General features: G+C 37.4%; 10 protein-coding genes and 5 long non-coding RNA genes across 23 annotated transcripts in view; 4 read left to right on the top strand and 11 right to left on the bottom strand.

Moving 5' to 3' along the window:
• LOC311296083 (T-lymphocyte surface antigen Ly-9-like) overlaps window positions 1-805 on the bottom strand; it is a 1,717-nt gene extending 912 nt beyond the window's left edge. Inside the window, exons 1-2 of the mRNA XM_084417729.1 lie at window positions 383-805; window positions 1-120 (exon numbers count right to left, since the gene is read on the bottom strand). The exon at window positions 1-120 is cut by the window's left edge and continues 177 nt beyond it. Of these exons, the coding sequence (XP_084273855.1) occupies window positions 1-120; window positions 383-677 (415 nt within the window). The 5' untranslated portion in view covers window positions 678-805. The remainder of the gene's footprint in view (window positions 121-382) is intronic.
• A 12,139-nt stretch (window positions 806-12,944) lies between these two features.
• Window positions 12,945-15,252, bottom strand: LOC311296015. The gene is made up of 3 exons (XR_014628459.1): window positions 15,191-15,252; window positions 14,046-14,186; window positions 12,945-13,267 (listed from the first exon to the last, which is right to left on the bottom strand). It is a non-coding gene; the product is annotated as an uncharacterized lncRNA (long non-coding RNA).
• Window positions 15,253-33,240: 17,988 nt separating this feature from the next.
• On the top strand, window positions 33,241-37,290 carry LOC311296248. The gene is made up of 3 exons (XR_014628541.1): window positions 33,241-35,450; window positions 36,127-36,222; window positions 36,885-37,290. It is a non-coding gene; the product is annotated as an uncharacterized lncRNA (long non-coding RNA).
• Window positions 37,291-72,270: 34,980 nt separating this feature from the next.
• On the bottom strand, window positions 72,271-74,670 carry LOC311296011 (uncharacterized protein). Of its 2 annotated transcripts, none has more exons than XM_084417641.1 (4): window positions 74,488-74,670; window positions 74,023-74,337; window positions 73,297-73,440; window positions 72,271-73,055 (listed from the first exon to the last, which is right to left on the bottom strand). In XM_084417641.1, exons 1-4 carry the CDS (start codon window positions 74,528-74,530, stop codon window positions 73,003-73,005), a joined length of 555 nt encoding a protein of 184 aa, XP_084273767.1. In that variant the 5' UTR covers window positions 74,531-74,670; the 3' UTR covers window positions 72,271-73,002. The 2 variants fall into 2 exon arrangements, with proteins under 2 accessions (XP_084273767.1, XP_084273768.1); XM_084417642.1 differs by having other exon boundaries at window positions 74,023-74,325; window positions 74,488-74,609.
• A 50,390-nt stretch (window positions 74,671-125,060) lies between these two features.
• Window positions 125,061-130,424, bottom strand: LOC311296001 (SLAM family member 9-like). Its single transcript, XM_084417630.1, has 6 exons — window positions 130,355-130,424; window positions 128,857-129,189; window positions 128,408-128,689; window positions 127,303-127,419; window positions 127,103-127,170; window positions 125,061-126,861 (listed from the first exon to the last, which is right to left on the bottom strand). Exons 1-6 carry the CDS (start codon window positions 130,398-130,400, stop codon window positions 126,808-126,810), a joined length of 900 nt encoding a protein of 299 aa, XP_084273756.1. The 5' UTR covers window positions 130,401-130,424; the 3' UTR covers window positions 125,061-126,807.
• Window positions 130,425-147,556: 17,132 nt separating this feature from the next.
• Window positions 147,557-161,402, bottom strand: LOC311296002 (SLAM family member 9-like). 2 transcript variants are annotated; one of them, XM_084417631.1, is made up of 6 exons: window positions 161,186-161,402; window positions 159,154-159,489; window positions 150,089-150,364; window positions 149,158-149,274; window positions 148,973-149,040; window positions 147,557-148,747 (listed from the first exon to the last, which is right to left on the bottom strand). In XM_084417631.1, the coding sequence occupies exons 1-6, from the start codon at window positions 161,226-161,228 to the stop codon at window positions 148,703-148,705; spliced, it is 885 nt and encodes a 294-aa protein (XP_084273757.1). In that variant the 5' UTR covers window positions 161,229-161,402; the 3' UTR covers window positions 147,557-148,702. The 2 variants fall into 2 exon arrangements, 1 of the variants encoding a protein (XP_084273757.1); XR_014628454.1 differs by having other exon boundaries at window positions 147,825-148,747; window positions 150,081-150,364.
• A 4,180-nt stretch (window positions 161,403-165,582) lies between these two features.
• Window positions 165,583-170,171, bottom strand: LOC311295957 (SLAM family member 9-like). The gene is made up of 6 exons (XM_084417534.1): window positions 170,047-170,171; window positions 168,777-169,115; window positions 168,318-168,602; window positions 167,203-167,319; window positions 166,922-166,989; window positions 165,583-166,685 (listed from the first exon to the last, which is right to left on the bottom strand). Exons 1-6 carry the CDS (start codon window positions 170,090-170,092, stop codon window positions 166,635-166,637), a joined length of 906 nt encoding a protein of 301 aa, XP_084273660.1. The 5' UTR covers window positions 170,093-170,171; the 3' UTR covers window positions 165,583-166,634.
• Window positions 170,172-178,673: 8,502 nt separating this feature from the next.
• LOC311295953 (SLAM family member 5-like) lies at window positions 178,674-200,487 on the top strand. 3 transcript variants are annotated; one of them, XM_084417523.1, is made up of 6 exons: window positions 178,674-178,942; window positions 197,976-198,302; window positions 198,991-199,284; window positions 199,762-199,869; window positions 199,969-200,033; window positions 200,114-200,487. In XM_084417523.1, the coding sequence occupies exons 1-6, from the start codon at window positions 178,894-178,896 to the stop codon at window positions 200,159-200,161; spliced, it is 891 nt and encodes a 296-aa protein (XP_084273649.1). In that variant the 5' UTR covers window positions 178,674-178,893; the 3' UTR covers window positions 200,162-200,487. The 3 variants fall into 3 exon arrangements, with proteins under 3 accessions (XP_084273649.1, XP_084273648.1, XP_084273647.1); XM_084417522.1 differs by lacking the exon at window positions 178,674-178,942 and adding an exon at window positions 197,265-197,484; XM_084417521.1 differs by lacking the exon at window positions 178,674-178,942 and adding an exon at window positions 197,266-197,484 and having other exon boundaries at window positions 199,762-200,033.
• Window positions 184,786-192,062, bottom strand: LOC311294779 (uncharacterized protein; the record flags this gene model as incomplete). Its single annotated transcript, XM_084415808.1, has 4 exons — window positions 184,786-185,934; window positions 190,684-191,013; window positions 191,486-191,612; window positions 192,006-192,062. The coding sequence occupies 4 exons, from the start codon at window positions 192,060-192,062 to the stop codon at window positions 185,684-185,686; spliced, it is 765 nt and encodes a 254-aa protein (XP_084271934.1). The 3' UTR covers window positions 184,786-185,683.
• A 1,177-nt stretch (window positions 200,488-201,664) lies between the features above and the next one.
• Window positions 201,665-204,276, bottom strand: LOC311295972. Its single transcript, XR_014628446.1, has 4 exons — window positions 204,088-204,276; window positions 203,466-203,755; window positions 202,549-202,689; window positions 201,665-201,820 (listed from the first exon to the last, which is right to left on the bottom strand). It is a non-coding gene; the product is annotated as an uncharacterized lncRNA (long non-coding RNA).
• A 1,164-nt stretch (window positions 204,277-205,440) lies between these two features.
• On the top strand, window positions 205,441-263,934 carry LOC311295956 (CD48 antigen-like). 4 transcript variants are annotated; one of them, XM_084417532.1, is made up of 5 exons: window positions 205,441-205,577; window positions 261,734-262,057; window positions 262,301-262,594; window positions 262,994-263,087; window positions 263,574-263,740. In XM_084417532.1, exons 2-5 carry the CDS (start codon window positions 261,754-261,756, stop codon window positions 263,680-263,682), a joined length of 801 nt encoding a protein of 266 aa, XP_084273658.1. In that variant the 5' UTR covers window positions 205,441-205,577; window positions 261,734-261,753; the 3' UTR covers window positions 263,683-263,740. The 4 variants fall into 4 exon arrangements, with proteins under 4 accessions (XP_084273658.1, XP_084273659.1, XP_084273656.1 ...); XM_084417533.1 differs by lacking the exon at window positions 205,441-205,577 and adding an exon at window positions 231,740-231,834 and having other exon boundaries at window positions 263,574-263,934; XM_084417530.1 differs by lacking the exon at window positions 205,441-205,577 and adding an exon at window positions 256,358-256,521.
• LOC311295951 (uncharacterized protein) lies at window positions 211,546-219,631 on the top strand. 2 transcript variants are annotated; one of them, XM_084417518.1, is made up of 5 exons: window positions 211,546-211,637; window positions 215,735-216,058; window positions 216,302-216,598; window positions 217,168-217,261; window positions 219,457-219,631. In XM_084417518.1, the coding sequence occupies exons 1-5, from the start codon at window positions 211,553-211,555 to the stop codon at window positions 219,608-219,610; spliced, it is 954 nt and encodes a 317-aa protein (XP_084273644.1). In that variant the 5' UTR covers window positions 211,546-211,552; the 3' UTR covers window positions 219,611-219,631. The 2 variants fall into 2 exon arrangements, with proteins under 2 accessions (XP_084273644.1, XP_084273643.1); XM_084417517.1 differs by lacking the exon at window positions 219,457-219,631 and having other exon boundaries at window positions 217,168-217,888.
• Window positions 217,395-220,453, bottom strand: LOC311295973. The gene is made up of 3 exons (XR_014628447.1): window positions 220,090-220,453; window positions 219,172-219,913; window positions 217,395-218,174 (listed from the first exon to the last, which is right to left on the bottom strand). It is a non-coding gene; the product is annotated as an uncharacterized lncRNA (long non-coding RNA).
• Window positions 223,318-271,953, bottom strand: LOC311295971. Its single transcript, XR_014628445.1, has 3 exons — window positions 271,744-271,953; window positions 271,255-271,578; window positions 223,318-223,382 (listed from the first exon to the last, which is right to left on the bottom strand). It is a non-coding gene; the product is annotated as an uncharacterized lncRNA (long non-coding RNA).
• LOC311295966 (SLAM family member 9-like) lies at window positions 264,280-267,125 on the bottom strand. Its single transcript, XM_084417549.1, has 4 exons — window positions 266,951-267,125; window positions 266,272-266,616; window positions 265,824-266,120; window positions 264,280-265,673 (listed from the first exon to the last, which is right to left on the bottom strand). Exons 1-4 carry the CDS (start codon window positions 266,985-266,987, stop codon window positions 265,528-265,530), a joined length of 825 nt encoding a protein of 274 aa, XP_084273675.1. The 5' UTR covers window positions 266,988-267,125; the 3' UTR covers window positions 264,280-265,527.
• Window positions 271,954-272,473: the final 520 nt, after the last annotated feature.

Genomic DNA, 272,473 nt, shown 5'->3' with positions numbered 1-272,473 from the left:
AGAGAGTCACATCACTCACATTCAACACTGAACACACCAGTGAACAATTCTGTTCTGATGATCTTTCTGACACTGAAGGCTTTTGTGGAGAATCACTGATGACAGGAACAGTTAGAAGTGCTAAAAAAATAAAAACATTTGTTTTAGGAAGAATCAGTCATTAAGATGTCTCTAAAGATTCTCAATATAAAAATACCAATGCATCTTAATATGCTCTAAAACTAATACTATAATAAGGCATGAACAATGGCAACTTGACAGAAGTTTTTAGATATACCAAATTATAGACATTTTTATAATTTTTCTTAAGAATAATGCAGACACTAACAGCCTTCAATCATCCACATACTAGACCAAAATAAAGAATTTATGATTTACTCACCATAGACAGTAATACTGTAGCTCTTGTGTTTGACCCCTTCATTGATGATCTGTACTTTATAAAGTCCAGAGTGTAATGTGTTGATGTTTGTGATGGTCAGAGATCCTGTCTTCTCATCTATCTTTAATCTGTCTCTGAATCTCTCATTATCACCACTATCATATATAGAGATGATCTGTTTATAGATTTCAGCGATACGAGTTTCTGAATTTTGAAGTTTAAATGTCCACAGAATATGTTCATCTCTCTGTATTTCAGTAACATTAGTGTGTAAAGTGACAGTATCTCCCTCCATCACTGATATCGTCTCAGTTTCATCTGTATAAACACCAGACACACCTGGAACAAAACAGTCAACAAAAATAAATAACAAATTCTTATCTCAGATATATTTCAGTTTAATAATAATAATAAAAAAAATAATAATAATAAAAAAAACAGTAGTAAAATGTAAATGATTACAAATTCCTATGAGATTGTGTTGGTATTTTACACTATCAATACACATTGTAACGGATCCTACCGAGGCATTGAATAGTCGATTTAAAAATATGTTTATAAACTTAAATTCATTACTTACCACATAAAAACCATAAGCAAAAATAGATAAATGTGTAAACCATCTTATTTAACAGCTAAAGTAGTTTGGAAGCGTAAAATGCAACAATATACAACAAAATTTGGGGTCTGCCTCGGGTCAGTATCAGCAGAGACTAACTTGACAAACAGCCAAATCCACAGTGATTTTTTAATAAAAAAGCTATAATGCAGAGTCCCAAACCATTCCTGTTTCCAGTCAAACTGTTTGGACATTCTGGAATAGTCTGACTGTATAAGTATATAGGCTACTACAAGAATTGAAGCCATAAAAATGTAACTTACCACCCAAAATCCACAGACAAAAACTGACAAATTTATGAACCATCATATTCATTAATAGCCCAAACAGACTGGAAGCATAAAACGCATAAAAAACTAAAACTAGGTCTGAAAACCACACAAATAAAACCTTGCCTATCAAAAGGCAGTGTCTCACTAACTCGAAGCACCAGCTTGATTGTGGGCTGGTTTCTTCAACTCTTGACTTTCTCTGTCTGTCTGAGATCAGTGTGTAGAGTGACAGAATCTCCATCACTGACACTGACTTCACTGCGTCAGTATCAACAAACACTCCTGAAGAGCATATAAACGTTTTCCAGACACAATTATGTTATTTACACAGAGACGATCTAGTAAATAAACTCTGTGCGTCCGTAAACACTCCACATATAGTAATAAAAAAGTGCACAAACTATAAAAGTGATTTCTATTTACTCACGGCACAGGCCGAACAGGAACAGAACACACAGATGAGAGGAAATCATTCTGACTTTACTCAACTTCAACAGAAAACTGCTATAAGAGCACATTTAAACTGTGATCTGATCTTTCACACACTGATGTTCTCATTATGAGGTTTATGTGGTTGAGAAAATAAAGCACACACTTTACACTCACACAGACAAACTCGTGTGCTTTAACTTCACATCTCAACACAATAAACCACAAACTAACGCGGGGATAGTTGTAACACACGTGGTTTAAAACTTTCCACACGTGCCAGCATGACAGAACTTAGTGCATTCACTAACTACCATATCAACACTATATAGAGCAAAATTTGAGCCAAAAAACTAAAAATCTTTGGAAGATATCACTGAACATTTCATGAGTTCATTTGCCCATAAGCTAATAAGGTTAAGCGTATTTAGCTTGCTGTCCGCAGTGGAGGGCTCGAGGAAGCAGCTTCAGATCCAGCTCAGATAAAGCTCTCAGTGGGACTACTAATGCTGGGATGAGGAGTATGGCAGCAAGATGCCTGAATTATGATGGTGGAGCTGGGGAGGAGGAGGGACGCTAACAGCTGATGCCAGAGCAAGGTGAGCGGCTGCTTATATGATCTACAGTTCATTGAGAGATTAGATGGGTTCACTCCTCCCGAAATTAAGTTTGTGAACATGACTCATTTAACCATAGCAAAAATAAATTTCTTACTGAAGGTAATTTTTTATCTCAGTTTTTAGTGTTTTTATACAATGAGACAAATCTGATATTATTTTTAATCTTATATCTGTTATTTAACAGTTTTAACAGTTATTTAATGCTGATCTAACTAACAGAAGACACTAGCAGGGTTTATATCCCAGTTGTGCTGTTGGGGCATGTTGTCACAACTCAAAAAAACTCAAAAAATATTGTATTTTTAATTATTAAAAAATGCCATTATTTTATATGAAAAGGTTATTGACAAAATATTTATATTAGATCTTAAGCTGTCATATGGTCATGTTAATGTGCTCCACCTATAGGGCATGTTGTCACATTTCACTTTCATTCTTTCGGGGTAAATCAAGAAAAAGTATACACTCTATTAATGAAACAAAAACAAAATTGTACTTGACATGTGGGAAATTAATGTGGGAAAAAATAAATACTATGAACCTAAGTGCATTTACTCAAACTGAGAAAGTCATAAAGTGTTAGGTTGTGCCCCACTCTCTCCTGTATTGAGCTCAGAGAGCAAGTCTGAACGTCCAAAGACATTTGAAGCCTGATGGTCATTACTGATGTGACACTGACCTCTGCTGGTGGAAATGAGTTATTGGATGTGACAAGTTCACAATAGATTTCAACATTGAATTCTGTAGTGGCTTCAGCGGGAGCTAATAATGTTCACTGATTCATTTGCATCTCATTATTACTCTTCCTGTTGTCTGTCTAATTCATTGTAGTACAATATCACGGTCTCATCCATGAGATTTAACAAGAGTTTCGTATTTACAACTATTATTCACTTTCCATGAGTAGGCTTACATGCATTAACTTCAACTTGAAGGTCAGGATAAATTAATTCATACCTGTTTGTGGAATTTTATAATCCACCACATTATGTCCTATTACATAACAATGTTCAACCTGTCAATAATCTCCATCTGGTTTTTAGTGTAGCATATATATATATATATATATTCGAGTACAGTGGTGAAACCTTGTTTTAAAAAGTGAGTTAATTTTTTTTTTTTTAATGATATATATATATATATATATATATATATATATATATATATATATATATATATATATATATATATATATATATATATAAAATAATTTTTTAGAAAACTTAACATCTGTGCCGCGAGATGTTTCAAAAAGTGGTGGGGACATGTCCAACCCACAGATTACTCCTATGTCAGAGAATCTTAGAATAGAATAAAAAATATAATCTAGAATAGAATAGAAATAGAATAGAAAAAAAATAAAAAAAATAATGGAAATAATAAAAATAGAAAATAGAATCTTGGAATAGAATAGAATAGAATAGAATAGAATAGAATAGAATAGAATAGAATAGAAAGCCTTTATTGTCATTATACTCACATACAATGAAATAAACTTAATGCTTCAGAAAAATAACAACTTAACATGAATAAATGTGTCACTTCCACATATCCTTCTTGGTATGAAGAATTCAGTAGTGAATATAAATTCATATCAATGTCAGGACTGATTTGACAATAACCAGCCAAACTCATGAACACATGGATTTCTCTCAGTCAGCAGGAGCGATTAAACATGTTCAATACTGAATGCACCGGGTCATTGACATATTAATAATGGCTTATGATTTCTGAATGAAATCTTACTTATATTTTTCTGATCTTGTTTTTGTCCTGTTGAGACTCTCCATAACCGTCCCCATTATATAAGTCATCATCACTTCATATTTCTCTGTTCAAAATTTTATATTTAAAACAATCTCAAAAAATTATTGATGCAATTGTTATGTGTAAATTCAAACATTACCTTAAATCCTCAATAAACAAACATCTAATTCCATTACAGATGCAGCTTCTAATTTATTCTAATTTAATTTACTTATTAAATTACATACATTTAAAAAGGCTAGAAAAATCAACCATTAAAACACTGCAGTATATATCTGGATTTTTCTAATGTTCTCCTCCATTTATCACTTACAAATACTATTTTTCCACATTTATTTGTATAGCGCCTTTCACAATAGCTATCAAATCAGTTTTACAGAAAATACATGTTTCGTGATCTGTTATAGAGTGAGTGATCTGTTATCAGAGGTGACTGTGTCCAAGTAATGTTCATATTTCAGAAATGAGCAGTTAGAACAACAATAGAGATCATGCGTTTAGCTAATTGAAGCAATTATTAAGTTGTGATCCATAAGGATTACAATATATAGAAAAATTTGGTAGGCGTCATCAAGTCCTTGACATATAGTCTACATACTGTATGTTGAAATGCAGATTCAACCACAATGTCAATTAATATTCAACAAAATCCAATATGGCTGAAAACAATCAAGTTTCCATGAATCAGTTTCCATGCATTTCATTACACCGCATTAACTGTTAAAATCTACATCTGAGGTTTACTTTGGCATAAAGGCACAAACATAATCAGTGCAGAGAGAATGTTTAATAATATTTCTTCAGAATATGGACAATTGCCACTCCTACAGCCTAAAATATCAAGTACACAAGAACAAATCTGCTAACAACACTTGAGAGTTATAACTCAAATCATCAGTCACATTGATCTGGTGTCCATAAATGACCACATTATACAAACATAAATAATACTGACAGCAGCTGCAAAAACTTTTAGTTAAACAGTGCACTATTTACTGTTTTACATTATGACACCTTTCTTCAGAAAAATAAAAACTTCATATGATTAAAAACGTCACATTCAGAATATTATCACATGTGGCTTTACCTGGACTGAGGAGTTCACTGCTTCACTAGTTCATACTTCTTGCTTGCCAATTTCATTACATTGTTTAATGTGTAAATTCCTACACAGTTTAGCTACACCCCATAGCTAAATGACATCAATAATGTAATAAATCTCAGATTATCATCTTGAACTGATATTTTGCAAATACTGGTAGGCAGAAATAAATTATAAATGCCCTGTTTTAAGGATCTTGTCTTTAGAACAGGAGTTTTGAAATTATTCAAAGGCCGTCATTTATAACTTTTGAAAGATGTTTTTTGTCCCACAGACTTATATAACATATAACATATGGTTATATAGTACTAGCAGAGGCTAACTTCACAAGCTGACCAGCCAAACCCATTATAACATATTGCTTCCTGTTAGTCTCTCAAACAGTCAGCAGAGGGAGTCATTAACACACGCAGGACTGAACACATTTCATCTCATTTTACATTGTTCGAGTCTCTGAAAATCCCTGAAAAAAGTGGCATAACCTTTTACAGGTTGTGTAATCTACAGACATGTGGTCTTTCTCAATAAAGATTAAATTCTTTTAGAAATTGCTTAAAAATGAAATGCTAAAATTTCAGAAATCTGTAGCAAACAGCAACAATCAGTGCATTTGTACTTTAACTTTGAGGTTTTGAGCTTTGCTACATACTTACATAAACCTCAACATGATATGTCCAGTAATAAACTGATCTGTATGATAATACAGTCTGAATGATCATCTTCTCAAAACAACTTCTGAATACACCGTCTGATGCCGTCCATCAGCCTCATGTAATGAAATGCACGAGTGGATTAAATGACTGGAAAAATGCACCATCCCTTTTAAAAATTAACAAAAACGCACCTGAACACATCAAACATCTGGCAGCATGGTTAGAGATGCGTCTCAAAAAGGGGGAAACAATAGACATGCAGGAAATGTCACTTCTAGTTTGAGAAGAGGCGCTGGAGGGAGGTTCTTACCCGCTTAGTGGCCATAATCCAGTCCCTTTCACGCAGAAACCTGGCATTGAGAGGATCAAGTGACACACTGTATCAGCCAAACAATGGTCACTTTTTAAAAGAGGTGGAACTCTAGCTAAGTGAAACACTTCGAGGCTTCGTTTGGCCATAGTCACGTGACATGGGTGTTTCGAATAACGCTTCGGATCAGTGTTTCGACACATCTGCGCTTCGGGATCTCGCAAAGCTTCGGAACGACTGTTTCGCCTCAGCCATCCTTAGCTTCAGCCATGACGGAAACAGACGCACGAAAACAAACGCGCTGGTTGGCCTGTCACGGCCGAATTTGAGGAAGTGGTGGGCAAAGTGACGTATGCCGTAAAGCAGTCGAATTTTGTAGTTCTTTTTGAGCTCTGGTTACTACCCGCACCCCGAAGTTACATACATAGTGCCAGTAAAAACGATACAGACCCCGTCAGGCTATGGCAGACGTGTCATTCAACCTATTGTAAGTCGATGTACCATCACAAGGGTCTTGGAAATATATTATGAAGGTTGAAAAACTACATGTTGTTACTTTAACACAAGTTAACACTTAAGTAGGGTGACCATATTTTAGTTTTCAAAAAAAAAAATATAGGAGGGGGACGTGGCTGATGGGTGGGGGTGTGGTTTGGGGAGGCTTGGTTAAAGGGTGGGGGCATGGTTGGGGGTGAATGCATCAAAAAATACTTGACAAATGCATTCACAATCTTGCAACTATGTTATTGTACTTTAATACATAAAGTAATACATCCTTTCCATTCAATGTTTGGCCCGCAACAATAGAATAGCCTAGGCCTACTATTAAAAAAAGTTTAGCTTTTAACACCTTTTACATGACACTATTTATTTTCATGGCCATAGCATAGGTTGAAAATCTACTACTAAAATAAAAAATCTACTACACTATTTCAGTAAAAAAAACAATTCCAATCCTCCTGATGTTCTCTTGTAGCCTATACTTTCTTTATGTGGGCTTCTAGGTCGCTATAGCACCTTTATTTGACACTGACACGTACGTTCCAGCTTTGCAGTTCATGCATTCAGCTTTACACGGATCCCGACCGAAACGAAACCACGGGAATTTTATCTGTAAATCATCTGTGAATTTACATGTGGGCTTTTTTTTTACGCTGTTAGCTACTTACATCTTCTCGCACTTGACCGTAAACTGAAGCGCCGTCGAGTCACGCTGCTAAAATTCTGTGAACGTAAAGTCCGCCTACTTTGATTTGATTGGTCAATGTCAGAATATTTGAAATGACAAGCAGTGACAGACCAATGAGGCTGGGGCTGAAAACAGGACGTTTTACAGTTTTTTTCAATTGTTTACACGCAACTTTGAAAACCGAGTTCTTTTTTTCAAAACAGAATAACAATTATCCAAACACCACACTCAATTTGCATAATTCCTAGATTGTTTGCAAAATGACACACTTCAGTCAAAACATATACACATATTTGTGAAAATGCTATTAGTTTTCATTTGACCAACAACACAGTCCTCAATGATCAGACACTATTGCAGCCAGTTACACACAGCTGTGATAAATATAAAACACATTTGTAAAAAAAACTAATTTTAGGAAATATATGTGCTAGATTTTTGGCCAGACATTGTTATGTAAGGGATAATTTAGATGACAAAAAATAAATAAAAAATAGTGACATACCCACAACATTCTTCATGATTAGTTTGAGATATAGGGAGAATGTACACAAATAGGCCTACTATAAATTTACAAAGCACTGCACAACACTGATGCTGTGACTGAATATTTCAAGTATTTATTTCAATACTTACACTGTATTTATACCATAATCAGTTACAGTAATCAACCAACAATGAAATCAATGAAACAAATAAAATCTGTAGACAAATAAAAATTACTGCATGAAGTACATACACTTTGACTCTGAAGAAAAACTACTGTAAAAGCAACAAGAATACTGTAACTATTCATCATCTCTCCGTCTGGCTGGATCAGGCCATAAGATTTCATCCACATCACAGGCTATGTCTTCAATGGCATAAGTCCTTCCCTACCTCTTCCTCTACCTCCTTCTCCTCTTCCTCTACCTCCTTCATCTCCTCTTTGAGCTCCCCCTCTCATTCTCACTCTTCTTCTTTTTCTTCTAGCTCCTTCCATCTTCGTTGAAGACAGGTGAATTCACCTGCTACCTTTTATAACACACCTGAGTGCTGCGTTTTCAAATTAGCACATGTGTGCTTCCACACCTGGTAGATGTGTTTATCCAATTCGTTCATTAGTGTTGTAATTGGCAATCCGGTGCTTTGTAATGACAAGGAAGTAACCTCACAATCCTTATCTGTGTCTAAGGTGTGAAAATGTGTGTAGAGTTTTACAAATCACTGTGTGTAATGTTTTGCAAAAAGGGTGAAGCAGACATTGTGTGTAATGTTGTGCAAATCTGTGGAGGTGTTTTGCTCCTTGGAGTAGAATTTTGCAAATTGTGTGGAAATTTTTATTTTAGTGTGTAAACAATCGTAAAAAACTGTAATTACTGTAACTGTATACAGTAAATTCTTCTGTTGTTTTGTATGTAGACCACTGTATGTCCTACTTTGTGATGGTTGGGATGTACACTGTGTACATTGTTTTTGTGGGAAATATAAAATATATTCGTTACCGTGTATTTGTGTGTTCTGAGTATAAAAACAATATTCTCAGATATTTTACAACACACTTATGTATGTACTGTCTGTAGTAAGTGTAACACTGAACAAAAAAAGGCCTAAATCATTATGATGAATGGAGAAGAAGTGTTTTCCATTCATCATAGTGTTTTACATTGAGCACATCAGTGTTCACCTGGTCCTTATAAATGTCTATTCATATGATGGTTTGTGTGTGTCATTTGAAAACAAAATACCATTTTGAGAAGAAATAACATTGTTTTGAATGTAAAGTTTTATTTTGCATGCAGGAGAATTGAGGGGTTTTGCCCATTGTGTGTGTGTTTTTGGATTTGTGTGTAGAGTTCTGAGAATATGAGGCATGCTTTCAGAAAATGTGTGTAAACAATCGAGAAAAACTGTAATACAGTGTATACTTTTTTATTGATATACCCCGAAAGAATGGAAATGAAATGTGACAACATGCCCCATAGGTGGGGTACATTGTAACATGTGAAGGGCACATTGTAAATTACCATATGACAGCTTAAAATGTTATCTGATCTAATATCCTCCTCCTCCTCCTCCTCCTCCTCCTCCTCCTCCATATCTTCCTTCATGTCTTTCTGGATCCATTGTTCCAAAACTCAATAAACTGATTTGGGTCCTTTTATCTATCTATTGAAGGATCTGATTGATGTGTGTTCAATTTTGACTCCTAGTGTTTCCACCTGTGTAATTGTGCGCTAACTGAGCTGAAGCTGTGCTGACTTGAGTGAACAATATTGAATAACAGTGCTTTATACATGACAACATGGTCTAAGCAATGAGAAATGAAGGGATTTGTGTGTAGAGTTTTGCAGTGACAGTTCAACAAATCTGATTCATGTGTCAAAACAGGGAATAGTGTTTATAGTTTAGTGAAATGGGTGTGCTTTTTGATAAATGGCATTATGGTTTTGAAATTTTAGTTCAAAAGCCTGGTAATAGTGTTTAAGCAATCGAGAAAAACTGTAATAATTCTGAGCATTGACTCTCAGTCTTTATTCACCTTTTTCTCATGTTTTTTCAATAGAATTCATAAAAGTATAGAATAGTTATAATAGGGGCTCATTACAACGCAGTGTGACAACATGCCCGACCTGCACAACTAAACCCGGCTAGTTAGCGAAGCATTAAAGAATCAGATCAACTGTGTTATATAACATATTGGAGATTAAAGTAATATCAGATTTGTCTAATTTTAAATTAACACAAAAAATAGAGATGAAAAATTTACATAAGTAAGAAATTTACTTTTGCTATGGTTAAATACATTTTCAGTGATATCTTCCAAAGATTTCTGAATTTCGGTGCAATTTTTTTCTCGATATAGTGTTGATATGGCAACTAGTAAATACACTAAGTTGTGTCATGCTAGCATGTGTGGAAGTATTTAAAACAAGTGTGTTACAACTAAACCCACGTTATGTTGTGCCCTGCTCTCCCCTAATCTCTTTGGTGGATGTGGATGTTCTTAAGAAAGTACTGTGGAATGTAAAGTGGAATGTGATTTGTCATTTCAAATGAGCAAATGAATGTGTAATATGGCTATAAAAGGATCATACATTTATTGAACCTCTCACAGCAATACAGGAAAGTGTTTCTCACCTGCACTTTAAAAGAAGCTTGATCAGTGAACTTGGAAGGAGCAGGAGAAACTTTTGCTAAGTATTCTGATTAATTATTTTGTCATTTTGCCTCCACGTCCCCCCGATTGCCCGCGAGCTTCTCCTCCTGTCCATACGGTTATTTCTCTACTGTGCGACAGAGAGTCGCGTGGTTATGATGCAATCGTTAGCCTATTTTTACAAAAACGGCTTCTACGGGCCATAATGTATACAAGGTAATGGAGCCTTTTATACATTTTCGTGTTTCTTTAGAAATAATTAATGGACAAATGGAGTCTTTAAATGCCTCAGATGTAAAGTTATTCGCTGTCAAAGTGACGCCAAAATGAATGGGAGTCAATGGAATGCTAACAGCAGGTGATGTTCTGTTAGCCAATGCCGGCGCCCGGGGAAGCTTCAGTATTTTATGAAACAGTGCCCCCCTGGGCATTTGTCAGTTGCGTCATGCTTTTCCGTGTTCACAAGTTTGGGTCCTTTCAATGTAAAAGTCTTCTCTACTGACACGCTCGCTCATAAAGACAGTCTTTGCCGCCATCTAATGGCGAAATAATGTATGTAACGTCTGTTGCTGTTAACGGTCAGGGACTATTTTTTTCCAGCGGAAGGAAGGCTTTTAGTGATTTTACTTCATGAAAGCTGCATAGATACATATTTTTCGGCTTTAATATTTGTATTGTGGTAAACGTTTTATAAAAGCAGTAAGGTACAGCACAGCGTACCTTATTGCTTACATAACAATGTGTGTGAATAATTGTAACTGGACAATAAGTAGCGGAGATAGCGTGGGTGTGCTTGGGTGTTGCCGCCCCAGGGCCCCGTGCCAATTAGGGGCCCCTCAATCGCCGCCGATCTTGCGTCACTGGACAGGAACAGGGCCCTTGTCAGGTGACACATTGCACGGGGCCCTGGCAAAGTAACATATGTGACACCGCCTGTGAAACCCAGGCTAAAGTCGCAGAATCGAATTATGAGTTAAGGAGCGTCAAAGTAGTCATAGCCATAAAAATTACAAAAATAGTAGCCTACATGTGTTTATTGCTGTAAATGATAGATTATACCAATGGTTTTGAGATGCAATACTTACATTTTCATTTATAACATGATAAACACTGAAATTAATGATTTTTTTGACACTACGTTATACTTTTGCAAAAAAAAAAAAAAACACTAACTAAAAAACTTCCTAAACATTGATTTCAATCGTCTCTGGGTTTATATCGCGCAACAACACTGCTGATTCGTAAATCATTCGGTTCAGGAACTTTTTTTCTGTGTCTTTTCTATTAGAAAGAGTAAAAAATAAATAAAAATAATATCAATCCACGAGCGGTAATCAGGTCAACACAATAAAAAAAGAGAGATTTAAGCCGGGTTTAGATGTCTGTGGTGATTTTTTTTCTTTTTTTTTCTTGTCATAGCCAATATTTTAAGAACTGCTTATTTGTTTTGTAGCTTAGTATTCTGCCAATAACATTAAACTTATTTTAAGGACATTTTTGGCCTGCTACGTGTTATTTGCTGCATGGTAACGTTAATGCGTTGTTTTGACATCTGACATGGCCATGGCTTCGCCCGTCGCCGGTGACACCGAAGTATGAGCAGGAACGGAAAATAGCTTGCTATTGATATTAATCTCGGTGGAATTGCCCCAAATTATGATTTAACCGGTTTTATTGCGGATTATTTTCTGGAGGATGCTTGTGATGATGAACAGGACACATTATTTGACGAAACTGACGAGGAATTTGACGGTAAGTTTTTCTTATTATTTTTTTATGCTAAATATGTAAATGTATACTGTCAGTGTCCAGCCATTGTAATGCTAACACATATCTGTGATGCAAAAATAGTGGATTTAAATGTTTATTACATTTGTTGTTTGGGATTGAGTCAGTTTAAATTTATGGCATGATGTTTATTTGGTTCATTACACTCTGAATTGAAGTCTGCTTACCACCTAGGCTGTTTCTTGTTCCTATGCCCTCCCCTCAATTAATCAGATCCAGTCTGACTAAACTGAAAAAAATATTTTCTGATATTTTCATATAAAATGCTTCATTATCCATTTTAAATGTGGAATTAAACCCACTTCCCATTCTTGCATGTTACGCAATCATGTTTTTAGGTATCTTGCTTTGAATTGAAAAAAAGTGACCGGCACACTGTAAAACATTTATTGTCAAATTAACAGTAACTTACTGGCAACAATTATCCAGTAGTTGCTGTATTTCATTCAACAGTAAAATTACTGTAACACTAAATACAGTACTGTTAAGCATACTGTAAAATTAAATACATTATTTTACTGTAATTTTTTACCACGTTAAAACACAGTATTACACCGTTGATTTTTAATAATACTGTATAGTATTATACAGTTATGAAATGTTATTTTATTACTTTTATAGTGCTACTGTGTTACCTGTAGAATATGTAGAAAATCTGTAGGAATATTATTTTAACTGTTAATGGGAAATAGAAAAAATAACAATTGAAGCTTTAACTGCACAACAAGGTTTATTGTGTATTTTTAAACAATACATTAGTAATAATAATGTAATATGATACAACAATAAAAATCTGTTTTAAAAGAAGACTAATGAACAATATATATTTAATAATTAAGATCAGTGAACAATTCATGTATTTCAATTCATGCAAAAATGATCCTGAACAGGTAAAAAAGAAACTTAGAAAGAAAGCAAGACAGGTTAGGATGAAGGCCAGGTGAGGAGGGTAGTGATGGTGTCAAGTGGTAGAAGAGCGACAACACTTCTGATAATCCTGCAAGGAATGATAAGCACAAATCAATCAGAGGCAAAACTAATAATAAAAAAAACCTAACTCACATTATCAACACCTTTTTAGGAGAATTTTTTTTTTCCTATGGTATCCACTATTTTTCACGGAAGAGTGGGCACGGCCATTTATAAATGAAATGTGTCTGCGCTTGAAATGCACTTGATTGGGGCTAACAGTAGCTGCTGATCATTTCTCTTCTGTTCGATTCTCGATTTTGAATCAAATTTCATTTAGATATATGCATAGATTTGATCATAGATTTTAAATCTATTCTATGCATATATCAAAATGAAATTTGATTCAAAAGAGAGTTCCCAATACCGCCTCTTTTGAATCAAATCGTGACCCAAAGAATCGATTTGAATCGAATCGTTGAATCAAAAAGATTCCCACCCCTATTACATTTCATTATATTTTAACTTTACCTGTTGTCTTCATTATTTAATGTATGTTTGAGAAAATTTTAAACTTAAAATAAATAAATATTTGACATTGATTGTGATAATTATCAATACTGACTGATATGAAACATTTTATCAAGATGATTTTTGACCATATCACTCAACCCTATTTTTTACCATTTCATGTTTTAATTAAAACTTATTTAAAGAGGTGTAAAAATTATAATATAAAAATACAAATTATTTGACTTATACAAGGCATATTTGTTAAATGGAAACTATTTTTCTAAATACAGATTCAGACACAAATCATTTCTACAGATATGGGCTCCGCTGCACATCCCTAATATTACTCTTACCTTAATGATTTTGCCAATCATATTCTGCAAAGTCCCTGATTCAAGGCCATGGTCTTCCTCCGAACAACCTTCGCACTCTTTCTGCTCACCTGGAACTGTGATGTTCATTTCGAATTTTCAGGATTTATCCTGACAAGAAACCTGTAAACACAAAAAAAATATAAAGCCTATATATTTTACAACTGAATCAAGAGTGATCACAATATGTAGCATCATCTGTAATAAGTCACATCACAATAAGCTCTAAGTCAAAGCTCTAAACCATCACTTGTGCAAAATAAAAAAGCCATTGGTGTTACTAATAGAGATCAATTTGTAACAAAAGTGTATGAATGAACATAGACTGAGGTAACTGCACAAGGTCCTGGCAGATCGCCAGGTCAGGTCCTCACAGACGTGTAAAAGAATATTCTGATTTAGACAAAAATAAGCGCGAATAAATCAATAAGAGGAATCGAAAATTTAATTTTATAACAAGAATCCGAATCCTAACCTTGGGTATCCGATTTCAGGATATCGATTTTCAATTCCCAACGGTATGATATATATATATATATAATGAACGCGCAGGCGCTTCCACCGACTTAAAATGGTAAATAACACAATTATTAGATCATTCTGACCTTATAAGAGGCTACATATGCAATCTATGTTTATAAAATTACATTTAATAATCAAGTAGGCTAGCTATGAAGGAAATCCGCGTTACAGGCGTTATAGAACATAAGCCGCGGGCAGTTCTTCTAAACTAACATAACCTGCTACTATTTAGTTTGCATAAAAAATATATAAAGATTCATCACTAACCAGATATTTATGGCGAAAACTTCGCCGACAGACACAGCGACGCGATGCAAAGGCCTGCGCGCCCTCAACGTTACTCAGGGAACTGAAGAGTTATTCATAAAACGGCAGCTTGTGGTTATTTTTCGCGGTCATTTCGTACTAATGTATTTAAATTTACAGTAACACCAATGTCCCAAACTACATTGAAACCTAGAGTAGCCTATCATATTGTACACAGCTGATAGTAAAATGTGAAGAATAAATTAAATTAAATATCTAAATCCTGGTCATACTCTCTAAATAATTTTAAAGTTATTTGCTCGAATCCATGCATACAAATATTAAGATTTATTACTTACCATATGGCGAAGTTCCTAACACCGGGCTGAAGTTCCAGGTCGGCAGAAAAGACTGACACAACAGAAAAACTCATTCAAATGCGCTCTCATGCACCCCCCACTGACAGAAATTAAGACTGTTAATGGTCACCCAGTCCTGAAAATGTTTTATGTAAGGATAACGTTTGTAGGCTAGCAATTTTACTCGTGGAATTGTGTGTGGTGTTTTTCGCGGTCAATTTGCACTGCTGTATTTAGATTTACAGTAACTAATATTTTCCCAGAATGCATTGAAAATATACAGTAACATACTGTCAACTGTGTGCACAGTACATAACTGTTGAAAATACAAAATAATACTGTGAAAGCAACAAAATCTACAGTAACATACCGTACATAGGTTATACAGCAAGAAACTGTTGAGAAAAACAGTATAATGCTGTGAAAACAACAGAAATCATTTACAGTGCAGTGACCAACATGATGAGGAGGACAAGCCAGTTTTGGTGATTGAACCCCAAGCTATTTGTCTGGCGAACATGAAGAGGGAACACCAGCAAGAAGAATTTGCTTTGAATGCTGGAAGTCCAGATGTGAAACTGAAAATCAGTTTCTCTTGCAACTGCAAGTATTTCAATGGGGAAAAGTGTTCTTTATTTTTCAAGGAGGGAGAGTTGCTGTCACTCAGGATGAGTCATTTGGAGATGTTAAAGGGATAGTTCACCCAAAAATGATTTACTCATACTCATACTCACCCTCATGTAAGATCAAAGATTAAAGATTAAGATTAAAGATATCAAGGTTATGTTTTCATAGAATGTTCTTTACATTGTGTAGGATGATTTTATGTAGAAAACATTGAATCTCAAAAAAAATGACTTTAGCTGGGTTTTCACAGGCAGGGTCACATATTGCAGATTATTAGCTGAAAAAAGCTAATTACTGCATTAGCTAACGTTGAGATAATCCAGCTCTTGTTATGAAACGTCCCATTAGCAGCAAGTTTCAGCCGTCTGGGGCTCATTAAGACATACTTGCGTTCATGCATGGATGAGGCCAGACTGTCAAATCTCACCTTGCTGTGTGTGGACAACAGCAGGCAACAAAATGGTAAGAAAAAAAATCGTCTATATAAAAATGTATATTTTAGTTGTGAATAAGTCACTCAGTCAGAATGTTATAAATCAGTTGTTTTTCTCAAAGTTTTCATCCCAGTTAAGTTTTCATGTAGCACCTGTAGCCTACCTATGGAGTTGTAAACAAACTTTGTGTTCAATATATATAATAGTGCCATGTCAGTTATATAATGTGGCACTGATTGAGCACACTTGGCCTGTTCAGCACCATCGCTGTCAATCAGATGCCGCTGTCCGTGGTGCTGAAACATTTGTACTTGACTGGCAAACTGTTTTCTTTGTTCGTCAATACAAACTTGTCAAAACAATGTGGCTTTTCTTTGTGTTTTATTTAACATATAACTTTACTTGGCTCAACAAGTGACACATTATTACATATGGATTCATCAGATATTTTTAGTGGTTTTAATTTTAAAATGACTTGGTAGCAGAGGGCCCCATGATGAAGCTCCGCCCCCACTGTACTGAGAGTCTAGCTCCGCCTCCTGGCCTTTGAAAAGTCAGATGAGTCAGAAGATGAACACTCATTTTATTTCCGCTTTGAGGGGAGTAGAATCAGCGGACAATAAAGTTGGACAATGATATTTGTGGATAAAGGAATAAAAAATTTATTAAATTATTAATTGATGAAGCAAATACAAAAAGCAAACGGATGAGTGAATGACAAGTGTAACGTCATTCTAAGTTTAGCATCTGCACGTGGTGTCATCATAAGCGTTATTGAGAGTAGCCTATACTGCAAGATAACAAACAAACAAGTTAAAGATAGATATGGACCTTGCTTGAAAGAAAGTCAAGTGTGTGAAGTTTGTTTGTGGTTACACAAGTTCCTTCACCCATGTTTCAGTCATCTAGAAATACTACTTTTACACCTCCACAAATCAAGAAAATAATTGATACATAAACATCTGATATGAAGCAGACACTATAGTTGAAGCATAATGCAATAATCAAAAGGCAATCAAACATGATATATATGATAATGGAAATAAAAAAATATAAGCACACTAAATTATATAAAAGAGGGCATTAAATGCATAAAAATATCAATACTTGTTTTGTATTTTCCAATTAATTTAATATCGTTTAATTTAGTAAATTTGTTACAAATCTTTAAAGTCCCTGTAAAGTCAAAATGAAGTATGTGTTCTGAGTTTGTCACACCACAGAAACATGTGTTATTAGCCACCCAGCCAAATTTGAATGATAAAAAAGCCGGCAAGTACATAAAATAAGCTATCAAAATCTTGCAAAAATGAGCAGTAGTCTCTGCTCTCAAACGCTGGGGGCGTGTCCGCTGGCTGCGCTGAAACCACGCCCACTCGCGGGAAAGCTGCCGTCGCCGACTCGCCACACTCAACTGTCACCGCTACAGCCGGAATGGATGCTCCTAGGTTTTACAAAGCCATGTTCGAGCCTGGACTAACGTTACCTACTATAATTATATAACATAAGCACACAAGGCAACTTACACTCATTGGTGGGCTCACACTGCCGACGATGGCACCAGTTGTCGGCGCGACGGGAGGATGATTTGAGGAAATGAGGAATGAGGAAAAATGAGAAAGTTTATAAAACTATCCCGTGTAAAATGATCACTATAGAGGCGGGTTTTGGCGGTGATCCTCAGCTGTCCATCAAGGTGGCCCTTCACAAAATTAATCCACCTCTTCTTGATGTGATCGTTTTTCGTAAATTTAAATAAGGACACCGATCTGTTTTGTACGTGATCGCATCCAGGTAGTACGCATTTCCGTGACGAAGGCATAGCTAGCAAACTGTAGGCTGTAGTAACTAATAGTACTGACAGTAACTCGCGATCGGCAAACTGATGTGAATGAAGAATGTGCTATATTGTTAGGGGAGGGGCAGCGTCAGGGGCTCCAGTGCGTCATCAAGTAGGGGCGTGTCCAGGAGCTCAGGGGCTTCAGTGCGTCATCGAGCCCCCGTTTTAGCCCCGCCCAAAAGATCCGGAACACAGCAATGGTGAAAAACTGTTTAACGGTCTAATTCGACAATTCAGTACTTCACAGTTCACAATCTTTGTAATATGTTTTAGTAATACATTTCTAACATTTATAATGTGTTTAGAATTTTTTTTTAGAATTGCCTTTACAGGGACTTTAAATCATATTTTTATCAACATAAACAGTAACATTGAATCTCTTGAATGAAGTTCCTCTGATGTTGCTGATGATCTGTAGTTTATAAAGTCCGGTGTGTTCAGATCTGATGTTTCTGATGGTCAGAGATCCAGTTTGACTGTCCATCTGGAGACTGTATTTGATTTTCACATTATGAATATTAATGATCTGAGTGATGATCAGTGACTGGTGTCAGATCTGAAGACGGTAGATGATCTCTGTGTATTCTGACATGCTTTCCTGATCTACAAACACACACACATGGAGATTTTCTGTGTTTTTTAACATTAATATATGATATTTCATCAGGTGACATTTCACACGGATATATTTTCTATTCTATAATAAGCATACTTTTCATTTTAGAACTATTAAAAATGTTCAACATTCAATTTAGGCTTTAAGTTGTAAAACTAATTTGCACAAAAAGAGTGTTTTTTTTGTCTTGTAAGTTAGTAATATAGTGATACTTGCCCTGTTGTTTTTCTCGGTTGCATCTCTTGCAGCAACAGTAAAACACACACGCAGAAATGAACAGCAGAAGCAGAAGCAGCATCAGCGCACAAACTACTGTTATAATGAATATCAAATGATATGAAGTCTGTGCCGATTCTGTAATAAAGAAAGAGAAAATGGTAAATCCTTTCAGTCAGACTTCATTTAGACACAATATGAACTGCACATTTATAAAGAAAATATGTTGAAAATGTTGCTGCTGCCGTACCTACACATGATGTGTGACAGAGTTGACTGATGTAATCCAGATGTGAGGTCTGGTTTCTGATGGGATTGTTGATCACACAGCTGTAAGTGTTTTTATCCTGATATTCCACCTCCAGAGGTAGAGAGAGACTGATGCTGAGATCACACACACTGATGCTGGACAATACACTGATTCCTTTGTACCAGGAGAGAGTCACATCACTCACATTCAACACTGAACACACCAGTGAACATCTGGACTCTGATGATCTTCCTGATGATGATGATGAAGAACAGTTTAAAGAGTTACTGGTGATGACGGGAATGGGAAGAGGAGCTGGAAAACACGAAAGAAGAGATTTATCACTATAAATCATATATATAGGCTATATATATAATTTTTTATTTATTATTGATGAAGTATCAGAAGATTTTTAATAATTGCAGATCAATAAAGGAAAAAAAAATGCACAGATGTGCCACAATAACTTCAACAAGATACTAAAAAAGATAATTGGATGATAATGTTATTTTCAAAGTTATATTGTTTTGTAAAGTTTGGTGAATGTTTCTAAAACCCAATAGTAACACAAGGAGGCAAGTTTCCTGATGCATTTCATATTCTCACTTTCTAAAACACTATCACGTTAAAATAATACAATTATTTTTTAATTAAAATATAAAAATATGACAAAATAACATAACATCATTTATTTTGTAGTTCCCTATAACCAAAAAATAAAAAGGTTCATCGATCATATTTTACTGTCTTTGCCGAATATTAAATACTTCAGAGAAGAAGTTCAATATTATTCACTTTACTCACTATAGACAGTAACATTGAATTTCTTGAATGAAGTTCCTCTGTTGCTGATGATCTGAAGTTTATAAAGTCCGGTGTGTTCAGATCTGATGTTTCTGATGATCAGAGATCCAGTTTGACTGTCCATCTGGAGTCTGTCTCCAAATGTCTTATTACTGTTAAACATATCAATGATCTTCATATAGAGTTCAGCTATACGTGTCTTTTGAGGTCCAAACATCCACAATATCTGATCATCTCTCTGTACTTGAACATCAGAGTTTAGAGAGACAGAATCTCCCTCAGTCACTGACACTGACTTCCCTGGATCTGTACCAGCACCAAACACACCTAGACAAGATATAAAAATATATCATCATCAGAGACTTTATATAATCTCATTTCCTGTTTAATCATGCACTTCTAAAATACAAAACATTTTTATATCTTGTAAAAATGTATTTGTGTTTAAATAAATGATCTATTGCTAATTAAAAGTGTTAAGAGTTTCTCACCACTCAGGAAAAAAAGGAGAACACACAGATGAGAAGACATCGTGACAGAAACAAACGTCCAGCCGAGAGTCTCTTCAGACACAGAAGAGCAACTTCCTGATTAAAAAGTTCAGCTATTTCCAAAGTCTACTAAATCAAAAGCAAGCTGGTTTTAGTAGTCTGTTCTCTAACTGTGCTTTGCTGACTAAGTTCAATGTATTCTTTATCTTCCTCTTAATATTTCAGTAACTCTTACTGTGTCTCATGAACAAATGTTTCATCATATAATCCAGTGTAATAATTTACAAGGTTTATTTATTTATTATTTTTTAATAAATACATATTATGTGCATGTTATAAATGTACATGGTTGTGGATAAGTTCTCTGTTTCCTAAACCAATCGTATTCACTTGTCCATGTTGGGTGTCCAATCAGTGCTCTAGATTAAGGTGAAGGGGGCGGGAAGAATTGAGGGCAAAGTTGAACGAGGAAGAATGAGGGGAGCACGAGAAAGAAGAGCGTGCGATCATCTTCTGGTGTGATATTGTTTCACAAAAAATATAGTGTAACTAATTCTATAATGTGTTACAATAGTTTATGTAGTTAGTGTGTTGTCAAAACGAGAACAGAAACTTATAGCCTACTACAGAGACGGGTAAGAATTATTTTTCCACAAAATATTCCTGGTTGTGTTTATTCCAGCTTCCATTTACTAATACAGCGAATGGACTATTTATAGAGACTAAACAGTGTCTATCTTGCTCGGATGGATTGTGTGTTTAGTTGGTGAGTCGTCAGCATGAGGATTCATGGCAGTTTCAGATGAGGATGATTCCAGATGATTTATGAGTTAACGTGAGTGCTCGGAATTCCCTTGGCGTTGAGGAAATCTCCGCGATCGAGAGTTTGACGGACATCTAACGTCGGGAGGTGAAACACGCTCTTCTGATTGGATACTTTAAGGTATTTTTTGTTTGTTTGCTCTGTGTCGAGTGAAGCGGTCTTTTATTTATTTTTTGACCACAACGTGAACGTACCCCAGCATCAAACAGGCCTGCAACGTGAAAATTAAAGACTTTCATATTGATTAAGGTGAAGTGTGTGAGCTCATATTGCTGGCTAAGTATTTGGTTGAGTCCTTTGATTTTGAGAGAGATAGTTTGGGGACTCAATTTTAAAGTATAGGCCTACCTAAAAAGAGGGGAACAAATAACTTTACCAAAGTGAATATGTGGAATTTGTAATTGATTTTTATTTTTATTTTATTAATCTGTGTGAATTGGTGAAATTCCTATTGATTATTTACATAAGTGTTATTTTATTTTACATTTAGAAAAAACCCTGAAACTTGATCATTTTACATTTATTTCAGTAAATTGTTAATTTACAGTATACTTGAGTGTTTTCAATTTATTATGTTGAGTTAAAAAGGGGATATAATACACTGGGACTTCTTTTTTGGTAAAAACAATTACTTTATTAAGATAAATCCTAAAATGATAATTCATTATTGTTTATGTGATTTCATTTTAAAGTTTAAGGTACCCAAAGAACTAAGTAACAAAAATAGTTAGGCTACACAAAATAAGTTAAAGTGAGTAAATAAGCACACTTAGCTCACAATAGATTTGATAAAACTACGTTTATTCATACGAACTCAGAGCGCTCCCTTATATCTACAAAGGAAAGGGTTAAAAGCGCTACAATTACGTCATTCTGTATTCCTCTTCATCAGAAAACTCAAATTTCAGGTTGTTTCTGGTTCTCAGAAGGTTTGTTTGTGGTTGTGAGAATAATGCACTTCTCACTCTCTCACGAACACAAATAGACATTATCAACTGAACATCCGGCCAGCTCATTAAACCACAAGCCTTCAGTTCAAACACATTTACTGAGCTAAATAACACAAGAGCTGACTCTAAAACATGTGCTGGATCACACACACAATATACAGTGGTGGTCAAAATTGATGGCACCCCTGATAAATATGATAAAAAATGGCTGTAAAAAATAAATCTGCATTGTTTATCCTTTTGATCTTTCCTTCAAAAAATTAGCAAAAATCTAACCTTTCATTGAAGTAAAAGAATTGAAATTGGGGGGTAAAACACATTATGAAATAAATGTTTTTCTCCAAAACACACTGGCCATAATTGTTGGCACCCCTAGAATTTTTTATGAGAAAAATATCTCTGAAGTATATTCCCATTAATATTTACCTTTTTTAGCACACCATGGGGACTAGGAACATGAAATTGTCCAGCAATGACTTCTTGTTTCACAGGAGTTTAAATATGAGGAAGCACAAAGGCCAAATCCCCTTAATCATCCATCACAATGTGTAAAACCAAAGAATATAGTTCTGATGTGCAGCAAAAGATTATTGAGCTTCACAAAATAGAAAGTGGCTGTAAGAAAATATCTAAAGAATTGAAAATACCCATTTTGACCATCAGGGCAATAATTAAGAAGTTATAATCAACTAAAGATGTTACGAATCTGCCAGGAAGAGGACGTGTGTCTATATTGTCTTAAGGCGAGACACTACAGGTGAATAGGGTAGAATTTTTAACTAGCAGATATCACCATGAAACTTTCCCAGTTGATTACCTACATTAAGATGAGGAAAAAAATGTATTATTAGTTTTCTGTAATTTAATGTTTAAATATGCAAATCAGGCGATATCTAATCAAATATGCACTAATTTGCATATATTTTAAAAAACGATATCTGAGTATTGGATAAAGCCAGGTTAAAAATTATTTTTTCATTGTGTTCACATCTTAGATGGGAAAAAAATTACAGAGGGATTTATGGATATCTACTTTTGTTATCCTGTAAATCAGAAAATACTGTCAATAGCCTTAAAAAAATGATTTTCACCATGTTTTTTGGAATAAAATGTTATATAAATCAGGCTAGGAATAATATATTTACAAATCCCTCTGTAAATGTCTTCATAATATAACTAGGTACAAGACTGGAAAGTTTGGTGTATATAGGTGCTACTGAAGTGGAGATTTCGGACTTGGAGTTTGAGAGAAAAGTCATTTTGAGAAAACAGGCTTTAAAGATTTTTCATCAGCCAATGAGATTGCGCATTCAGCCCTTTTACGATTGGTTGCTGATAAAAAGGAAATTACCATATCTGGATCCGACAGGATTGTACACAAGAGAGAGAGCTTCCTAACGGTGCTTCTGATGACAGGCTAACGGCAGAGATCGCGGAGCAGCACGTTGATTAAGAACGCGAACTTTTGTTGAATTTATGAGAAATCTACAGACGCAAACAGACAAAGTGTAATAAAATAAAGATTTATTTTTCTGCTGGAGGTCCTGGACATCTTGTTCAGATACATGGTATTATGGATTCTAGCAAATACAAACAGATACAAAATCAAAACCTGACGGCCTCTGCTAGAAATCTTATAATGGGCCGTGGTTGGATCTTCCATCAGGACAACGATCCAAAACAAACATCAAAATCAACACAAAAATGTGTAACTGAGCAGTGAGCACAAAATTAAGCTTCTGCCATGACCGTCCCAGTTCCCTGACCTGATAAGTGGAGTGAACTGAACAGAAGAAGCACCAACATGAACTTGTGAATCTGAAGGATCTGGAGAGATTCTGTATGGAGGAATGGTCTCTGATCTCTTGTCAGGTGTTCTCCAAACTCATCAGGCATAATAGAAGAAAACTCAGATATGTTATCTTGGCAAAAGGAGGTTGCAAAAAGTATTTAATAACAGGGTGCCAACAATTATGGCCAGCGTGTTTTGGAGAAAAACATTTATTTTATAATGTGATTTCCCCCCACTTTCAATTCTTTTACTTCAATGAAAGGTTAGATTTTTGTGAATTTTTTTAATGAAAGATCAAAAGGATAAACAATGCAGATTTATTTTTTACAGCCATTTTTTATCATATTTATCAGGGGTGCCATCAATTTTGACCACCACTGTAATGATGAATGTCTTCCCTTGTGAAAAAAAGTGTACTTTAGTGTACTTTTATAAAGTGTACTTATTATACAAATAATATACTTTAAAGGTATACACTTAAGTGTGACTTAAAGGGTTAGTTCACCCAAAAATGAAAATTCTGTCAGTAATTACTCACCCTCATGTTGTTCCAACCATGTAAGTCTTTCGTTCATCTTCGGAACACAAATTAAGATATTTTTGATGAAATCTGACAGAATTTTGACTCCATAGGCTTCCAGTGTGACCGAAACTCACCGGCCCAGAATAGTTATTAAAACATCGTTAAAATAGTCCAAGTAACTACAGTGGCACTACATTAAGTTTATCATGCGACGAGAATACTTTTTGTGCGCAAAAACAAACAAAAATAACGACTTTATTCCACTTTTCATTTCCTTCTCTCTGGGCCTCGTAGTGTGTTTGCGCTGCGCGTCTGTGTTGCACGTCATCACGCATCACACACATGACTGGCGTCGACCAATAGTGAGCCTACGTGGTGACGTGTAACACAGACGCGCTGCGCAAAAACACTACGCGAACCAACTAGAGGTCCAGAGAGAAGGAAATGAATAGTGGAATAAAGTCGTTATTTTTGTTTGTTTTTGCGCACAAAAAGTATTCTCGTCGCTTGATATACTTAAGATTGAGCCACTGGAGTCACTTGGACTATATTAACGATCTCTTTAATAACTTTTCTGGGCCAGCAAGTTTCGGTCACACTGGAAGCCTATGGAGGAGTGAAACATGGCTCAGATTTCATCAAAAATATCTTAATTTGTGTTCCGAAGATGAACGAAGGTCTTACGCGGTTGGAACAACATGAGGGTGAGTAATTACTGACAGAATTTTCATTTTTGGGTGAACTAACCCTTTAAATGCAATGTTTTCAGCGCACTGAATGCACATTAAGTATAATTGATTTCAAATATATCACATATTAAAGCCCCACTAGGTAAGATTTCCGTTTTGGTCAAACAACGACCCCTAGAGTCGCTGTGGACTACTTGTATTTAACGTTACTGTCGTAAATACCACTCACGCAGAGCAGTCTCTTCACTCACGGCCTGATCCCCTCCCCCCTGTATACCGGTCCCTGTTCAGTCGGATGGAAGCTGTAACGAGTGGAAATAAGGTGTGGCCCCTTTAAGAGCTGCGCGCGCCCTGTTTAACTGTCGGCAGTCTGTATTGTATGTGTGCCTCGAACACCCCGTAAGCTGGTTGTTTCTATTTGATGCTCATTCTTGTCCTATTTTTGTCTATCAAGTAATGCTGTGGACGGTAGAACGTGTGACAGACAGTTACACGAGTTCGATTGGGGAATAAACACAACGCGTTACAAATCGTCGGACATCGAACAAGCACAGCTAGCCTCCGAAGATGTCTAAGTTACTAATCCATCAACAAGAACGCCAGGTGCTTTTTAGCTCACACCAACGAGTGAAAGCTTGTCCGAGTGATATACAATATAAGCAATATACTTACAAGTCCAACAGCATGTGAGGACGTGTTGGGGGAAGTGAGGTAGCGTATGCCGTAAAGCAGTCGAATTTTGTAGTTCTTTGTGTGCGCGGGGGTTACTACCCGAACCCCGAAGTTTAAAAGTACGATTAAAAACGATACAGACCCCGTCAGGCTATGGCAGACATGTCATTCAACCTATTGTAAGTCGATGTACCATCACAAGAGTCTTGGAAATATATTATGAAGGTTGAAAAGTTACCTAGTGCTGCTTTAAGTTGAAATAAAATGCAATAAGTTGTCATTAAGAGTGATCTTTTTTTAGTCCACTTAAGTGGCACTTTAATACAACTTTATATTTACTTTGATAATTGCTTCTAGTGTCTTTAAAATGGATTTAAAGTGCACTGCTCAATGCACTGACAAGCAATTAATGTGAACTAAAATATACTTTAATGTCAGTTAACAATACACTTAAGTGTGAATTATATGTACTGTTTTTGACACACTTAATGCATATTAAATGTAATTGATTTCAAATGTATAATAGATTGTTCATATTAAATGCAATTAGTGGAAATTAAGAGTGATTTTTTTTTGTACAACTTAAGTGGGACTTTAATACAACTTTATATGTACTTTCATAATTGCTTCTAATATCTTCAAAATATAATTAAATTGCACTGCACAATGTACTGACAAGCAATTAATGTGAACTAACATTTACTTTAATGTAAATTAACAGTACACTTAATTCTTAATTAAACGTAATGTTTCAAACACAAATGCATATTTGCAAATAAATATATAAATTTAAATTGACATTAAATGCAATCAGTTGAACTTAAGAGTGATTTTAATACATCTTTCTACAGTACTTTAACTGCTTCTATTGTGTGTGAAACATGGTTATGATGTACTTTTAAAAATACTGAAAAGTAATTGTAGTTAATTGAATATGCATTAATTTCAGTTAAATGCATTGCAAACAAACAAAAACCACAATGCTTACACAGATAATAAAACAGTTTGGTAGTCAAAAAATTATTAATCTAATTTTTTGTTTTGCAAAAGTAAATTTAATGAATGAATAATGAATAAAGTTTTATATGTTCAAACAAACAAATAAATTAGAAAACAAACATGAGCAGAATCTTAGTTTAATATTGTAAAATTAGAATAAAAAAAGTATCAATATTGCATAATTAAAAAAAAAAAATCAAAAGAGTTAACTTACAGTATGAATTTTTCACATTTTAACAACAGACAGAACCAATAACACTACAGAGAACAAATAAAGAACTGCATGCACTTTCAATTAACAACCCCTTTGGTAGGTCACTTCAGTCTATTACATAATGCTCAATTAATTATTATCGCCTTTAAACACACCACATTCCTGATTTTTTTTTTTTTTTGCATAACCCTCATTGTTACACTTCTGTCGAAGTACAGCCCTGAATTGGGAAGGAGTGGTCCCTTCAAAACGAGCAATCACAGCATCTGTGAACACAAAAATAAAAACATTTAATTTTATGACAATCACTGTTATCCGATTTAGCTGCAATGGTTTATCTAGGATATACATTTGTAAAGTAAAGATACATGAAAACAATATATGCAATATATGCGGGGGGTTGTGCCCGTTAGACTTGATGTCGCCAGAGCCTCGCGTCCAAAAATGACAACTGCCAGCTCCTGGGTAAACACTGACATTTTGGTCTTAGACAATCGATCGAATGTCTTTTTTGGAATGGTGATTCCTTCACCCAGGGACATCTATTTGAATAACAGTAAAATACAAAACAATTAGTGCACATGTGTGCGCATCAATGACATTAACAGTGGCTACATACACTCGCTAAAAAAGAAACTTGCCTTTTCAGGATGCTGCAATTAATTAAGGATAATTTTCTAACATTATTTGAAGTACATTTACAGATCTCTTTTGGTAAAATGTTTAAACAATATTTGGCTTTTGAAACGACTTAGAAACAATTAATAAAAATTCAACTGTGGAACAGTTAAGGGATAGTTCACCCCAAAATGAAAGTTCTGTCATGATTTCCTCATCCTCGTGTTGTTCCAAACCACTCATATCTTCCTTTGTGTTCGGCAGAATAAAGAAATGTATACAGGTTTGGAACAATTTATGGCTGAGGCATGACTGAACTTCCATTTTGGGGTGAATCCCTTTAAGACACTACCAGTTATAACTTAAAGGGATAGTTCAGCCAAAAATGGAAGTTCGGTCATGATTTACTCACCCTCAAGGCATATAACATTCTTCTTTCAGATGAATGCAATCTGAGTTATATTAAAAAATGTCCTGGCTCTTCCAAGCTTTATAGCGAGAGTCAATGGGTATATTTTTTTTTGGAGGTCTATCAAATCGCATCCATCCATGATAAAAGTGTTCGAAACTGCTCTGGGGGTTAATAAAGGCCTTCTGAAGCAAAGTGAGGAGTTTGTATAAGAAAAATATTAATATTTAAAACTTTATAGACTAAAATAACTAGCTTCCGGCAGACGGTCGTACGCATCAATTTACACCTAAAGAGTAACCCTTGAACTTGACGCACAATGTAATGATGAATGCGGTTGTCCAGCCCTGTGTGTTTGAACCGCGTACGCAGTCTGTCGGAAGCAAGTTATTTTAGTCAATAAAGTTTTAAATATGAATATTTTTCTTACATGAACATATTGCTTAACTTCAGAAGGCCTTTATTACCCCCCAGAGCCATTTCGAGCACTTTTATCATGGACAGATGCGCTTTGATGGACTTCCAAAAAACCCCCCAAAAAAACCCATTCACTCCCATTATAAAGCTTGGAAGAGTCAGGACATTTTTTAAATATAACTCCAACTGTATTAGTCTGAAAGAAGAATGTCATACTAGGACTGTGATGGTATGGAATTTTTTCTTACCGCAGTGAAGAGGCAACAAATCTTGAGGTTTGGTGGTTGACCGACCCCCTCCTCCAAAAAAAAAAAATCACCCGTGGCCGTGTCACACACTACAGACGCAATCAAGAATGCATGTAGCTTGTAAATGACAATGGAAATGAATAATTATAAAGCAGTATTCTTTATTAACAAATAAACAAATGAACATTTATATTAAATTGTAAATATTAATAATTAACTTTTAATTAGGCTAAACTTAAACAACCTTTTTTAAAATTATAAAACAGTTTTCTTTATTATTAACAGCAAAATAACATTTATATTAAATTGTAAATATTATTAATTAACTATTAATTAGGCCAAACATAAACAATAAATAAATAAATAAATAAAAGAGCAATAGTCTGAATGATCAACGTCTTTTTAGTCCTGTATTATGCCGTCCTTCACTGACAGATACTTTTCATGGATCGCTGTTTGAGAAAAGTCGGTCAGGAAGTACATATTGCTTATCAAATGCCTGTAGCATGGCTTTAAAAACGCTGGCTTCTCAACGGTACGGAATGGCACCATTTCTTCAACCAAATAACGAGTCACGCTGTCAGTTAGTGCTTGCCACTGATCGCTGCCTCTTTGGTACTCTGCACCTCTCGCAAAGGCCTCGGAGACTCCCAACTGTCGCTGCTGGCCTGACCCCTCATTTACACTGCACACGCCTGCGGCGCATTACGGCTGCAACAAGGTTTTATTCCGTCCTCCACGCGGTGCCAACTCACACCGGGAGCATATCAGAAGTAGTGTTGTCACGATACCAAAATGATTGTTTCGATACCAAGTCAAGAATTGCGATTTCGATACTTTTCCTGAAAAGGGAGAAACACTCTGTGCTTTACTTTAAAACCGGGACAACATTCTAATCATATAACACACTAATAAATGAACATATGAACAGCAGATATATTAAACATTTGAACAAAATATGAAATATCAAAATATAAAAAATTAATTATAGCAATTACATTCAAGGTAAAAAAATAATACATTTAGCAGCATTATCTAATTTATCATAAGAAACATAAGAGTCACCGGTAATAACTTTATCTTGATTCTGAACTTTGAATAAAAATATGAATAGCGATTATATTAAACAATGTTTAATATTGGTAACACATGATAAGCCTCATTGGTGATATATTCGACATATGGGTAGAGTTGTGGAAGGCCTATACTTCATGTTAAACATAAATATAGCAGCAAAGACAACGGCAGAAGTATTGACACAAAATAGGCTACAGAATATTTCGTTCAGTATTGACAGGTGCAATATTTGAAAATATGTAATATTTTTAATTACATTTATATCTGCATTTATGTCAAAACCTAGAGACTTTCAAACATCCAAATGTCATTTATTAATATTTATTTGTGTCAAAATGACATGTAAATGTCTTTTCTTATTCTATTTGCCTGGAAATGCTTCCGAAACGCTTCCAACACGCTTGCGTGTCGCGTGAAAAAAGGCGTTGGTTCTATTTCTAGCATGCACGTGTTTTCTGCGCTGCTCGAGCAGCGCCTGAGACGTGCGTGTCACGCAGGCAGTGTGCAAGATCTAACCTGTTAACATGGGAGACGAAATAAAAATGGACACGCCACGCAGCCAGTGTGTCGCCAGCCTAAGGTAGGTGTGCTGCACCCAAGTCCGGCAAACGCCACAGGATGGTTAATTCTAAGATGTGATCTTAAATTAGTGGTATTTCCTCGCGAGACGGATACTTTTGTGCGACAAAAACGGCATACTGTCCAAATTCACTGGCTGCCCCTTGTCACCTGCCTCAAAGCTAAAATGTGCCCAAATAGGCGACACAGTATTTGGCTTAGACACTAGATTCGTGGCCATTTTTTGAATAGCCTAGTGTCATTCAGCTAGCGCCGTCAACTGTTATTGCCTATACCACATAAGAGAAGTATCGCTACTTGCAATTAAAATCTAACTCCAACTGTTTACGTTATGCTTTTGTCTTTTATGCCTGTGTTTGTGTGTATTTAATTGAACATCATCTGTAAACATCACAAGTAGCCTACTGAAACCTAGCAGTTAATTAATAATTATCAGACACGGACAAAAAATAAATCCCCCATATGTTTAATGGACTGTCCCTCCCTTGCGCAGGAAGCGTTTTTTCTCTCTCCAGAAGCCCTTGAACATAGGACTCGTGGAATACAGTAAATTATAAGCAAAGATTAATGTGTTTATAGTTCATATCACACACCATATGCACTCCTGTAACTTTCAGCAGCAGAAAAAAAGTGCGGTGATGACCTCACACCGCGGTAGGCATCTCATTAACGCGATATTGCGGTGATGCGGTTATCGTCACACCCCTATGTCATACACACTTAGGATGGCTTGAGGGTGAGTAAATCATGGGCTAATTTTTATTTTTGGGTCAACTATCCCTTTAAGACGGACATTTGTACTAACTCTGATAAACAGCTGAGTTTATATTTCTTGTTCACAGCATTGTCGATAATGAATTTAATTGTATTAGTTTGCTTATATTTAAGCATACTGCACGTGTGAATATTTAATATGTTAACATTAGAAACATATCTGTGCATCTATGTGCATGTAACCATACCATTTCTGCTGGTGGTGATACAACTTCTGTATGTTGCACTTCACTTGATGAGGCTGGAGCCACCATCATGGTCGCCACTATATCTTTTAGTGTTTTTACTACCTTTGGCAACTGATACAAACATGGTGAACATTATATTGGTTTTTAACTCATGTGCTTCGTCAACTATAAAACAAACTACACTTCATCTTAAAATACCTTTCAATGCACTGACAATTTCATCGTCAAGCTTTGGTTTCTTTTTTGGGCACTGTGATGAGCTTTCATCCTCACTTTCTGTTTCAAGCTGTAAGAGAAAATATTTCAGCATTTTGTTTAATATAAAAGTATTATTTAGATATTATTTCTTGCAACACTTACAATTCTTAGTGGTTCCTTCATGGGAGAGGATTCTGCATAAATGGCTGTTGCGTCTGAGTCAGTCATAAAGTGGTGGAGCCGTGTTAGGATCAGGTACTTTTTGTTTTCACAGTTCCTCCTTTAGGGCATCAACCATGTGTGTGGCTGCCTGTTTTGTCAGGGTCTTAGCACAGGACAGTGTCAAGGTCAAGATTTCAAGACAATGTACCACTACAAAGTAAAAATCTTGTTACTACAATCAAAATAATGGCGCTTTTCCACTACACAGTACCAGCTCGCCTCGGCTCGGCTCGGCTCGACTCGACTCGGCTCTGTTTGGTTTTCCACTGTGTAAAAGTTGTACCTGTACCTGCTTCCAGGTACTTTTTTTCGTACCACCTCCGGCGAGGTTCTAAGCGGGCTGAGGCGAGCTGAGGCGATACTAAAATGTGACGTGAAATCATGGCAGACTGCTGATTGGTCAGAGAGAATCGTCACTATTCACTGCGTCATCATTGCACGCGCCAGACGCAGTATCCTGAATAAAAAACAGCAAAAACAAAAACAAAAACATCCAAAAACAGCATACACTCGATTTCCTCCATTGTCCTGTGTGTGTAGGTAGCGGGTGTGTCTCGCGCGTCTCGCGTAAAAGATTAAGTCACGGCAGTTTCCTGCGGTGTCGCTATGACGACCAGGTACTATTGTGGAGGTACTATCTGCAATGGAAAACGGAGCGAAAAGCGAGCCGAGCCGAGCTGAGTCGAGGCGAGGCGAGTCGAGTCGAGCTGGTACTGGTAATGGAAAAGCGCCATAAGAAACATTTAATCTGTATCATTGTGACATAATCCTGTGATATAAGTCTCATACATTCAGCTGGTGAAATTAAGTTTAAAAATAATAATAATAATTATTATTATTATTAAAATTAAGTGATGTTGCATCTGACGCACCGAAGCCAATGGCACATGTTGCCATGCTTAATGACACATCCGGAATTCATTGGCATGTGACACTGACATTGTCGCGACACACTGACATGACACCTGACTGACACCTGACTGACACTTGAGTCGTGTAACATGACCCGTGTGTTGTGACACCCCCAGTAGTGACTGACAGATGAGTTGAGCATCTTTACTGACATAAGTAAAGAAACAAGATGGCGCCACGGATGGCTGCTTCGGTTCTGTACACAGTACACAACGCACAAATCTGTACATAAGTCTTCTATTTCAGATGTATACCACAATATCATTATTATTGTTTACTTTATTTATTTGTTTTTTCCTTAATCTCATTTAAATGCCTATTCTCATGTCATATATGTATGTATGTACCAAGAGCTCCTGTAAAAAACACAACAAATTACTTGTGTGTTTGCGCACACTTGGCGAATAAAGCTTATTCTGATTCTGATAATTGTGACACAATTTTGTAATTAATATTGTTTACTGTACATGGCAATTAATTCACTAAGCATAGCAACATGTGCCATTGGCTTCTGTGCGTCAGATGCCATGTCACTTTATGTATCTAATTAAACTGTTTTCCTACATTTGACTCATTTAGTAGGGTGAACATCTAAGGTTGTTGCTAGTAGTAATAGTTTCTGATGACCAATTAAGAAAATGTAGATTTGCAAATCTTTACAATTCGGCAATGCCAGATTGTTTTGGAATGATGTTTTTATTTCAAATGAACTTTATGCACATACCTTTGCACTTTTCTTTGAATTAGCTCGTAATCCAGGGGCTTCCATGCGTGAAGTTTTGAAGAGAACCTTTAGAATAAGAAGCAGTTAACAAGTAAACAGTGTACTGAAGTCACACAGTTGGAACACCGTTTTGGATTACTGAATTACAAGGGCACTTAACATTATTTATTCACTTATTTCACATCTGTATGTTCCTTGTAAGTAGGGATAAAACAAAGTCTGTCTGCAGAGTTAAAAAGTGTATACTGAAATTTTGTATTAATTCCTATAAAATCTTTTTTTTTTTTCTGCACTATTAAATAATGGGCCAGTTAATAGATTACTATAACATCAAAATATTACTATAACATCAAAACCCTGAAGGAATTTCTTTTCAGCATCAGTCAAATTAATTATATACTCCATGATGGAGATGGTACACATTTTAAAACAAACACAACATACATTTTAGCACATTTTAAAACTTTTTAAATTTAAAGTTTTCAACTGTACTTTAGTAGAATATGTTTTTTGGCCAAGTTCTGATGTCATTTCACATAAAATAGTTACACATACTTCATTACATGGATAAATGGGGAGAAGGGTTTAATATCATATTAAATATCATATTAAAGCAGTTTTCATCTCCAGTCAATCCTTTGAATGGGTTAACATACACAATAAATGTCACAAGTTGCTGGAAATCAAGTCGAAGTAGTTCTAGTAAAATAAAGTGCAAATTACAACTCAACAGAAAGCGAAGAATGTGTGGACGTCTTTTTATTTTACATTTATCGTTTTATCAAAACGTATGTGAATATTTTTTTAGTAATATTTACCTAAATGCGTCAGGATGCAAATGCACACAATCTTCGACTCACTAGTTAATGGTTTCGTTCATTGTTCTGTGACTCTCAGCTTGACCAATTACGTGATGTTCGCTCATGCGCCTTCACGTCATTGGCTGGTTTGTATTCAAATTTGGCCCGGGAAATTTGGGCCAATGTTGCAGAGATATAAGTTTCAATCGTTAAGCTTGCACGCAGTCCACTCCATTATGCATCGCAAAAGGAAGTACAAAACGTATATAAGCAAAGATGATCCTGAACCAAGGCAAACCAAGTATAGTAATTAATTATTATTATTATTATTATTGATGTTGTTGATGATAAATGATTATGAAGTTATTTTTTTTTTGTTCTATTATTGTTACCATTAGAAGGCTAAATGATTAGTTAATATTAAAGGAGGTAGGCTATAATGTAACTGACACATATCTCATTTAACATGACAGGTTTCAAATAGAACAACCTATAAACATTTCTTAGAAAAAGAGAACATATATCCAGACATTTTCTGCACATAGTCAAAGGTAAGAATTTGTCTCTCTTTTTTTTTATATGCCCACTTTTGCTGTTATTATTGTTTCATAAATATTTTTATGCAATTAGTAAAATGCAACTGTTACTTTAAATTATAAAATACAATACAATTAGTTTATAGACATAAACACACAACAGTTTTAAATTTAACTTATAAATGTAATAATTTATAAGTAATCAATGATGTTATAATGTAATAATGTTATTTAATTTTTGTCTGAGGTCATGAATCAGTCACTTAACAATGAGGCTACCCTTACCTCATGTAGAAAGCCATGGAATGGTTTGGAATGAGTTATTGCATTCATTGCCTTTATAAAATGGATCCATATCTTTGTGAAGTTAGATGTGTTAACGTCAGAAGCAATTTACTATTAGTTTTTGGCTGGATTTTTACCCTGTGCAGAAGACCACAGGAGAGAGAAACAAGCATATATTATCAGGGTGGACACCACCATTATTTACATTTTATATACTTTTCCATATATACAATCATATAGACAACTTTACTTGATGCACGCTATGAGGAAAATGTCTCCCAGACTGATCCTATCCGGGAGCAGCCCGAGCCTTTGGAAAGTAACAAATAACAGGTAATGTTACACACATGTGATGGACCGCATTGGTTTACAATGACACAAATTCACATCAACACATCACATCACTTTTTTTAAAGTTGCATCCAATCACTACTACAGTAGTAACAGCAGCACATTGCAGGTATTGTGACATGATTGTGATTTGTGTGTACGTGTGTAACTACACTTGAGGTCCAAATGTCATATATATATATATATGTGAAGTATTATGATAGTAATACTACTGCGCATATTACTGGTCCTAACAATTTAAAAAGGCTTATAAATCAACCAAAACATGATTTTAATTAAATATTGTTTTGCAAGTGTCCATCATGGTTACGTTTACTGGTGTGTGTGTGTGTGTGTGTGTGTGTGTGTGTTTGAGTGTGTGAGATTATATATATGTTTTCTTGAATCTGATTCAAATTCTGTAAATGTCTTTGAGACTTGTATTCAGTGGTAACTCCTGAGTAATTGTTTTGGTTTAAAGTACTTTTGTAATGTTCCTTACATTTATTGAAATACCAGTCTTATGGTTTACTACAAAACAGCAGTGACCACCAGACTGCTATTAATGTCATTGAAAGCTGCTGTGGTCTTGTAGATTATGCTTAGTGTTTCGTAGGTGTTTTAATTTTAATGCAGAATATATAACAGACATTTGTTTTATTTGTTATTTATCATACAGACAACCTTAACTGAGCTTCACTATGATGAGACCCTATCTGATGCCACCCAGAGACTACCAGATAGAGTTGTAGAGTCTCAAAACAGCAAATCACAGGTAAATGCATAGATTATGGATTCACTGTAAAAAAATAAATAATAATCTCATACCTAGAGATTGGCATGGAGTACTTTCCATAAGATCATCTCTCAATGCAAATCAAACCAGCTATTAGGCTAACTGAAATAAAACCATGCCAATCTCTAGGTATGGTGAAGGCTATGTGATGATTTGCGGCTATTTTACTTCCAAAGGCCAAGGGAACTTTATCAGGATGCATAGTATCCTGGATCCATGAAGTAACTGGCCTTTAAAAATTAAAATCTGCCTGCCTCTATGGGAATTTAACATAGGGGTGTCCAAACTTATGCACCCTGTATTTTAAGGAAGAACATTTATTTATTTACGATGCATTATTCATTCACAAAGAAAATTGGTGTCCTTAAAGGTTGGATTTTTCCAATTTTTTTTAATTAAGTCATTAAGTTCGATTTCCAAAAGATGATTTTTTTTATTCCTCTTTTTAGTCAAATTTAGCATGGGTGTCTAAACTTATGCATAGCACTGTACATACTTACATACATACATACACACACACACACACACACACACACACATATATATATACCTAAAAATAAGTATTGACTAATCTAATGCATGCTATTAATATAAACATGGAAAAATAACTACCTACAAATCTCTGTGCATGTCCTTTTTAGGAGCCGTATAATGGTGATGAGTTGCTGTATCCTGGATCATCTCTTACCAAAGGCCAGAGTTTGCTGCTATTGATGTCATATGTGTTACGACATAATCTAACAGGAGTTGCCTTAGAACACCATCTAAATAAAAATTAATGAACATTTTCCAGGATTGGTACCAGAAACCGTATACCTGTTTAACAAATCATATGGTAAGTTTGGTCAATATGAACCTCATTTTTACTGTGTGTCATGTTGTAACTACTTAGGAACAAGAGAGAAAAGCCTGCTGCATTGTGCTGTCTGTAAGGCAGCATTTGATGCAGATGCTAATCCAGGGCTCGCAAAATTTCACAATTGGGCTGGTAGCCCTTCGGGCAGGTACTCTTCAGATTTTGGTAGCCACATAAAAAGACAATTTTTAATATAGAAAATTGGTTAGGAGTCAAACCATGAATCAAAAACTTTTTCAAAACACAAATATCAACAATTGTATATAAAATAATCAAATTAATCATCAATACAAATATGCATCTGGTTCTAACTGAACTGAAATTTGTGTGACCAGTATGAACATGAATCAGTCTGTGGCTGTTGCTCAGCCCCCAATGACGGTATGATAAAAAAAGGTAACATTTTAGTTTAGGGTCTAATGCTGACTATTAACTGTTTTCATTAACATGCAGATGGCAGGGTTTTATCATCACTTTGGTCCCAAATGTGAGGTAGGCTAGTTAGGGGGGTTTGGTAGCCTGGCTAACGTCAGACCTCTTTCTCTTTAGGTGTGTTCGACATCGGCTGCGGCTGGATATAACCGATCGGCGAGAGTAGCCGCGTGCAGGCGGGGAGGAGCTGCAAACGGAGACGTGAAGTCGGACACATTCTGGTTCCCGTAGTGACTGCTCACGTGGTGTTTGCATACTTTATCACAGCTTACGTTGCAGTTACATAACAGTTACGTATTTGTGTTAGCTGGGACGTAGCTCATAGCCAATCGTTTCAATTATACCAGATGACGTATGTAGAGCGACAGATATTCAACGAAGAAGACGACGATGGGTCAGAGATTTATGTGTACACCAGAGTCCTGCACGGGTCCGATTTTGTAAATCCGCACCCACCCGTACCCGCAGTGCTTAAAACAGCACCCGACCCGTTTTCTGACAGCAGCACTAATTAAAATCTGCACCCGACCCGCATAAAATAGAACCGACACCCGACCCGCACCCGAAATAAAATCAGTTTAGACTATCACATTATAGACACACTTACAAAAATGTTTATTGCCAGGTCATACAGAAGTTATTACACGACAATTAACACAAGGACAACTTCAGCCGAAGCTGTCAAAAGGCCGGTACATGAAGAACATGGCTAACGTTACCACAAAACTGAGTAGCCTTATCACATTTTACCAATCGAACAGACGCGGCTACAACACTATATGCCACGCAATTTCGTCTAGCCTACAACTGAACATTTTGGGTTCAAACACGCCCTGCACACCACACATAGCTACTTAGTGTTAAATATGAAAAATACTGTTCGATAGAACTGCTTTGTTACCACAGTTTCTGCGTGCTTCCTCAGGGATGAAGTTCCACATTTGCGGCTATCCAACATGAAAATGTTTGCAGCAAAGCCTTTCACAATATTTTCTTCAGATAACTCCAAATTTCTCCCACACACTGGACTTGATTTTTGATGACGTATTGTCGACAACTTTACAATCTCCACTAGCTATTCTTTTCTTTAACTCCTCAGCATCCATCTCGACGACTGCAAGCAGATCACGCGTGCGCAGTTATGATGAATTTTTTAAAGTGAAAGTAGCCTAGGTAACGTTATAGATCCTGGGAGGGCGTGGCGCATCGGCACAAATAAACTGATGTGGATTTTAAATAATTTTATCAACTTGAAATACAGGCATTTTTTTGTAGATGTGTTCCTAAAAATATGCATATATTTTTACGTCTGTCATGTTGGATGACACACCCTGCACGCGGCTACTCTCGCCGATCGGTTACATCCAGCCGCAGCCGATGTCGAACACACCTATAAACAAACTGCTTCGGTGTGTCGCATAGATGTCGTCATCGTCTTGCTGCTCCCTCCCCGTTCTGTGATTGGTTCCCTAGCTGAGGTGAAAATCTGGTCCATGGAATCCATGCTGACTAGCGGCGTGAATAAAATCGTGCTGCGCTCAAGGCATTTTTTAGTTCTCTGATCTACATTTTAGGATTTTAACAATAGCTTTAAAACCATGTCACGCGGCTGAATATTTTTCTCTCCTCATCAGCAATCACACTCTTTTTCTCTTTGTTTTTCTCTTGCTCTGGAAAGCTAGGTAACTAACTTTATTAAATTCATACACAATATGTACACATTCATTATTGATCTTATTCCTAAAACATGGCCGTAGACAGGGCTTTATAATCAAAGAGGTCCTAAATTCAAGGTTATTAGGGGGTTAAATGGTTTTATTTCTCTGATATGTGCATTTCAAGACGTTTGAAGGTAAAAAAAAAAGGATAAGAAATAGCTTTAAAACCATGTCAGCAGGCAGTAGATTATTTGTCAATACCTGCTCTCACTTCTTATCCATCACTCTTTCTTTTTCTCTGTTTCCTCATCTTGCCCTGTCTCTTCCCCTCCTAAAGCTGAACTTTTTTAATTTACTGAAGGCTCCAAATTGTACTATATTAATTCTCAACATGTACACATTCATTATTAATCTTGTGCCTAACGTGATGAAAACGGCTTTGTTAATGTTTCTTGTCCCCTCACAATGACAGTAAACTAATTACATTACATGAGTCACGTTACATAGGCCTATTTTCAGTTAAAAATGGCGAAATTCGACAAAAGTATATTCGTTTGCCTGATTATTTTTGTCATTCGTTTCACATTTATGACCTAAAAAAACCTGTCAAATGTGAAATGTTTAGTTTAGCTACTTACATCTTATCTCGCACTAGACCGTAAGCTGAAGCGCCAGTCGCTCTGCTCAAATTCGCGCTCAGCAGCTTACGTGAACATAAAGCCCGCCTACTTTGATTTGATTGGTCATCTCAAATATTCTGACATTGACGAGCAGTGACAGACCAATGAGACTCAGATGAACACATACACACCCTGTCCTCTGTTTCTGACGTGCGCTCTGCTCGGTGCTGCTGCGGATTGAAGATGAAGAACGCGCTGAATCTGATTATAACAAGACTGAAGCGAACACTATTTCAGATAGCCCGTCGGGCAGGCCGGTTATGCATTTTGGTAGCCCCGGGACGTCGGGCTAGCGATTTTGCGAGCTCTGTAATCGGATTTTTTTTTTTCTTCTAGTATTGAGCTTGTCATCACAGCTCAAAGTCATCCTTGAAAATCCAAGTTTAACTTTGTCAAGGCACACTACAGCTGAGAAAGATGTACTAAATGACATACAGTGTGGAGCTGAATATAGAAAATTGAGAGAAAATGGCCAATTAGGTGATTGTGACTTAAGTTTACTGTGGAATTGTGATGGAATTCCCATTTTCAGAAGCTCAAATTACCAGGTGTGGCTCATTCAATGTCAGGTCATAGAACTATGGCCAGCAGACAGATAAAACAACATCTGTGTGCCATGTATTTGGTTTGGTGAAAAGAAACCTATCATGTCTGTTCTGCTAAGCCCTTTTGTGAATGAGCTGTGTTCTCTTGAGAGGGGAGGGTTAATCTGGAAAGACTTACAAAATGTAGAGCATATCTCCAAGGTGTATGCACTAATATGTAGCTCTGACTCAGTTACTCACCCACTCCTAAGAAACACAAAACAATTCAATGGACAATATGGGTGTGATTTATGCTATCACATAGGTGGAGGTCCTTATCCATTTAGAACACCAGAGCCTCTTCTCAGATCTGAAACAGAACATTATGACCATGCTATTGCAGCTACAGTACAACTGCCAGTCAAGGGTGTAAAAGGCCCAACGGAATTGATGACATTAGAAAAGTTTCAGATAATTATTGGTTTTGTCCCCGAATGTTTGTCTTGGAAATGTCACTGTGTTTGGTCCATGCATCACACGTCTTTGCCATCGAAGAATTGAATGGTGGTATAGTGTGTAACTACATCCTACACTCGTTTCCTAATCGGTGAGACACTGTATCATGCAGAAGCTAACAGCAGATTAAAGAAAAGAAATAATTCTATTGCAGAATTAAAAGATGGCACATTGTGTAAACTCTTGAGCTTATTTTCTTACGAAACTGTCACCAGTGCTTCAGACAGTGATGTGTAGTCGTGCAGAATCTTGTAAAGTCAAGACCATTGTGTAGGGACATTCAATTGAATGTCTCATCTAAGTTTGTGTATGAGGTGTCTGAAAACAGTTATGTGTATGCTGTGAACACTGACTCATTTAAAAGAAAATGTGTAATGGTAAAATTACAGGACAGCACATTTGTCATGCCTCTCCCAAATAATGTAGAAAGGGACTGAAGAGTTTGTACAGTATAGCTGAATTGGGTGAGAATACCATAGAAACTAATTTACACCATCAATAACTAATTTACACCATCAGAAACATGATTTTCGTGAAAATTAAGAGTTGACATTAAGCTTGAAGATAAATAGTTTCTTTGACTGAATAGAAATGTTATAACAATCCTTTGTAAAATTGTGCTGTGTATATACTCAATGTAACCAATAAATGAATAAGTTTGTATTATAGCACATGTAAGTACGGAGATCATTAAAATTATCTACATATCAACCAGCTATGCTGTGTGCTTTATGATTTAGAAATTATTTTGTTTACAGATATGCAACACATTACTATTACTACTTATACTGTAGCATACTCCACTCTCATAAATGAAACTCCATGTAAAAAATACTGTACTGACACTCTTGTAGATGATTTTGTATGGCAGGAGCTAGAGATGATAATCTCAACATACATTCAAATTAAGCACATTCAAAGTTTAATACCTTAACTTATTTATTATCTCAAAGTCTCTGTCTCAAAACAATAAAATTTTAACCAACCTGTACTAGAGTATTCTGTAAGCAAGTATATTTAAGTTTAAATGCAAAATACATTTAGTGCATTAATTACACTATGTAAAACAATTTTTGTTTCTGGGTAGTAAGTGTTGTTTCCTAATTGCTTATGCCTCAAAAGAATGGAAAATTGTTGTTATTCCCCACAAACGTTGCTTTTTACTTTCATTTTCTGTAGGCTATAGTGAATACTTATTCAAAGTAAAAACATTTAAAATGTATTAAATGTAATTTTAGTCCACAGACTTATGTTGTAATTATAATCACTTATTTTACATGTGTACTAAATTAGTATATTAATTAATGTCAATATATGTGTACTTAGTGAAGTACTACAAAAACATAATGATTTAAAATAGTTTAAAACCTAAGTACTGTAGACATTATGAAGTGCATTTTTGCACATAAGTCTGTTTAGAAATATTGTCATGAAAGTGTACTTTCTTTAAGTAGAACTTAAGTAGAAATTATTAGGAAGTGCATTTTTAATAAGTGCACTTTAGTCTGTTTAGAAATATTGTCTAGAAAATAGTGGAAGTGTATTTCTTTAAGTAAAATTTAAAGGATACATTATTATGAAGTTAATTTTCAAAATGTGAACTTAAGTATGTTTAAAAATATTGTCATGAAAGTGTACTTTCTTAATTCGACATTATTACAAAGTTATTTTTTTTAAATAACACAAGTATGTTATGAAATATTGTCATTAAAGTGTAATTAAGTGGCCTTTATTTTTAATTATTTTATATTATATGTACAGTAAGTGCACTTTTTAAAAATTATACTTTTAATATTTAAAGTACATAAAAAGTACACTTTCAATACAATTAAGCACACTTCTTTTTCACAAGGCAAACATTAGACAAGCACAACAAACACTAGCATCCGTCTGAGTCTGGACCGCTCCTCCCTACTATTTTGCATCTTTCCGCTTACCTAGGCCTGCAGGGCACATATTCATCTGGATGAAGTGAGAGCTCTCCCTTTTCGGATGTCCCTTGTGCACAGCGGGCCCTCATGTCTATACGTGATCCAAGCCCCCTCGCGTCAGAAGGACGGTAGTCCTGCTTTTTCCTTATATACCGTAGGCTCACTCCCGTTTGCCTTTAGGGACAAGGACCTCCTTCCCAGTCCGTGACATCTGGGGGCCCCTTGTTCCTTTGACTTTTTACAGCTTGGGGCTCCATGTCATGGACACTGTGGCAGGGCGTTCTGCAGCCTCGTACTCAAACCTCCAGTCCCAAGATACTCCCGCAGGAGTAATTTCTGAAAGTCACTGTCGCGTTCCAGCCCAGCTCCTACAGGAGCCCCTTTAAATATCACTGCCGCAGAAGTGTTCATCCATGCTCCATACCGCTTAAATTTCCACTCCTTTTGGGGGGTAGCATGCTTTAAGCTTTTAGGCATCCTGTATACTTAAGACCTCAATTACTTTGATCGTGCTTAATCGAACTTGTTGTCCCAAATTCATTCTGCACTTTTTGGAGGGTATATCAGAGCTCGAGCTGAAGCTGCTTCATCGAGCCCATCATCAGTGGACAGCAAGGCAAATAAGTTTAACCTAATATCTTAAAGATTTTATGGGCAAACGAACTTGTTAAATTAACATAAAGAGCAATGAACATAAAGAGCCTTTTTATTGTGTGTATGTATCCGGGACTGTATATAATGTGTTATATATATGTGACCCTGCATCACAAAACCAGTCACAAGTTGGACAGGTATATTTGTGGCAATAGCCAACAATACATTGTATGGGTCAAAATTATCGATTTTTCTTTTATGCCAAAAATCATTAGGATATTAAGTAAAGATTATGTTCCATGAAGATATTTTGTACATTTCCTACCGTAAATATATAAAACATTTATTTTTGTGAGTAAATGCAGCAAAACCTTCAAAAAAAAGTATTCATGTGACTGTTTTTGTGGTCCAGGGTCACATATAGATATATGAATTCTGTAATGTCATTTCTAAATCATTCAATGTTTATAGGTTTGTTGTTCACACATAATGAATCGCAGTGAGCTGAATGAATGCAGCTCACACAGAATGCTTTTTTGCTCTTTATAACATGAGATGCAGTGCAGTGGAATGGAATGAATAACCATGCAAGGTCTTGAGACACATTTTTTGAAGTTTAATTTATTTGACACGTCAAATACGACAAGTTGATATAAGATTACAGCAATGGACCACAAATACAAAATGCAAAAACAAGATAAACTGTAGCCTGCTATTGAAATATTAGGTTTGTTAACTCCCTTTGTCATGGACTTTGTGCTTTGTAACTTCGCAGATTGTTTAGATGCACAAACAGCTAGTACACACTAAGAAGAAAAAAAATCTTTGAAAGCATCACCCCCTTCCAGATTTGATGTCATAAACCAGCGCTGCAACAGTAGCCAGAGCAGAGATGACCAATCGGATCACAGCTTCAGAGAAACCACAACAGTGGACAGAGTCTGAGGGACGAAACAGAAGAACAATAGTGCACTTTAACTCTTTCAGATGTGTAAAGAGTACTAACATTAATGCTGACTTGCCTGACCATGTGTGACAGAGATCAGTGATGTTGAGATGTGTAGTTCGGTTGGTGAATGAATAAGACACGACACAGCTGTATGAATCATCCAGACACTGAATCTCCAGAGGTAGAGAGAGACTGATGTTGAGATCAGACACACTGATGCTGGACAATACACTGATTCCTTTGTACCAGGAGAGAGTCACATCACTCACATTCAACACTGAACACACCAGTGAACAATTCTGACTAGATGATCGTTCTGACACTGAATGGTTTTGGAGGTATTGGCGATTGGGGGTAACATAAAAAGGTATTACATTCAAACCAAAAGGAGTTCAGCAGTCCAGTGGAGTCGAGTCGAGTCGAGCGGTGTTGGGGCAGCCAGTCTTGTGTTCCAGACGCGGTAGGAGACCGGAAGCCGGGCAAAGGGTGAGTCTAACGGACTGAGGCATAACTGAAGGGTTGGAGAGGAGAATCGACACAGATGAGAGATAAGTGATGTCTTTAACTGGATTGTGACATAATTGATGTCTCTGGGAACTGGATGGAACTTCATGTCATTTGAAATTGTCTTTTGGGAGGAGTTTATAGTTTATTGGATACCCCACGCTTCACTGCTGTTACCAATGAGACTCTATCGGCGAGTGGTGGACGGGACCCCATGCCAACGCCCTTTTCTGTGAGTGGAGAGACTTTGCAGTGCTGTACATTGATATATTCACGTGTCATTATTTGTGTGGGTTGCAGTAAATCATGAGTGTGGGAGTGCATCGCTAAAGCATTGGTGGTTCCAGTTAGCCGACGTGCCATTCTCTCTGTTGTAATCAGAACTAGTTAAGCTGTGGAACACTTACCTTCTCTCTCTCCGTCTGAGCCCTGTGAAGAAACAGTTAAGCTGTGGAACACTTACCTTCTCTCTCTCTGTCCGAGCCTTGTGAAGAAACAGTTAAGCTGTGGAACACTTACCTTCTCTCTCTCTGTCTGAGCCCTGTGAAGAGAACCAGTTAAGCTGTGAAACACTTATCTTCTCTCTCTCCGTCTGAGCCCTGTGAAGAAACAGTTAAGCTGTGGAACACTTATCTTCTCTCTCTCCGTCTGAGTCCCGTGAGGAGTCTGCAAAAGCTGTGAGTTATAAGTACTTTCCTCTCCGTCTGAGTCCAGTGAAGAGTACACTAAAGCCGTGAAGTATACTCACCTCCACTCTCTCTGTCTGAGTCCAGTGCAGAGCCCGCTAAAGCTGCGAAGCATATCCGCCTCTTCCTACATTCGAATCCTGTTGAGGCGAATGTCGAAGCTACTACAGTAATTGTTTTAAAGAGATGTTTTAATTAAATAAAGAGACTTTTGTACTTACCTTTGGTTGTCCTGTCTGCTGTGTCCTGCGGTGTAGCTCCTCACGGTGGTGTGTAAGTCAGGGGTGACGGCCGGTCATTAAGAGCCCACCACGACCTGTGACATATACTTGAATAATTAAAAGGATAGTTGATAAATTCTGTCATCATTTATTCACTCTCATGTTGATCCAAACCTGTATGAGTTTATTTCTAATGTTGAACACAAAGGAAGATATTTTGAAGAATGTTGGTAATCAAACAGTTGAAGGTAGCCATTGATTTCCATAATATGAAAAAAAAAAAAAAAACTATGGAAGTCAATGGCTACCTTCAACTGTTTGATATATCTTCTTTTGTGTTCAACAAAAGAAATAAACTCATACAGGTCTGGAACAACATGAGTAAATTATGACAGAATTTTCATTTTTGAGTGAACTACCACTTTAATGTAGAAAATATAACGATTTAAACTCGGTAGGATAACAGATCATTACTGACTTTACATACAAGACTAAAAGAATTGAAGACATAAAAAATGTGGAACTTACCAGCTAAAAGCCATAAGCAGAAACAAATTAATTTTATGTCCTGCGAGATATCAGTCAACAGTCAGGTGACACTATGGTATGGTGCTCTGGTTCGTCACACACCGATGCATGTGATGTTCACTTGACCTAGAAAGCAGCTCTATGCAGATCCACATGCTTCAGTCAATGAGAAAAATAATTCAATGCAATAAAAAAAAAAGTTGTTTAACAAATTTACGTACAATCAAGGAAATTGCACTATGGAATATAGAACAGAATACTGAGATTATTTTGGCGCCTAAAAATAATGTAGCGTTATGCATATTGGATACATCAAATGGTAGATAGCTAAATTAGTCTTACCTTAAGTATTGTTTTAAATTGCACAGTATGTACTTACATAATATTTATGCGGTGAAAATGTTCATGAATAACAGGAGAGAAAAAAGAAAGACATGACAGAATTCTCTTGTGATGTGTTAATGTACTGTATATACACTGTTGGACATTGTTAGTACACACACATAAAAAACCCACAAAAAAAACCCTTTTTATCATGAAATTATGTCAGTATGTTACTAAAAATATAATATTTCATATTTAATTCGATTGCATTAGAAACTACATTCAGACCTGCAACAGGAAACCATACATACAATCAGCTCATATACTTATATTTTACAAACAACATGAGCATTCCTCACATTTGTTTCACACTTGTAGAGATGGCAGTTGACGGTAAACCCCAATACTTCCTAGTCTACAGAGAAGGGAGGAACGAGAAACTCTTCTTTACATTGGGACTTTCAAAGTGGATTTGGCTCAAGATGGCAAAGATTGCTGTATTGTTACTCAAAGCATTAATTTGCTGTAAGGCTGTTTACTCTGAAGTTAAGGGCCAAACTGTCAGTCAACTAAACCCACCAACTCACCCACACACACACTTTCCACATATACAATAAATAGCCTTTAACCAGTAGCCTGCATAGACCACAGCACATCTCGCTTTGGCTCAGAAACTCAGCTGGAAAGTGTGTGAAGGTGCATGAAGAACCTTAACTCAACAGAGCTGCTCACACTTACTTGTTCTGTTAAACTAAAAACAGAAAAAGACATGATTGTTAGGAAATGATTGTTACAATTTTCTAAGTTATAATTTAAAAACATTTTAAGAAAGAAATCATTTACCTGTTGATGTTGACAGTCTGTGTAGTAACTTTAGTTGTAGCCTACAGCTACGAATTACTGAATTACTATTACTGAAAATCAGTAATGAGGAGGCTTTGACAGTTACAGATTTGAAAAACAAAAAGGTGGGAATAAAGAACCCTAAACTCTAACACAAAGAACCATTTCAGCATAAAGGGTTTTTCAGGACGATACGGTAAATATAACTTTTATACGTGTAAAGAACCTTTAAAGAACCATATTTTTTTTAGAGTGTACAATCAGGTAATCTTTCCCAATACTTATGTTCAACGTTGGTATGTATCCTAAAAAAGTTGGTAGTGAAATGTGTTGTGCACACTTACATCAAACCAGCCACATGTTTGTTTTTATGTGTGTGTGGATTTGAGAACATCGCCCCCTGGTTGATGTCCTGTCTTACTGAACTCCTCCAGATCTGATGTCAAACCATCAGCCAACAGTAGCCACGCCCACCAGAGCAAAAACCACCAATCAGATCACAGCTTCAGTGAAACCACAACACTGCAGAGTCTGAGGAAAGAAACAGAAGAACTTTAACTCAATTTTAGTTGTGTAAAAAGCACTAACATTAATGCTCAAGTAACCATACCTGAACATGTCCAACGAGATGGCGTAAATGATGTTGGTTTTCAATGTTTTCAATGTAGCCCATGCACACAAATAACCCCCATCACCACCTAAACATCTCTTTACATAAGATGTTTTTTTTTTTTTTTTTCACAATTCACTTAAGACACACAGGAACAGACACAGATGAGAGAAGTTCATCCTGCTGGAAACTTAATCAGAAAATCACAAACTCGTCTGAGCTTCCCGCTGTTCGTTCACACACTACTGTTCACATTATAATGTTCATTTGTGGATGCAACAAAACCACGCATTTATCACATCCTCTCTCTTGTGCTTTCTTCATTTACTCAGCAGAATAAACACATGCAAGAGTGCAGAAAGAACCCTGATCTATTGACTTCAATAACAGCTCAACATTTTCCACCAAGGATTTCCAACAAGATCAGTTCGACCACTTCTAACAACTGAAATACAAACACATTTAAATTTGAACATTTATTTTTCTTAACATATTAAATCATATTAATTTTACTAATCATAAATATGCAAAAAAAACGCATACAGCTGTACACTGTTAAAACTGTTACTTGGATCTAACTTAAAATTAAGACATTTTCCAACTACTTTTTGCAAGTTTAGTGAACTAACTTATATTTTGAGTAAGGACAACTTAATATGCATTTCAATGTATGCAAAAATATTAAGTAGCATTTTCAGAAAAAGCCAATAAATTGAGTACAATCAATGTAAAACATATCAGCATATTATACACATTAGACTCAATTAAAATAGGTAACATTTAAATGAAAAAAAAAAATACTAGATAATGTCTTCTGATTTATTCATTTTGACCAATTTGCCCTTTCTTTGTTTTGGAAGTGTAAACGGCTTCAAATAATTAGTTGCTACTATGTCGATTTCCAACATTTATTAAATCATTGCAGCTTATAAACTGCTGGTAAGTAGAACACCTTTACAGTACAGTGTGTACATAATACTGAAACATTTTAACACTTACATTACAGGTCACAAGCATCTGACCTCAACTTAAAAAGTACAGCTTAGCATAATACATTTACAGCGTGTGTGAATATTTTGAAACATCTTTAGTTAAACATCTCAATGATCCCACTAACTTACCAGTTTTTAAAGTGCAGCTTCACAGCAGGGCTATTTTGTGTGTATAAAATATAAACTTTTTTTCACACCAGAAAGTATGACCTGCAGCATAGTATAAAACATGACAAGGACAAACCATTATAACATCGTGAAAAATTCAATGTTATGTCCAATGTATAATGATGTTGAACAGACAAAGAAAACAGCTGTTCACAAGTGCAGAGTGACAGTCATGTCTGAGTGCCTAGGCAAGAAGCTTGTTTTTTAGAGTCATGAACTTGGGGCTTGGTTTTGGGCGCAGTGTTTCCAAAGGCACGAAAGTCTTTGAAACACCTCAAATGTTTTGGAAACCTTGGATGGATACTCGAGATTAAGTGCATATGTCAACCCAAGCAGCATGCTTTGGCCAGATTTCCAAGATTGGTAAGGACTGGTATTCCCTCAATGATGATTCCTACTGCATCTGGCTCACGGCAGACATAGATGCTCATATCCTTCTTTTTCAGGTCCTCATGAACAGTGGTCTCTGCAGCCCCCTTTGAGATAAAAATAAAGTATTTAAGACAAACTATCTCATTTGTTGATGAAAAACAAATATGTGTTCAAAAAAATCCTCTTCATAATCCAAATCCAGGGTTTTGACACAAAATGCAGGTAAATGAAATACTTACTTGTGGTGAATTAAGGGATTTAGCTTCTGGGTGGTATCTTGAGAGGTGAGAGCGGAAGGAACTCCAGGATTTAAAAGAACATGGGCAATCTATATGAATACAAGGCAAGGCATGGCTGTGTCCAAAGGTCCCCTGATGCCCTATAATGCTTTAAAATGTCACTCTTTCCTGGTACCACAGTGCTGCACAATTTACAGGGCCGTCCCATCTTTCAATGGGGAGAGAAAAAAAAAAAAAGTTAGTTAGCCTTTTGAATACAAGTGTGATGAAAGCCCTTTAAAAATACACTTAAAATACAAGTGAAGATTATCCTGCTGAACAAAACAAGAATGATTAACTTTAGTTCATCGCAGAACTTATTTTAGAAAATAATCTGAAACCTCATGTAAAAACCCCACTGAATTTTTGTAATGATATCATCATACAGCACCTAACAGTTACAGGCAGTTAACTAATTACAATATTGGGAGGAGGGATGTTAATACAAATAAATTTGTCAAAAAAATCTTCTCACTTAACCAAATGGCTTTAAAATACATCAACAAAATATAAATATATCAAGAGACAGGGGTTAGACATCTGCACCCAATAATTAACACAGAGCAATAGAAATATGAAATTTGGGTTATGAGTTAGGCCTATGCATAGAGTACATTGTGAGCGTACACTTCTGTGAAAGATGAACTATGCCGGATATTTGCCTTAAAGGGATACTTCACCTCTGGGAAGATGAATGTGTATTTAAAATAGGTCATTTAAGTAGAAGAAATGTGAAGAAATTTTTGAATTTGGAGCTTTCTAGACTGAGAAAAGCCAGAAAATTTATTTTTGGCTTATGTGGATGAAAGACAACAACTCCCAGAATGCACTTGCTTCGCTGTCTTAGGAGGCCACGCCTACCGGTAAGAGTGCGCAGATGAAAACAACAAAGCTAGCCTACGTGATGAGTTTGCGAGGGATTTAGAGATAGCCCAAAATGTCCGGGATTCGGCTTTTGCGTTCTACAGTCGCCATTCATTCATCATGTTTACTGTGGCGAGCAGGACGAGGCTGACGGCCGCGGGAGAACAGCGCGAGGCCGGTGGCATGATTACTGAGACGCGCCGGGTCTCCCATCTCTCACGGAGGAGCGGGAATTTTTCTTAGCAATGGTAAAACGCACATCAACCGGTCACTTGTTTAGCGTTCATGTAAACACTACATTCAAATTCACCAATCGGAATGAATTCAGTTAGATTGAAACAAAAGGTGTGCATGTAAACAAGGAATAGTGACCGCAGAAAGCAAAAGCTGAATCCCGTACATTTTGAACGATCTCGTACATCCCGTACATTTTGAACGATTGCTGAAGTCCGGGAAAAGGAGGATGGTTACTTACTCAGCTTTCTCCTACTATTCAGCTTTCTCCACAGAACAAGAGCCTGCTAGCTTAGCTTCCAAAGAAAGACGGCTGACACTGTGTACATTCTGACTGAGTGAGATCCCACCCTGTATGGGCGGGCTGAAAACATGCGGAACAACGCCATCTACTGGCTGTAGTCTTTAGCCTCTGGCCAGAAAATCCTCCGATGACGCAAAATGACGATTTTTGCGTCATCGGAGGATTTTTTCCAGACAAAAAATACATAAATCTCTCCTCTCAGGGGGATATGAGGGTGGAAAGCATGGTAATTCTAAAATACTACAGGTTTTCTACTAATACAAAGCTTAATGCTAAATCCTGAAGTAACCCTTTAACTATGCTTTACCATAATTAAACCGCTTTGGACTAATTGATAATCACTCAGCTAACGTTAGTTGTGGCTTCGTGTGTGTCTGTGCGTCCACTCCTAAACTATGTCGAAGCCACGACAATGTTTTTGAAGTTACAAACACCTCTGAAACATTAAACTATCACACAAAGACAACATTACTTATACATCGCACACACACGTAGATATAGTATGTGGCTCAAGTTAACGAGCTGTTTGAGATAGAGAGCACATTCGAATTTGGCGGGTCGCAAAAGTTTGTAGGAAACAGAGCTAACGTAACGTTATGCTTTTGCAGATTGCACAACACAAACACGTTATTTAGGGTGAAATCAAACTTTTAACAATACAAAGAGTTACTTACGTATTTGTACGTGAAGTATAAATTATCCGGCTCCGTGGAAAACCCTGGTCCAATAAACTCCTGGAACAGACGAGAGTGAACGATTTGCCCGGGCTTGTTCTTCCGTTGCTGCAGGTGGGCGGGTCGTGTCTTTTTATGTCTGGTATAAATGAGTTTTGTAGACAAGCAATTCCCGCACGCGGCACACTATCGTAACTTGCAAATAAGTAATATTTATTCACACAACGTTTCGGTCACACGACCTTCATCAGGAGTATACAAATGTTCAAATTAATCTCTTGTTGAATTTGATTGTCTATTCATCTCTTGTTGAAATTGCTTGTCTGTTGAAACGATCCACCTGGTCTTATGCTGCGTTCCAGGCAGGTTTTTGAGCTCGTAAATCACGACTTCAAACCACGACTCACGACCTTGTAGCGTTCCAGGCAACCTGTAACCCGTGTTTTTCCAACCTTATACCCGTGAAAGTGCACTGGAACTGCAGTCAAACCCGTGACTTCCCACCCGTGAACTCGTACTAGATCGATGTACTCCCAGTAACGGGTTGGAAAAACACGGGTTAGGTTGCCTGGAACGCGGCATAATTATCCTACGCACCTATTACCTGCAGGTGTGCGATGGAGTTTGTTCACAAAATGAGTTTTGTAAAATCAATTTATGGTGAAGTCCAATGAAATTAATTTTATTATAGAAAATATTAAGTTACGAAAATATTCACACTTTTTACTTATTGATAACTCAAAAAAACAAACAAAGAAAAATAAATTAATTTATTGGAATAAATAAAGTTTTTAAAGTGAAGTCATATGGACTATAGCATTAGCACTGAACGACTTTTTACAGTGTATGAATCATCCAGACACTGAATCTCCAGAGTTAGAGAGAGACTGATCTTGAGATCAGATTCATTCACATTCAACACTGAACACACCAGTGAACATCTGGACTCTGATGATCTTGATGATGATGAACATTGTAAAGAGTCTCTGGTGATGACAGGAACCGGCAGAGGAGCTGGAAAACATGGGAGTAAAAAATGTTTCTTTTTGTTTAAACCTTTTTTTACTTCCAATTTTTTTTTTTAATTCAAATGCATTGGGCAAATCAACTGCATTACCAGAGTAAATTAAGTTTAGTTAACTAAAATAAAATACTTGAAGTTCATGAAATATCTGAAGACTTTTAATGATGGCATATCAACAAATGGAAAAATATGCACAGATAATTTCAACAAGTTAGTAAAGAAGATAATCTGAAGCAGTTAGTTTAAAAGTTATAAATGTTGTCTAAAGTTATAATAAATATATTTACGTTTGATGAATGTTTCTGACTACCAAAAATAAATAAATAAATCAAATAGTAACACAAGGAGTTTCTTTCTTTATAAAACAGTACCACATTAAATAATAATAATTGAAAAATTACAATATGACATGAAATAACATCATGCATTTTGCAGTTCCCTTTAACCAATAAATAAAAATGATCATTGGTTATATTTTACTGGGGAAAAAGTATAATCTTATTCACTTTACTCACCATAGACAGTAACACTGAATCTCTTGTATGGAATTCCTCTTATGTTGCTGATGATGGTCAGAGATGTCATTTGTATCAGTGTCATCTATACGTCCTGTCTGTGGATTTCAACTATACGAGTCTCTTGAGGTTCAAACATCCACAGTATCTGATCTTTACTCTGTATTTCAGTAACATCAGGTTTTAGAGTGACAGAATCTCCCTCCATCACTGACACTGACTAGTGTTTAAATAAATGCTCTACATTTGTTGATTAAAAGTGTTAAGAGTTTCTCACCGCTCAGGACAAACAGAATCAGAACACACAGATGAGAAGACATCGTGACAGTGTAAGGGGGTACAGTTTTCAGACCCAGGACCAGATATGATGAAAGAAGACAAGGAGTCGTGAAGTTCAATTAATTAAGTCAAAATTTACTGAAGAATAGTTTGCAGTTAAATTGGTAGAGCCAGCGTCAAAGTCTCACGAGGAGATCGCAAGCTAACTCTCCCTTACACAGAAATCATACACCAATTATACCATTTCCAAGGACATACATTCCATAAACATTCACTTCTGATTGGCCAAGAGAACATTAAGTCTAAACAAGTAATCGACAACAGATAGATAGGTAGGCATATCGTCGTTAATCAGGACCGTTGTCGCCCGACTCCAAGATGTACGTTCGAAGTGACCTCTTCGGGTCTCAGAATGTTGTCTCCAAATCCGTAAATCGCACATCACAGGGTTCAGACCCTGTAAAGAATGTCAGACGCACACACACAACACTAACTAACAAAAAGACTGTGGTCATTATCTAAAAAGCAGCACACCATAACAGAATGATAACACGTTTCACTCCTTAGGGAAAAAGGAACGACAGTGATCCTCTTACTCCCTAGAGAAAAGCACATGATGAAATGTGCTTAACGAACATCAGGTTATACTACGTATACATTGACCTTTAACGTATGCAGGCCGACTAAGAAAGTTGGGCACGCAACATCTGGTTGCAGAGTCCTTTAAATCACTATATAAATCCCAAGAGAGCGATCCTCAGAAACCCCCTGTCTGTGAACACAACCCAAGGGCATACTCTGGAATGCACATACAAGAGGATGGTTAAACACTCACAAAGATTATATGAATACATGGATATACTTGATTATTGAACTTTTAATAAGAATAAAGTAATCATTTAAAAGGATATAAATGTTTTATACTGAAGAGACAAGGGATTCTGACCCTGACCCTTCAACAGAAACAAACGTCCAGCCGAGAGTCTCTTCAGACACAGAAGAGCAACTTCCTGATTAAAAAGTTCCGCTTTTTCCAAAGTCTGCTAAATCAAAAGCCAACTGGTTTTAGTAGTCTCTGTTCTCTGTCTTGCTGTCCGGATAAAGTTCAATGCATTCTTTATCTTCCTCTTAATATTTCAGTAACTCATTTCATAAACAAATGCTTCATCACAACATCATTCTGGATTCCTCTTCATCAGAAAACTCTCATTTCATGTTGTTTCTACGTCTAAGAGGTTCTCAGAAGGTTTGTTTGTGGTTGTGAGAATAATGCACTTCTCACTCTCTCACGAACACAAATAGACATTATCAACTGAACATCCGGCCAGTTCATTAAACTACAAGCCTTCAGTTCAAACACATTTACTGAGCTAAATAACACAAGAGCTGACTCTAAAACATGTGCTGGATCACACACACAATATAATGATGAATCTCTTTCAAACAATTTGAATAAGTGGACCAAATGTTTATTGATTTAATTGTCTGTTTTAGTTCAATTCATATTTTAGTAGATTCAACAAATGTTCCTAAATTACAAGTTGAGCACATTCCATTATATCAAATCTAATGCATTTTACACTTTTATGTTTATGCATAAATATTGCAACCTAAAGACCTTGTTAAACAGATGGTTTTGGTGTGTTGAGTGAGGAGTGATGATCAGTGACTGGTGTCAGCAGGGCCGGATTGGGACTCATTTTCAGCCCTGGAGTTTCATGCCTTAGACCGGCCCACTTTAGTTCACAACTGACTATGTTAAAATAATGTAATTAAAACCTCAGAATATAAGTCTGCAATAGGCACACTGTTCTCTACAGCCTTGTAATTCATTGTATTTTTGAAAAATATCATCATTTCCAATTCAGTGCAAAAACAGTAGCCTAAGTTTTGCTTCACAGTGAAGATTTATTAGAACAGTAAATAACAGGATAGTATCAGAATATATTTTCTTTAAGATTTAGTATTCATAAATATCCAAACATTGAAATGAAGAAAAATGTATAAAAACAAATATATAAAACAAAATAAAAAATAAAGATTAAAATAAAATGTATTGCACTTTCTAATGACAGTATCATCTCTTTTTCAAGGAAACAGCTGCTTTACAACTTCAAATATTTTTCACAAATATGAGAACATTAGTTAAAGAATTAAACAAGTATTGCACTATTATCTGACTTTTTTTCACAGTATAACTTTCTAATGATCGTTTCATCTCTTTTTCCTCGCATAAGTTTAGCGTCAAGGAAACATGGACAACTCTAAAACATTAATAAACGCCTGAGCAGAGCACTGGTCTCTGCAACTTTATCTATCACAGTGTCATTGTCCAAAGACATGAGAATTTCTTTCTCAGTGCACATGAGCATGAATGCCTCAAAGTTCTTCTGGGTTAAAGTGCTCCTGAGTCTGTTTTTTATGAATTTCACTGTTGAGAAGCTTCTCTCACAGGCTACTTGTGTGATGGACAGTGTTAATAGCAACTTGTAGGCGAGTCCAATCACATGGTAGGCATCAGTTAGTAGATTGTACTGAGAGAGAATGAGATGAACACAAATGACACAGTTTTTACAGGAGGAACAAGTTTTGCTCTCTAGTTCGACATCCTGCTGTTCCATGGAAGGATCCTCATCACCTCCTTGTGGGATTTCACTAGCTGTCCTGACAATGTAACCCTCCAGAGGGGACATCTTTAGTCTGTCCCACTGAGATGCAAGGCTGTACAGTTCACCACATAATGTGCCAACTGTAGCCCTGTCGTCAAACTTAAGCAGACATTTGCTTATTTCTTCCAGAGCTGAGCTGGGAAGTCCATTTTCCCTCACATGAGCAAAGTTTCTGGGGTCTAAACAAGCAAAATCTGAGCAAAGTTTTGCATTAGCAGAAAACCTCCTTTGGATACTGCCTATTACTGTGTCTACAATGACATTGTGTACTTTTACCTCAAAGTCAGTATCAGCTGATGCTAACTGCTCATCTTCTGCAAGCTCTCCTGGCATTCTTTTCTTTTTTCTGATCCTTCTCTCAGAAAAGGCAGCCTGCACTACAAGCTCACACTCTTCCTCACCTTGCAACTTTCCATTAGCCCACTTTACAAACTCATCAGCTGCACACTTAACTCCTTCAAAGTCCCTAGCACACTTCCTGAGACCCTCCTCTGTTCCCTCAACCAGACGTTGAGCTGTGATGATATCCATTCCTTTTGTCTGTAAGTATTTTGAAAGGGGGGATGTAAGCTCAAAAATGCGAAGGAAGAGTTGAGCAGTGACCACTGTCTCATACTTCAAAAAGCCTTCTATGAATCCCTTTGCCTTGGCCCTCACAGATGGCTTTTGTGTACTGTCATCTACAATGGTGTCTAAAGTCATGAGCACTTCAAAAAACAAGCCTTCCTGAGGATTCCCGAAGCACCCAAACACTTTACTTAGTGCCTGATCCTTAGCCCACCACCTAGTTGGCCCTATTGGGCACAGTCGTCTGTGATGCTTGTCCTGACTCTTCTCCTCCCACTTCTGCATGCGCTTGTATGACTCTCTTAAAAAAACTGCTACATCGTTAAGCAGTGAAAACAGAGACGCACTTTCCACAACACTGCCTGTTGTCTCTGCCAGTACAAGATTCAAAAGATGTGCATAACACCAAATATGAACCTGATTGGGGGAATGCTCAGAGAGGAGTGTAGAAAAACCCCTAAACTGACCCTGCATATTAGCTGCACCATCTGTTGAGTTGCCCACACATGTGCCAATGTCAATATTAAGGTTCAGAAGCACTTTTTCCAGAAGCTCTACAAAATGCTGGCCAGTAGATGACTCACAGTCCACCATAGCAATCAGTCTTTCATGAATGACATCTGTTACATACCGAAGTATGATTGAACACTGGTCTTTGGAGGTGATATCTTGGGTTGTGTCAATTTGAACTGAAAACATGCCAGCTTGTCTCACTTCTTCTGCTATAGTCACCTTTATCAGTTGGCTAATGACATCCACAACTTTATTTATTGTCTCTTTTGACAGCAGGGTAACTAGAGCGCCTCTGCCTTTTGCACCAGTTTCATGCTGCTTTTTGCTGTTTTCAATGCAAGTGTTAACATGCTGTTGGAGGCAAATGTCATATCTACTCAAGAGTAGAATCAACTCCAGGACGTTACCATGATTAACAGCAATGTTTTCTAAGCTAAAGGCTCCCTCTTCTTTATCTCCCCTGTAGCTAAGGCCACATTTGCCTATGACTTTAACAACGTCCACTATACGCTCCATCACCTGGCGTTTCTTTTTCACTTGCTCAGCATGTAATGACATTTGGTTGCCAGTCAACAGGCTTTTCACATCTGCCTTTTGTATTTTCAGAAAGTAAGCATCTGCACTATCTCTGTGTGTCTTACTTTTTTCATGTTCCACTATCCTTTGGTGAATGTGTTTCCAGTCTTTCATGCCTCCCTTTATGAAAGGGCCATCACTTACCAAAGGTGCAAATGCCAAACAAACTGAACAGTACAGAGATTGTTTTTTTTCACAGTAAGTTAGCCACTTGCGGTTTGTTCCATCTTTGCTATTGAAAACCTTTGGTATAGGAACATTTGGGATTTGTTGAGGATGATAAGAAAAAAATGCATGTATATCCTGTGACTGAGGTCGAGCAAAGTAATCAAAACTATCAACAGAATCATCTTTATCTGCCTTGTTCCTAGCTTGTGGTTCTGGGTTCTGCTGCTGAGTTGTTGACTCTGCTATCTGTCCCTGAGTCGACTCTGCTCTCCCTTTCACACTTCCTTCTGTATCCCTAGACTCAAGTGCACCTGTATTTAACCACAATAAAAGCATATTGTAATCTTTAACATATTTGACATGGAAAGCATGTTCAAATTAAATCGCATTAAATCAAAGCAAATAAAAAAAATTCCAAATGGCAAAATATGCAGGCTTAATTCATATTACTTTTATCCTATTCCCTTTCAATCGTGGGCATTGTATATTCACTATCGTTTGATTAATAAAAACATAATGGTTCACTAGTAACACTTGGGCATATAAAGTTATATTGTAACTAATGTGATCACTGGGGGTTTTCTAATGTGTGTTTTTCTTACGTAGTATTTTTGTCTTGTTTCCAGTTCAAATATATATAAAAAAAAAAATCTTACATCAAGATGCATTTACTAAACAAGTATGAAAAAACACCTCAAAATTAAGTGATTTATTTTGCTTAAAACAAGCTACATTATCTGCCAATGGGATAAGAAAAATAATTGTTTTAGGTGTAGCTTGTTTTAAGCAAAAAAAATAAATAAATAAATAAAATATCACTTAATTTATGGGCTTTTTTTTTCCCAGAAAACAAGACATCATTTCCTATGCCATTTCACTTGTCTAGTAAATGTATCTTGAATTAAGAATATTTAGATATTTGAACTGGAAACAAGTAAGATACTATGTAAGAAAAACATTTTTTTTCAGTGATAATGTTTGCTTATTCACACACTATGGTGTACAACAGCAGCTTACCAGTGTCTTTCACAGTGAGAACATTAGTCTCTTCACAACTGGGTCCTGGCTCTGTTTCTGAAACTAAATATTCCCTTTTTACAAAGCTTTCAAATCAAGTCAAGTCAGTTTCATTAATGTATTTCTGAATCATCAGGTAATCAGGTATCATTAATTATCTCAGGGCATTTTTCATTGAGCAGGGCTCTTCATTACTATTAGATTAGTTTCAAACTTGACAAATTCCATCGTCAAGTTTGCGGACGACACTACGGTGATTGGTCTCATCAGCAACAACGATGAGACTGCCTATAGGGAGGAGATCAAGCACCTGGCCACATGGTGCACCGAAAATAACCAGCTCCTCAACACCACCAAAACGAAGGAGCTCATCGTGGACTTCAGGAAAGTGTCAAGAGGCACACACGACACCATCCACATCAATGGAATGGCTGTTGAGCGTGTCTCCAGTTTCAAGTTCCTGGGGATCCACATCTCGGCGGACATGACCTGGACAACCAACACCTCCAGCCTGGTCAAGAAGGCTCACCAGCGCCTTTTCTTCCTGAGGACACTGAGGAAGAATCAGCTTTCCTCCACTATCCTGGTGAACTTCTATCGCTGTGCAATAGAAAGCATCCTGACCAACTGTGCTACAGTGTGGTATGGGAGCTGTTCTGTTGCAGAGCGCAAGGCACTGCAGCGGGTGGTGAAAACCGCCCAGCGCATCACTGGGACTCCACTACCTGCCATCGAGCACATCCAGAGGAAACGCTGTCTGCATCGAGCTCGCAGCATCCTTAAGGACTCCTCTCACCCAGCCCACAGACTGTTTTCTCTCCTGCCCTCCGGCAGGCGTTTCAGGTGCCTCCGGACCAGGACCAGCAGACTAAAGAACAGTTTTTTCCCCAGAGCTGTCTCTTTATTAAACTCTAACCCTCATTGATCCCACTCCCCTCATATACTGATTGACTCTCCTCTCCCTCCTCACACCTGCCTCCATTTTGTTATTTGCAATACTATAATGTTCATTTGCACTGCTGACTGTTATTACAGTAACAACTGTTTACATATGCATCTTGCACTACTACCTTGACTGGAATATGCTCAATTTGCACTGCCGACTGTTTATTTACAGTACCGACTGTTTATATATACATTGCAATATCGTACCTTAACTGTAATATGCAATTACTTTCCACTGCACTTTCACTCGGATAGCTTCTGTCCAAACTTTATTTGCACTACTTTAAATCCATTGTTATACTGCTCATTAGCCTAACTTATACATATATCTATTTGTTAAATTCTGTTTATAGTAATATCCATCTGTATATTATGCTCACATTCTGTTTATAGTAACAGCCATCTGTATATATATTCATAGTACATATCTATCTGTAAAATTCTGTTTATAGTAACAGCCATCTGTATATTATATTCAGTACATATCTATCTGTAAACATTCTGTTTATAGTAATAGCCATCTGTATATTATTATATTCAGTACATATCTAGCTGTAAACTCTGTTCACAGTAATAGTTATCTGTATATTATATTCATAGGACAATCTATCTGTAAATTTTTGTTTATAATAGTATTCAACTCTATATTTATTCAGTACATATCCATGTTCTGCACTTATGGAACCACTGTATATCCTGCACTTGCTGCTATTGCACTTCTGGTTAGACCTAAACTGCATTTCGTTGCCTTGTACCTGTACTTGTGTAATGACAATAAAGTTGAATCTAATCTAATCTAATCTAATTAGTTCTTCTGAATGACAATCCTACCTGCCCATTCTGGTGTGTTGGGCTCATGACTGGAGCTTGGTAACGTTACTGGGCCTTGCTCTTCACTGTTAGCAGCAAACTGGACTAGAGGCGGCTGCTGCTGAAGAGCTACAGTACAAGAAAAAGTTTGATACATGAACGGTGGTTTGCAGACAACGTTGTTTTGCACGATCGCTAGCATCTTGCACTGCTCTTAACTAAGTTACCTTAACGTTACCTTAACGTGTTAGCTTACTTACCGGCCTCGTCGTCTTCGTTTGTTTTTTTGGGGAAAAATGTGCTCAGCTTAGAACATTTGGCCGCGTCAGTTTCCAAAGCTTTCTTCTTTTTTATTCTGGCCTTTTCAGCGCCACCTTTGCGCTTTCTGTTATCCATTTGTATCTGACTTTTTTTGAGCAACTTGCAAGGTGCCGTGTCGGGGGCGGGGCCAGGGAGTCAAAAGATAATCACGTCATCATTATCCTGCAGGCTGCACTCTGCGAGAAAATATTAAATAAAAAAGAGTGGGACTGCGGTAAAATAATAAATAAGAGTGGGGCTGCCCAAAAAAAAAAAAAAAAAAAAAAAAAAAACAACCTAGTGCCATGACAACAACGGCCCTCGCGGCCAAAAAAACATATCGGCCCACCGGGAATTTTCCCGGTGCTCCCGATTAGCCAATCCGGGCCTGGGTGTCAGATCTGAAGACGGTAGATGACCTGTGTATTCTGACCTAAAACACACACACAGATATTTTCAGTGTATTTAACATCAAGTTCTGCTTTCATTTCTGATATCATATATTTTAGATTATATTACCAATATACACAAAGTGTTCATGTTAAAACTATTAAAATGTTAATAATGTAATTTAGGCTCTTAGTTGTAAAACTAATTTGCATTTAAAGAGGGTTGTTGTCTTATCAGTTAATATAGTGATACTTGCCCTCTGGTTTTTCTTGGTTGCATTTCTTGCAGCAACAGTAAAACACACTCGCAGAAATGAACAGTAGAAGCACACAAACTACTGTTATAATTAATATCGAAGGAAATTTATTCTCTGACATTTCTGTAATAAATAAAGAGAAAATGGTCAATACTTTCAGTCAGACTTCATAGACAGTATGAACTGCATTTACAAGGAAAAAAGAAGAAAGTTGTAAAATCTTGCTGCTGACATACCTGAACACGCCCGACAGAGATCAGTGATGTTAAAATGGGCAATGAATGTGCCCAGTGTGCAGGGGCGTGTCTAGAGCATTTTCAGTGGGGGGGCCATGCTGGGGCACTGCCTCCAAACGGGGTGGCCGCCAGTGACAAAAAAAAAGAAGCTAAATTCTACAGTAGCCTATATTACGTAAATCCTACTGATTTTATTTTTTTAACTTGAATAAAGTTACTTGTAAACAAATGTAGTAATAAAGCACATTTTTGATTAATTTAGTTTTTTGTCATCCCTGCATCCATTAAGTTAAATTTGAGAGCCAGTGTTTATTATTTTTTGTGTTTTCATAAAACTAACAAGTTTATAAAATAAAAGCAATTTTAATAATGAGCCATTTTAAAAACCCAGAAGCTTCTACGATGTCAACTATTTTCTTTTAATTAGTTTGGCCATTACAATATACAGTAGTTTTATTCACAATCTCTTTCAAATAATAATAATAAAAAAATTAAAAAAAATTCCCCCCACTGTAATAATTCAAATGGTTTGGCCAAAACATCAGTAGCTGCGTTTACATGGACACTTATAATCGGATTGACGGCTCAATCGGACTAAAAAACCTTCATGTAAACACCTTAATTGATCCGATTGAGCTCGATCCGAATGAAATTTCGATCGAAAGGGGTGGTTTATCCCTTTTGTAATCCGATCGATAGAACATGTAAACACCTGATCGGATTGAAAACCGAAACTGAAAGGACTGCGCATGTGCAATGACGTTAAATAGCGTAATGACGTATGACGCGCGGAACGAGCTTTTCTTCCTGTTGAATAAAGTGTCATATTAATAAGTTTCCCGTCACTCTAAAATTCTCATTTCACTCGCGCGTCTGTGAAGTGAAGCAGGACAACGTCCCACCAGTGCTTGTTTTGGATTCTCATCCACAGACGACCGCGGGGAGGGGTATTTTTACTGCGTGATCAATAAGCAGCACGGCAAAACGGTTAATATGCTCTAAATTATGATCAGAGACGAATTAATATTACGTCTGCTGTTTAAAACAAATAAAGAACCAATAGAGGAGAATATGTATGCGCGAAAAGAGGGAAACTCTGTATATTCGTGCAGTGTGCGCATGTCAAAACTTCAGATCCGATTTGAAACTTGTGACATATAAACGCGCACATCAACCCGATTACTTTATTTATCATTCATGTAAACACCTTGTTCGGATTCATCAATCGGATTGATTTCATTCCGACTGTGTCCATGTAAACGTAGCTAGTGTTTCATTCAGCATTTCTTTCAGACTCATTTACAAAAAAGCTGAGTAACTCAGAGTTAAAGGGATGGTTCACTTTGAAATTAAATTTTGGTATGTTTAAGGGCATTCAAGATGTAGGTGTCTTTTTTTTCCGCAGTAGTTTCAATTTTGATATTTTTAGGTCAAACCGTTCTTGTCTGTCAGTCATGTAATGCAGGTCTATGATCACTATCTCAAAGAGCATGCACAATGAAGTCCAAATTAAACAATTCCCCATCGTAAGTACACATTGATGGCCTAAGACACGAAACGAGCGGTTTGTGTGAGAAAAAGAGCAGTATTTATATAGTTTTTACCTCTACACAACCACGTCCAAGTTATCTGAGGGCGCACGCGCTTCCTGGTGTGTGACGTGTGCGCGCGTTCTGGCTTAGCTCCGGGAAAGAGCCGGACGTGATCTCGGATGTGTACAAGAGGTAAAAAAAACTATATAAATACTGTTCGTTTTCTCACACAAACCGCTCGTTTCGTGTCTTAGGCCATCATTGTGTACTTAAGATGGGTTACTTACTCACAACTTGCGACCGTTGTTTCTCTGGCGCTGCACTTCTTTGAATCGCGAACTTCAGTAGAGTCTATAAACTGATTGGCTGTAAAATGAACCAATCACAAGACATCTTATGGGGGGGGGGGGGGGGGGGGGGGGGCACCTGGGGTGGCCAATCGAATTTGGGGCCACCACGTAGACCCGCCCCTGCCAGTGTGAAAACCCCCTAATACTGACGTACCTTCAGATGGTTGACAGAGTTGCGTGATGTTGTCCAGATGTGTGGTCTGGTTTCTGATGGGATTGTAGATCACACAGCTGTAAGTGTTTTTATCCTGATATTCCACCTCCAGAGGTAGAGAGAGACTGATGCTGAGATCAGACACACTGATGCTGGACAATACACTGATTCCTTTGTACCAGGAGAGAGTCACATCACTCACATTCAACACTGAACACACTAGTGTACAATTTGATGATGATGATGATGATGATGAGTTTCTGATAATGACAGGAACTGTCAGGATACCTTAAAAAAACATGAAGAAAAACATCTTTCAGGAACAAGCAATTACTGATATTGACGTGTGTAAAGATCTTCAATCATCATAGATCAATAATAAATAAAAGTTAACATCAGATTTGCATTGGATTTAAAATTAAAACCGTGTAACTTATTCAGCTTGCATACAAAAGGGAAAGATAGGATGGTCAATTTATCCCCAGATGGCTCAATTTACCCACTGACTGGGATCAACTTACCCCTAGCCTGGGGTAAGTTGAGTCACATGAACACTTTTTTTTCTGAGGTCATATTTTCAAGGCTCTTTATCATAGGTGCATTTTTTAATTTTCAGTTTATAGGCAACATCCCAAATTAACAGTGGATGTCTTCATTGTACTTCTGTCTCAATTTCCCTTGCCTTGAGATCCACATAAGTAAAAACTGGCTCATCTTACCCCACTCTCCCCTATAGCCTATATTTTTTCTTTATTATTATTATTTTTATTTTTTTTCCCCGTATTTAATTTTCATTAAGTTACATTCTTCTTTATTTTCTTATTATTTTTATTATTGCTGTTTATGTTGAGTTGATGAGACGGTTTTTGACCTATTATTTGGTTTACTCACTGGAATGCCCTGGAACATGGTCTCTGGGGCAGCTGGGTTATTCTTGAAGGGTGTTATGTTTTTATGTTTATATGTTTTGTATTTAAATGTCTTGTTTGTTTGTTTGTTTTGTTGTGATCAGTTTATTTGATAGTTTTTGCACCCTTGTAATGAATTTTTGGATTCAGTTATTTTTGTTCTTATATTTAACCAGTGACAGTATCATTGTTAGTTATTTTTCAAGCTGGATAAGGTTAAGGGATTAAAAATCATTCACTTGAATATTAGATTCAAGTGAATCTGTGTAAAATTGATTTACTTCGTGTGTGGGTTGATTTAAATAAGCCTGATATTATCACTCTTTCCGAAACATGGCTCAATAGCAATGTTTCAGATAATGAAATTAACTTAACCAATTATGTTGTTTACAGATCGGATAGGTGCTCCAGGGGTGGAGGTGTGGCTATGTTTCTACAGGTCTTGTATCTGAATTAATTATACCTTTGATTGATCCTTTATATTTTGAATGTATTTTTGTTAAGGTGGTTTTCCATTTAAATAAATGTATAATCATCGGGAGCATATACAGACCACCCTTTTCACCAGTGGAGTCCTTTAACTGCCTGATATCCACTATCAATTCAGTTTTTGGTAAAAATTTGCTAATCTTATTAGGCGACTTCAATAAGAATTGGTTGGATACGTCATGTAATAAAGATAAAAATATATTTAATAATTTAAATCTTACCCAATTAATTACTGAGCCTACTAGAATTACTTCTCGCACACAATCTCTTCTTGATTGGATACTTGTTTCACACCCAAATAGATTTTTAAGGTCAGGTGTGATGTCTGATTGCTTTAGTGATCATTCGATTATATTCTGTGTATGGAAAATTAAAGTACCTAAATTGCCACCAAAATTAATTAAAATCAGACAATATAAAAAAGTAAATTTAGATTTATTTATTCATGATCTGATTTCTGTTAATTGGAATAGATATCATTTAATTCCTAATGTACAAGACGCTTGGGATTTTTTTTATACTGAGTTTATAAATATTGTAGACAAGCATGCACCTTGGAAAATTGTTAGGGTTAAGGGCAATCATCTTCCTTGGATTAATTCGGAACTTATTAGTCTCTTTAGGCAAAGGGAGAAAGCATGGACAACATTCCGATCAGACAAGAAGTAATGCTGATTGGGAAGTCTAATTTGAGAAATTTGAGCAAGACAAAAACTCGAAATGCAAAGTCTAATTATTATAAAGAATGTCTTTCTTTTCATTATAAAAATCCTAAACAATTCTGGAATAAAATCAAAAACATTATTAATACATCAAATAAACATTTAGTTAATCAAATTAGAGTTAATAATAATACAATACTTCATGACTCCTTATCTATTGCGCAAGAATTTAATCAGCATTTTTCTTCAGTTTGGTCTACTTTAGTATGCCTCTTACTTGAATACTGCACTGTAACGGATTTCTGTAATTTGAACAGTATTTTACTGTAATATGTACAGTAAGATACTGTAAAATATATATACAGTATGTTACTGTAAACAGCAAAGGATTATGGGAAAATATAGGGTCACTACTGTAATTCTTCCCTACTGTAAATCAATTTACAGTAGTGAACTTGCCCGCGAAAAACTGACCAATGGCAAGAGAGATTTCTTTTCAAGTGTTTTTTTTTTTTTGAGGGGTGAAGTGGCAATGCACGGACAAAAGATCATGTAACTCACTAAAAAGGTTAGTATATTATTTCTATTTTATGTAAAACAAACGTTTTCAAATGTTTTTACTTATGTTAACAGCAAACTAACATGATGTATCGTTTTGTTTTCGTCTGAATGGTTTTAGTGCCTTTTTTTCCTGACTGTCGTCAGAATGGTTTTGGTGCCTTTATTACTGTCTTTTTGGTAACACTTTACAATACGGGTGCACTAATAAGCATTAATTCATGCTTAACTAATGCACAGATAATCATGTGTTAATGTATGACTCATGAAGAACTAAACCATTAATTAATGATTACTGCATCAGCAACTAATAAAGATTCTAAATGATTCATAGATTAAGTAATATATGAATTGTTAATAATTAAATGTGTCATAATGTATTAATTCCTTAATAACTTATTTTATTAACTAAAAGTGTAAATTAATGTGTTAATTACCACAGCTGGTCAAAGTCTTCCAGTTGTCTGCTTTAATTAATCATTAACTAATGATTTGCAAATGCATCATTATGTTATGACTTTACTTGTTGAGGCACATGACTATTAACTAATTGTTAAGTAATATGCCATTTATGGGTTTACATGGCACCAAAATGGCATATTACTTAACAATTAGTTAATAGTTATGTGCCTCAACAAGTAAAGTCATAACATAATGATACATTTGCAAATCATTAGTTAATGATTAATTAAAGCAGACAACTGGAAGTTGAAGTACATGACTTTGACCAGCTGTGGTAATTAACACATTAATTTACACTTTTAGTTAATAAAATAAGTTATTAAGGAATTAATACATTATGACACATTTAATTATTAACAATTCATATATTACTTAATCTATGAATCATTTAGAATCTTTATTAGTTGCTGATGCAGTAATCATTAATTAATGGTTTAGTTCTTCATGAGTCATACATTAACACATGATTATCTGTGCATTAGTTAAGCATGAATTAATGCTTATTAGTGCACCCGTATTGTAAAGTGTTACCGTCTTTTTTCCTGACTGTCGGCCGGGTCGCTGTCACGGTGATAATATTAACTGGTGAGTAAGTTAAGTCCACCTATATTAGCCGAAATATTCTTTAGTTAAAACTATAAAAAATAATGGTTGTGTGTTCCTCTGCCTCTTTAATGCAAGTTAGCTCATCAGGAGGGCGGAGTCGTCGACTGTAATAACGTTAACCGCAGCGAACTAACGTGAAATAGCCTAAAGTTACTGAGGTAAAGTGAGATAGACGAAACCCTTGTTTAAGTGCGGGTTTTAAACAATATTTTCACGCAATGTTATATGCTTTGATTTATTTTCAGGTTTGTGATCTGGATAATGCCATCTGCAATCTGCAACGATGGAGTGTGTTGGAGCCTTTTCATTGACACCTGTTGTGCCGAATTTCGACCCCCTGCCAAATTATTACCCCCCTTGTTGAAGTCAGTACCTGATTGCCTAATCCTAACCCCACCCCTAATCCTAACCCCTCCCCCACAACTAATCCTAAACCTACCAATACTAGGGGGGTAATAATTCGGCAGGGGTCGAAATTCGGCACGACACCTGTTATTGTGATAACATCAACTGGTAAGTAACGTTATGGTTAACTTCACCTAAATTAGCCGAAGTAAACTTATTAAACAGAGAAGCATAATAACTTTGGTATATTTTGTCTCTTCTTTCACAATTTTTTGTCAGATGTACAACGTAAATACTGAGTAAAACTAAGTTAAAGGGATAGTACAGCTTAAACAGAAAATGATGTCATCATTTACTCGCCCACAAGGTGTTCTAAACCTGCATGAAGTTCTTTCTTCTGAACATAAAATAAGATATTTTGAAGATTGTTGGTAATGGAATAGTTGCTGGTCCCCATGGACTTAAAAAAAATTAAAAAATAATGGACTTAAAAAAAAATAACACATGAATGTCATGAATGAAGGTCTGAATTATGTCGTCTGCAATGTCGGAGGTGTATTTTGGAGTCTTTTTTTGTGATTGCCTTCGTAACGGTTATAACATCTACAGGTGAGTAAGATGACATCAACTAAATTAGCTGAAGTATGCGTTAGTTAAGCAGGCAAACATAATATAACTGCCGATGAAACCAAAGGAAAGGGAGAAAACAGTGGTTTACCAGGCAGCAGAGTTAAATCATCCCTCAGTTTCTGTTCTTTATTTTGAATTTGCAGGAGCCATTCCCTCCGGACTGGACAACACTGCTGACGCTCTCCAGTAATACACAGAACGGGTTGACGTTGAAGGAGGAGGAGGAGGAAAGGGTTAGCAATATACCATTATCAATATAGCAAAGTTTTGCTAACTAATATGTTTAATGTTATTTAATTGATTAAAAACTATAAACACCATACAACATCCTATCTTACCTCATCTTCACCCCACATGGTATTGTTGTTAGTAATAAGGTCTGTTATTGTATTTTAGTTTTTTTCTGTAAACTATAACACTAAAAGGCTGCTGTGACTCTGTCTGTTTCAGGAGAGTCTGTTCTCAAAGCAAAAACATGGTTGCTGACAATGAAGGGCATAATCAATTTGTCTATATCTGTCTATTTTGTCGAATGCAGAATTGGGTAAACCAATATATATATATTTTTTACATTACATTTACATGCATGAAGACACTTTTATCCAAAGCAACTAGCATTGTATTTAAGTTTAATTTAAGTTATACATTCCCTGGAAATCTAAGCTACAGGAATGTATTGAAAAAGAATGAAGCTTTAATGATTTTAATGTAATGGATTATGAGGTAATACCATCCCTGTAGGTGCATTTAGAATCAAATGTAGTGCTTTTATTAACGTCAAAGTACATGTAGCATCAAGTTTGAGAGTTAGGGAAAATTCTGCCAACACTGGTCTGAAAAAATTATATATTTTTCCCTGCTGTGTTTGCAGGTTCATTCTGAGAGTCAACCCTGATGGCACCAAACACCAAAGGCACAGATCAGATGGAAATCTGGAAAGGTCCAAAGAAAAGCATCAGCCTGAAACCCTCAGTGTTTCTCATCAGAGAGCTTGTCAACTTTGAGTGTCAAAATTACTGAAAAGTAATAACACAAACTGACTTTGACTGTATTTTATTATTTTAAGGCCTGTTTTGCTTTTCAGTGTGAGTATGTTTTTGCCATGCTACAGATACAAATGGTCACCAGGAGATTAATTCTATGGACTTTGGTGATGTTGCCTTTTTTTTCTTCAGCTAGTGGCTCCTAAAGGTCAAGATTTGTAATTTGTAGTTCTAAAACGAAATGTTCAACGATTAAAAAGAATATTATAAGGACAAATGTTCATGAGTTATTGTGATTTTTGGGGGGTGGGATAAACATACATTAAAGGGATACTCCACTTTTTTCGGAAATAAGCTCATTTTACATCTCCCCCAGAGTTAAACAGTTGAGTTTTACCGTTTTAGAATCCATTCAGCCGAACTCCGGGTCTGACGGTACCACTTTTAGCATAGCTTAGCACAGATCATTGATTCTGATGAGTCCAGTAGCATTTCTTTCAAAATGATCAAAGAGTTTCAATATTTTTCCTATTTAAAACTTGACTCTTCTGTAGTTAAACCGTGTACTAAGATCGACGGAAAATGAAAAGTTGCGATTTTCTAAGCCTATATGGCTAGTCCCCAGCTCGGTAACTTCTTCCAACGTGACCGGGACTAAGTTTGTCTAACCTATTAGACCTATTTTCAGGCGCTGCGTCATATCATTACGCCTGCTGCACTCATGGTACAGCCGCACAGTTCCTTGATTATTACGCCGGAATGAGAGTAGTTCCTAGTCATATAGGCTTAGAAAATCGCAACTTTTCATTTTCCGTCGATCTTAGTACACGGTTTAACTACAGAAGAGTCAAGTTTTAAATAGGAAAAATATTGAAACTCTTTGGTCATTTTGAAAGAAATGCTACTGGACTCATCAGAATCAATGATCTGTGCTAAGCTATGCTAAAAGTGGTACCGTCAGACCCGGAGTTCGGCTGAATGGATTCTAAAACGGTAAAACTCAACTGTTTAACTCTGGGGGAGATGTAAAATGAGCATATTTCCGAAAAAAGTGGAGTATCCCTTTAAAAAAAAAAAAAAAATGATGAATTTTTTTTTTTTAATAAACTCAATACTAATACTGTAAATGAAAAATACAGTAATAATACTGTAAATGCAAGTACAGTAAATGGTACAGTATACTGTAAGTGAAAATACAGTAATAATACTGTAAACATTTTTACAGTAAATTACTGGCATCCAGCTGCCAGTAAGTTACTGTAAAATGTACAGCAACCTCTTTACAGTGTGATATTTGTAATGAGACTGCATTATGTAATAGTTCATTTTCATTTGGGAAGATTGCTCCAATTGATGTTCAGAGTGCCATTGATGAATTAAAAGTGAATAAAAAATTATTTATAAACAACTTTCAAATTATTTATGTATTAATAATATTCTATCAACATCTCAATCTGGTTTTAGGTCTAATCATTCCACAACTACTGCATTACTTAAGTTTACAAATGATGTGTTTTCAGCTTCAGATAATGGCAAGCTCACAGGTGCTATTTTTCTTGATTTGACTAAAGCTTTTGATTTGGTTGATCGTTATTTGCTTTTAGATAAACTTCATGCTATTGGTTTTTCATAAAATACAATTTTGTGGTTTAATTCATATCTGCACAACAGGAAACAATGTGTTGTCCTAAATGGGAATAAATCTGACTTTCTGATTCAGAAAAGAGGTGTGCCTCAAGGTTCAGTTTTGGGACCATTTCTTTTTTCTATTTATGTAAATAATCTACCATTACTTCTTAAAAACTGTCAGGTTCAACTTTATGCGGATGATACTGTCATATATACATGTAATTCTGATCCTATACAAATTCAATTATCTCTTCAATCGGATTTTAATAGTTTACAAGATTGGCTTTTGGCTAATAAATTAGTGCTTAATAAAACCAAGTCATATACTATGATTTTTGGTTCTAAACATAGACTTAACTCCAAAATCTGTTCTTGTGTTATATCATGTAAAGATGGTACTCCTCTGCATAGAGTTGACACTATTAAATATCTTGGTGTATGGCTTGATTCTAGACTTTCCACACATTAATCATGTTTTACGAAAAGTCAACGTTGGAATGAGTATTTTGCATCGATCTCGAAATTGCTTCTCTTAGTATTCGTAAGAAACTAGTTGCTCAATTAATATTTCCATTTTTTGATTACTGTGATGTGGTTTATCAGACGGCCTTAAAATTTGATCTTGTCTCACTTAATTTGGCATATAATAGAATTTGCAGATTCGTTTTAGGATGTTCTTTTTCCACTCACCACTGTACAATGTATGATGCACTTCAGTGGCCATCTTTGAATGTGAGAAGGCAGATTCACTGGCTCCAATTTATATTTAAATGTATTTACTTTGATTATCCTAGTTATCTACAACAATACTTTGTACTCTTTTCTTCAACCCACCAAGTTAGGCATTCAGTCCAGACTTACTTTCTCGTTCCTCGTGTTAAAAAAACAATTGGTAGAGAGCATTTATGTTTAAAGCCGTATTAGACTGGAATAATTTGCCTGTAGATATTAGATCCATTACTTCATTTCAGTTGTTTAAACAATCTTTATTATCTTATTTTAAAGTAGATTGCACATGCTATCATTGAAACTGTCGTCGTTGTTGTGTACTGTTGCTTTTTTTTTTTTTTGTGGTGTTTTGTTGTTTGCCTGTTTGTTGATGTATTGTTAATTGTAATCTTGTTATGTTCTTTAAGTTGTAATTGTTTCATTGTATGGACCCCCTCGAAAACGAGATGATACATCTCAAGGGGTTAATCCTAATAAATTCTAATAAATATGTTAAAAATCGTTAAATCATATTTTAATCAACATAAACAGCAACATTGAATCTCTTGTATGAAGTTCCTCTGATGTTGCTGATGATAGATAGTTTATAAAGTCCGGTGTGTTCAGATCTGATGTTTCTGATGGTCAGAGATCCAGTGTGACTATCCCTCTGAAGTCTGTATTTGATTTTCACATTATGAATATTAATGATGAGAGGGATGATCAGTGACTGGTGTCAGATCTGAAGACGGTAGATGATCTCTGTGTATTCTGACATGCTTTCCTGATCTACAAACACACACACATGGAGATTTTCAGTGTTTTTTAACATTAATATATGATATTTCATCAGGTGACATTTCACACTGATATATTTTCTATTCTATAATAAGCATACTTTTCATTTTAGAACTATTACAAATTTTCAAAATTAAATTTAGGCTCTAAAGTTGTAAAACTAATTTGCATAAAAATAGGGTTTTTTTTTCGTTTTTTTTTTCTTGTCAGTTAGTAATATAGTAATACTTGCCCTCTGGTTTTTCTCGGTTGCATTTCTTGCAGCAACAGTAAAACACACACGCAGAAATGAACAGCAGAAGCAGAAGCAGCGGCAGCATCAGCGCACAAACTACTGGTGTAATGGGTATAAACTGAGCTGAAGTCTGTGTCGTTTCTGTAATAAAAAAAGAGAAAATGGTAAATCCTTTCATTCAGACTTTAGACACAATATGAACTGCACAATTATAAAGAAAATATGTTGAAAATGTTGCTGCTGCCGTACCTACACGTGTGACAGAATATATATATGTGTGTGTGTGTGTGTATGTTTATATATATATATATATATATATATATATATATATATATATATGTATATTTATTATTGATTAAGTATCTGAAGATTTTTAATAACTGCAGATTCTTCATCTATAATAAATAAAAGATATGAAAAAATATACGCAGATGTGGCACAATAATTTCAACAAGATACTAAAAAAGATAATCGGATGATAATGTTATTTTCAAAGTTATTTTTTTTTTGTAAAGTTTGGTGAATGTTTCTACCAGAAAAACCCAATAGTAACACAAGGAGGCGAGTTTCCTGATGCATTTCATATTCTCACTTTCTAAAACACTATCACGTTAAAATAATTCAATTATTTTTTAATTAAACAATTAAAATACAACATAAATTTTTTGTTAATATTTAACAAATACTTCAGAGAAAAAGTTCAATATTATTCACTTTACTTACTATAGACATTAACACTGAATCTATTGAATGAAGTTCCTCTGGTGTTGAGGATTCGCATTTTGTGTTCAGTTCTGATGTTTCTGATGGTTAGAGATCCAGTTTGACTGTCCATCTGGAGTCTTTTCTCAAATATCATATCAGTGTCATCCATATAGATGTTCTGTCTGTGGATTTCAGCAATACGAGTCTCTTTATCTCCAAACATCCACAGTATATGATCATCTCTCTGTACTTTAATATCAGTGTTTAGAGTGACAGAATCTCCCTCAGTCACTGACACTGACTTCATTTCATCTGTCTGAACTCCAAACACACCTAAACAAGATATAAAAGATATATAATTATCAGACAGAGACTTTATATAATATGATTTCCTGTTTAATCATGTTCAATCCTGTTCTAAAAGGTAAAACGTTTAAATAAATGCTCTACATTTTCTGATTAAAAGTGTTAAGAGTTTCTCACCGCTCAGAACAAACAGGATTAGAACACACAGATGAGAAGACATCGTGACAGAAACAAACGTCCAGCCGAGAGTCTCTTCAGACACAGAAGAGCAACTTCCTGATTAAAAAGTTATATTTCTTAAGTATAGATTGCTAAATCAAAAGCCAACTGGATTTGTTCTCTATCTGCGCTTTGCTGACTAAGTTCAATGTATTCTTCAACTTCCTCTTAATATCTCAGTAACTCCCACTGTATCTCTCATGAACAAATGTTTCATCACATTAATGTTATGATTAATGTCTTTTTAAATGATTTGAATAAGTGATTGAAATACTGATTGGTTGAACATTAAATAACATTCAATTAAATAGGTTTATAAAAAACACACATGAGAAATCAAAGGTTTATTGATTTAATTTTGTGTCTAAGACACAGTTTTAGTACAATTATAGTAGATTCATCTATAGGCACCAAATTACCTGCATTTTCAGGTAATCAAATGCATTTTACATTTTAATGTTAATTCATTCATCTAACAACCTAAACACCTTGTTAAACTGCATGATGGTTTTGGTGAAATCAGTGTCAGGAGTGAGTGGTGTCAGATCTGAGATGATCTCTGACATCTCATCTAACAACTTGACATCAGATGCTGCTTTCTGGCATTTCACACATATTTTAGATTATATATTGAGCATGTTTTTCATTTCAAAATTATTCACATAGTTAAAAATTCAATTTTGGCTCTTAATTTTAAAACAATGTTTGCATATAAGAGTTATTTTAATGTCCTGTCACATGCAGAAATGAGCAGCGGCGCACAAACAACTGTTATAATGAAATATGAATCCTGTAACATTTCTGTAATAAAGTGAAAACACCAGTGAACATCTGGACTCTGAAGATCTCCCTGATGATGATGATGATGATGATGATGAAGAGTCTGAATAGTTATTTTAGCATCAGAGTTTAGAGTGACAGAATCTCCATCACTGACACAGACTTCACTTCATCTGCATCACAAAACACACATGAAGAACATATAAAAGTTTCCCAGACACATAATTATGTTATTTATACAGAGATGATCTTTTAAACAAAATCTGTCAGTAAACATTCCACATATACTAATAAACAGTGTACAAACTAGAAGTGATTTCTATTTACTCACGGCACAGGCCGAACAGGAACAGAACACACAGATGAGAGGAAATCATTCTGACTTTACTCAACTTCAACAGAAAACTCTGTTACGACAGAGCGGATATTTCACACACTGATGTTCTCATTATGAGGTGTGATGGGTTTTTTAATATCAAACTAATCATAATTCTAACATCTAACGTTACTTCCCTTTTAGGTCTAACATTCTATCACTTTGAACCAAATGTACTGAAACGCTCTGTTCTTTGCCTATTATGGAAAATTCTGAAGTGCTGACGATGACAAAATCCAAAATATACTGTCTGTATTATGTCATGATATATTGAGTAATCAACTTAACTCTTAACCCTTTACAATGATAGTTGTGCTTATGCCAGTGACAGAGGGTAAAAAGGTCCCCTTGCTTTACCAATTGAACCAATGGAAGGTGATGTGAGTTAAGTCATGAGTTAGTCACAATGATTTTATTTGTTGTGTCTGTCTTTATCCTATAAAACCTGTTGTATTCTTGTTTGCTGGTGGGATTCTCTCTGAAATTTGTCTGAGATCTTATGGCCGTGCTTCTTCTTGGGAGATTCTCTGAGAATAGCTCGAGTACTCTCCCGGCCGTGATTAAAGCATTTAGAGGACATTTGCTGAAGTCTGTCTGGTTATTATTGCTGTGCAGCAAGTTAGTTAGGGGAACAAGTGAGAGATGGGGACGTCGATTGTAGACAAGACCCAGATATACTAAACGTCGACTGTAGATGTTCAGGGGCATCGATTGTAGACGAGACCCAGATATACTAAACGTCGACTGTAGACGTTAGGGGACGTCGATTGTAGACGAGACCCAGAGAGACTAAACGTCGACTGTAGACGTTAGGGGACGTCGATTGTAGACGAGACCCAGAGAGACTAAACGCCGACTGTAGACGTTAGGGGACGTCGATTGTAGACAAGACCCAGAGAGACTAAACGTCGACTGTAGACGTTAGGGGACGTCGATTGTAGACGAGACCCAGAGAGACTAAACGTCGACTGTAGACGTTAGGGGACGTCGATTGTAGACGAGACCCAGAGAGACTAAACGCCGACTGTAGACGTTAGGGGACGTCGATTGTAGACAAGACCCAGAGAGACTAAACGTCGACTGTAGACGTTAGGGGACGTCGACTGTAGACGAGACCCAGGGAGACTAAACGTCGACTGTAGACGTTAGGGGACGTCGATTGTAGACGAGACCCAGAGAGACTAAACGCCGACTGTAGACGTTAGGGGACGTCGATTGTAGACGAGACCCAGGGAGACTAAACGTCGACTGTAGACGTTAGGGGACGTCGACTGTAGACGAGACCCAGGAGATGTCGATTGTAGTCGAGACCCAGAAAGACTAAACGTCGACTGTAGACGTCTGGGGACGTCGATTGTAGATGAGACACAGGCAGACTTAGGTCAGGTACGAAATAGAGAAAAATCTAACACAGAGGTTATATGTGGTTGAGAAAACAAACCACACATTTTACACTCACACAGTCGTGCTTAACTTCACACCTACACAACAGAATAAAACACATACACTGAGCTCAGAGAGCAAGTCTGGACGTCCAAAAAACTGTTGAAAAATTAATCAATGAATATGATTAGCTCTTGTTGAAGCCTTGTTGAAATCTATTGAGAACTTGTCACATCCACTAATTAGTTTCCACCAGCAGAGGTCAGTATCACAACAGTAATGAAACTAATGACCTCTGCTGGTGGAAATCATATTCATTGATTAATTTTCAGCTCTTTATTACTCTTCCCTCCAATGTAAGATGGGAAAATCACAACAATGTAATCAGTACACAGAGAATGTTTCAGAATAAGAGTTTATTTCCTGTCAAATAAATAAACACCCCTTATAGGCTATATGAAAAAAAGTACAAAAGAACACAGAGCTGCTAATGTGAATAGTTAAATTAGCTGTCAGAAGACGCATACAAAATTACAAGAGTAGCTTTTTTCAAAACATAACAGTACTGTATTTATTACTTCATATAATTAGTAGAGAGCTTCTTCAAGAGATTCAGATTTAGCAAAAACATTAAAACTCTTGCAATTTGAAAAACAGACATTTTTATAATTTTCTCATGTTAGCTCACTGATCGATTTAGTCTACTGTAACTTACATACATAATAAAATCCGTATTAAGAAAAATAACTTGACATGAATCAACGTGTCACATTCATATATCCATCTTGGATTGAAGCATTCAGTATAGTGAATCTAAATTCATATCAATGTCAGGACAGATTTGACCATTATAACCAGTCAAACCCATTAGCACATGGATTCCTCAAACAGTCAGCAGGAGCCATTAGCACAATCATTAAACACATTTAATACTGAATTCACTGGGTCTACTTTGACGTATTTATGGCATGGTTTCTGAGTGAAATCTCACTTGTTTTGACAAATGCATTTAATAAGGTTAGACAAATCAACCAGAATGTTGACTGACACAAAAAGACTGTAGTATATAATGTGTTTTTATTGAGATATTGCTGGGATGTTAAACTTTTGACATGTGCTTTTCAATTATCTGAATTTTTCTTACACTTTTTCCCATTTATCACTTTCAAATAAAATCCACATCCTGTGAAACCTAAAGCTTCAACCACACTGTCAAGTTATTAGAGAAACAACAGAATCCAGTCTTATACTGGAAACAATGAAGTTTCCATGAATCAGCTTACATGCATGTCATTGAAGATGACACTGTGTTCACCTGGGCAACCTCTATATCTGGGTTTACTTTGGCATGAAGATTAAAGAGACAAACATCATCAGTGCAGAGAGAATGTTTAATAATGTTTGTTCAGTAAATAGACAAGCCACTTTTACAGCTTAAAAAAAATCAAGCACACAAGAATAAACCTGCTCGATGCAAAAAAGGTAACAAGGCAGCCATCATCTTCAGTGCATTACTAAAATTATACACTCAAACAATCTGAATAAAGCTAAAACTCAAATCATCAGTCACATTCATTAACCTGAACTGGGTTTGTCACATTAAAATGACTTCTAAACCGGAGATATTTATTCAGATGTTAATGGTGTTTAACATTTTCTCAAGAGCTTCATCTGGTGTCCATAAATGACCACATATATACAGACATAAATAATACTTAATAAGACAGCCATCACAAAAAAAAAAAAAAAAAAAAAAAAAATTGTTAAATAGTGCACTATTTACTGTGATTTACATTACGACACCTTTCTTCAGAAAAATAAAAACTTCATATGAGTAAATGTGGCACATTCATAAATAATATCACATTAGTTCCTGGATTGAAGCATTAGCCTACTGAATGCATGTAGAAACTTCTTATTTGCCGATTACAATACATTACAATGTTAAATGTGTAAATTCACACACAGTTTACACCACATAGCTAAATGAGATCAATAATCTAAAGTATCTGAAATTATCATCTTGAACTGATCATTTGCAAACACTGGTAGGCAGCAATAAAAAAATAAAAAAATAAGTTTTAAAATTATTCAGTCAAAGGCCGTCTTTTTGAAATTATGCTTTTTGTCCCAGACAGTTATGTTGCAACCCGGTATCACGACAAGACGTGAAATAATCACGTTGGTCCCCTTTGGAAAACGTGTAGATGTCACAGTTTAACGCCCTCAAACGTGAATCTTACACATACTCAAACGTGAATCATACACGTTTGCCATTGAAGATATCTGTACAATTTCCTTACCATTTTATAGATTATAGGCCTAAATGTAAGATCCCTTCTACTCCCACACCTAAACATACCCATTTTATGGACAATATTAAAATGATAAAACGTATGGACAGATATGTGTATGAAAATGACATTTTTATGAACAATATGGCATTAAAAGATAGTTTGAGCCACGAATCCTACCCCTAAACCTAACCATAACCATTTCCATTAAAACTACCTAGGCAACAATTATAAAGAAAAACAACAGACAGACGAGTATAATCAGAATAATTTATTTATCGTTCCTAATAACCATAATATACTAACCTTACAACACAACATAGATTCACAAAATACATCAATTTTATTAGCTTGATGTAATCCAAACCTTCAGAATCCATATATTATTTGCAAGAAAAAGATCCAAACTCAGCCCTTTATCCAGTAATCGTCATCTTGACCGTAAACGTCAAACCCCGCGCTTGTTATGAATTCAAATTCAAAAATTGCGCCCTCAAGGTTACTATGGTTACGGCAATATCAAACGCTCATTGGCTCTCGCCTCGCCTGCTTCGTCACAGATTGCGTCATGCACATTCACATTTGAAATGAAGCGCGCAGCCCTCAGAGCGAACCGAACTACCGAACCGAAGACGGATTAACATTTTCATGGATTTGAATTAATAACTTAAATTCTGCTGTTACCTCATACAAAACCACTGCCAGAGAGGACTGCGACACATCGTCACGTGAACAACTTTTGGTACCGATTTTGACATTTTCTCAATAAATAAATTATTGTGATTATACTTCTGTCTGTTGTTTTTCTTTATAATTGTAGCCTACGTAACTTAGTTTTAAGAAATGGTTATGATTAGATTGGGGTAGGATTAGCAAACGTCCCGGGATAATGGTAAGTGTAAGATTCACGTTTGAGGGTACGTGTAAGATTCACGTTTGAGGGTAACGTTAGGTGTATGATTCACGTTTGAGGACGTGTAAGATTCACGTTTGAGGGTACGTGTAAGATTCACGTTTGAGGGCGTTAAACTGTGACATCTACACGTTTTCCAAAGGGGACCAACGTGATTATAATGTAGCCTAGATGCGCCTTTCATACAGACAGGATTACATTATCAGATGGTACCGTATTTGCTCCAATTCAGAGATCATGAAAGCGCGCCCTGTTTGTTTTATTTTATTTTACAAAAGCACACCGTTTTCTTGTTGTTGTGAGTTTACACAAATAAAAGTAGTTGCGACTGATGTATTATTATTTTCTGTATGACCAGAAATGATGGAGTATTTTAAGTTGTTTCCACTGTTGATAGGAAAATGCGAGTGATGGCACCGGCGCCTCCATCCATGTCATAGTGCGCGCTCCACACTCCGCACAAACTCTCGGATATGCGCTTCATAATAGCAAACATTTATCTAGGTTAACGTTAGAGCGAGCGGCCATGCCAGACGGATAATCCTCTTCATGTTTAACTAATCAAATTCTGTTGCATTTTATTGCGCCAGTTTGAAAAGGGCGGCTGAAACACTTAGCCTATACAGATAAACGCCAAACGCTAGTGTTTTTCTTTAAACAAATTCGTTTAGGCTTTAAAATAAATATTGTTTATGGGCTAATTAATGCCACAATAATTTGTTTATTTTATTGGCTACTTGTATTTTTCATTTTTGTTTTGCATTGAATACCATTGAATATTTGCATTGAATATTTGCTGTGCACCGCAATGCCATCCTCCCATAGAAAGACACGTTAAGAGCCACCTATTTTCTTTATAATAAAGGGCTTCTATGGAAGGAAAACGCTTAACGTATAATTAAATGCATTGCGTTCATATTCTTTATCACTGAAGCTTTTTCTTTATTATAAGGGTGTATTATTCCATTAAAAAATGACTGTTTATAAGGTGACAAACCGTTATCTTGAAGATTTTTGTATTGTATTGTATTGTATCTTCTGTTATAAAGACGAAGATTGACATTTCGTTAATTAAACAAAATAAGAACACAATGTTGTAAAAAATAAACAACTTAGGCTATGTTCTGTTAGATGTGTTTTGACTACTTTTTGTTTAATTATATCTCTAGGTAATGAAGATATAGCATATTAACAAAAATAAATCTTATTAGGCCTATATAATATATCATATTAAAAAAAAATTATATATAAAATATAAAAAATCCTAGCCTATATAAAATATATTTTCAAAAAAGGGCCTCATTGATTAATTTTGCATGATTGGGGGCTGCTATATTTGCTTAAGCTTTTTGAACGTGTGATAAAGGCGCGATAGGCTGTCAATTTTATGTGGATAAAGGCATATTTTGTACATGACTACACATGTCCTTATAAGGGCAAAAAAAGATGTTGTAACATCTCGTTATTACGAGAAAAAGATGTCGTTTTAACGACATAAGATCTCGTTATTACGACATAATTGGGAGGAAAAAATAATATGTATGTGGCAGCAATGCGTCACCGTAGCAAACAGAGTTAATCAGTGCATTTAACTTTAACTTTGAGGTTTTGAGCTTTGCTACATACTGACATAAACTTCAACCTGATATGTCCAGTTATAAATGGTTCTGTTTGATAATACAGTCTGAATGATCATCTTCTTAAAGCGACTTCTGAATACACCGTCTGACCCCGTACATCAGCCTCCTGTAATGAAATGCACTTTAATGATTTCATTACTCAATTCACAAAAGAAAACAAGCAAGCACATTATGAACGGTTATACAGATTATTTTAAAATTGTGAATGATGTGTGAGTGTTTAATTATGCAACATCATGCATGTAAAAACAACTAGACAAACAAATAAACTGTACTAGCCTAGCAAGCTTTCATAAGAGATTTAGTGCAGAGATAATAACAATCGTATCTTACCGTATCCGGAGATCTGTGTTTAATGAATGTTGCATCAGTATAATCAACTTCTTCTTCATTATTCTGAGCTGTTTCCAAAAACATTTATTTTAGCTATACTGAAATAGTGGTTACAGGCTTTGTTGGCATTTCTGTGAATTACTTTTTCAATAAAATATTCATTTTCGTGTTGTATGTAATACTTGCCGTCTTGTTTTGCTTGTGTGTATTTATTGCGCCGACAGAAGAACAACACGACTAAAACTGTGACGACCAGCAGCAACAGCAGCAACAGCGATACAAGGAGAACTGGAGTTCGGCTGGATTCTACAATGATAAAACACACACAGTCATTAATCTACTGTAAGAGTCTCAACAAAGATGAAAACAGCAGATCTGATGGGAAACATATCTTAGTGAATGCAACTGAGAGTTATTTTGATAATCAATTAATCTGTACATTATTTGTAATTAACAGGATAAAAATTATTTTCTGTAATGAAAAAATTAATTATTCCAAATGTTGCTCAGTGTTCTCCTCCAAATCAAATATACACTATTTCCCAGCTTACAGATTTATGGTCAACAAATATTGTGGAAACAGTGATTTACAATGTTTCTGAAATGTTAAAATATCCATGTTTTCTTGCAGTGATTAGAACGTTATTTAAAAGGCTACATAATGTTAGTACAGCATTCTCCTAACCGATTGTTACTCACAATATTATAATCTCTGAATGTTAATTGTAATATTCCAAGAAGGTCAACATTAACATTGATCCAGTAAAAAATGGATGCTTCGAAAATATTCTCAAAACGATCTCTCGCAATATATCAAATATTAATAATTTCATGCAAATTAAAAAAATGTTATCTAAATAATGTTTTATCTTAACATTCACATAACCCTGACACAATATTAGTGAAAGAGAAGTTGTGGGAACTTTGTTAGCTGGGATGCTATACATTATGTGCTTTAAAAATGCTAACTTTATAAATCAAAAGAGCAAATTCTCATCTGATAAACACACTCAACCATCTATCAATACTCACTCGCTGTATCAGGCTTTCTACAAAACGAAAATTATATTCAAATGAATTTATATAATTTATAGGTAAGAACGTAACCGTCAAAGGATGTGCTGGGAAACCCTCTCAAATGCATTAAACAGCACATGCAAGGACATAATTAGTCAAAATGCTCAAATGTGTGTGAGAACACATATCTATAAAACATTTGAGAGATAAACCAGCATGACATTATTAACAAGTCCAATTATGAACTCTAAATTGAACTCTAAAATTATGGACAATGAATGTGTCCAGTGTGAAAACCCCCTAATACTGACGTACCTTCACATGGTTGACAGAGTTGACTGATGTCCAGATGTGTGGTCTGGTTTCTGATGGGATTGTTGATCACACAGCTGTAAGTGTTGTTATCCTGATATTCCACCTCCAGAGGTAGAGAGAGACTGATGCTGAGATCAGACACACTGATGCTGGACAATACACTGATTCCTTTGTACCAGGAGAGAGTCACATCACTCACATTCAACACTGAACACACCAGTGAACAATTATGACTAGATGATCTTTCTGACACTGAAGGCTTTTGTGGAGAATCACTGATGACAGGAACAGTTAGAAGACCTAAGAAACATGAAATATTGTCAATGATCAGAAACGTTTAACTTTGAATCCATAAATAATCATCTAATGTAATCTAATAAATGCTCTAATTTAAATATATTTAAACTAATAATAATAAAAACATTTGAAATGATTCAGCCCATGAGTTTACTCACCATATACAGCAATATTGAAACTCCTGTGTTTGACCCCTACATTGATGATCTGTACTTTATAAAGTCCAGAGTGTAATGTGTTGATGTTTGTGATGGTCAGAGATCCTGTCTTCTCATCTATCTTTAATCTGTCTCTGAATCTCTCATTATTCTCTTCACTATCATATATAGAGATGATCTGTTTATAGATTTCAGCGATACGAATATCTGAATTTTGAAGTTTAAATGTCCACAGAATATGTTCATCTCTCTGTATTTCAGTAACACCAGTGTGTAAAGTGACAGTATCTCCCTCCATCACTGATATCGTCTCAGTTTCATTTGTATAAACACCAGACACACCTGGAAGAAAAGAGTCAGCACAACATAGACATTATCACCTCAGATATCTTTCAGGTTTTTATTTTTAATTTTTAAGATAGACATAAAAAAACAACACTATCATTTCTTAAACTTAAGAGTTTAAACAAAGTACATAAAAGCTAAATATACAACGAAAAAGCATAAAGCTTCATCCTTACATTACACTAATAAGATGCACCCTAATGAAATAAGATCTTAGATCATCTTCCCATTTGCTGTAAAGCTGGTAAGGGTGTTTGAATGTAGTTGTTGCTGTGTCAGCTTTAAGGGCCCTATCATACACCTGGCGCAGCGCGCGCAGTGCCAGGCACAACACAAGTGTTTTTTGCTAGTTTCAGCCCGACTTAGTTATCTTTTTCACGTTCTGCGCCACGTTGTGTAAATAGCAAATGCATTTGCACCCATTTGAGCGCCCATGGTCTGAAAATTAGTTTTTATGAATGAATTGCTGAGTCCCAATTCGCATACTATCCATCCTAAATAGTATGCGAAACTAGAATTAGTACGTCCCAAATCGTAGTATGTTGAAAAGAGTATTCCAAAGATACCCGGATGGTCTACTATTTCCGGTTAGAATTCGAAGTGCAGATCAATGCACACTCTAACGGCTAATATTGTCCACAACCCATTGCGTGCGGGAGGGAGGAGCTTTGTGGTGATGGTGGTATCTATGGTGATGTAAACATGGCAGCCGGATGCAGCCGCGGAGATTCGCCCTCAGTTTTTAAGTGTAAGAATTCAAATGTTGAACCCTTATTAAAGTCATATTTTATTGTCTCGTAATATTAATGGGGTTATGTTGTGCCAAAAAGTACCGTGTTTATCTTGTAGGGTCCGATGAAATAAAAAGTACGGTGTCATGCAAGTGTCTTTTTTAAATGTATTTCTTCTGATGTTTCTGTCTTAGATTATTATGATAGTTACCTTACTATAAACCCTTATGAAAATAAACACCTTTTACTACACTAACCATAGTTTAACCACACTGACTTATTTGTAGTAATACTACTGTGGCTGTACAAATGTTAACTTTATCAATCCAACAAAAGAAACATGATTAAGTTACTACACTTTTACTATAGTAAAAGCATGGTTCATTTTCATTGGGGTATTTTTGAGCATTATACATAAGTATAAAATACGTTAAACAATAGTTATACTATAAACTTTAAATATTTTAGCTTTCATTAGCTACACACATTGCACATGAACGTCAGAACCAGCCGCCTCACAAACGACCTGCGTTTGGTTGATCTACGACGACAGCCTGCTTCACTCCTCAATTTGGTAGGACACATTGTAAATGTATTTTGGAAAAAACTATGAGGAAAAAAAGATGGGAATAGTAAATACAGTTATATTGGACATATAAGAATGAATGAAATGTAAACTGTTTTCTTAACAGTCATGGTGTGCGTATGCGTAACTAGGCAACCACGTTCTCGTTCACGTTGCATGACGTCATCGAAGTATGTCCCAGAATGTGCATACTCTTTTGCTACACACTCAAAAGTATGTACTTTTTCCTCACAAAAAAAGTACATACTTTTAGGTCGTAGTATAAGTAGGCGAATTGGGACTCAGCCAAATGGCTTGCTGTTGCTCTGGTCTTCGTCAACAACACGCGCTTTTGCACCTCCTGCTGGCGAGGTCGACTAACAGCAGATGGAGAGTATGCTCGGTAATCTACTGCTTTTCCTGCAGTTCCTTGGATGTCAACTTTGAATTTACTGTCGAATTTGAACCACTGAATTTGTGGAAGTGAATTTCCAAAGCGAAATAAAATGGACCGAAAATTGCCTGTTGCATATTATAGGTTGTATTTTTAAGCAGTTTGAATATTTTGGAAGTTAAATGAAAGGTGAATATGGATTATTGGATTTTTAATAATGAAAATGTGTTTGAAATGTTTTGAATTGAAATATTCACAGCTTAAATATTCAAACATGCTGAATTTCAGCCCATAAAAATGCAATCCCTAAACATACAATGCATTAAAATGCATGCATGGTTAATGCAATGCATTTTTTTTTCATGTAGTGCAATTCAACAGGCTTTTTTGTTTCAAAAACATTTGGAATTATTTTACTTCCATAGGAGCATTGCTATTTTGAGGCGACCGGGAGCGTCAACCATTTTTCCTGTCCTTAAACTAGCAAAAGTGGATTCGGACACGCCATAAGTGCACTTGCGCCCTGCGCTTCAGACCATGCACTTAGATCGTTAAAATAGGGCCCTAAAATGGCAAAAGACTTTAACAGTTTAATGAAACGGCCAAAAAATGACATAGTCTAAGTAATATAATTATACAATGTAAACCCTAAGAAGTTGAGACTACTCAAATGATTTGAGGAAAGTGATTCCCTCAGTCAGTTCAATTGAGTAATGGGGAAACTGACCGAATGTGGTCTTTTCATTGAATTAACTTAAATGTTTAAGTACAGATAAATTAAAAGGCAAACAGACTAAATTCAGACTTTTGAATTTATATTTTGTTGTTTACTTGAATTAAATAATTTATAAATAAAATCTTAAAAGACAATTAAAATCACACTATAATGAACTACAACAGACATGTTTGTCATCTAGGCTACTTTAACTTATCTTTCACCCTTTATAATTGACAAGAATTATCCTATGAGACGAGACATGCGACTCTAAGAACTAAAGACAAAAAAATGCATAACTTACCTCCTAAAAGTAGTGAGCAAATCAATAAAGATGTGTTAACCATCTTTTTTAACAGCTCAAACAGTTTGTAAGCAACATTATGCAACACTAATCTAGTTGTCTACGTCTTTTCCATAGATGGTAAGAAAATGGTTTCGCTTTTCTGGTGGAAAAGAAAAAAGCAGCAGCTAGGATAATCCTTCGAGGGACTCAATTGTGCGCAAATTAAATAATTCAGAGCTGAATAAATTACGCTGAAAACCGTTGATATTGTCGTGGCAAAGAGCGCTCATTTAAATTATTACGGACCCTGTATTTTGGCAGACAATTCCTAGGGCAGTTAGGCTACTCTATTCAGCGTAAGATCCGGATAAGGCGTGTTTGAGATGCGCTTTGCCTGAAATGTAGGCGAGAGTCTGCAGTGAGGGGAGGAGTGAAACAAGTGCAGGCAAGACGGACAAGTTGTGTCTTCTCACAGTGGATCAGACCTCCATCAAAGGCAGTCAGATATCGCTGCTAATATCGTGTTGCTAACACACTGGATGCAACTTATGTTCTGTTGCTTTTATATTAAAGGTGCTATAAGCGATCTCACGCGTTTTTTAGGCTAAAACATTTATTTTCACATACCGCAAACTGTGACTTACTGCACATATTTCAGCCACCACTTTCTTGGGAACAGATATAAGTGTTGGTGTATTATGTAAAAGTGCACAAAAGAGGAAAACACAATGTCATTACAATGAACTACACTGGGGAAAAATGTGATCAATAACTCATGGCAAAATATTTTTACATTAACATAAGTTTATCAGTTTTCACTTTCACAAGTCAAAGCAATTCATCATTACTCAAGATTAGACAGTTGAAATGACAGCCTTAATTTAATGCAGCACAAATTATTTTACAGTGTAGGCTACTAAGATCTTTTCTATTTTTTTTCTCAGCCTTTTTCTTGGTTGCTTTAATAAACAGACAACCATTTATTTAACAGTGCCTTTTATAAAGGAGACTATAATATAACTAAAAATTACCATTATGTAGAATATTTTTGTACTTCACTTTTATTTGTTCCCATGTTCTAGTGTGGTGACTGACATTACAATGAACAAAGTAATTATACAATTATTAAAATACAAAAATATAGGCTAATAAGTGATAAAAACATCTAACATGGCCACTTATAACGGATTTAAATTGTCTGCTACTTTTTGCCAGCCCTCTCTCCTGGCTTTTGCAGACTTTGAGGTGTTCCCTGGCGTTTTGATTAAACATTAAAATTCCGAATAAACTTCGACTATTAGTTCTTGCTCTGCTGAGGAGAAAATCTGTGCGCGCTCTTTGGCCACGCTGAGCAGCCAATAGCAGCGTTGCTGATCAATGTTTCTACTATCGATACATATCCCCTTTTAAACCAGCGCATGAACGCGCAATTATCTCAGATGACTCAATCCAGCGATACTAATCATATCCGGCAAGTGTGTTCGAAGAACCGAGTTAGCCAGATCATGATTCGCACGATGATATCATCTTGGATGTGTCATTTGATCTCGGATGTAATAAGCAACGTACGAAGAACGGGCCCCTGTAGCCTACAAAACGTCTCCGGTTACTATCGTAACCTCGGTTCCCTGAGAGGCGGGAACGAGACATTACGTCACTGACGTATATGGGAACTCCTTCCTTCTCCATTTTCACTGAAATCTTATAGGCTAACGCCAGCTGGAGACAGCTGGCCAATTGACGCGAACATGCAAATGCTGACCGGTCCGCGGGCAGTATAAATAGCATGGGCGCGACAATACGTCAGAATAAGACTGAACGCTAGCACAGCTGATCAAACGGCGAGCACGGCGGCTGACGTAATGTCTCGTTCCCGCCTCTCAGGGAACCGAGGTTACGATAGTAACCGGAGACGTTCCCTTTCAAGGCGGTCACTTCGACATTACGTCACTGACGTATATGGGAACTGTATAGAATCCCGCCGTGAGCGCAGTGAAGATAAGCCCTGAACGGGGTCAAGCTACACTCCCACGAGACAACAGTTCTAAGCCAGCAGCGCCGCTAGGAGCACTCGAACTGATAGGCAAAACTAGACCAAGAAACGTCTGTTCCGACCTTACCAAGTTGCATATCCAATGCAATGAAGCGAAGGCTGCACTGGACAGGGCAGCACAATACCATAAGCACTCAAGCACGAGTTAACACAGTGTCGACGGCAATAGCGGTGACAGCTGCATAACCTTATAGCCATACACAGAGTTAACAGACATTGAAAACTACTGCGTAATGCGGAACAGCTATGTAACAGTCATAACACAGAGTTAGCAGTAATGGTAACTCTGCATAATGCAGACTACTGCACAGCTGGTGGTTAACAGTTCATGAGTACATGAATAAAACTCACAGAACCCACGACGCTATAGGCAGTGCATCAAACTTGAAACCCTGGCGAACGTGTTCTGAGAAGACAGCCAGCATACCTAAATCCCGTAGGCATTAAGCCAGCATTGCAAGCGTCGAATTCAGTGAGAAAGTCTCAGTATAAAACAGCACGTCCCTAGTACCATCCACCAAGCACACAAACAGCTAGTCAGACTGCTGCCTTGTGATCCACGCACATCTGCAAAGCCCTTACAGGGCCAACAGCACTCTGAGCATCAGCATCACGTGAGGCTGACGGCTCAGCAGAAGGCGGGCAGGGATCAATCTGTGCTCTGAACGGTGTAAGCGACTTCGGAACGCAGCTTGGTATCGGACTGAGAGTGACACTGCAGTCACCAGGTCCGAGACAATGCAAAATCTTTCACTTAGAATGAGCGTAGGTCTCCAAAGTGCTTCGCTGGGGCGAGAGCAGGTGGAAAGGCCATCTCAAGGAGAGCTCTCAGCACTTATTAGTGTGAAGTGTCTTGCTCAACTATGGACCCAGCAGCGGACACACAAGAAGGTTCCACAGCTTGGGGCTGGGGTGCCAATCGTGCCGATCGCCTGTAGAAGCAGGACCTTCCTGAGGGGGATTGTCATGGGGGGCCCCATAACTCTCTCAGGTCCATGAACCGGGGATGATAGGCCAGTAAGGGGGTCACGAGGAAACTGACACTCCCTTGTAGAACATAGCCGATGTTCTGTAGCCGACGTACAGAAGTGCAAATTAACACATAACTGAATGTACATAAACACAGTGCTAGTGGCCGTAGCGACAACAACTGTGAATATACGCAGTTAGATAATAGCCCCATAACAGCATAGCACCTCAGTAAGTACACAAACACAGTCGTAGCCGTAGCTAGAACTATGAGTATACGAGTTACTACAGAATAGCCAGTTGCACTGAAGGAAACGGGGCAACATAACAGCGTAGCACATGTACGTAACAGCATCGGTCGCTGTAGCGCCAACTTAATATACGCAGTAGCTCAGTATAGGCACTGAAGGATACGGGGCAACACCGCAGCATGAACACATCCATGTGCAAATAAAAGCAGCGCAGGTTGCCGTATCGACGGACACTGTGAATATGCACAGTTCGACTGGGATAGCTAGTTGCACTAATATACAGGGCAACATGACAGCATAACACAAGTGCGTAAGAATAGCGCATCCATGTATGTACATAAAATGCAGCGTAAGTCGCCATAGCGACAGAAACTGTGTAGAGACAGAAACTGAGATGCACAGTTAGATCAGGATGGCTAGCTGCACTGAAGGAAACGGGGCAGCATTACAGCATAACACATCCGTGTACGTACATACATCCAGAAACTGTGAATATGCACGGTTAGATTAGGATAGCTAGTTTTGCACTGAAGGAAACAGGGCAACAAAATAGCAAAAACACGTCCTTGTACGTACATAAGTGCAGTGTAGTCGCCGTAGCGACAGAACTGTGAATATGCACAGTTAGATAGGACAGCTGGTTGTTGCACTGAAGGATAGAGGGCAACATAACAGCATAACACATCAGTGCGCACATTTAAAACATGTGTGTATAATGCAGCGCAAGTCGTCGAAGCGACCGAAACTGCATGAATATGCGCAGTTCAAACATAATAGTCAGTTGTTGAAGGGCATCATAACAGCATAACGCTTTAGTGTGTACACAGATGCAGCGCAAGTCGCCATAGCGACAACTGTGACTATGCACAGTTAGATAGGATAGCTAGTTGCACTGAAGGAAACAGGGCAATATATAGCGGCGTAATCGTAACACATATCAGTGCGTAGTGTGTACACAGCGTCAGTTGCATCGCACAACAACTGTGAATACATAGTAATCCAGAATAGCCATTTGCACTGAAGGATACAGGGCAATATATAACGGCAAAAATCATAACACATATCAGTGTGTAGTGTGTACATAAACACAGCGTCAGTTGCATCGCACGACAACTGTGAATACGCACTGCGTAGAATACGTAGTAGTCAGAATAGCCATTTGCACTGAAGGATACAGGGCAATATACAACGGCAAAATTCATAACACATATCAGTGTGCAGTGTGTACGTAAACAAAGCGTCAGTTGCACCACGTAACAACTGTGAATACGCACTGCGTAGTAATCAGAATAGCCATTGCACTGAAGGATACAGGGCAATATACAACGGCAAAATTCATAACACATATCAGTGTGTATTGTGTACGTAACAGCGTCAGTTGCATCGCGCAACAACTGTGAATACGTAGTAGTCAGAATAGCCATTTGCACTGAAGGATACAGGGCAATATACAACGGCAAAATTCATAACACATATCAGTGTGTATTGTGTACGTAACAGCGTCAGTTGCATCGCGCAACAACTGTGAATACGTAGTAGTCAGAATAGCCATTTGCACTGAAGGATACAGGGCAATATACAACGGCAAAATTCATAACACATATCAGTGTGTATTGTGTACGTAACAGCATCACTTGCATCGCGCAACAACTGTGAATACGTAGTCAGAATAGCCATTTGCACTGAAGGATACAGGGCAATGGCAAAATTCATAACACATCAGTGTGTATTGTGTACGTAACACAGTGTCAGTTCGCAACAACTGTGAATACGTACTGCGCAGTAATCAGAATAGCCATTTGCACTGAAAAATACAGGGCAATATATAGTGGCATAAGCATAACACACACATATCAGTGTACATAAACACAGCGTCAGTGGCATCGCACAGCAACTGTAAATACATAGTTGAATCAGAATAGCCAGTTGCACTGAAGGATACAGGGCAATTTATAGCGGCATAAATCACGAACACATAACAGAGTGCAGTGTGTACGTAAACACAGCGTCATTTGCGCTGCACAACAACTGTGGTTAAATCAGAATGGCCGGTTGCACTGAAGGATACAGGGCAATATATAACGGCACAAATCATAGCACATATTAGTGTGCAGTGTGTACATAAACACAGCGTCAGTGGCGTAGCGACAACAACTGTGAATACGAAGTTAATCAGAATGGCCAGTTGCACTGAAGGATACAGGGCAATATATAACGGCACAAATCATAGCACATAATAGTGTGCAGTGTGTACATAAACACAGCGTCAGTGGCGTAGCGACAACAACTGTGAATACGAAGTTAATCAGAATGGCCAGTTGCACTGAAGGATACAGGGCAATATATAACGGCACAAATCATAGCACATAATAGTGTGCAGTGTGTACATAAACACAGCGTCAGTGGCGTAGCGACAACAACTGTGAATACGTAACGTTAGTTAAATCAGCATGGCCAGTTGCACTGAAGGATACAGGGCAGCCTGACAACATAAGCTGTAAGCACATCAATATGTAATGTTATGTAGGCCCAGCGTCAACAGCATAAGCGGTAACGACTGCGCAACCCCGTAGTCAAAACTGACTAGAAGGGGGGTAAACACTCACCGGATTGCGGCTGTGCACTTTCCATTGTCAGAGCGGGGCGTCTAGAGACTCATAGCATCCGCACTTTCTCATTTAGACACGGAGCCATGGCCTTTGCCTCGTCTATCTAGACGCGCGTCTTGCGCACGACTGAGTTTACCAAGGACGTCGTGGAAGACGGAGTCTTTCTTGAAGTATTATCAACAGAGCCTATCGCGTCGAGTCCTTCTAGCGAGCCCGCGAAGAGGACCGGAGTGGCGACGGGCAGCGTCAACTAGGGCGGGAGAGGGCCCACCAGCGGCCTGCTGGCGGCAGTGGGCCTCATCCCCGCTGATGCCCGAGTTTATTCCCCTGAGGACGCACACTGTCCGGCACAGCCTTTGTCGTCCGTGAGTGCGGCCTCGGTTGATCCTTGTTAGGGTAGAGCGAGTCAATAGGACCCGCACATATCTGGCATATAGGTTAGCAGCCATCGGATGCGGGGAGGAAACATGGTGAGTAACCTCTATTGCAACTTCCACGATGACTTCAGATAAGACTTCTAGCGTGAAGAAAGAGATTCTGACGTATTGTCGCGCCCATGCTATTTATACTGCCCGCGGACCGGTCAGCATTTGCATGTTCGCGTCAATTGGCCAGCTGTCTCCAGCTGGCGTTAGCCTATAAGATTTCAGTGAAAATGGAGAAGGAAGGAGTTCCCATATACGTCAGTGACGTAATGTCGAAGTGACCGCCTTGAAAGGGAACTTCTTGTTTTCTGTGTCTGTCAGCTGATCCTGCTCAAAGGAGGAAGAGACGAGATGACGTGACTATTGCCTGCAGCAATACAGCGCTTATTATTATTAGCCTATGTGAATTATTGGATAAACAATTATTTGTTCTCATTTTAGAACCATTTAATTTTAGATCATTTTAGGTGACATTTGTGACCCTGTAGGCTACCACAAAACCAGTCGCAGCAAAGGTATAGGCCTATATGTGGCAATAGCCAACAATACATTGTATGGGTCAAAATTATCGATTTTTCTTTTATGCCAAAAATCATTAGGATATTAAGTAAAGATCATGTTCCATGATGATATTTTTTTTTAATTTCCTACCGTAAATATATAAAACATTTATTTTTGTGAGTGAATGCAGCATGATCGCGTTGCAAACATATGCTAAGTGGACAAATTTAAAACATTTTCTCAATGTTTAGATTTTTTTGCACCCTTTAGATTCCAGGTTTTCAAATAGTTGTATATCGGCCAAATATTGTCCTATCCTAACAAACCATACATCAATCGAAAGTTTATTAATTCAGCTTTCAAATGATGTATAAAACTCAATTTCCAAAAATTTATCCATGTGACATTTGCTTTGTCCAGGATCACATTTGCTTGTATCTTCAAAATTAAACTTTATTTTTTATATTTTTTCAACACTGAATCTAATACTACACATATTGAACTATTCAAAATGTGGTCAATCTCAGGCAATTTTATTTGAAATTTTACAAGTTTTCTCTATAAGCAGAAGATGAATGCACGTTTTCTCATGTGCCATTTAAAAATCATGTTTAAAAGCATGTCAATTAATTATTGTGTTTTCCCTACAGGAAAGTGTTTATTTTTAAGAAATTGTTGGTTATATGTTAGAATAATTGATATTTATGAAAAAAAAAAAACACTTTAAGTCAAGGTGTATTTCAATAAAAAACACAAAGCCATTTTTTCCATTTAATTTTTAAATTACATGTGTTAAAAAAACATCTTTGATCAATATATCACTACAATACAGTCTCTACTAGAATCTAGAAATGTCTGGTTTGATGTGAATAATTATCATACAGTATTACACATGTTTGGTATCATTTGAAATGTCTCAGTGCGACTGGTAAAACAAAAAGTAATAATGTTTTTAAGAGTTTAGAAATATCTTGCACACAGGAGGGTGTCTTCCAGGCAGATGGCCTCCTGCTCTCAAAAGGTGTAAACTCTGAATGCAAATTCCCATTGTTAGCAGATGTTTCCATGTGAAAGAAGTTTCTATGAAATGCAACATGAGCCTCAGTGTGATTCTGTAACCCAGATCATCCTGTGATGCGGTGTAAGCAAAACACTTAGCATCATGTCAATGATTAATAATATCAATGATTGAATTCACTGAGCTCCTGAGAGCGACCCGTTCTTTCACAAATGTTTGTAGAAGCAGTCTGCATGCCTAGGTGCTGGATTTTATAGAATTGTGGCCCTGGAAGTTAAGTTGAGAGTGGCATGGGTCAGTGGTTGTGGGCGGAGGGTGATTTTCTCTGAAGCAAACCTTTCTTGCTCCACTTTGATACCATAAATTATACTATTCCTGGGTTGAGAAACAAAATATCCTGAATCTTGTTTCTGGGTTGAGCTATATGTTTTCCCCTATGATAAGGTCTAAATTGAAATTGTTCACTCCCCTGTGGATGGTTGCTTAAAAGATACCCCCTTAGGGTTTGATGTCGAGTGAATGGAGTATGTAGGGCACATTCCCCTATGACCCCAAGCCTTGGAACAAGGAAGGGAGGAAGGTTGAAAAAGGCTGGGGCTTTGGTTGTTTCAGAGCAGGTAAATGGCTGAAGGGAAAATTGCCACATGACATGACAGTTCTGTTATTCATACGGTGTGCCTGATTGATCAATGTTTTTGATTCCAGCATGTAAGGTGAGTAATTTTTGCTATGCCCAATGTGATAGTGCATAGAGACATCGGGCAATGTGGCAGGCACTTTTTCAGCATGGCAGAGTGGATATGTGTTCCTTATAGTGTCATCTCTGTCAGTTACAGAGTTCCCATTCTAAAGGGAACGTCTCAGGTTACAGATGCATAGTTGTCATGCCTCGGGCATGCCTGCTTCTATACTTCAGATAAAAACATTGATGACATAAATTGCAGGACGCAACTCTAACATTTAAGGAGAGTGTGTTGTCTTGTTTTATCAAATGAGAACTCGTGTTAGATGAAGCTTTTGCCAAAGAGTGTGTCAGCAGATTTAGGCCTGTATGCAATAAACCCACAGCGTACACACGGATGATTCAGGAGTTCAACATTAGACACTGCAAATTTTACTGTAAACTGTAATGTATTTGTAGTGATGTTGACAAAATGTTATCTGTTTATATTAAGATGCTTTTCTCTTACATTTATTCAGCAATAATGTGTTAAACTTCAATGAGAGCAGTGTGAGTAATATTAATTTATAATTAATCATCATTTTTTATTTTTAACTTACAGATAATAATCAGCTATTCTATTAGTGGAATTGCACTAGCATGGTTTAAATCATACTTATCTGACCGTTATCAGTTTGTAGCAGTAAATGAAGAGATGTCTCATCGATCACAAGTTCAGTATGGCGTACCACAAGGCTCGGTACTAGGACCGTTGCTGTTCACTCTGTACATGCTACCCTTTGGAGATATCATTAGGAAACATGGCATTAGCTTTCACTGTTATGCCGACGATACTCAGCTGTATATTTCTTCAAAACCTAACGAAACTTACCAATTCACAAAATTAACGGAATGCATAGCGGATATAAAAAATTGGATGACTCGTAATTTCCTACTTCTAAATTCTGAAAAAACAGAGTTTCTAATTATTGGACAAAAAACGTCCTCACGTAATAACCTAGAATACTGTCTAACACTTGATGGCTGCTCTGTTAAGTCTTCGTCGTCGGGTAGGAACCTGGGTGTGCTCTTTGATACCAATCTTTCATTTGAAAGTCATGTGTCTAGTATCTGTAAAACTGCATGTTTCCATCTTAAAAATATATCTAAATTACATCATATGCTCTCATTGACAAATGCGGAACAATTAGTTAATGCGTTCATGACCTCAAGGCTAGATTATTGTAATGCTCTACTGGGTGGTTGCCCTGCACGCTTAATAAACAAACTACAGCTAGTTCAAAACGCAGCAGCTCGAGTTCTTACCAGAACCAGGAAGTATGACCATATTAGCCCAGTTCTGTCAACACTGCATTGGCTCCATATTAAACATCGCATCAATTTTAAAATATTGCTGATCACTTACAAAGCACTAAATGGTTTAGCTCCGCAGTACTTGAGCGAGCTCTTAACGCATTATAGTCCTTCACGTCTATTGCGATCTCAAAATTCCGGCCAGTTGATAATACCTAGAATATCAAAATCGACTGCTGGCGGTAGATCCTTCTCCTATTTAGCACCAAAACTTTGGAACAGTCTTCCTACCATTGTCCGGGAAGCAGACACACTCTGTCAGTTCAAAGCTAGACTAAAAACACATCTCTTTGACCTAGCTTTCACATAATACATTATAGACTTCTATAATTCAATGTTAGGCTGCATAGATTAGGTCAGCTGGAACCGGGAAAACTTCCCATAAATCCTGATGTACTCATTACATCATAAGAAGAATGGCATCTACGCTAATTTTAGTGTCTTTGTTTATCCCGAGGTTTTCCCGCAGCCTGCCGGATCCAGGCCGTATCCAGATCTGATGAAGGACCTTCGCCTGGACCCGATGACAACGCTGTGCTGAAGTGCCAACAAGTCTCTCCCTATAGATACGCCGGGGTAGACACGCTAAACTCAATTCGCGTATCTACCCTGAATTGATAAAATAAAATAAAATTCTGTATCAAAAATGATAAGGAAACACCAGTACTTTATTTAGGCTTGGTTTGTAGGGAATTACAAACCTGCGCACATATATTCAAACGCACATAACTATAGAACCAATTCTTAATGCGCATGTGAACATCATCAGCGTTTCTCACAGGTTCGCGTTTAAAGTCTATGTAGAGAGAATGGTGTCGTCTTAGCGGCCCCTAATTTAATAACAAATGATTGTTGCGACGGAAGCGAATCAATCAAAACTAACCTTAGCTGGAAAATAACTTTATTAAAGAACCGCTATAAAGCCAAAACAATCTCTGTAACCATAAATTATACGTTTATCTCTGTAAAGCGCTATATAAATGAAGATGACTTGACTTGACTTGACTATTAATTCATATATTATTATTTTTTGTAGATTAAATTATTTCTACAATAATAATAATCTCTTGCTAGATTTTATAGCTAAATTCATGCTGATCTTTCACATGGCTACGAAAAAAAGCAAAAAAAACATAGTTATCATATAGTCCATCGTATGCACACTCTAGAATCTTGCCAGAAGAAATAGGTCATCCGGGGACTTTTTGTCTTCTCTTTAATGAGTACTGTGAATTCTGACATACTTCTTTTGTCGCACACTGTTTTTCGCCTATACTTCAGAAAAGTCTGCGATTTCGGACGCAGCCATTTACTGCGCCCCACTGAAAAAAAATTCTTCCCAACCCAGACTCCTCTTTTCCATAAGCACTTGACTGAATCCTGTTGATGTTTTCCCAATATAAAAAATAAAATAAAAATCCCTGCTGATTTTCCTGCCTGTAGTCTGTACTCTTCTAGACAATGTTTGAAATAAATACAGATACTGGAGAAAAGGAATTGAAAAATAAATAGTCAAACCATTTTTAAAAACAGATTATAGATGCCTTTGAGATTTTATTTGAATATTTGAAATTTTTGTCATGAGATTTTCAGGGACACAACAAATTGAGAATGACTCGGTTATCATTTTGTTAGCATTCCATTGGTAAAACCCACCTCTTTTTCCTCTTCACATTTTTGTTAAATAAAAAAAAAACACATCACAATACAATGGTCCAACTGTCGTCTGTGTACACAGTACAGATGGTCTGTGGGGGAAAGGGTGTTTCTCAGAAGTGGAGCATCTAAAATTTCAGCTCAAATGTACAAGCATAAGAGAACAAAGTCCTTTTTGTGTTAATGTCTGATAGACATCAGACCTTAGCCAGGGGAAAACCATATTTTAACCCTCTATGGCATGGTGTTGCCCTCAGGCAACAAACTACCTTTTTGGACCTCACACCACCCCTTTAATTGTTTTTATATATATTTTTTTAAATATGTAATATTTCCCCTGACATGTCTGTTCAATGAAATGAGGGGCTGAAGTGGGTGTGACCTTTTGTTTGGGGGTGGAGCAGTCCTTTCATGATAAGGCACATGGTACACAGTGTCACCAATTAGTAAGATAAATATAACTTTTTAACATGTTTAAGTTAAAATAACTTTATATTAAAAATATATATGCATGTGCATCAGTATGTAAATAAGTATGTTTGATTGTTTAAAGATTTATTTTGTTTTTATTTATATGCTAAAACTGTGTTTTTTTGTTCGTTGCCTCAGGGCAACACTGTGCAGTTACGTCCGCTTTTGTTCAGGCAATATCATAGGGTTAGGAGGACCATATGGTGCATTCAAGTTCTCCTGGGAAGTTTGTTTTTACAAGTTCGGAAAACTCAAAGAATGTGCATTATGTGTCATAATTTATGTTTCATTATTAGTGTTGTTGTTGTTGTTATTATTATACTGCCACAGAGAATGATGGGAAATGTAGTTTGGTCACTCATGCCGATCAGCTCATAAACTGGCTAAATGAGTAGTGGTAGTGTTTTCTGGCAAACTTTATCTCTCTTCTTCATTAACAGTACACATAATATGTACACAAACTAAATTGTACTGTCGGAATTCATAATTAAATTTATCATGATTCATGATTGAAAACTATTTTCTTCCGCCATTGCTTCCCACTCGCAATTACGACTTTGTGGTGACGTTCATGTGCCTTCAACTCGTAATTACAATCTTTCTGACATGACTTGAACGCATCAATAGTCAATGTTTTTGCGATCTACTGATACTTGCAGGAAATGGCAACGGAAAGGAACATGGTTAGGGTCATTCCTTCTGAGAGTGAGGACAGTGAGCTTGAGGAGAGTCAGGAAGAGTGGATCAGTGGTCAATCAGCAAAGTAACATACGTGTGTGTGTGTGTGTGTGTGTGTGTGTGTGTGTGTGTGTGTGAGAGAGAGAGAGAGAGTATGTGTAGTGTTTGTTTGGTGTAAATGTTTATATGAATATGAACATTTATACATGAGGTGTTATGGGGTGTTAGTTGTAATTAGTAGTAGTAGTTTTTTTTGTTGATTGTTTGATGTTTGTGATTGGTTGAAACCATTTGTGATTGATGTTTGTCAAAATAAAACTTTTTCTAATGCACATATTGCTTGTTTTCCCTATTCCACCTATGTAGAAAACCTTTGAGTTTTAGTACCCTCGTAGCACATTGTTGCCCTGAGGCAACAAACCAATATCTGGTTCAGGTATTTTAGTACATTTTATGATGGATATATTATCAGGGACCCCCAAGCTCCCAAAAAATGGGGTGAAAGATTTTTTTCCCCAAAAAACAAAAAGTCATGCCATACAGGGTTAATTTAAAGAATTAAACAAATCTGTGAGGGAAGGATGAGGCTCGAACGATCTCTTTATATAAAGCTGTCTCAGTGGACCAAAGTGAAGATAAAATAAAAGTGATGGAAAAGGAATGGGAAAATATCTGTGACTCGTTTGATTATTTTATTCACAATGAAAATGGGGATGTTGTGTATTCACTCATATAATTTATGGAATCATAACAAACTCTTTTCAATTTACAATTCACAAGTTCACACTTACATACAATTAGAGGGGGTAAAGTTTAATGCGTATTTGACATGCTGTCCAGGGGGAGGGCTCTGAGCTCGGAGTTCAGCCCAAACCCAGAGTACTCCCCCTTTTTACTGGGATAGAAACCAGCCGAGAGTGAGGTGATGGGGTGGTGGAGGGATGCTGTGAAACTTGACATGAGACAGAGGTGAGGAAAGGCTTTATTTATACCGGCTTCCTCTTGTGCTGATTGGTTGATTACCTGAACGTGCTCCTCCTGAACTTTGTTACATAAAACTTCATAAGGAGAATTTTTCTTTTTTTTATGAGGTTAAGTGCTCACGGAAGAGATGGGTTTTCAGCTTCTTTTGAATGTTCCCAGGGATTCTGCATTCCGGATGAGGGTGGGGAGATCATTCCACCAGCATGGAACTGTGAATGAGAATGTTCTGGAAAGTGATTTTGTGGCTCTCTGTGATGGAACCACGAGACGTCGCTCTTTGACCGATCGTAGGCTTCTGTAGGGATGTACTCGTAGGAGTGAGTGAAAGTAGGAGGGAGCTGAGCCTGTGATAGATCTGTAAGCAAGCGTCAATGCCTTAAACTTGATGCGAGCAGTGAGTGGTAGCCAGTGCAGAGAGATGAACAGAAGACTGACACAGGCTTTTTTGTGCTCGTTGAAAACAAGACGAGCTGAAGCATTCTGAATCATTTGTAGAGGTTTAGCTGCACATGATGGAAGTCCGGCCAGAAGAGCATTGCAGTAGTCAAGCCTAGAAATGACCAGGGCCTGGACGAGAAGTTGTGTTGCATGCTCAGTAAGGAAAGGCCTGATCTTCCTGATGTTGTGAAGCGCAAACCTGCATGATCGAGCTGTCTTTGAAATGTGATCTGTGAAGGTCAGCTGGTCATCAAATGTTACTCCAAGATTTCTGACCGACCTTGATGGGGTGATAGATGAGTCTAGCCGGAAGTTGAAATCATGCAGACGGATTGGCAGGGAGGACGAGAAGCTCAGTCTTTGCCAGGTTGAGCTGCAGGTGATGTTCCTTCATCCATGTCGAGATGTCCGCCAGACAGCTTGAGACCCGTCCAGCTACTGTGGGATCATCTGGTTGAAATGAGAGGAAGAGCTGTGTGTCATCAGCATAGCAGTGGTAGGAGAAACCATGTGCCTTTATGATGTGTCCCAGTGATGTGGTGTAGATGGAGAAGAGCAAGGGTCCAAGAACTGAACAGTGTCCAATGAGCAAAATAATTCAATGCAATAAAAAAAAGTTGTCTAACAAATTTATGTACAATCAAGGAAATTTCACTATATAGAACAGAATACTGAGATTATTTTGGCGCCTGAAAATATTGTAGCGTTATGCATATTGGATACATCAAATGGTAGATAGCTAAACTAGTCTTACCCTAAGTATTGTTTTAAATTGCACAGTATTACATAATATTTATGTGGTGAAAATGTTCATGAATAACAGGAGAGAAAAAAAGAAAGACATGACAGAATTCTCCTGTGATGTGTTAATGTACTGTATATACACTGTTGGACATTGTTAGTACACAACAACAACAACAAAAAACCTTTTTATAACATGAAATTATGTCAGTATGTTACTAAAAATATCATATTTGATATTTAATTTGATTGCATTAGAAACTACATTCAGACCTGCAACAGGAAATCATACAATCAGCTCATATACTTATATTTTACAAACAACATAAGCATTCCTCACATCACATTTGTTTCACACTTGTAGAGATGGCAGTTGACGGTAAACCCCAATACTTCCTAGTCTACAGAGAAGGGAGGAACGAGAAACTCTTCTTTACATTGGGACTTTCAAAGTGGATTTGGCTCAAGATGGCAAAGATTGCTGTATTGTTGCTCAAAGCATTAATTTGCTGTAAGGCTGTTTACTCTGAAGGTAAGGGCCAAAGTGTCAGTCAACTAAACTCACCAACCCACCCACCCACCCACACACACACACACACACACACACACACACTTTCCACATATACAATAAATAGCCTTTAACCAATAGCCTGCATAGACCACAGTGCATCTCGCTTTGGCTCAGAAAGCTGGAAAGTGTGTCAAGGTGCATGAAGAACCTCATTGTTATGCTTTCTGCAAAAAGGAAAAGAAAAAGGAACCCCTTAAAGCCAGTGTATTCATGTCGAATTACATTTTCAGTTAAATTTGTGATGTACATTCATAATTTCCCTATTTAAAACATGTTATTCAACTCTACAAAAACACTACATTAAATCTTCTCTATTATTTCATATTTTTAACATACTGTAAAGGGCTGATATCCACACAACACACACTCTGTCTGGTTTTACTTCCTCCACCCACTGTAACCCTACACTCTTAAGGAAAATGGTTCTAAACAGTACCAGATAGGGTTCTTCGGCTTGTAACAATAGCAGAACCCTTGTTGGTGCAAAATAGAACCCTTTTTATAAGATTCCATAAAGAACCATGCTTTGAAAGTGATATAGAACCTTAATTGTGTTATAAATAACCTTTTCAACAATATTTATTTTCAGTACTATTAGTAGGCTATATTATCTTTATATTATTAATCTTACAGTTTTTCTCGATTGCTTAAACACTATAACCAGGCTTTTGAACTAAAATTTCAAAACCATAATGCCATTTATCAAAAAGCACACCCATTTCACTAAACTATAAACACTATTCCCTGTTTTGACACATGAGTCAGATTTGTTGAACTGTCACTGCAAAACTCTACACACAAATCCCTTCATTTCTCATTGCCTACACCATGTTGTCATGTATAAAGCACTAGCACTCAATATTGTTCACTCAAGTCAGCACAGCTTCAGCTCAGTTAGCACACAATTACACAGGTGGAAACACTAAGAGTCAAAATTTAACACACATCAATCAGAACCTTCAATAGATAGATAAAGGGGCCCAAATCAGTTTATTGAGTTTTGGAACAATGGATCCAGAAAGACATGAAGGAAGAGATCGAGGAGGGATAAGGAGGAGGAGGAGGACGACGACGAAGGGCAAGAAGACAAGCAGTCTCAGATGAAATTCAAGCCACTCTAGTTGCCCATGTCTTTGTCAATGGTATGACTATGAGGGAGGCTGGGCTACGAGTAAGGCCAAATTTGAGTCGCTTTACTGTCGCCTTGAGAACCTTCAGGGAGGTGTGTGGTGGCAAACAGAATTCTATCACTGAATAAAAGACAAACATTTCCAATAGTCTTTGATGAGGTTTATTTTCTTGCAAGAAAAGGCCAGCAGTCGTACAGTCACACAGAGTGGCTGCAGAGTGTAACAGTGAAGGTTGGCCATCCTTCATCCTTTATAGTCTTGACTCCCACAATGTTATCTTTCTAGGCAAATGATGGTATTTCAACCATACGTGGAACATTCTTAGACGTGTTCATCATATTGTCTCCTTGAGTGGATCGAGGCCCTCCTGTCACCTACTAACACTCTTTACCATTCCAATACAATTCCACATAGAATAAGGTTTTGTGTGTGCTCTTTTACTGTCATATGATGGTCACACACATCTTACTGTAAGTAAGTAAATACTGTAAAAAAGAATTAGAGGAGAGAGTAAAAAAATATATAATTTTTTGTGTGTGTGTGTGTGTGTGTGTGTGTTGTACTGTGTAGTACATGAATGAATAAAAATGTGCCAGTGTATCCATTGGTTGTGTCTTTGGTGTTCATCATGTGAAAAGGTTTGTGAGGGGGGGAACCACAAGTAACATAACTTACCAGTTTTGGAAATGTTGTTTTGAATTTATTGCACCAGTGTGTTAGACTATATTGTAGTGTGTGTGATTATGAGGGCTTGTGTGTCCAGTGTGAGGGCAAAGTTTGGTTTTTCAGCAAGAGTGAATGGTTTTGAGTGTAGAGCTTCATTTTGACCTGAAAATAGGATGTTTGGGGAATTGGGTGAGACGTTATGGATTTGTGTTTACTGTTTTGAGAATATGAGGCATAGTTTCAAGAAATGTGTTTAAGCAATCGAGAAAAACTGTAATATAATTATTTTTATTTTTTTTAGCCCTCTATCTTGGTCTTATATCTTGTTGCCTCTATTTGGGTTTTACATTTAGAAAAAAACAGCATGTTCTTGTGCTCTAATAACAGCTGAATACATTCATAAATAACAATTGACATTGAACATAATATAGATGTAATGAAGACCATATTTTCACAATCCCCTATAATGTCTTTACGTCCTTCATTATGTGTGTATTCTGAGTGGCAGTTTCTCTCTGCAGATGATGAGGTTATGATACGGGACAGCATCTGATTGAGTTTAGAGTTACATTGTCCAAAATGTATAATTTTGGACAATGTAGGCCTATAAATAAAAAACATGGTATAGCTTTAATGTTTTTGTTTTGTTTTTTGAAGGTTTAGGCATAAAGTCTGTTACTTACTTTGTGGAGAAGAGAACTGAACAGAGCTGCTCACACTTACATGTTCAGTTAAACTAAAAGAGAAAAATACATGATTGTTAGGAAATTATTGTTACAATTTTCAAAGTTATAATTTATAGACATTTTAAGAAAGAAATCATTTACCTGTTGAGAGTATGTTGACAGTCTGTGTAGTTAACTGTACAGCTGAGCTCCAGAAAATCAGAAATGAGGCTTTGACAGTTACAAAAAGGCGGGAATAAAGAACCCTAAACTCTAACACAAAGAACCATTTCAGCATATAAAGGGTTCTTCAGGATGATACGGTACTAAATAGAACTTTTACTATGTGTAAAGAACCTTTAAAAAAAACATATATATTTTTTAATTGTACAATAATGAGGTAATCTTTTCTCAATACTTATTTTCAACGTTGTTATGTATCCTAAAAAAGTTGGCACTGAAATGTGTTGTGGTTGTGCACCCTTACATCAAACCAGTCACATGTTTGTTTTTATGTGTGTGTGGATTTGAGAACATCGCCCCCTGGTTGATGTCCTGTCTTCCTGAACTCCTCCAGATCTGTGCTGCGTTCCAGTCCACTTTTAGACATGCACTTGCGAACTTCCCTAAGCACTTCCCCTTGGGGGAATCCCTGCCGCCATTTTGAAGTGCGTTCCACTTCGTGAAGTGGACGAGGGAAGTTTATATGGACAGACCCTCGTTCCCTCGATTTTGACCGAGGGAGCGAGTCTGCTTCAAATGTACACTTCAGGCACCTATATGTCCCACAATGCAGTACGATTGTGACGTCACCACATATCTCATCTAATCACCACCACAACAGACAACTCTATGATATATTAATTATGTATATTTTTTGTTTAAAACAACCCAAACACACATAAACATTTGGATGCTGCATTAAACAAATTCTTAAAGGAAAAAAAAAATGTAAATAATAAATCAACTCCACAGCTGATCAGGGCCGGTCCTGACCAATTTGCTGCCCTAGGCAAGATTTTACCTGGCGCCCCATGCATCACAGCCCATTTCACCCTGTCATTGTGTTCATGATTTAGCATATATATATATATATGTATGTATACACACACACACACACACACACACACACACACACACATTACAGCAGAACTGTTTCCAACACTCATAATAAATCATCATATTAGAATGATTTCTAAAGGATCATGTGATAGACCGGATGTCACATGTGACACTGAAGAATGGAGTAATGATGCTGAAAATTCAGCTTTGCATCAGAGAAATAAATGATAATTTAAAGTATAATAAATTGAAAACAAATTATTTTAAATTGTAATAATATATTACAATATTACATTTTTTTTCTGTATTTTTGATCAAATAAATGCAGGCTTGATGAGCAGAAGAAACTTCTTTCAAAAACATTAAAAATAGTAATGTTTCCAAACTTTTGGCCTGTACTGTATCCCCCAAAAACTGCACAACTGTAGAGTAAAACATTAATAAAAAAGTGATAAAAAATGCGTCTTAAAACTGACATGATTGTACAAAATCACAGTCTGGGGACTCAGAACTCAGAACAACTGCTAACATTAAGTTTAAGGTAAAAATAACTGCCATGAAATTATAGTATCTTACTCCTATGCAATAAATTGTTCATTCACTACATCTCTTTACCTCTGTCTTTATCCTCTTCTCTTCTTTTTGGCACTGTATCTATCGCAGACTATGCTCATTTATAATGTGTCATGTAAATTCGGCCTTCCGTCACAATCAGGAAACTTTCACCGTGTCTAGAACTGGCGCGAGCTGCCAGGCCCGTTTCTACGAGCTGTGTGTTAACAAAAGCAGTGCTGTCTACATTGGATGCGGCGTCGGGCACGCTACACAACAAATTACAAACAACTGATCGCGCGCGCGCTCTGTTTCTGACGCACTTCAAGCACTCGATGGGCGGGGGAAGATTGAAGAGCCGGACTTTTTTTTTTTTTTTTTTTTGCTTTATTTGGTAGTATTTCGAATTAATGGTTTTAAAATAGTAGCCTATTATAAAAAAAATATATATATATAAAAAAAAAAAAAAAAAATCACTCGTTCACTCATTCTGGCGCCCCTATGGATGAGTGGCGCCCTTAGCATTTGCCTATACCGCCTATGCCGCGGACAGGTGTCGTGCCGAAAAGTGATGGTCTGCCGAAAATTGATTGCATTATTTATTGCAATAAGTAGAGGCTTCAATCATTTTGTTGTAAGTAGAATACTGCATTTTATGGGTTGTTTTTGACATTTAAAGGTATTTTAACAGGTAAAAAGGGCTGGATTGGTTGGTACACAGCAGGTAAAATAATGCAGAGTCATTTTTGCAAAAGAGATCATTTCTTTATTTTATATAGGCTACAGCTCAGCAGTAAGTCATGTTATTATATGCTACAGTCTGTTTTCCAAAAAGCCCACAAACACGTATTCCATCGGCAACAACATGCTTCTATTATTTCCTATAATCATGTAAATGTCATACCTGATTAAGCTATAAACTGCAAACACTTATTTGGCCACAATTATTATTATGTTAAAAGAAACGTTAAAGTATCTCACAGACATAGGCCTACCTCTGCTATTACCACGGACATAAACTGATGGTTATTTGCACGTTATGTCTGTTTGATCCAGCTAGACGTAAAGAGACTGGGCGCAATCAGTTTTTGGCGGACCATCACTTTTCGGCACGACACCGGCCCTGCAGCTGATTCCAAGTGATCAAGGGCTTAGGACGTTCCAGTTCAGCCCATTGCAGTTTCCGCCAGTAGTGGGCACTCGCAATGACGTACATCCGAGTGAACGAGACGGAGGGAAGTTTGCGAGTGAAGGGCATGACAGTTTTGGACTGGAACGCAGCACTGATGTCAAACCATCAGCCAACAGTAGCCACGCCCACCAGAGCAAAAACCACCAATCAGATCACAGCTTCAGTGAAACCACAACACTGCAGAGTCTGAGGAAAGAAACAGAAGAACTTTAACTCAATTTTAGTTGTGTAAAAAGCACTAACATTAATGCTCAAGTAACCATACCTGAACATGTCCAACGAGATGGCGTAAATGATGTTGGTTTTCAATGTTTTACCTATAGGCCATGCACACAAATAACCCACCTCACCACCTAAACATCTCTTTACATAAGGTTTTTTTTTTTTTTTTTTTTTTTTTATAATTCACTCAAGACACACAGGAACAGACACAGATGAGAGAAGTTCATCCTGCTGGAAAAATCACAAACTCATCTGAGCTTCCCGCTGTTCGTTCACACACTACTGTTCTCATGTAACGTTCATTTGTGGATGCGACAAAACCATTTATCACATTCTCTCTTTTGTGTTTACTTCATTTACTCAGCAGAATCAACACATGCATTGATAAGAGTGCAGAACCCTGATCTATTGACTTCAATGCAATAACAGCTCAACATTTATCACCAAGGATTTCCATCAAGATCAGTTCGACCACTTCTAACAACTGAAATACAAACACGTTTAAATTTTAACACATTTATTTTTCTTAACATATTGAATCATATTAATTTTATTAATCATAAATATGCAAAAAAAAATGCATAAAGGTGTATATGAATCATCCAGACACTGAATATGCAGAGGTTGAGAGAGACTGATGTTGAGATCAGATTCATTCACATTCAACACTGAACACACCAGTGAACATCTGGACTCTGATGATCTTGATGATGATGAACATTGTAAAGAGTCTCTGGTGATGACAGGAACCGGCAGAGGAGCTGGAAAACATGGGAGTAAAAAGTTTTTAGTTTTTTTTAGCTTTACTTACTTCCAATTTTTATTTTATTTTGTCAATTCAAATACATTGGGCAAATCACCTGCATTAACAGAGTAAATTAAGTTTAGTTAACTAAAATAAAATACTTGAAGTTCATGAAATATCTGAAGACTTTTAATGATGGCATATCAACAAATGGAAAAATATGCTCAGATAATTTCAACAAGTTAGTAAAGAAGATAATCTGAAGCAGTTAGTTTAAAAGTTATAAAAGTTGTCTAAAGTTATAATTAATTGATTTACGTTTGATGAATGTTTCTGACTATAAAAATAAATAAATAAAGTAGTAACACAAGGAGATTCTTTCTTTATAAAACAGTACCACATTAAATAATAATAATAATTGAAAAATTACAATATGACATCATGCATTTTGCAGTTCTCTTTAACCAATAAATAAAAATTATCATTGGTTATATTTTACTGAGGAAAAAGTATCATGTTATTCACTTTATTCACCATAGACAGTAACACTGAATCTCTTGTATGAAATTCCTCTGTTGCTGATGATGGTCAGAGATGCAGTTTGTATCAGTGTCATCTATACATTCTGTCTGTGGATTTCAACTATTCGAGTCTCTTGAGGTTCAAACACAGTTCTGAATCTTTACTCTGTATTTCAGTAACATCAGGTTTTAGAGTGACAGAATCTCCCTCCATCACTGACACTGACTAGTGTTTAAATAAATGCTCCACATTTGCTGATTAAAAGTGTTAAGAGTTTCTCACCGCTCAGAACAAACAGAATCAGAACACACAGATGAGAAGACATCGTGACAGAAACAAACAAACGTCCAGCCAAAAGTCAGAAGAACGACTTCCTGATTAAAAAGTTCAGGTATTTCCAAAGTCTAAACTGCTAAATCAAAAGCAAGCTGGTTTTAGTAGTCTCTGTTCTCTGTCTCACTGTCCAGATAAAGTTCAATGTATTCTTCATCTTCCTCTTAACATTTCAGAAACCCTCACATGTGTGTCTCATGAACAAATGTTTCATCTCAACATCATTCTGGATTCCTCTTTATTTGAAAACTCTCATTTCAGGTTCTCAGAAGGTTTGTTTGTGGTTGTGAGAATAATGCATGTCTCACTCTCTCACGAACACAAATAGACATTATCAACTGAACATCCGGCCAGCTCATTAAACCACAAGCCTTCAGTTCAAACACATTTACTGAGCTAATAACACAAGAGCTGACTCTAAAACATGTATAATGTTTCAACTGTACGAGTATACTACACAATATAATGATGAATGTCTTTCAAACAATTTGAATAAGTGGATCAAATGTTTATTGATTTAATTGTCTGTTTTAGTTCAATTCATATTTTAGTAGACAGATTCATCAAATTTTCCTTTATTAGAAGTTGAGCACATTCTGTTATCAAATCAAATGCATTTGACACTTTTATTTTAATGCATAAATCTTGCAAGCTAAAGACCTTGTTAAACTGATGGTTTTGGTGTGTTGAATGAGGAGTGATGATCAGTGACTGGTGTCAGATCTGAATACGGTAGATGATCTCTGTGTATTCTGACATGCTTTTCTGATCTAAAACACACACACACACACACAGAGAGAGAGAGAGAGAGAGAGAGAGAGAGAGAGATTTTCAGTGTATTTAACATCAGGTGCTGCTTTCTGACATTTCACACTGATATCATATATTTTAGATTATATTACCAGTATACACAAAGTTTTCATGTTACTGTAAAACTATTAAAATGTTAAAAATGTAATTTAGGCTCTTAGTTGTAAAACTAATTTGCATTAAAGAGGGTTGTTGTCTTGTAAGTTAGTAATATAGTGATACTTGCCCTCTGGTTTTTCTCGGTTGCATTTCTTGCAGCAACAGTAAAACACACACACAGAAATGAACAGTAGAAGCACACAAACTATTAATATCAAAGGAAATTTATTCTCTGACATTTCTGTAATAAATAAAGAGAAAATGGTCAATACTTTCAGTCAGACTTCATAGATAGTATGAACTGCACATTTACAAAGAAAGAAAGAAAGAAAGAAGAAAGTTGTAAAATGTTGCTGTTGACATACCTGGACATGACTGACAGAGATCAGTGTTGTTGAGGTGTTTAGTCTGGTCGCTGAATGAATAAGACACGACACAGCTGTATGAATCATCCAGACACTGAATCTCCAGAGGTAGAGAGAGACTGATGCTGAGATCAGACACACTGATGCTGGACAATACACTGATTCCTTTGTACCAGGAGAGAGTCACATCACTCACATTCAACACTGAACACACCAGTGAACATTTTGATGATGAGGACGATGATGAAGAGTCTTTGATAATGACAGGAACTGTCAGCATTCCTTAAAAAAACATGAAATAAAAACATCTTTCAGGAACAAGCAATTACTGATATAGACGTGTGTAAAGATCTTCAATCATCATAGATCAATAATAAATAAAAGTGCACATCCTGGTCAGATTTACATTTGATTTAAAATTAAAACCTTTTAACTTATTCAGTTTACTCACCATAGACAGCAATACTGAAGCTCTTGTGTTTGACGGCTCCATTGATGATCAGTACTTTATAAAGTCCAGAGTGTAATGTGTTGATGTTTGTGATGGTCAGAGATCCTGTCTTCTCATCTATCTTTAATTTGTCTCTGAATTTCTCATTATTACCACTATCATAGATGATCTGTTCAATGATCTGAGCAATACGAGTCTCAGAATTTTGAAGTTTAAATGTCCACAGTATCTGTTCATCTCTCTGTATTTCAGTAACACCAGAGTGTAAAGTGACAGTATCTCCCTCCATCACTGATATCATCTCAGTTTCATCTGCATAAACACCAGACACACCTGGAACAAAACAGTCAACAAAAATAAATCACAAAATCTTATCTCAGATATCTTTTGGTTTAATAAAAAAGATATATATGCAGTAGTAAAATGTAAATGATTACAAATTCCTATGAGATTGTGTTGGTATTTTACATTATTTAATCAATACACAATGTAACAGATCCTACTGGGGCATTGAATAGTCGCTTTAAAAATCTAACTGTTATGATATTTTCATCAGCATCACCAAACACACATGAAGAACATATAAAAGTTTTCCAGACAAATAATTATGTCAGGCACATTATTATGTCAGTAAACACTCCACATATAGTCATAAAAAGGGCAAAAAAACCAAAACAATTTCTATTTACTCACGGCACAGGCCGAACAGGAACAGAACACACAGATGAGAGAAAATCATTCTGACTTTACTCAACTTCAACAGAAACCTGCTATAAGAGCAAACTGATCTGATCTTTCACACACTGATGTTCTCATTATGAGGTTTATATGTGGTTGAGAAAACAAAGCACACACTTTACACTCACACAGACACGTGTGCTTTACACAACACATCTACACAACACAATAAACCACGAACTAACACGGGGCTACTTGTAACACACGTGGCGTAAAACTTTCCACACACACCAGCATGACAAAACTTAGTGTATTTCTCATCTCAACAAATCTTTGCAAGAAATCACTGAACATTTCACGAGTTAATTTATACATTTTAAGATAATAAGGTTAGATTTGGCTTGCTGATGGCAGTGGAGGGGTTCGAGGAAGCAGCTTCAACCCCAGCTCAGATAAACCTCTCAGTGGGACTACTAATGCTGGGATGAGGAGTATGGCAGCAAGATGCCTGAATTATGATGGTGGAGCTGGTGAGGAGGAGGGACACTAACAGCTGATGCCAGAGCAAGATGAGCGGCTGCTTATATGATCTGCAGTTCATTGAGAGATTAGATGGGTTCACTCCTCCCGAAATTACTTTTGTGAACTTCACTTATTTAATCATAGCAAAAGTAAATTTCTTACTGAAGTAAATTTTTCATCTCAGTTTTTAGTGTTTATATACAATGAGACAAATCTGATATTTTAATCTTATATCTGTTATTTAACAGATAGTTCTTTAATGCTGATCTAATGAACAAAAGACACTACCTGGGTTTAAATCCCACTTGTGCAGGTGGGGCATGATGCCACACTGCGTTACAATGTTATGTTCCCTATTAGAGCTGTTATTGCTGAATTACTGCTATTCTGGGGTGCGTTTCCCAAAACCATTGTTGCTAACTAAGTTAATAACTTTGTTGGTTGCAATGCAATTTCCCATTGCCAACCAACTAAGTTGCTAACAGGTTAGCAACGATGGTTTTGGGAAACGCACCCCAGTTCTATACTTGTATTAATTCTATTGAGAAACCGTGAGAAAAGGTGAATAAAGATTGAGAGTCAATGTTCAGAAATTATTAATTATTATTATGTTTTGTACTATGTTGTTGGCTATATCCGTGTTTGTTGGTGTGTTCATTGTCAAACTCAATTTTTCTTATTTTTAATTATTAAAAAAATCATTATTTTATATGAAAAAGTTAATAGTATTGTATTGACAAAATATTTAAGTTTATCTAATAGGATATTTAATTTTTTATTAGATCAGATACAATTTTAAAGGGCACCTATTATGACATTTAAAATGTTCCTAATGTTGGTTTGGGAGTCCCCAACAACAGTTTTACATGCATGCAATGACAAAAAACACTTTTGTTGTCGTATAATATGCATTTATTTTTACCTGATTTGCTCACCGACTCCCAAATGATTCGTTCAACGACTCATTTTTCCAAACCCCTCCTTTGCGTGACGCTAATCTGCGGTGATTGGTCAGATGACCCAGTCAGTTGTGATTGGTATAACGTACTCGGTTACTAACGTAACCTCGGTTCTCTCTAGTAGAGGGAACGAGTACTGCGTCTTAGCTAAGACGCTGCGGGAAAAGTCTCTTTTCACGAATATTGAAGCAAAAATTATCCTTAGTTTTAATATTTGTAAAACGCATTTGCAGCAGTATACAGCCATAGGCAAGACGGCTCGCTTGCTCATTGGCTGTTCTACTGGCAAATGCATAAGCCTATCGAGCGCAGGCTGATGCAACATCAGACCAATGAGGCCACTTCCCGCCGACGCGGGCGTGGCCTAGCCCTATAAAGGTAGCTCGAAAAGGCAAGGCAAGGCAAGGCAAGGCAAGTTTATTTATATAGCACATTTCATACACAATGGCAATTCAAAGTGCTTTACATAGAAGAAATTAAAATAATAAAAAGAAATAAGAATAGTTAAAACAGTTTAGAAGAATACAAAATAAAATACAGTACAAACAGTCGGACGAACATTGGCACAGTGCTCATTCAGTAAATGCATAGCTAAACAGATGTGTTTTGAGTCTGGATTTGAATGTGACTACAGTAGGAGCACATCTGATCTCCTCTGGAAGCTGGTTCCAGCTGCGGCTGGCATAATAGCTAAAAGCGGACTCGCCATGCTTAGAGTGAACCCTTGGTATTTCTAGCTGATATGATCCTAATGATCTGAGTGATCTGTTGGGTTTATATTCAGTGAGCATATCTGCAATGTATTGAGGTCCTAGGCCATTGAATGATTTATATACCAGTAATAATACTTTAAAATCAATCCTAAATTTAACTGGGAGCCAGTGTAAAGACCTGAGGACTGGTGTGATATGTTCATATTTTCTGGTTCTGCTCAGAATCCTGGCGGCAGCGTTCTGTATGAGCTGCAACTGTCTTATGGTCTTTTTGGGAAGGCCAGTGAGGAGTCCATTACAATAATCCACCCTGCTGGTGATGAAAGCATGAACAAGTTTCTCTAAGTCTTGTCTGGAAACAAAGCATCTTATTCTTGCAATATTTTTCAGATGATAGTATGCTGATTTAGTTATTGCTTTGACATGACTACTGAAACTAAGGTCTGACTCTAGTGTCACACCAAGATTCCTGACTTGATGTTTAGTTGTTTGACCCCTAGAGTGAAGGTATGCGTTCACCTTGAGAACTTCATCTTTGTTTCCAAACGCAATGACTTCAGTTTTGTCTTTGTTTAACTGAAGAAAGTTTTGACACATCCAACTGTTGACTTCATCAATGCATTGGCACAGGGAGTCAATGGGGCTGTAATCGTTAGGCGATAGGGCTAAGTAGAGCTGTGTGTCGTCTGCATAGCTGTGGTAAGCAATTTGGTTCTTTCTCATTATTTGGCTCATTGGGAGCATATACAGGTTGAACAGGAGTGGTGCAAGAATTGAGCCTTGAGGGACTCCGCATGTCATGGATGTCCACTCAGACTTATGGTCTCCTATACTCACATAATAACCTCTCCCATCTAAGTATGACCTGAACCATTTTAGGACTATCCCAGAAAGCCCCACCCAGTTTTCCAGCCTGTCCAGAAGTATGTTGTGATCGACAGTGTCAAATGCAGCACTGAGGTCGAGTAGTACCAGCACTGATAATTTGCCTGAGTCAGTATTTAAGCGAATATCGTTTATTATCTTTATGAGCGCTGTCTCTGTGCTGTGGTGCGGTCGGAAACCAGATTGAAAATTGTCAAAGTATCCATTCGAGCATAAGAATTTGTTCAGCTGATTGAAGACAACTTTTTCAATGACCTTGCCTATGAAGGGAAGATTTGAGATCGGTCTATAGTTGCTTAATATGGTCTTATCCAGATTGCTCTTTTTCAGGAGGGGCTTGACAACTGCAGTTTTCAGGGAGTTTGGAAAACTCCCAGAGAGAAGTGAAGCATTTACCACTTCTAGAAGATCTGCTTCTAAACTGTTTAACACACTTTTGAAAAACGATGTGGGAAGTGTGTCAAGAGCGCAGGTTGATGTTTTAAGGTGCTGTACGGTTTCTTCCAAAATTTTGCCATCAATTTCTTTGAAATCAGACATAGTAACTACTTTCTCAGGTGGTTTGATCTGTCTGACCCCAGCGCAACTCAAGGATGTGCTGATCACCTTTCTGATATTATTGATTTTCTCAGAGAAGAAAGAAGCAAACTCACTGCACTTGCTGTCTGAGAGCATTTCACTGGAAATCTGGCTTGGGGGGTTTGTCAGTCTCTCTACAGTAGCAAAAAGAGTGCGTGTGTTGTTTAAATTGCTGTTTATAATATTTGAGAAGAAAGTCTGTCTAGCTTTGCCTAGTTCCATATTGAAAGCATGAAGGCTGTCTTTGTAGATGTTATAATGGACTACAAGTTTTGTCTTCCGCCACATGCGCTCTACTTTTCTGCATTGTCTTTTCATATTTTGCACTGCTGTTGAGTTTCTCCAAGGTGCCTTTTGTCTGCCACTCTTCTTCCTGACTTTAACAGGAGCAATATCATCAATTACACCTTTAACTTTTGAGTTAAAAGAATCAAGGAGAAAATCAACAGAGTCTGCAGATATGCTTGGTGTTAAGGATATAGCCTTCATAAATAGGACACTAGTGTTCTCATTTAAGCATCTCTTCTTGACAGACACAGATCTAGCTTCAGTGGCAGGAGAGATCAATATATCAAAGAAAATACAGAAATGATCAGACAGTGCTACATCCTTAATAACAATCGATGAAATGTTTAGACCCTTACTGATAAGTAAATCTAAAGTGTGTCCACGATTGTGTGTGGGTCCATGTACATGCTGAGTCAGATCAAAAGTTTTTAAAACAGTTTTGATTTCTTTTGCCATATTGTTTTCTCCATTATCTATATGGATGTTAAAATCTCCAGCAATGGCAAAACAGTCAAACTCTGAGGTAATTGTTGATAACAGTTCTGTAAAGTCCTCAGCAAAGGCTGGAGAGTATTTTGGAGGCCTGTAAATAATGAAAAGTAAAATGCGTGGAGCACCTTTTAACACAATACCCAGATATTCGAAAGACAAGTAATTCCCAAATGATATTTGCTTACATTGATAGATATCTTTAAAAAGAGCAGCTAGACCCCCACCTCTCTTAACAGCTCTGCAGACACTCATAAAAGTAAAGTTAGGAGGGGCTGCTTCATTGAGGATTGTTGCACTGTAGCTGTCTTCTAGCCAGGTTTCATTTAGAAGCATAAAATCCAGGTTGTTTGTGGTTATTAAGTCGTTGACTAGAAGTGATTTATTTTTAAGTGAGCGAATGTTTAAAAGAGCTAACTTAACCGACTTACTTTTCCCCACAGCAATATTAGTTTGACGTGTAATAGGCACCAGATTAGTTGGGTTTGCTGTACGGCTATTGAAGGCCTTAGACTTTCTATCATGTAATAGAACAGCAATAGAGAAAGATACAGGCACACTGGGTTCCCGCTTGTTTTGTAAACATTTGAGAAAGTTACTGTTATCAGAGCGGGCACCCGACACATATCACTGAGAGCTGGTATCAGTTGTTTTTGGTTCACCTCGAGCAGAAGGAGGAGGGTGTGGGCCCTGGCGTTGTGGCAGAGGCCGAAGAGCTCTCACAGGAGGAGGGGGAGGGCGAGCTGGGCCCGCAGGCTTTGGTGGTAGTGGTGCCTGTCTTTTTTTAGTTGGTATCTGGGGGCTTGCAGCAAAAGAGTGGGATAGTCTGGTTCCAGCATGCACCAGTTCTTCCATTTTCTGTGAGAAGCAGAGTAGTGGCGTTGCAGGGGAGAGGGAGAAAGTGTCTGGTGAAAGGGGCTGTTGCTCTGGTGTTATAGGAGGCTGTAATATGCTGTCCTGGCTTCCCTGGCTGTTTTCCAGGAAGTCGTCCTTGGGTGCTGAATCTTCAAGCAGTTCTGATATGGCTGTCTGTGGTGAGCTCTGTGGGCAGGGCTCAGCTGAGATTGTGTCCGTGAGCAGAGGTTGTTGTGGCGGAGTGGTGTTATCATGTCCATTTTGCTGCTGAAGTGAAGTCCCGTGGTCATTCATACTGTGTCCAGGTGTGTGTGTGCCATTCAGATTGAGTGGATTGGCACAAACCGCAGAAGGATGATTTAGGGAGAAGTAGATATTGTCCTTTAACACTCTTGAACCAAGTTTGTTTGGGTGATGGCCATCCCGATGAAACAGTTGTCGTTGACTCCAGAAAAGATTGAAATTGTCAATGAAGTTCACTGCTTTTATATTGCAGGTTTTTTGCAGCCATGTATTTAGCCCAAGCAACCGTGAAAACCTGTTTGTTCCTCTTGCTGGGAGTGGTCCACTGATGAATGTTTGAACTTTCAGTCTTTTAAGTGTTTCAAAAAGTTCATTGAAATCCTTCTTAAGGAGTTCTGACTGCTCTTTATGAATATCATTCTTCCCCACATGTATGATGAGTCGATTTGCAGTCTTATGTTTCATCAGAATGTTCTGAAGTTCCCTGTTTATATCAGAAGTTGTTGCTTGTGGAAGGCAGCACGTAGTTGTATCCCTGTTGCTAATGTTTCTGATTATGGAGTCCCCCACTATCAGAGTCCTGGGCTCGGCTGCGCTCTGAGCTGAGTGCCGCTGTCTGCTCGACCTTGAGCGCCAGTTAGCATCAGTGTTAGCTACTGGCCCATTCAGTCTGTGTTCGATCACATTCATCACATTTGTGGATTCCTCATTTACATTCATTAGTACTTCAAATCTGTTCTCAAGATGTATAGGCGGTGGTAGGAGGCCAGTGTTTGCAATCCTTGTCAGAGCTGTATCTGGGGTAGAGGATGCTACTGCGGTAATATGTGATGCTCGTGACAATCTGATGTCTCGAGTGCCTTTGGGTTTAGCTCCCTGTTTGTGCCATCGATTAGTAAGTCGATCGGCTTGTTTCTCTACCTGTCGAGGAGTACTAGTTTCATGGGACTCACCGGTATGCTGTGGGTGTCCATGACGAAGCTCTGTTGTGTGCTCCGTCTGGTTTGGTGGTCCCGTAAATAACTTTGTTTCTAGAACTGCAATCCTTTGTAAAAGTCTGTGGCAGTTAGTGCAGCAAGTAGATTCCAGAAGAGGCATTTTCTCTTATCCTTGTAGGCAGTTGTGTTTTCCTTTCCCGGTATGTAAGCTGGTCGGGTAAAAGAATTCTCAGTTTTTGTAGTAATCCAAACTTTGTCGTATGAGCACTGTGCTGATTTGCTGAAGTTAAAATTAGGTGATAAAAGGAAATAAAATAAAGGAAATCAAATATAGAAAAAATAGGAGATAAAATGTAAAAGCGATAGAGCAAAGCGCGGAGCAGTAAGCAAGAGCGTCCGAACAGTAGCTGAGCAGGAAGTTTTGGCTGAAAAGGCTGACTCACTTGATTTATTTCATCGAAGAAGCGAACCAAAGTGAATCGTACGCACGGCAAGGAACGCAGTACTCGTTCCCTCTACTAGAGAGAACCGAGGTTACGTTAGTAACCGAGTACGTTCTCTTACGAGAGTTCTCTCGTACTGCGTCTTAGCTAAGACGCTGCGGGAACCCAATGTAAGACGCCGTGCGTGCAGGGATTAACAACCATAAACCTGGAGGCGAACCCAGGATTTACAGTGCACAATCACCAGAGGGACTCACAGAGAGTCCTAGAACAGGAGGAGGAACTCTCCGTTCTGATATGTAGCTGCGTCCGCAGACGCAATATATGACATCACTTAGACAAGACAACCTTGACTAAAGTGGGAATATGGGTCTTACGTAATACTGCCCGTAAGATAGTAGTAACGCACTGCGCTTGTATTCTCAGTGTTCAATTACACCGATAACAGCTTAGCCTGCAAAGCGGGAACCTCAAGGTTTTAAAACCTGATGAATGTAGACGGCGAGGCCCAGCCTGCCGCCATACATATATCCTGTAAGGATATCCCACTAGACCAGGCCCACGACGAGGCAACGCCTCTCGTGGAGTGCGCTCTGACACCCAGCGGGCACTGAAGACCTCTGGAGGTGTATGCTAACGCTATGGCGTCAACTATCCATCTGGATAGGCTTTGTTTCGAAACAGCCATTCCCTTGGAACGTCCACTGAACGAGACAAACAGTTGCTCAGTCTGTCTGAAGACAGCAGAGCGAGACACATAGGCTCTTAGAGCCCTGACAGGGCAAAGAGAGCTCAAGTCTCCTTCCTCTTCTAACACCGGCAGGGCAGACAGGGATATAACCTGAGCCCGAAACGGTGTGTTGAGGGATTTCGGCACATAACCGTGCCTAGGTTTGAGTATGACTCTCGAGTCACTAGGCCCAAACTCCAGACACGACGGGCTCACTGAGAGCGCGTGCAGGTCCCCTATGCGCTTCACTGAGGCAAGGGCCAGCAAGAACACTGTCTTAAATGACAGATGTTTGAGGCTAATCGTCTGGATGGGCTCGAAAGGGGAACCTTTCATGGCCTCCAGAACCGTAGAGAGGTCCCACACAGGAACCGACGGGGGTCTGGGAGGGTTCAGTCTCCTAGCTCCCCTGAGGAAGCGGATGACCAAATCATTCCTTCCTATCGACTGACCGAGCGTTGTCTCAGCGAACGCTGCGATAGCCGCCACATATACTTTGAGCGTGGATGGGGCTCTGCCCTTATCCAACAGCTCTTGAAGGAAGGAGAGAACCTCCGTTACCTCACAGTCGAGGGGTGAGCATCCCCGAGCCATACACCAGCTGGAGAATACCGACCACTTTGAGGCATAGAGCCGTCGAGTCGACGGTGCTCTAGCCTGAGTGATAGTATTTAGCACTCCTACTGAAAAATCAGCGGGTAACCGTTGAGAGCCCACACGTGTAGGGCCCACAACTCTGGTTGAGGGTGCCAAATCGAGCCCCTGGCCTGCGAGAGAAGGTCCCTTCTCAATGGCACCGGCCATGGGGCAGTGTCTGCTAACTGCATCAGCTCTGGAAACCAAGGTTGGTTCCTCCAAAGTGGTGCTACAAGCAGCACTGAGCATTTCGTTTCCCTCACTCGTTCTATCACCTCTGGAAGGAGGGAGACGAGGGGAAAGGCATAGAGCGGGCAGCGCGGCCACCTCTGGGACAGCGCGTTTTCGTTCTTGGAAAAGAACGCGGGGCAGTGAGCGTTTTCGCTGGACGCGAAGAGGTCCACCTCCGCTCTGCCAAATCTCTCCCACAGCAGCTGGACTGTTTGTGGGTGTAGAGACCATTCACCCGCGGGAATGTTGTTCCTAGACAGTCTGTCTGGACCCAAATTCTGTATCCCAGGCACATGAGCTGCTTTCAGCGAGCGCAAGTTGTGCTGAGCCCATACCAGGAGGCGTTCCGCTTTTGAACTATGCCCAAAAACGAAATCGTTTGACTGGGGTTCAGTGAACTCTTCGTCCAATTGACTCTGAGACCAAGTTTCTCGAGGTGATCGAGTAACATGGTCCTGTGTTCCACGAGCTCTGATCGTGATTGAGCCAGAATCAGCCAGTCGTCCAAATAGTTCAGCACTCGCATGCCTCTGAGTCTGAGAGGGGCGAGCGCTGCGTCCATGCACTTCGTAAATGTGCGAGGTGCCAGGGACAGGCCGAATGGCAGGACTGTATACTGGTATGTCTGGCCGTCGAAGGCGAATCTCAAGTATTGCCTGTGACGTGACGCTATCTGTATTTGAAAATACGCGTCCTTCAGATCTATTGACATGAACCAGTCTCCTCTGCGAATATGCACTCTTTTCGGGATATATCTGGGTAGCCGTAAAAACGGCTTTTGTGTGCATGCAAGCGGGCAACTGTACAGGCTTGCGCGTTGCATAAGATGCTGAGACAGTCGCAATTCCTGGAACTGAAACAGCGGCGCGCTTGGGTGGGAGCCCGGCCGCAGCGGGACTCGTACACCGGCGCTTTCCTAGGCGTGCTAGGATGTGTTCGGGGCTTCCGGTTTCACCACAATCCTCTGCCGTGGTCCACGCGGCGCGGGGCGATGGCTGGTAGAGCGAGAGCGGGGTCTCGCGCTGCGTTGCTGTCGTGATGACGCAGCAGGAGGAGGGGGCTGTGGCTGAGAGCTCCGCTGGGTCGGCTTAGCACGACTCGCTGCAGAACTGGAGCGCTTCGGCAGGAAGTGCTTAAAGGCTTGCGACGCTTTCTGGTCCTCTGCGAATCTCTCTATGAACTCATTGACAGAGGATCCGAAGAGGCCAGCGGGATTCAGCGGGGCGTCGAGGAACGCGGTGCGCTCAGACTCGGCCATGTCTGAAAACGTCAGCCAAAGATGTCTTTCAGCCACAGTGGCGGAAGCCATAACACGTCCCATAGCTTGAGCGGCAGACTTAGTAGCGCGAAGGGTGAGATCCGAAGCGCTCCTCAAATCCGCGAGGCAGATTGCATCAGGTCCCATCTCGTCCAGTTTACGGAGGAGATCTCCCTGGAAAATCTGCAGCGTGGCCATGGTGTGTAGTGCAGACGCAGCCTGCCCAGCAGCGGAAAAGATTCGCGCGAGCAGCGATGACGTCGTGCGGCAGGCTTTGGATGGCAACACTGGTTTCGTCCGCCGTCCAGCAGAGGGCGGGCAAAGGTGCGTCGCTATCGCCTGTTCCACCAGAGGAAGTGACTGGTAGCCTCTGTTTTTAGCATCGTCCAGGGCGGAGAATGCTGGAGAAACAGACGAACGAGTTCGTGCTGAGAAGGGAGCGTTCCAGGCCTTTGCCACTTCTTCATGAAGCTCAGGAAGAAAGGGGGCGGGCTTAGACTCAGGAGAAGTACGCTCACCGGGAAGAAAGCTACCATCCAGCCGGGTACGAGAGGGAGGTACTGGTGCAGACCACTCGAGGCCGAGACTCGTCGCGGCCAGCGAGAGCACTCGCATCAACTCCTTCTCGATATTAGCTCGTCTGTTAGGCTTACGAGCAGCAAGCGCGAGATCCTCAGAGCTCGACCAATCGCCGCTGCCCGAAGCTAACAGAGAGCACGTGTCCTCATCCCCCGACACGGCTTTGAAATCGACTTCCTCTGATGAAGCGGCGGCAGACTGCGGGCGCTGAGCATCAGGAAGTGATTCAGGCGAGGCCGGCGAAGCGGGCGGGTGCTCCGGTGAGCTCGGTCGGGCTGTAGAGGGTTCCAGAATCCGCTGGGAGCGGCGCTTTTTACGGCGCGGCAACGCGGCGGGGAGTGCAGGCTCGGAGAATACTGCCAGGCGAGTCCTCAGAGTCACCATAGGCATCAGCTCGCAGTGAGGGCAGCCGCCGTCAGCGAGCGCGAGCGCTGCATGGTCTTCACCCAGACAGGAGACACAGATGACATGACGGTCTCCCTCGCTGAGTGGGGCTCGGCACGAGCCGCAGGAAGGCATCTTTAAAAAGACGCGAGCTCTTTTACGAGTGTGTGTCGCGGGGCGAACACACACACACACAGAGGAACAGAAAAGGATATGAGCGCCGAAAAGCGCAGCAGGTACGGCAGTGGAAGGCGGCGAAGGCCAGCGACTTCAGATGGCTCGTCCCGCTGAGGTGCTTGCACTCAGACGACGCTTGCTTCTATCGAGATCCAACGATGTGAGAGCTTCGCTGAAGAGATGAAAAATCAAGTGAGTCAGCCTTTTCGAGCTACCTTTATAGGGCTAGGCCACGCCCGCGTCGGCGGGAAGTGGCCTCATTGGTCTGATGTTGCATCAGCCTGCGCTCGATAGGCTTATGCATTTGCCAGTAGAACAGCCAATGAGCAAGCGAGCCGTCTTGCCTATGGCTGTATACTGCTGCAAATGCGTTTTACAAATATTAAAATTAAGGATAATTTTTGCTTCAATATTCGTGAAAAGAGACTTTTCCCGCAGCGTCTTAGCTAAGACGCAGTACGAGAGAACTCTCGTAAGAGAACGTTACTCTTGCTTTTGTGTCGCACTTCAGAACACAGCAGGCTTGTTCGACTTCATGCAGCTTGCGTGTTTATTCGAACACCTTTAGTTCCTCTAAAGCTCACAAATCAGTTTTTTATATAAGTAAAAACACTCTTTTCATGTAGTTGCGATGTTATATTGTGTCATGTTTATCAAATTAAAACTGATTAAAAAACGTAGACTCCACTTCATTGATAGTAGCTTGAACTTTATTCTTGTTCAAACAGACGCTGTATGAAGCAATACATAAAGTATTGAATGAAAATGTCTCTGAAACATCTGTGTATTATTTGGCAAATATTGCATTTATTTCACTTCAGCTGTGGTAAAGTATGCAAACACCACGTGAGCGGTCACTACGGGAACCAGAAAGTGTCCGGCTTCACGTCTCCGTTTGCAGCTCCTCCCCGCCTGCACGCGGCTACTCTCGCCGATCGGTTACATCCATAGACAGTATAAACGGTTACATCCAGACGCAGCCGATGTCGAACACACCTAGCGTCTCGTCGCCATGATGTTTTCAAGTTTTCCCTGGCCTTGGAGCGCAATAAGTGGGCGTATCGTATTCAAATAACTTGACAAGTTGACGTCATCTAGTCAGAGAAAAAGCTTCGGTCTTCTAACGATTCATAAAAATGACTCAGAGTCGACTCTTACTTTTGAAAGACAATAACTTTATATACGGTGCACTTTCATATTTCAAACTTTGCAGGATGTTTTTGTTCACTTAGATCTATGTTACACACTAAATGAAAGGTAAATTTCAAAATTCCATAATAGGTGCCCTTTAAGCTGTCAAATGATCATGTTACAATGTGCTCCACCTATGGGGCATGTTGTCACATCTCACTTCCATTCTTTCGGGGGTAAATCGCGAAAAAAGAGTACACACACTGTAATAATGAAACAAAAACTAAATTGCACTAGACATGTGGAGAATTAATGTGGTGGAAAAAATACTCTGGACCACAAGTGGATTTACTCAAACTGAGAAAGTCAAAAAGTGTTGTGGCCCGCTCTCCCCTATTGAGTCTGAACGTCCAAAAACAACTGAAGACTGATGGTCATTACTGTTGTGACACTGACCTCTGCTGGAGGAAATTAGTTATTGGATATGACAATTTAGCAATAGATTTCAACATTGAATTTTATAGTGGCTTCACATTCAATGATATGTACAATAACAATTGCAGAAATTTTTTACATCAGTGCAGCGAGATGTTTCAAAAAGTGGTGGGGACATGTCCAACCTGCAGATTATGCCTATATTAGAGTATCTTAGAATAGAATAGAATAGAATAGAATAGAATAGAATAGAATAGAATAGAATAGAAAGCCTTTATTGTCATTATACTCACATACAAGGAAATAAACATTATGCTTAAGAAAAAAATAATAACTTCACTTTCACATATCCTTCTTGGAATGAAGCATTCAGTATTGTAGTGAATATAAATTCATATCATTGTCAGGACTGATTTAAACATTATAACCAGTCAAACCCGTGAACACATGGATTCCTCAAACTGTCATAAGATGGAGCCATTAGCACAATGATTAAACACATTCAACACTGATACTGGGTCACACTTGACATATTTACAATGGCTTATGATTCCTTAGTGAAATCTTAGTTTCTATTTTTCTGAGCTTCCTTTTCTTTTGTTCTTTTTCTTTTTTTGTCCTGTTGAGACTCTCGGTAACCATCCCCATTATATAAGTTATCATCACTTCATATTTTTATGTTAAAAATGTTATATTTAAAACAATCTCATAACATTATTGACGCAATTGTTTATTCCAGTGTAAATTCAAACATCTAATTCTATTTCAGATGCAGCTACTGTACCTCTGCAGTGCAAGCATGGATTTTGTTGATAGTGATTTCATTGGATTGGTAACAATCCTATAGTGTGTTGATATTCTAATTTAATTTACTGATTAAATTTAAGAAATGAACCTAAAAGATGACACATACATTTAACAAGGCTAGAAAAATCAACCATTCGAACACTGCAGTAATGTTCTAATGTTCTTCTCCATTTCTCACTTACAAATAAAAAAATGTCCACATTTATTTGAATAGCGCTTTTCACAATACATGTCAAATCAGTTTTACAGAAAATTCATGTTTCGTGATGTGTTATGGAGTGAGTGATCTGTTATCAGAGTTGACTATGTCCAAGTAATGTCCATATTTCAGAAATGAACACTTCTAAAACAATAGAGATCATGTGTTTAGCTAACTCATTAAAGCTAATTAAAGCAAGTTGTGATCCATAATGATTACAATATATAGAAAAAATTAGGCTTCATCATGTTCTTGACATTCAGTCCACATACTGTGAAACACAGCTTCAACCAATTAATATTCAACAGAATCCAATATGGCTGAAAACAATCAAGTTTACATTCATCAGTTTACAGGCATATTCATTTCACTGTGTTCACCTGGTCAACATCTACATCTGAGGCTTACTTTGGCATAAAGAGATAAACATAATCAGTGCATAGAGAGATTATTTAATAATATTTCTGCAGAAAATATACAATTACCACTGCTTACCACTGCAAATCTGCTTACAACACTTGAGCTAAAACTCACATTCATCTGGTGTCCATAAATGACCACATTATACAGACATAAATAACACTGACAGCAGTTGCAAAAACTTTTTGTTAAATAGTGCACCATTTACGGTTTTACATTACGACACCTTTCTTCAGGAAAATAAAAACTTCATATGATTAAAAACGTCACATTCAGAAATATTATCACATGTTGGCAATAAAAATATTATCACATGTTGACTGAGGAGTTCACTGCTTCAGTAGTTAAAACTTCTTGTTTGCCAATTTAATTACATTGTTTAATGTGTAAATTCCTACAAAGTTTAGCTTCAACAAGCTAAATGACATCAATAATCGAATAAATCTGAGATTATCATCTTGAACTAATATTTTGTGAATAAGGATAGGCAGAAATAAATAAAAAATGACCTGTTTTAATAATTTTGAAATTATACAGGTAAAGGCCATCATTTAAAACTTTTGAAAGATGCTTTCAAAAGTTTGGGCATTCACCAAGTTATGGTCATTCACCAAGCTAACCGGCCGGTTATAACATATTGATTCCTGTAAGTCTCTCAAACAGGCAGGACTGAACACATTTCATCTCATTTTACATGTGTATGAATTCCTGAAAATCCCTGATATAAATGGCATATCCTTTTATCGGTTGTGTGTTCTAGACATGTGGTCTTTCTTAAGATTCAATTCTTTTAGAAATTGCTTAAAATGAAATGCTGAAATTCAGTTATCTGTAGCAAACAGCAACAATCAGTGCATTTGTACTTTAACATTGAGGTTTTGCGCTTACATAAACCTCAACATGATCTGTGCTGTAATACACTGATCTGTATGATAATGAATGATCATCTTCTTAAAGCGACTTCTGAATACACCGTCTGACCCCGTCCATCAGCCTCCTGTAATGAAATACACTTTATTGATTTCATTACTCAATTCACAAAAGAAAACAAGCAAGCACATAATGAACCATTAAATACAGATTTTTTTTTAAACAATTGTGTAAGGTGTGTGTTTAATTATACAACATCATGTAAAAAAAAAAAAAAACAAGTAGACAAACAAAAAAACTGTTCTTGCTTAGCAATAGCAAACTTTCATATAAGAGATTTAGTGCAGAGAATAACAATCATATTTTACCGTATCTGGAGATCTGTGTTTAATGAATGTCGCATCAGTATATTCAACCTCTTCTTCATTAGACTGAGCTGTTTAATGATAATTTATAAAATTACAAAAAACATTTATAATATTGAAATCTTGGTTACAGGCTTTGTTGGCATTTCTGAGAACTACTTTTGTAAAAAAACATACATTTTCCTGTTGTGTGTAATACTTGCCGTCTTGTTTTGCTTGTGTGTATTTCCTGCGGCGACAGAAGAACAACACGACTAAAACTGTGACCAGCAACAGCAGCAACAACAGCGATACAAGGAGAACTGGAGTTCGGCTGGATTCTACAATGATAAAACACACACAGTCATTAATCTACTGTAAGAGTCTCAACAAAGATGAAAACAGCAGATCTGATGGGAAACATATCTTAGTGAATGCCACTAAGAGTTATTTTGATAATCAATTAATCTGCACATTATTTGTAGTTAACAGGATAAAAATTATTTTCTGAAATGAAGCAATTAATTATTCCAAATCTTGCAGCTATATCAAATCTCTCAGCTAACAAATGTATGTCCTACAAACAATAGGGAACAGTGATTTACAAAGTTTCTGAAATGTTAAAATATCCATGTTTTCTTGCAGTGATCAGAACTTTATTTAAAAGGTTAATGCTAGTACAGCTAGCTTCTCCTAACCATTTGTTACTCACAATATTAAAATCTTTGAATGTCAATTGTATATTCCAAGAAGGTCAACATTGAGCTTGATGGTGTTTGCAAAATGGATGCTTCAAAAATGTTCTCAGAACGTTCTCTCGACATAAATCAAATATTAATAATGTTATACGAACATTCTAGAAATTTTATTTAAATAATGTTTTATTTAAACATTCACATAACCGTTCCCAATTAGTGAAAGAGAAGTTGTTGGAACTTTGTTAGCTGGGATGCTATACATTATGCTTTATAAAACAAAAGAGCAAATTCTCATCTGATAAACACACTCAACCATCTATCAATACTCACTCGCTGTATAAGGCTTTCTACAAACGAAAATTATACTCAAATTAATTTATATAATTTATAGGTAACAACGTAACCTTTAAAGGATGTCCTGAACCTTGTCAAATGCATTAAACAGCATATGCATGTAAAAGGACATAATTAGTCAAAATGCTCAAATGTGTGTGAGAACACACATCTATAAAACATTTGAGAGATAAACCAGCATGACATTATTAACAAGTCCAATTATGGACTCTAAATTTAACTATAAATGATGGACAATGAATGTGTCCAGTGTGAAAACCCCCTAATACTGACGTACCTTCACATGGTTGACAGAGTTGCGTGATGTCCAGATGTGTGGTCTGGTTTCTGATGGGATTGTTGAGCACACAGCTGTATGAATCATCCAGACACTGAATCTCCAGAGGTAGAGAGAGACTGATGCTGAGATCAGACACACTGATGCTGGACAATACACTGATTCCTTTGTACCAGGAGAGAGTCACATCACTCACATTCAACACTGAACACACCAGTGAACAATTTGATGATGAGGACGATGATGAAGAGTCTTTGATAATGACAGGAACTGTCAGCATTCCTTAAAAAACATGAATAAAAACATCTTTCAGGAACAAGCAATTACTGATATTGATGTGGGTAAAGATCTTCAATTATCATAGATCAATAATAAATAAAAGTGCACATCCTGGTCAGATTTGCATTTAATTTAAAATTAAAACCTTTTAACTTATTCAGTTTACTCACCATAGACAGCAATATTGAAACTCCTGTGTTTGACGGCTCCATTGATGACCTGTAGTTTATAAAGTCCAGAGTGTAATGTGTTGATGTTTGTGATGGTCAGAGATCCTGTCTTCTCATCTATCTTTAATCTGTCTCTGAATCTCTCATTATTACCACTATCATAGATGATCTGTTCAATGATCTGAGCAATACGAGTCTCTGAATCGTGAAATCTAAATGTCCACAGTATCTGTTCACCTCTCTGTATTTCAGTAACACCAGAGTTTAAAGTGACAGTATCTCCCTCCATCACTGATATCATCTCAGTTTCATCTGCATAAACACCTGACACACCTGGAAGAAAGGGTCAGAACGACACATTATCACCTCGGATATCTTTTGTTTATTTGAAGACAGAAAATTTAAAAACATTATAATTTCTTAATCCAAACACAGACAAAAGCCAATGACCTTTAAAATAAGTCCGAGTGATTTTTTTGACACTGATGCGGCGCGACACGACAAATCCCTGCCAGTAAACTGTCTAGTTCTATTCCTGATGCACTCTGAGCACTTTCGCTATTTCTGACACAGAGAACAAATAGATATGCAACGATCGCTTTGTCGCATTAAGTGTAGACAGCCTTTAACTGTTGCGTGTAAGAATGTGTACGGTAAAACAACACGAAAGGTAGAGCAAACTTAAGTCTGAAATTACTGGTCTAACAACGGGCAGCATCAGACTGAAATAAGCTCACTTAAGGGGACGGTTCACCCCCAAAAAATTAAAAATTCTGTCATCATTTATTCACTCTCATGTCGTTCCAAACCTGTATGATTGACTTTCATCAGTGAAGCACAAAAAAAGTTATTCGGTCTTTTTGTTTGTTTGTTTGTTTGTTTTTAGATCCCAACGTCCCAAACCTTCAGAATAACTTATTATTTTTGTGTTCGCTGAAGAACATCATTACGTGAACAACACGAGGGTGAATAAATTATTACGGAATTTATTACGGAATTTCCCCTTACTTCCCTAAATATCAGTCAGTTTAAAGTTACCGTTGACAGCTAGTGGGTTTGAGATTTGTTTCAAGCAGAGATTCTATAATAAGAAAACTACAAAATAGCCTATACCTTCTTTTGTGTTCCACACACAGGTCATAAAGCAAATTATTAATTTTTTTAAATTTTGGGTAAAACCAGTCAAATATCAAATATCCCAAGTTCTATATGTTTATTATTATTATTAATTCAAAATATTGTAAATTACACTTGATAATATATGGAAGTAAGATTCCATTGTCATTAAAGCCATTTTTTAGTGAACTGGTCCTTTAACATTTCAGGGTCAAAGATTCAAACATTTTCTTTCAAATCATAATTCATTGAAGATGAGGATCTTTTAATTCACACTGCACTATTTTAACAAAGAGGCTACACAACACAGTGCCCAAGCGTTCCTGTTTGCACGGTATAAGTAGGCTACTACAAGAATTGAAGCCCTAAAAATATAACTTACCACCCAAAAGCCATAGACAAAAACAGACAAATTGATGAACCATCATATTTAATATCCCAAGCAGTCTGGAAGCATGAAACGCGTCATGTCTGAAAACAATAGGTCTAAAAACCACGCAGAAAATCTTCATCAAAAGGCGCTGTCTCTCTTACGCGAAGCCATTCTCAAATGATTGTGGGCTTATAGTTCAACTGACCGTTTGATGAATGAATCTCCTCCTCTTCGGGAAGCCGCTGTTATACACCAAATAATCAAATACATTAAACTATTCGACTGCATTTGGATACATTTACTAAGTAATTTTACACTTTGAATATGTGCCATATGCTTTTGCCTAGAAAGGAATTGTCTAGTTTCAGTCCAAAAAAAAATTAGGTTAAATAGGCTACCACAGAAAGACGGTTCTGCCTTCGCTTTTATTATTTTGATCATTTAATGCGTTTAAGTGAAGCCCATAAATACACTTGCTTATACAAAATCAACATTTGCTTTCTCATGTATTTTTTTTTAGAGTCCTACGTTTTATTCTTTCGTTCTGAAACATCATGTAGCCTAAATTCGAACACGTTTTTCTTACGCCGTTTGAAACGTTCGACGGAGCGTTTTCAACAGTATCTGTCCGTGCGTATAGGCTATGTGTCTGGAGGATATGTGCGTATAACATGTTAAGATTATCAAAGAGTTTCATGTGCCATGTGTGTATAAACGCGTTAAGATGAAATATCAAAGAGTTTCATATGTACATCAAGGTAAATATCACTACATTTTTTCATGAAGTAAAGAACAGAATTTCACGAGTTCACACGTACATGAAATCTAATGTAGTAGGCTATTTATTTTTGGCTTGCTGTCCAGGGGAGGGCTCCGAGCTCGGAATTTTGCCCGAACCCAGTACACTCCCCCGACCCAGCCGAGTGTGAGGTGATGGGGTAGTGGAGGGATGCTGAGAAACAGAAGGTGAGGAAAAGCTTTATTTCTGGCTTCCTCTTGAGCTGATTGGTTGATTTCCTGAATGTGCTCCTCCAAACTTCATTAATGTAAACAGAATATTTTTTGTGTGGCCATTTTTTTTAAAGAGATAGAGTGAGAGAGTGAGACAGAGTATTATTGTGTGCGTGTGTGTGTGTGTATAGGCTACATAAAAGACCATCTGTGAAAGTACCTTGAAGCCGACAACCACAAAATGCAATTAAACAGATTTACTTTTACACAATTGTTCTCGCTTCACACTTTCAAGGCATTGTTTTCACACTTGAGGAGGTGGCAGTTGTCGAAGAGTTGTAGCTTTACTTCTCTTTGCTATAATCATGACATCTGGTTTAAATACATTCATGAGACCCTCAGGAGGTGTCTAATGTTCCTCCTGGGCCGTACAGAGATAGAAGAAGATGTAAAGTCAATCAATAAATAAGTACGGGGAGCAAGAGTCCAGATGACAAATACTGCTTTAAATTTCCTTTTTAAAGCTTTTTTAAAAAAGTTTATACTTGTTAGATGAATTTAAACAGATACCAGTAATTTTGGAAGAAATTACACAGTTTCAGTTAGTTCTGCATCAAGGTTGATCATCTTGACCTGCAAGACTGATTTGGCTCCAGGCTGTAAAGTGCTGTATTTTACCTCACAACATTAGATTGCTGTATAAGGCTGTTTACTCTGTTTAAGTTTATGGACAAGCTGCCCTTCAACTAAACCCAGCAACCCACCCACACACACGTAACGCTTACAGCACACCTACCACAATAATAGCCTTCAGCCAATAGCCTGCATAGACCACAGCACATCTCGCTTTGACTCAGAAACCCAGCTGGAAAGTATGTCAAGGTGCATGAAGAACATCTTTATTCTTTGCAAAACAAAAACCAACAACAACAAAAACAAAAATGAGGTTCTGCACAGAATTGAACAAATGCAACAGCAAACACAATGAAATAAACGTCCAACTTTCCAAATGGGCCACATACTTTGCATATATGAGCTCAGCACTGGCATTTAACGCTTTGCATGTGCATGTAGGCCTACTTGCGGTTTTGCCTATTTAAAACATGGTTGTTTCATGTGTCGCAGCCATGTGAAAGATGTAAGTTACAAAACTTAGTTATAAAATCTAGCAAGAGATTATTGTAGAAATCATTTAAATCTACAAAAATTAATTGAAGAATTAATAGTATAGTTGATTATTATTTGTTAGTTAAATATTAAAAATGATGTTTAATTAAATTAATATTACTATACAGTTGTAATTGAACACTACAGCAATGATTAATACATTATTGCTGAATTAAGAGAAAAGCATCTTAATACCAGTAACTGGCTCCATGCTGGTATAAACAGACACAATTTTGTCCACATCACTACAAATACACAATTGTTTACAGTAAAATGTGCTGTGTCTAATGTTGAACTCCTGAATCATCCATGTGTTGGCTGTTTCCCTCAGCCTCAGCTTCATAACCCTGTGGGTTTATTGCATACAGGCCTAAATCTGCTGACAAAAGCTTCATAAAACACAGATCATCTCTCAGCCATGACAGTCTTTTAAAGAAACACTCCACCGTTTTTTTAAATAGGGCTTATTCACCTTCTTTCCTACATTTAGATAGGTGGGCAAATGCATTTTTTGTCTCAGTGCATGCATTGTTTTAGTTTGACGGGGTCGGCGCTAGCTTAGCTTAGCATAATGAATGGAATCCTTTGTTGCCAGCTAGCATGTCCTGAGTAAAAGTGATATATAAAAAAAAAAAAACACCTAATTACTTCTTGTGGCCTGCGTATTCACAATGAGTACAAATAGCGATGCAGATTAACACTAGGCAATTTCCTAGGCAGATATTGACTTATATATTAAGGACTATATTAGGGGGAAGCACAGGCGAAGCACGGCCATACGCAGACCACAAGAATAATTAGGTGTTTTTTTTTCTTTATCACTTTTACTCAGGACATGCTAGCTGGCAACAAAGGATTCCATTCATTATGCTAAGCTAAGCTAGCGCCGACCCTGTCAAACTAAAACAATCCATGCACTGACAAAAATGCATTTGCCCACCTATCTAAATGTAGGAAAGAAGGTGAATAAGCCCTATTTCAAAAAACGGTAGAGTGTTTCTTTAACACAAGTTCTGATAAACAAGACAACAAACTCTCATGGTCTGGAATAACATGTTTCGTGCTAGTTTTAAGGTCGGCATGATGTACGTCATCAGTGTTTTTATCTGAAGGAGACGAGGAGGCAGGCCCGAGGCATGACAACGAGACGCAGTGTCTCTCTGGGAACCATGATTAAATCCGTAACCTGAGACTTTAGAATGGGAACTCTACACTGTAACTGAGATGACACTATGAGGAAGAAATAACCACTCTGCCATGCTGAAGAACTGCCTGCCACATTAGTTGTGTCTATGCACTACCACAATAAGCATAGCAAAAAGGACTCAACTTACCTGCTGGAATCAAAAGCATCTACCGTCTAGGCGCACCATAGGAATCACAGAACTCTCATGTGGCAAAATTACCTTCAGCCATATACCTGCTCTGAAATAACGAAAGCCCCAGCCTTATTCAACCTTCCTCCCTTCCTTGTTCCAGGGCTTGGGGTCATCCAAGGTAAATGAAGCAGGGGAAGATAAATGCCCTACATACTCCATTCACCCGACATCAAACCCAGGAACAAGACACAGGCTATTTTGTTTCTCAACCCAGGAATAAGATAATTTATGGTATCAAGGCGGAGCAAGAGAGATTTCTTTAGAGACAATCACCCTCCGCCCACAACCACTGACCCATGCCACTCTCAACTTGGGGGCAGAGGAATGGGGCAGGATGCCCTTACATGTCCCCATCATCCTCCTACCTAAACTGAAGTCTCTTAGCCGAAAAAACATGCTGGCTAAAAATAAAGACCCTCTTTTTTTCATTCTGAATCTGCCATCCAAAGGCACAAGAAGACACATTTTCTCTTATTACATGGATCTCGCCCCGTTCTCCTCCACTTGTTACCAATGCTTTTCTGCCTCCACAATGCGCGCGCAACTACTTTGACAAAACTTTGCCACCTACTCCCAAATGGTCAATTCCATAAAAAAAGCAATTTTGATTTTTATGCCAACTTTAATATAGCATCAACAGTGATGTAAGATAGGAGTCTTTCTTGCTATTTCTGTATATTCATATTTTTTTCTGTAAACATACACTGTAATGACAAAAGTTTTGGGATGTAAGCCTTTACATGCACATGAACTTTAATGACATCCCATTCTTAATCCATAGGGTTTAATGTGGAGTTGGTTCACCTTTTGGAGCTATAACAGCTTCAACTCTTCTGGGAATGCTTTCCACAAGGTTTAGGAGTGTTTATGGGAATTTTTGACCATTCTTCTAGAAGCACATTTGAGAGGTCAGGCACTGATGTTGGATGAGAAGGCCTGGCTCTCAGTCTTGCTCCCATGAAGCTCTCTATGCACTGTTGTTCAGCTAATCTGAAGGCCACACAAAGTTTGGAGGTCTGTAGCTATTGACTCTGCAGAAAGTTGGCGACTTCTCCACACTGTGCGCCTCAGCATGCGCTGACCCCGCTCTGTGATGTTACGTGGCCTACCACTCCATGGCTGAGTTGCTGTTGTTCCCAATTGCTTCCACTTTGTTATAATACCACTGACAGTTGACCGTGGAATATTTAGTAGTGAGACAATTTTACGAATGGACTTCATGGTACCACGCGTGAATTCATTGAGCTCCTGAAAGCAACCCATTCTATCAAAAATGTTTGTAGAAGAGTCTGCAAGGCATGCAAGGTGCTTGATTTTATACAAGGTGCTAAATTCAATGATTTGGAGGGAATATTACTTTTGGCAATATAGGGTATACAGTATATGCCTTCTTAGGTCAATAATGTAGGCCTATAAGTAATAAAACGTATAGATATTTAGTGTTATATATCATCTAAAAAAAAATAAAGACATCTAAATGATGTGATAGTTGATTCTTATTGAATGTGAATTAGCATTGCTCTACTGTGAGGATGGAAAACCCATGTCTGTGGGTTGTGTGAATGTCTGCATCGCCCCTTTCACTTGCTTACACACCACATCCTGTGAAAACATTTTAACAACTTGGGTCAGATCATGTCATGTAAACCAAAAACAAACAAACAAACAAATAAAAAAATAACATTATCTAATCACATAATGGGTCATTCTCCAAAAAAATTGTTTTTTTTATTTTTTATTTTTAATTGTCCACCAGTAATTTTTACCAGGTTTTTATGTAGTACTAATGTAGTAAGACAGTGATATTAAAGCAACACCATGGAGTTTTTCAACCTTCATAATATATTTCCAAGACCCTTGTGATGGTACATCGACTTACAATAGGTTGAATGACACGTCTGCCATAGCCTGACGGGGTCTGTATCGCTTTTACTGGCACTACGTAACTTCGGGGTTCGGGTAGTAACCCGAGCACAAAAAAACGACAAAATTTGCCTGCTTTACGGCATACCTCACTTCCCCCTCACCCCCCAACCACCATTTCCTCAAATTCGGGCATGAGAGCCCAACTAGCGTTTTTTTTGCCGGCTGCAACGAAACCGAAGAAGGCAAAGGTTTTGTCAGAGGAAGAGAAAAAGGTAGAATGACAAAATCAAAGGCCGGACGAGGATCAATATTAGTCCAGCGTTCGCTCGCTGGCATGAGCTAGAGGAGGAGGGGTGCCCGACCGATGCTGACTTGGCCGTCATGCTGTTGGACTAGTAAGTATATTGCTTGCATACTATCTCTAGTTTTTTTGAATTTGTTGTCTGCCTGGCTATCTGGTTGATTTTTCAACTTTGCAGATTCATCTATGGTAGCTTGATATTATAATATTGACGATATTTGCCTATTACTTACCACACAAACATTGAATTGAATTAGCATATCCATTCTGTAAAACAGTAGCCAATAGGCTACTATAATGACGCTGGCTTGTAAACGTGAGCTACGCAATCTTTTGGCGTTTGAAAAAAATAAAACCCATGAAATTATATTCATATTGTTAATAAGGTTCTGACTTTATCTTATGTTTGTGTTATTATAGTTATTATTTAGTTTACTGTAGTTTCACTTTCCACTTTCCACGTGCCCAGCAACAGTTAGGCCAATCACCAATCCCCCTTATTTTTCTCCACCAATCAGACAGTCTCTACTAGCGCAACTCCGAACTGTTGTCAGTATGCATGTAAATTTCATCGGAGACACTCGCTCCATTCCTGATCCGATATATCTAGAGAAAATATCTTTATTCTTCAGTTCTGCTTCATGCGTCCATGAGAATGTGAGTCTATGTAAATATTGTTATCTTTTCCTTGCTTAGATTAATGGTGTATGTGTACGATTCCGTACACTTTACTTTGCCTATCGATGTGTGCTTTCCTGGAGCTAAATAACCAAACCAAATTTAGGCTACATGATAGTTTCACATTTTCCCATTTCTTTGATAATGTTTAGAGCGATTTCACCGTGTTTTTGGCTGTGCGCATCGTAAGCTTTAACTCTGATCACATGACACCAGCATGCGCTCTCTGCATGTTTTCGGATGTGGCGCGATTTAACCCCTTCTTAGCTAAATGTTATAACCACCAAAATATAGTATTTTGGTGGTTTCCAGCCAACCAGGCAGTTTAATCATTTATGTCTGTGCAATTCAAGATAGTATTGTATGTGCCATTTGTATATGTACTAGTTGTATAATGTTTGGCACTTTTGAGATTTGTTTATTGTTATATTCTATCCATTGTAGCGATTTAGAAATCTTCTTTTCATACCTCAATTGCATTTAATGTTACAATTGTGTATGAATACTTATTACTCATGAGTCAATTTTTTTCTGTTTTGTTTTAGAAACCATGAACAAAACTCACATTGTCTATATCAAACTGTTTCATTAAAGAGTGGCATGAGAGTGTTAAATTCGTCATCATTATTGTTCTGACCGGACAACCTGGGGAGATTGAAGATTTTGTATCAACCCTAAGTACAGTCCTTCTCAGAGGTCACAAGTTTGGGTCTCCTTCCCGACACCTCCTTTACATGGTCCTTCGAGCCGGATCTTCAGTTTCCTCAGCTCTACAATGGATCACACTCGTCCGCGCCGTGATATCCGTCGGCCTCGCTACCTCGATGACTTTCTGGTGAATATCCCGCCACGTCGTCCTTCTTCTCTCACACTCCATGGCCACTCCAACGAGGGAGCAGCTTTTCAACCTCATGCTCCAGTCATCACTCCAGATCCAGTTGGACCTGCACCTCAGAACCTCAGCTCTGAAGCAGTCATGTCAGCTTTGCAGGAGATGAAAGAGGAGAACAACCAGCTCAGGCGAGATATGCAAATCCTCTTCAATTCTCTCTCCTTGAGATCAGCGCCTCAGCCTCAACACCTCGATCCAGGGCATTCTGCTCAGTTTGAGGATAGCGCCACCACATATATGCCTTATCATCTTCCTGAGAGAACATCCACTCCTAATCGCAATCTTCAAGCAGTAGTGGATGATCTTCCGCCCTGGCCTGACGCTGTACCAATTCCTCCTTGGAGCGAGCCTCTACCTCCTCCACCTCCAGCTGACGTGCCGCTACCTCCTCCGCCGCCTCCGGTGTCATATTTACCTTCATATGAGGCAGGGATTCAGTCCACTCCAGCGTATGTAGAGCCGTATACTCTCCCTCACAATACATACTCTGTGGAGGCGACATACAGAGGGCCAAAGCCGGACATTCCATGTTTCACACATGATGATCCACCTCAATTTGCCCGCCTCAAGATAGCGCTTGACAACCTCTTGCCCAGAGATGCAACTGAGCGGTTCAAATACCAAATACTAGTTGATCACCTCAAGTTCGAAGACGCGCTCCTCATTGCAGACTCCTACAGTAATAGTCCAACTCCCTACTCGAAGACAATGGCCTCACTGACTGAAATGTATGGGCAACCTCACAAACTAGCCCTGCAGCGCATCAATGAAGTCCTGGCCGAGTCTCCAATCAGAAGTGGGGACAGTCGAAGTTTTCGCCTCTTCGGCCTCAAAGTCAGAGCTCTGGTCGGTATGTTAGATTAACTGGGCAAGGAGGGCAAGACTGAGCTGGATTGCGGGTCACACACCTCACGACTTCTGTCCAAGTTGCCGCATGAACTCAGAGCACAATTCAAGCGTTACATAGACCCCATCCGCACTCCGATACCTACCTTGGTGCACTTCTCTAATTGGCTTGAATACGAGGTCCGTGTTCAGGATGAGGACTATCAACCTTACCATTCACGGTCTCCACGAGACGAACACCAGAAGGGCTTCAAGCCCAAGTTGCAGAAGTCCAGTGCACGCCCTACCACAGTTTTGCTCGGCTCTGATCCTTCTCCTAAGTCACCTGAGTCTTCGTCACAAGTTCGACCTCACGTCAGCGCTAAACTTGAGAAACCTAAGAAGTATTGCCCCTTTTGTGATGACATTCAACATTACTTCAATCAGTGTCCAGAGTTTAAGAAGTTTTCCACTGATCAGAGAGTGTCATGGATCAAAACTGGCAAGCGCTGCTGGAGATGTGGCAGAAATCACCTTGCTGCTCAATGCTATCTCAAGGCTAAGTGTCAGCAGTGTAATCAGACACACCTTGATATACTGCATGAGGTAAACACTCCCGCAACCAAATCAGCCCATCCAACCGCAGCGACTGGACAACCAGCTACCTACTACCTCGATCCAGACCTCAGGGGCAGCTGTGTATTGCTGAAGATGGTCAAAGTTCTTCTCCACAATGGCAAACACAGACTAGAGACTTATGCCATCCTCGATGATGGCTCTGAACGCACCATCTTGCTTCACAGTGCCGCTCAAGAGCTACATCTCAAGGGACAGAGTGAGGACTTGGCGCTCAGAACTATCCGTCAAGATGTGAAGACTGTTTCAGGAAAGTCAGTGTCATTCTCCATATCCTCATCTGCCCATCCTCAGAAACAATTTTGCATCCACAAAGCCTTCACTGCGGCAGAGCTTGGCCTTTCCAAGCATTCTCATCCTGTCGAGGCCCTATGGAAAACGTATCGTCATCTCAGAGGCCTCCCGCTACATTCAATCAGCCAAGCGCAGCCACTTCTCCTCATTGGCTCAGACTACCCCCATCTTCTCTCTCCAGTTGAGCCTGTGCACCTAGGTCCACCAGGGGGCCCCGCAGCATTGAAAACTCGTCTCGGCTGGACTCTGCAAGGTCCTGCCAAAGTCCTGCTGCACCAGACCTCCACCCCCCAGTGTCTCCTTATTAACACTCCCACTTCCTCTACTGACCTTCTCAGTCACGTGTCCAGATTATGGGAGATGGACATTCTTCCCTATCGTAACGAAAAGCTCATCACCAGGTCAAAACAGGATAAGGCGGCCATCAAACTGCTGGAGGAGAAGACAGTCAGAGTTAACATTGACAACGTGCAGAGATACGCCACCCCACTGCTCTGGAAGGAAGGTCTTCCTCCTCTCAGTGCCCCAAAGGAAGCTGTCCTGAGTCACCTACGAGGCACAGAGAGTCATCTCGCCAAAGACCCAGTCAAGGCTGCATCATACAGCCAAGAAATCAAGAAACTGGTGGATTCGGGTTACATAAAGAAGCTCACATCACCTGAAGACCAGAGCAGCCAATTATGGTATATCCCACATCACATGGTCCATCACAATGGCAAAGACCGCATCGTCTTCAACTGCTCATTCACCTTCCAAAACACCAGCCTGAATGAACATCTACTTCCAGGGCCAACCCTAGGTTCCAGTCTCCTCGGTGTCCTGCTCCATTTCAGGCAATATCCCACTGCGGTGAGCAGCGACATTAAGGGCATGTTTCATCAGGTCCGCCTCCTGTCTGAGGATCAGCCCTTCCTCCGCTTCCTCTGGAGGGACATGAACCGCAGCAACAAGCCTGACATCTACCAGTGGCAGGTGCTCCCTTTCGGCACCACCTGCAGTCCCTGCTGCGCGACCTTTGCCCTCCAAAAGCACGTCATTGACCACAGCAGCCTTGATGAAGATACTCGGCTTTCAGTGGAGAACTATTTTTATGTGGACAATCTTCTTCAAAGCTTCTCATCCATCTCAGAAGCAAAGCAGCTCATCCGCAAACTTCAGACTCTGCTTCAATCAGGTGGCTTTGAGCTGCGTCAATGGGCCACCAACGTTCCAGACATCATCAGTCATCTGCCACCTGAACTCAAATCTGAGAGCAGAGATCTGTGGCTATCAATGGAGGGTGCAGATCCCCCAGAACGGACCCTCGGGCTGCACTGGCACTGCAGAACAGATACTCTCACCTATCGCCTTCACCACACAAAGCAATCTGAGCCCAGAATGCGCAACATTTACCGAGTCCTAGCTCAACAATATGACCCTCTAGGGCTGCTCATTCCCTACACCACTCGGGCCAAAATCCTGGTGCAGAGCCTCTGGGGAAAGAAACGGGACTGGGACGATCCTCATCTTCCCGAGGATCTGCTCCAGCTGTGGCAAAATCTCACATTGTCTATATCAAACTGTTTCATTAAAGAGTGGCATGAGAGTGTTAAATTCGTCATCATTATTGTTCTGACCGGACAACCTGGGGAGATTGAAGATTTTGTATCAACCCTAAGTACAGTCCTTCTCAGAGGTCACAAGTTTGGGTCTCCTTCCCGACACCTCCTTTACACATATGACATGCTGAAATATATGCCACTGTACCTGGGATGAAGACATTTCACACGCAACGCAGGCAGTCTGCCCAAGACGTGAAAACTCAGAGTTCGGGGGTATCGGCTTGTCAACAAATGCACATGGTGTAACCATGACAGATTTTACGACAGTAGTAGAAGACAATACTGTTTCCCAACTGTAGGGGGACCCCGAGAGCAAAAGGTACATGGTGTTGCTTTAAAAGACCGAATTCAGTATGTATACTCTATTTATACTATATTAAGAACCAGAATATAAATGCAACACATTCTCGTTAAATGTTTCTCTATAGAAAACCATTATAAAGAAAATGGCATTTGGCACATTGTGTTCATACTTCCTCTGCTGCCTGAATGTACTTAAGCATGTTAGAATGTCCCGCTGTTATTAGTGATTGAAATACTGCAGTGTGTGCTGAATATAGATCACAAGTGCCCAAAACTATCTTTGTTTTTCTTCTTATGAGATGTAAAATTGACAGGCCTGTGCTGCAGTTTTAGGGATCGTTTGGCCTCCAGGTCTCCGCGCCAGTCATGTGACTGAAAACTATATGAAATGCAAATGTAGAAGTGTTGTACCAGGTGAAAGGGTGTGGTTGGAGAGTTATCAGAGCCTTGTGAACACCATCACAGAGAGGTTTTCCTGAACATTCACAGTGGCTGCGTCCAAAATCGCATACTCTCTTGAGTAGATTGAATAATTTATTTGTGAGCACTAAAAAAAAGGTATGTTATATAAAGTAGGAGTGGATGCACCACATTCACCATGTTGTCATTATCATGTGAATACTGTCACTGTCGGTTTCGAGGAAGGATGAAACTGGATCCAAGTACAGCAGTGTTTATTGAAAACAAAATCAAACTAACCAAAATACTCAGGTTTCTCATAAATTCCAAAACGTGAACAGAACAACCGGTTAAACGCAGCAATAACAGACACCAAACTGAACCAAACACTGAGCTTAAATACACAATCAAAGAGATGAGACACAGCTGACATACGAGATAATGGATGAACAACAGGTAACTGGAATACAACAAACATGAACCGAAAAATAATCTAGAAACAGAGAACAGAACGGAGCAAATAAACCCTAAGCATGAACAAACAGACTCAAAAAGTGACACCATTAAACCTCAGTTTTGTCACTGCCATTCATAAATGATCTCCCGTCGCCTCAAGGGATCCTAAAGTATCCACTGTATACATACTCCAGAATCTCACCAGAAGAAATAGCCTACTGTTTTTCGCCTACTATGGGAAATATGTGATTTCGGACGCAGTTACTGCGCCCCACTGAAGAGATGATCTTCCTAACCCAGACTCCTCTTTTCCATTAGCACTTGACTGAAACCGGTTGATGTTTTCCCAATATTAAAAACAAAAACAAAACAAAAAATCCCAGCTGATTTTTCCTCCCTCTAGTCTTTACTCCTAAATAAATACAGATAATGGAGAAAAATAGATGAAAAATAAATAGTCAAACCATTTTTAAAAACAGATTATAGAAAGCCTTTGGGGGTTTTATTTGAATATTGAAAATATTTTTCATGAGATTTTCAGGGACACGACAAGTTTAGAGAATGACTATCATTTGGTTAGCACTCCATTGGCACAACCCACCTATTTTTCTTCTTCCCTTTTTTTGTTAATAAAATAGAACACATCACAACACCTGGCCCACCTGTCGTCTGTGTACACAGTGCAGATGATCTGTGGGGGAAGGGTGTTCCCTGGAGCATCTAAAATTTCAGCTCAAATGAACATCACACACAAGAGTACAAAGTCCTTTTTGTGTTAATGTCAGAGAGATGCATAAAGGGAAGTTTCACACACCTTATCCAGGGAGAACCATATTTGAATTTAAACAAATCAGTGAGGGAAGGACGAGGCTCGAACGATCTCTTTGTATAAAGCTGACTCAGTGGACCAAAGTGAAGATAAAATAAAAGTGAAGGTATGGGAAAATATCTGTGACTCGTTTGATTATTTTATTCACAATGACAAAGGGGATGTTGTGTATTCACTCATATCATTTATTGAGTCAAAACAAACTCTTTTCAATGTACAAAATATAGAAAGTAGGCGTCACACCTACTCACCCTCTCTCCAAAACAAACAGCTGGTAAAAGCTCAAAGAAAAGCAACTATCAATTTTTGATCATGTGATAGGAAGTGACCAATAATGGACCACAGGGGGGCAGAAACGCTTTATTTCAATAATTCATATTTACACACCTCTCACTGTTCTTAATTTTATTTGATGAGCTTACATTTTAGTGTCATCCATTACTGAGATAATAGGAAAACATAATTAACTTGCTGTTCAGGCAGTTCAGCAAGAGTCTTACCTCAAGCTTTAAATTCCCACCTTGAATGAATTGCTAATAAAATGGACATGAAGGTGGAGGCGGGTGGAGCATGATGGCAGAACATATATGTTTATTTGCAGGATTATATGAGACATATAGAGTTGCTCAAGCAGGTCACAACAGAGACGGACAGAGAAAACCAAAACAAACAAACTAAATAGTTCTGAAAGATATTGTACACCTCGGTGTCAACTAAAGAGTTAAATTATAAGCACATCTTTAATGTGATTAGATTTGAAAACATCGCCCCCTGGTGTCCTGTCTTCCTGAACTCAGAGTACCTCCAGATCTGATGTCATAAACCAGCACAGCAACTGTAGCCACGCCCACCAGAGCAGAGATGACCAATCAGATCACAGCTTCAGAGAAACCACAATGCAGGACAGAGTATGAGGAAAGAAACAGTAAAACATGGAAAAATTACTATTTCGGTTTTGTGAAGAATAACACTTGCTGTCGTAAACTTGGTAAACTTGCGGTCGTACCTGAACATTGTCACGGTCCCTTTTCCTGTTTAGTTCTTGTGTCCTTGATTTTCATGGGCTGCGTCTGAAATCTTAAAAATGCTGCCTTTGGAGGTTGTATTCCAAGTTAGGAAGGCATCAAGACCTGTCATAATCTAATGTCAGTTTTACTGCCTGTCTCCTGAGAAACCTTCATCTGATCGATTTTTGAAGACAGCATAAATCCTTTGCTGAATTCGATATCCCACATTTCTGTGCTTTCCATTTTGTGACAGTTAAGCTAAAAAATAAAGATAGCGTCTGAAAGTTGCAGTTTGTGGTCAGTTTGTGTGTAAATGTAAGTTTTTGACATTTTTAGGGAGAAATTGCTAAATATTCGCTTAGTTTTCACCAAAGATCGCTCTATTTTGTTGTAGAATAGATCATTAAACCATTACTCTGCCTCAGAAATCAGTTTCGTGAGGTGCCTTCGTGCTCAAATGCTGCCTGCAAAGTCAGCGAGGCAACAAGTCAGCGGCCTAAGTTTTCGGACACAGCCATGGTTCCTAATTTCTAATTTAATCCCCTTATGTTCACCTGTTCAGTTATTGTTCAGTTCTCATTATCTTGTGTATTTTAACCGCAGTTTGGTTTTCTCTTTGTTCTGTGTTGTCTTTGTTTTAAAAGCTGACACATTCTTTGCACTATAAATAGATTCTATAAATAGATCCCCGCTCTTCATCTTCTCTGACCTGTGTTGTAACAGAACACGATAACAAGACAGGTCTATCAGCAGAATCGGCTGTCTTTGAGCCCTCTTGTCACAGCCAGAGGTCGTCTGTGAACTTTCTGTCTGCCCAGTTACGGACATGGAGTCCACCTTCAGACTCGCTGTGTCCCGTCATGCCCGCTAAAGCCATCCCTGAACTCTCTATGCCTCCTGTTACTAAGATCATCCCTAAACTCACTGTGCTTTAGCCTTGCTGGCTCCATCTTGGTCTCCTGCTCCGCCTCTGTGCTCCTCCCAAACGTTCTTAATAAAATATCATTTTTAATTGTGAAAAAATGTGACAATCCTGTTTGACAGAGGTAATTAATGTTGTTTTAAAATATATTTTAAAATGGATATAGATCAATATAAAAATGAACAATTGTCATGAATTGACTCTTTATAACTCTTTATATCTCTATATTTATATTTATAAACTTTTGCCATTACTAATAAAAATAGTTTTTTTTTTTTACCATCTGGGAAAATCAAGAACAGACAAAGAGGAGACAGCTGTAGGTGTTGTTATCCTGATATTCCACCTCCAGAGGTAGAGAGAGACTGATGCTGAGATCAGACACACTGATGCTGGACAATACACTGATTCCTTTGTACCAGGAGAGAGTCACATCACTCACATTCAACACTGAACACACCAGTGAACATCTGGACTCTGATGATGATGATGAACACTGTGAATAGTGTCTGATTAGGCTACTATTTGCTTTGATACATTTACATTTTAATATCAATTAGTAATTAATTCGCAATCAAGTCTGTTGTCAAGATAATCTCGGAAATGTTACAACTAAAATGTCAACCATTTAAACAAATCTTTGCAAGAAATCAGTGAACATTTCACAAGTTTATTTATACTTTTTAAGATAATAAGGTTAGATTTAGCTTGCTGTCTGAAGTGGAGAGGCTTGAGGAAGCAGCTTCGACTCCAGCTCAGATAAACCTCTCAGTGACTACTAATGCTGGGATGAGGAGTATGGCAGCAAGATGCCTGAATTATGATGGAGCTGGGGAGGAGGAGGGACGCTAACAGCTGATGCCAGAGCAAGATGAGCGGCTGCTTATATGATCTGCAGTTCATTGAGAGATTAGATGGGTTCACTCCTCACGAAATTAAGTTTGAGAACTTCACTTATTTAATCATAGCAAAAGTAAATTTCTTACTGAAGTAAATTTTTCATCTCAGTTTTTAGTGTTTTTATACAATGAGACAAATCTGATATTATTTTAATCTTATATCTGTTATTTAACAGTTTTAACAGTTTTTTAATGCTGATCTAACTGGCAGAAGACAGCAGGGTTTATATCCCAGTTGTGCTGTTGGGGCATGTTGTCACACTGCGTTACAATATTATGTTCCCTATTAGAATTGTTATTGCTAAATTACTGCTATTCTATTATTTTATTAATTCTATTGAAAAACCAAGAGAAAAGGTGAATAAAGATTGAGAGTCAATGTTCAGAAATTATTCATTATTATTATGTTTTGCACTATGTTGTATATCCGTGTTTGCTGGTGTGTTCATTGTCAAACTCAAAAACTTGTTATTTTTAATTATTAAAAACTGTTAGTATTTTATATGAAAAAGTTAATAATAGTACAAAATTGACAAAATATTTTAGTTTGTCGGCTATATATTTTTTTGAATTAGATCAGAATTTTAAGCTGTCAAATGGTCATGTTTGTGATCAGTATATGGGGCATGTTGTCACATTTCACTTTCATTCTTTCGGGGTAAATCAAGAAAAAAAAGTATGTATTAATGAAGCAAAAACAAAATTGTATTAGACATGAGGGAAATTAATGTGGTAAAAAAATAAATAAATAAGCCTTGCTCTCCCCTATATTGAGCTCAGAGAGCAAGTCTGAACGTCCAAAGACATTTGAAGCCTGATGGTCATTCATTACTGATGTGACACTGACCTCTGCTGGTGGAAATGAGTTATTGGATGTGACAAGTTCTCAACAGATTTCAACATTGAATTCTATAGTGGCTTCACATACAGTGATATGTACAATAACAATTGCAGAAAAACTTGCCGCGAGAGGTTTCAAAAAGTGGTGGGGACATGTCCAACCCACAGGTTACTCCTGTTAGAATAGAATAGAATAGAATAGAATAGAATAGAATAGAATAGAATAGAATAGAATAGAAAGCCTTTATTGTCATTATACTCACATACAATGCAATAAACATTATTCTTAAGAAAAATAATAACTTGAATGAATATGAATAAATGTGTCACTTTCACATGTCCTTCTTGGAATGAAGCATTCATTATTGTAGTGATTTTAAATTCATATCGTTGTCAGGACTGATTTAAACATTATAACCAGTCAAACCCATTAACACATGGATTCCTCAAACAGTCAGCAGGAGCCATTAGCACACTGATTAAACTCATTCAACACTGAGACTGGGTCACACTTGACATATTTACAATGGTTTATGATTCCTTGGTGAAATCTTACTTTCTATTTTTATGAGCTGCCTTTTTTTTTGTCCTGTTGAGACTCTTGGTAACCGTCCCCATTATAGAATTCATCATCACTTCATATTTTTATGTTCAAAATTGTATATTTAAAACAATAATATTATTGACGCAGTTGTTTATTCCAGTGTAAATTCATACCTTTAATCCTCATTAAACAAACATCTAACTCCATATCAGATGCAGCTTCTGTACCTCTGCAGAACAGAGGTTTTGTTAATACTGATTTCATTTGATTGGTAACAATCGTGTCTTGATATTCTAATTGAACTTACTGATTCAATTTCCGAAACTGACAACTGACACATTTAACAAGGCTAGAAAAATCAACCATTCGGACACTGCAGAATATTTCAGATTTTTTCTAATGTTCTTCTCCATTTCTCACTTACAAATAAAAAAATGTCCAAATTTATTTGTAAAGTGCTTTTCACAATACATATCAAATCAGTTTTACAGAAAATACATGTTTTGTGATCTGTTATAGAGTGAGTGATCTATTATCAGAGGTGACTGTGTCCAAGTAATGTCCATATTTCAGAAATGAACACTTCTATAACAATAGAGATCATGTGTTTAGCTAACATCATGTATTAATTTGAGCTCATTGAAGCAATTATTACAAGTTGTGATCCATAATGATTACAATAGAAACATTTGGCAGTAGGCTTTATTAAGTACTTGACATAAAGTCCACATACTGTGAAACGCAGCTTCAACCTCAATGTCAATTAATATTCAACAGAATATCAAGTTTCCATGAATCAGTTTTTATGTATTTAATTTCACCGTGTTCACCTGGTCAACATACATCTGAGGCTTACTTTGGCATAAATAGACAAATATAATTAGTTCAGAGAGAGAATACTTAATAAAGTTTCTTCATAAAATAGACGATTGCCACTCCCACAGCCTAAAATATCAAGTATAACAGAACAAATCTGCTAACAACACTTGAGCTAAAACTCACATTGATCTGGTGTCCATTAATGACCACATTATACAAACATAAATAATACTGACAGCAGTTGCAAAAAATTGTCATTAACTACTGTTTTACATTACGACACCTTTCTTCAGAAAAATAAAAAAAAACTTCATATGATTATGCATTGCACGTCACATTCAGAAATATGATCACATGTTGGCTATCTCGATATAAGATATTGATTCCTGTAAGTCTCTCAAACAGTCAGCAGAGGGAGTCATTAACACACACACAGCACTGAACACATTTCATCTCATTTTACATGTGTATGAATCCCTGAAAATCCCTGAAATAAGTGGCATATCCTTTTAACGGTTGTGTGTTCTACAGACATGTGCTCTTTCTCAATAAAGATTAAATTCTTTTAGAAATTGTTTTAAAATGAAATTCTGAAATTCAGTAATCTGTAGCAAACAGTGTTACAATCATTGCATTTGTGCTTTAACTTTTTTAGGTTTTGAGCTTTTGCTACATACTGACATAAACCTGAACATGATATGTCCAGTAATAAACGGATCTATAATAATACAGTCTGGATGATCATCTTCTCAAAATAACTTCTGAATACACCGTCTGACCCGTCCATCAGCCTCCTGTAATGAAATGCACTTTAATGATTTCATTACTCAATTCACAAAAGAAAACAAGCAAGCCCATTATGAACGGATTTACAGATTATTTTGAAATTGTGAATGATGTGTGAGTGTTTAATTATGCAACATCATGCATGTAAAAACAACTAGACAAACAAATAAACTGTACTAGCTTAGCAAGCTTTCATAAGAGATTTAGTGCAGAGAATAACAATCGTATCTTACCGTATCCGGAGATCTGTGTTTAATGAATGTTGCATCAGTATAATCAACTTCTTCTTCATTAGACTGAGCTGTTTCCAAAAACATTTATTATAGCCTACTGAAACAGTGGTTACAGGCTTTGTTGGCATTTCTGTGAATTACTTTTTCAATAAAATATAAATTTTCGTGTTGTGTGTAATACTTGCCGTCTTGTTTTGCTTGTGTGTATTTCCTGCACCGACAGAAGAACAACGCGACTAAAACTGTGACCAGCAACAGCAGCAACAACAGCGATACAAGGAGAACTGGAGTTCGGCTGGATTCTACAATGATAAACACACACAGTCATTAATCTACTGTAAGAGTCTCAACAAAGATGAAAACAGCAGATCTGATGGGAAACATATCTTAGTGAATGAGAGTTATTTTGATAATCAATGAATCTGTACATTATTTGTAATTAACAGGATAAAAAAAAAAATTCTGTAATGAAAAAATGAATAAAATGTTGCTCATGTTCTCCTCCAAATCAAATATGCACTATTTCCCAGATTACAAATGTATTTATTTATTTATAATAATAATTATTATTATTATTAATTTATTTTTAAAATATCCATGTTTTATTGCAGTGATTAGAACGGTTCCGTAATGTTAGTACTGCATTCTCCTAACTGTTAGTTACTCACAAATATTATAACATTTGAATGTTTATTTTGTAATATCCCAAGAAGGTCAACATTAACATTGATAGAGTACAAAATGGATGCTTCAAAAATATTCTCAAAATGTTCTCCTGGAATATATCAAATATTAATATTTTGTTAGCTGGGATGCTATACATTATGCACTTTAAAAATGCTTACTTTATAAAACAAAAGAGCAAATTCTCGTCTGTTTGATGAACACACTCAACCATCTATCAATACTCACTTGCTGTATCAGGTTTTCTACAAAACAAAAATTATATTCAAATTAATTTATATAAATTATAGATAAGAACATAACCTTCAAAATATGTTCTGGCAAACCCTCTCAAATGGACTAAACAGCACATGCATGTAAAATGCTTAAATGGAATCTAAAATAATGGACAGTGAATGTGCCCAGTGTGAAAACCCCCTAATACTGACATACCTTCACATGGTTGGCAGAGTTGCGTGATGTTGTTCAGATGTTGAGTCAGGTTTCTGATGGTATTGTTAATCACACAGCTGTATGAATCATCCAGACACTGAATCTCCAGAGGTAGAGAGAGACTGATGCTGAGATCAGACACACTGATGCTGGACAATACACTGATTCCTTTGTACCAGGAGAGAGTCACATTCAACACTGAACACACCAGTGAACAATTTGATGATGAGGACGATGATGAAGAGTATCTGATAATGACAGGAACTGTCAGCATACCTTAAAAAAACATGAAGAAAAACATCTTTCAGGAACAATCAATTACTGATATTGACATGTGTAAAGATCTTCAATCATCATAGACCAATAATCAATAAAAGTGCACATCCAGATGGTCAGATTTGCATTTGATTTAAAATTAAACCTTTTAACTTATTCAGTTTACTCACTGTTTTGGAAAATTCAGCATTTCTTATTATCATTCGTTTCCAAACTGTTTAATCATATGTTTCTGTGAGGTTTTCTAGCAGCTGAGGAGGGACAGGGAAGCGAGAGGCAATTTAGGTCGTAGATGAAGGCCTTTGGGTGTCTCAGGGACAAAGAACAGTGTGACCTGTGCCAGGGGGGTAGAAACCAGTCCGAACCAGCAGGAGATAGGGGGTATCTTTCTGGAAATTTACAAGAAACCTGGAAGGAGGAGTTTTTGCCAAGAAACTGTATAAGATCTGTATGTTTTATTATGTCTGTTAGGTATTCTATTTCAAAGCTGGGTGGCTGCGGCTTTTGTGAATGGAAACCTCATTGAAATAAACCTTTTCTCTTTATTACAGTTTTGTCTCGTGAAAGTTTTCTTACACCTCTGATGCTGTTTGATATTAACTTCTCAAAATTGCCATTACAACTTGGTGTCAGAGTGGGGTCCTGTGCGGATCTTCTTCTCCTGGTCCTGAAGAACGGATTTTGACGGAAGTGTACAATCCCGGCGGCATCAGGCAGCCGTCTCATACCCCGACTGTTTGAGATAGTGACTCAACAGGTTAAGGGAGAGAGAGCCAATTCCGGCGTTCAGAACCAGGGGAGGAACTCCCACCAGGATCAGAAAGAATCCGCGGCAATTACAGAAAAGAGAAAGCATCTCTGGGTAAGAAACGGCAGAACTGTTTTATTGATGTTAAGTGTGATTTGATAATTGTGTGTGAACGTGAACCATGTTGGCTGAGTTTTTCCTTTTGGTACGGGCGAGAGGTGATTTAGGGAATCACAATTTTTGAGGGAGAAACTGATCTGACAGATTCAGACCGGTTTCTGCCACACTTAGCTCGTTAGTGGACAGGGGTACCACTGGTGATTCAGATAATCACAGGTGCTGGTTAATTAGTTTTGCTCGAAGTCTCTGTAACCCGAAGAAGTCTTGCAAGAGTGGACGGAAGAGCCACGCCGGATTGATTAGGTGAATAGAAGATTTTGAGTAAAACATAATTACAAGAGCACAGCATATTTGCTGAAACCCGACCGATTTTGGGTGAAATAAGATCGGGTCTGTTGAAGACGTTTGACAGATACTGCAAGACACGTGTCGAAAGTGAAATCCAGAAGGGAAATTCAGCCAAAAATGGGGTCATCTAACAGTAAATTAGATCATTTTTATACACCAATTTTCTGTCAAATGAGAAATAATTATGGTGGTAAATGTATGGTTGACATACAGAAACTGATCAAATATCACGATTTTCCCGAAGCGGGGACCTTGAGTAAAATAAGACTAAATGTAGTAAAAGAGTCAGTAGAAAAGAACGAGGGAAAACAGAGTAGCTGCTGTGTGTGTGTCAAACATGTGTGTAAGAACTGTGAACCGACTATAATGTGTTGGGTAGAAGAGGCTGACAGGCGAGAACGAGAGCAAATACAAAAAGAATTGGCATGTAATGTTGAGAATGTTGTGTGCGTAAAAACAGTTCCACTGGAACAGAATGCTACTAATGAACCGAATGTATGTGCTTTTCCACATGTGACTGAGGTGGCAACGGCTCCGCCGCCTGCCTACAATACAGCTCACTACCCAGTAGCAGAGATACCGGGCCCTCAGGCTGGATCTCGATCTGGACCGCTTTCCACCAGCCCCGAGAACAGCCCAAGAAGCACGACTTGCAGAAGCACGAGCACAAATTGAACTGGCAGAGGCAGCCCAAAGAGCAGCGCAGAAAGAGACAGATGCAAGAGAAGCGCGAGAGGGGGCAGAGGCCGCAGAGCGAGTGGCACACAGACTAACAGCGCAGTTTCATGCACAGTTACACGGGCGTTTGAGTGCAACGCTGCGGCACGCTACTCACGCTGAACAGGACAGAAAGGAGAAGAAAAAACCCCTCACAATGGTGGTTATGCAACAACGACAACCTAAACAACCCAACAAACCTGCATCTTCCCGTTCAAACCCTGCTGGTCGAAAAGGACAGAAAGGAAGAGCTGCTGGAGGAAAATGGAGCTGTTATGTTTGTGCCACAAATGCCCACTCGCTCCGAGACTGTACAAAATATAGAGTGTGCAAGAAGATGGACACTGGAGCAGCGCGTGTCCCACCATGAAGTCGGATTGAACCGAGGGGGCTGGAGAGCGGGACGGAAAGAGTCCGGTTCTGGCCAATCTCTGGCTACAGCAAAGGGAAGTGAAAATATTTTTACTAACACACACACACACGACGCACACACAAACACATACACTGATCTTCTTTCTGCTGTCTGCAATGAAAAAACTGCTTGCAAATCTTTTTGTGTGTCTGATGAAACTTTGAGCAAAGCAATGACTGATACTTTGAGCAGTGTTGTGAATGACGAATGTATGAGATTGTACAAAAGTACAGGGTTTCCTGAAATGCCAATTTACCCGTTATTAGTCAAGGGGGTAATTATTGAATTTTTGGTCGATTCTGGTATAAGTCTGTCCACGTTACGACCATGTGATTTACCATGTTTTCTACGGGAAAGTGTAAATTAAATTTGTCCCTCTGTGCTGATTCTTATGGAATTAGCATTGAGGAGGCACCACAAATTACTTGTTCTAAATTTGAGCCGAAGTGGGCTTGTGTCTGGCAGGTAACAGATATTGATTGGGCAGAAAAGATTTTGAAATTGGCAAAAGATCGTACAGACCCAGTCAATACTGGGACAAATGACAAGTTTATGACAAATGACAAAATGCATTGTACATCACATGTCGTAACAGAGCGAGATTCAGACTTTGAAAAGATGTGGTTTAATTCTGTGAAGAATGAAAGTGTGAAATTTGACCAGATTTTCTGGACAGAAAGTGTGTGTGCGCATTGGCTGCAGTGTGACAGTCAGAAAGTTTGTTATCTAAATGACAGAGAACACTGCCTGCCACATATCTGTCTCCAAGGCCATAAGCCAGCAGTGGAGAGATGCAGGCCTTTTTGTGAGAGAGTGTCTATCGGCCACAGACTGGGTGAGAGTTGACACACACACAGCAGAGAGTCAGAGTATGGGGGCATTTAAATCAAAATGTGACTTTGAGGTTGGGGGTTCAGAGAAATGTGACTGCTATTGGGAAAATGTGACAGGACAGGGAGAGGGGGATATTTCTGCCTCAGAAATTGATATTTCTTTGGCACAAATATCACCAAACTTGTGTGAAAAAAAACAAATATGATGTGGGGCTGATAAAAGGATGTGAGCCAGTTGTAATCACACCAAAATCTGATTTCAGACCATGTAAGGCACAGTATTCCCTGAAACGTGAAGCAATAGAGGGCATAAAACCGGTGTTTGATGCTCTATTGAAAGAGGGTGTAATTAGGCCTTGTGATGGTTCACAAGTTAGAACCGAAATTAACCGAACTCGTTTCTTATGTTGATGACCTTTTGATCTGTTCAGAAAGTGAGTCTATTTGCAGGGCTGACACTGTGACTCTCCTGAAGCATCTTGAAAGGGAGGGGCACCAGGTCAGCCTTTCAAAGCTGCAGTTTGTGAAACAGGAAGTGACCTTCCTGGGGCATGTTATCAAACCAAACAGCAAAACATTGTCACAGAAAAGGGTGCAGGGCATAAAAGAAGCCCCAAAGCCTGTAACAAAAAACAGTTGCTGTCATTTTTGGGGATGTGTGCTTACTGTCGTACATTCATTCCCAATTATGCCATTTTAGAACAGCCTTTACGAGCCCTGACAACAGGGAAAGGGTTGAAGTCATGTGACAGACTTGTTTGGACAAGTGAAGCTGAGACAGCATTTGATAACATGAAAGCACAATGAGATATCTCGATTGTTAGGCCTTCTGGTTGTAGACCATCCATTGTTTAGATGGTTGATGAAAAGCATGACCTTATGACTTCTGTTCTCCTGTAGACGCATGGTGACCGATGAGACACGTAGCCTATTTTCAACAAAACTCGACCCCGTGGCAGCGGGATTGCCACACTGTCTCCGGGCGGTGGTGGTAGCTGAACTGGCCCTCAATGGCCTAAAGAGAGTTTGTAGGCTATGCTGATCTGACTTTAGGGGTCTCACATTTGGTGTCTTTGATTTTGCAGGAGCAGAGAACGTCACATTTGTCTACAGCTCGATTGAGGTATCATAAAATTTAGTTTGACATGCCAAATGTCACTGTTAAAAGGTGTGCACACCGCGTCCAGATTTGTTGGACGTTCCGCTTGATAATTGTGACAATGTCCTTTTTGTGGATGGATCTGCATCGAAGAATCCACAAACAGGACAGAATAACGTAGGTTATGCGGTGACGACTGAATTTGAAACTGTAAGATCTGGCAAATTACCATGTCATTACTCTGCACAGGCAGCTGAACTAGTCGCTTTGACTGAAGCATGTAAACTGATGACTGACAAGTGTGTAACGATTTACACAGACTCGCGTTATGCTTTTGGGGTCACGCATGACTTTGGTGCTCTGTGGAAGCACAGAAAATTTTTAAAGTCAGACGGACGACCAATACTGAACGCTACGTTAGTATCTGACCTTTTGGAGGCCGTTATGCTGCCAGACAAGATTGCGATTTGTAAATGCGCAGCGCATATTAATGATAAAAGTTTCGTATCAACAGGCAACGCCAGAGCTGATATGGCTGCGAAGGCAGCGGCAACAAACCCAAACTGGAGCTGATACCATTGGCGCCACTTGCGTACAACTTGACAATAACCTTAACAATGACATTTCTCCTTGTTTACAGAGCATGCAGTCTTTTTCCACAGGAGCTGAGAAAAACAAATGGAAGACGGCAGGCTGCAGCCTTGTTGATGGTGGGACCATGCATTAAAAGAGGGGATGATTATGCAAATGAGAGAATTGTGGTTTACCAAAGGTTTCACAATATATGCTGAGAATTTTTGCAAAAGATAAAGATTTGTGATTTGCACCGCATATAACATTGCACGGGGCATTAAAACACCACTGGCAAGTCAGCCAGCCCCAGGGGGGCCATTTGAATATTTAATGATTGATTTCATTGAACTAACCCCGTGTGGAAAACAGAAATATTGTTTGGTATATAGTCGTGGATATGTGGTCACGATGGAACACACTGTGCCTAAGACGCTGCCAGCGGGGGCGCTGTTGAGCGTGAAAACCAGACGGTAAAGAACAAATTGGCAAAATGCTGTGAAGAAACAGGACTCTCGTGGGTGAACGAATGAAAAAGAGAGTCAAAAACAAATTTGAGCCCATTTGAAATCCTCTTTGGTAGACCACCATTCATGGGTATAACGGGGGAAAGAAGGAGGCTTCCATCAACAGATGTGTGTGAGAATGAAATGTTGAATTACTGCAAAGAGATGTTGTGTTTGTGATCTAACAGTTCTGTGCAGGTGAAAGAAATACCAGGGGCAAAGTAGCAGAGACGTTCCTGCACAAAATCAGACCGGGTGATTACGTGGTGATTCGAGACCTCAGGAGAAAGAGCTGGAGGGCGAAACGGTGGCTAGGACCGCAACAGGAGGAGGAACCCCGACGACAAACAACAACGGCGAAACCTATCGTGCTGCCAGGGCCACCCGAGATCGAACGGGCCTCTGGAGAGGAGCTGGCCTGGATGAGAGACGAGGGGACAAGCAAAGGTCAGACCGAGACAATTGAAAACTGGGTGGTCAGACTGCAGAATTAAAACCAACCACGAAGAAATCAACTTTAAGTGTCCATTCGATAAACCGTATCAAAGTTCACCGGCGGCAGTTTGGGTTTGTGGTAATATCATATCACCGTTTGCAAAAAGGACTGGTCAGGGTGCTGTTATCCAGCTTTAATGAATGTGGGAACTTCTGTGTATCTGCCAAACAAGGTGGTTGGAGTTAACAAAGGAAATGTTTAGTGAAAACCCCTTAGAATATGTTGGATGATTTTCTTTACAACTTATGGAAATGAATGTGCTGCCAATAATAATGATGAAGATTATGCTTTTGGCTGTTGTGATTGAATCCACACTGGTGGACTGTAAAAGAATACAGAGAACTGCTTATCAGTGGCTCTGTTTACATTCCTGATGGGGACACACCGCTTCAAGGGTGTGCAGTAAGTTGGAGCTGTTTGAAAGCTCAATGATCAAACTATAGGCAAAGAGAGTGTTTTAATTGTGGTCAGCAGGGCCATTTAGCCCGTAATTGTAAATGGACACTCAGAAAAGAAAGTGATAACGTGAAAGTGTATTAATGTGGGTTTGAAAGTAGAACAGTATTTAAATGACGATGTTAAAGTTTTCGTCTGAGAAAGAACTAGGAATGTGAACGCAGTGCTAAAGTAAGTGAAAAGAACGTGCAAGTAAATAAGGGTTAAAAGAAGGTTGAAAGATTTAAGTCTTAAGGGAATCCTTTTGAAGGAAAGAGCTAGTGAATTGATGAATACAGGTTGATGTAAAATTACAGATGACTCCAACAAATGAGTTGCAAAATATTTTAAAAGTACCGGTAACTAAAAGGATGAAAATATGAGAATGAAATGCTTTGATAAGGTTTTAGATGATATAGAATGTATTAGAATGTATCACAAGCTCTGAGAGGGCAGCCTCAAAAGTTAGTGTGAATCCTAATTGCAGATTGATAAACTCCTAGGAAAATACATTGAAGTAATTGAGAACTTGACAACTAAAATTGAGATGAAATGTGATCAAATAAGTAGAAGCAGTATTACTGGATTAATAGTTGCTAAATGTGAAATATGTAGAAAGGCATCTGATTAAACAAACAGCTTGTTAATGTTTTGAACGTGGAGGAATAGTTGACCATGAAAGAACTAGGAGCTGATGTTTTGCTTTCAAAAGATAAGCTTGTGATTGGCTGAGACAGTTTGCTTATCGGAATCTGGTGTGTGCTGTGGCTGAGACGTCCAGTGCGACAGAGACACGATCTGAGAGGAAATTTGTAATGTCTAAATTCCCTGATGTGGGCAAAAGACAAATATAAAAATTATGTTTATTTGAAAATAGATGTAAATTCTGGCAAAGATGCCTTACTGCTGGGCTAGAGTTAAAAGTTTAAGTGGAAGATAAAGTTTGATTTTAGAAGTTTATGAGAGTACAGTGTGCCAGTCCTAAATGCCTAAGAGTCTCTCTCATTCAATGTCAGCTAAAAGCTGTTAACTGAGCCTGTGTGATTTAGGGATTGAGAGATGAGTAATATGATATTTTGTTTTTTGTGAAACAGCAGAGATAAGTGGGACTGAGAAAATATTGATAACATTAAGTTGAATCTGCAGACTAACCACTTGATAGAGGAATACTGTTTCAACACAGTTTTAATGAAATTGATGACATGTAGTACAAATTCTTATACTTTTGTGAAGAGTCCTGAAACAAACAGTGAAAAGAGGAGAGCAAACGCTGTAAGCAGCTGTGCTCTGAAGCTTTGACTTCAAAGAAATGTGGAGTTGTAAAATGTTGGGGGTATCATGTTGTTTTAATATTCCTGATTACAGTGACAGACATGAGTTAAATGTGTTTTCTTTCTTTTTGTTTGCCTTCCTGGGACCGGGAAAGGGATTTACTAAACTTTGATTGTTTAGGGTTTGATGTCAATGATTGACTGTTCTATTCACTGTTTTTATTATTATTATTGTTTTCATTATTTTTATTTCTTTTTCCATTGTAAGAATGATGATGTGTTTAGAAGGTTAAAACCAGCGGTCATCCGTGTTACGAGGTGACGTACAAGTGGAAGGGTTTGAGCTGAGGGATTTTTATGTATACTATTTCTTTGCATCTTTTTTTATGAATTGATATGTTTTTTCCATACTAATGTGATCTATACTATTTCTTGTTTATACTGAGGTGACTGAGGGTCCGATCTATAGTGTCGGGGATGCAATAACAGTGCTTATTCATCTAGCCCGGTTTCAGAATAAACCTTTACTTGCTTGCTATAACATAGGGGGCCTATCCTGAAAAAAAACAGCCTAAGCTTTTTTCATTCTAAATTTTAATGAAGGTTCAAGTAAATGATCAGGTATATAAAAGTCAGACATGAAGAGTATAACTGTGATGTAAAGACTTGAATCAATTCTGTTCTTGAAATGTAATGATGTAATGATTTTGAGAAAATTAGAAGACAAGGGTAAATTTTCCTTTAATACGTTTATCAGAGAATGATAAAGAGGAGGAATTGTTTTGGAAAATTCAGCATTTCTTATTATCATTCGTTTCCAAACTGTTTAATCATATGTTTCTGTGAGGTTTTCTAGCAGCTGAGGAGGGACAGGGAAGCGAGAGGCAATTTAGGTCGTAGATGAAGGCCTTTGGGTGTCTCAGGGACAAAGAACAGTGTGACCTGTGCCAGGGGGGTAGAAACCAGTCCGAACCAGCAGGAGATAGGGGGTATCTTTCTGGAAATTTACAAGAAACCTGGAAGGAGGAGTTTTTGCCAAGAAACTGTATAAGATCTGTATGTTTTATTATGTCTGTTAGGTATTCTATTTCAAAGCTGGGTGGCTGCGGCTTTTGTGAATGGAAACCTCATTGAAATAAACCTTTTCTCTTTATTACAGTTTTGTCTCGTGAAAGTTTTCTTACACCTCTGATGCTGTTTGATATTAACTTCTCAAAATTGCCATTACACTCACCATAGACAGCAATATTGAAACTCCTGTGTTTGACCCCTTCATTGATGATCAGTTTATAAAGTCCAGAGTGTAATGTGTTGATGTTTGTGATGGTCAGAGATCCTGTCTTCTCATCTATCTTTAATCTGCCTCTGAATCTCTCATTATTACCACTATCATATATAGAGATGATCTGTTTATAGATTTCAGCGATACGAGTCTCTGAATTTTGAAGTCTAAATATCCACAGTATCAGATCATCTCTCTGTATTTCAGTAACATCTGTGTGTAAAGCGACAGTTTCTCCCTCCATCACTGATATCGTCTCAGTTTCATCTGTATAAACACCAGACACACCTGGAAGAAAAGAGTCAGCACAACATAGTCACAGATTATCACCTCAGATTTATTTTGTTTATTTGAAGACAGAAAATTAAACTCCATTATAATGTCTTAATCCTAATACAGACAAAAGCCAATGCCCTTTAAAATAGGCCCGATTGATTTTTTTACACTGGATGCATGACACGACAACCCCCTGCCAGTAAACTGATGTCTAGTTCTATTTCTGGCGCACTCTGAGCACTTTCGTTATTTCTGACACAGAGAACAAATAGACATCATGCTATGTAACGATCGCTTTGTTGCATTAAGTGTAGACAGCATTTAGCTGTTGTGTGTAGACACGGTGTAAGAATTTGTACGGTAAAACAACACGAAAGGTAGAGCAAACTTCATTCTGAAATTACTGGTTTAAGCTCCATCCACACACAAAATAGAACCAGCATTTTTTAAGTCATTACATCAACACCTCTCATAATGGGAGTGGGGGAACGGATTTCGACAGCTGAACTATTTGCCGTCGGATTCCGTTCCCCCTATGTTTCTTACACAATAAGGTTCTAATATTTATCAAATTGAAGGAAGTTACTAGTCTCAATAGCCTAGTTGTCAGTACCCTGACAATATTTTTTTTAGCTTTGGGCAACCCGAGTTCAAGTCCAGGGTCGTCGAACTTTCTTGATACTATACTTTCCTATCATAATAAAAGGCAATAAATATATTCTTTAAACTGATGCAAGTTAACATCGAGCAGCACCAGACTAATAAGATCACTTAAAGGGACAGTTCACCCAAAAATAATAACGATTCTGTCATAATTTATTCACTCTCATGTCGTTCCAAACCTGTATGATTGACTTTAATCAGTGAAGCACAATAAAGTTATTCTGTGTTTTCTTTTTCAATAAGTGAAAGCCATTGTTTTTTTGTTTTCTTCAGAATAACTTGTGTTCGCAGAAGAACATCATTACGTGAACAACAGAAAAATAATAATAATAATAATAATATTAATCAGAGAAACAGGGTTTTTTTTCATTTAAATTAACTTGAAATGTTTGTTTAAACATTTACATTTATGCAGTTGACAAACGTTTATATTCAAAGCAATTTTTACTTATTCAATATAAATTTTTTATTAGTTCAACTGAAATATTAACTATTTAATGTTACATTAGAAATCAGGCATTGTTGACCCGAACATTTAGGCTATATTCTGTCATGATTACACTCTCATTGTTAAATATTTATTCTCTTTGGTGTTGTATGAATCACTGTTGCTGAATGTAAAGAAGCAGGAAACTACAGAATAGCCTATACCTTCTTCTGTGTTCCACACACAGGTCAGAAAGTAAATTATTAAAATGTACATTTTGGGGTAAAACCACTTTAAATTGATCAAATATCCCAAGTTCTATATATTTTTTAAAATATTATTATTATTATTATTATTATTATTTCAAAATATTGTAAATTACACTTGATAATATATGGAAGATTCCATTGTGTCATTAAAGCCATTTTTTTAGTGAACTGGTCCTTTAATGTTTCAGGATCAAAGTTTTTCTTTCAAATCATAATTCAGTGAAGTTGAGGCACTTTTAATTCACACTGCATTATTTTAACAAAGAGGCAACACAACACAGTGTCCCAAAGCATTCCTGTTTGCACGGTATAAGTAGGTTACTACAAGAATTGAAGCCATATAACTTACCACCCAAAAGCAGACAAATACAGACAAATTGGTGAACCATCATATTTGTTAATATTCCAAGCAGTCTGGAAGCATGAAACACATCATGTCTGAAAACAATCTAGGTCTGAAAACCGCAGAAAAAAAAAAAATCTACATCAAAAGGCGCTGTCTCTCTGACGAGAAGCCATTCTCAAATGATTGTGGGCTTATACTTCAACTGGCCGTTTGATGAGTGAATCTCCTCCTCTTCGGGAAGCCGCTGTTATACACCAAATAATACATTAAACTATTCGACTGCATTTGGATACATATACTGAGTAATTTTACACATTGAATATGTGCCAAATGCTTTTGCCAGAAAATAACTGTCTACATAGTTTCAGTCCGAAAAATAATTAGCCTTCGCTTTTATTATTTTTTGATAATTTAATGCATGATTTCGGACGCAGCCATTTACTGCGCCCCACCGAGGAGATGATCTTCACAACCCAGACTCCTCTTTTCCATTAGCACTTGACTGAATCAATCCGGTTAATGTTTTCCCAATATTAAAAACAAAAACAAAACAAACAATCCCAGCAGATTTTCCTCCCTCTAGTCTGTACTCCTACGTAAATACATATACTGGAGAAAAATAGATGAAAAATAAATAGTCAAACCATTTTTAAAAACAGATTATAGAATGATGCCTTTGGGGTTTTATTTGAATATTTGAAATATTTTTCATGCGATTTTCAGGGACACGACAAGTTTAGAGAATGACTCGGTTATCATTTTGTTAGCACTCCATTGGCACAACCCACCTCTTTTTCTTCTTCCCTTTTTTTGTTAATAAAATAGAACACATCACAACACCTGGCCCACCTGTCGTCTGTGTACACAGTACAGATGATCTGTGGGGGAAGGGTGTTCCCTGGAGCATCTAAAATTTCAGCTCAAATGAACATCACACACAAGTGAACAAAGTCCTTTTTGTGTTACAGTAATGTCAGAGAGATGCATAAAGGGAAGTTTCACAGACCTTATCCAGGGGGAAACCATATTTGAATTTAAACAAATCTGTGAGTGAAGGACGAGGCTCGAACAATCTCTTTTTATAAAGCTGACTCAGTGGACCAAAGTGAAGATAAAATAAAAGTGAAGGTATGGGAAAATATCTGTGACTCGTTTGATTATTTTATTCACAATGAGCACCAGAGCAGAGATGACCAATCAGATCACAGCTTCAGAGAAACCACAATGCAGGACAGAGTATGAGGAAAGAAACAGTAAAACATGGAAAAATTGGTGTGAACTTCAACTATTTCGGTTTTGTGAAGAATAACACTTGCTGTCGTAAACTTGGTAAACTTGCGGTCGTACCTGAACATTGTCACGGTCCCTTTTCCTGTTTAGTTCTTGTGTCCTTGATTTTCATGGGCTGCGTCTGAAATCTTAAAAATGCTGCCTTTGGAGGACTTATTCCAAGTTAGGAAGGCATCAAGACCTGTCATAATCTAATGTCAGTTTTACTGCCTGTCTCCTGAGAAACCTTCATCTGATCGATTTTTGAAGACAGCATAAATCCTTTGCTGAATTCGATATCCCACATTTCTGTGCTTTCCATTTTGTGACAGTTAAGCTAAAAAATAAAGATAGCGTCTGAAAGTTGCAGTTTGTGGTCAGTTTGTGTGTAAATGTAAGTTTTTGACATTTTTAGGGAGAAATTGCTAAATATTCGCTTAGTTTTCACCAAAGATCGCTCTATTTTGTTGTAGAATAGATCATTAAACCATTACTCTGCCTCAGAAATCAGTTTCGTGAGGTGCCTTCGTGCTCAAATGTTGCCTGCAAAGTCAGCGAGGCAACAAGTCAGCAGCCTAAGTTTTCGGACACAGCCATGGTTCCTAAATTTTAATTTAATCCCCTTATGTTCACCTGTTCAGTTATTGTTCAGTTCTCATTATCCTGTGTATTTTAACCCTCAGTTTGGTTCTCTCTTTGTTCTGTGTTGTCTTTGTTTTAAAAGCTGACACATTCTTTGCACTATAAATAGATTCTATAAATAGATCCCCCGCTCTTCATCTTCTCTGACCTGTGTTGTGACAGAACACGATAACAAGACAGGTCTAGCAGCAGAATCAGCTGTCTTTGAGCCCTCTTGTCACGGCCAGAGGTCGTCTGTGAACTTTCTGTCTGCCCAGTTACGGACATGGAGTCCACCTTCAGACTCGCTGTGTCCTGTCACGGCCGCTAAAGCCATCCCTGAACTCTCTATGCCTCCTGTTACTAAGATCATCCCTAAACTCACTGTGCTTTAGCCTTGCTGTCTCCATCTTGATCTCCTGCTCCGCCTCTATGCTCCTCCCAAACGTTCTTAATAAAATATCATTTTTAATTGTGAAAAAAATGTGACAATCCTGTTTGACAGAGGTAATTAATGTTGTTTTAAAATATATTTTAAAATGGATATAGATAAATATAAAAATGAACAATTGTCATGAATTGACTCTTTATAACTCTTTATATCTCTATATTTATATTTATAAACTTTTGCCATTACTAATAAAAATAGTTTTTTTTTACCATCTGGGAAAATCAAGAACAGACAAAGAGGAGACAGCATAAGTGCTGTTATCCTGATATTCCACCTCCAGAGGTAGAGAGAGACTGATGCTGAGATCAGACACACTGATGCTGGACAATACACTGATTCCTTTGTACCAGGAGAGAGTCACAGAGACTCTGATGATGATGATGAAGAACTGTGAATAGTGTCTGATGAGGCTACTACTTGCTTTGATACATTTACATTTTAATATCAATTAGTAATTAATTCGCAATCAAGTCTGTTGTCAAGATAATCTCGGAGATGTTACAACTAAAATGTCAACCATTTTAAAAATTGGGCCAAAATTCAAAACAAATCTTTGCAAGAAATCAGTGAACATTTCACAAGTTTATTTACTTTTTAAGATAATAAGGTTAGATTTGGCTTGCTGTCCGCAGTGGAGAGGCTCGAGGAAGCAGCTTCAGCTCCAGCTCAGATAAAGCTCTCAGTGGGACTACTAATGCTGGGATGAGGAGTATGGCAGCAAGATGCCTGAATTATGATGGTGGAGCTGGGGAGGAGGAGGAGGGACGCTAACAGCTGATGCCAGAGCAAGATGAGCGGCTGCTTATATGATCTGCAGTTCATTGAGAGATTAGATGGGTTCACTCCTCACGAAATTAAGTTTGTGAACTTCACTTTATTTAATCATAGCAAAAGTAAATTTCTTACTGAAGTTTATTTTTTCATGTTAGTTTTTAGTGTTTATATACATTGAGACAAATCTGATATTATTGTAATCTTATATCTGTTATTTAACAGTTTTAATAGTTCTTTAATGCTGATCTAACTAACAGAAGACACTAGCAGGGTTTATATCCCAGTTGTGCAGGTGGGGCATGTTGTCACACTGCGTTACAATATTATGTTCCCTATTAGAATTGTTATTGCTAAATTACTGCTATTCTATTCTTTTATTAATTCTATTGAGAAACCAAGAGAAAAGGTGAATAAAGATTGAGAGTCAATGTTCAGAAATTATTAATTATTATTATGTTTTGCACTATGTTGTATATCCATGTTTGCTGGTGTGTTCATTGTCAAACTCAAAAACTTGTTATTTTTAATTATTAAAAATTGTTAGTATTTTAAATTAAAAAGTTAATAATAGAACAAAATTGACAAAATATTTTAGTTTGTCTTGTTGGCTTTATATATTTTTTGATTAGATCAGAATTTTAAGCTGTCATATGGTCATGTTAATGTGCTCCACCGATGGGGCATGTTGTCACATTTCACTTCCATTCTTTTGGGGTAAATCAAAAGACTAGACATGAGGGAAATTAATGTGGTAAAAAAAAAACAAATAAATAATAATAATAATACTCTGAACCTAAGTGGATGTACTCAAACTGAGAAAGCAAAAAGTGTTGTGCCCAAGTGTCAAGTCTGAACGTCCAAATACATTTGAAGCCTGATGGTCATTCATTACTGTTGTGACACTGACCTCTGCTGGTGGAAATGAGTTATTGGATGTGACAAGTTCTCAACAGATTTCAACATTGAATTAACATCAGTGCCGCGAGATGTTTCAAAAAGTGGTGGGGACATGTCTAACCCGCAGGTTACTCCTGTTAGAGTAGCTTATAATATAATATAATATAATATAATATAATATAATATAATATAATATAATATAATATAATATAATATAATATAATATAATATAATATAATATAATATAGAATAGAAAGCCTTTATTGTCATTATACTCACATACAATGAAATAAACATTATTCTTAAGAAAAATAATAACTTGAATATGAATAAATGTGTCACTTTCACATGTCCTTCTTGGAATGTAGCATTCAGTATTGTATAGTGAATATAAATTCATATCGTTGTCAGGACTGATTTGACCATTATAACCAGTCAAACCCATTAACACATGGATTCCTCAAACAGTCAGCAGGAGCCATTAGCACAATCATTAAACACATTCAACACGGATACTGGGTCACACTTGACATATTTACAATGGCTTATGATTCCTTGGTGAAATCTTACTTTCTATTTTTTATGAGCTGCCTTTTTTTTTTTTTTTTTTTGTCCTGTTGAGACTCTTGGTAACCGTCCCCATTATATAATTCATCATCACTTCATATTTGTATGTTCAAAATTTTATATTTAAAACAATCTCATAACATTATTAACGCAATTGTTTATTCCAGTGTAAATTCATACCTTTAATCCTCATTAAACAAACATCTAACTCCATTTCAGATGCAGCTTCTGTACCTCTGCAGAACAGAGGTTTTGTTAATACTGATTTCATTTGATTGGTAACAATCGTGTATTGATATTCTAATTGAATTTACTGATTCAATTTCAGAAACTGACATAAAAGATTACATACATTTAACAAGGCTAGAAAAATCAAGCATTCGAACACTGCAGTATATATCTGATATTTTCTAATGTTCTTCTCCATTTCTCACTTACAAATAAAAAAAAATGTCCACATTTATTTGTAAATCACTTTTCACAATACATATCATACACATGTAAAATAAGATGAAATGTGTTCAGTCATGTGTGTGTGTTAATGGCTTCCTCTGTCGACTGTTTGAGAGACTACATGAATCAATATGTTATAACGGGTTTGGCTGGTGTACATAAACAGTGTATAAATCCCTGAAAATCCCTGATATAAATGGCATAATATCCTTTTATTGGTTGTGTGTTCTACAGATATGTGGTCTGTCTCAATAAAGATTACATTCTTTTAGAAATTGCTTAAAAATGAAATACTAAAAGTTCAGTAATCTGTAGCAAACAGCAACTTTAACTTTGAGGTTTTTAGCTTTGTTACATAAACCTCAACATGATCTGTGCTGTAATAAACGGATCTGTATGATAATACAGTCTGAATGATCATCATCTCAAAACAACTTCTGAATACACCGTCCAATCCCGTCCATCAGCCTCCTGTAATGAAATGCACTTTAATGATTTCATTACTCAATTCACAAAAGAAAACAAGCAAGCACATTATGAACCATTTAATACAGATTTTTAAATTGTGAAATTAAATTGTGTATGATGTGTGAGTGTTTAATTATACAACATCATGTGTATAAAAAACAAGTAGACAAACAAAAAAACTGTAGCAATAGCAAGCTTTCATAAGAGATTTAGTGCAGAGAATAACGATCGTATCTTACCGTATCAGGAGATCTGTGTTTAATGAATGTCTCATCAGTATATTCAACTTCTTCTTCATTATTCTGAGCTGTTTAATGATAAAAAATAAAAAATAAGAAAAATACAAAAATACATATATATATATATATATATATATATATATATATATATATATATATATATATATATATATATATATATATATATAGCCTACTGAAATGGTGGTTACAGGCTTTGTTGGCATTTCTGAGAACTACTTTTTCAATAAAATATTAATTTTTGTGTTGTGTGTAATACTTGCCGTCTTGTTTTGCTTGTGTGTATTTCCTGCGGCGACAGAAGAACAACACGACTAAAACTGTGACCAGCAGCAGCAACAACAACAGCGATACAAGGAGAACTGGAGTTCGGCTGGATTCTACAATGATAAAACACACACAGTCATTAATCTACTGTAAGAGTCTCAACAAAGATGAAAACAGCAGATCTGATGGGGAAAATATCTTAGTGAATAAGAGTTATTTTGATAATCAATTAATCTGTTGATTATTTGATTATTAACAAGATACAAATTATTTTCTGTAATGAAAAAATATATTATTCCCAATCTTGCTCAATGTTCTCCTCCAAATCAAATATTTCCCAGCTAACAAATTTATGGTCAACAAACATTGTGGAAACAGTGATTTACAATGTTTCTGAAATGTTCAAATATCCATGTTTTCTTGCAGTGATTAGAACGATATTTAAAAGGTTACATAATGTTAGTACAGCATTCTCCTAACCGTTTGTTACTCACAATATTATAATCTCTGAATGTTAATTGTAATATTCCAAGAAGGTCAACATTAACATTGATCGAGTACAAAATGGATGCTTCGAAAATATTCTCAAAACGTTCTCTCAGAATATATCAAATATTAATAATGTTATACGAACTTTCTATAAATGTTATTTAAATAATGTTTTATCTTAACATTCACATAAACTTTCCAAATATTAGTGAAAGAGAAGTTGTGGGAACTTTGTAAGCTGGGATGCTATACATTATGTGCTTTAAAAATGCTTACTTTATAAATCAAAAGAGCAAATGCTCGTCTGTTTGATAAACACTCAACCATCTATCAATACTCACTCGCTGTATCAGCCTTTCTACAAAACGAAAATTATACTCAAATGAATTTATATAATTTATAGTAAGAATATAACCTTTAAAGAATGTTCTGGGAAACCCTCTCAAATAGATTAAACAGCACATAAAATGCTTAAATGTGTGTAAAAACACACATCTATAAAACATTTGAGAGATAAACCAGCATGACATTATTAACAAGTCCAATTATGAACTCTACATTTAAATCTAAAATTATGGACAATGAATGTGTCCAGTGTGAAAACCCCCTAATACTGACGTACCTTCACATGGTTGACAGAGTTGACTGATGTCCAGATGTGTGGTCTGGTTTCTGATGGGATTGTTGATCACACAGCTGTAAGAATCATCCAGACACTGAATCTCCAGAGGTAGAGAGAGACTGATGCTGAGATCAGACACACTGATGCTGGACAATACACTGATTCCTTTGTACCAGGAGAGAGTCACATCACTCACATTCAACACTGAACACACCAGTGAACAATTTGATGATGATGATGATGATGATGAATAATCTCTGATAATGACAGGAACTGTCAGCATACCTTAAAAAACAACAAAAAAAAAAACATGAAGAAAAACATCTTTCAGGAACAAGCAATTACTGATATTGATGTGTGTAAAGATCTTCAATCATCATAGATCAATATAAAAGTGTACACACAGATGGTTAGAGTTACATTTGTTACAAAACCATTTAACTTATTCAATTCACTCACCATAGACAGCAATATTGAAACTCCTGTGTTTGACCCCTTCATTGATGACCTGTACTTTATAAAGTCCAGAGTGTAATGTGTTGATGTTTGTGATGGTCAGAGATCCTGTCTTCTCATCTATCTTTAATCTGTGTCTGAATCTCTCATTATTACCACTATCATATATAGAGATGATCCGTTCAAAGATCTGAGCAATACGAGTCTCTGAATTTTGAAGTTTAAATGTCCACAGAATATGTTCATCTCTCTGTATTTCAGTAACACCAGTGTGTAAAGTGACAGTATCTCCCTCCATCACTGATATCGTCTCAGTTTCATCTGTATAAACACCAGACACACCTGGAACAAAAGAGTCAGCACAACATAATCACAGATTATCACCTCAGATTTATTTTGTTTATTTGAAGATAGAAAATTAAACTCCATTATAATTTCTTAATCCTAACACAAACAAAAGCCAATGCTCTTTAAAATAGGCCCGAGTGAATTTTTTTTTTTTTTTTTTTTTTTTTACACTGGATGCACAACACGACAAATCCCAGACAGTAAACTGATGTCTAGTTCTATTCCTGACGCGCCCTGAGCACTTTCGCTATTTCTGACACAGAGAACAAATAGATAGCCTATGCTATGCAAAGATCGCTTAATTTACAGTTAACGTTGACCGCTGGTGGGTTTGAGATTTGTTTAGAGATTCGGCAAGGGAAGATGCTGCTGTGTCAGCATTAAATCATTTAAGGTTTAAAAGTTGAATGAAACTGACAAAAATAAATAAATAAAAAAAAATCATAAATAATATTAACCAGCGAAACAGGTTTTTTTTTTTTTTTTTTTTTTTTTTTTTAACTTGAAATGTTTGTTTAAACATTTACATTTATGCAGTTGACAAACGTTTATATTCAAAGCAACTTTTATTAATTCAATATAAACATTTTATCAGTTCAACTGAAATATTAACCATTTGATGAAATATTAACCATTCTAATCCATTTGATTAGAAATCAAGCATTGTTGACCTGAACATATATATTCTGTCATGATTACACTCTCATTGCTAAATATTTATTCTCTTTGGTGTTGTATTAATCACTTTTGCATTTCAGGATCAAAGTTTTTCTTTCAAATCATAATTCAGTTGAGATGAGGAACTTTTAATTCACACTGCATTATTTTAACAAAGAGGCTACACAACACAGTGTCCCAAAGCGTTCCTGTTAGCACGGTATAAGTAGGCTACTACAAGAATTGAAGCCATACAAATATAACTTACCACACAAAAGCCATAGACAAAAACAGACAAATTGATGAACCATCATATTTGTTAATATTCCAAGCAGTCTGGAAGCATGAAACACATCATGTCTGAAAACAATATAGGTCTGAAAACCACGCAGAAAAAAAAAATCTACATCAAAAGGCGCTGTCTCTCTGACGCGAAGCCATTCTCAAATGATTGTGGGTTTATACTTCAACTGACCGTTTGATGAATGAATCTCCTCCTCTTCGGGAAGCCGGTGTTATACACCAAATAATACATTAACCTATTCGACTGCATTTGGATACATTTACTGAGTAATTTTACACTTTGAATGTGTGCCATATGCTTTTGCCTAGAAAGGAATTGTCTACATAGTTTCAGTCCGACAAATAAGTAGGCTAAATACCACAGAAAGACTGTTCTGCCTTCGCTTTTATTATTTTGATCATTTAATGCGTTTAAGTGAAGCCCACACTTGCTTACAAAATCAACATTTGCTTTCTCATGTATTTTTTTTAGAGTCCTACGTTTTATTCCTTCGTTCTGAAACATCATATAAATTCGAACACGTTTTTCTTACGCCGTTTGAAACGTTGGTTGGAGCGTTATCTGTCTGAGGTTTACAGGTGCGCATGTGTCTGGAGGAATATACTAGTATGTGCGTATAACGCGTTAAGATTAAATAGAAGAAGATGTAAAGTCAATCAATAAATAAGTATGGGGAGCAAGAGTCCAGATGACAAATACTGCTTTAAATTTCCTTAAGCATTTTGTGCTGTAGCTTTATAAAAAAAGTGTATACCTGCTAGGTTAATTTAAACAGATACCAGTAATTTTGGAAGTAATTACTCAGTTTCAGTTAGTTCTGCATCAAAGTTGATCATCTTGACCTGCAAGACTGATTTGGCTCCAGGCGGTAAAGTGCTGTATTTTACCTCACAACATTAGTTTGCTGTATAAGGCTGTTTACTTTGTTGAAGTTTATGGACAAGCTGCCCTTCAAATAAACCCAGCAACCCACCCACACACACGTAACGCTTACAGCACACCTACCACAATAATAGCCTTCAGCCAATAGCCTGCATAGACCACAGCACATCTCGCTTTGACTCAGAAACCCAGCTGGAAAGTATGTCAAGGTGCATGAAGAACATCTTTCTTCTTTGCAAAAAAAAAAAAAAAAAACTGCAGAATTGGACAAATGCAACAGCAAACACAATGAAATAAAAAATGGGCCACATACTTTCCATATATGAGTTCAGCACCGGCATTTAGCGCTTTGCATGTGCATGTAGGCCTACTTGCGGTTTTGCCTATTTAAAACATGCTTGTTTTATGTGTCGCAGCCATGTGAAAGATGGTTCTAGCAAGAGATTATTGTAGAAATCATTTAATCTACAAAAATTAATTGAAGAATTAGTAGTTAATTATTATTTGTAAGTTAAATAGCCTATTAAAAATGATGCTTAATTGAATTATTTTTTACAATTAAATGAATTTTACTCTAATTGAATACTACAGAAATGATTAATACATTATTGCTGAATTAATGTAAGAGATGTAATGTAACTGGCTCCATGCTGGTATAAACAGATACAATTTTGTCCACATCACTACAAATACACAATTGTTTACAGTAAAATTTGCAGTGGCGGCTTGTCAATCTGATTGGTTCTCGTCATCTGTCATTCAACTTTACGTTCTTGGCCACTACTGCCAGTGCGCGGGCGACACCGTCACTCCGACTCCGTCAAAACCTTGCTAGGCTGACCACTTTGGTAGAAATAATGGCAGCAGTTAATCCAAATTCTGTAATTTTTTTACAAAAAAAACCAAAAAAACCAAAAAACCTTTCACAAGGCTTTCGCTGGAAGAAAAAAAAAAGGATAAAGGATTTTGGACCGGACCATCCAGATTTACAAATCCAGTTGGAGGCCAGTGACAGAGGACGAAGCTAACGCTACACCCGGAGCGTCACCTGCGCTTGTTCTGAGAAATGGAGGTGGCTGGCTGGATGTGATGTTAGCAGTGCCCTGTTTTGTTTTGTCACTAAAGTTTTGTGGACAACAACGGGGGTAAGAGACCTCAAACATCTATCTGAAAAATATAACGTTACCTATTCCAGCTGTTTATGGAGAATAATCTCGAAGAAGTCTTTTCCGAAACTGTGACTCTCCTAAAAGTTCTCATTACCACACCCATGACCACAGCTGAAGCTGAGAGGTGCTTTTCAACCTGAAAAGAATAAAAACATTTCTCAGAAACACCATGATCTAGGAGAGGCTGAATGCTCTGGCATTGCTGTCCATGGAAAAGAGACTTGTTACTGAGATGACTGACTTTAATCAGACTCAGAGAGTCATTGAGAAAATTTGCTAGCCAGAAAGAAAGGAGAGCAACATTTATGTTCAAGTAGGAAACATGCTTTTTGGTACTGCTTTGCATTTTTTTTTTTTTTTTGCTGTGTCTAATGTTGACTCCTGAATCATCCATGTGTTGGCTGTTTCCCTCAGCTCTAGCATAATAACGCTGTGGGTTTATTGCATACAGGCCTAAATCTGCTGACACACTCTTTGACAAAAGCTTCATAAAACACAGATCATCTCTCAGCCATGACAGTCTTCTAACACACGTTCTCATCTGATAAAACAAGACAACAAACTCTCATGGTCTGGAATAACATGTTTCCTGCATGTCATGTAGTTTTAAGGTCGGCATGATATACGTCATCAGTGTTTTTATCTGAAGGAGACGAGGAGGCAGGCCCGAGGTTCCTCTTCTCAGGGAACCATGGTTACATCTGTAACCTGAGATGTTCCCTTTAGAATGGGAACTCTACACTGTGACTGAGATGACACTATGAGGAAGAGATAACCATTCTGCCATGCTGAAGAACTGCCTGCCACATTAGTTGTGTCTATGCACTACCACAATAAGCATAGCAAAAATGACTCAACTTACCTGCTGGAATCAAAAGCATCCATCACTCAGGTGCACCACAGGAATCACAGAACTCTCATGTGGCAAAATGACCTTCGGCCATATACCTGCTCTGAAATAACGAAAGCCCCAGCCTTTTTCAACCTTCCTCCCTTCCTTGTTCCAGGGCTTGGGGTCATCCAAGGTAAATGAAGTAGGGGAAGATAAATGCCCTACATACTCCATTCACCCGACATCAAACCCATCAAGATACAGGCTATTTTGTTTCTCAACCCAGGAATAAGATAATTTATGGTATCAAGGCGGAGTAAGAGAGATTTCTTTAGAGACAATCCCCCTCCGCCCACAACCACTGACCCATGCCACTCTCAACTTGGGGGCAGAGGAATGGGGCAGGATATCCTTACATGTGCCCATCCTCCTACCTAAACTGAATTATCTTAGCCCGAAAAAAAAAACATGCTGGCTAAAAATGAAGACCCTCTTTTTTTCATTCTGAATCTGCCATCCAAAGGCACATGAAGACACATTTTCTCGTATTTCATGGATCTCGCCCGTTTTCCTCCACTTGTTACCAATGCTTTTCTGCCTCCACAATGCACGCGCAACTGCTTTGACGAAACTTTGCCACCTACTCCCAAATGGTCAATGGTCAAACAGAACAGCCGTTGAGTCGCTAGGGGGCGTGATTTGGTCATTTCACATAACAATGGGATACTAAAGTGTCCATTGTATACATACTCAAGAATCTCACCAGAAGTGGGTCATCCATGCTTTTTGCCTTCTCTTTAATGATTACTGTGATTTCGGACATTCTTCTTTTGAATGTCAAAGGAATTTTCATTCTTCTCTTTCTCATACTGTTTTTCGCCTACTATAGGAAAGTATGATTCGGACGCAGCCATTTACAGCGCCCCACTGAAGAGATGATCTTCCCAACCCAGACTCCTCTTTTCCATTTGACTGAATCCGGCTGATGTTTTCCCAATATTAAAAACAAAAACAAAAAATCCCAGCTGATTTTCCTCTCTCTAGTACTCCTAAGTAAATACAGATACTGGAGAAAAATAGATGAAAAATAAATAGTCAAACCATTTTTAAAAACAGATATAGAGTTGCTCAAGCAGGTCACAACAGAGACGGACAGAGAAAACCAAAACAAACAAACTAGTTCTGATTTCTGAAAGGTGTTGTACACCCCGGTGTCAACTAAAGAGTTAAATTATAAGCACATATTTAATGTGATTAGATTTGAAAACATCGCCCCCTGGTGTACTTGATTTAATGTTACAATTATTTGTAAAGTTTGATTAATGTTTCCGACTACAAGAAAAATCGAATAATAACACGAGGCAAGTTTTCTGATGTATTTCATTATAGATTCACACTTTATAAAACAGGGACACATTAAAATAATCCAATAATTTTTTTATTTATTAAAATTGTACAAAATAACATCATTCATCTTACAGTTCCATTTAACCAATAAATAAAAACGATCATTGGCAAGATGTCTCTGTAGGCTACCGAACACTAAACACACACAACAGAGTAAAAGCTATATTTTATTCACTTTACTCACCAGTTAACACTGAATCTCTTGTATGGAATTTAGTGCAGTGTGTTCAGTTCTGATGTTTCTAATGGTCAGAGATCCAGTTTCATTATCTATCTGCAGTCTTCTCTCAAATATCGTATTACTGTCGTATAACATATAGGCCTATATATGTTCTGTCTGTGGATTTCAGCAATACGAGTGTCTTGAGGTCTACACATCCACAGTAGTCCTATCTGATTATCAATCAGTATTTCTGTAGCATCAGAGTTTAGAGTGACAGAATCTCCATCACTGACACTGACTTCATTTCATCTGCATCACAAAAAACACATGAATAACATAAAAGTTTCCCAGACACATAATTATGTTATTTATACAGAGATGGTCTATTAAAGAAACTGTCAGTAAACATTTCCATACTGATAAAAAGTGCACAAACTATAAAAGTGATTTCTATTTACTCACTGCACAGGCCGAACAGGAACAGAACACACAGATGAGAGGAAATCATTCTGACTTTACTCAACTTCAACAGAAAACTGCTATGAGAGCATTTGTGATCTGATCATTCACACACTGAGGTTTATATGTGGTTGAGAAAACAAACCACACATTTTACACTGACACAGACACACACTGCTGCTTTAAATCACATGTACACAAGAGAATAAACTACATGCATTGAGTTCAGAGAACAAGTCTGGATGATTCATTACTGTTGTGATTCTGACCTCTGCTGGTGGAAATTAGTTATTGGTTGTTTCTGCTTATGTCCTGTAAAACCAACTGGTTGTAACTTTTTTACAATAATGTCTGATTTATATTTATTCATTTCCCATTAAGGATTTAGGTTGTTGTTGTTGTTTTGATTTGGCTATTTACAGATGAAATGTAATTTGTATTTTAAATTGTTCTAATACTAGTTGTACTAAAGGGAATTACAGTTATGGTTAAAAAAAAAAAAAAAAAAAAAAAAAACTTGTGATCAAGCTTAATGTAGTAAATGTGGAATAATATGCCTTGTGTGTAACAGCAAATACATAAATACATGGGTACATACATTCAGTATATAAGTTTTCATTTGTTTATTTATAACATTTCCAGACTCCACGGAAACCACAATGAGGAGGAAGAGATGTGTCTTTAATAAAGCATGTCTATACAGGAATTTACAACACTACTAACACACATTCCTCCATATACAGGACATACACACACACACACAAATCAACTGAAGACTTTAATGAGACTCACCTCGATCACTTGTAGTTTGACTCTCCTCGTTTTGTGTGATTGTAGTGATGATTGAAACAGCTGCTTTCACACAAAAATCAACAAATGAAAGTGACAACAAAATGTATTAAAGTAAGAGAAATAAAGGTTAAAAGACAATGTGACAGTGATATTTATCTCACCATCTACAATAACCATGAATATCTCCCGCAAGGTTCTTCTGGAGCTTCTGATAGACACTGTATAATATCCAGCGTCACTGAATCTGGTGTTTGTGATGGTCAGAGATCCAGTCGGATGCAGTTTCAGTCGGTCTCTGAATTTCCCATCAAAACCAGGATACGTAGGAATACTGTGTTCATAGACTTCAGCAATACATGATTTATCAGGTTCAAACTTCCATGTTATGTGATCATTTCTCTGAATGTTAGTAACATCAGTGTGTAGAGTGACAGAATCTCCCTCCATCACCGATATTATCTTTATTCCATCCGCTTCCACATCTGCAATATATATTTTTATAAAATGTGTAAATACAATTGTGGCTTGAGAGCCTTGAGAATTGAAGGGTAAACATTTTCCTGAAAGGAAGTGTTCAGATCAACATTCTTATTTCTAGAAATAATATGATCTTAGTTCAATTCATATTCACAAATCTTGCAGTTATCGTTGTGTAACTGCAACATGAATAGTCTACTATAGTGTTACATCTGTCAGCTGCAGGTGCCATCAACATATGCCAGTCCCTCACTGTTTCCATAGACTCTGTTATACCCGGACTTCATTTCCCAGAACCCTCTGCTCATTATTAGTTTATTTGTTTTATCTGTGTCTTGTTTCATTTGATCACCTTGTCTATTTAAATGCTTTTTGCCCTCATTCAGTATGAAGTCTTGTTTTATGTGGTTGAATGCTCTGCAGCATTTCGAGCAGTTCCTGTTTTCATTATATTTATCTGTTCCTGAGTTTTGGATTTCTTGTTCCCGTCTGCCTCCGTGGATTGTACTTGTTTTCAGACTGATTGCATGTGTGTGTCTCACTCCAATTCTCACTAACACTAACCCATTTGCTCATGTGATCAACCAAATGGTGAAGAAACAATATACCTTGACTTCCTTCTCTAAGATAATTAAGCCATTTTGGGGATGAGCTCATTCTAAAATATACTTTGGAGTGGAATCTGAGTCGGGGCAAACTATCATTTCTCACAACGTATAAAACAGGACGACAAGCCCCACAGGAACAGTTTTGTAGAGTTGGCTTCAGCAGCACAGAACAGATAACGCTGACAATCTTCAACAATCTGACTTGTTTTCACAGATTATCAGGATAAGGTAATCAGATCAGAGTCACACTCTGCAACTGAAACTACAATAACCACATCTTGCTTTGAGCAACTTTTGAAAGCAACAATGATTTTGATGCTATATTATGGGAGTTAAATAAAAGGGACAATAAACCCTTATGATCAACGAAAAAACTAAAGTAGGCTATGTGACAGTATTTTTAGGAAAGTACATCAATTAATTCTAATAATGGTGTAGGAGACCAGTATGTGCAGTAAGTATGTAAAAAAAAGTTCAATTAAATGAGTTCAAGAGTTATCATGAATTATGAAGTAGGCTAGATAAATATTTTCAGAGACATTATAGTTGGTGCTCTGCTCTCATATTATATAAAAAGTTAAGCAAAAGCTTAATCTCTCCCTTTTCCCAAAATGATATGTGTGGGCCATCAGGGATAAAATGAACCAATAATCCAGTGAATTTATCCAGGTTAGACTAGCCTATGAAATGATTTCAAAATCACAACTACTTGTTCAAATTTGTGAACAAAAGCTATGCCTTATGTAGACAGACCGGTGTGGCTTCTAACTGAAATTCAAATCAGGTTCTGGTTCTCCCACTTTTAAACACTATATTCCACTCACTATAATCAAAACAGTCAAAGTTGGGGAGAGGATACTGAGCAACTGTGCTAGAGCAATGCTTCAACAAACCAGGTACGTAACAAGCTGCTGATAATCAGGACAGGACAGATACAAACATATGTAAGCCATTTGGGCTTCAGTCTGTGACTTGGTCGCATTTTTCCTGTATTATCTTGTTGTGTGACCAAAATGTGTTGCACTGGTGCCTTGCCATTATTAAATATTATGTATACCTAACCTACAAGATCTGGCCTTTTTTTTTTTTACTCAATAAAAATGTGACATATTGGCCTCTGAAATCTAAAAAATTCACATTTCTTCAAAAGGCTAAAGTGAAATGGTTTCACATGAGGTAGACTATGGCACGTCGCATAAGAGTAATGCAAGAGTGATTAGTGTGACAGTAACAAATGTATTTAAGAGTAGGCTATAGGCTAACTGTCATTGCAGTCAGTCAAACTGATGAAATTGCAAAAAAGAACTATTTGTGTGCTTTTTGCAAATAATTATGCTGTAAACACATCTAAATAAAACAATGACTTGAAATGTGTAATTTAAAGTAAAAAAAAAAAAACATTAGTCAAAGTAGCCTAATGTAGCTACACAACGAATAGACACGGCACAACGAATAGACACCACAAATAGGCTATAAATAATAAGGATAACAAAGTAGAAGTACTAAACAATTTGGAAGCAGGATAATTTTTATATTATCTCACAGTTTTAGCCCGGACAAAGAAAAGTTTTTCCTCTTTTAGCTATTTCTGAAATTATAGTAGCCTAGGCTATTACGAGTATTAACTGTGTATTTTCAAACTGCGGCTGGCTTACCACAGTGGTAAACCTGGGGTGGCAATGCCTTTTCTAGGACTGTAGATGCCACTACGTAGCCTACCAACTTAGCCTAGTGCTCACTGCAGCCTGCAGAGCCATGACGTCCAGCTCCCCCTCTGGTCGTCATGGGTGGAACTTTTTTCTAGTGCAGGTTAGCTTGTTTCATCATGGCGGCTCTCAGATGGGAACCGACTCTCACCGTTCACTTAAAAGAGCCGGCTCATAGAACGACACATCACTTCACTTAAACTCGGGGAATCTTCAATGCTGGGAGCCCATGGCTTTATAACAGATTCTTCCTCTTGTGCTTCACTGGACTCCTGGAATAACAAAGTTCAGGCTGAGAATATATCACGCTTTCACTATGTTTGGCAGGATATTAGTTTTGTGTCGATGCTTTTTGATTGTAAAAGGTAAGGATATTTGTTTCCACGTGAACGGTTAATGGTGCAGTTTGACACTTATAATTGTGACCGATTATACCGCTTACGAATAGTTTGGGTATCTGTAGCTACGCATTTGTGACTGTTTTGGTTGAACTAATATAGTAGCCTAGGCTAGGCTACACTAATTGGTCTAAATTTAAGAGTGCTTGGTTGATTAGAGATCAATTTGATGGGATTTTTTTTTTTTATTATTGTCATTAATGTAACTTTATTCGCGAAACATTTATTGGGTAGCCTGCGTAACTTGTATTCTATCCCTCCACACTAAACTTACACCTAAACTAACAATCACAGAAAACTTTCTGCATTTTTACATTGTAAAAAAAACCATCACTTTGTAAGCTGTTTTCCTCATGGGGAGCCAAAAATCTTCCACAAGGATTTCGGATATTGCCATCATTGTGTGGACATTTTTGTCCATATAATGTAGGGTTTACCTGGACGGCAGATAAAGACGGGGCAGACAAACACGGGGCAGATAAAGACAGGTATGGTTATAGGCTACCACAAAAGGCCACCAGGTGACGCCCACAATCAATTTTAATTTTCTTTGACACATTTTTTTTTATTTTCTCACAAATAAATACACTTATATAGTCACTGTGTCACTTCAGGCAGTGGTCAAATATGGAACACTACATATTTCCAATTATATGTTTTGTCAAGATTAAAATAAGATTCGGTGAAAATTGCAACAACTGAAAGGATTTAAAGTGCAGTGTTGTCATTGTAACATTGTCTCATTGGAAATTCAGATAATTAATTGTAAGGTTTTCAGACTTTTAAATGTTACCTAGTTTATGATGATAACTTAAATTAGAAATTAGAAAATATGCCAATAAATGTACAAACACGACACATATAATAGGTTAATAGCAAGGCAGACTCCAGTTTTAGAAGCATAGCCTTTTGTGAATAGTTTGTTCATTCCAAAACTAATAATTAATTGAAATAAAACAATTTACAGCCATAACTCAGAAAACGCATCAATAAATAAATAAAATACAGCTCTGCCTGTGGTTGACTAGTTAAGTTGACTTAATTTGATGGCTCCCTGTAACCAACTTTGTTTTCTGATTTAAAGCTAGGGTAGGTAATCCTGTTCAGAAACACTTTTTTTATACTGGGTGAAATGGTCCTTCCATCCTGAGAGTAGTCAATACATTATGTGTTCAGAAAAAGGAATGAAAACAATCAGACCTCTGTAGCAGCTGCAGGACAGTAAAAACTCTGACCAATCACGGCCACTCGGTCCGAGTGTAAAGAACCAATCAGATGCCTTCATGTCTCGTGCCCGCGCCCCACTGCGTGCGCTGCCCTGCCAGTGTTGCCAACTTAGCACCTTTGTCGCTATTTTTAGTGACTTTTCAGACCCCTTTAGCAACAATTTTTCAAAAAAGCGACTAGCGACTAATCTAGCTACTTTTTGAACAAACCTCGGTAACCTACAAATGTTGCCAGCATGAGTCCTGCAAGTGCGAGATTTGCTTTCTCCTTGCGGTCACACCTCTCTCTGCGTCTACCCTGTTCTGTGAATGGCTGAGGGCAACAGCACGGCAGCTACAGACGTGAATGAGCAGTTTCCACGGACGGACTTTTAAAAATATATATATTTAAAGAATTTAGTTTGACCATTTTATTTTCCTTTCTTTTCTTGTGCTTATTTCTTATAATACTCACTATCACAGTGCTTTAGTTCACCCAGTTCCCGAACTCTCAATTCAGATAATTTTACACATATAAAAAATAGTCATTCAATAGATAGCCTACTCGTTCTATTGTCTGACAAAAAAATATATAGTAGGCTAAATGAGAACAGCTTTATTGGACATTCGGCTATATAGCCAATATTATATTATATTATATTATATTATATTATATTATATTATACTATGTTAAAATACAGTATGTGAGCATGATTTTAATGAGAAAAAACATTAGGCAGGCGGAACGCAAGTACGCCGCGATGACGTCATGAATATGCTAATTGTCGTTTGACATCATCTTGCGACATTTAGCTACTTTTAGGGGAGGCGTCAGCTACTTTCCATTGAAAATAGTTGGCAACACTGTGCCCTGCGTGCACTCATCACATGTCATTGTCACCGTTCCCGGAAATATTCAGCTCAAAGCACCTGCATATGCAGTCAGCGAAGGCAAACAAGGCAAAAACTACTTCCTCGGACCCTGCCCGCACTCTTGAACGACCTCCTCTGCTTCGCCCTCAACCCCGGACCTGTCCTCGAACCGACGATGCGGTACTTGTCTCCGGACTCGGAGTGTAGTCTTAGAGTCAACAATGTTTTCATCATGAAAACTCTTACATGCAAAACACCGTATAGGCTATGTTATGAATCTTACACGAAATTCACCTTCATCACAGTGTAACTGATGGTAATGGAAAAACGTGTATCAATGCAACCTGTTTTTAGTTTTGCCTTATAAATATAGCTCGTTACCGAATCTAACTTTACCAGTATCGATATGCTTGCTTGATAGTGAGTACTAAAATAAATCTTATTTGTTTATATTCATTGTGATAAAGTTAGGTATTTTATTACATGTGATTCTGACATGATGTCACTGCATGCACTGCGCTCCTTCCTCTCCACTCGTCTCAGGTAAATAATGCGTCTTCCAGCTGAGCCTGTCTGAGCGTTTGGCGTCGCGCGTTCATGTGTTTTGGGGGCGTGGCTTTGGAAGGAGCTCAGAAGGGAGGGGGTGGGAGTGAATGGAAATAATGAGCTGTGTTTATTGCAGATTAAAAGGTCTACAGTCATTTGATTTTTATATTCTCTTTTTCGGAGTACTTACATTTTAATTATGTATTGGTATATAAAGACAGTTTAAACAAATTTGGAATGTTTTTTTGTTTGTTTCTTTAAAAACAAAAGGCTTTACCCATAAATTGCAGAAATCCAATCTGAATTGAACTCATGATTCAGTGCTTGTCATTTTTGTCAGTCAAAGCTTAGACTACATACATGGCCATCAGATGTGTTTGTGTAATCTGCAGCACAAAGTAAATAACAGCCCAAATGCGTAGGCTATCACATTCAAACAACTTCATACATTAAAACGTCATTAAGGGACTGATGGTGACATTTCTGCTCTCAGTTTATGTCCAACACTATCGGATCTGAAGTGATCAACTAATAGAACAACAGTAGCCACGCCCACCACAGCAGAGATGACCAATCGGATCACAGCTTCAGTTGAACCACAACACTGGTCAGAGTCTGAGGGAAGAAAGAAACTGAGACTGAACTTTCCATTTCAACAAGCTTTTTCTCTCTGGCTTTCTTAACCACAGATTAGCTCAGTAATTTAGTAACATCACTGCTGTCATACCTGCATATGGTTGACAGAGATGCGTGATGTTTTCCAGATGTGTGGTCTGGTTTCTGATGGGATTGTTGATCACACAGCTGTAAGTGTTGTTATCCTGGGGGGTATTCCAGAAAGCAGGTTATGTGACATACCCGGGTAAGTTTAAGGGTAAGTTAGTGGATAACCTCAACTTTCGGTTCCAAAAACGGAGGTAACTTTCTGGGTATGTATGTAACCATAGGAACTTACTCTCTGAAGATAACCTGCTCGGTAGCAGGTTATGTTCCAGGGTTAGTTTGTTTCAGAGAGGTGACGGAGCATAGCGTGCCCTTTTGAAGATGATCCAGTGGATGTGGAAGCACAGATAATACGAAATCTTTTCCGCCGTGAGGGTGATACAACCACGTATCGATGTGTTTTCGTATCCAAATGAATATGTACCGTTTTTCAAAAGAATCGTTAATTTATTAAACGAAGATAATGGAGTTAAATATTTAACTCCATTTATTTAACTTTTTTGCGACGGGGAGTTTTTTGTATACAATAGGCGATGCAGAGCATGTGGGAAAGGCAACTGTGTGTATGGCTGTTCGTACAGTATGCATTGCACTCAAACGGTTCCTACACACTTTTGTGCAGTTCCCTGGCCATAAACCACGGAGGGTCATTAAAGAGGAATTCCACAGAGTGGCGGGTTTGTCCATTCTATGATATTCTATGAAAGACCATTTTAGTTACATAGCACTACTTAATTTATTCATACTGTATACAGCCACAATAATTTTAAATGTTTCTAATTATATAACTTTCAATTTCAGGGTTCCCAAATGTGATTGGGTGCATTGATGGAACCCACATTCCCATTAAAGCTCCTTCAGTCAATGAAGGAAACTATGTTAATAGGAAGTCAATCCATAGCATCAATGTGCAGATGACAATAGATTTTTTGGGTGCTAAATGTTTGGGTGTTTAAACCATTAAATCACCCTCATTACTGGTCCCCACTAACTAGGTAATATGTGATGCAACCCCTAATGTTGAAGCCAAATGGCCAGGGTCTGTACATGATGCCAGAATGTTTAGGGAGTCATCATTGTGCCACAAATTTCAACAGGGTATGGTTTGCCTTACACAATGTTTTTTTTTATTTATTTTTTTTTATTTTTTTTTAATGCAATTATACACTTTAACTACCTTTATATGACACTTCAATGGTTACTTGCTGGGGGACAGAGGGTACCCTTGTCTGCCCTATATGATGACACCCTACCCTGAACCTGAGCCTGGACCACAGGCACAATTCAACCTGGCCCACAGCAGAACACGGGTCAAGGTGGAAATGACCATAGGCATCCTGAAGGCAGGTTTCAGTGCCTGCGTGGGCTCAGGGTCAGCCCAGAAAGGTCATGTGACATCACAGCTGCTTGTGTTGTTCTTCACAACATTGCCACACTGAGAGGTGAGAGGGCCCCCCCTTCTCTTGAAGATGGCCAAGAGGAACCCCCAGTGAACCCAGTAGACCAAAGAGATGGCAGGGTGGTACGAGACATGATTTGCCAAAATCACTTTAATTAAAACCAGTTAACAGTCAAGTGTTGTTCATTGTTTCTTTATTTCCTGTAACAAAATACATTTGTATTAATTGCTTTAGATTTCATTCAACAACAAATGACAGATTAATGTTCACATACTGTTTCCCACCTTAAGCTGGTGCTCCAGCAATTCAAGTATGGCCTTTTTTAGGTTAAGCCTTTTCTCCTCCATTTGAAGCTGTATGAGGTCCATCTCCATGTCACTTTTTCTGATTTGCTTTTGAAGGTGGACCTTATACAGCTCTTTGGCAGGCAACTAAAAAGACAGAATAATTAAACATGACTGAAAGTCTGTAATACAAACACAGACCAAATATTTAAATGAGGAAGGAGAACTGCAGAACATTTCTTACACTGCTAAGATTCTGTGTGGAGGTAGATGGACCCTCATCTGTATTAAAATCTCCTGCCATATTCTGTAAAATGACAATGACAATTTATTTATTCTCTTATGCAAAAAAGGGGAAATGCATTCTATGCATCATACCTCTATGGGCCTCCCCACATTTTCTGTTTCTGTCACAGCAGAAGTGGTTTCTTCATCGTCAGCCTACAGTAAAAATAAGGAATGCTTGGTCTAGCAAACAGAAACCTAAAGACAATAATCACTTACAACTGTGACAGAGTGTGGTGTTGCAGGAGGATCCAATAATACAATGTGGCCATCAGCAACTGCAAGATAATTAAACCAATAATATAATCATGCATATTCAATACTCAATGTATATTCTTAAACAAATACAACTAATAAAGAAGGACATTAGGAACATCTAAGAGTACTAGTAATAAGATTACAGTATACAGCATATGCAGTCAAAGCAGCATGCATACTGCACAAGTGAATCAATGACTGTAAAATGCATTCAAAATGCCTTTTTAAAATGGTGACAGTGTTGATGATTTTCTTTATTAAAACACTGACAAAAACAGTGAAAACATCAATAAATCATAAGTATTAATATGGTACACCTACATTTTACTAAGCCACTTGTCTTGGTTGCTGAGTCCGATGAACTGCCCCTGGAATCCCATTGACCACAGGTCGCCCTTTATTAAGGGACAGTGCCAGCTCCTGGGCAGCTGGGGTGAGGGAAGGTGGAGGTGGACCCCCCACCTGTTTTACGGGCCTCATCCTTCTTTCTATTGGCTATGTATAGAAAACTAAATTAGGCTACATTAAATACTAAATTACATTGCTGGAGAATGTTTTTGTGTTTCATTTTGACTTAGCTCACACTTCTTCTGGCTCCAGAAGGATTACACCTGATAAAAGAAGAAGCCAACATACTAGCCAATTATGTGCATTACTACTGTAATATTAAGAAATGTATGGAGGCCAACAAGTAAATACTTGTCTATTTTTACTGCATGCCCCAAAGAATGTTTGCGTCACAATGAAAGGGGAAAATAGCCCATTTATAATTTTATAAACTCATGCATTTACTCAGTCCGTTATTTTTTGCCAAGCCAACTCTCTTTCTTTTGATGATGCAGCAGTATTGCTTTTTTTTTTTTTTTTTTTTTTATAATGGGCTTATAGTCTTCATAAGCAAGCATTAAAACCTCCAACTCAGTTTCATCGAAATATGTAGCTCGCTTTTTTTCTCCCTGGGTTTCCATGGTGACTCCTGAAATCGGTGATCCATTGAAAATGTCTTTATGTACTCGCCGTTTGCGCGCATTAACTCTGGGTTACCAATAGGAGGTTGATTAAACTAACTCTTCTCAGGTGTTTTGGAACCGACATACTCATGGTATGCGGGTTTGGGGTAAATCAACCCAGAGGTTATGATTTACCAAATGGTAAGTTAACCTTGCTTTCTGGAATACCCCCCTGATATTCCACCTCCAGAGGTAGAGAGAGACTGATGCTGAGATCAGACACACTGATGCTGGACAATACACTGATTCCTTTGTACCAGGAGAGAGTCACATCACTCACATTCAACACTGAACACACCAGTGAACATCTGGACTCTGATGATGATGATGAATATTGTAAAGAGTTTCTGATGATGTTGGGAATAGGCAGATGAGCTGGAAAACAACACAGAAGAATCAGAAAGTTCACAGAAGTTTTGTAGCTATCAAAAAATACAGATTGAATTAGTGTTTTCAAAGTTGCTGTCCTTCAGATGAGACTTTCTGCAGCACAATTAGAGAATTGATACCCTCTTCATGATGATGAACTCTCATCTCTTTCTGCGTCACGGGCTGAAGGACGGCAATTTAGCAAATGATAAGCACCCATAGAGCATATTAGAGACTACTTTTTAACACTCTCATCTGCCCTCAGCCCCTAATGCTCCCTATATGAAGATTAAATGGCTTGTTATAGAATGCAGTTTTCTCAAAGGTCAGCACTGTTCACACTATTTGTGTAATTACACCTGTGGAAAGCTAGCCTGGTTGACACCAGACCCTTCTCAGTCGTAACTGAGAGGGTCTGGGGAAGGTTCATTGCCAGCCCATTTCCAAAGGGGCGTCACCAACGGAAGTCGCTCAAATGCCTCTGGGCACAATTGGATAGACCTAGAACCAATCAGAGCGATCGTCATCGAGTAAAGCCCGTCTCAACGTTTGTGATTGGTGCCTCGATTTAGAAAAATTGGAAATGGCCTTGAATGGGCTCTTTGCCAGACTGACTTGCAGAGCAAATCTCAAATTTGCCTGGAAGTTCGTCTGGGTTTTCCCAGGATAGTGGACAGTTCTCAGTAAATGAAATTTCATTTGAAAAGAGATGTTTGTGTTTATTCTCTTGATCATAACAGCAATAGTTTATTAAATGAAAGAATAGTGTTTAATAACTAACCAAGTATGCAGTGTAGGCCAATATACTTCTAGGATTAAAAGGAATAGATTTAGGTGTCTGAATTGTCGTGGTGCAGTTGTTTTATTGAGCTGTGCAAATTGTGGTCAGCACAGGTGTTTTCAGTGTGTTACCTGAATTTAGACATACAGTAGTCTGTTAGTTAGTTCCATTCCTCATATTTTAGTGGCAGTGGAACATTTCACTATTGTGTTTTCACTTTGTATGTCTGTTTTTTCAGCAAAGGGTGACTCTCTTGGACTTTAAGACATCACAGAAAACTTGTTTAATCCGGTTTGTTCACACAGCAGGGCTTCGCACAAAATGCAATTGTAAGTCATGAACATGTACAGGCATGAATTTGGTAAGCAGCTGTCATTGCTGTAAACTACCATATATATATATATATAAAAAATAATTATAAAAAAAAAAGTTATTTTTGTGCAGACAGTTGGCCTCTCCCCACTGTTAGACTATGGAAGCCTGTGCATTAATACGGCCCTGGTCGTAATCAGTCTCTTAATATTTTCTTCCTTCTTTTTGAAAATCATAGAAATTCAGTTTTTTTGTGAAATGTGAAAAGGATTCATTAGATTATTTTACTTGTTGATGATGCAATGTAAACCTCTGAAATGGGCTAATAAAATTAAACATATTAGAGCTCTAAAAAAAGCTCTAGAGATGGGGTCTTTAGACTCCTTGTTAGAGTGCCCACCTCCCATGCGGACGGGCCAGGGTTCACGTCCCACTTAGAGTGGGCGGTTTGAACTGGGGGGGCTACACTGACACAGTGTTGCAATGATCATTTTTGGTGGGCGTCATGTCACATCCAACGCTATCTCACGACTAATTCGTAGGAATTCGTATGATTTGTCTAAACCCCAGTGATAGGTAGGTTTAGAGGCCATTCATACGAATTAGCCGCCTAGTAAAAAAATGTAAGAATTGCCTTGAGATCCGGTTGGTTATATCCTATGTAGAGCTCCAGATTAAGGTGAAGTTCAAAGGCTTTTTGTCCACAAAATGACAAGTGTACTATAGGCTACCTTCTTTGGGGAGTATCTAGTCAGTCTTCAGTGCATTCGGCGCCAGACAAAAGCATTCTTTCTGGGTTTCCCGGTGATGAGTATATATTTTTCATATGAAATACGATTGCTTTTTGTGTGTCTCAAGATTTATTCCTCTGCATATTCCTCAAAAGTTTTGGAACCCCTGTTTTAGGGTAGGGACACACCAAACCGATGCCAAAGAACTAGGGCTGATGAAAGCTAACTGTGTTGTCACCTCGCGTCTCCTGTGCCGGGGCAAAAAAAGCTGCTTTTGAACACGCCAAGAGATCCACAGCCGACTGTTAGCTAGCATGCGTGTAAAGGAGATAACTGTCTATTTCTGCAGATATATTCATCTATATTTGACATTCAATAACCGACACTGCAGGCTGCAGATACAAACAGTAAATAAAGCAGCGCGTACTAGAGTAAAAAAGTACCGACTTACATTTACATTTATTCATTTAGCTGACGCTTTTATCCAAAGCAACTTACAATTGCTATATATGTCAGAGGTCGCACGCCTCTGGAGCAACTAGGGGTTAAGTGTCTTGCTCAGGGACACATTGGTGTCTCACAGTGGATTCGAACCCGGGTCTCTCACACCAAAGGCATGTGTCTTATCCATTGCGCCACCACCACCCCATAACAGACTTCGATAACAGTCGGTACTGAAATTTAAAAAATGTGACACTTTGTCAGCTGTTGAGCGGAATCGTAAACACCTCTGATTTCCCATTGTACTTAGCCTGGAAATCCAGACCTAAATCTAAAAGACTAATGGTCTGGCGTCGACTAATGAAAATCGGCCAGCTCGAGGGGTGGCACCAAGCGTGCATTTGAAAATCTCACTGCACGACATAACACTATGACCAATCACAACAATAAGCCCCATACGCTTAGCTACCAGCGGAGCTAACTGCTAGATTAGACTCTTGCCGTATCCGGTCAGCAAAACAGCAAAAACGTCCTTCTTGCAAAGGAACGATCCGAGCGGCGTCTTCTGTTCCTCTTTTAGAGAAAAATCCAAGTCTAACTCGTTCATTGTGGCAGCCAAAGCCGTTTCAAACAACTGGTATTCATCCATAGCCATCTTGCAATGTTTACTAATGACTTCAACGTCACAGCGCTATCGTCATCTGTTTAGCTCACCTCTGGCCCGCCTATATCAGATAACCCGCTGTGATTGGTGCAGCTCGGATAGAGGGGCATATTTAATGAGCATCATTACTCGACACCAGAGTAACTCGCTGAGCAAATTCAACTTGTGCTCTCGCGAGAACTCTGGATTACCAGGGTACATTGTACTCCCGTGCTCATCAAAAATGTCTGTGACTGGCTATAATGATCAGCGCTTCAAAAACATGTTGTAAATGTATATCAATGATGCTCTTCACAGAACGATTACACAGATACATGCGGGAGCGTTTGAAAGCAAGCGTCTATCAGCGGACTGGTCTTTCAAACACTCCGGCTCCCGTTTTTAACAAACTTTCAAAAATGTCTGTATGCTCTCAGAGGCTCCCGCTTTGATCATTGTAGCCAATCACAGACATATCTGATGAGAGCTTGAACACAATGGCCAAGGTTTTTACAATGCCACTCAACAGTGCTCAAAGCGACACAATTTTAACATTTCAGTACCAACTTGGTACCGAAGTCGGTGCTTTTTGACAGCTTTAGCCCATACTTGCTGCTTTAATATATTAATCCTGCTGATTACTTTCTTTATTCCACTCCACTCATGTTAAGCCCCATTCACACCGCCAGCGACAAGATCCCATTCATTTCAATGGAGGGCTGGCGACTTGCGGCGACACAAGCGTCAGTGACGCGACAAAAGTTCAGGAATTTTAACTTTATGCAAATGAGAAGCAAATTTCTCCATTACTGTACGACATACTGTGGCAATGTGAACGGGGCTTTAGCCTAATTTGAAAATTTCCCCCGAACACTAAATTAGATTAGCCTTCTATCTGTACCGTTTCCACTTCTTTGCTCTCTGTTTTGCTATTATTCTCGTACACTGATTCATTCGCTAAACTGAACAGCCAATCAGCGTTCTATCTCTCACCAACGGCCTGAAGCTGATTCTACATGCTGAATCTGCTTAAAGGAGTCATAACCTGCTATTTTCACTTTTCCACGAGAATCAATGTATGTTATGATCGACTAACGATTATACACTGGCCGGGAAGCCGATATTTAAAAGTGAAGCGTTTGTTTACCTCAGGGTAAATAAACCAGCGCGCGTGCACGCGCACTCAAATACGAGATTTTGATTTCAGCTCCCTCTTGACGTCATGAGGTAGTAGGATATACCATATATGGACACCGCAGCAGGAAGCCCCCCTTCCCCTCTCCCCCTCATATTCAGTTCAGTCGGGAAAGATGGAGAAACCGAGTGCACACCGGACTTGCTCTGTGGTTGATTGCCATAAAAAACATATAAATGTGTTTTATCTCCCAAAATCGGACGAAACTATCAGGGACCAGTGGATGAAATTCATTTTTAATGACGCTGTCCCAACAACCCTTTCAACTGGCGTGCAGAGCCATAGAGCGTCCACGACAGCCAAAACATCGCATTGATCTCGCCAGACAATAATGCCTTCAGAAATAAGGGTAAAAGTAGGTCTGTGTTTATTTTTTTTCCACTTTTCTTTTTTAGAAGGGCCTGAAAGACTATAATACAGCAGTAGGTATCCAATGTAATACTAGGTTATGACTCCTTTAAAAATCTCTGACAGCTTCTGACTAGAGCCAACGGTGCAGAACACACCAAAAATAAATGAAGTCGGCCAACACTCAACAAAAGCCCAACATTGCCCGACGGCCGATTGTTTGGTGTGTCCCGGGCTTTAGAGATAAAACACTGAAACTGCTATGAGACCTCAATACCGATGATGGTTAGATTAATGTACTCACCATAAACAGTAACTCTGAACCTCTTGTCTGAAGTCCCTCCATTACTGATAATGGTTAGTCTGTAAAGTCCAGAGTGTTTTATTCTGATGTTTTTGATGGTAAGAGAACCACTTCGATTATTCATCTCCAGTCTGTCTTTGAATATCTCATTACTGTCATATGTTGGGATGTTCTGCTTGTAGATTTCCGCAATACGAGAGTTTTCAGGTCCAAACCTCCAGAGTATCTGGTCATCTTTCTCGATTGCAGAAACACTGATGTGTAGAGTGACAGAATCTCCCTCCATCACTGATATTGTATTGTCTGCATCTGAACTAGCCCCAAACACATCTGAAACAACATTCAGATACTCTACATAACATTCATACACGTATCGAAAAACGTACACAAACGTAGCTTTGGAGAACGGCAAGCTTAAAGCAGTAGGTTTCTATTGTGTTTAAAAAACGCTTTCGCTCTTCTTATAAATAGCATTACAATGATCATATGTTTACACCACAGGTTTATCAAAGCTCAACAAGGAGAGGAGCTCGCACACATAATAGAAGATAAAAAAAAAAACTTTATCATGAAGCCAAATGCAAAGACAACATTTTTTGATTTACATCATCATCAGTCTCATGTACACTAGAGGTTTACACATTTTGCAATATTCAATGTAACTGAACCAAATACTAGACTGCACAAAAAGGGTTTAGATTTTCTGTTAATCAACTTCATCAATAAAAACAAAATGCATTTAATAGTAAGTATAGTGATAAGTAATAGTATAATGATAGTAAATATGATAGTGAAATCTCACCCTGTGCAGAAATCAAAAACAAGATGAATCTCCACATGCACATTTTTGCAGGACCGTTGAGTTTCTGTAGAGTTTGGTGGCTCACAGTCAATGAATGCAACAGTTCTTTACTGCTGCAAGGTTGTTCCTGAAATCACCGTGAGATCAGACTCAGACCACAGTGGGTGTTATACTTCACCAACCTCTGACACACTTAAACCGAAAGAAAGTTTATTCCTTTGAGCACATTTCAAAAACAACAAGGATTAAAAAAGGGAAACAAAAAGGAGGAAAACAAAAAATATATATTTTTGACAGAGATAGAAATCCTTCTATAGTTGTAATGTTGATTTTTATACAAATATTTTAAATCAACAATACATGCTGCTGTTGATATTTTAATCTGCTTTTAATTTTAGCATGACTATTTACAATGAAATAAACTCTGTTCTGTAATATTTTGCACTTGTTTATTAGGCTCTGAATAAAAGTGGCCGTTGAGGGCTTATATGTTCGTGAGAGAAGAAAAAGCGCCACTTACCACTGTGGTTAAAGAGTTCTCATCTGCCTTTTGCCACTTGTGAGACATCAGGCACATTTCCCATCAGTTTTTTTTTTTTATAGCTCTCTCATAGTAATAACAATCAAATATGAAATGGCTCATAATTCATTTAGATTTAACGATTTTAAGCACGACTGGCTTTGTTTAGATTTTTTTTAAATCTAAAAAAAATATTTGTCTACCTAAACATGCAGATATGCACATTTATATGTGATAAAGCTGAAGGGTGCATACTTATTACTACACATAATAACAGTATTTTAATATTCTCTAATATTTTGCATTTTACTGTAGAGAGACTTTGATGTCTGTTTAAATATTAATGAGTATGTTCAGACATACCATCAGGCCAAAACACAAAGGGTATTTGCCCTATTTGTCTGTTAGCCTTTCTCCTTTTCAGGTTGTCACCACTTCCTCCTGATTGCTAGTTCAGTGATGCGTGGGTGTGTTGAGCTCAGTGTCACTGAATATGACTTGTATTTGATTTGGTGTTTTGTTTACTTACTTACATTTTAACAACTTGCAGTAAAAAAAAAGAAGATTCAAAGCTATATGGTGATCAGAAAAATCTGAGATATCCCCTCAATGGATCATATCGAGCACCAGAGAGTAGTTTGAAATCCAGATTAATAGGTGTATAAATTGCAATCTGTTGTGTTCTTATGGATTACTTTTTTTTTTTAGCTTCATAATGTGACCATATGTTTTATGAACAAATTTCAATAGCAACACAGATAATTAACCTGATTAACATAAGAGGAGTGCATTCAGCCAATCAACTGAAGAGGTAGCAGATTTTCCTCTGTTCGTTTGACAGTATGTCAGCATCCCTCCACCACCCCATCTCCTCACTTCTAGTCCTAACTCTCAGGGTTTCAATCAGGGTTCGGTTCCATGGAATGAAAGCGAGGCTGTGAGGGATAGTATATGTTGTACTGTTATTTCATTTGTTCTGGATTGTTCTGCTGAAGAAACACTGCAAAAATAATCTTTCCAAGAAAATTTCAGTAGACAAAACAAAAACAAACAAAAAAAACAATATGAGCTGTGGAAATTTATAAATGATCTTAGGAGCTTTGTTCAGATTTTTACAGCAGATGCCATTGAAAATGTGGTAAGTCTATTCACTGATGCTATTTTTTTATTATTATTATTCCTTGAATAAACAAAAGATTACTCTGAACAAGGTCTATATGCAGCAATACTCACTCATGCCATGTAGTTGTTCTTGTCCTGTCCTCCTGTAAGTATTATTAAGCTCTTCCTCCCCCCAGTGGCTATGTAGTTTTTTGATGCATCCTCCTCTAAAGGTTGTGCAAAACTTGATTTCTAAGAAATATAAAAAGCTGTGCTTTTCATTCACAGATCATCTTTAAATACTAAGATATAAACAGCTTGTAGCAGTCATGTATAAACTTAAGCCACTTTGAGCCGTATTTATAAAACATGTTTCATCTCACCACTAAAAGTGATGATGCACAACACAGGGCAACTTTTTGAGCAATGTTGCTGGACAATGTTGCCGTCAACGGGCAACCAGATGAGACACAGGGTCCATGACCAATCTAAATGATCCAGATACAAATGTATTGGCCATTTTCAATGGGAAAGTGCCCAAGCAACAATTGCTCGGCAAGATTACCCAGAAATATTGCTCAAAAGGTTTCCCAGTGTATCATCACCTTTAGTGGTGAGAAGAGATGTTTTGTATAGCCCAAGGGTTTACAGTTTGGATATCTAACATAAGCCCAGATATGCTTGACGTCAGGCTACACTGTCAGAAATAGGGGTACAGTAGGAGTCCATTTCTGTCCCCCAAGTTAGTGTACAATCTACACTAACGTACCCCATAGGGCTTATTATTAGACATCAAGGTACATGTACCTTTTTAAGGGTCAAAAAGCATTAAAAGGTACATATATGTACCGTTTCTTTTAAAGGTTAAAGCAGCACTCAGTAGCTTCGGGATTTCTTCGCTGTATTCTCGCTTTTTGCTCGCAGGTTTCTCTCTAGAGCTCCCCCCACAGCTTCGGAATAGATATTTGACAACACTGTTGTAAAAACTCGTTGGCGATTCTCAGACAGCAGAGTCTAGTAGATCAACGACATCAAAGCAGATGGGACATTCTTTAAAACGTCTTCTTCCTTCGGGTTCGGACAGCGTGAGGGAGCGCAATAATGACAGTATTTGAGCAGATTTATTTTGGCCGTAAAGCAATTGTTTACGTCGCGAGACCTGATATCACGCGATACTTCCTGCCGCGGCAGGCCAAAGTTGCAAGTGCGGATTTTCCGCTCACGGGCACCAGGGGGGTGTGAAACGACCACCATTCAACCCGAAATAAGTAATATAACCATTCCAATGACTCCGAAGCTGTTCAGTTAAGGTAAAAAAGTTACTTAGTTCACCTTTAAGGTACAATATTGTACCCTTGACGGTACAGCCCAAGTGACAAGCCATTGTACCCCTAAAGCAGTGGTTCCCAATTCCAGTCCTCGTGACCCACTGCTCTGCACATTTTGTATGTCTCCCTTATTTAACACACCTGAACCAGATCATCAGCTCATTAGGAGAGACTCCATGACCTGAACTGAGTGTGTCAGATAAGAGAGACCTACAAAATGTGCAGAGCAGTGGGTCACGAGGACTGGAATTGGGAACCACTGCCCTAAAGGTACAATTATGTTTTGCTGTTGACAAACTGCTACGGGCTGTTTATATCTTAGTATTTTAAAGGTGCTATAAGCGATCTCACGCGTTTTTTAGGCTAAAACATTTTTTTTCACATACCGCAAACATCTCCTCACTATCCGCTAGCTGCCTGTCCCCTGAACACACTGTAAAAAAACACGGTCTCTGCAGACAGCCCACGCTCCACAAACTGCAGCAAAAACAAACTGAGCAACAAACAGAGCGACCCGCACCACGAAACATAACAAACTGTTCCAGCCAATAACCGACAAGAACGATGTGGGGGTGGGGTTCGGCGGGTTAGTGCGCGGATGAGGAGGAGGGAGGGTCTAGCTAGCCTCCGTTTTGTTTGATAATAATTCAAACATCAACAAAAGTGTTACGCCAACCGAGATCGCTTATAGCACCTTTAAGATGATCTGTGAATGAAAAGGTTAGGCAGGTTAGGAGCTACGTTTCACGTCTCATCTTACAAATGAAGGGGCGGGCGGTATGTCCCGAATTAAGCTTCTCTTGACTGAGCAGATTGCCTCAGTCAAACTTTGAAATTTACCTACAGTGCATCGTCACGCTACTGTGTCACAGAGGTGGACAGTAACAAAGTACATTTACTTGAGTACTGTACTTAAGTACACTTTTTGAATATCTGTACTTTACTTGTATTATTTTTTCATTTTAACATTTTTTTATTTTACATTTGAAAGTCAAAAATTTTTCATGACCCCCTCTCATCACTTTCTGGGTCACGGGCTGAAGGACGGCAATTTAGCAAACGATAAGCACCCATAGAAAATATTAGAGACTACTTTTTAGCGCTCTCTCCAGCACTTCAGCCACTAATGCTCCCTATATGAAGATAAATGGCTTATTATAAAATGCAGTTTTCTCAAAGAAGTCAGCACTGTTTGCACTATTTGTGTAATTAACACCGACCTATTAACACCTGTGGAAAGCTCTCAGTAAATGGAATTTCATTGAAAAGAGATGTTTGTGTATGTTTATTCTCTTGATCATAGCGGTACTTTATTAAATGAAAGAATAGAGTTTTATAACATGCAGTGTAGGCCAATGATTTAAAGGAATAGATTTAGGTGTCTGAATTGTCGTGGTGCAGTTCTTTTATTGAGCTGTGCAAATTAAGCACAGATGGTTTGGGTGTGTTACCTGATTTCAGACTTAGTCAGGTAGGTAGTTCCTTTCCTCAAATTTGATTGGCAGTGGAAAATATTGCATTTCACTATTTATGCTTTCACTTTGTATCTGTTTGTTTTCCAGGCTACAACGTTCTACAGTAGGCCATAGGGTGTGACAAGAGACTTTATGTATGAGTCATTCGCTCAAAAAGTCTCAACTCTCATGAACTCATACGGTCAGTGTTTCTAGTCAAATGGATTTCCAGTTATCAACACCTGTGAAGTGTTTTATTTTATTTTTTATGTAGCCTACATCTATAGCGTAATAGTTATTATACCGTGGCAGATTTTTTTTTTTTTTTTTTTTTTTTCGCTGCAAGGCATTTATATTACAGTGGCTGAGGGAGTAATGGCACATTTTTCTAGCAGAAAAATCCTTGAGTAAAATAAATCCTTTTTTTTTTGGAGAACATCTCTCTTGATTTGCATTGTTTTTGTTGTTGTTTTAGTTTTAGTTTTGAGAATGATTTGAGAATTTGAGTGTTAAAATATCCTGTTTATACAGCTTGCTTACATTAGTGTCTTGGACAATGTCTGAATGAATGTGCTAATCTATCAGCTGTTACCATAGTTATACAGTGACTAAAGTAATATCAAAGATGGCGACAAAGTCGTATCACATTTTGAAACTACAAAAGTTGAGGCGAAGGTGCATCTGACAAATTAATCGACAACAGTTTCAATACTCGAGCAAAATGGGAGAATTTGAGTCGCACACAGTCCACAAAACTTGTAAACAGCTCTGGAAGACTGGATTTAAAAGCCTTCTGATGACACACATAGATTATATATATGTCTTAGCGAGTTCCTTAATCAGCAAAGGGCTCATGGACTCTATGACATCACAGAAAACTTGTTTTGTGAAAACCCAGCAGGGCTTCGCACAAAATGTGATTGTGCAACAACAAACAACCAAATGCTAACAAACATGCTTTTACTTGTGTTTAGGTCACATGCAGATTAGCCTACATCACATCATCACACCTGCAAATCACATCATGTGACTTAAATACCCTCTCCCAAGCATAGGAACCAATGAATACACATCATGCACACATTATCCCAATACACCACACTACCATACAAAAATAATAATAAAAAAAAAAAACGTTATTTTTGTGCACACACTTGTACATTAATACGGCCCTGGCCGTAATAAGTCTCTCAATATTTTCTTCCCTCTTTTGGAAAATCGTAGAAATGATATTGTTTTTATGAAATGTGAAAAAGGTTCATTAGATTATTTTACTTGTTGATGTAGGCTGATGAGAGGTGTGTGCGTGTAAACCTGCGGTCTTTAGCGTCCTCGACAGCATGAAGTCATATCTGGGCTTGTGTCAGATTGTGTCAGGGGCGGAGTCTGATGTAATGTTTAAGCTTCTCTTGTGCAGATTTCCTCAGTCATACTTTGAAATTGACCCACAGCGCATCGTCACGCTACTGTATCACCACGTTTTTAAATAGGCTACGCGGAGCTCCAGTTGAAAACAAACAAACAAAAAACGCTTTGGTTGACGGAATATGATTCTAAGCGCTGTTTTCCTCTGCCTCTGTCTGTCTCTCAAGAAAGGTAAATATACTTTTTACTGTTCTTATTTATCGTTGTTTTACGATTATAAGAAAACACTCGATTTATTTTATTCCCGGCTATAGGCTACCTGATTTAAGCAGGCTAATTCAGGGTTTGAAATTAACACCTGCTTAAGGACACATCACTGAATGAAGTTACACTGAAAAATATCATTCTATTAGTGGTTGCCAACATCACTTTCTTCAGTGCAGTTTGTTCAGAGTAAACATTGTCATGGTATACAGAAGATTGAGTGTATACTGTTCTTGAAAGAGTAGATGTCAAGGAAAACTTTTCTCTCATTCATAATCAGTTTATTTTTCATCTTGACTATCCTGTATATTTCATTCATTGAAATAAACTTGATTAATGTTAAATTACCAACTTCAGCCAATAATTGATGAGAAAATGTATATTGAATATCTTGAAAATATATATATTTTTCCAATCATAAGACTTAGGCCTACATATATTTTCTAAATGTGTTTCAGGTGTGTTTGGTGATCCAGCTGAAGTGAAGTCAGTGTCAGTGACTGAGGGAGATTCTGTCACTCTAAACATTAATGTTACTGAAGTACAGAAAGATGATCAGATACTGTGGAGGTTTGGGCGTAATGACCCTCGTATTGCTGAAATCTACAGACAGATCATCTCTTATAATGATGACATTGAGAAGTTCAGAGACAGACTCCAGATAGACAGTCAAACTGGATCTCTGACCATCAGAAACATCACAAAGGCACATGCTGGACTTTACAAACAAGAGATCATCAGGAGCTCAGGGACAAATATGAAGAATTTCAATATTTATATTTATGGTGAGTTGAAGATATTTTAATACATTAATATGCACACCCTCATCATATTCATGTCATGGCAACTTGTCGATGTCCTGATTATTCATAATGACTTTTAGTTTCTTTTGATCGACATTGTAATTCAATTATTGACTGTATAATTTCAGTTAATAGTGAAAAAGTACATTTCCAATTTTACCTGCCTGTCTTTATTACTGTTCACTTTATGAATGGGGGTCACTATAAGTGTAAATTAAGTAAGATGCTATTTACGCTGTTTAGATATTTTTTGTTGATACTTTTTGTATACATAGAAACAATTAGCACCTTGATTAAATTTATTGTAAATAGCGATACAGTTGATGCCTCTCACACAAAATGTAAATAAAAATAATACACTAATTATATTATAGCTATAATCTGGGTGAATAATATACTATACATTTTATTATTTAATATACAAAGCAAACATGCAAACATATTTGTTTTGCATATTCATATACTTTAATATCTACTTTTTCTCTCTCTCTAATTATGAGTATATTGCACTGCTGTTGAATGCCTGAGCCTCAACCAAATGCAATGTACAAATTGTCTTTGACATTTGTATGACAGATAAATAAACTTGGCTTGATTTGAAGTTTGCAATAGCCAACACTGCTTTAAATTAAAAAACAGCATATTTTATTGTTTGTATACTTCTTTCCAGATCGTCTTCCTTCTCCTGTCATCACCAGTAACTGTTCTTCACCATCATCATCATCATCAGAGTCCAGATGTTCACTGGTGTGTTCAGTGTTGAATGTGAGTGATGTGACTCTCTCCTGGTACAAAGGAATCAGTGTATTGTCCAGCATCAGTGTGTCTGATCTCAGCATCAGTCTCTCTCTACCTCTGGAGGTGGAATATCAGGATAAAAACACATACAGCTGTGTGATCAACAATCCCATCAGAAACCAGACCACACATCTGGACATCAGTGAACTCTGTCAAAAATGTCCAGGTATTAACTGGTCTGTTATCCTGTAATCGTTATAAATTAATTAGAGTTGTTGTGTTTTGTTGCTTTTAGTCCATGCCTCTGATGATAATCTAAAATATATTCTAATTTATTCCAACATTTTTCTAAATGTACCTTCAGCAGATATAAACATTTAAAATGCACAGCCTATCCTAAAATGTAAATAATTTGAATCACATGCAAATGTTTGTCGAATAAAATGCTGTGAAGATGTCCCTACCCATAAATAATAAATGAATAGCAAGTATACATTTCTGATTAGCAGGCAAAACATGGTCTGATACAGTGTATTTAAAAAAGGACAAGTATTTCAAATTGTCCCACCCAAACTTCCTCGAGACAATATTGCTCAAGTCTCTCTGAAGAAGTGTAACCCGACATGTTAGTTGTCACCTTCCATCATCATGATTTACTTACAGCTTTAAACTGTATAACAAAAGTTTTCTCTGTTCATTACAGCACAGGACCAGCGTTTGGTGGTGGTAATAGCTGTTCCTCTAGCGCTGCTGGCAGCAATAGCTGTAGTTGGAGGTTTGATTTATAGAAGATGTAGGCCTAAACAACCAGGTAAAAAAAAAAAAAAACATATGCCTAAACATATTTTATTAATTTTAAATGGTGATTTAAAAATAATATTTAATCAGTGTCTTTTTATTATTAAAACAGTTAAGCTTCATGATGAGATTTATTACACTAATCCAACATTCTGTGCACTTCTGCCTCAGTCTACGGTAAGAACTGAGACTTTTCTGCCTGTATAAACCCATCGACCCCTCATCTGATTTTTGATTCTGGTTCTGTTTTATTGCAGGACGCCGTTGCAGCAGATCACACAGTGTACTCAACTGTTGTGACATGAATTTGAGATCCAAATGATTTTTTTTTGTTCCTGCAATTCATCCAACATTTTATTAAAATTTACTTGTAAAAAACCTGCTTGTTCTGTCTATTCTTTGTTCTTTGAGTTATTTGTTCCACTTAACACCGTTATTATTTTAGTTTACTCTAATTTATATTTCAAACTTAGGTTTAAGTGTTAATTGATGATAGTTTATTAATGATTCATTATTTTCAGTTGATTATTTACTGATGTCTAGAGTCTTGTGTTAGTGGATCTCACACTGGTTTAGTCAGCTACCTGTTTTTCAGTTCCCAAATACAGACATGAACAAACAACTGGAATTTGCAGAGGGATCCACTCCTTTTTTTTTTCTTTTTTTTTTTAAGATGAGATCATTGTATCAGTTGCACTGATATATTTGAATAACACCCAACATTAAGCTTAGGCCTACTTGAAGCATACATTCACTCATTGGGATGTGGAGACAGATGACAGAATGTTAATTCACTGGGTTTTTTTTGTCTCTCAAGATCAAAGCAGCTGAGGTTGTTTCAGTCATACATCTAGCCTATTAAAACCGACGGAAAAAGTTGCGATTTTCTAGGCTGATATGGCTAGGAACTATACTCTCATTCCTGCGTAATAATCAAGAAACTTTGCTGCAGTACCATGAGTGCAGCAGGCGTAATGATATGACGCAGCGCCTGAAAATAGTACCCAGCTCAGTAGCCTATTATCAGGCGGCAGGCGCTGCGTCATATCATTACGCCTGCTGCACTCGTGGTATGGCAGCAAAGTTTCTTGATTATTACGCAGGAATGAGAGTATAGTTCCTAGCCATATCAGCCTAGAAAATCACAACTTTACATTTTCCGTCGGTTTTAGTACGCGATGTAACTACAGAAGATCGAATCACATTTTAAATAGGAAAAATATCGAAACTCTTTGTTCATTTTTTTTTTTTTTTTGAGAGAAATGCTAATAGCCCAATCTGGTTCAATTCATTATGCTAAGCTATGCTAAAAGTGGGACCACCAGACCCGGAGATCGGCTGAATGGATTCGAAAACGGTAAAACTCAACTGTTTAACTCTGGGGGAGTTGTAATGAGCCTATTTCCAAAAAAAAAAAAAAAAGTGGAGTATCCATTTAATCATTAACTCTGTCTTTTAACTCAATATTTTCTATGAGAAGTAATTTAGTAGGTTAAAAAAAAGTGTTCAGTTTTGTAAGTCGTTCACTGTTATTGACATTTCTGTATAGACACCAAGCAGGCAACAACGTATAAAAGTTTGTTTGTCTTAGTATATTGAAAAATGCAGATCTATAATAGTCATTGACAACCATCTCACCCTAAATGCCACGATTCACGAAGATAAAATAACTCATTGCGGATGTAATGCAAATAAATGGTTCATGAGTTGGTGGAAGAAAGCAGTTTCTAGACCATCAATGTTGTCCTCACTTGTGGTAGAGATTGTAATATATTATGAGTGTCAATAAGTCCATAAGAGAGTCACACCAATCACTGTCACAGTAAGACTCAATCCACCGCTTTATTTCACCATGTGCACTGTATTTGAATAAAGTCCTCTTCTCTGGTCAGATAGTGATGTAAACTAAACGATGTCAAATGCTGCCCTCTACAGCACACAGAGAGTGAGGACAGCAGTGTGCCCTGTAAGATAAACACTGATTTCAGATCATTTACACACACACGTTTGAAAAAAACATAGATAATACAGTGTTACGTCCTATGAGTGTCTATGTTTCTTTTCTTAACGGAACGGAACAAAATTAAGGTTTTGTCAGCTGCCACAGCACCACCACAACAAGATCCTTTTTAAAAACTTAAAGGCTCTTAATATATAACAGTTTACTTAGAGAGTACAACTAGGAAACAAAGACTTCAGAAGAGGACAATGCCAAAATAAACAAAAGTTTATTCTACCTAAATTCTTACTAAGCCTTACTTGCTAATAACGGCTTAAATGGTAAAGCAAATCACAAGGTGACTTTACAATATCAAAGTTGTAGACTGGGGAATCTCACAAGGAAGCAACAGTGCTTAAGGCTTCAGCTTTCAACAATAAGCAGGCAGGAGCCAAAGGAGAGCAGGAGACTCAAAATAACATAAGAAAAACAGTACCATCCAGCTGTCATAAAAAAATATACGTCTTTCTTTGGACGCAACAACAACAAATAGGATGGCAATTGGTGTGATTAAACATTATTGTGATTCAATATAAATGAACTTAACATATCTGTTGCTCTCTCATTAAGACATGCAAACTTCTACACTACAGGATCAGTATTTGGTTTACACAACAAAAAAATGACAAATGTGCTTCTTTGAATAGCATCTGCACCAACAGGCTTTTTCAAAGTGTTTTTGTTTTGTTATACCTCATCCAATCTTCTGGATTCTCTCATTTTCACCCTCCGTGTCCCGAGCTTTATCATTGTCCATAGTGCCGAAGAGCTTCTAAAGCAGTCTGGAGATGTTTGATGGTCTATAAACCGTGTTCATGTGCTGCTGGATGACATCTGAAATACAGTACAGAATTACAGTAATCACAGTTTAAGGACATTGAATGGCTTTTCTGAGATAAATGTAATGTAACCTGACATTGTTTACAATGGTTGCTTGAGCGATTACATGAGACATGATCAGTGCCTTTAAGATACCCTATGTCCATTCATGTTTATTTGTTGCTATAACTAATGGGAGTTAAAATGTTGCTGTTCTCACCATTCGCTGTTACACTGCTCACATTTGCATACATTAAATTGCGCTGCAGTGCTTTATCATCCACATGAGTGTCTCACATCTAGCCATCATTAAGTTGCTTTGATGATTTCTTCATTTTAAAATTTACACACAAGTTCACTTTTTTTGTCTATCAGCTTAAAGTTTCTTCTCAGTCGATTCAAATGTATCATATGTGCTATGATAAAAAGGAGAGTATTAATCTTCATCTCACATCTCTCGCTGTCAACTTCTGAACAACATTGACATACTCTATCCTAACCAGTCTTTGGTCGTGTTTGTCCCATGGGTCCAGTAAAGAGAAACATATGGTTCTTACTGTAATAGCTTGTGAAGCTTATAACATTTTTATCGTAAGTGGTTCCACACAATTGATTTTAGCTACATTAACCAAATGCATTAAGTTGAAATTAATAAATGTTAGTTCAACTTAATGCATTTGTTTAAATGTAGCTAAAATCAATTGTGTGGAACCACTTACGATAAAAAAAATTAGGACATTCAACGAATCATTTTTTTCTTCAGTCTGTTATGCAAAAAAAAAAAAAAAAACCTCTGCCACTCCCAGCTCAACACCTGTCACCTCAGCCACGCATGTGCCGGATCCAGTTCCGTAAGTGCAGAGTGTACATAATAAACACAGGGAGAATGAGATCAGGTAAATTGCAACAGCCTTCTGGACATCAGGTAAGTCACTTTAAAAATGTTCATAAATTCTTAATGGACTTATGAGGAAAGTGTCATGTTTGTTGCTGTGTTTTCTGCTTGTGTCTGATATCTGATGATCTGCACCTGTCTTGATCCACGCACTTGGTATTGCTGGGGTCAAACTCGAATGTATTGCTTTAAAAAAAAAAGAAGACATTTTTTCTATTAATTAAACAAATGTATCATTATCACAAAACAATTAGCTATTGTTAATAAGCTCATAAATGTAACAGTACAATTTACAGTCGAGAAGCAGCGCATAATTCATTGTTACAGATTTGCATTTTACAACAAAGCTTAGAGGCTCATCTGTCAGATTTTGGAACTATTTGTCTTAAGCCTACATTAGTATCCATTTGTGTTTAAATACTTTTATAGGACATTACACTAATTGTAAGGCCACTTTCCTGTGGATCAACCTGAACATCCATGACCCACTTAAGGACATATGATATAACAGAACTTACCACAATCAAAAGTTTGTAGATGATTGAGAAGAAGTGCGTTGGTGGAATTGTATATTTGTTTAAAGTAACTGAATAAAATAGGTTTGTGTACTTGGACTCTGGAACATGCACATACAAATAAAGAATTTTAGGTGGTGATTTCGTAACCCCACCCCTAAACATAAACCATCACTGGGGCATAAGATGATTGTTCACATTCATATGAATTAGCCACTAATTTCAGTAGCACCTCAATGCAGAACACAAGATCCGGGGAGAGGAGTCGGATCTTGTATAAGGGGTGGAGATTGGTAGGTTTAGGGGTGGAGATGGGTAGGTTTAGGGGTGGGTTTAGGGATCGGGGGTGGAGATTGGTAGGTTTAGGTATGTAAGGTGGGAGGAGTTGGAGTTGGATCTGGATCCGACTCCTCCCCGTGGATTTCATGTTCTGCATTGAGGACCATCTCACTAATTTGCCAAAATAAAATAAAATAAAATTACGATAGTTTTGACCAAGAGATTGTGTTGAATGTTTTGGATCTGACCAAGAGTGTGTGGTGTGTATTGTATGTGCTGCTAATTGTAATAAACACTCCCCAGATATCAGGGAACATTCTCAGAACTTTGGCTAACATTCTGCCAAGGTTCTCTCAAGGTTATAAACAAACGTTCCAGTAAAAGGAACAAATATTTCAAGTCACCATTGTGGTGATTGTTTCAGTGTATGTGGGTTGCATACATTGCAGCATGAATAAATTATGCAGCTGAATCGTCTGACTAGTTTCAGCTTTCGTGTTTGCTTTTTACTTTTATTGTCACCATTGTTGAGGGTGGTAATAATGAGTATTGATGTCTTGATTTTTGCACACAAGATATAGCATTTTTGAAAACAAATCTCTCTTTTGACAGTGTATTTTCATAACTGCTGCATATGTATATTACATTATTTGTATTCATTAATGCCACAACTTCACTATTAGCTGTAAATCAGTCTTGAAAGTAAAAAAACAACAACAACAACAACAATGGCTTAAACCTTTTTATTACAGTCATTTGATAATAAAAACGGACATATTAGCTTTTTCGTCAATCTCTTTCTAAGCAATACACAACTGTTCTCTGAAAACACTATTGCTTTTGCGGAAAGAGATTCAATGGACATTTTCATCATTTCCATAAACAAAACAGAATGTTTGGAAAACTTTCTTAGCACAAAAATGTGTTAGCTAGGAAATCTGATATGACATCAACCAACAAGTTTTTGTTAACACAACACAAAACTGGTTTGAAAACAGGCCTGGACAAGTTTAGACATTAAACGCCAAGCAGAAAGCTTGCTTCATAGATCATAGTCCACATTCCTTTACTGTGATTGTGTTTGCTGTCGGAGATTCAGAGAGGTAAAGAGCATTTTTTTAAGAACTATAAACTGTGGGGGAAAAAAAGACTCCAGCAACAACATTTTCTCTTCTCAATCTCAGCAGAACCAGAACAATGATTCAGCAAATCAGGTATGGAAGAGGCTAAATCTATTTTCTCTGTTCCTGTTGGACAGAATCAGAATGAGGGTGTAATGATGTCTGAAAGCAGATCTTTCTCTTTCTTACTCTTTCTCGTGTTGTTCCAAACCTGTATGAGTTTCTTCTGTTGAACACAAAAGATATTTTAAAGAATGTTGGTAACCAGACAGTTGACGGCACCCATTGACTTTTATAGTATTTTTGGAAGTCAAAATTATGTCAGTGGTTACCGTCAACTGTTTGATTCTTCAAAATATCTGTCACACAGAAGAAAGACACTCATACGGGTTTGGAACAACTTGAAGGTGAGTAAATGACAATTTTTGGTGAACTATCCCAAGTTGTGGGTAGGCTTCCAGTCTTCACATCTAGTCAAGTCAAGTCAAGTCAAGTATATTTGTATAGCGCTTTTCACAATGCAGATTGTATCAAAGCAGCTTCACAGTATTACATTAAAATAATACAACAAGGTTTGTTTCTAGTGGAATTTATTGATAAAATCAAATTATTAATGTTAATGTTAACTAATGAACCTTAAAGTGTTACCCAAGAATGATCTTGCTGGATTATATTTAGCAATAATTTTGCAGATGTGTATACTAATGCCAAATTTTAGAAGCCTATGATTATTGTAAATGAAAATTATATTTAGGTCATGACTCAGTTACATCTTAATCTGCAAAAAGGCAACCTGTTTATGTCAAGTAGGCTATTAAATGCTTGAATGTGGACATGTATTTAAGTGTCACTAACTGGGTAGCCATAAAAACTAGTAGCCTAAATAATTATAGCCTATATAATTCTAAAATAAAACACATTTTTGAGCGTTTTGCAAAGTAGACAACCAATCATGCAAATTGCGTGCATGCTGCGCTCGTGGAAGGCTTCTAAACAGATGTGTGCTGAAGCCTGCCAAATAGCAAATAATAAGAATTTCATGATCATTGTTGTATTACAAATTTATTAAATGTTTAATTTAGGTTTCCACTACAATAGTATATAAACTGAGAAAGTTAGACTGATTTCAAATGATTATTGAGTTTCCAGCAAGAGATTCCTAAATGTATATAAAATTGCAAGGCAACGTTCCCTAGATTAGACTGTTGGACGAACTGCAGCAACGCACAGCGAAGTCCTCAATAAAGAGTAACTTCTGCTTGAAAGATATCCCAACGTCTCCTGGTCTCTGCTTTGAAGAAGGCCTTATGTTACTCAGTCACCCTTTCTCCCCACTTACGACGCCCCTGATCACAGCTAAACAAACCAGGCAAGTTTAGCCTGTTCGCTGAAGTAAATGTCTGTGTGGATAAATTAATTTTCAGTTTTGGGGATAATACATTACAACGTGAGTTTATCAGATTACTTTCTCAAGTGAATATATAGTAACACATTACTTTTAAATTTGCAACAACGTATATCTGAGCTACTTTTTCAAATAAGTAAAATTTTCCATGACAGGTCCTGTTCCCATTTTGAGAGCAATTGAGTAAGTGCAGAAACACTGCGATTAGGCAGTACTCTCTGTATGTAACCCCTTATAATTCTGCTATAGTTGATTCTTTCTTTTTAAAAGAATTTTCAAATACCTTTGTTGTTGTCACGTGTGGTTTCAGGCAGACAGAAGAAGACAGTGTAAGGCCTGTCCAATCGGTCCAACGATAAGCGGGTGAAGGTTTACTGCGTGTCTTTTCATCGTGGCAAAGTAATAATTCCAATTAAACTTTTATCTGACTGACTCCATTTTATCACAACCTCGAATTTAGGTTAGATTGCCAATTGGTTATTGGTCATTATATACAATAATTTAGTGACACATTTGATTATTTTTTTTAACTCTTCACTCTTATTATCCTCGTCCATTCAGTGCTAAAGTCGCACAGGGTCCTCGCACCAGCCATTCATATTATGCGGGCACATGATCAGAAACTCGTCAGTTTTGGTGGTGACAGAGGTCATTGGACCCATATCTTAGACGGTAGCATTCACGCTTACTCGATCTTAAGATACGTTATATAGCCCCTCATGTATTTTATACACTTGAATTAAAATATCACGATATCTAGTCAGAAGTCGTGACCACTTTTTGATGTTTTGATGCATTTTAAATAGATGGATGATATATATTCTTCAACCTCTCTGACAAACACCAAACGATAATGAGAATTACAATATGTACACTATTTTCTAAATAATTAATGTACAGTGTTTATTATAAGGGGCTAGTATCCTCAGTTCTCATGTAGCCTACTTTTAAATAAGCTACTTTTTAAGTAGTTTTTTTGAAAAGTACTTTTTGTTCACACTACATTTTTTGGAATGTAATGGTACTTTTACTTGAGTATAATTTTCCAGTACTCTCTCCACTGCTTCTCTGGTAGTAGCTTTGGTTTGGTCATGCCATGGTAAACTTGTTAATCAAGTATAGCCTACTCAAGCACTGTTGACTTAAAATCATTAGTTGTGTTAACTTCTCATCAGAGTTCACATTAAATATCAGGAAACTGATAGCCTTAAAAATGTCAAGTATAAGCTGACAACAAGTTAAGACAAAAAGCAACAACTGAATTCAGGTAAAACATTATTTATTACTCAGCAATTGTCTTTATGCACTACAGTTTACCAAACAATGTCATTCAGACAACCTTAAATTCTAAACATTGTTTTTTTGAATGTAACATTTACAATTTTTGAATCACAAAAAGCACATTGTATCCTAAAGTATCCCGAGTTGTCATTACTTTGTTAAACTTAGTTAGGCCAACAAGCGTAATAAAAATGAGTCATATTTACTTATTAGTAAGATAATCAGTTACATTTTAGTCAATCCAGTTCACATGATGCTCACTGCATAGGATTCAGTCAGACATAGCATTGAGTTCAGGAGTCTGATAGCCTGTTGCATAATTTGGCTGTTCGGCCCAGAATACTGCAAAACCATGATGGGTGGGGTTTTTTGTAGTGTTTAACCCAGCTCACACTCGCTACATCCTCGCACACGCCCCGCAAACGCCCATGCATAGAGAGAGAGAGAGAGAGAGAGAGAGAGAGAGAGATTCCTGAAACCTGTTTATTGTGTTGAGAAGCTAAAGGCTGGCATGTTCAAGAATGAACTCTAAGGATATCAGGATGTCACTACTGTTAATGAATATACTTAAGGGATTGATTTGCTTGTTTGTCTTCCTGTCGATTGTTAAAGGTAAGAACAACTTTTTGATGAAATTACAGTGTGACTGTAGATGAAATTTATAGCTTATATAGACTTCAGTGGGTGAAAGAAAATTCTGCAAGATTCACAGTGTATGGGAATTTACAGTTAGGACCACATATGATAAAAAAGCCAACACTAAACGCATTCAACTGAGCGTTTAAAATAAATACCAGGAGTCAGAGATGCAGCCAACCTGTCATGATTCCTGTCTTGTGTTCCCCTTCTCTTGTGTGGACTTTTGTCATTTCCTGTCCTGTACCATGTTTTGTAGTCCCTTGTAGTTTTTCTTGTTTATTAGGCCCCCCAGGTGTTTCTAAATAGCCACGCCACCTTGTTATCTTGTTTAGCTTGTTAGTCTCAGTATTTAAGCCCTGTGTCTTGTTTCAGTGTTTGTGTGTTCTTGACTTTGTTGTTTGTTTAATTCCTGAGTCCTGTTATCTAGTCTAAGTCTGTCTAGTTTTGAGTTTATCTAATAAACCTACAGCATGTGGATCCTGCTTCCTCCTTTGATTCAACCCTGCATCATTACAGAAGAAACCACCAACACTGAAACAAGACACAGGGCTTAAATACAGAGACTAACAAGATAACAAGGGGGCGTGGCTAATCAGAAACTGGGGAGCCTAATAAACAAGAAAAACTACAAGGGACTACAAAACATGGCACAGGACAGGAAATGACAAAGTCCACACAAGAGAATGGCAACATAAGACAGGAATCATGACACAACCAAAGAAGATTTTTGCTGAAGAACAGTTTATGCAGTTTCATCAGCAGAAGTCAGCTTCAACACTCAGCAAGTTCATAGGAATTTGTAAATGTATTTACAGAATCTCTAATTATTGCTTCTCTCTCAAGTACTGAGAATGAATTATAAAACAGGTGGTAATTGCTATGTTAGCTGTTTAAGCCAGAGATAACATGAGGGAAAAAAGCAGAGATCTGTAAGATAGAAGTACAAACAGACGTTTCCGGGGTGAGAGGGGTCTGTGATGATACCTTCCCTTTTCTTCACTCTGGCGTTGTACAAGTCCTGAAGGATGGGCAGGGACACACCAATTATCTTATCAGCTGTCCTAAAAGATAAACAGAAAAAAGTGGAGTATCCCTTTAAGACTATATGGTCTGGGTGAATACTCAGTCCTGATTGGCTGCAGTGTGTCCATTAAGAACTGATAGAGGACACCTAAATAAACCGTCAGGCATAAGGGAAACCGTCAGGCATAACCAGGGGAGATTTCGATTGTAAAACTAATTAAAATATAAACTAATGTTTGTTATTTGGCAAGTGACCATGGTATAAGCGGGTTAATGCCCTTCGAGGTGTCCATTGTCAGGTATTAATGGACGACGGCGAGGCGTGAAACAGTTCACGCCTCGCCGTCGTCCATTAATACCTGACACTGGACACATCGAAGGGGATTAACCCTTACATATTAAAAGTAATGGCTGAACACTCCTCAGCACAGGAGAAATATATTATGCAGATGTACTGATGCTTATGTTAACTAACTTTAAAATATGAATCATTTATAATGTAAACAAATAATTAAAAAACATTAGAGCTATGTTACATTATATTTTTCTCTCTGTGTGTTTATTCTAAATGAGTAAATATATCTGCAATATACTGTATATTACACTTGCAGTATCATATCTGACCACATATACACCTATTTATGATGAAGTGTATTACTGAATATAAAATTATATAACCTACCTTATGATAGCCTATATAGGTAAATATATTGTCACATATTTTTTTATATATGAAAAGCGGCAATTCCTTATGTATTATTCAATATAGAGTAATAACACAATGTATTATTTTGTATATTTTCAAATAATCTGTTAAACCATTTAATATATTGATCATTCATATATATGGAAATATATTTTGTTTTCATTAGGGAGGGGTTCCAAACCATGTTCCTGGTGCATGTTTGAATGTCTCTTGTCTGACACACCCATTGCAGGTCTTGGAGTATCTGTGTCTTGGAGTCGCAAAATGTGTCGTGTTGGGGGCCATTTTGTATTTTTCCATATAATGGCACACCCATTTCAAGTCTTGCATTTTGTACTAATGAGCTCATGTGTTGATTAAAAAATGTGCAGTGCTGGTGGTACTGTAGGACAGGTCAAACCTGGTAAACCACTGGTTAGGGTAGCCTTTTTTTATAACAACTCATAATTAGCGCGTTTAGCTCCGGTTGGTCACTTGAAGGGATATTTTTGTTCATCCCAAAGAAAGAAAAAATGATATCATCATTTACGTTGTTCCAAACCTGTATAAGTTTCTTTCTTCTGCTGAACACACAATAAGATTTGAAGAATGTCAGTAACTAAACAGCTAAACACCCATTGACTTCCATTGTATTTCCAATAGCATCAACTGTTTCTTCAAAATATTCTTCAAAATATCTTATTCTGTGTTGAGACTCATACAGGTTTGGAACGACATAAGGGTGAATAAATGATGACAGAATTTCTATTTTTGGGTAAACCATCCCTTTAAGTCTTAGAAAACTGAAATCAGTCCTGTGAGTCTGTGACCATGCAAAATCTCTCAAAATCTCTTTTTATATTGAGCCTGATTTGTGAAAACCTTCATAAGTGCATTAACACTTTAAACAGCATTACTCAGACTGCTTCTGTAATTGTTCGGGAAAAGCAAGAGGTGTGGCACGACCGTGGCATGTGTGTCTCAGAGAGAGGACAGTTTCCTCACTTGTAAAGCAAACAAACAGACAGGAGTGGAATGTTGAAGTGGAGGCTGTTGTCAACGTTGATGAATATGCTGTGCAGATTGTGTTGTTTGTTTCTTTTCCCTCTGATTGTTGAAGGTAAGAATTTTGCATCCAACTCTTAATTACAATTTTTTTTTAGTTGAACAGGATCTTAGAGTGTGACTGTGTGTTAAATGTCCGCAGAATTATTCTTGTTCACCAGCATCTTTCAACATTTGCTGTGGTTATTCTTTTGTACAGTCAGTTAACTGTAATGTGAATATGTCACTTTCATTCTCACATAACCAGTCCTTTAGGCTGAAGGCAGACCTTTATCCAACAGTCTGTTGGCATCTGAAGCTGAGACTAGTACAGCTGTGACTCCATGACAATCATTAGGCATGACTGACTGGCTACTGAAGAAAACTTGTACTTCCTCCAGTCAGTAGCACCAACATTTCTTATAGAGCTTCAGACTATGAAATGATCAGGGTTGATAAGAGGAAGTAGCTCAAAATGTAGCTCAACATTTCTTATAGAGCTTCAGACTATGAAATGATCAGGGTTGATAAGATGAAGTAGCTCAAAATGTAGCTCAACATTTCTTATAGAGCTTCAGACTATGAAATGATCAGGGTTGATAAGAGGAAGTAGCTCAAAATGTGTTTGCTGACAATAAAGGAGAGAGAGAGAGAGAGAGAGAGAGAGAGAGAGAGAGAGAGAGAGAGAGAGAGAGAGAGAGAGAGAGAGAGAGAGAGAGAGAGAGAGAGAGAGAGAGAGAGAGAGAGAGAGAGAGAGAGAGAGAGAGAGAGAGAGAGAGAGAGAGAGAGAGAGAGAGAGAGAGAGAGAGAGAGAGATTCCTTGTCTTTTGGGGTCAATAGAGGGCAAGCAGATGAAGATGAGTGAACATGAGTGAAGAATGAAGAGTAAACACATCTGTGTGTGCAGGACAAGTGCATGTGTGATCATGTTCATTCCACATTACTTTCGTGCTTTAGTACCAGGCCTTCATTTCTGTGTGAACATTTTTAGATTAATTCTGGAACTATTGATTGTCAATTTCTATAAAAATGCTCTCTATTGCAGTCACACGTACGTGTGTGTGTGTGTTTGTGTGTTTACAACTATCTTTGTGAGGACCAGTTTGAGTTTTCGACCATTGGAGTGAGGACATTTTGTCCGGTCCTCATTTTCTGAGAGCCCTTTAAAGGCCTGTTTGAGGGTCAAGACTTGGTTTTAGGGATAAGGTTATGAGGTTAAGGGGTCAGGCACTTAGTTGTGATGGGTAAGCGGCTAGATTGCATTGTCAACGAATGTCCTCATAAAGAGGTGTGTGTCCATGTGTGTTCATGTGTGTCCAAGTTCGTTACACATTGCATTTGTGCTCTAGTACCAGTGTGGCACGATGGTGAGGCAGAGAGCAAGATTATAACTAAGATAAGGCTCAAGTCTTAACTGTAGCCAACTACGCCACCTAGGGACTTTCACCCCAGGATATAGTACTCAGAAAATCTAAACCCCAGGTTCGTTCCTTCCAGAGAGGACTGAGACAGTTTTGCCAATTAAAACAATTTTTATTAAAATATAATTCATACGACAGTGACTAAGTAACTTCAATACATTTACCTTTTACATTACCCACATAGACAAGAAAAAGGTACTTAAAATAAAGAAAAGAAATTTCGACACAACGGGCAGCACTTGGGTCGTCAAAAGACACTAACAGGGAAAGAGAATCCTGCCCCGCCTCAAACATCACTCACTACAACAAACCACTCACACTGGTGTTGCACACTAGAAAGGGAATGAGAAACCTCACACTCAAGTGTTAAACACTACACCCCAAAAAAGAGAGGAGGGCAAAGTACCCTTTTTTACCATTGACCACAAGAGACCTGAGGCTTACATTAATTACAAATAACAGAAAATACCACAAAACAAGAACATTAAACGTACAGTATGGGATTTTTCTCCACTAGGGGTCGCTAACCTATTTACAATAACAAAGGCGTAGTTTGATGACGCAACATTTGCTAAGAATTATGGATTTTGTCGTCAACGTCAAGCCGGCCGATCTAATAATGTATATGGATTACTGAATACATCGATGCTTTTATCATGACTGTGATATGAAGCAGGTCGGGATTGCTAAGAGACAGCTATCAGCTCCAAACGCGATGCGAGTCCCGCGGATATAAAAGGAATATGGACATTTCATTCTACCGAACTACACGCAGAATTACTACTCACAGGTCAGTTTATTAGACAAATTAAACTTGTGAGGTAACGCAGCGCTGTTTCACTTGGTCTAACATTAGCCTACTACACTATCACTCTAAACTGCATTTGAATGTGTTGAAATGTATGTGTTAACGTTAGTTTGTCTGTATGAGACTAGTAAGCTGTAAGCAGTAAGCTGAACATTAGAACATACATATTATATTCTAACATTTTATCATTGTTGAACTATATAACATTGATTAGTTTTATGTAAATGTGCTCACCTGTTTAATAAAGTAGCCTACATGTAGGAGTTGTCGAAGTCTCGGACGTGGAGCTCTCGTTTATATACTGTCTATGGGAGCTCTCGGCATCTCGAAAACACAGCGCTGATATTGATTCTCGGTTTAGTTGTCCTTTTTTATCCAAAGTCTGCTTGCCATGGTCCATAATGTTTGAACGAAACAACAACAGCGTGCAAATAGACATTGCGAACTACACAGTTGTCCGCGTCAGTTTGGTTACTATCAGAGGGCTCTGGTTGCCATGGCAGCACGAGCGGAAACCAGAGACAACACGGATATGACGGCATTGACGCATTGACGGCGACAAAACGGAAATAAAGACACGGTCCGTGTCTTCAAATTAAAATATTAATTTCTCTGGATTTAGAAGTTAATTGGAACTGTCGGGATAATGTAAATACACAACTTTAAAAAATATATAACATAGATATAGTGATTTTTTATATTTTTAAAGCAAAAAAAATACATATTGTGCCTTTAATGAAAATAAAACATTCAAAATAGAAACAAAATGGAAACAAAACAGCAGCGTAATCCGGGGCCGTGCGTCTTGGCATTAAAGAGAAGCTTACACCGCTCAGAGCTGGAAGCAAGCCTGTTATGCACGTTCCTTCCGACCTGCACGCACATACAGCGGTGAAATTTACTTTTTATAAACATGAAACGATCCACCAGAAAAGAGATCATACTCACTACGTTCACAATGATTCTAACACGACTGTACAGGTTCTCGCTGCACTCAAATTGTGTAGTGACTGCAGGACACAAGCTTTAAATTACACACTAATATTATAAAATCACATTCCATATTCCACTCATTCACATACCTGATCTAACAATGAGCAGAATAAATACCCCGAACCACACGACTCCACTAGGAACAGGCAACCAGGATGCAAAAAGCGCTTAATCATGGTAATTAGTCACCAGCCGGTTACCTGACACCACTAACTCTACTGGGCAAATAATTCAGTTCTCCACTAGGGGGAAGAACAAAGGGAAATACCCAATTCCCCATTCATTCCAATGTGGGGTCATTTTGACCCCAAAGACCAGAAGTGTGAAATTTATTTTTTACATACCTTTAGAACAACTGAATCAAGACAAGTTTTTTTGTGTGTGTGTATAGATAGATCATGTAGAAAAGTGACAATTCGATGCAAGTGAGATGAAGGGAACCATGTTTATGAACTATGGAAAAGTCGATTGGGATCATATATAGACCCTAAGGACAGGATGAGGGTTGAAACAGTTGTTGATCTGTAATTGTTGTTCTCTCAAGATGTCATGCTTTTCTGTTTTCTGATTGATCAGTTGCTATATAACAATAGAGCATTTTATACAATAAAGATTGTTTTAGTGAAAATAAGACATAGTGAAAATAAGACAATGAAAGTAAGAATTTTTTTTGGGTGAAATACATTCAACTTTCAAAGGAACAGTTCATCCAAATTTGAAATTTCTGTTATCATTTACTCACCCTCTTGTTGTCTCAAACTGGAAAATTGCTTTTTTTAGAGTATAAAGTAAGACCATTAGTTCAAACAACACTGGATGATTAACTTCACTTTTCTGATTTGTAAAAGGTTTCACTGTAAAGTTTTGGTCAGTTAACCCTTCCTTGGTTCCTTAACTTAAATGCACAAAGTTCTTAACATGTCTTCTTCCCCATCTTTCTCTGTGTTTCAGCTGTGTTTGGGACAGATGCAATGAAAACACTGGAAGTGATAGAGGGAGATTCTGTCACTCTCTCATCACAAAGTGAAATACCAGAACATGGTCTGATTCTATGGACACGTGGACCTGAACGTTCCGCCACTCCTGTTGTTAAAATGGACATAAAAAGGTCATATACAGAATATGAGAGATTCAGAGGCAGACTGCAGATGGACAATAAGACTGGATCGCTCACCATCACAAACACAAGAATCACAGACTCTGAATTGTACAAACTACAGATCATTACCAGCAAAAGAGAGAGAATAGAGATACAATACAGAGTTATTATATATGGTGAGTGTTCAAGGCCACTGTTTGAATGCTTTTAATACTGTAGTTTCAAACTGACAAATTTAAACTTGATTTACAAATGAAACTGCATTTTATAAGTTTAAAACACACTCATACAATCTCAGTACAGAATTTGAATAAAAGCCTTTGGAAAATGTATAAATGTGACAAGCCTCAAGGGGCTGGAAGAAGGATCCACAGAACTTCTGTCTTGTGTTTATTAATTATTAATTCATATGTTTCCAGCTCGTCTGCCCATTCCTGTCATCAACAGAGAGTCTCAGTGTCCTTCATCCGAGAGATCAACCGATTCAAAATGTGTGTTGGTGTGTTCAGTGTTGAATGTGACACACTGTGGCAATGTGACTCTCTCCTGGTACAAAGGAATCAGTGTATTGTCCAGCATCAGTGTGTCTGATCTCAGCATCAGTCTCTCTCTGGAGATTCAGTGTCTGGATGATTCCTACAGCTGTGTGCTGAACAATACCATCACACACCAGACCACACATCTGGACAATGGTCAACTCTGTCACACATGTGCAGGTACGTCAGCGCTGATTTATTTACGGAGCTTCTCTTTTTTATTTGCAGGTCTCCAGTGTGAAGCGGGTTTTATAACACCTTTAAAGTGACTATTGTTGTACATTATCCCATATACAGTATATTACATGTACAATGTTACAAATAAACTGACTTATAGTTATATGAAAATATATGATTAACATATTATTATGCTCAAGTCCACAGTTTATTACAATGACTCCCTTAAAGCAGCATTGATATCATCTCTGTCTGACATCTCAGTATTTTTATATTTAATCTTGTCATTTATATTTTGACAATTTTACACAATGATATTCCACTAAAGCAGTCATTTGTTCATACTTTACAAAAACACTTGCATTTGACTCTTTTTGAAAGTATGTAACCCATTATGTTACTCACTACATTTAGTTTTGTATAGTTTACATTAAAGTATGTCAGAACAATATTTACCTGTTGTTTAACCATTTTAACCAGGTTTTTGTCTTGACATTTGGCTAAGTTTTGATTGAGATCAGACCAGTTTCAAGCATACTGACTTTAATAACTGTTCTTTTTCTGTATTACAGATAAACGCCTATATTTTCTTTTTTTACTTCTGATACTACCTACTGCCATGGCTGTGATATGTCTGTGGAAACAAATAAAACAGTGTATTAACAGGTATACTAAAATGCATCTAGAAATGAAATATGAGCTTACATACTTGCACAGTCATAAAAGTTCACCCAAAAATGAAATTTCACATATGATTATTTATTATTATTATTTTTTTTTTATTTTTTTTTTGCTGCTGCTTTCTTATACGTTGAACAAAAGCTTTTTGGAGCTTTACTCTAAAGTACTCTGTATTCTGTCCTGGCAATGGTGTTTTGAACCGAGCATTGACAGATAGCTAACAGAAATAAAGCTCCATCACACGTTCTTCTTTGTGCTTATGTGATGCACACTTTACTTTACTTGCAAAACTAAAAGAAACACACAAAAAATACAAATTACAAAGTAATCCACAAAACGTCATGGATATTGTTCACATTCAAACATCCATTTACACATTTAAACAACTAAATAAACCGATATGCCTTATAATCTTAAAACATATGTTTGGAGAAAATAAAGGGAAGAACAGCTTCCCTTGTATATTAGCCGTTAGATCGCGCTAGCTTTCATTATCAAACATCAATTTCTAAACATTTTAATAACAACTAGCTTTTAGTTAAACCAACAGCACGCTATTACAGTTATTTTCAATATAAAAAGAATAACTTACAGTTATTACTCACAAAAAAAATGAAATTTAGGCTTAAAAGTAAACATGTTAACTTTTAAACCTAAATTTAGCAAGTAACAGCAGATATTTCAGCTAAATTAATGTTTTTGTGCTGAATATTAATTGTCCCTCTCGCGCTATAAAGTTTAATACAGACTGTCAGGCCAAGCCATGTAACATTTACAGATGAGGATATACCTGTAAAATGAACGTTTTGCGCTGTGGACACACACGCATCTGTCAAAGCGCACGACAGGGCAATTAAGCCATGTTAAGCATGTTGAACGCTAATGCATCAGCTTGAAGCTTAAAGGGGTCATATAATGCCATTTTTTGTACAATCTAATATGATTCATTAGGGTCTAAATTAAAAGTTTGTAATATACTTTAATTAAAAATTCTCATTAGTATTGTAAGAAAACACTCATTTTACCTGGTCAAAAACAGCTCTGTTCTCAGCACGCCGTTTCAGTGCATGTGTCTTTAAATGATAATGAGCTCTGCTGACTCCGCCCCTCTGTTCTGTGCGTACACCGTTTCTAACACAATTACCACGCGTTGTTCATTATAAACGTGGGATTATGAATTATATTGAGAACGTCGTACATAGAAAACATGCCGTAATGTACCCTGAGTGTAAACCTTAGATGCATTCATCGTGAAGCCTGCAGCAAGGTTTGCAAATTTCGCAAAGATTAATATAAATACTAATATAAAGGTTAATAAAACATTACACTCAACTCTTCTGGAGGTTCAGCAGGAACACGTTGGTACCGATCCGTTTTTTCTCGTTTGTAAAGCTGTCTGGTGTGAAATGATTCGAGCAAACATGAAAGCACAGACGATCGTGGGGAATCCCCGTGAGGGAATCCCCGCGTCAATCCTTTGGGCATGCTTCAAAAACAAAACTCAGCCACTGCATCTTCAACGGCTCGGATTTAGGAACATCCAAATGACTGCTGTGTTCCTTATTACATCTAAGAACAGAACACCACAATCGCATAGACGCCATTCTGCTCCAGCATATCAACAATGGCGGACTACTATGATGACAGCTGTCATAGCTTGCTCAGGGCGGGTCTAGTGTTGAAACACGGCTGTCACTCAGCACCGTGGGAGGGGCGTTGGATATTATGACGTCACAATATCGAACGGCTTGATTTCAGAGAGGCTCAAACATATAAAGAGATTAAAACAAAACCACTGGATGGATTTTTATCATGATAGGATGGTTGTGTACAGGCACTGCCAACAGACATTTCAGTACAATCAACTTGTAAAAGTGCATGTACCATTATATGACCCCTTTAAAATAAAGAATTCTCATATTTTGGGCAGTGTGGATCACTTAGGCTACCATTCCCACAGCAGCAAACACATGTTTCATCCACTATTTTTTTGTGCATTTTGTCCATCAGTGCTGTGATTTGGCATGACTGGTGGATGTTTAGTTGTCGATTAGTTGTCGCAGCCCTAAAAATAACCTAATTGAATGATGAATTTGCAGTTACTACAATATTTGTAGTATAGCTGCAGTCATTTGTTTATGTGGCATTACCATTGCTCTGTTGTGTTTTCTTCTTGAAAGGTGCAGGGTTGGAGATTTGCAATGCTGCAACTGTGGGGAAAAAGAAGTACTGGAGGCCAGCAGTGGAATGGAGGCCAATAGTGCCTTATTGGGCCTGGTCATTCAGGCACATGACTTAAATAATTGTGGAAGATATTTTTTTACACGTTTCTAAATAAATTTTTACACTGACCACAAAAATAGTATTTGTCTTTTTTTTTTTCTTATGTGGAGCTGCTCTTGTTACAATGAGTCAAAATGTCAAAAATGCTATTTCAAATTAATTTTAAGATATCCTTCCCCCATAGGTTGCAATCACCATGAGTGAAATTTGTGGAATGCATTTATCTAGTTTAATGTAATGTAGGTCTATATGAAGCATGCATTCAGGGTAGGCCTAATATCTCTAATAACATATGTTTTTGCTCCACGAGTGTTTGTGGACACACAGTGTGCACTTTTGTGCTCAAATCAGCAACTGTTAACCACATGTATTCTAGTGTTGTCTCTTATCTGGAAATTCCCAGAGCTCTCCCAGTTAAATCAGGTGTCGAAAGTGTCAGGCTACAAAGTGTTATAGCCCCTTCGCGTAGCGAACTATACTATGACTATACACACACACACACACACACACACACACACACACACACACACACGCACGTACGCACAGTCGCACATTTTTTTATACAGTATATATACTGTGATAATTCATTCATAATGTGAGAAATGTTAAAGGTGTCAAAATAAATTTTGGTTTGACTGTATATATGAGGTGCACAATGCCCCTGAATGTAGGCCTATTCCACGAATATATCTATATTGGTGGAATGCATTCAGGGGCATTGTACAACTAATTTAAAGATCTTCCCACAAGCAGTTTATCCATTCAAACAGGAATTCACTGAATTGTGTATGACATTTTTATTGTTTATTCGTCATTTTAACGTGGGAAACATTGGCTTCGGCCCAAAAGTAGGGGGTTTGATGATAATGAAGGTTATGATGAACAATTAAGATCAAATTAAAAAAATTTTTTTGGAAATAACTGGGAAAAATATTCATTTTGAAAGTAAACAGCAACACCATTTTATATCAAGGGCCCAAAATACTTCAAAATAAGAACTTCACCCTATAGTGCTATAATTAACCGTCAATACCACAGTATCTAAGGACCATTTAGCCTACACAGTTCTAGCGACAGAATTAAAGATGAGTATGAAGGCACCTCGTAGAGTAGCTTAATGTGTAAGTGATCCAATGCAGCAGGCCTAGATCTGCGGAAACTAAAAGAGAATGAAAAGTATCTCATGTAATCCTTCAGCATCTGAAAGAACGCCAAACTTAATTTGCTGTGTTGTGTTTAGTAAAGAATATGGGGCATTAACAATGTGTGTACAGTACTTTGTATGAAGTCATGTGTGCAAACAGTTCGCCATCAAAGCTGATGGGGTGTGAGAGACATCTAGTGGCTAGTGAGAAAAGTGAAAGTGACATGTAAAGGCCAAGTATGGTAACCCATACAAGTTTTCCTATGCACTTAACCCATCCAAGTTAGTGCACACAGGTTATTAGGAATGAGTAGTTAACACACACTGCACACCATGGACACACACAGAGCATTTGGCAGCCACTCAGTGGTTATATAGGGCATTCAACCTCAGTCATTTCCTCCTGGTATTGAGAATCAAACCTGCAATCTTCAGATAAAAAGTCTTCTCTCTAATTATTAGGCCACGACTGCCCCAAAGAAGTGCGGGACACTGATATGGATCAGGTCATAAAAACAAGGAAAAGGCCAGTAATTGAGTAACAGCACTCATTTGTTTATTTGGTTTAATTTACCAAAATAATAACCTAAATCATAATGATGTGGTACCTAGTTGATTAACCCAGAAGGATGAATCGAACTGAAGGGGAAATCCTGTATTAAAAGTTGTTGCAATTTAGAGAATTGGTTTGATCCTTTAGTTAATACTTGACTTCTGAGAGTGAGAAATTAAGAGTGAGATATACATGGTCTGTGCTTAAAAACAACAACAACAACAACAACAACAACAACATTTTTTTAGTTCACATTTTCAGGGAAAATATTAAAATAAACCATTTCAGAATGAGAGACAGTCTCTACTTGTTTAGAGACTCATGGTCAAGTCTGTTCTCTGCTGTCCTGTTCTAGATCTGATGTCATAAACCAGAAAAGCAACAGTAGCCACACCCACCACCGCTGAGATGACCAATCGGATCACAGCTTCAGTGAACCCACAACAGTGATCAGGGTCTAAGGGAAGATGAGCATAAAAAACTTCACAAAGTGACTAAAACACAAGCTTGGTGGAACTTGCATAAACACCAAAGCACTGTCAGTCAGATGTCAATTAATCAGAACAATAGAAGATATTTGTGTACTTTTCTCAGACACTGACTGACCTGAAAACATCTGACAGAGTTCACTGATGTCCAGATGTGTGGTCTGGTTTCTGATGGGATTGTTGATCACACAGCTGTAAGTGTTTTTATCCTGATATTCCACCTCCAGAGGTAGAGAGAGACTGATGCTGAGATCAGACACACTGATGCTGGACAATACACTGATTCCTTTGTACCAGGAGAGAGTCACATCACTCACATTCAACACTGAACACACCAGTGAACAATTCTGACTAGATGAAGATGAAGATGCAATTTGCAGATTGTCACTTAAAATGACAGGGCTGGGCAGGGAAGCTAAAGGGATAATACAGAAAGACAAAGGCAGTTTTTCAGCTGACAGAGTTGGATCCTGTGAACAACTATTTCATGAAATTAATTTACAGATTCAGTAATATACATAGTAAAATTGTGTTTAAAAAAGTCACAATCGCATTATTACTCACCATAGACAGTAACATTGAATCTCTTGTATGAGATCCCAATGCTGCTGAAGATCGAGTGTTACTGTGTGTTCGATCTCTTCAAAGCTGAGCACAGGAAGATTCAGCCGATGCCTGATGACCTCATTATGACGGTTATGAGTCAGATTGATCATGAACTGAAACATGGGCAGTCTTTATATCTGCTAGAGATTTACTTTGTGTATAGATGGAGGTTTCGATTGGGTTATAGCTGCATTTGAATCTGTATCTTCAATTGTTCTAAGGCGAGTTGCAGTGATAGTTGAACGTTTCTACTTGTTATGTTACGTTTTGTAGGCTAATGTAAACTGACTTTTTTAAAATACCGAAAGTTAAAAACATTATATGAAATGAATTACAACATTCTGTATTTTCATGAAAACCACAATGAGGCGGAAAATATGCTTTAATAGAGAATTAGAAATTTGCAACACAAGGCTTAGCAATATACATTTCTCAATACAGCACAAAAAATCAAACCATTGCTTTAATGTACATAGAAGTATTTTAAATTGAACTGATATGATATGCAAATTCATACTGATATGCAAAGCATGGACTCACAGTGTATCATTGGTGAGGGTTGCTTAACTTCGCCATCTAGTGACCACATGGGAGAATCTAGGATTAATCATTGAGGAACTGATGATGATTGACTGTTACTTGTCTGAGACTGTTTTTACTCATCTTCTGTTCAACTTTCATGGATCTGAAATGATCAACCAATACCGCAACAGTAGCCACGCCCACCAGAACAGAGAGGACCAATCGGATCACAGCTTCAGTAAAACTGCAACACCGAGTCTGAGAAGAAAAAGAAAAACACTCAACCATTAGTGCGCTTAATACCTACCTCACAAAAGGTCATAATCTCACCAAAGGCAAAAAGGAAGTCCACACTGATGCTGGACAATAAACTGATTCCTTTGTACCAGGAGAAAGTCACATCACTCACATTCAACACTGAACACACCAGTGAACATCTGGACTCTGATGATGATGATGATGATGAACAGCTTGAAGAGTTACCGGTGATGACGGGAATGGGAAGAGGAGCTGGAAACACAAAATATATATATATATTATTTTAGGACTACCAATTACTAATAAAAGATATTTCTAAAGAATGTTCATAATTTTAAACACATCAATATTTTCCAGAATAAATGTTACAAGATATAAAGAAAATGTGTGTTAATTGGAAAATCAATGGTTCTAACTAGAGATTTACTTACCATAGAGAGTTGAATCTTTTGAGGAAGATCCTGATCTCTGAATCTGAGAAATCTGTAGTTCATAAAGTCCAGTGTGTTCAGTTCTGATGTTTCTGATGGTCAGAGATCCAGTTTGATTGTCCATCTGGAGTCTGTCTCCAAATGTCTCATTACTCTTAAACATATTGATGTTCTGATTGTATATTTCAGCATTGCAAGTCTCACGAGGTCCAAACATCCATCGTATCTGATGCATTTTCAATACTTTAGTTAAATCAGTGTGTAGAGTAACAGAATCTCCCTCAGTCACTGACTTCATTTCATCCGTATCAGTGCCAAACACACCTGAAGAACGCATACAAATACATTATTAGAAGACAGACATAAAATAATCTAATTTCCTGGAGTTCATGCACTTCTAAAAGGTAAAACATGCATTTTATTGCATTTGTGTTTAAATAAAATCTCCACATTTGTTGATTAAAAGTGTTAAGAGTGTCTCACCGCTCAGGACAAACAGGATCAGAACACACAGATGAGAAGACAACGTGACAGACGTCCAGCCGAGAGTCTCTTCAGACACACAAGAGCAACTTCCTGATTAAAGTGGGCAGTTATTTCCTAATTCTAGTTTACTAAATCAAATGCCGTATTCAAATAATAGACAGTTAGAGGTAAAACTATTGTCATAAAGAAAACAGTCCCTGGTTCCACAGACTAGGCTTAAGTCTAGTCTCAGACTAAAATGTATGTTTGACATGTTTTAACTGAAAGCAAATTGCACTAATATATCACTAATATATATTAAAATAAGTCAGTGTCATTGTTTGGTCTCAAGATGCAATTATGTTGTTTTTTTTAAATGCACTTTTAAAAAAGCTACTGAAATCCCCCAATTAAACTAAGGCCTAACCGTGGCTTAATCTAAACCCTGTCTGTGAAACTTTATGTCATTGCTTTTCTAGACCACAAGGGGGCAGAACAGCTTTATCTACATTTTATCTATTCACATCTTCACATTTCCTTTCTAAATGGGTACTGTATTCAAATGGGCAAAATCTTTCTTTAACATTTAAAATATTCAATTGTTTTTTAATCCTTTAGTGAACAAAAACAAACAAACATTTAACTTGAATTTTTTTTCTTTTTAACTTGACTCGAGCTTCAATTTCCCAGCTGGACTTATTAAATGAATTAGTAATAAAAGGGACACAAAGGTAGAGGTTAGATAAGCAACTGTTTAAATATGTAAATTTGTCTCAAAGGTTTTTTGGCACTTATAAATTGTGGTTACTGTGAGGAGCATACAGAAACAGCTTCATATCACAGTGAACTCTCATTGGTCTTCTGCCTGACCACAAACATTTTTCCTCTTAATATGAATTCTGTATCTGTAACATTTGTGTCAAATATTATCAATCGAGAAAGACACACTGCTGCTCAAACAGGTCACAACAGACAAAACCAAAACTAACAAACAAACAAACTCAAAAACAACCCAAAAAATTGGTTTCAACTAATACTCCTGTCCCAAATGGCACACCTCACACAACTTGTTTTTGAACAGCTTTGGAAAACACAATGTTTAAGTGTTTTATTTTACACTTTGACATCAAAAGGCATGCAAATATGGTCGTCCTTCTAATGTAAATCATCAATGACCAAATAATCCCCATAGCAATTCTATAATTTAGGAGCTTATAAATAGAAATAATCAATGTAATAACCGAAACATTGTTTTCACTACGGCAGCTAGGCAACATTCCTCTCAGCGCCCAATCCAACACCCATGTCATTAGTCATAGGAACCAGTGAGTGTGAATGTACACAAGCAATACAAGAGAAAATGAGATCACGTAAACTGCAACAGTGATCTGCATATCAGATAAGTCACTTTTTCATAATTTGACTATGTGGAAAGTATCCCATGCGTTTGTTGCTGTGTTTTCTGCTTGCCATTGAGTCTTGATCCACTCGTCTGCTATGGGGAGTTGGCTCAATACTGCACTCTCATAAAAACAAAATATAAAAAAAAAAAAACACAAAAACTAATGTTCACCTTTGGAACCAATCTGTACCTTTGAGGTACTAAACTCTTTAGGTGTACCTTTTGAAAGGGTATACCCAGTGACAGCTTTGTAAAAAAAAAAAAAAAAAAGGGTTCTGGGAGTATGCTCAAATCAGTAGAAGTCAAAACTGACTCAAATTGCTTTCTTAAACCCGCGCCAATAGTAAATACGAGACATTCACCATTTAGTTAAAAATAAAAACTAGTGGTCGACCGATATTGGATTTTTGATGAAATAATTTGAAAATAAATTAAAACTACATCTCTTTTTGAACTTCTTGAATCTGTAATAATCTTTTAGTATTTTTCACAAATAAATTGTTTGAAAAAATATGAAAAGGAAGTAAACACTAACCAACAGGGCACTCAGTAGCCTAATCTGGTAAGTTTGCGCGCACTGGCAATCATATTCGTTCAAATAAAGACAAGGTAGCTAATTTTACATATAACATATGTGAAAATGACAGTGAGCAACTGAATGTAGCAAGTAATACGGGTTATGTAATCAGATTACTTTTTCAAGTAAGTAACGCATTACTTTCAAATTTACAACAAAATATCGGAGTTACTTTTTCAAATAAGTAACGCAAGTTACTTTGTTTTTATATTTATTGACTGGCTGCTCTCCTGTCCCCATGTTGAGAGAAATTGTAAGTTCACAGGCATTGTGTTCGCTGTGTAAACATGATGGTTATTGTAGTTTTAGTATAAATGTGAGCATTTACTCATCTCATTTGCAAAAGAAAGAAAAAAACAGATTTAGTATTTCTCAAAATTAATAAAAACAGTTTAAATGCAATCTCAGAGTATTATGCAAACCTACAATAGTTAAATATATTAAATTACACGAACATACTTTATGTATTTAATCTCACTTTATTAACCGATGCCTTTTCTGCTGACCTTCAGTCATCAATCATGTGTCTCCAGGGAAGCTGAACTAACAGTCACGCTCAGTAACAGATTCATACAGGCTACAAATGCGCACTTCAGAATATCTGACAGTTGGATTTGAATAAGTCTGCAAGGTTTGTGAAATGATGTTTATTAGATACAATAGATAGCTTAAATGAGAAAGAATTTTGCCTTTCTGTTACTAATAATATAAAATCAAACACTGATACTTTTTTGCATACAGTTTTCTTTGTTTAACAGTTCTATCTAGTAAATTATTAGACAGAATTGTTAAACGCGCTGTCTGTTCTCAGTGGCGTCAAAATAAAAGTCCTGCTAGCTTACTAGCTCGGCCAAACAGAAAAACTTATCAGCCAATGCCGATATTTAATAAAAAGCCAAATAGGCTATTTGATCATATATTTGGCATTTATTAAAATATCGGTATCTGCTGTTTGATATATTGGCCGATGCTGATATTTAAAAAAGGCCAAATATCGGTCGACTAAAAACAATAATCATTGAAAACAAAAAAAACTCATTGTAAGTTTGCCTATATTTGTTTGTTTAAAACACGGTCTTGCGCTCAGACTTTTTTACAGGGTGGTGATTTTGTATGAATTTGTAAGATGTGTTAGAAAAAAATCTAAAAAAATCAAATCTAACCCCAGCCCTAAATATCACTGGGTCATAAGATTCAACACGATGAAAGTCATGTCTCATGAAAGTGTGTATGTATCTATAGCACAAATTTTATTTCTTGTGCCATTTATATGGCAAAAATAGTTTTTGCGTGCATGATATGCACTGTACAGTGTGGAGTGCGTGCATATTAGGCTATGCACCCAAAAACATTTTTTTTTGCCGTATAAATGGCACAAGAAATTAAATTTGTGGTATAAATACGCACTTTCATGAGTTCGGGCTGTAAGATTGTATATGGGTCAAAGACGAGACGTCACCATTTTGGTGTCCGCATCAAATTAAATTTACAAAAGTGATTTTACATACAAAAAAACACATATTAAATGCAAGTAAAGTGTCTACTTTCATGTTTCAAATAACTTTTGTGAAAATAAAATGACAAAATATGAGTTAAATAATGCTCCAAAGTGTAAAATTGTCATTCAGCGTAATGGTCCGGACTTTGATTTGACTATTACATTTTTAAATAAACTTATAAAATACCATGTTAAAAAAAATATTTGCTTCCTTGGCATGTTCACATAAGTGTTGGCTGTATTATATTAAAAGGACTATGTGTTATTTTTTTCCTTAAGTATTGAAATAACTAGGGGACTTTTGTCCCGAATATGCAGTTTGTCAGAGGTCATTCAGTGTAACAGGATCAGAAAGCCATTTTGAAATTAAATAAACAACCAATAGTCATCAAGCAGTCTGTGACATCATCAATGGGCACCCTGAAGATTGTGTGGTGCTGCAGCAAGTTAAATTTATTGCTCTTAAATATTTGATAAGTTCACCTTTTCATAGTTGTAACTTGAGTTACAAAAACATGTGTCATTCAGTGAAATGCCAAAAAAACACTTTTATTGTTAGATTTTTTGAAAAACAAGTAAATGTTGTGAATAATTATGATTAATCTTTCTGGTCAAGTTCACTGTTTGATATAGGTAGCTAGTTGTTAGCTAACAATATTAGCTTAAGTAGAAGTTTCGTCATTCAGGGTAATGTTTTGTCATTCGGTGTAATGGAAATTGTCTGTTACACCACAGTGTCATCCATTACACTGAATGACAGTGTCACTGTTTAGTTAACATTTTTAGCATTTTATTTATATTTCAGACAAATGAGGGATGTTTAGCACTAAAAGAAAATATTAAACTTTATAAATATTAATGTTTAAATGCATTTTTTTTATGCGTTACTGATTTATTTTAGATGCCCACAAACAAAGAGAGAGTTATAGGCACCGCCATAAAGTTAATGTAGGCCCAGTAGCTAGGGCAGCGCTTTTAGCAAGGACACGAGAAAGGTATTGAGGATTGCAATGTCAAAATAATAGGGCTGAGTTAAAAAGATTGATTTCTCGATTTTAATCGATTCTCATTTTAAAGAACCAATACTGATTTGTAAATCGATCTTTCAGTTTATACTGTTTTCAGTTGATGTTAATCCATATCAGATTTATTTGAAATCGAATCAAATCGTGAAATTTGAGTCAAAGTGCATTTATCCATCATAAAATTCATCATAAAAATGCATCTATTCATCATTGAAGTGCTCCTCATCGCTCTGGGGGGTTAATAAAGGCCTTCTGAAGTGAAGCGATGCGTTCGTGTAAGAAAAATATCCATATTTAAAACTTTATCGACTAAAATAACTAGCTTCTGGCAGACGGCCTTACGCATCGATTTACGGTGGACGAGTAAACCGTGACCTGTCGCACAACATAATGTTGAACGTGGAAGCGCAGACGATAGAGCAAAATCACGATCAGAGGTGGACGAAGTACACAACTTCCTTACTTCAGTGAAAGTATAGATACTACTGGTCAAATATTTCTCTGTTACAAGTAAAAGTTGTAAAGACCTATTTTTACTTAAGTAAAAGTACAGAAGTACTCGTTTTGAAAAATACTTAAGTATCAAAAGTAAAAAGTAAATGTCAATGCATTGTTTTATTATTGTTGCATTGTTGTATGTAATACTTAAAGTACCGTATGCCTCTGAATATATCTATGCCTGCCTACCCTCATTTCAATATCAAATTTATTTCTAGAACACAGTTCCAGTAGTGGGATTGAATGTGAGATTGAATAAGTGCACTAAATAACGTCCACAATGGTTTCGGACACCAAAATGGCTGTTCCCTAAAATATTGCCCTATTTAAAGTTTTTGGGCTTTTAGTGTGAATATGTTAGCCTTACTGTTATCTATAATCTAGTGTGCTCCAAAACAATGACAAAATTCACATTTAGAAAACCAAATCCAACGTTGAAAATTAAAATCAGGTTTATGTCAGAATCCAATGTCAGATTGACGTTGATCTCCAACATTGGACAGACGTTGTATTGTGGTTGAAAATGAAAATAGGGTTGACGTCAGAAACCAACATCAGTCGAGTTCTGATGTCAACCTGACTTTCATTTCCAACCAAAATGCAACCCCTGCAACCAAAATCATCCACTGACTGATGTTACTTTCTACTCAAGGACCTTGACAGAATTGTAGTGGAGTAAAAAGTACGATATTTGTCTTTCAAATGTAGTGAAGTTAAAGTAAAAAGTTTCCAGAAAAAATTATACTCAAGTAAAGTACAGATACTCAAAAAGTGTACTTAAGTACAGTACTCAAGTAAATTTACTTTGTTACTATCCACCTCTGATCACTAATAAGAGTCTAAAACGAGAATTTTTAAAGAGAAATGTCGGAGGAGTTTGAGTTTGTTGGCGAGCCCTGTTTGTTTGAACCGCGGAGGCTTTAAACTTACGATACTCCTGCATCTACTGTACGTCATACATCGTCAAGTGTTACTCTTTTGGCGTAAGTTGACTTGCATAGGCCGTCTGCTGGAAGCTAGTTATTTTAGTTGATAAAGTTTTAAATATGGATATTTTTCTTACACGAACGCATCGCTTCACTTCAGAAGGCCTTTATTAACCCCCTGCCATGTGGAGCACTTTAATCATGAATAGATGCACTTTTATGATGGATGGATGCTTTTTTTTATGGACTTCAAAACATAAACGGCTATTCACTGCCATTATAAAGCTTGGAAGAGCCAGGACATTTTTTAATATAGCCTAACTCCGATTGTGTTCGTCTGAAAGAAGAATGTCATATACACCTAGGATGGCTTGAGGGTGAATAAATCACGGGGTACATTTTATCTTTGGGTGAACTATGTGTGTTTGTCCTTCAAGTTCTCAATGAAATGAGATATGCTGATTATACAGTATACCACCAGTTCAGTTAATTTTTACATGAATATGATATGCATTGTGGAATAAAATGGTTATTCTTTTCAGCATCTGCTTCTGTGATTTGCTCAGGAATCTAATGATACAGAATAATATTCAAAACATTGCAATAATGGGAACAATGACAACATTTTCTAAATTTTTATCAAAATGTCATTCAGAGTAACAAACCATGGTCATTCGGTGTAACAGATATATTTATGTAAAAATTAAACAATATACTTATTCTGAGCTGTACTTATTAAAATATGTAAAACAATATGTTCCTACTAAATTTTATTAGATTTTAATTGATTTTCAATTCCTTACAAAAACTTCTTGCTGACAAATGGGTAAAACCTAATGGTTTAAAGGATATTGGCGAAGTATAAAGATTTAAAATTACAAATAATTATTATTTGGGAGCTGCACTGTGATCTTTAAATAGAATCCTATAATATGTTATCAAATTTGAGTTTTTCTAAAAATGTCTGATAAGATTTTTTTGCATAAAAATATTGTTACACTGAATGACATTTTAGTCGGTGTCTTCAGTAAAATCATAGTAAAATGTATGGTGGTAATTATTTTTTGCTCAGAAAAATATAAAGTTAAACAGGACATATTCTAATGTATGTGAAAAAGAATAAATTTAAAGCAGTTTAACACTTTTATTTTTTTGATGCCTGAAACCCCCTTTTTCGTCTTTGACCCATATTCATTTAAGGACCAATTTGCTAAAATACAATTAAAAATAGTTACGAACTGGCATGAGATTAGTAATAGTTGCATATTTTGTATCTGACTAAGAGTCGTGTATGTGCTCCTGTAATTGTTATAAACCTCATGATCTGACATCAACAAAAAAAAGGATGAAAAAAAACAAAAAACGCAAAAACAAAAATCAAGATGTCCCGAGTTTGAATGCTTAAATTGGTTTTGCCAGTCACACAAATTCCATTACACGAATTAACTGTATTGAATGCTTAAAGGAACACCACTACTTCAAAAAACGGTGTGTTCCTTTAAGCATTATCTGCCTAGGACATCGCCTGTTAATCTGCATCGCTATTTGTACTCGTTGTGAATACGCAGGCCACAAGAAGTAGGCTAATTGTTGATCATTTTTACTCAGGATATGATAGCTAAGCTAAGCAACAATCCATGCACTGAGACATAAATGCATTTGCCCACCTATCTAAATGTAGGAAAGAAGGTGAATAAGCCATATTTCAACGGTGGAGTGTTCCTTTAAACTGGGTTGGGCGTTCACAAAAATTCCAGTAAGCCAACTCAACAGGGAAATTGCAAACTTCCTGAGGAAGTATAAACTGTAGCGCAAGAGTGAATCACGCATCTTCATTTTCACCTCTTGATGTGAGCAGAACCAGAACAATAATTCAACACAGGTATGGTGTAAGAATTTTTCTTTCTTTCTATAGCTGCCCAAGTTCAAAATTCAATGAGGTTTAATGATGTTTGCAAGTGTAGGCTATGTTTAATACTGTTTTCTTAGGGGGTACCCTGGTGAAAGAAAGCCAAGTAAAGCATAACTTAGTGTGCATTTAGTGTACTTTTGTGTGCTAACAACTTCAACTAGCCTACTTACTTAGTATGTTAAAGTATCCTGTGCCTGTAGGGACTAAATACATGCTTGATTAGTGATATTAAAGTGTAGGCCTACTTCATGTGTGTTACAAGTACATAACAAATTTGTTACAAGTATCTTCGAAACATACAAGCAATATAGCATAATAAGTGTATTACATATTTGAGTAAAAAGTATATGCTCAGTAATACCTTTGGCTTATTCCAAATACTACAAATTGCACACTTTATCTTCAATAACAAATGCACATTAATAAACAAATAATACTTAGCTATACTTACTTTGTACAAAATACTATTGTATGCTATAATGTATTTTGAAAGTACTTTCAATCCATTGTTACATCATTTCCAGCACACAGTTACAATATAGCCTACCTAAAATATATGTTTAATAAAGTGCAAATAAATACACTTTTAAAAAAATTAATTTAATTTTCACTTCAAGTATTTTTTTCTAAAATATATTTTTAGAAAATATACTGAAGTACAATTATTTTTAAGTGTGTTAAAATTTCTATTGTAAAAAAAAAAAGGTAAAAGTATGGTGCTAATATAGGCTACTTTTAATGTATTTAAAAGATAAAACATTTTGTTAGTATGTGAGATGTACTATTGAAAAGGGAAATATATTTAAAATACAATAAAGTAGGCCTATACGGTTTTTTTTTTTTTTTCAATAGGGTACACTCTAAAAAAATATGGACACTTAAGTGGTGGGTAAACTCTTAATAATCTTCGCAGCTAAGGGTGCTTTCACGCCTGCCTCATTTAGTTCAGTTGAATCGCACTAGTGCAGCAATCGCACTCGGTGCGCACTTTATTTCACATTTTATTTCACATTTTAAGTGCGTATTGGTTTATTGTCCTTAAAGGAACCATATGTAAGAAATGTATTTCAATTAATCATAAAATGGCCCTGATATGTCACTAGACATTAAGAAATCATGTTCATTTCAAATACTTATATCACTGACAACAGTAGTCCGGCCAGGATATTGTCATTTAAAAGTGAAGTTGCAGCCCTCAACTGATGTTGATGTTGTCATGTTGTGTTTTGGCCTGATGCGCCACCCTCCACCTATCTACCAATCACAAAGTCAGTAGTGTTTTGGCATCCGGGTTGCCAGCTCTGCTCTGTCTGCGATGCTTTGTGACACAGATGTTGGTTTCTTAAAGAGACATAAAAGATCTTATTGTTTATATAGATTAAGATCTGTTTCAGTATGCAAAGGTGGCAGAACATAGAAATGAAAGATTGATAAAAATCAGGAATTTACACTGTAAAGTCAACATTAGCTACTGAGGCGAGGTGATCAACTGCACAGTCTCCTACTTCAAGTAGCCTATGAAGTATTAATAAAAAATTTAAATATATACATTTAGGCCTACTATTATTATTTGTACAATATTGATAATGTAGGTCTATACATACAGATATATACATATTATCATTATATATGTATAAACATGTATTATACATATACAAATATATTTTAATTTGACTTGTTCCCCATATATTTTTAATAAGTTTGTTAAAATGTGTTTTGGGAGAGTGCACTGGTTCCAGGTGTCTGATTTATACTGAATTAGGAATAGATTAGAGATGTCAGTAAGTGTAGATATATTTTTCTTGTTTTGAATGTTATTTTTTCTAATGTGCAAGAAGATTGTTCCACTGGATAAGGACATAAAAACCATAAAATGAGCCAGAATGGCTACTTGAAACAACTTGTTACGATCCAATATGTTTTAATTTGTCTAAGGAAATTAAAGGAATATAACATTTACTTTGTCACTAAATATATCGTCAGGAAGTAGCCTACACTGTAAACAGTGGTAGTAAGTAAAGGGGAGGAAAACCCCCTTTACGTGACTGTGACCCCGCCGGGCTGCAACTTTCTGAACTCTCCACGGACCACAGGACGTGGTGGTGGTGTTGCTACTATTTTTAAAAACTCTTTTAAATGTAAAAGGCTGCCTATGGATTCATATTCCAGCTTTGAGGCACAGATGTTAAAAATCGATTTCATGGGTCCTCTTTTATGCGCACTCGTCTACAGACCTCCAAAATTTAACAAGGACTTTATGCAACAATTTTCGGACTTCATCGCTGGACTTGTGTCTCGTGGCGACAGACTCCTCATCCTTGGGGATTTTAACATTCATGTATGTTGCCCATCAAAACCTCTGGTAAATGAATTCATTTTGCTTACTGAGTCACTAAATTTTGTGCAATATGTCACTTATCCTACTCATAATAAGGGTCATACTTTAGATCTGGTATTATCGTATGGTTTCTCTGTGTTAAACTTAGAGATTATTGACACTGGCATCTCTGACCATTATTCAATAATATTAGAGTCTGTGTCCACGTGCTCCCGCCCTACATATGCTCAGCCTCTATTTAAATCTAGGTCCATTCACTCGTCTACTGCCAATCTTTTTTCAGAATTTTATTTAATGCATTGTTCAAATGATGTATCCACTGGGCTTGACACAGAATCCTTGGTCGAAGCTTTTAATGCGTCTTGTACATTCACACTTGACAATGTCGCTCCACTTAAGCTTAGGAGGGCTAAGATGGTTTCTCAGCCTTGGTTAAATGATGTAACTCGCGCTCTCAGGCAAGAGTGCAGAAAAGCTGAGCGAAAATGGAAACGAGACAAGCTTCAAATCTCTTATGGTATCTTAAAGGATTGTTTAACAAATTATCAGAGAGCTGTAAAGGATGCAAAAGCCAATTATTTTTCTACAGTGATCACTGAAAATGCAAATAGACCAAAAGTTTTGTTCAAGACAATAAATTCAGTCTTAAATCCAAAGGAAAATACTGCTCTAGATGCCACACCAGAGAATTGTGAATTATTTTTACACTCCTTTATTCACAAAATTAAGTTAATTAAACGAGAAATCGTACCTGCTCAGATTGATCAAACACAAACTAGTCCAGTATCCAGCTCTTTGACAAACTTTGAACCAGTTACATCAGAGCAAATAGCGGATATAGTATCCAAGCTGAAGTGTTCAAGTTATAAGCTGGATTCCCTTAGCTCACGTCTTTTCAAAGAGGTGTTTATGACTCTCAGTGTCAATGTAACCGCGATAGTCAACAGCTCTCTAGTAAGTGGTGTTGTTCCTAGCAGTTTCAAACATGCAATTATACATCCCCTGTTGAAAAAACCTTATCTGGATCCGGCAATTCATGATAACTACAGACCTATTTCCAAACTGCCTCTCATGTCTAAAATCTTGGAGAGAGCTGTTTATTCCCAGCTCAACTCCTATTTAAATACATTTAATATTTTGGATACATTTCAGTCTGGTTTCAGATGTTTGCACAGTACTGAATCTGCACTACTGAAGGTCACAAACGATATCTTACTCTCTATTGATTCAGGATCACCTGTTGTCCTAGTTTTGTTAGATCTCAGCGCGGCGTTTGATACAATTGACCATGATATTCTGTTAAAACGTCTAGAATATATGGTGGGCATCCAGGGGAAAACCCTGCAGTGGTTTTCTTCCTATTTAAAAGAAAGGACTTTTTCTGTGAACTTGACCCAATTTTCTTCTGCCTCGTCTCCACTAGTATGTGGTGTCCCTCAGGGGTCAATCTTGGGACCCTTGTTATTTTCATTGTACATGCTTCCCCTGAGTTCGATCTTCCAGAAATATAGTGTATCATATCACTGCTACGCCGATGATTCTCAATTCTATTTCCCTGTGAGTATAGACAAAAATTGCAACTCTGACAATGCCTTGAATTGTTTTAAGGATATCAAACATTGGCTGGCTAATAACTTTTGACAATTAAATGAGAGCAAAACGGAAGTCTTGGTTCTTGGCTCTTCCTTATCCCGCTTACCTGGCCTAGCCGTCGAACTAGGCCCGTTAGCATCTAACGTTAAAGACCATGTGAGGAACCTTGGAGTTATTTTGGACTCATCTTTACTTTTCAATAAGCAGATCAGTGCTGTTGTAAAAAGTAGTTTTTACCAGCTAAGACAAATTGCTAAAATAAAATCTCTCCTTACTCCGTCTAACTTGGAAATTGTGATCCACTCATTTATTACATCTCGGTTAGACTATTGTAATTCATTGTACAGTGGACTGCCCCAAAATACATTATCTCGCCTACAACTTGTTCAGAATGCTGCAGCCAGGCTATTAATGGGATTACGGAAAAAGGATCATATTTCAGCAGCATTGAAAACTCTACACTGGCTCCCTGTTAAATTCAGGGTGGATTTCAAAATTCTGATGCTTGTTTACAAAGCTATAGCTGCTCTTGCTCCTAAATACATCAGTGACTTGATTCATCTTTATTCTCCAACTAGAACACTGAGATCCTCTGACAAATTATTTCTGACAGTTCCTTCCTGCCGCTATAAAACTAAGGGTGTCCGTGCTTTTTCGGTGAGGGGCCCGAAATTATGGAACAGTCTTCCCCTTCATGTGAGGTCTTCTTCATCTTTAGCTATTTTTAAGTCGTCTTTAAAAACATATCTGTTCTCTTTAGCTTTTAAATAGATCATGAATTGTGTATTTTGATATTGATAGAATGTTTTAATTGATGAATGTTATGATGTCAATCAAATGTTCATTTTATTTCTTAAATCTGTAAAGCACTTTGGGTCAACCTCTGTTGTTTTTAAATGTGCTATATAAATAAAGGTTGACTTGACTTGACTTGACTACTGTGACGTTAGCTGAACTCGGCAAAACGAATACTCAAAGAGTAAAATCCCGAATGAAAATCCTGTAAGTGCTTCGATTATGTTTATATCTCCATAATTGCTTATAGTAAAATATTAGGAGTTCGAGTTCCTATATCAAAAGTTGCATTAACTAGATACCCAGTGTAATGATTAGAAGAGTACGTTTGTCAACGTTTCTTGCTAGCTGTAAGTTATGTGTATGAAGCCAAATGATCTGCCAGCTAACAGCAGACTATGGAAGCTTGTTTCCGCCACAGAGTGAAAAATAAAAAAGTGAGACTTTATAATCTCACAATTCAGACTTTTTATCTCAGAATTACGTGATATAAAGTCGCAATTGCAGGTTATAAAGTCAGAATTGCGTGATATAAAGTCGCAATTGCGTGTTATAAAGTTAGAATTATGAGATATAAACTCGCAATTGCGATATACTTGGAATTCTGACTTCTTTTCTCAGAATTGCATGTTTATATCTCGCAATTCTGACTTTATAATACGCAATTGGGAGATATAAAGTCAGAATTGCATGATATTAAGTCGCAATTGCGTGTTATAAAGTCAGAATTGTGATATATAAACTATTCTGGGGTTAAAAAAAAAAAGTCCGTCTTTTTTCCCCCCTTAGAATTGGACTTTATATTTCTATATATATTGTGAGTTTATCTCACAATTCTGAGAAAAGATGTCAGAATTGTGAGATATAAACTCGCAATTATGTGTTATAAAGTCAGAATTGCGTGATATAAAGTCGCAATTGCGAGAAAAAAAGTCAGAATTGCGAGATGTAAACTCGCAATTAAACATTTTAAAAGATAATTGCGACTTTTTATCTCACAATTGCGAGATAAAAAGTCGCAATTATCTTTTAAAATGTTTTATTCTGTGGCGGAAACAAGCTTCCATAGCAGACCTAGCAGCTAGACTAGTTATTCAAAGCTAGCTTAACAACCTACTTGTCCAGTCAGTAATTACGAAAGATAACCAGGACTTAATTCAAGTATGTGAGTTGATTAAAGTGAATGTGATTTGAGCATGAATGAGTATATACATGAGAGCTTGGTAAGCTATCTAGGAAGCTAATATTATTTTTCTTAATTTAGAATCCTGCATCATGGAGAGAAAAAGAACTTGTAACTTTGTTGCTCCAGAGTTAGAGGTTTACCTGTTAGATTATAGCCACTTCTCCAGACACCACTACAATACTGGGCCTAGCCCAAACCATGAAAAACATCCCAAGACCATTATCCCACCTTCAACATTTGTCCATATAATTTTGCCTACAGTATATAGTGTAGCAAGGTAGTCTTCAGAATTTTTAATAATTTAATAATAAAATTTTAGGGGACCCCCCAAGAGTCCTAAGTCATTTCGAACCCTGGCGCTATCAGATTACACCAGTGTGGGTGTATGTGTGTGCTGTGCTGTGCACTGCACTAGCACTTACGTCAGACTCAGAGCCAATATGTGGAAACATCTTTTTTAAATAGAGCTTTGCAGGATAAAAAAACAGAAGTAATGTGTAAAACACATCTCGCATTATTGGTTAGTAATTATTGAGATGACAAAGTCCACACTTTCTTTATGGAGTGCTGACAAACTGGTCATTCCAGTAGTCATTCTGAAATAGCTGTGTAACTAACCTGTAACGACCAGAGATGGATAACAAAGCAGCTATTACCAATCATTAGTATCAAAATGATGAGCTACTGACAAAGACAATCTGGTATCTAGTCTTTGAGAAGAGTTATGGCCCCATAAGAAATAGCAAACTCTCGAGGAGTGACAGATATGTTATACCTGTTCAAAAACTCTGAATAGGAACATAAGTGTCCATCAGCATTGATTACCTGAGTGACTAAAATAATATTATCATTGACCCAATATGGGGAAAACAAAGACTTGTTTGTATAAATAATATCACAATTATTCCAGGGAGGGGGTGTCTAAACTATAATGAGAAAAGAAACAGGGGACCACTGTGCCTGAAAGGGTAAATATGCTTCCACTTTCCTTCCCTGTCCCTGATAACTGCAGTTTACCACTCTCGTACTACATATTTTACCATGTTTTGTTTTGGAGCGCTCATGTTACTTGGCTATTACCGTATTACATCTACAAATGTTTTCTAAATATACTTTTGCAAGATCATCCAAAGGTAACGGCTGAAACTGGTGCAACCAGTCTGCACTTTATGGTCCAATGATAACGTTCAGTCCTTCTAATTGTCATATCAAGTTGAAACAAAGTTTCCCACATTTTTTAAACAGAAATTAATCCCCATCCCCACAGTGTGTAATGAAATGCATGATTCGTGAATTCTTTCATTAGTCAGCAAATAACAAGCGAACATTTAAAACCCTGTCCCATGTTTACCTTTCTCCCTCAACACTGACCTCTGGAAGGAAATCTATAACAATAAGCTACACTGTATATATATATATATATATATATATATATATATGATCAATATTTATGACAATATGTTTTTAAATTGCTTACTCATCAAAATAAGTTAAGCAATTTTCAACTTTTGTATAAGCTATAAAAGATTCAACTTTTTTCAGTTTGTCAGAAGTCAGTTTGATGTAATTTAAGTATTGATATTGATCTCCAGCTAATATGATAGGTCAAAGGCAGGACTGGGACAAAAAAAAAATCGGCCCTGGCATTTTGGCCCATGACTGGCCCACTACATATGATCAAATACACCACCCATATTTGCATGCCCTTGAATATGTATACCAACTACTATTCTTTAAAACCACTAATACTAATGAGTAGGAATGAGTGAGAGTTAACAGATGAAATAACTCCAAAAATGTAATGTATTAATACAATTGAATATTATCCACAATTATCCACAGTGATAAATCCTAATATTCTGGGTCCGGGGTCAAAGAGGCCATGCACCATCCATCATTTTGGCACTCTGTAATTACTCCGTCAAATAGATGAAGGTCAGGAAAAAAGTTACAGGCATAACAAATGCCTTTGATAATAGTTGCTTAATGTATTTATAGTAAACAAAACTATCATTTCGTATTATTTGTCTGATGATCCATGCATATTTCATTCATCCATAACCAAGAGAATTACTAACTTAAGAAGATTTTACTATTATACATGGATCAAGGTTATTTTGGACTTTTACTTTTCAGTGTCCCAACAGTGACACAACTGTCCCAAGATTGTCTCAGACGACTCGCACTAAGAGCACTAATGTGTTTGTGACTAATGTAAATGCATGATGATGAGGACACATTAAAAATGTTGGGTGTGAATTTAACGTTTGTATACATCGCAATATGTAGCCTAACAGAAGTCTGAAATGCAAAAAATGTCCCATATTAGGGCAATTCACCCTGATGGCCTGTCCCTTTCACAACTAAGATGATGGCTCCGCCCCCATATCCATATTCTCCTTTTAGATAAATACCCGAGGTAAAATAAACCTCATTGGCGAGAGAAAAGCAGAGTGCGGTAACTTCCTCTTATCCTCAACAAGCCTCATCTGAGAAACAGACAGTAACAGTCTCGAGTCTCGCTCACACTGTACTAATGGCACACGGATACTTTATTCCACTTGATGAGATGAAAATGAACACTTTGACTTGCTTATATCTGTGTCTCTCGTTCGGTAAGTAGATTTGTTTGCTTAAATTGAAGGATTAAAGTGATTCAATGTTATTTATTATTGTTCTATGCGAAACAACGCATTTGCAAACCGCATATCACCCAAAACCCTTTATTCATCTAGAGTGAACAGCGTGAGATTGAGATACAGTTGAAGTACTCACATGACATGATTTGTGACTTCGCCTATTTGAGAGGTGTTGATTTGATTGATTCGGATGTGGCTCTTGGACACTGGTGTCTTATTCGAGGTTTCGAAGGTAAAACAGATTGTTTTCGTGTGGGGTTAAAGCGCATGTAAAGCGGGGACACCCAACAAGCGCTTTCAAAAGAAATCAGAGCGCACTGACAGCGCGTGCTTAAGCGGAGGAAACCCACTGGTGTGAGAGGGACTGGTGTGTGGTTACAGCCAACTGAATGATGACAGTAGTAGCCTATACGGTCTCATACAGATATGTGTCTTTTTGCACTGAGCCTGAGGATAAATTATGTCAATGTTGATGAATAGGCTACGCTTTGAGAATGCTGCGTTTGTTTCTCTTATTGATCGTGGAAGGTAAGAACAACTTTATGGTAAGCTGCACTATAAGCTCTTTTTTTTTTTTTTTTTTGGTTTGAAAACGCACAACAATTGACACGCAATAAGGTGAGCCACATGACTTCTTCACATAACATCACTGCATGAATTCTCCACATAATTACATAGGTTGCAACATAAGCGTAGCCTACCTTTCAGAAGCGCGTGCCGGTGTTGTGCCGAATTTGGCGGGGGGTCGAAATTCGGCACAACACCTTTTCTAAAATTCATTAGTCATCACTCATCACCAGTAAAATAGTTTTTGTATTCATGTCCGATAGTTTCATTCGTTTTGATGTTTCAAGTGTCAGAGTGACAGGAAGGAAATGGTGTGGGAGTGAATGAACAGCGCTCTCTTCCACTCATTACCCACAACCGAGAACAGCTATTCTATGCCAGCGATATCTTTACTCTGTGTCTTTACAGTTGTGATGTGGACTCCGCTATTCTCTCATTTATTAGAAGTTTAGTTATCATTGCTCTTGGTGTGAACATGTTTTTAGACTTCACTTATTGTTTTAACGAATATTAACATCTATATTTGAAGACTTAAGATGCAAAAGCCTCTAAAAGTGCCATCTGAAATTTTCTTCTAAAATTTGCATTTTTATCAAGCTCGTATATTTAGGTTCAGTATATTTCACTTTAATGACAATTAGGCTAATAGGTCATTTACATTGCCATTAAAGTGAAATAACGCAACATAAACATACAAGCTTGATAAAAAAAAAGATCATTCTAAAAAAAAATGTCAGATGGCATTTTCAGCATGGAGAGAGAGAGAGAGAGAGAGAGAGAGAGAGAGAGAGAGAGAGAGAGAGAGAGAGAGAGAGAGGCTCAAAAACATTTATTTACCAAAATTTTAAAAATGCAATTTTACATTATTTTTCCAGGACAAAAACAAAACAAAATGCATCTTAAATAAATAAGTAAATAAATAAAGAGAAATAAAGGGTTACTTCAGGATTTAGCATTAAGCTTTGTATTAGTAGAAAACCTGTAGTATTTTCGAATTACCATGCTTTCCACCCTCATATCCCCCTGAGACAAGAGATTTATGTATTTTTTGTCTGGAAAAAATCCTCCGATGACGCAAAAATCGTCATTTTGCGTCATCGGAGGATTTTCTGGACAGAGGCTAAAGACTACAGGCAGTAGAAGGCGTTGTTCCGCATGTTTTCAGCCCGCCCATACAGGGTGGGATCTCACTCAGTCAGAATGTACACAGTGTCAGCCGTCTTTCTTTGGAAGCTAAGCTAGCAGGCTCTTGTTCTGTGGAGAAAGCTGAATAGTAGGAGAAAGCTGAGTAAGTAACCATCCTCCTTTTCCCGGACTTGTCCGGCGGGCGAGATCGTTCAAAATGTCCGGGATTCAGCTTTTGCTTTCTGCGGTCGCTATTCCTTGTTTACATTCACACCTTTTGTTTCAATCTAACTGAATTCATTCCGATTGGTGAATCTGAATGTAGTGTTTACATGAACGCTAAACAAGTGATCGGTTGATGTGCGTTTTACCATTGCTAAGAAAAATCCCGCTCCTCCGTGAGAGATGCGAGACCCGGCGCGTCTCAGTAATCACGCCACCGGCCTCGCGCTGTTCTCCCGCGGCCGTCAGCCTCGTCCTGCTCGCCACAGTAAACATGATGAATGAATGGCGACTGTAGAACGCAAAAGCCGAATCCCGGACATTTTGGACGATCTCTAAATCCCTCGCAAACTCATCACGTAGGCTAGCTTTGTTGTTTTAAACTGCACACTCTTACCGGTAGGCGTGGCCTCCTAAGACAGCGAAGCAAGTGCATTCTGGGAGTTGTTGTCTTTCATCCACATAAGCCAAAAATACATTTTCTGGCTTTTCTCAGTCTAGAAAGCTCCAAATTCAAAAATTTCTTCACATTTCTTCTACTTAAATTACCTATTTTAAATACACATTCATCTTCCCAGAGGTGAAGTATCCCTTTAAATATACAAGTCCAAACAATCATCACTATCAATATCACAAATACACTGATTCACAGCCCATCGGTGTTTAAACTTCTCCATGTCATTTACTAGTTTATGATATGTGAACTCAATTTTAATGCGAGATTTTACTAGTCCTTTTAAAATGGACACAATATCATCTGACCCAGCCCCGTTCAAACGATATTTTCTTGATAGCCAAATTGCCAGTTTAGCTTTTCCAAAAATAAAATTTAACAACACATGCACTTCCCTCTTTCTTCTACTGTATTTTGGACCATAAATAAAAGAAACTGGAGTAAAAATTTCTCCCAATTTATGAGACCACTCTTCTAAAATACAAAAAACTGGTTGAAGTCTTTTGCACTTTAAAAACAAATGAAAAACTGTCTCCTGTTCCCCACAGAAAGGACAGCCCTCCCCTACCTGTGGATCAAGGTGTGCTATGTGTCTGTTCGTAGCTATTATCCCGTGTACTATCCTCCACTGCAGGTCTCCAGACCTCTTCTCAATGGGAGGTTTGTACAGGGACCTCCAACTGCCTTTGGGGGAGGCACCTGGCCCAAAAAACTCTTGCCATTTGGACTCGCTAACAGTCTCTAGTGCTTTAAGATGCCATGATTTCACACACATAGTATATATGTCCGTCTTATCAGCATTGCAAAAGTACTTCGGCTGATGATTCTTAAAAGACAGCAAGCAACCTTCTTTCTCTTGCCATGTACCATTCTCTGGTGAAAAAAGCAGCTGAGGAAAGCTACAGTGATCAGTCTCTTTTTCAAAACATTCCATTGCCAGTTTGTAATCCTGAGGCAGGGTCTCAATTATCTGAATCAGCACATTTTTTATCAATCTGATAAATTTAATTCTCAATTTTTCAGCTAAATTCTCAGGGTTAATCCATTCTTTATTGACTCGCAAATGTCCAATCTTTAAAATGTTTGCTGCCCACATGGCTTTTCTAAGAGTGTCCGATTTTAGAGCATCCACATCCAGAGCAGGATTAAAGAAAAGCGGCTCTTCATTCAGCCACAAGTTCTGAATGTCACTTCCATCCCGTGAGAACTTAAAAAGTGCCCATGATTTAAAGAGTGATCTGTAAAAGAGACTCAGTCCAGACAAATCCAGTTTGTTAAGATCCATCAGAAACAGGTGACGGTCTAGTCCCATGTCTCCTACTCTTCTCAGGAGAGCACATGCGATCTCAGCCCAGCTCACATCCACACCATAGATTAATCTCCTTGCTGTCTGTATTCGAAAAGCCTTTAGTCTCGATTTGATGTCAATCAGCCCCTGGCCTCCTTCTTGCCTTGGTAAGTATAGCACAGCAGCCTTCAGCCAATGCTGTCCCGACCAGAAAAAGTCTACTATCCGCTGCTGTATTTCTTTCACCAGCTTTTCGGGAGGTTCTAGTATCATCATTTTGTGCCATAATGAAGAAGCAACCAGGTTGTTACATACCAGAACCCTCCCCCTATAGGACAGCTGAGGCAGCAACCAGTTCCAGCGAGACAACCGAGCACACACTTTCTCCACAAGGCCTTCCCAATTTTTATCTCTATACTGCTCTATTCCTATAAAGACCCCTAAATACTTAAAACCTGTTCTCCCCCACTGTAACCCACCAGGAAGTAATGGACCTTTAGAAACCCTTCCACACCACAAAGCATCACTTTTACTCCAGTTGACTACAGCGGACGAGGCTTTACCATAACACTCTAAAGACTCTTTAAGTACCTGAATATCACTTTCCTCTCTGATTATAATTGTGAGATCATCAGCATATGCAGATAATTTAATAGAGTAATTCATGGTATTAACCTGTAAACCCATTAGTTCCCTTCTCAGTTTGCATAGCAATGGTTCAATTACGATACTGTACAATTGTCCTGAAATTGGGCAACCCTGTCTGATACCTCTTCTTACGTTAATAGGGATACTTAACCCACCACCCATTTTAATCATACATGTTGCTTTGGTATAAAGAAGTTTGATCATTGAAATAAAACTTTTCCCAAAACCAAAAGCATTAAGGGTATCAAACAAAAAAACATGATCAACCCTATCAAAAGCCTTTTCTTGATCTAAAGACAAAAGACCCAGATTAAGATCATTACAATTGGCATAATCAAAAACATCCCTAATTAAATGAAGATTATCTGTAATTAACCGATTTTTAACACAATATGACTGATCTTTATGTACAATTTCATGCAAAACTTTGTTTAACCTATTTGCTAAAACCTTTGAAAATATTTTATAATCTGTACACAGGATTGCAACAGGTCTCCAATTCTTTAGGAGTGTTAAATCACCCTTTTTCGGGAGCAAAGACAAAACCGCTCTTTGACAGCTGGTTGGAAGAATTCCTTCATGACAACATTTCTGAAACACTTTTAAAAAGTCCTGACCTACAATTGGCCAAAAAGTCTTGTAAAACTCAGCTGGTAGTCCATCCATTCCTGGACAACGGCCTGAAGATAGACCCATCACAGCTCGAGAGACTTCCTCAAAAGCGATATCGTTCTCTAATGACAGCTTTTTTTCTTCAGATAAAACCGGTAAATCTCTTAACAGTTCAGTCCTGGAATATTCATCTGAGCTTTCAGCAGTGTACAATTTAGAATAAAAGTCAACAGCAATTCTTCGCATCTCCAGTGGTTCTGATGTGACATGCCCATTATTGTCCTTCAGTAAAATCATTTGTTTCTGCTGACCCACTTTACGCTCTAGGTTAAAAAAATGAGAAGTGGGAGCGTCCATGTCCTTCAAATGTACATAGCGGCTTCTTATAAGAGCCCCTTTAACTTTTTCATCCAGTATTGAACTTAAAACATTTTTCTTTTCAGTCCACAAGTCTTTTAAATTAGCATCATCATTAACAGTCATATTTGTTTCAATGTCAGCAATTTCTGCTTCCAGCTGTTTTAATGTATTTTTCAACCGTACAGAGGAGTATGCAGTATATTTTTGAGAGAAATCTCTTATATGGGCTTTGCCAACCTCCCACCACTGAATAATATCTTCAAAATTGCTCTGTTCTATTTGCCATTTCTCCCAAAGACGCTCAAAATCTTCACAAAAAGACTTATCTTCTAAGAGTTTAGTATTCAGATGCCAATAGTAGCTCTTATGTACACTTTTAGACAAGGTAAACCCAACTGTAATAATCTTATGATCAGAAAGAATATTGGGGATAATTTCTGTGTTAACAACTCTATTTTTCAGGTTAGAAGATATATAAAAACGGTCCAAACGTGCAGCATAAATCCTCTCATTAGGCCATCCTTAAAAATATTCTTGTTTGCCGTAACCCGACCGACCCTGTCAATTTAGTACCGACCCAATTATTTATTTTTTTTCCCTTTCAGTCCGACCGACTTGCCGGTTGTAAACTTGCGTTAAGACCGACAGATTTTTTTTTAACTCTTCAAACAACTAATACAAATGCAATTAAATAATATTAGTTATTAAGTATTGTGAATATAAATTGCCTAGACCTACATACAAACATAAGCTACGTTCTTTCTTTTAAATAAAAACCCGTGGCGCGTCATCTATGATTATGTTTACACCATTGGTTAACCGTTAACGCATGTCACACTACTGCCTGCAAGCTAAGTTTGCTTCGTTTCATTCACTGTCAATGGTTCGCGCTTGGTAATGATGGCTGCGGCTTTACTCTAAAGATTATTTCATTTTTATATGTTGTTGAATATAGTTTATTAAAAAATAAACATGCGAGAGCGTGTTATAGGCTATATGTCATGTTTTAGTCAGATATGACGACGCTACTGCAACACGCATTGCCGCAGATGAGAAGCTGAGCATCAACGTGCAAACTATCGCAAATCAAAGTGAAAGTAAGTCGCTGACGCTTAACACACAATCATCATCATTAAATGTAAAGAAACGAAATGATCTTACCAGGGCTGTTTCCGCTTTCTCTTATTGCGGGCTTTGATTCAGAAATTTTAGCTGATGATAAATAATGTAGTCATAACTGTTGCTTTCGGTGACGTGCACTCCATTAAATCTACATATAGCGGTAATTGAAGATCGGATTTATATCCGCAAAAAAACAACACACATTTAGCCTATGTAACCAGGTGTAAATGGAATCGTTTTGATAAATCAGATTGCAATCCGATCTGAGAAAACGCATGAAGTGGCCTGGTGTAAACAGCCCTTAGAAAAATGTGAAAAATGTCACCTAATGTCACCCGACACTGATTTTTTTTTTAAAAATGAAAAAATATATACTTTTTTATATTATTTGTTTTATATATAAAAAAATATAGACCGACCTACCGACCCTTTTTTCCTTTTTTTTTGCTGTTACTGCAAACCAAAATATTTTTAAGGATGGCCTTATTTACTTTCACCCATGTATATTGTTTTATAGAAGGGTTATTCACTCTCCACACATCTGAGAGACTGAGCTTTTTTAAAACACTAGCCAAACAGGAGGCTGACTGTGCATGTGGTTCTTCCCCGTTTCTGTCTAGAACAAAATCTGTAGTGCAGTTCCAGTCCCCTCCCACAACAATAAAGAAATCATCACTTTCTTCTTTGATTATGCTTTCTAATTTAGCAAAGAATAACTTTCTTTCCGCTCCAACATTAGAAGCATAAATATTTACAAACAGAAAGTTTAAATGACTGATTTCAGCCTTAACAATTAAAAACCTTCCTGGTACTACTTCTTGTTTTGATAAGATTTTGACATTAAATGTAGGAGAAAAAAGGACAGCTACACCAGCACTTAAATTAGTACCATGGCTAAGAATATAGTCTCCCTTCCACCATAGGCCCCAGTCAACTTCATTCTTGCAATTGCTATGAGTTTCTTGCAAAAAAGTAACACTCAAGCCCAGGGGTGTCCAAACTCAGTCCTGGAGGGCCACTGTCCTGCAGAGTTTAGCTCCAACCCCAATTAAACACACCTGAACCAGATAATCAGACCTTGATTATCTGGTTCAGGTGTGTTTAATTGGGGTTGGAGCTAAACTCTGCAGGACAGTGGCCCTCCAGGACTGAGTTTGGACACCCCTGCTCAAGCCTTTCAATCTAATCACTTCTGAAAGTAGTTCATTCTTTTTTCCATCCCTCATCCCATTAATATTAAGAGATCCCACCCTTAGAGTCTCCATAGAGAGAAGAGAAGAAAAGAAAAAACAAAAGAAAAGAAAGGAAAACTTTGCAGCCATTGTGATTATCTAAATTTTCCCCTCGCTTTCCCTAGCTTTTTACCTAGGTTTGTTACATGCTTTTTAAAAGGCGGTATCTTTTTTGCATAGTAAGTTCCTCATAGCTGCTGACCTTCCTTGCCCTCATTGCAGAAACAATAAATTTCTCCGTATCCGGGAAGTAATCACTTATCTCAACCCCTGTTTTACCTTTTGTTTGATCTAAAAAGGAATTGATTTGTTCAACACTGTACAAATCCTTCTCAGCCTCCTTAGTCATCTCAAGCCACTCATCATCTTTCATTCCATCGTCAGTGCACTGTGATAAACACTCATCATCCATTTTCTCCTGAGAGCCAGCTACCTGTACAACGTCACTGTTCATACCTTTATCCTCAGCATCAACCACATTATCAGCACTCACATCTTTATCAGGTAAATGACTACCTCCAGGTTGTTCCACACATCCAGCATTATTAACATTAGAATCACTCACCTCTTGCTGTCCCTCCACTTCCTCTGTAGCACCATTATCTTGTTGTTCATATCTCGGAGTTTCTACGATATTTACATGGTGTTCGCTGTTATTATCGTCGGCGCGAGATGTGGAAGCGCGCACTTCGTTTTTTTTCGGACATGAAAATCGCTTATGGCCCAAGTCACCACACTCAAAGCATCTCAAACTCTCCGAGCTAGCATAAACCATGAAAGAGCTCTCTCCGTGAGTTACACGGAAAGAAGCCTCCAGTGTCCTCTCCGGAGAGCTGAGAAACATATAAACCATACGCCTAAAGGAAAGCACGTGCTTTAAAGCGGCGTCTTTACATCCCAGAGGTACCGCTTTAATAGGGCTCGCAATCTTACCGAATCTTAACAGTTCTTTAACAATGGCTTCGTTTGAAATGAACGGAGGTGCATTAGAGATTATAACTTTAGTTGCTGGAGCGGATAGCGGGGTTACTTGTACAAACGTCTCTTTTACCCATATTCCGCTCACAGTCAACTCATTAACAAGTGCTTCAGTTTTTAAAAACACAACCACCGCTTTATTCATTCTGGAGGCCGAAACGATGTTATCGAACCCTAGTTTATCACCAATAATCAACAGCATTTCTTCCACGGTCACCCCGGGCTCAGGTACACACCTGCAGCCATTCCTGAGGGACAGGTTAGACGTGCCCTGCGTGTTGGCAGTCGCCATGCCAGCGGCTACCAACCACGCACGCACACAGAGAAACCTTTTGCTTCCCTACCCTAATAGCGGACAAATCTAGCGAGGGGAAAAGAAAAAAGAAAAAAAAGAAAAATAATAATAAAAATAATAGAGAGAGAGAGAGAGAGAGTACATTCTAAAAACGGTTTGTCTATTAGAAAGACACTTTGCCAAAATTGTATAATCTGTACATAAAACAGCCACAGGTCTCCAATTTTTCAGCATACCAAGATCCCCTTTTTTTAGGTAATAGAGATAAGACCGCTCTTTTACAACTAGTGGGCAATTCATGTTACAAAAACTTCATAAAGATCATCTTTCAGTAGGTTCCAGAAATGTTTATAGAACTCAGCCGGAAGTCCATCGATACCAGGTGTTTTTCCTGTTGAAAGTTTTTGAACAGCTTCAGACAGTTCTTTTAACTGAAGGCCAGAGTCAAGTTGTTTACATGTTCATCAGAAAGTTTCAATAAGTCTTTATTTAACTCCTCAATGCATCCGATATCACATTGTCCTTCTCCAAATAAGTCCTTATAAAAATCCAAAGCAATTTTTCTCATTTCATTTGGATCTGAAATCACATTCCCATTTACATCTTTCAAGTGCAACATCATTTTTTTTTCTCTTTCTTTCTTCTTTTAGTGCAGCAGATTAGTAAAAAAATTTTTCACTTTGGTACAAGCATGAAATTTGGCACAGATACTCTCTAAGGGCCACTAATTGGAAAAAGGCGTTGGCCACTCAACTTATCTTAAAAAAGAAGGGGCTTGGTTGCATCAATTTCTCTCAACAATGCAAAGCGAGCTCTAATTAAAGCCCTTTTTGCTTTCTCGTGAAATAAAGAGGCTAAAGCTTTTTTTTTCTTCCAGCTTCCTCCAACAATGAACTCTCTTTCAATCTGTTTTATCTTTTTCTAGTTCAAAAACAGTTTTTTATCCTACCATTTGTGTTATATATATGATTTTGACAAAATATTCTAATTTGTGTTTTTCCTATATCCCACCACTGAACTATATCACCATAATTCTATCTAAAATAAAAATTTGATGTACAGTTCCAACCCCCCCCCCCCCCCCCAAGACCAACCATACATTTTCATCACAATTTTGTTTTAAAAACTCATAACTTTTTAAATATTTGTATCCTCTCTGCTCCAGTATTTGATGCGTAAATGTTTAAATTTAACAAACTTTTAAACATAAGTTTAATGTTTAAACAATTAAAGACAAAACCATTTATACTTGCTTGAACAGCCAACATTCTTCCTGTTTTTATTTCATTAACAGACACATTGGTTATATTAATTGTCTTTGAAAATAAAATAGCAACTCCTCCACTAACATGTACCATGACTCATATATAAATCACTTCTCCACCCCATTTTCCATTCCATTTCATCCTTCACATCACTATGCGTCTCTTGTACAAATATTGCATCAATATTCTTTTGTATATATTCATTAAACATGCTCTTTTCCTGTAATCTCTTCCCCCATTGATATTAATGGATCCTTTTCTAAGGCTCTCCATGAAAAAAGAGGACAGAAGAAGACAAAAAAGAGAGGACACGACAAAAAGAGACAGATAGTTCACCACTTGTGCTTCTTTCATAAATAAACTATAAAGAATTTAAGAACTTTTTCTTTTCTCAGGTTTGTTACCATTTTTTTCAATCTGAATCTCTTTCTTACTTAACTCTTCATAACCGACAGTCTTTTGTATCTTGATCACTGAAGCCAAAAACATTTTCACATCAGGAAAATATTCCTTTACTTCCAAATGTTTCATCAAGGTAATCTCTTTTACAGTATACAACTGATCCATATCATAGTTTGAGGGAATATCTGACATTTCAGAATGACAATCATCGTCAGCCATCTCTTCAGTCACATCAGTGCTTTCAGAGAGCTGAGACAGAGGTATATTATCGAATCGATTCTCAACAGCTTCAGCCAGGGGCGTCATGCAAGCCAAAATTCTGGGGGGGCACAATCTGAGACGTTGCAATTGTTTTCTGACGGGTGATATGGATCATGTTAGGAGGGGTCAGGGGGTTTCTCCCCCTGAACATTTTTTAATTCTGACTGCTAAACATACCATTTCAATGCAGTTTGGAAGGGACAGAAATACCTTAACGGAGCTAGCAGCAACCCTCCTCTATCTGAGGACTAAGTTAAAGTATCTATTTTGTAAGTTTATGTAAAAGACAGGTTGATGAAAGAACTGTAAGCTCAAATTCAAAAGCTTTTGAAGTCTACTTCATTAAAGCATGTTTACAGACACACTTACTGTAGCCTACACTTAGGCCTACTACACATGATTTTAAAAACAGTACCATTGCAGTTTTTATGTTATGATTTTAAATTGGTATGTGACCTAAGAACGATCTTACATTAAAGGTACATAAAGGTGCTGAGGTCTGACTTTGTGGTGCTCTGAAATTAAGTTATTTTATTTTAATATGTGATGAAGGACTTTGAAAGAAGTTTGACAGATTTCAGTGCTGAATAAGGTTAACACTACCCCGTTTATTTGAAAATGGTTAATATTTGACAGAAATGTAAAAAAGTAATATGTAACATTACTTTAGTAAAATCATTGAAATACTGTAGTTACACTGCTCATTATTATGTTTCAAAACCGATCAGATAACGTTACTATGGCTTTGTATGGCAGTAACGTTAGCCAACTAGTTTACGGTTAGACTAGGCTAGCTATCGATAATGTTACACTGACACAACTTAAGTTAATGCTCTGAATTCGCAGCTAATATCAAATCCATAACTTTTTGATCAAGTTAAAATTTCCAGGTCAACCACAAATAATCCCACTACCTTTTAATATGATCCGATAACTAATTCAATGCCGATTTGTTGCTTTGCCCACTTACCACTTCAAGACCATCTGTAAAACATTGCCAGCTCAACGTGCGTTCCTATCGAAAGACGCGCGTAGCGCTCTAGATTTGATACACAGACACCATATTAGGAAAAAGGCAAGGGGCGGGCTGATGCTGACCGATTTATTACACATCCAGAAGAATACATTTGAGTCGTTATAGGCTCTGGTATATTATGGAGCATAATAGGAATAAAGTTGTGACAAAAAAATTATCAGGGAGGAAAAATCTGAGGGGGCACGTGCCCCCTCACTTTGAATGGGCATGACGCCACTGGCTTCAGCTTCGAGCTTTTTTGGCTTCACTTCTCTGCCTCTTCAAAATTCCTCTTTTTTTTCTCCATCACAATTATTATTGTTTCTTCTTTTTTTTCCTGAGTTCTTTTCACCTGATTCCTTTTGGCCTATCTTTTCAGTAGATTCATTTTGTTCATGAGTATTCGATTCACTCTGTTCTTTGTCGGTTTCATTACCTGTCTCTGTTTCTTTACTTTTATCCACCTATCCACAGGGCCTGACATTTGGTGTGGGGTAGCCTATTGTGTGCAGTGTTAACTCCCTCAAGTGCCACGTTCATAATGCGGTTAATTCCCGCTCCCATTTACTGCATTTATAGAAAGACGAGCGATCTGTGCACTGATGAGACTCAACCTCGCGCTCGTCATGCAGCATCACTTGAAGAAGTCAGCAGCTCGTTGACTCTTCAGGAGTTTAGCCAGTTGTGAAGGTGCGGTGCCAGTGTTCGGGACACTCTAAAATGCTTAATGTGGATAAACAACTTCTGTACTAAAAGTGGAGGACCAGATTCAGTAGGCTATGCAGTGCATGACCCTAGGCGTTAACTTGTACTGCATGTCTGTCAGTCCGTGACTATAGCTGGTTAATTAACAACGTTTTCTGATTGATCTATTTCATATAATCCGCCTTTTTTGTTTCATTCAGCTTCGTTGTTAAAACAGCTTCTCCGACACTGCAAAAAGACGTGTGTGTGTGTGTGTTTCTTTTGAAAAAGTTTCCCCGGAAATACTTCTCTATTTAATGCACAATTTTCCTTACAAATTATATTATCAGCATAACAATGTGAGTAAAATGTAGCTGTGTAAAACGTAAGGGATGATGCCACCCTTCTAGATGATGCCACCCACTTTACTTTTAAGTTGTAACATATTTAATGGCATGGAATTACAATGTAATTAGTGTTAGATCAATCTCTTAGTCCTTTTCAGTGCATTAGGTGAGGTAAACTGATAATATTAGTGATTGTCATTTCTTTATCAAAACACTAAAACTGAAATGGGCTCTTTTTAATCTTTCTATTTAACCCATCTCATGATGTGTGATGCTGAACTCTTGTATGAGTTTCTAAAGGTTTTTGAATTCTTTGCACAGTTATAAACATTGATATTGATATTTTATGTGCAACAACAATAGCATGCTCAGTGGCCTTATGCCTAATTTTATATATATATATATATATATATATATGGATGATAGATATTCTTCAGCCTTTCTGACAAACACCAAACGATAATGTGAATTACAGTATGTACAATATTTTCTAAATGTATTAATTGTAGTGTACAGTGTTTATTATAAGGGGCTAGAATCCTCAGTACTCATGAGTACTTTTAAATAAGCTTTTTTACTCTTACTCAAGTAGTTTTTTGGAAAAGTACTTTTTATTCACACTACATTTTTTGGAATGTAATGGTACTTTCACTTGAGTATAATTTTCCAGTACTCTCTCCACCACTGCTTCTCTGGTAGTAGCTTTGGTTTGGTCATGCCATGGTTTCATTACACTAAAAGTAACATTACATTAAACAGAGTCAAGACTCACCTTATTTATAGGTTGGTCGAGTGATGTTTTGCTGCCCTAAACGGAAATTCCCTTTTTTAGTCTTTACAAAACCAAGTACACTTGAATTAGTGCCAAATATTACTCTAAAATTGCAGTCGGTGAAATATTATAAAAAATAAAATAAAAAAAATATAAAAAAATAAACAAAATACCAGCATGATGCTTAAACACACAAAACCTATCCAGTCTTGTCAGAGATAAAACATTATCACATGCATGTGCCCAAGTATATTGTCTTTTATGCTCATGAAAATGCCTCCACACATACTTATTGATTATTTGAATGAGACGTTTTCTTGAGGGCATATGGGGTTCAATATGATTTCTGTCACAATTACTCACTGTACAATTAAAATCACCTCCCAAAAAATAATAATTTACATAGTTCACATTACTATGCGTTTTCTGAATCAGAGTGACATCTATTTTTTCCTGCTTGATAATTTCATACAGCTCAACTCTTTTTCTATAATCTCTATAGCACCATTTACATCCAAGGAGGCAAATAGGCACACAAGCAAATAGATAGATAGATAGATAGATAGATAGATAGATAGATAGATAGATAGATAGATAGATAGATAGATAGATAGATAGATAGCTTTTAATTGTCATTCAACTGTACATTTAGAGTGTGCATATGAACAAAATTGCATTCCACTGGCTCATAAAAATATAAAAATATAAAAAATATATATAAGACTAAAAATAGCTTGACAGGAGCAGCATATAAATAATGATATTGCACATGGTAATTGGCGGCATATAAAAACAGTTATTCTGTAAAATGACTTTACTTAGAAAAAGTGAGGAAACCGATTGCCTTAAAATTTCCATGTAGGTATTCATTTTTAGTTGGCACAACTTAATAACATTTGTATAGAAAACTTGTTAATCAAGTATACTCAAGCACTGTTGACTCAAAATCATTAGTTGTGTTACAGTTTTTCTCAATTGCTGAAACACAATTTCTGAAATCTTGCTCCTTTTTCTGAAAACATTAAACACAAAACCTCATCTTCAAGCACTATTTACAAAACCTCTGTCTGACTCCTCTTGCAAAATGAAACTTTCGCCTCAAAACAGTTTTACCTGATGTGTTCAAAATCAAACACTGCTCTCAAATCATAGACAAAGTGATCAAAATGATATACACTATCAAGCAGTCAACAATACACTTACCCGTGACACCTTACTGTACCATCAAAAAGTTCAGGGAGAAGTACATTTTTAATCTCAAAACAAATTTCATATTTTTCCGTCATTGTCTTTTGATGAACGAAAACATGTTCTATAAGCTCAAAATTGATCAGAAATTACTTCTCTGCTTTGCTCTTTGCAATATTTTTTTTGTTCTTCCTCCTCCTCCTTGTACCCCTATTTTTACAGTACAGTACAAACTTGTCCTTTGTCTCTGTGATACTGTAATTCTTGTTCTTTGTTGATATGAACCTGCAACCAGTAAAAATCTACTGAGCAGTCAGTACTGTTAACAATGGAAAGCACAATGTTCAGGCCATACAATTTGTTCATTGTACAGTATACAGCCTACAATGCACTGTACCGATTGCCTTAAAACTGTCAAGTAAGCTGAACTAAAAAAATAAACAAGTTAAGACAAAAAGCAACAACTGAATTAAGGTTAAACATTATTTATTACTCAGCAATTGTCTTTATGCACTACAGTTTACCAAACAATGTCATTCAGACACCCTTAAATTCTAAACATTGTTTTTTTAATGTAACATTTACAATTTTTGAATCACAAAAAGCACATTGTATCCTAAAGCAACTCAAAAGTGCAGTGCAAAAAAAGTTGTCATTACTTTGTTAAACTAAGGTCAACAAACTTAATCAAAATAAGTCATAATCACTTAATTGTATTAGTAAGATAATCAGCAATAACCCAATCCAGTTCATATGAGGCATAGGATTCAGTGAGACATAGCGGTTGAATGATTATTTTGAGTTCAGGAGTCTGATAGCTTGTGGGAAGAAACTGTTGCTTAATCTGGCTGTTCTGCTCTGAATACTGCAAAACCATGATGGGTGGGGTCTCTTGTAGTGTTTAACCCAGCTCACACTCGCTACATCCTCGCTACATCCTCGCACACGCTCCTCAAACGCCCATGCATGCGCACAGAGAGAGAGAGAAAGAGAGAGAGTTACACTTACCAACAATACACTTACCAAAAGAGAGATAAAGAGAGATAAAGAAGTTGAAAGGAAAGAAGCGACAGGAAGACTGTCATGTGTGTGAGCTGTTCCTGAAACCTGTTAGAGTCCAAACTTGTTTTATTCCGTGGACAAGCTAAAGGCTGGCACTGGCTCTGGCATATTCAAGAATGAACTCTAAGGATATCAGGATGTCACTACTGTTAATGAATATACTTAAGGGATTGTTTTGCTTGTTTCTCTTCCTGTCAATTGTTAAAGGTAAGAACAACTTTTTGATGAAATTACACGTTTTCCCTGTTTAACAAGATCATAGAGTGTGACTGTCGACGAAATTTATAGCCTTTAGACTTCAGTGGGTGAAAGGAAATTCTGCAATATTCACAGTGTATGGGAATTTACAGTAAGGACCAGATATGATCAGTAAATACCAGGAGTCAGAGATGCAGCAAACCAAAGAAGGATTTTTGCTGATCAATAGTTTGCAGTTTCATCAGCAGAAGTCAGCTTCAACACTCAGCAAGGAGTTCATATGCCGCTCTGCCGTACACACTTAAATCAAATTTGTATCTCTAATTATTGCTTCTCTCTCAACAAGTAGGCTACTGAGAATGTCATTGATATGACAATTGAATGCAATAGAGTCAAACCATTAATGCAACGATTTTAATATTCATAAATAGGAATACGTACAAATTTGTATGACGGTAAAGTTGATCGTACGCAAATAATTTACATTTTAGTGCTGTGAATGCATGTTTTAGTGATGTCAATGGCTTACGGCAATATTATACGTTTCAGTGTGTATGTAAACGTAAGTAAATGTACGTGTGGTAGAATTAGCCTACACTTTACGTAACGATACACACGTTTTCTCAAGAGATCAAGTTGCAGCCAGCCAGTGAAGATATAGTTTGGGGTTTGAAATTCAGATTTATTTTGGCTAGTGAGATGTTGTGGACATGTAGCCCAGCCCTTATGGAACAAAAATATATGGGAATATACTGCAAAATATAATGCAATATATTTCCATATGGGAAAGGAGTGCTTATATTTTTCAATATACTGCAATATATGCATTGACCATGTATGGCTATATATTGAAACATAAAATATGTATAAATGAAGACAATAATAGCATTACATGTAATATTCACAAAGTTTATCCTTTGTGTACATATATTGCACATACATATTGCCATATAAATGTAAAGGTATGATCACACATACTGTGTAGTGGCTTCCTTTCCTTCTTAAGCCACTTCCGTGAGGGAAAGTATGTTTGACGCTACACCTGTTTTAACAAGACTTGAAATTTATTGTAACAAAAAAGTGAATCCTTGAAAACAAAACTCGATTCCAAAACAAACAGTGTGGTGTAATGTAGGTCAAAAAATTTGTCTCCTGTCTCCTTTCCCCTCTGCCCTTGCCACATCACTTCCTGTTTAAGATGTCTACCTTCAGGAAGTCCCCAAAAGGGGTGCCATTCTTTCCCTTTACCACAGGGGGAAGTACAGAGCATAGTTACATACAGCCATGACATTAAGTAACATTATTAATAGCCTTATGGCTCCTACATACTGTGTATATACACACACATTCACAGAATGAGTTACGAAATACTTCTAGTTCCAGCATGCTTTGCTTCTGACTGTTAACTGTTATTTAATGTGTTTTGCTCAATAATATAGGAGGAGATCTGCTAGTGTTTAATGTTCTATTATTTTGGAATTTAAAAGGTTTTCTGGTATGTCTGAGTTTTTAGGGTTACCGTTGTGCTTAAGAGTAGAGCCTGTGGTGAGGTTGACGATTGGCCGATGTCCATTAAGGCTATAAGTTAAAAGTAATGGCTGAGCACTCCTCAGCACAGGAGAAATATATTAGTACAAGCATGTACTGATGCTTAAGTTAACTAACTTGAAAATTTGAATAAATTATAATGAAAATAATTAATTAAAAAACATTAGAGATATGTTACATTATATTTTTCTCTATGTGTGTTTATGCTGCATGAGTAAATATATCTGCAATATATATTACACTTGCAGTATCATATATGTCCACATATACACTTATTTATGATGAAGTGTAGGCCTATTACTGAATATAAAATTATATAACCTACCTTATATTAGTAAATATATTCACATATTTTTCAATATATGAAAAGCAGCAATTCCTTATGTATTATTCAATACAGAGTAAAGGCCATTGCACACTGAGTCCGAAATTTTCGTATGCGTTTTTTCGTGTTCGTCAGCAGTAAAATTCGTCACGCACAGAAACCTTGCACACTGAGTCCGATGCGTATTAATTAAACCTTTGCGGAAAAAAACGCAAAAAATACTAAATGGATTCGTCAAGCAGTGAGGATGAATTTGTTGCTCTTTCTTCTTAAAAAGAGAAAAAGAAAGAGGAAATATTGGGTCCATCCAATCCTGAGATTGCGCCGAGAGGAAGGAGAGTTTCACCTCCTTATCAAGGAGTTGCGAAATTATCCCAAACGATTCAAAATGTACCTCAGAATGTCAGTGGAACAGTTTGATGCTTTGCTAGCGATACTGGAGCCACATTAAAAAGAAGACCACCAATTTCCGTGAACCAATCGATTCTGAACAAAAACTGGCAGTATGTCTATGGACGGACACACACACACACACACACACACACGCGGCCGGCAGAAGCGCTGGGCAGACAGAACAGCTGTATACAGGTTATATTTTATTCAGTGTCTTTGTAATCCGCATTTTGTTTTTCATACAGTACTTGTGCTGCGAGACGAAGTGTATCAACTTGTCAGACGTCATTCTGGATTTTGTCGTTCGCTTGTACGGTGGCTCTGAATGTTCAAAAAACCTCACAAAACACTGGCTGTGGATGCGAAAAACGCAGAAAATCGAACCCAATCCGAATTTTTTTTTTACGGACGAAAGTTTCGTAGACAGTGTGCAAGCATGATTGACATAACGTGAGGTCGAATTTTTTTTTTAACGTGCGAAAATTTCGGATGCGAATTTCGGACTCAGTGTGCAATGGCCTTAATAACGCAATATATTATTCTGTATATTTTCAAATAATCTGTTAAACCATTTAATATATTGATCATTCATATATATGGAAGTGTTTTGGAGTCGCAAAATGTGTCATGTTGAGGGCCATTTTGTATGTTTCCATATAATGGCACACCAATTTCAGGTCTTGCATTCTGTACTAATGAGCATGAGTTGAACCAGGTGTGATTCAGACACAAAAAATGTGCAGTGCTGGTGGTACTGGACAGGTTTGATGACTGGTTAGGGTTGCCTTTTTTAATAACAAATCATAATTAGCGCGTTTAGCTCCAACAGTTGGTCACTTAAAGGGGTATTTTTGTTCACCCCAAAGAAAGAGAAAATGATATCATCATTTAAGTTTTTCCAAACCTGTATGAGTTTCTTTCTTCTGCTGAACACAAAATATATTTTAATCTAATCTTATAAGATATTTTGAAGAATGTCAGTAACTAAACAGCTAAACACCCTTTGACTTCCATAGTATTTCCAAGAGGGGCCCATCAACTGTTTCTTCAAAATATTCTTCAAAATATCTTATTCTGTGTTGAAACTCATACAGGTTTGGAAGGATGTAAGGGTGAATAAATGATGACAGAATTTCTTTTTTTGGGTGAACCATCCCTTTAAGTCTTAGAAAACTGAAATCAGTCCTGTGAGTCTGTGACCATGCAAAATCTCTATTTTTATATTGAGCTTGATTTGTGAAAACCATTCACAAATGGTTTACAAACTTTAGCCTACTCAGACTGCTTCTGTAATTGTTGGGGAAAAGCAAGAAGTGTGGCACGACCGTGGCGCATGCGTGTGTGTGCGTGTATGTGTGTGTCAGAGGGGGAGAGAGAGAGAGAGGACGGGGAAAATTTCCTCACTTGTAAAGCAAACAAGCAGACAGGAGTGACTTGGGAACTGTTGAAGTGGAGGCTGTTGTCAACGTTGATGAATATGCTGTGCAGATTGTGTTGTTTGTTTCTTTTCCCTCTGATTGTTGAAGGTAAGAATTGTGCATCCAAATACACCTTTTTTTTTGTTGAACAGGATCTTAGAGTATGACTGTGTGTTTAAATGTCCTCAGAATTATTCTTGTTCACCAGCATCTTTCGACATTCGCTGTGATTATTCTTTTGTACAGTCAGTTAACTGTAATGTACAGATGTGTCACATTATTCTCACATAGCCAGTCCTTTAGGCTGAAGGCAGACCTTCATCCAACAGTCTGTTGGCATCTGAAGCTGAGACTAGTACAGCTGTGACTCCATGACAATCAGAGAGAGAGAGAGAGAGAGAGAGAGAGAGAGAGAGAGAGAGAGAAAAAAACCCCTCATATTCCTTGTCTTTTGGGGTCAATAGGAGGGCAAGCAGAGAGGAACATGAGTGTGACAATGACAAGTGCATGTGTGTGTGATCATGTTCATTCCACATTACTTTCGTGCTCTACCAGGCCTTCATTTCTGTGTGAACATTTTTAGATTAATTCTGATTAAAAATGCTCTCTATTGCAGTCACACCTGTGTGTGTGTGTGTGTGTGTGTGTGTGTGTGTGTGTGTGTGTGTGTGTGTGTGTGTGTGTGTGTGTGTGTGTGTGTGTGTGTGTGTGTGTGTGTGTGTGTGTGTGTGTGTGTGTGTGTGTGTGTGTGTCCAAGTTTGTTCCACATTGCATTTGTGCTCTAGTACCAGGAATTTATTGTGGTATGGAAATTATCTGATTTATTCTGGATGACAAATAAAATATATATAATATATATATTTTCTTTTTTTTTCCGCTTTTTCCATTCATTTCAATGTGGGGACCCCAAAGACCAGAAGTGTGAAATTTATTTTTTACATACCTTTAGAACAACCGAATCAAGGCAAGTTTTTTGTGTGTGTATAGATAGATCATGTAGAAAAGTGACAATTCGATGCAAGTGAGATGAAGGGAACCATGTTTATGAACTATGGAAAAGTCGATTGGGATCATATATAGACCCTATGACAGGATGAGGGTTGAAACAGTTGTTGATCTGTAATTGTTCTCTCAAGATGTCATGCTTTTCTGTTTTCTGATTGATCAGTTGCTATATAACAATAGAGCATTTTATACAATAAAGATTGTTTTAGTGAAAATAAGACATAGTGAAAATAAGACAATGAAAGTAAGAATTTTTTTTGGGTGAAAAAACTTTCAAAGGAACAGTTCATCCAAATTTGAAATTTCTGTTATCATTTACTCACCCTCTTGTTGTCTCAAACTGGAAAATTGCTTTTTTTAGAGTATAAAGTAAGACCATTAGTTCAAACAACACTGGAGGATTAACTTCACTTTTCTGATTTGTAAAAGGTTTCACTGTAAAGTTTTGGTCAGTTAACCCTTCCTTGGTTCCTTAACTTAAATGCACAAAGTTCTTAACATGTCTTCTTCCCCATCTTTCTCTGTGTTTCAGGTGTGTTTGGGACAGATGCAATGAAAACACTGGAAGTGATAGAAGGATATTCTGTCACTCTCTCATCACAAAGTGAAATACCAGAACATGGTCTGATTCTATGGACACGTGGACCTGAACGTTCCGCCACTCCTGTTGTTAAAATGGACATAAAAAGATCATATACAGAATATGAGAGATTCAGAGGCAGACTGCAGATGGACAATAAGACTGGATCGCTCACCATCACAAACACAAGAATCACAGACTCTGAATTGTACAAACTACAGATCATTACCAGCAAAAGAGAGAGAATAGAGATACAATACAGAGTTATTATATATGGTGAGTGTTCAAGGCCACTGTTTGAATGCTTTTAATACTGTAGTTTCAAACTGACAAATTTAAACTTGATTTACAAATGAAACTGCATTTTATAAGTTTAAAACACACTCATACAATCTCAGTACAGAATTTGGATAAAAGCCTTTGGAAAATGTATAAATGTGACAAGCCTCAAGGGGCTGGAAGAAGGATCCACAGAACTTCTGTCTTGTGTTTATTAATTATTAATTAATATGTTTCCAGCTCGTCTGCCCATTCCTGTCATCAACAGAGAGTCGCAGTGTCCTTCATCCGAGAGATCAGCCGATTCAAAATGTGTGTTGGTGTGTTCAGTGATGAATGTGAGTGATGTGACTCTCTCCTGGTACAGAGGAATCAGTGTATTGTCCAGCATCAGTGTGTCTGATCTCAGCATCAGTCTCTCTCTACCTCTGGAGGTGGAATATCAGGATAACAACACTTACAGCTGTGTGATCTACAATCCCATCAGCAACCAGACCACACATCTCAATGGTCAACTCTGTCACACATGTGCAGGTAGGCCTACATCAGCGCTGATTTATTTACGGAGCTTCTCTTTTTTATTTGCAGGTCTCCAGTGTGAAGCAGGTTTTACACCTTTAAAGTGACTATTGTTGTACATTATCCCATATACAGTATATTACATGTACAATGTTACAAATAAACTGACTTATAGTTATATTAAAATGTGATTAACATTATTATGCTCAAGTCCACAGTTTATTACAATGACTGCCTTAAAGCAGCATTGATATCATCTCTGTCAGACATTTCACTATTTTTATATTTAATCTGGTCATTTTTTTTTTGACAATTTTAAACACAATGATATTCCACTAAAGCAGTCATTTGTTCATACTTTACAAAAGTTTCAATCATACTGACTTTAATTACTGTTCTTTTTCTGTATTACAGATAAACGCCTGTATTTTCTTTTTTTACTTCTGATACTATCTACTGCCATGGCTGTGATATGTCTCTGGAGACAAAGAAAACAGTGTATTAACAGGTATACTAAAATGCTTGAAGCTTAAAATAAAGAATTCTCATTTTTCGGGCAGCGTGGATCACTTAGGCTATCTTTCCCGCAGCAGCAAACACATGTTTCCTCAACTATTTTTTTAGTATGGACAAAATTTTGTATGAATTTGTACGAGTGATTAAAAGGTGGCTAATTCGTACAAATTCGTAAGATTTGTCTAAACCCACGTGATGGGTAGGTTTAGAGGCGGGTCAGGGGTAGGTCATTTGTACGAAATTAGCCTAATTCATACGAATTGTGCAACTCGTAAAATATGTACGATTTAGCGAAAATCTTCGTATTAATTCATACAAATTAGCCACCTCGAAAAGTTTGTTGTTGTAGCCCTAAAAATAACCTAATTGAATGATGAATTTGCAGTTACTATAATATTTGTAGTAGGCCTATAGCTGCATTCATTTGTATATGTGGCTAAAGCATTACCATTGCTCTGTTGTGTTTTCTTCTTGAAAGGTGCAGGGGGGAGAGATGCTGCAATTGTGGGGAAAAAGAAGTACTGGAGATCAGCATCGGAATGGAGGCCAGCCGTGCCTCATTGAGCCCAGTACATTCAGGCACATGACTTAAATAGTTGTGGAGGATATTTTTTACACGTTTCTAAATAAATTATTTTACACTGACCATGAAAATAGTATTTGTCAGTTTTTTTCTTATGTGGGGCTAATCTTGTTATGACCAGAGTTCAAATGTCAAAAATGCTATTTCAAATTAATTGTAAGATATCCCTTCCCCCAATACGTTGCAATCATGAGTGAAATTTGTGGAATGCATTTATATGTTATATCTCTAATAACATTTGTTTTTGCTCCACGACACACAGGGTGCACTTTTGTGCTCACATCAGCAACTGTTTACCTCTTTTATTCTAGTGTTGTCTTATTTCCGAAATTCCCAGAGCTCTCTCTCTCTCTCATATAATATACATATATATATATATATATACACATAGGCTACACATTTACATTATATATATATATATATATATATATATATATATGTATGTATGTGTGTGTGTGTGTATATATATGGATATATACATTCACAATGCCCCTGAATGTATTCCACAAATGTATCTATATTGGTGGAATACTTTCAGGGCCATTGTACACTTAAAGATCTTCCCACAAGCAGTTTATCCAGTCAACAAGGAATTCACTGAATGACATTTTTAATGTTTATTCATCATTTTAACATGGGAACCATTTGCTTCTGCCCAAAAGGGGGTATGATAATGATGAAGGTTATGATGAACAATTAAGATGCTTGAAATGTAGACCTACATCAAAAAAAAATATATATATATATATAATATTCATTATGAAAGTAAAAAGCAACACCATTTTATATCAAGGGTCTAAAATACTTCAAAATAAGACCTTCTTATATGAAGAACACCCTATAGTGCTACAATTAACCACCAATACAGTATCTAAGGACCATTTAGCCTACATATTCCTAGCGACAGAATTAAAGACGAGTATGCAGGCACCTCGTGCAGTAGAGTAGCTTAATGTGTAAGTGATCCAATGCAGCAGGCCTAGATCTGCAGAAACTAAAAGAGAGTGAAAAGTAACTCATGTAATCCTTCAGCATCTGAAAGAACGCCAAGCTTAATTTGCTGTGTTGTGTTCAGTGAAGAATATGGGGAATTAACCATTGTGCATGTACTGTACTTTGTATTAAGTCATGTGTGCAAACAGGTCGCCATCAAAGCTGATGGGGTGTGAGAGACATCTAGTGGTCGATGTGTGAAAAGTGGAAGTGACATGTAAAGGCCAAGCATACAAGTTTTTCCTATGCATTTAACCCATCCAAGTTAGTGCACACAGATTATTAGGATTGAGTAGTTAACACACACTGCAAACCATGGACACACACTTAGAGCATTTGGCAGCCGTTTCTGCTGTAACAGCACAGGTTATATAGGGCATTTAACCTCAGTCATTTCCTCCTGGTATTGAGAATCAAACCTGCAATCTTCAGATAACAAGTCTTCTCTCTAATTATTAGGCCACGAATGCCCCAAAGAAGTGCGGGAAACTGATATGGATCAGGTCATAAAAACAGGGAAAAGGCCAGGAATTGAGTAACAGCACTCATTTGTTTATTTGGTTTTATTTACCAAAATAATAACCTACATCATAATGATGTGGTACCTTGTTGATTAACCCAGATATATCAGATTACAAGGATGAATCAAACTGAAGGGGAACATCCTGTATTAAAAGTCGTTTCAATTTAGAATTCGTTTGATCCTTTAGTTAAAACTTGACTTCTGAGAGTGAGAAATTAACAGTGAGATATATACATGGTCTGTGCTAAAAAAATAATGCATTTTCTTAGTTCACATTTTCAGGGGAAAAGATAAAAATAAACCATTTCAGAATGAGAGACAGTCTCTACTTGTTTAGAGACTCATGGTCAAGTCTGTTCTCTGCTGTCCTGTTCTAGATCTGATGTCATAAACCAGAAAAGCAACAGTAGCCACACCCACCACCGCTGAGATGACCAATCGGATCACAGCTTCAGTGAAACCACAACAGTGTTCAGGGTCTAAGGGAAGATGAGCATAAAAAAACTTCACAAAGTGACTAAAACACAAGCTTGGTGGAACTTGCATAAACACCAAAGCACTGACAGTCAGATGTCAATTAATCAGAACAATAGGAGATATTTGTGTACTTTTCTCAGACACTGACTGACCTGAAGACATCTGACAGTGTTCACTGATATCCAGATGTGTGGTCTGGTTTCTGATGGGATTGTTGATCACACAGCTGTAAGTGTTTTTATCCTGATATTCCACCTCCAGAGGTAGAGAGAGACTGATGCTGAGATCAGACACACTGATGCTGGACAATACACTGATTCCTTTGTACCAGGAGAGAGTCGCATCACTCACATTCAACACTGAACACACCAGTGAACAATTCTGACTAGATGATGATGAAGATGCAATTTGCAGATTGTCACTTAAAATGACAGGGCTGGGCAGGGAAGCTAAAGGGATAATACAGAAAGACAAAGGCAGTTTTTCAGTGGACAGAGTTGGATCCAGTGAACACAACTATTTCATGAAATTAATGTACAGATTCAGTAATATACATAGTAAAATTATGTTTAAAAAAGTCACAATCGCATTATTACTCACCATAGACAGTAACATTGAATCTCTTGTATGAGATCCCAATGCTCCTGATGATCTGTAGTTTATAAAGTCCAGTGTGTTCAGTTCTGATGTTTCTGATGGTCAGAGATCCAGTTTGATTGTCTATCTGGAGTCTGTCTCTGAATCTCCCATCAGCACCATCATGTAATATAATGTCATTGGTCTTTCTATCCATTTCAACCATGAGAAAGCCTTGCAGTCCGAACATCCACAGTATGTGATCATCATTCAGCATATCAGTAACATCATTCTGTAGAGTGACAGAATCTCCCTCAATCACTGATACTGACTTCACTTCTTCTGTATCAGCAAACACACCTGAAATAACTGGATAGATAAAATACAGATAAACATTCAGATCAATGCAGGTGATAGGTGAAAAACAGGAAATGGCCACCAGTTCAGCAGGAAGTGGCTTTATTCTCTCTGAGTTTCCACCATCCTCATTACAAGTTAATCTGTCAACTTTTATTATTAAAATATTGCTGTATTTTTAAAGTAACGGCAACATTTTTACAAAAAAAAAACGTATACTTTGTTGTATTGAGAGATTAGGCCTAATGTATCTTAATTATTTTTTTTTTTATTAGTCTAAAAGCAAGAATCTTTATGTGTGTCTATAATGTAAAAAGTAAAGGCATTATAAGTGAAAGTAGATTACCTTGTAAACAGAGGACGAGAAAAATGAAACTCCTCATGCTGCTGGAGATCGAGTGTTACTGTGTGTTCGATCTCTTCAAAGCTGAGCACAGGAAGATTCAGCCGATGTCTGATGACCTCATTTCTGGTTATGAGTCAGAATTGACCATGAACTGAAACATGGGCATCTTTATATCTGCTAGAGATTTAGTTTCTGTATAGATGGAGGTTTCGATTGGGTTATAGCTGCATTTGAATCTGTATCTTCAATTGTTCTAAGGCGAGTTGCAGTGATAGTTGCACTGCAAAAAGAGATGTGTCAAAAAACAACACATGTGACTGTGTAGATAGCATTTTGACACATGTTGTGTAGGTTTTAGCACACAATGTGCACTGGGTGGAGGGCAGTTTGTGTTTATGAAAAAAATTATAGGTATATTTTATATAGTATCCCATAAAATGCTCTAAAATAAATAAAGCAATAGGCTACATTCAAATAAATAAATAAAATCTTAATTCATGAAAACTAAAGAAAATAAAGATCAACGGGTGTTTTTTTGCAGCCAATCACATCATGCCTCTTTTTCAATGTCTTTTTCAAATGCTGCTTTCACTTGTTATTAATAACCAGATTAAAGGAGAACTTGGTAACTTTTTTAACTTAATAAAACTGTCTAGAATTCATTTGGATGGTTAAACAACCTGTTCTGGTGATATTGGTGACTTTCCCCGCTCCCCCCAGCGTTCCCAGGCGGAAAACCAACCTTGCAACTTGGGGACTACCGTCCCGGCAGCGATATTTTTTTTTTCCAGGATGGTAGGGGAAGACTCATGAATATTAATTAGGGAAGTCATCCCTGATTGGTCCGATGACCTACCCCTAACCCCACCCCTAAACCTACCCGCCACTGGGGGTCTGACGATCTACCCCTAACCCCGCCCTAAACCTACCCGTCACTGGGGTTAAGACCAATCAGGGATGACTTTCCTAATTAATATACATGAGTCTTCCTCTACCATCCTGGGGAAAAAAAATATCGCATCCCGGTGTGATGAACAATCGGGTCCGGCTGAAGAGATGAGTCCGAGCTTAGGACCCAAGCAATCCGATTGGTTCAAAACACGTTTTATGGGTAATCGCTTTAGTGCCTGGTTATAAATCATACAAAATCACTTTATTATAGAAGACGTTTGTACTACGTTATAACGAGTCATCAATGTATTTAATGTATTTTACATTATACGTTTCATATACTAGTATTTAACCGAAGCTATAGATTGTGAAATTAAACATTTCTCGTTGTTAGTGTGTTTTTTAGTTAGCTTAGATAGCATACAGCTAACGTTATCCGATGATTGTGCAATGAGCTTTACCTGATATTACTGCACTGATACTGCCTTACCGTATCGCGAGAACAGATTTAGATCAGGCATACTACTGGCATACTAATTGGGTCCTAAGCCCGGACCCATCTCTTCAGCCGGACCCGATTGTTCACCACACCGGCAAGATAGAAATTGGAAGTCTCGTGAGAAGCGAGAACGAGAGCGAAACACGAATTGCTTTACGGCAATTCGACATAAACACACACGCATGTATGATGTATTACCAGATTACCCACCTCGGTAGACATAGCGCCACACGATACAGTTGGCTTGCTCCGATCAAAACAAACGCACATGAGCAGCGGTAGAGAGGGGGAGGAGGCCGCCGCAAGTGAGTTTTTTACGACCGTGTTGTGAAATATACACCCTCCCACAGCTGTAGGGGGAGCTCGTGGGGAAAACATGCGACAACAACAGGGAAAATCAGCGAAGAAGTGAGTAGAGTTCGCTAGAGTTGCCGAGTTCTCCTTTAACTTATTTCTGTCAGACTCTACAGAAGCTCTTATTGAGAATTAACAGGTTTTGGTGTTGACGATTCATTGAATGTTTCATTTAAAGTCACCAGAATCGTGATTAGTGTCAGCTTTATTTGGGCTCTTGACCCCTGACTCTTTAACATTAGTTTTCCCTGATTGCTTTAAATATGTATTTATTTTAACACATTTGAAACAGCAGAAATAATCATGAGAAAAATATGCTCAGATGATAGTATTTTCATCATGGACATGTAAGATTGTTAAGCTCAGCAAGAGTTTAATATTTTAAAGATGAGTGTATATAAAAGATCATATTTAAACAGACTAGCATATTGCAATTAACTTAAAATTTAATTTTAAATACACAGTTTTTTACAAGATCGTTATACCTAATAGCACATAAATAATTTAAATGTGCACCATCCATTTATTCATAACCCTGATCAGATCAGCACTTGCTGATTACAACATCATCAAGAAACATCTGATCATATTTTCTCTCACCATAACAAATGTATTTTATTAAAATACAGTTAAAGCAGCCAGAGAAAAACTAAAAGAAGAGTAAAGGGTCAAGAGCTCAAATAAAGGAGCCATTAATCACGATTCTGGGGACTTCAAATAAAACATTCAATGAAACATCAACATCTAAACCTCTGTTAAAGGGGTGGTAAAACGCCTTTTTTCGAAGGCTTGATTGTGTTTGTGGGGTGCACTGTAACATATGTTCATGCTTCGTTTTTAAAAATTTGCATTATTTTTCACATATTTAACCATTATTCTACACTGCTCTGTCCCTCCTTGTAAAAACGGTCGGATGATTTCCGCGTTCTATGACACACTACATGTGTTAAAATCTACACAACATGTGTTGTCCCTGAGCACACTCACTACATGTGTTAAAATCTACACAACATGTGTTGTCCCTGAGCACACTCACTACATGTGTTAAAACTGACACAACATGTGTCATTTTTAACACATCTCTTTTTAGAGGTTGTGTCGTTTTCAACTCAATCTATAAACATTTTATAAGAGCGCAGCACCGACACTCACCATCACTGTGAATGGTATGCAGTGTTTGCTATGTTCTCAAACAAACAGGCCAGTGGAAATACAAGTTGGTGGGGTGGTGTGGCGCAATGGATAAGACACATGCCTTTGGTGTGAGAGACCCGGGTTCGAATCCACTGTGAGACACCAATGTGTCCCTGAGCAAGACACTTAACCCCTAGTTGCTCCAGAGGCGTGCGACCTCTGACATATATAGCAATTGTAAGTCGCTTTGGATAAAAGCGTCAGCTAAATGAATAAATGTAAAATGTAAATGTAAGTTATTTGTATACAATATTTTGTCAGTTGCTACAGTTAAATTAAATTCAAAGTGCAAACTCTGTGAACTGTTATCTCTTCATAAACTTTTGTCAAAAGCAGCATTATCAATTAGGGGTAGGCCTAGTGGTGGCCCACTGGTGGGCAGATCGAGGCTTCGTGAAGCAATGAAACAGTTGAACCAAATGGGCCATATTGTTTCGAGGCTTCGAATCAATCCGACACCCGTCTCAATGGTGACACCTAGTGGTATAATAAGAAATTTGCAACACAAGGCTTAGCAATATACATTTCTCAATACAGCACAAAAAAATCAAACCATTGCTTTAATGTACATAGACCAGGGCCTATGTTTCTTGTCTGAGACTGTTTTTGCTCATCTTCTGTTCAACTTTCATGGATCTGAAATGATCAACCAATACCACAACAGTAGCCACGCCCACCAGAACAGAGAGGACCAATCGGATCACAGCTTCAGTAAAACTGCAACACTGGACAGAGTCTGAGAAGAAAAAGAAAAGCACTCAACCATTAGTGCGCTCAATACCTCACAAAAGGTCATAATCTCACCAAAGGCAAAAAGGAAGTAAAATACATTAGGCTATGTGATATTTATGTGCTTTTAATATAGCATGCATCATTGCCTGGAAATTGCCCTGGTACATATATTGAAGTACCTGCACATGTGTGACATAGTTGCGTGATATCCAGATGTGTGGTCTGGTTTCTGATGGGATTGTAGATCACACAGCTGTAAGTGTTTTTATCCTGATATTCCACCTCCAGAGGTAGAGAGAGACTGATGCTGAGATCAGACACACTGATGCTGGACAATACACTGATTCCTTTGTACCAGGAGAGAGTCACATCACTCACATTCATCACTGAACACACCAGTGAACATCTTCTTGATGATGATGATGATGAACAGTTTGAAAAGTTACCGGTGATGGCGGGAATGGGAAGAGGAGCTGGAAACACAAGAAAAATATATATAATTTTAGGACTACCAATTACTGATAAAAGACATTTCTAAAGAATGTTCATAATTTTAAACACATCAAGATTTTCCAAAATAAATGTTACAAGATATTAAGACAATGTGTTGGGTTTTAACTAGAGATTTACTTACCATAGAGAGTAACGTTGAATCTCTTGAGGAAGATCCCTCTGAATCTGTGAATCTGTACTTCATAAAGTCCCGTGTGATCAGTTCTGATGTTTCTGATGGTCAGAGATCCAGTTTGATTGTCCATCTGGAGTCTGTCTCCAAATGTCTCATTACTCTTAAACATATTGATGTTCTGATTGTATATTTCAGCAATGCAAGTCTCACGAGGTCCAAACATCCGTTGTATCTGATCCATTTTCAATACTTTAGTTAAATCAGTGTGTAGAGTAACAGAATCTCCCTCAGTCACTGACTTCATTTCATCCGTATCAGTGCCAAACACACCTGAAGAACGCATACTAATACATTATTATAAGACAGAGACATAAAATAATCTCATTTCCTGGAGTTTAATCATGCACTTCTAAAACTTAAAACATGCATTTTATTGCATTTGTGTTTAAATAAATGCTCCACATTTTCTGATTAAAAGTGTTAAGAGTTTCTCACCGCTCAGAACAAACAGGATCAGAACACACAGATGAGAAGACATCGAGACAGAAACAAATGTCCAGCCGAGAGTCTCTTCAGACACAGAAGAGCAACTTCCTGATTAAAGTGGGCAGTTATTTCCTAATTCTAGTTTACTAAATCAAAAGCTAACTGGTCTCGCTCTCCAGACCAAGGTCAATATTCTTCATCATCGTCTTAATATTTCAGAAACTCTCACTGTGTATCAGTCACGACGTGTGTGTGTTTTTATTATTTCTTTATATGGACTACTTGCACAACTGTTTCCTTATTAGGGCTGAGGCGTTTCCACAGTATTCAAAGAACCTATAGACAGTTACAGGAAAAAAATATTGTCATAAAGAAAACACTAGCCTCCAGTTTCACAGACTATAGGCTTAAGTCTAGTCTCAGACTAAAATGTAGCAACAATACAATACAGATAAGTGAAGCAAGCAATACAATACAGATAAGTACATAAAGATAACAAGAAAACCAAATACAGACATATCTATATATAGAATGCTTGTTGACGTCAAGCAAAAAAAAAAAAAAAAAAGAATGCATAATACGAAAGGAAACTAATGGGTAAACAAATAAACAAACATACAAAACAACCTAATACATAAAGCAATATGGAAGAACATATATATCTCCACATACACACATATATACACATATACATACACACATACATACATACTTACATGCATACATACACACAGTTAAG

Source organism: Rutilus rutilus (assembly GCF_951802725.1).
Source record: "Rutilus rutilus genome assembly, chromosome: 8".
In the NCBI taxonomy this organism is placed as follows: Eukaryota; Metazoa; Chordata; class Actinopteri; order Cypriniformes; family Leuciscidae; genus Rutilus; species Rutilus rutilus.
The sequence above is the reverse complement of the archived record's forward strand: the minus strand, read 5'-3'. Positions and strand labels throughout refer to the sequence as shown.

Excerpts from the sequence above, each read along its gene's own strand:
- LOC311296011 (XM_084417641.1), bottom strand. The coding sequence starts at position 74,530 with ATGTCTTCTCATCTGTGTGTTCTAATCCTGTTTGTTCTGAGCG. Across the intron at positions 73,441-74,022 it reads ATTCAGTGTTAATGTCTATA|AAACGACACAGACTTCAGCT; the intron begins GTAAGTAAAGTG and ends TTTTTATTACAG. Across the intron at positions 73,056-73,296 it reads CAACCGAGAAAAACCAGAGG|ATCAGGAAAGCATGTCAGAA; the intron begins GCAAGTATTACT and ends GTGTGTTTGTAG.
- LOC311296001 (XM_084417630.1), bottom strand. The coding sequence starts at position 130,400 with ATGATGGTTCATCAATTTGTCTGTTTTTGTCTATGGCTTTTGGGTG. Across the intron at positions 127,420-128,407 it reads ACTCTGTCAACCATGTGAAG|AATCCAGCCGAACTCCAGTT; the intron begins GTACGTCAGTAT and ends TTATCATTGTAG. Across the intron at positions 127,171-127,302 it reads CACACAAGCAAAACAAGACG|CTCAGTCTAATGAAGAAGAG; the intron begins GCAAGTATTACA and ends ATCATTAAACAG.
- LOC311296002 (XM_084417631.1), bottom strand. The coding sequence starts at position 161,228 with ATGATGGTTCACCAATTTGTCTGTATTTGTCTGCTTTTGGGTG. Across the intron at positions 150,365-159,153 it reads TTTCAATATTGCTGTCTATG|GTATGCTGACAGTTCCTGTC; the intron begins GTGAGTGTAATG and ends TGTTTTTTTAAG. Across the intron at positions 148,748-148,972 it reads AACACAGATCTCCGGATACG|GAGGCTGATGGACGGGTCAG; the intron begins GTAAGATACGAT and ends ATTTCATTACAG.
- LOC311295957 (XM_084417534.1), bottom strand. The coding sequence starts at position 170,092 with ATGATGGTTCATCAATTTGTCTGTTTTTGTCTATGGCTTTTGTGTG. Across the intron at positions 169,116-170,046 it reads TTGTCTATGGCTTTTGTGTG|GTGTGTCTGGTGTTTATACA; the intron begins GTAAGTTATATT and ends CTTTTGTTCCAG. Across the intron at positions 167,320-168,317 it reads ACTCTGTCAACCATGTGAAG|AATCCAGCCGAACTCCAGTT; the intron begins GTACGTCAGTAT and ends TTATCATTGTAG.
- LOC311295953 (XM_084417521.1), top strand. The coding sequence starts at position 197,436 with ATGATTCTAAGCGCTGTTTTCCTCTGCCTCTGTCTGTCTCTCAAGAAA. Across the intron at positions 199,285-199,761 it reads ACTCTGTCAAAAATGTCCAG|CACAGGACCAGCGTTTGGTG; the intron begins GTATTAACTGGT and ends TGTTCATTACAG. Across the intron at positions 200,034-200,113 it reads CACTTCTGCCTCAGTCTACG|GACGCCGTTGCAGCAGATCA; the intron begins GTAAGAACTGAG and ends GTTTTATTGCAG.
- LOC311295951 (XM_084417517.1), top strand. The coding sequence starts at position 211,553 with ATGTTGAAGTGGAGGCTGTTGTCAACGTTGATGAATATGCTGTGCAGA. Across the intron at positions 211,638-215,734 it reads TTTCCCTCTGATTGTTGAAG|CTGTGTTTGGGACAGATGCA; the intron begins GTAAGAATTTTG and ends TCTGTGTTTCAG. Across the intron at positions 216,599-217,167 it reads ACTCTGTCACACATGTGCAG|ATAAACGCCTATATTTTCTT; the intron begins GTACGTCAGCGC and ends TCTGTATTACAG.
- LOC311295956 (XM_084417530.1), top strand. The coding sequence starts at position 256,431 with ATGAACTCTAAGGATATCAGGATGTCACTACTGTTAATGAATATACTT. Across the intron at positions 256,522-261,733 it reads CTTCCTGTCAATTGTTAAAG|GTGTGTTTGGGACAGATGCA; the intron begins GTAAGAACAACT and ends TCTGTGTTTCAG. Across the intron at positions 262,595-262,993 it reads ACTCTGTCACACATGTGCAG|ATAAACGCCTGTATTTTCTT; the intron begins GTAGGCCTACAT and ends TCTGTATTACAG.
- LOC311295966 (XM_084417549.1), bottom strand. The coding sequence starts at position 266,987 with ATGAGGAGTTTCATTTTTCTCGTCCTCTGTTTACAAG. Across the intron at positions 266,121-266,271 it reads ATTCAATGTTACTGTCTATG|CTTCCCTGCCCAGCCCTGTC; the intron begins GTGAGTAATAAT and ends TTATCCCTTTAG. Across the intron at positions 265,674-265,823 it reads ACACTGTCAGATGTCTTCAG|ACCCTGAACACTGTTGTGGT; the intron begins GTCAGTCAGTGT and ends ATCTTCCCTTAG.